This window comes from Leopardus geoffroyi, chromosome E2, assembly GCF_018350155.1.
Source record: "Leopardus geoffroyi isolate Oge1 chromosome E2, O.geoffroyi_Oge1_pat1.0, whole genome shotgun sequence".
Lineage (NCBI taxonomy): Eukaryota > Metazoa > Chordata > Mammalia > Carnivora > Felidae > Leopardus > Leopardus geoffroyi.
Genome location: NC_059335.1, coordinates 7,959,845 through 8,202,142, shown reverse-complemented (window position 1 = coordinate 8,202,142; position 242,298 = coordinate 7,959,845). Strand labels below are relative to the sequence as shown.

Here is a 242,298-nt window from a genome sequence, read left to right as displayed (position 1 = left end):
CTCTGCCCAACACGGGGCTCAAACTCACAACCCTGAGATCAAGAGTCACATGCTCTACAGACTGAGCCGGCCAGGCACCCCGATTTTTTTTTTTTTTTTTTAATTTCTCATCAGCTCTAGACAATGCACAGCAATAAATTCTTAAAAATGTTGTTTCTCTTTTATTCCATTTTTTTCCCATTTCTGACTCCAATTAGAGAAATGTCAGACTTTCACTTTCTAGCACCATATCCATTTTCAAATTTAAAACATATTTTTTCATTTCCTAGTTGGGTAATCTCTTCCCTTTTCCTTGTTTTCCTTTTCTTTGTTAACTTTTTTAAAGTGTATCTATTTATTTTGAGAGAGAGAGAGAGAGAGAGAGAGAGAGAGAGAGAAGATGAGCAGGGGAGGGGCAGAGAAAGAGGACAGAGGATCCGAAGCAGACTCTGTGCTGACAGCAGAGAGCCCCGTGCGGGGCTTGAATTCATGACCCGTGAAATCATGACCTGAGCCAAAGTCGAGTTGAACGCTCAACGGACTGAGCCACCCAGGGACCCCCTGGGTTGGTTTGTTTGGTTTTTTTGAGTTTATTCACTGAGCGAGCGAGACAGAGGACAAGCAGGCTCCACACTGCCAGCACGGAGCCCGACGCGGGGCTCGAACCCACGAACCGCGAGATCACGACCTGAGCCGAAGTCCGACGCTTCACCCACTGAGCCCCCCAGGGGCCTCCCAAGTTAAGTTCTAAAGACTGTGACTTCCATCTGGCTTGCGTTCTCCCTCTTGCTGGTACTCTCTCCTGCTTGCTCTGATGCAGCCAGGGCTATGTTGTGACGCACCCAAAGCGGACCATGGACCCGAGCACAGTCTCGGGCTGACAGCCTGGGAGCAACTGAACCCCGCTCACGATTACAAGAGGGAGCCTGGAAGCAAGCTTCTCTAGTTCTGCCTTCGGACGATTTCCGTGCTGGCTGACGCTTTGATCACAGCCAGTGAGAGACTCTGATGCCGGGAGCCACCTAAGCCACACCTGGATTCCTGATCTGCAGAAACCACGAAACAATCCGCGTGGTTTTAAGCCGCCGAGTTTTAGGGTAATTCGTCACCCAGCGTGAGAGAACTTAGACAACGTCCTTTTGTTTCTCTCACCATTTTGCGCATCATGGTACATTAGGAACCCAACCATTCGGGGACTTGGAGCCCCGGGATCTCACATCTGTTAACCGTTGTTCCCATGGACTCTAACTCACAGTCCTTGCCTCTGTGCTGGTGGCCTTTGACTCTGAACTCCTTACTTGATATTGAGCAGAGTCCCGTGCGGAGGATTTCCTTCTGCTTCTGCAGATTTGCAGGAGTGTTACCAGCCTGGAATGAGCTCAGCGGCCCTGGGAGGCCCTTGCTTAGATGGAGAAAAAGACTCCTTTTCCAATTCCCATAGAGCTTCAGGCTCTTGGTAATGCCTATGCAGCAGTAATATACTCTTCTTTTTTGTTAATTTTTGGCTCTCTGTCTTTTTTGGGAATGGGAGGGAGGGATTCTTTTCTTTCTTTCTTTCTTTCTTTTTTTTTTTTTAAGTTTAGTTATTTTGAGAGAGAAAAAAAAAAAAAAAAGGCGCGAGTTGGGGAGGGGCAGAGAGAGAATCCCAAGCAGGCTCCTCACTGTCAGTGCAGAGCCCAATGCAGGGCTCGAACTCATGAACCCTCAGATCAAGAGCTGAGCTGAAGTCAGAGGCTTAACTGACTGAGCCACCCAGGTGCCCTAGAAGGTGGGGGGGGGGGGTCGGTTAGGATTCTTGAAGAATCTCTCATGAGGTCTACCTCTTAAGAAACCACCAATGTTGCAAAAACAGTATTATAGCACCTAATCCATCATAATCCCAGAAGCTGAAGTCCAGGCTGAAATATCTAATTGTTTATTTATTTTTATCATTTGTAATATATGAATGGAAATGTTTAAAAAAAAAAAGTTCATACAGCTGATCATACATTCAGCTTATCTAAAGAAAGGTTTCCTTTTAGCTGCTAGGGCAGATTTTTAATTTTAGGAAGTATTTTAATCTTCTTACCTGTTGATCATTTTTCCTTTCTCCAATTTAATCTTCCTTACAATTCTATTAAAATCGAATTACACTGGCATACAAAAGATGGGAGCTGCTTTAGATGAAAAGAAATTTGAGAGATATAATGTCTAAATATGTGCTTGGTCTTTGGATTCTGATGCAAATAAAGCAAATGGAAAAGGACATTTTGAGAGAATTGGGGAAATTTGTGGATTTACTAGTAAAAATTTTTTTTTAATGTTTATTTTTGAGAGAGAGAGAGAGGCAGAGAGTGAGCAGGAGAGGGGCAGAGGGAAAGGGAGAGACAGAATCTGAAGCAGGCTTCAGGCTCTGAGCCATCAGCACAGAGCCCCATGCGGGGCTCAAACCCACAAACCATGAGATCATGACCTGAGCCAAAGTCGGACACCTAACCAACTGAGCCACCCAGGCACCCCTTGATTGTGGATTTAGATGATACTAAGAAATGATTTTGTTTGGGGTAATAATGGCATAGTGGCTGTGTAAGAAAATGCCCGTGACTTCTTAGAGAGTTCTGCCAAGCCTGTCGAGGTAAAATGATAGGATGTTGGGGTTTTGCTTTAAAAGGCTTCAGCAAGGGGCGCATGGCTGGCTCAGTCAGAAGAACATGAATGCAACTCTTGATCTCGGGGTGGTGAGTTTTAATCCCATTTCAGGTGTAGAGATTACTTAAATGAAATTTTTATTTTTTTTTATTTTTATTTTTTTTTAAATTTTTTTTTCAACGTTTATTTATTTTTGGGACAGAGAGAGACAGAGCATGAACGGGGGAGGGGCAGAGAGAGAGGGAGACACAGAATCGGAAACAGGCTCCAGGCTCTGAGCCATCAGGCCAGAGCCCGACGCGGGGCTCGAACCCACGGACCGCGAGATCGTGACCTGGCTGAAGTCGGACGCTTAACCGACTGCGCCACCCAGGCGCCCCATTAAATGAAATTTTTAAAAAAAGAGTCTTCAGCAAAGAAAATAAAAGCAAAAAGTGGTGGATAAGGTAAATGTGACAAAGTGGTGATACAACTGTATGTAAGAGGAACGCGCCCTTTTATTCTGAAATACATTGCCAAATTGCACTGGAGCAAATTGTGCTGATTTACACCCCCACAAGATTTTGAGCCCAAACTCTCCCATCCTCATGGACATTATTCTTTCCAACATTAATTAGCATGACAAAGGTAGAATGCTTTTTAATTGGTGAAGATAAGCAGTTTTCAGATGTTTATTCGCCAATTTTAATTGTTTTGTGTGGGGGAAGAGCCTTCTTACCATTAAAAAAAAGTATTTGTATTTTCCTAAGTTTTTATTGATTAGTAAGATGTATTTGTGTAGTTTTTCAGCCAACATGTATGTTACAAATGACTTGCTCAGTTTATCATATTTTTTTTCAACTTGGTTCATGGAGACTTTTGGACAAACTGATCAATATTTTATGTTTTCTGACTTTGCTGTGATGATAAACTCTTTTTCCAGCCTCCAGGATTATACAGCGTGTTTATAACTTCAGCTATTTTTAAGGTTTCATTTGTTGCATTTACTTTTTTTTTTTTTTTTCGCATTTACATTTTTAATCCGCCTGGAATGTATTTATGTTTTAGGCCAGTTTCTGGCTGCTCTCCCAGAAAACAACAATCAGGGGTTGCCTAGCAACCGCCACTTGGGTCGGAATTCGGCTTGAGTGGGAAGAACAGCTTCATTTCCCTCCGAGTGGACGGCAGCCTTAAGCGTTGCCTAGTAACCCTATTTCTGAGGCTGTGATTGGAGCCTTCACGCGACCCTCCCCCTCCATCTCCTCCCGCCAGAAAAAAAAAACTGAACTAGAAACCTAATCTCTCCGTTAGAAAACTAGGGCAGCGTACGCGTTGCATAGCAACCAGGCCTTCTGACCCTCCCATTGAGACCAGAGTCGGAACTGGCGCCTCGCTCAAACATGGCGGCTGACGGTGCCTCTTTCAATACGTGCCACTCTCCACAGTCCCGACAATGATTCAATCTCCCCCGTCAGGCTCCTGAAGGGGTTCGCTATGCGCTTCATCTCGCTCGCGGTGGGTGCGGATGAGGATGGAGGTAGAACCAACGAGCCCTGCGTGCCCCGCACAAACATGGCCGCCCCGCGTCCAGCAGCGCAGCTGAGACGTCCGGCGCCGGTGCATGCGCAGCGCAGGCGCACTTCCGCTCCTCCCGCAGAAGCTGCGGCGGCAGCGGCGGTGGCGGCGGTGGCGGCTGCTGCGCGGGGCATGGTCCCCGGGTCGGAGGGCCCGGCCCGCGCCGGGGGCCTCGTGGCTGACGTGGTGTTTGTGATCGAGGGCACTGCCAACCTGGGGCCTTACTTCGAAGGGCTGCGCAAGCACTACCTGCTTCCGGCCATCGAGTGAGTGCCGTTTCCGCGACTCCAACCCCGCCCTCCGACTTTAGTTCTCCACAGCCTCTTGGCTTGACCCCGACCTTTTACCTCCGACCCTCACAGGTACTTTAATGGTGGTCCTCCTGCTGAGACGGACTTCGGGGGAGACGTGAGTCTTGGGACTCCTGAGTCTGAGGGAGGAGGGCGCCGGGGACCGGACGCCTGAGTCGGAGGAAGGAGGGGGCCGGGGACCGGACTCCTGAGTCTGAGGGAGGAGGGCGCCGGGGCCCCGACTCCTGTGTCTGCGGGAGGTGGGAGGTGGGGTCCCAGATGAAAAGTTTCTCTGTCCTCTTCTCCCAGTATGGGGGGACCCAGTACAGCCTCGTGGTGTTCAACACGGTGGACTGCGCTCCTGAGTCCTACGTACAGTGTCACGCTCCCACCAGCAGCGCCTATGAGTTTGTCACCTGGCTCGATGGCATTAAGTGAGCTTCTTCTTGTGCTTGGGGTGGGGTGGGGGGGGGGGACCCTGTGAGGGCCCATGAACCGATGGTGGCTTGCCTTGAGCTTCGGGAACCATCCCTTCACACAGGGTGGCTGAACGGTCGGGGAGGGAGTTTTGTCCCTAAGTCACTTCCGTGGTGGGTTCTGTGTGCTCAGCAGTTTTGCCATCCGGTTTGGAAGTAGAGCAACCTTCCCAGTTTAGGAGGCCTGCGGAGCGCCAGCGCCCACCTGTACCGTGTGATTCTCCGCGTGGTTTCTGCTGTGTCTCATCTGTACTCCCGTCTTCCTTTTTCAGAGGGCTACCTTGAAGCCTGAGTGCAAGGCGGGTGGGACTAGGCCAGGATATAGACCCCTCTGTGCTTTGGATGGGATTTTGAATGTTCGCATTACAGGCTTTTTCGGGTGCAGACAGCCTGGGGTCACATCACGGATAAACCACAACAGAACTCCGAGATCCAGGAGTCCCTGCTCCCTTTGTGCCTAACGTAGCTTATCTCCTATTTCTTTTTTCTTAATGTTTGTTTATTTATCTTGAGAGAGAGAGAAGGAGGAGGGGAGGGGCAGAGAGAGAGAGAGAGAGAGAGAGAATCTCAAGCAGGCTCCCCACTACCAGCACAGAGCCCGATGTCGGGCTCGAACTCACAAACCGTGAGATCATGACCTGAGCCGAAATCGAGTCAGAAGCCTAACCAACTGAGCCACCCAGAGGGCCCTCTCCTGTTTCTCTAAAGGGAAGACGTTAATGGTACTTGTGTTATTTGCTTATCGTATTTCTTATTGTCTGTTGCGTTACAGAGTATTCCAAAACAGCGGCTTGAAAAAATAAATGTTGACTATTTGATGCCATTTCTATAAGTAAGGAATTCAGGAGTGGCTTAGCAGGATAGTTCTGGCTCAGGGTCTGATGAGGTTGCAGTCATCTGCAGGACTGGAGGAGCCATTTCAAGGTGGCTGCGGCATGCGCTCCCAAAGTGGCAGCTGGCTTATCTCAGACTGAGCAAACACGACAGATCAAAGAGGAAGCTATGAGGGTTTTTATGATCAAGTTTTGGAAGTCACACAGCATTACTTTTTGTCACGTTCTGTCCAGTTTAGAAGTCAGTCCCGTTCAGTGAGGGGGAGTGTGAAGGGAGGCGAATGCCAAGGGTATGAATACCAGGAGTGGGGGCCACTGAGGGACCTGGCTACCATGACTTCGTAGACATTCTCTGGGAATCACATTGACTTGATGACTACTTAAGACAGCACGTGGCACTTAAGTGCTTTGTTAGTTAGTGGTTGCTATTGTTTCCTGTGTCAGTTTCTTGGTTTGTGAATGGATAACAGTGATCCGTATCTTGGTGCTCCTGGGAGGATCCCAGGAGCTAATCTTTTTATTTTCTTACTTATTTTTTATTTATTTATTTGTTTATTTTTATTTTTTTTTATTTTATTTTTTTTTTTAATTTTTTTTTTCAATGTTAATTCATTTTTGGGACAGAGAGAGACAGAGCATGAACGGGGGAGGGGCAGAGAGAGAGGGAGACACAGAATCGGAAACAGGCTCCAGGCTCTGAGCCATCAGCCCAGAGCCTGATGCGGGGCTCAAACTCACGGACCGCGAGATCGTGACCTGGCTGAAGTCGGACGCTTAACCGACTGCGCCACCCAGGCGCCCCACTTATTTTTTATTTTTGAGAGTGAGAGGGAGAGCAGGGTAGGGGCAGAAAGAGAGGGAGACACAGAATCTGAAGCGGGTTCCAGGCTCTGAGCTGTCAGCACGGAGCCCAACGCAGGTCTCGAGCTCAGGAATGGTGAGATCATGACCTGAGCTGAAGTTGGACACTTAACCGACTGACTGAGTCCCCCAGGGCGCTCCCCGGAGCTAATCTTCATACCGTGCCTTTGTGCTGCCTGGCCCCAGCTCTGATCTGTAGTTGGAGTTCATTAAAGCGCACTAGCTCGTGGCTGCTGTTCTCTTCACACGTCCGTGCAGCAACTGTTTGCAGGGTTCCTGCTTTGTTCCAGGCTGTGTGTGCTGGACTGGGTGCTGCACGTTCACTGGGAAGTTGACACCCAAGTTTGACCCCTCATGGTCATCGGAGTTAGTGGTCCGGACAGAGCAGCATTTCTCAAGCTCAGTACTGTTGACGCGTTAGGTCAAATCATTCATTGTCCTGCGCCCTGCAGGCTGTTCAGTAGCCTCCCTGGCTTCTGGCCACCAGATGCCAGTAGCCACTTCCCAAGCGGTGACCAAAAAATGTCTCCAGGCATTATCAAATGTCCCCTTGGGTCAGGGTCGGGGGGCAAAATCCACTCCAGCTGAGCACTGCTGGGATAGAATGTGGTGAGGCTTGAATAATGTGACATGGGGGTCCTTGAGGCCCAAGTTCATGTCTGATGTCGCTCAAGTCCCTAGCACCAAGCGCGGGGTCTGGCGCGAAGGAGGTCTAAGGAAAACCGTGCGGAAAGAGTGAATGCGTGAGTGAACGTGCAGAACACACGTAATGGTCCTTAATGATTCTTCCCGGTGAGCCGTGAGCTGCGGGACTCAACTCTGATGTCCCTTCCCTGATTCTGGCAAGCCGCCAGTTGCTCCCCCACCCCCGTCCCGGCCCCACGCCTTTGGACTATGCGTGTCTAGGTCCCTGGTATTCCCCTGCTTTTTGTTTCCAGCTGGGGCCTGGCACCCAGAAGGCCCCAGGAGACCATGACTGAGTAAATGAATGAGTGAAAGCCATGGAGAAGGTCATCCCCAAGAAACCAAGCCTTCTGGTGGGTGTTTAAGTGTCAGGAAAAGCAGTTCAACCCCCTTATTTAAAACTTTCCATGGTCGGGCGGGGAGGGGCACCTGGCTCAGTCGGAAGAGCACGCGACTCTTGATCTTGGGGTTGTGAGTTCAGGCCCCACGATGTGTGTGGAGACTAGTTAAATAAGTAAAGACTGAAACGTTGAAAAAACCAAATAAATAAATAGATAAATCTTTCCAAAGCATCTGGAAGAGAAGAGGGAAGTAGTTTCTGAGCACATTCAGCACATATCCGTGCCTCCCCCTTAACCATCTTAGAATACACTGTACTTTTAACCAACTGAAAAAGCTTTGTATGCTGTGTGCTCACTGTGGAGTCCTCCCAGTCAGCTGATAAACATTTTAAGCCATTATCTACCGTTCACAGCGGTCATTGTTTTACCAAGTCCTATGTAACCATCTCGCTCTGGTTTCTGTGACGTTTCCGGGAGGTCTGGCACAGAGATCACAAAGAGAGTCAGCGGGTTTTGTTCCCACTCGGAGAGGAAATCTTATCTTCTCCCAGAATGTCCGCAACTTAAGTTACAAAGCAGGCGATGTGACTTTTGAAACGTCCTTGCTTTGGGAGGATTTATTTCTGCTGTTCCATTTCCTTTCTTTCAAGAGAGGTGGGTTTCCCCCCTCCTCCTCTGCAGCAAGTGACCCAGAATCCAAAGCAATAGAGGTAGAAAGAAAAGAGCCCTGAGCGTTTTCTCCCTAGCATCGTGACAGTCTGTTCGTGCATGCCCGCGTTCGTTCATTCATGCAATGGATGTTTGTGGAGCAAACTGTCCTAGGCCGTGAGGAGTTGGGGACATGAGACAGGCCAGGTCCTGGCCCTCCAAGAGGGGGTGTTCACGTGGGGTGAGCAGCTGGGTGGGGCAAGCCTGGCTGCTGTTCGCATTCATTCATTTCGGCCAGTACCTCCAAGGACTTACTACCCCGTGAAAGCGGGCGGTGCAGACTCAGGGTGTCACATCAGCAAGGGGCCTGGGAAGCGGTACAAGTCAGCCCACCCGTGACACCAGGGCACTGGTATTTCATCTGATTTCACGGTTCGCATCGTTGAGGGGCTTGTTTGGAATGCAGGCTCGTCGTAAACCTTATGGTATTCGAAACCTGCCTTGCAAGTGGCCAGATTTTATTTCTTCCCCCTCCTCCCGCTCCGTTTTCCAGCATTTCTTGATTCCTGGGCAAAACATTCGTTACATTATCTCTCTGAGCTGGTGGCAGCTTACACTCAGGAAGGCAAAAAACAGGTTTTAGAATCTTGAAGTGATTGGCCAATCACGCTTTCCCTCATAAATTACTTTTTAAGTCAAGGCAAAGTTCACGTAACAGAGGTGATTATTCAAAGAAACTTTTTAAATGGCTTATTTATTTTTGAGAGTATGCAAGCGGGGTAGGGGCAGCGAGAAGGGGACAGCGGCTCCTAAGCGGGCTCCATGCTGACAGCGGGGAGCCCGATGTGGGGCTCGAACCCACAAACTGTGAGATCGTGACCGGAGCCGAAGGCAGATGCTTAACCCACTGAGCCACCCAGGCGCCCCTGGGTGGCTATCTTAAAGTGAACAATTCAGTGGCATTTCATAAGTTCACACAGTGCAGCCACCACCTCTGTCTGGTCCCCAAGCATTTCTGTGCCCCTAAAAGGAGCCCTGCACGCGGGGCAGCAGTTGCTCGTATCTCCACCCCCACTGCCTTCTGGCCAGGCCCAGCCCAGGGAACTTTTGGCTCAGAAAGGCCCGTGAAAATAGTGGTTTGATTTATTCAGGAACAGAGAGCGGTGGCAGGTTGGATGTAAGGCTGGTTCATTCATTGGGATTTGCTCCAACTCTGTGGTCTCGAAAGTTCCTTTGCAGAACAGAGTGTCAGTGGTAAGGAAGAGGAGGGCTGGGAGCTGGGCGGGGGTGGGGTGGGTGGGGTAAGGGGTAGTGCAGTGAAGGAAGGCTTCAGGCTCCGAGCACACACGGCGTGGAGGGAGCAGAGGGCAGAAGCCTGAAACTGGAAAGAGTCGTGCAAGACCCCGGCTAAGGAGCAGGGGGCTCGAGCTGCCGTGGCTGTCGGTCTGGCTGCTGGTGCACCATTCACTGGTCCAGGAGGCATTTTCTGAGGCCTTGTGTGTCTTCAGACACCTTGGGCACGTGCTGAGATGGTTCAGGCCACCTGGTCCACGTCACTGAAGGCCGTCCTGGCTCTGGGTGTGCCACGGAGGGAAGCTTGCTTTGTCTGTCGCAGTATCCAGTGAGGAGGGATATGATTGCGGGGTGGGGCGGTGCTAAAGTCAGGTGGCAGGTGAGTCAGTCTTCCTGGAGGAGGGGATTCTGGGCTGGAGGCGGAGGGGTCATAGGATGGATAAGCAGGGATTTTCCTCCCGGGCCAGAAGAGGGCTGGCGTGTGGTCATGGGGCGGTGGGTAGCACAGGCAGAGGACTGGTTATGTGGCAGATTGCGGAGACCAGGGACACGTGAGACATTGTGGAAGACGTACCCACAGAAGGATGGAGCAGGTAGTTGGGCAGAGTCCGGGGCACAGAGGGCCCCGGATGCCCAGATAAGAGCTTGGCTTTATTCTGGCCTTAATGGACATGGTTGGATCGGTAGCTGTTTGTTTTCAATTTTTTTTTTTTTTTTTTTTTTTTTAATTTTAAGTAAACTATGCCACACATGGAGATCGAACTCCAGCCCCAAGATCAAGCATTGCATCCTCTACTCATCGAGCCAGCCAGGCCCCCATGGCCATTCAGGGCCCCCCCCCTCCCATTTTAAAGAGAGAGGGAGAGAGAGCACCTGCGTGCACAGAGGAGGGGCAGAGGGAGAGAGAGAATCTTAAGCAGGTTCCACACCCAGTGCAGAGCCCGACACAGGACTCCTTCCCATGACCCTGGGGTCATGACCTGAACCGAAACCGAGTTGGACTCTCAGGGTCGCCTGGGTGGCTCAGTCGGTTTAAGTGTCTGCCTCTTGGTTTTGGCTCAGGTCTTGATCTCACAGTTTGTGAGTTCGAGCCCCGAGTTGGGCTCTGTGCTGACAGTGCGGAGCCTGGTTGGGATTCTCTCTGTCTGCCCTCTCTTCTCTCTCTCTCAAAAATAAACATTAAAAAAAAGAGTCTGACACTCAACCGAGCCATCCGGGTGTCCCCCCGACAATTCGTTTTTAACTCATGTTTGCCAATGTCTCCCTCATGTCAGACTCGGGGGGCGGGGGGTAAGAGAGGACTCAGACGTGTGCATGTGTGGCCCCAGTGCAGGGGCCACACAATTCAAGGGGACAGAGCCCTCAAAGCTCCCAGAGAGGGGCCCTACCTGCACAAACGTTCCCTGTGGCAGAGTCAGCCTCACAGCCATGTGACCTGAAGAATCGTGACAACAGCCTCACACAGATAGAGGCCTTCCCTATGCCGTGCCCCACGGGGGATGGGCTCTGGTGACCTGTCTCCATGTCAGATGCAAGAGAAACCGGGGCCTGTGTATTCGTTTCCTGGGGCTGCCATAACGAAGCAGTAAAAACGGGAGCCACAGAAAGGTAGTGACCCACAGTTCAGGAGCCAGAAGTCTGCGATCAGGGTTTGGGGCAGGGCCGTGCTCCCTCTGGAGCCTGTAGGGGAAGATCCTTCCTTGCCTCTTCCAGGGTCTGGTGTCCCCAGGCGGTCCTTGGCTTGTGATTGTGTGACTCCGGTCTCCACATGGCATTCTCCCCATATTTCTGCGTCGTCTTTCCTCTGAGCATGTCTGTCTCCGTGTCTACGTTTCCCTGTTTTGACCATAAGGTCGTGGGTCATACCGGATTAGGGCCCACCCTTGGACCTCAGCATAGTCTATAACTTCTGTAGACACCCTGTTTCCAAATAAGGGTGCATTCTGAGCTACTGGGGTTAGGATTTCCATATCTCTTGTGGAAGGGGACGGACACAGGTCAGCCTTCGATGCTGGGAGGACAGCGGAGGCCCCCATATTGGGCTGGCGGGGAGCATGGGCTGGGGCCAGGGCTGGCTTTAAAGAGGGAACAGATGGGGCGCCTGGGTGGCGCAGTCGGTTAAGCGTCCGACTTCAGCCAGGTCACGATCTCGCCGTCCGTGAGTTCGAGCCCCGCGTCGGGCTCTGGGCTGATGGCTCAGAGCCTGGAGCCTGTTTCTGATTCTGTGTCTCCCTCTCTCTCTGCCCCTCCCCCGTTCATGCTCTGTCTCTCTCTGTCCCAAAAATAAATAAACGTTGAAAAAAAAAATTAAAAAAATAAATAAATAAATAAATAAAGAGGGAACAGATGGCCCAGAGGGGAGGTGTGCAGGGATGGGGACACAGTACGGGATCATAGGCCTGGTGTCTGGGGCTTTTCCCCGTTCTGTCCTCTGACAGGGCCTCTTGCGAGAGGACCTCCCTCACAGGAGATGACGGGCGGCCCCTGTCCTCACTCTCTGGGCCCGGCACTGTGTCAGCACCGAGGATAGAGCAGGGAGTGCAAGTGTCCCTGCGTGGTGGAGCCTGGAGAGGAGGGCGACACGCAGGTGCAGGCTCTCCAGGTGTGGCCTGGGGGCCGCCGGGCACCCCCACGCCCCGGGGCTGACAGCCTGGCCTCCTGCAGGTTCATGGGTGGGGGAGGCGAGACCTGCAGCCTCATCGCCGAAGGCCTCAGCACTGCCCTGCAGCTATTTGATGACTTCAAGAAGATGCGGGAGCAGATGTGAGTGTGCCCGGCATGTGGGGTCCACGTGGGGCCCAGGTGTCCCTTTCTACCTGGCTGGGAACTCTGGCTCGTGACTCCGCCTACTGCCTCACCCTGGGGGAGCTGGTGGGCCCTGAGTGCTGAGCGCTGGGGGTGGCAGGCGGGAGGTGGGAGGCGTCCCCTGGCCCATGGCCGGTCTCAGTGTCCTCACCGGGAAGAGCAGCCTGCTGCGGGTCCGTCTCCTGCTTCCCCTGCCAGCCGGGCAACCTAGAGGGAGTCAGAAACCTCTCTGGGCCTCCGTGTTTTCAGCCGTAAAGTGGGGCTTTACTCCCGACTCGCGGCTCTGCCGGTGCTGGGTCTGTCCCTTCTCAGGGCCCCCGTTCTTCCCGGCTCCACATCTTTCCTTATCCCTGGCAGTGGCCAGACACACCGCGTCTGCCTCCTCATCTGTAACTCGCCCCCTTACCTGCTGCCTGCTGTCGAGAGCACCACGTACTCTGGGTACACGACGGAGAGTCTCGTGCAGAAGATCGGGGAGGTGAGGACTCTTGAGTGTGACGGAAGGGCACAGGCTGGAGTCCCAGAGCTGCGGGAGGAGAGTGCCGGGGCCCGGACTCCTGCGTCAGAGTGGCCGGCTCTGCTGACCCCTTTTGGAAGAGCTATAACCCAGAATGCCCTGGGGCAGCACCTCCAGGTCTCGTGGTCACTGGTCTCAGAGCCCGATGGGAATTTGGGTTTAGGGCCCAGCAGGTGCACTTACCTGGGGGTTGGCCCCCGGGCCCCCACCCCGACCACTCGTGCCTTCTCCTGCAGCAAGGGATCCACTTCTCCATCGTGTCTCCCCGGAAGCTCCCTGCCCTGAGGCTTCTGTTCGAAAAGGCGGCTCCCCCGGCCATGCTGGAGCCGCTGCAGCCACCGACAGATGTGAGCCAGGACCCCCGGCACATGGTGCTGGTGCGGGGGCTGGTGCTGCCGGGTAAGGCCCGGGTGCCGGTGGGACGGTGGGGGGCAGCCCCCCACCACGCTCCCTCTGACTTAGATTTCTCTCCCTTCTCTCGAACCCCTTCTCACGGGGCTTGGTCGTCCATCCTTCACTCTCAGTTGGGGGTGGCTCAGCCCCAGGCCCCCTCCAGCCAAAGCAGCCTGTGCCCCTGCCTCCAGCTCCACCCTCAGGCGCCTCGCTCTCAGCAGCCCCCCAGCAGCCTCTGCCCCCGGTCCCCCAGCAGTACCAGGTATGGATGTTGCCAGGAAGGGGACATGCTCCTGGGGCCTAGCGGGAGCCCTGGCCTCTCAGGAGAGACCTAGCAGGATGTTGGGGCTTGTGGGGTGATGGGAGTCTCCACGGGGACACCAGGGTGGGTGGGACTCTCGGGCCGGAGAGTCATGTCCCCGTGGTGTGATGGCAGCCGTGAGCTCCTGCTGCGTTGTAGCTGGCGTAGCTGTGCCTTGTGGGGGCACGGTGGCATGACCCCACGGGGCACCAAGACTGGGGTGCGTGGCCCTCATCACCTTCTCCCCACCCAGGTCCCTGGGAACCTGAGCGCAGCTCAGGTGGCTGCCCAGAATGCGGTGGAAGCCGCCAAGAACCAGAAGGCTGGGCTGGGCCCACGCTGTGAGTCCTGGGGCCGGGCTGCGGGGTGGGCTGGGGTCAACCAGGCCTCTCTGCACAACGGTCCCCACCTCTTCTCTTGGTCTCTCCCACAGTCTCACCCATTAACCCTCTCCAGCAAGCTGCTTCAGGAGTGGGTCCCCCCTTCAGCCAGGCACCGGCCCCACCACTACCCCCGGGGCCCCCTGGCGCCCCCAAGCCACCCCCTGCTTCCCAGGCCAGCCTGGTCTCCACCGTGGCTCCCAGCCCGGGCCTGGCCCCACCCGCACAACCTGGGGCACCGTCCATGGTAGGTGCTCGCACGCCTGCCCCACCGCCCTGCTCCTTCCAGCCGCTAACAGAGCAGAGGCCGAGCAGCTCGCCTTCCCGAGGAGGGTGTGAGGGCACATAGGTCTTGTTCTGAGTCTTCGGGTTCACGGGGCTTGTGCCACCGATGACCGAGACTGGAAGGTGTGGGGACGGAATCGTGGGTGGGGCTTTGGCTCCTGGAGGGGGAGAGTGGCTGAGGACTCTAAGGGATACCGGAGTCAGGGCATCATGGACATTCAGTCCTCAAATCCTACAGAGGTTTATGGTCCTAGGGACCATCGAGTCCTTGAGAAAGGAACCTGCGTTCCGTTCTTCCCGCCGGTCTGTCTGTGCCTCCGGTTGTGCCTCCCGAGAGACCCTCTGACCCTACTCTGTTGTCCTCCCTCCCCCCTCTGGCAGGCGGGCACAGTGGCCCCAGGCGGGGTGAGCGGCCCTTCCCCAGCCCAGCTGGGGGCCCCGGCCCTCGGTGGGCAGCAGTCAGTCTCCAACAAACTCCTGGCCTGGAGCGGGGTCCTTGAGTGGCAGGAGGTGAGTAGCACGAGGAGCCGAGTGGCTTTCGTGGCCCGTTAGGACATGGGACTGGGCCGGGGTCCCTGTGGGGCCGTAGGACTTGTCCTGAGGAGAGAAGCCTGGGACTTTTCACTCAGGGTTTGGGACTAGGGAGGTAGTGAGAACTGTGTCGCAGGTGAAGAACCAAGAAGTCTTAGGTTCAGGGTCGGGACGGATTCAGGAGATCATGGCATCCAGAGCTTGTGGGATTGGTGGTCTGGAGGAGGGGCCCAGGGCTCGTGGGACTTACGCCAGGGGAGCCCATGTGCTCTGGGGCTCCCAGCCTAGGGCAGAAGACGTTGAGGGGACTGGGGTTCAGGGCCCCTTTCGCCGTGACACGTGCCACTTTTCCGCTCAGAAGCCCAAACCCGCCTCGGTAGATGCCAACACCAAGCTGACGCGGTCGCTGCCGTGCCAGGTCTACGTGAATCACGGCGAGAACTTGTAGGTGCCTGTGGGGGTGGGGGCTGGGTGGCCCGGGGCGTGCGCCACCCTCCTGACACCTCTCCTGTGCGGCCCCAGGAAGACCGAGCAGTGGCCCCAGAAGCTCATCATGCAGCTCATCCCGCAGCAGCTGCTGGTGAGTGGCTCGCGAGAACGCCGCCAGCCCCTGCCCTCGTCCCTTCCCCGCCCCCCGCCGTTCCCTTCCCCACTCAGCGTGCTGGCTGGCCCGTGTCTCCCCCAGACCACCCTGGGCCCTTTGTTCCGGAACTCAAGGATGGTGCAGTTCCATTTCACCAACAAGGACCTGGAATCCCTGAAAGGCCTCTACCGGATCATGGGCAACGGCTTTGTGAGTCCGCGTCTGGGCGGGACCCGGGCACCTGTAGGGCTTCTAGAACCTGGTGTGGCGAGGGGCCACCTCCTCCTGCTCCTCCTTGTGGGGAGGTGACTGCTTCATCGTCCTCCACCAGGCCGGCTGCGTGCACTTCCCCCACACGGCGCCCTGCGAGGTGCGTGTGCTCATGCTCCTGTACTCGTCCAAGAAGAAGATCTTCATGGGCCTCATCCCCTACGACCAGAGCGGCTTCGTCAACGGCATCCGGCAGGTCATTACCAACCACAAGCAGGTCCAGCAGCAGAAGCTGGAACAGCAGCGCGGGGTGAGTGACCCTGGCCCCCGGCACCCGCCCCCCCCCGCCACGGCTGCCTGCCCCCCCTGAGTGTCCGGCCAGACCCCCGGCATCCCTCCTGGGCTCCACTGCCAGTGCCCACCGTTCTCCAGGACACGGCCACCTGAGTTCAGTTCCATCCCCACGGTTTCATGTGATCTTTGTACCATTTTCCGTGTCTGCGTTAAATCTCTGAGGCTGCCCCCTCTTGGGGACTGGGGAAAGTAAGGTTTAGTTCCCAGACCACCCACTCCCAAAGAACGTTCCTAGCTCCTCACAGGTTCCCCTTCAGGTCTCACAATGCTCCTCCCCACCCCAGATGCGGAACCCCCCACTCCCACCCCCAGTCACTGACCTGCTCCCTGTCCCACACAGATGGGGGCACAGCAGGCACCCCCCGGGCTGGGCCCCATTCTGGAGGACCAGGCGAGACCCTCACAGAATCTGGTGAGGAGAGGGCTGATGGGGTCAGGGCCAGGGAGGGGAGACCCCAAAGGACACTGTCATCTTGACCTGACCTCGGAGGCCAAGGAGTGTGGGGGCTCTGCCTCGTCCCTCACCCCCATCTCTTCCCACCAGCTCCAGCTCCGCCCACCACAGCCCCAGCCTCAGGGCACCGTGGGGGCCTCTGCGGCCTCGGGACAGCCCCAGCCCCAGGGTGCTGCCCAGGCCCCCCCGGGCGCCCCCCAAGGCCCTCCTGGAGCAGCCCCCGGCCCCCCCCCTCCTGGACCCATCCTTCGGCCTCAGAACCCTGGGGCCAACCCCCAACTGCGGAGTCTTCTCCTCAACCCACCGCCGGTGAGATTTAGGGGTGGGGGGCAGATGGGAGCCACAGGGCCTGGGCCCTGGGCCCTGATGTTTCTGGTCCTTTTGTTTGGGAGGAAGGAGGTTGTCTATGATCAGAGGGTATGAACAGGCCCCAGGCAGGCCGGCTCTTTTGTGTGTCTTACATGGGCTTCTTTTAAGATTCCTTTGAAGAAAGACCACCCCTGACCCCCAACCACTGGATGAGATGTTTTCTGGGCAACTTCTGTGCTAGAGGCTGCTTGGTGGGGCGGGGGGGCTCTCTGCTGGGGTCTTCTGAGCCACTTTCTTTGATCTCCCAGCCCCAGACTGGCGTGCCCCCACCCCAAGCCTCCCTCCACCATCTCCAGCCACCAGGGGCTCCTGCACTGCTGCCCCCACCACACCAGGGCCTGGGGCAACCCCAGCTGGGGCCCCCCCTCCTGCACCCACCACCCGCCCAGTCCTGGCCCGCACAGCTTCCCCCAAGAGCTCCATTGCCAGGTAAGGAGGTCCCTGGGGAGGGCAGGGGTCTGGACCAGGTATCCCAGCAGCCCCTGGCTAGAGCCTCAAGACCAAGGGCTCCTGGGAAGTGAAGTCCTGGATTCAAGAATGGAAGCTGGCTCCCCTTGGTTCTTGGGAGGCTCTGAGGGCTTCTGGAGAATACAGCCCAGGGGATCAAGACCTAGTGGGACAAGAGCTCTTTCCGTGATTCCTTTCCTGCGTGTCCTGGGGCTGAAGGGAAGCATAGTCTTAGGGCCAGAGAAGTATTTGGGGGGATGGCCTTGTAAAGGCTCATGGGAATCAGTACATTTGTGCCCTGACGGGGCCAGAAGGTGCCTCTGATGGGTCCCCCTGGGGCTTCCTAGAAAAGTCATTACCTTGGGCTCCTAGAGGAAGAGGGAGGAAGCAGGCCCAGGGCCCTTCAGGGCCCCAGGGACTACTGGGAGATGCAGTCCCTTCCCCACTGCCCCCCAGGTCAGATGCTGCTGAGCGGGGGTCCCCGGGGCCCGGTTCCTCAGCCGGGCCTGCAGCCCAGCGTCATGGAGGACGACATCCTCATGGATCTCATCTGAACCCCCGACACCCAATAAAGTTCCTTTTAACACACGCCCCGGCTCCCGTCACTGACGTCCCCCAGGACTGGGCAGGAGGACACCTGGGGGGAGACCTCTCTGTCCTTGTTCTCGCTTCAGCAGATGTCCCTGAGGTTCCGGGCTGGTGACGCCAGGGCCTCAGCAGTGAGTCAGGCAGTCTGGTGCAGCCTGGCTTGGGGGGGACACGGAGGCAGGCAGGCACAGCTCACAGGACTGCGTGCCCTCGTGGAGGTAGGGCGGGGACTGTGTGGGCCCGGAAGAGGCCTCTGAGCTGGCCGGGCTCAGCAGTCTTGGGAGAGAAGCAGGAGTCAACGAGGCTGGGGAGGAAGGAGGCCAATGGTGATCGAGGTGCGGGGACAGTGGGAAAGCAGGAGAAAGCTTGGGATGTTCAGAGACACGAGTCCGGCCTGAGGAAGGAAGGGCCTAGAGAGGTGGGCAGGTGCCGCGTTGGGAGGAGGCCCAGGCTCCACATGGGGTGACTCGAGGTTTGTCCTGGGGACTCAGAAGAGCCACGGGAGGCCACATGCAGGGAGCAGGCCGGGGTCAGCCCACTGTGAGAAAGGGCCTCTGGGTTGTGGAGTGTGACAGGGCAATCAATACCAGGCCAGGAATGCAGGGAGGAGGCTAGGGTAGTGGCCTCAGGGGGAGAGAGGCCAGTGGAGGGGCTGGGACTGAGTCAGAGGGCCAGCAGGGTGAGTCTGGGGACTGGCACGCCATGTGAAGGGAGGAGGGGTGAAGAGGTGGTGAGTGGGCTTCTGGCCCGGGGGTGCCGTTAGATGGGGGAGCCTCCCTGAGTGAGGGAAGCGGGAGGAACCAGTAGTGAGCGCTGACGGGTCCAGGGAATGTCCAAGGCACAGGTGACGTGTTGGGAGTTCAGGATGTGTTCTTAGGGGACGGTGTATGTTTGATTGTTGAAGCCACAGGAGCGGACAGGGTCACATATGAGGAGAGGGCCAGCCCCGGGTCCCAGTTAGAGCCTGACCTCCCAGGGCTTTAGACGGGGTGGACGGTGCCTGTCCCGGAGAGGGAAAACGTGGCAGGGTACAGGTTTGGAATGTGGCGAGGCAAGAGCCCCAAAGAGCGTCCTCAGGCGCCCAGGGGCATCTGGGTACAGACACGATCTGGAGTACGAGGGTGGCCCGGCATGGAGGCAGAGAGTTCACAGCCTGTTGTCAGACTCTAGACTAGCATTGCTCAGAACGTGGTCCGTGCCTGGACCACCAGCATCCGTGTGGTTTGGGACGCTGGTGAACATCAGATTCCTGGGCCCTGTCATAGGAGAGAGGTTGCGATCTGGTGGCCCATGGGCCACTCTGCAGATGAGTTTTGTTTGGCCTTCCCTGTGTTAGCATACGTAGCATTTTTTTCCTAACGAGTTAGTTGTAAAAATCGGGATAATTCACAGACACGCGCACACACACACACACACACACACACACACACACACATACACACATTCAGACACACACACACACACTCACACACACAATCTACAGCCTTGGCTCCTCTCGACAAGTCAGAAGTTCTGGCACCTCGGGCCCGCCCTCCTGCCTAGCAACAACGGGCTGGAGCTGCCCCCGTCAATGGGGCGTGTGCTCTCTGGTTCGCCACAGTCCCCACCACTCCTGCTTGGCTCCCACCGCGAGGCAGAGGGTCATTCGTTGCCTTTGGGCTTGCGCTGTGGTTGTTCCCAGGGTAGTGATCAGAGGAGAGTGAAACCTTTCTTGTACCCATGTCTCTATCAAAAGTGGCAAAACGAAAGAGAGACCGAGAGGGCCACGTGTTTCGAGAAAAATGGGAGCGAGCCTATTTCTTTGTGGAAGTGAAGAGTATGCCTATGTGCTTAATATGCAAAAAAATCGTATCTGTGTTGAAAGAATACAACCTGAGACGTCATTATGAATCCAAGCACAGTAAGAGCTTCGACCAGTACACGGAACAGACGCGAGACGCGATACTCAATGAACTGAAAAAGGGCCTCAAACGTCAGTAGGGTTTGCTTCAGAAAGCAAGCAGGTCATAGACGTGGCGTGGCTGCGAGACGCAGTTCCAGAGTAGCGAGAAAAGAACTTCCCCGGGCATTATAAACTCCACAGACGGCGAGTTTATCAAGGAGCGGGATGACGCATCCCGGACAGAAACACACGCCAGTCGAGACTGTCGCTTCAGCCAAACGGACATTTGTGTCGCACCGTGAGTCGAAGATAAACCAGAGGATTTCCAAGTCCAGTCGCTTGAAAGAGTCCGATCATTTGTGGCCTTTTCTGTCGTCGCTCACAAACTATTACTGCCAGCCGGTTAGCTTTATTTATTTGTGGTGTTGAGGATTTTGACGTGACCGAAGAAGCCTGTGACACGGTGCCGAGGCAGGCCCGGCACTGGGAGCTGAGCTATTTTTTATGTACCGAGAGAAATGACGAGCCTCACATAGACTGGCGAGAATTCCTAAGCGCGGCGGCAGACAGGTGTGGTGACCTAATGACCTGTGTCCCGGGGAGGGGGTGGGCATTGTCAGGACTCCTCAGTCCCAGGGGGCAACATCTGGCCAGGACACAAGCCGGCTCATTGCCTCAATTGCCAGGAATCGAGTCGCGTTCAGAAAGTACCCGGAACACACCGCGGACGTCCTCGACACGACACCTGACTTTTAACCGTGGGCAGGTTGAATGTGAACTTGATTGATGTATTTTCCAGAAGCACTGTGACCTGGTCGTCACGTGATGGTGTGGAAGGAACCTGAACAGTTGAAATCTGTCCCCTCGGTTCCTTTCCAATGAAGCGAAGGCCACACCCCCTGAGAAGGTCGGTCAAAGACTTCCGGTGGAGGTCACAACCCCTCTGAACACTGTTTCTCTGCAAAGACGTTCACACACAGCTACTTGAATGTATGATCGTGTTTGCCCCGTCCCGGCAAAGATGGGGAAGCCGTCGGCAAGGAGTATTTTTCCTTTGCCACGGTTGGGTTTCCAGAAGCGAAAGACACGGCCTGGACCGCATTCGCCCAGACTGTGGGCTTCAAGACCAAATTCCCCTAAAGGCTCTCTGCATCCAGACTTTGTGAAAAGGAACTGACACTGCGCGGTTGGCCTTTGCGGGTTGCTGTTGATCGTGTGAATGCAGACCCGAGCAGTTGCTGAACCACAGTGCAATAGGGTGCTGGTTTCCTAGATGTGATTCTGGTGAAGATCACAGCCGTACAACTCTCCCCAGTAGTTGTTTTGAGTCTCTGTGTCTGGAAGTACCCACGCCTGCGAACGGCTGTTTTCCGTTACAAAACTGAATCAAACGAAATACCGTTCCCAGTTCAGGATTCAGGGTTGAATTCTAAACTGCCCGTCCCGTCCCACCGTGACATCCAAAGGCCTGACGTTGACCTCTCGGTGCGGAAGGGATGATGTCGGCCTTTGGCTTCAAATCAAAGGAGCAACAGAAGTAACGAAAGAGAAAATTTTAATAATTAAATATTTCTATTTTTCAATCTGTATTTTTTCAATTTTGAATTTGAAATATGAACGCCAGTATCACACATGTTTGTATTGTGTTCCGTGCATTCGCCATCGTTCAGTAAAGATACAATTTGATGATATTTCTGGCCGTCGACTTTTGTCATGCCTGGCTAGTTCACTCATTTATGTGGCCCGCCTGGCCCCCGTAGGCATTTGAGTTGACCGTCCTGCCCTGGCTCTGCTGAGTGAAATCTGGGGGAGGGAGGGAGGCTGGGAATCGGCCACCTTTGAACGAACTCCCTGGGTGACTGTCCTGCAGACGAAAGGTGGAGTGGGAGACGCCGGTGGTAGTTGAAGGGCAAGCGGGTGACATTTCCCAGGCAGCGTGTGTAGCAGGGGCTTTTGAAAACTCAGATGGCTTCAGGGACCAGGCAGGTGATGGAAATGCGTGAAGCGGACGGGTGGAAGACAATAGGGAGTGACGGGGACCGTGGCGAACTTGTCGAGTGCTTGCCCCACCTAACGGCACTCAAATTGCAACCAAAAACACTGTGAGGACCAAACAAAATCCGCTTGTGGGTCTGACGAGGCCACCGGGCCGCCATTTTGCGACCTCTGGAAGAAGGAGAAGACACAGGGACAAGGACAGCCCTGGGACAGAGCCACACGTCAGGTTGGGCAGGGAGCCAGGAGGCAGGAGGACGAGGCGAGTGTCGTGGAAGCGGAGTGTTTCCAGGAGGGCGCGATCGCCACGTTGGCCGCAGAGAGACCGGGAGGGAGCAGCCGGCGCTGTTTCCCCCTGGCCGAATAGCCCTGCAGGTTGGGGTCTGGGAGAAACTGATCGAAGAGAAACGTTTCCAGTCGCTCGTTTGTCCGTGTCTGGCCAGCGAGGGCCTCTCGACCTCAACACCCGGGGACGTGAGCCAAAGGGACCGTCCTGACGTATTCACGGGTGCGTGTTCCCCAGGTGAGGCAGAGGAAAGCCCAGGGTTGCTAGAATGTCCCGGGAGAGAACGTTTAGACCCCTAGGGCTCACCTGCTCACCTCACGGTCCGTACAGGGAAAGACGGTCGGCTAAGTGCTTAAGCGCCCTAGGACCAGCCAACACCAGTAACGGGTCTTTGGGGAAAGGTTTTCTCTGAGCGCAGGGTAGTATCGAGGCTACTATGTAGAAGGAAATGGTGGAAAACCTTAGAGTAACAGGGTCTAAACGCCAGCTCCCACACCGATGAGCTCTGTGTCTTTGGGTAGGTCCCCACGCCTCTCTGAGCCTCAGTTTTCCCTTTGTCAAGTAGCGGCTTCCCCACAGGATTGAGCATGAGACAGACTCAGCACAGTCCTCCCCACAGGAAAGCTGCTCTTAGCTTCTGTTGTCCTCACTGGCCCAATGTGCTTTGTTTTGCTTTTTAGGTTTATTTATTTCTGAGAGAACGCGTGTGCACACGCGTGTGTGCAAGCGGGGGAGGGGCAGAGAGAGAGGAGACAGAGAATCCCAAGCAGACTCCATGCGGTCAGCTCAGGGCCCGATACGGGGCTTGATCTCACGAACCATGAGATCGTGACCCGATCCGAAATCAAGAGCGGGATGCCTAACCGACAGAGCCACCCGGGCGCCCGCAAGTGCGCTCTTAAGGCAAGCGTTGTGGGCCGACCTGTTTCTAACGGTGCCTGCCAACTTGTCAGAATCACCAGAGCATCCGTGACCGTTGGAACTGGATGAGTGACTAGTTGGAAGCATTTCATTTTTGATCAGTTTGCTTTTGGACCATGCATCTAGAGCTGGAAGTAGGAAATTCCCGAGAATTCGCCCGATGGTAGAACATGACTTTAGGAAAAAAAGGAGGGCAAAAAACGCTTAAACACCAACACATGAATAGTTGTGAACCTGTCTTGGGTGAGAGAAAATGCCCAGCTGACAGGAAGGAAGACCATGAAAAAAAGGAGACCTTCTAGAAAGGATCTATTTGTCTCAAGGTACACCAAACTCACTAATACATATTTTTCCACCATCTTGGGTTTTTTTTTAATTAACCTTAAAAATATATCGATGCCACACACGATTACAGTTTCATAAAGCTACAAAGGCACTGAAGCGTGTCGCATAAAATGTTCCCTTTCATACCTCTTCTCCCCTCTCACCCCGAACACACACACTGAGCAAACCACTTTCTTCCCTAGAGGCAGACGTACCAGTTCGGTGTTGGGTTTCCATGCATTGGGTTGTAGAGACGTTTATAGTTTCTTAAATGTTTTACATTCGTGGGGTCAGTTTGTCTTGGGTTTGTTTGTTTGTTTTGTTTTGTTTTTCCAATCAAGTAGTGGCCTTCTGTCCACATCATTCATGACACTTGGCTCTGTTAAATGGCCAAGTCCGCACGCCATCTGGTCTGTGCTCACTGTCGATGTGTGACAACCCCCACCACCCAGTGACTTAAATAGCAAGGATTTGCCTCACAGTTGCCCTGGGTCAGGAATCCAGACACAGCAGAGCTCCTGCCTCCGGTTCAAGGTCTGTCCAGGTTGCGGTCAAGCTGTGGGCCAGGGCTGCGGTCTCATCCGTAGGCTCCACTGGGGAAGGGCCCACTTCCCGGCTCGTTCTGTGCTTGTGGGCGGGTTTCAGTGCCTCACAGGTGAAGGCCTCTTCATAGCGCAGCTCACGGCATGGCTGGCGGCCTCTCTGGAAGTGAGCGAGCACCCAAGATGGAAGGGAAGCCAGCGTCTTTTTGTAACCCAATCGTGGGAGCGATATCCCCATCACTCTTGCCGTGTTTTGTGCGTCACGACAACTCAGTAGGCCCAGCCCACACTGAAGTGTAATAATGAGAATGTGATACCGCGAGGTGTGGGGGGTCCGGGGGCCAGGTTTGAAGCTGTTTGCCACACTGTGGGTGGCAGTTGGCTAGCTGTGCAGTTTCACTTAAAAACGCTGCGGAGAATGCGTGTGCACATACTTGCGTGTCTCCTTTTGCTCGCTTGTGCTGGCATTCCTGTGGGAAACGCTCCTAACAGCAAAAGTTCAAAATCGAGTAGTGTGCTGGTTTTCGTTTCTACTTCTTTGACTTTGTAAAAATTGAATTTATTTTTTGTGTTTATAAAACCTCCATATGGTTCACACTTTAAGAGGTTCCAGAGTTAACCCAATGCATGGTCTCTCCCAGCTCCCCCTGGAGATCAATTACCAATTTTCTAAGATTTTATTTATTTATTTATTTGTTTGTTTATTTATTTATTTATTTATTTATATTGATTGATTGAGTGTAGGCTCCATGCCCAGCATAGGGCTTGAACTCATGACCTTGAGATTAGGAGTCACACCAGGTGCCCCTCAATTGCCATGTTTCTTATGTATCCATTAAAGATCTATACAGGCAGGTGGAAGCAAACAGAAACATTCATTTTCCGGCTCTGCTGTCCAGTGGCAAGCCCGCTTATATTTCTAAAACAGCTTTACTGGGGTGTAATTGATAAACAAAACCTGGCACATATTTAATGTATACACTTTGATGAGTTTGGACATATGCGTACACCCATAAAGTCATTCCTGCAATCAAGATAGACCTCTGTCACCTCCAAAAGTTTCCTTGTGTCCCTTCGTGTGTGTGTGTGTGTGTGTGTGTGTGTGTGTGTGTGTGTGTCTATGTGGTAAGGACACTTAACATGAGTTCTGCCCTTTTCCTAAACTTCAGTGCCCAGTAGAGGATTGCTAACTGTCAGCAATATGTCCTACGGCAGATGTCTAGAACTTAGATTTTTAGCCTATTATATTCTGTAGATTCCTTTATTCATCTGACAAGGCATCTTGTGGTTTATACCAGGGCAAAAAGTCCTCTGTTCTTTTTCATGGCTCCAGAGTATTCCCTTGTGTGAACGTCACCGTTTTTTATTATTTATTTACTTGTTTATTTAGTTTTAAGTTTTTATTTATTTTGAGAGCGTGCAAGCGGGGGAAGGGCAGGGAGAGGGGAGGAATCTGAGGCAGGATCCGCGCTGTCATTGCAGAGCCCAGTGAGGGGCTCGAACTCACGGACTGTGAGGTCATCATGACCTGACCCCAAGTCCAGAGTCAGGCGCTTAACCTACTGAGCCACCCAGGCGCCCCTGAATGCCACCGTGTTTTACACCCCCCATTGTTAGTCATAGAGGATGCTTCTGGACTTTTGGGGTGCCCGCTTTAAACTGAGACAGAACTGCCAAATCGCCCCCTCCAAAAACATCTGCTTTCTCAGTAATTTGCCGGTATAGATCTCACTGCATCAGAAGAGGCTGGGCGGGACACAGTCCTCTCCGTATGAGGAAGAGCTCTCGGAGCGTTTGGAACTGGTGGTGGCTAGAGGCAGGTGTGAGAAATGCTGTGGTAACAGGGATGGGAAGGCCCCATCTTGAGTTGATAGCCATGGTGTGCCTTGAGCAGGAGGGACAGGAAAGTGAGGCGTTCACGCCTGATGCCCCTCATTTTATCCATCAGGTGAGTCAAGGGCTTCTGCTGAGGTTAATCAAGAACCCCTCCTCAAGACCACCCCCCTTGGCCTGTCCTCAGCCATGACCTCGGGCTCTTGCCTCCTAATCCTTGGTTTCCCTACCTATAGAGTGAGGACAAGATTGCCAACCTCATGGTGTGAGTTTAAAAAGGAAGTACTCAGTATAGTGTTCAGGAAATATTATCTATCATTATTGCTTTCCCAAGAATGGTATTCTTTTTAAGTTCATTATTTTGAGACAGAGACAGCAGGAGTGGGGGAGGGACAGAGAGGGGGAGAGAGAGAGCGAGCAAGAATCCTAAGCAAGCTCCACACTGTCCGCACAGAGCTTGATGCGGGGCTTGAACTCATGAACTGTGAGATCATGACCTGAGCCGAAACCAAGAGTCAGATGCTTAGCCAACTGAGCCACCAAGGCGCCCCTAGAATGGTGTGTGTGTGTGTATATATTATAAAAATTTATTTTATTTTCTTTTTTAATTAAGTGATCCAGGCTGGCATCAGCTCTTGACATCCAATCTGACCCACTCTGCTGTACAGGCTACTGCTGAGCACCTAGAGGAACTTTCTAGACGTTCTGGTTGACACTGGAGGTCATAAATTTGCAGTTCATGTGTTTGAAAAATATTGATTGGTCGCCTGCTAGAGGCCAGGGCTGTGGCCGTGAAAAGATGGCTGTGGTTCTGCCCTTCCATGGTTGGCAGGAAGTGACCAGGTTGCTTCCTTTGAAGGTTCTCTCATATCTGTCAGGGGAAGCTCTGATAAGCTGACCTTGAAGGACCCTCATGAGAAATAACCCCCCGCCACCACCCGGAGTCTAATGTGGATCAAGCTGTTCCCCCTGGTGGCTGTCCTCCAAGAGTGACTCAGGGGTCCCGTTGCTTTCATTCAATAGCCAGCCCCTCCATTTTGAGGTCCTTGGTCTCCAACAGTGGGGGTAGAGCATGGGCATGGAGAGGACCGGGTGCACAGGCTTTTACCTGCCTGTGACCAGATGTGGTGCTCGCGACATCGTGGTGTTCACGTTTATGTTTCCACTGGTGAGGATGAAATCACTCCCATCTACTATGGGGGAAGCTGGGACACGTGGTTTTCTGGTGTGCCCTGGAAGGGAGAATGGGGTGTCAAACACATCACCCCACTTCTGTAGAGGTGTAGAGGCGGAGGGCGTTCTGGGGGTGCATGAGCATTTGGACGTAGAGAACTCTGTCGGGCTTTTGGGACATCGCTGTGAATAAGTGACACGTGATGGGCTGCTTGTCCTTACAAAGCTCCCAAGCTGATGTGGGCCCACAGATAATTAGAAATCATGATGAGAAAGCTTAAGGAAGCTTATATAGAGCCTGGACGCATGTATCCGGCAGACCGTGTTTTGTTTTTTTTTTTTGTTTTTTTTTTTAACGTAACTTTGTAATAACAAAACAAAACAAACTTCAAGACAGAGATCACTTTGCTCACCTTTTGTTGTATAAGGCATTGTTGTTTGTCCATGTTGCCTTTGTGTCCTTGTCTGTGTCACCTACACATCCAACCCGAAGGTACTCCCAATCAGCCGTTTTAGTAAACTCAATCATGTTGGTTAAACGGGATTATTTAAAAAGGACATTCATATGTCAGGATAGGCTGGGTTTGGCTTGAAATAACAGAGGCGGGTTTTCTCACTCCTGCTACATAGAGGGTCAGCTTGGTGATGCTGATACATCTGGAACATTGCCAGCAGCACAGGAAAGGCTTAGAGAGCTTTCGTCGTGCGCTGGTAATTAAATGCTCGACTGAAGGCACGTGTCATTTTCCTCGTGTCTCATTGGCCAGAACTAGTCACATGACCCCACTCGACCATAATGGGGTCAGCAGGTGCAATCGTCTTTTTAGGTTTGCTTGAGAGAGAGAGAGAGAGAGAGCGCCAGTGTGGGAAGGGCAGGGAGAGAGGGGGACAGAGGATCTGAAGCAGGCTCCGCGCTGACAGCAGGGAGCCCGATGGGGGGCTCGAACTCGCAAAACCGCGAGATCATGACCTGAGCCAGAGATCGACACTTACCCGACTGAACCACCCAGGAGCCCCAACAAGTGCGATCCTTTCCATTGGGGGGGGCAAATGGAGTTAGAAATAGATGGCAAATGGCACTTATGCCCATCTAAGCACTTTGAATGTTTTAATTAAGAACATTTAAACAGACATTCAGGGGCGCCTGTGTGGTTTAGTGGTTGAACTAAGGCTGATTCTTGGTTTTGGCTAAGGTCGTGATCTCACGGTTTATGAGTTCGAGACCCAAGTGGGGCTCGAGCTGCGGGGGGTGTGGGGGGCGGGGGGTATGGAGCCTGCTTAGGATCTCCCTCTCTCTCTGCCCCTCCCCCACCCACTCACACTGTCTCCCCAAATAATAAATAATCATCTTTTCTGTTTTCTGTTAGGACCAAGATCTTTTCTTTAAGTATTGGTTTCCCACCTGTCAAAAACATCATATTCTTTTATAAGCTACATCTGCAAAGCACAAGTTATTTGTCATTTCCAGCGCTTTATTTTTGGGGTTTTTTTTCCTTTTTTTTAAGCAACTCATTTTTATTTCTTCTAATGCAGGCAACCTGGTTTCCATATAAACAACTCTCTTGCGTTAACATTTCATTGGTTTGATAGGATTAAGTTATTAACTTAAGAGCAACCAGCATAAACAGGTTCGGTAACAGTTTTCAGGAAGTGTTGACAGATGGGAGCAGAATTGCTTAGTCATGTTAGCCCGCTAGCCTGGGCAGTAGATTTCACAGATGAAGTGGGCAGTTGCCTTTTAAACTGGCACACCGGGTAAGCAAGGTGGTTTCGGAGAGCTGTACTGTCGTATAACTCATAATTTCTGCCTACGTTTTCTTGTCACGTTCGGGGATGTTTCCATTTTGCTCCCGCCGGAGTGTATCCTGGCACAATTTTCTCTCCGTTTATCCAATCCTGGGAATTCACACCCACGCATGCGCCCTGGTGGGCGCTGAAGGATGCTGGAGAGCAGGAGGGATGTCAGAGGAATCAGTGTGGATAGAGCAGCCAGCATCCAGCATGCAGGGCACTGGAGGAAGTTTGCGTTTAATTCTAAGGGAAGCCGCTGGGGTGTTTGGGTTAGCGAAGCGAGAGACACCGAGGAGGGGGTTTCCAGACAAGGGTTTGTGAAGGCTTGGACCAACAAGAACGGTGAGAAATTAGGATTTAGGGGGATTAAGGAGGCTTCTGTCCCTGTGGTTCTGTCTTCCTGCTGCCAGTAGTGGGTTGTCCAGACATGGATGCTTGTTGGGGCTCTGGAGGTAACTGTTGCTGTCTAACTTGTGGTCTCGGTCCGGAGAGCACCGGTTCTCCATCTGGTCACAATCCAAGGCCGATTTGGAACTCAGGGCGAGGTTGGAGCCGGCCCTGGGAACCCCTTGGGCGGGCAGCCGAGTGGGCGGGGCAAACAGGGTGGGAAATACAGCCGGCCTTTCTCCTCTTTCACTGGCCACTCCTGTCCCATCTGCTGCTGGCCTCTCAGGACTCTGACCTCTAAAGGTCTCTGTCTATACACATGCCCTTCGTGATCTCAGTGTCTCATTGACTCAGACACTGAAGATTCTCAAAGTTGTATCTCCAGACTCCCCTATCTACATCACTTAGTCAACATCTCAAAGTTAACACGCATCACAAACCACCTGGCCCATAGTCTGCTCCCTTTCGCTAAGTGGCATCTCGGTACAGGCCAGAAACCATGGCATCGTCCTTCACGCCTCTTTCACTCACTCTCTGCCCAGGCCCTTTGGGCTCTGGCTTGAAATAAGTTGTGGAAGCCACTTCCACTGTGGCCACCCTGCCTGCCCTCCATCCCATCTATGCCTCTCGTCTGGGTTATCGGCACAGTCTTCTCTGCCCTTCTGCCTCCACTCATCTCCTACCAGTTTATTTTCTTCCTCTCTTTTTAATGTTTATTTTTGAGAGACAGCAGGGGAGGGGCAGAGAGAAAGGGAGACAGAGGATCTGAAGCAGGCTCTGCACTGACAGAACTCAAACGCATGAACCGTGAGATCATGACCTGAGCTGAAATCGAATGCTTAACGCACTGAGCCGTCCAGGCACCCCTACCGTTTTATTTTCAACACAGCAGCCAGAGTAATCCTTCCTAAAAGATGTAAGTATTTCAAAAATTATTTCTCAGTAGGCGGCATCTGCATAAGGTAAGAATTCCAGATAGTCTAAGAGAGGCAGCTGAATCTCCTTTCCGTCGCTGTGGCCCCATTCCCTCTGCGTGCTGCCTTCTCTCCTCAGAGGCCACTGTGGGTCCCATTCCGGTAGACTTGTAGAGATGTCATTTCCGAGTATTGTAGGAGTGATTTGTCTAAAAATAAGGGAGTCTGTGTCACTCCCTTGTTGAAAACCTTCTGGTGGATCCCCAGCAGAGGGAGATTAAAATTCAAGTTCCATAGCAAGGCTGCAGGTCCCTGCTTGTGGATCCCAGCACCTCCCCATTTCCACAGCCTTCCACCCTCAGTCCGCTCCAACCGTGCCGGCTTCCCTTACTTTCCTTCTGCCCTCAGGACTTGTGCCTTGCTGTTCCCTCGTTTTAGGGCTCTTCCAGCCCATATAGAATTGCAGGCTACCTAAAGGTCTGTACCCTGACTTCTCGTGGTCACCATGCTGTCATCCTGTGCATTTGCTCTATTTATCACACTTATCACAAACTGCGATTATTTTGTTTGCTCCAGTGGACTTTGGGCTCTGTGAGGGACCCTGTCTGTTTTGGTCATCACAGTATACGCACTGCTCGCACAGACTGGAAATAGTAGTACTAATAACGAGTTTTCTTTTAAAAAAAAATTTTTTTTTTAATTTTTTTTTTTTCAACGTTTTTTATTTTTGGGACAGAGAGAGACAGAGCATGAACGGGGGAGGGGCAGAGAGAGAGGGAGACATAGAATCGGAAACAGGCTCCAGGCTCTGAGCCATCAGCCCAGAGCCCGACGCGGGGCTCGAACTCACGGACCGCGAGATCGTGACCTGGCTGAAGTCGGACGCTTAACCGACTGCGCCACCCAGGCGCCCCTAAAAAAAATTTTTTTTAATGTATTTATTTTTGAGACAGACAGAGCATGATCAGGGGAGGGGCGGGGGGGGGGGGGCGGGGAGACACAGAATCCAAAATAGGCTCCAGGCTCCGAGCTGTCAGCACAGAGCCCGACGCGGGGCTCGAACTCATGGACTGTGGGATCACGACCTGCGCTGAAGTCGGGCGCTTAACCGACTGAGCCACCCAGGCATCCCAATAACGATTTTTCTTTAAGTTTTTATTTTATTCACTGGTGTTCATCACAATTTTTTTTTTTTTTTTAAAGATTTAACATTTAAGTGGTTACTAGGCTGAGTAGTGACCTTACATTAACTCATTTAATCCTCATAGCCTCTTCACGGTTACCTATTACCAACATTTAAGAAACAGACAAATTTAAGCAGAAAATGTTACACAACTCCTAGTAAGTGAATACGCAGTCCTGTAATAGCTGAGTGTAGAGTGAATCAATGAACGGCCCGGGTGGCAAGAAGCCCGAGAAGGTACCTGGGGCGGTAGGCAGAGCCTTAGGGCACCGGGACCAATGGGCACGCAGCAGGGACTGGCGGCGTCTCTGGGGTCGCTGGCCCCGCCCAGGCAGGCCGCGCGGGGGACGCTGGGATTTGTGGTCTCCGGCCCACCTAGCCACGTCACTGCCTTCAAACATTAAGTTCTCTCCTGGTGCAAGGTACGATCCGTATCCCCAAACTTCTAGGTAGGCTCCTTCGCCACAAGGCCCACTATTCCCTTATTCCTGTTCTTCCTAAGGTCTCTTGGTGTAGTCTCCCGGCTCCGCGACTAAGGGTAGGGTCTCTTGGTATCCTGTCCCCCAGCCCGAAGCCAACTTAGTATCGTCGTCTTCGCTTATCACCCCCCGTCCACCCTTCGGTATGGCCTCTCCCGCCACACCCCCCTGAAGTTGTTGCTCGCTCGTCTTCCCAGTTCCTCCCCCTCTAGCGCGAGAGGCCCAGAGCATCTTCCAATGGCCGTGTTCCCCGCCCCACACACCCTCTCCGCTTCCCGAGGCTCCCCCAGCCCTATTTTGGTACAGCCCGGCCACGCCCCCTCGCGGACGCGGTTGGTACGCGCCGCGCTCCCCCGCTCGCCGCAGTGGTTTGGCCGCGGCGACCCCTCTCCGGCGGCGCGTCCCCCGCGCTTGGTTCAGCCCAGCCCGTCTCCCCCGAAGCCGCGCGCCCGCGCCCCTCAGTCGGTGGAGCCCGCAGCCCCCCGTGCGGCCCGTGGCAGCCCCCAGCCCGCTCGGCCCGCGCCCGCCATGGTCCGTCCGCGCCGCGCTCCGCACCGCTCCGGCGCCGGGGGCCCCCTCGGGGGTCGCGGCCGCCCCCCACGGCCCCTCACGGTGCGCGCCGCCCGCTCGCGCTCCTGGCCGGCCAGCCCCCGGGGCCCGCAGCCACCGCGGATCCGGGCCCGCTCGGCCCCTCCCATGGTGAGCCCCCCGCCTTTTTTCCAGAGCCTTCCACGGCCCCGCCCCCGCCAGCCCCTCCCCCGGGCTCGGGTCTTTGTCCGCGGCCCCCTCTTCTGTGGGGTCTCAGGATGACCCGAAGGGTGGTCCCGGCTGGGGCCGGGTTCCCCCGTGGAACCCCCCCGGGTGGTACGCGCCGTGCTCTCCCCTTTGTTGCGCGTTTAGGCTGGGGTGGCGGGGGTGGGGTACGGGGGCGGGGAGGGCTCAAATTACTGCTGACTCCGCGTCCCGATTTAAACGCGGGGTGGGGGGCAGGCGGGCCGACGGCAGGCGTGCATGCTTGGTTTTCCAATTGGAAAGTTGGTCTCTCTCCGCGCAGGAAATCTGGAAATGGGGGAGGGGGCCGCGGGGCCGCGGCGAGGGGGGTCCGCGTGTTGCACTCGCGCGCCCAGGTGTTGCACCTGGGGGTGTTCCTTCCCGGGCCCGCGCGCGTCTGCACGGCGCCCGTGGCGTGTGCGCCCAGGATTTGCACGCTCGCCCAGATGTGGGATGCCCTTACAGAGTGCAACAAGCCCAAACGTAAACATCTGGCTTTGTCGGGACGTTAACTGCACACGCTTCCCCAGACCTAAAATAAGCGCATACTTTTCAAAAATCTTCAGGCGCACCTGGAATGTTAGTAAACCTGCACGTCTCGGCGTTTCACGCTTGCCCAGATGTGCGTTTTACCCTGGGCTGGCTCTCGAGTTCGCTTCTTTCATACCCTGCGCCGACGTTGTGCGTGGCATGGAGCTGTGGCAGCTCCACACAGGCCTTAAAACAGGTTTTTTCGTATCTTAAACGTAGACAGGAAGACTCTGAACGTCTCTCAAAAGTTAAACATACCCCTCGGCTCCGCTGTCTTAACGGGGATGTGTTCAGCATCTGCATCTAGTTCAAAAGCGCTTCCCGGTCCTGAAACTGTGCACCCTAAGGCTTTCATTCTCCCACCAAGTACAAAATAGGCTTCCCTGTGCAGGAAACAGTTCACACGTCAAACGCACACATTTGCCCCGATACGAGATTTCCTTTAGGACCGCAGTTAACTCTAGTCCTTAATTGTGGTCGTGCACTTGGACGTACCTACCCTGTTGTTGCAGGTAGACCTGAGTTTTTAGCTAGGAATTCTCGGTCTTTGCGTTCTAGACCAGAACATGTTTTAAGCCTAACGTGGTCAGCTGGCCCTCACAGACAAAGCAGACTTCAAACACGTGCTCTCCCAGTTTACACTGACCGGATGCTAAAGTGCATTCATCTGGCCCTCCGAAGGCTCTTCAGCACATACTCTCCGATGTTTTCTGCCCCACCTGTGGCATCTCCAAACCCGGGACTTCAACCCCCGTCCTGCATCTCAGACCCAGCCCGGCCCTGAACACGCACCAACGTGTTCTTACGCCGAGGTTCTCTTTGGTTTTCTTCCTGATCCGCTACCGTTGCCCATATTCCAGAATCACCTGTCCAGGTGGAGGACGTGCTTGCTCAGGTGTTTTTGTTTGCTTTTTTAAGCTCCTGGAAAATCCGAGTTTTCCTGTCTTTCTGGGACAGAAAACATCTGTGTGCTTTATAGGAAATGCAGAAAGTGCCCTCTAATATAAGATGAAAAAGAACAACGCCCGTTAGTAATTTTTTCTGCTGCCCAGAGGCATTTACTGGTGAGATTTGTAGGGGGTACTTGCTGCCAGCCTGCTCCAAAGCCTTTCCCTTGTTTGCTTTGAGATGTCTTTGGTTTAGGGGGAAGAAAAAGGATAGCTGGGAGAGTGCCCTGTGAAGAGTAAAACGTGTAGCTTTCCTTGGCTTTGTTGCTGGAACGTTCTCTGGGTGTTCTGCAACCACTCTCAAGATGTCGTGTCTGAAACCCCTCTTGATGTTGTGACGCTCCCTCTTCCAAAAGTTTCTCTGCCTCCCTGGATTGTTCTGTTCTCTGTGCTTTGGTTTCCCTTCTCCACCCCCCCACCCCCCCACCGGGGTCTGCAAGGGAGGGAAGGAGGGCCGGCGACCACCTCGCAAAGGTTGGCAGGATCTGGAGGAGAGAGTCCAGACTTTCTCTTGAGGGCCATGGGAGGCTTTGGAAGAGTTTTCAGCATGGGTGGGTTGGGGCAAACCCTTGTGCCAGGCAGCCAGCTGTAGTGTAGACTGGTGTGTGCATTGTGGGGGCTTCCTGGAGGCCTGGACCCTCGGACCGCTGGCTTCTGAGTTGGGTCAGGACAGAGGGACCAAGAATTGATCGGGCCAGGAGGGTGAGTGAGTGACATCTCCTGAAGGGGGAGGGATGGTATTCCGGGCCAAGGGCACAGCTGGAGCAGGGAGCAGACCAGTGTTGAGGTGACAAGTGGCCGGGGAGTGGGGCTCGTAGTGGCAGGGAAAGGATATGTAGGTCAGCCACTTGGGGTCTTTGACTCCTGGGACGAGTGGTTTGGACGTGGCCCCGGGAGTTTCTGAGCAGGGGGTTTGGGTCTGAACGCTGGGTTGCGTGTGGTGGACAGGCTGCCCCTGCGGGTCCTTCAGCCTCGGCTTCCCCCCTCCCCTCTGCTGCAGCAAGGTGCTCGGGTCTTTGGGGCCCTGGGTCCCATCGGGCCCTCCTCGCCTGGGCTCGCCCTCGGGGGCCTGGCTGTGGGCGAGCACCGGCTCAGCAACAAGCTGCTGGCCTGGAGCGGCGTCCTCGAGTGGCAGGAGGTGAGCCGTGGGGTCCCCTCGCGAGCCCGGGGGTGGGGGTGGGGGGCTGGCCCTGTGTGTGGGGTGGGCCCGCGCACCCAGGTTGTGCCCGGTGACCCCCCACCCCACCCCCAGAAGCGCAGACCCTACTCGGACTCCACGGCGAAGCTGAAGCGGGCCCTGCCCTGCCAGGCCTACGTGAACCAGGGCGAGAACCTGTGAGTGGCGGGCAGGGGGCAGGGGTAGGTGGGTGGCCGGGGCTCCCCTGACTCGCCATCCCCCCCTTCCCCCACCGCAGGGAGACCGACCAGTGGCCGCAGAAGCTCATCATGCAGCTCATCCCGCAGCAGCTGCTGGTAAGACCCACCTCTGGCCTCCCCAGGCCCGTTTTCCCGGGGACCCTGCCCCTGGCGGTGACCCAGCTGTCCCCTGGCCGCCCACAGACCACCCTGGGCCCCCTGTTCCGCAACTCCCAGCTGGCGCAGTTCCACTTCACCAACAGAGACTGCGACTCCCTCAAGGGGCTGTGCCGCGTCATGGGCAACGGCTTCGTGAGTAGAGCGGGACCCTTGGGCGGGGGGCCGGGGGCCCAAGGCCTCCCTCCGAAGGAGTCTTGGTCCGTGTCTGAACACGCGGGTGTCAGGGAAGGCAGAGCACGGAGGACGCGGGCGGTGGCGCCAGGGATGCGAGTGAGTGGAGGGCTCCAGCTGGCCCTCCTGGGACCCAGGAGCCTGTTGGGGACACGGCACGTGGCAGGGACCCAACTGAAGGTGGCCGCGGGGGTGCGGGGAGGGTGAGCTGGGCCGGGGGGATACTCCGTGCTGGGGCCGCTCCCTCATCCGGCAAGCGGGGCTGGCAGCGGGACGCCTCGGGGCGGTTAGCGGGAGTGAGCTTGTGTGGTGTTGGAGGAGGCGGCCTGCACGTGTGGTCGACACCTGGTCAGCCTGGGCTGGTGAGGGACCGTGACACGGGGCCGTCAGGGAGTGAGTCTGGCATGGTCTCTGCAGCCCCTCCGGTCTGGGCCCCAGCGTCTCATCCGGGCCCTGATCTCAGCGGTGAACACCCCCACCCCACAGGGGTCTGGTTGCGCAAGGGGACAGGTGCTCGCGGGGGGTGGGTGGCGAGAGAGGAGAGCGGATCGTCCGCTCGGGACACCACAGGATTCGGCTCTGGGGTCCCCTTTGGGACCAAGCGCCTCCTCCCGCCTACTGTGTGGGCGGGCCATGACCCCCAGTGTCCAGGCAGATCCCCGTTCCCTTGGGGCCCGGACAAACCGGGGGTCGTGATTGGCGCAGTCTCTTGCCTGATGGGCCGGCCCTGACCTCAGCGCCATTTGCCGAGGGCCTGCCGTCTGCCTGGCCGACGGGCCCGAGGGCCACAGGGGAGAAGCGCGCCAGCACGCTCCCTGTGCTACCTGGCCGGTCACACTCCTGGTCCTACTGGTAGCTCTGGGAGGACGGGCCGCGCCTCGGTCCAGGAAGGCAGGGGATAGGTTCCCTGAGCAGGTGGCCCCTGGGTGATAGGACAAGGCAGGGGTGTTCCCCAAGGTAGCCACCTCTTTGTCCCGACAGCCCAGGTAGAGAGGCCTGTGACACTCCTTTCCGACGTCGTGCCGAGGAGGCATTGGCGTCTTGCGTAAAGACGTTTATGTGACGGCGACCACGGGACTGTCGTTAAGCCATCTTACAGATGGGAAAGCTGAGGTCCAGAACATGAAGTGATTTGCACTGGGGCACGCACGTAGGAGGGAGTAGAGCTGGGGCTGCGCCCAGTGCCTCCCCGGAGGCGGCTCAGCCGAGGCAGGCCCTACTCTGGGGACAAAGCGGCATCGAGAGGGGGCGATGCGGCGGAGGGGGGGGAGGTGCCACCCTCTCAGGATCCTCCTGCCTCAGCGGTGGGTCCCAGGCCCTCACCACAGATTGACCAGCTGAGGGAGACCCCCAAGTGCACATTCACATGCTCTTGCCTTGTGCTGTGACCTCTCACTCGTCACGGAAGGCCACGGGGCGACTTTGAGGACTTCTGTCCAGTGACGACCTGTCCCCGAGACAGGACAGTCTCTGGTTAGCTTGGAGGGGTCTCTGACTTGCTGCCCCCCCCCCCCCCAGGCGGGGTGCATGCTGTTTCCTCACATCTCCCCCTGCGAGGTGCGCGTGCTCATGCTCCTGTACTCGTCCAAGAAGAAGATCTTCATGGGCCTCATCCCCTACGACCAGAGCGGCTTCGTCAACGCCATCCGGCAGGTCATTACCACGCGCAAACAGGTGTGTTGGTGGAGCCCAGGCCAGCCCTGCCCCCAGACTTGTCAGCGCGGCTTGGGGGGGGGGGGGCGGTGGAGGGCGGTTCTTCACAGGAGGGCCTCCTACACACAGCAGGGCTTGGAGGTGGGCGGCAGGCTTATGGGGAGGGCTGCTATGCGGCTGGAAGGCTCTGGAGGGTAACTGTCCTGGTTCACCCCTTGCCAGTTATTTATGAGTAGTGTTCCTGTTTGTGCAACAAATTATAGGGCTGTCTGGGTCTTAGGGGCAGACCCTGTGAGCTTTGTACCCCAGGTTGAGCATCTGAGACTTGTTCTGGGGCACTGGGCAGCCATGGAAGGTCTGTGAGCAGCTGAGGGGCAGGGCCAGCTCTGGGGCTGTGGCCAGACTGCCTGGAGACGGGGGCCAGGGTCTTCAGGACAGCTCTGAGGTTCCCCAGAAGCATCCCTGGGGCACTCCCAGGCATCGGCCCCACTCGTCTGTTCCCGCAGGCGGTGGGTCCCGGCGGGGTCGCGGGCCCAGTTCAGATCGTCAACAACAAGTTCCTGGCGTGGAGCGGGGTCATGGAGTGGCAAGAGGTGAGTCCTGGGGGGACCTGAGCGACCTGAAGACCAGCGTGTCTTCGCTGACCGGGGTGCCTCCCCACTCCTGATGTCTCCCCTCTTCCTCTCCCCAAAAGCCCAGGCCTGAGCCCAACAGTCGGTCCAAGAGGTGGCTGCCGTCGCACGTCTACGTGAACCAAGGGGAGATCCTGTGAGTGCCGGGCTGGGGGCGGAGGCAGCGTCTTGCCAAGACCCAGCCTCCTGACCCCCGTCCCCTTGCCCCGCAGGAGGACCGAGCAGTGGCCAAGGAAGCTGTACATGCAGCTCATCCCGCAGCAGCTGCTGGTGAGTGCGATGGGAGGCGCGCGGCCTGTGTGACAGCAGACCATGGGGTGGCCGGGGCGCTTCCCCGAGAAGGGGGCACTGGAGTTGCCGGCTGGAGAGCATCCTAGATGGAGGGACAGCATGTGCCAGGGCCCTGTGGCCAGCTTGTCCGGCAAGTGAAGATAGGCGGGTGTGGACCCGGCGGAGGTCAGAGGCGGGGGCGAGGCCTGCAGAGCGGCACGGGGGATGGGGGCGAGGCCGGGCGGCATGGCTGCGGACCGTTCTGGGCGCTCGGTCTCACGGTGCCATCCGGCCTGCCCGCAGACCACACTGGTGCCGCTGTTCCGGAACTCGCGCCTGGTACAGTTTCACTTCACCAAGGACCTGGAGACGCTCAAGAGCCTGTGCCGGATCATGGACAACGGCTTTGTGAGTGCGGCGTGTGCGGGCCGGGCGAGTGGGTGGGGCGCGGCCGGCCGGAAAGGCCCCCCTGGGCAGACGGGGCCGGGTCCATTCTGTGTTTGAAAACTAGAAGGCGGATGACGGCCGGTGGCCGTTTCCCCAAAGCCAGCTGGGGAGAGAGTGGCGGCAGCCCCCACGGTGACAGCCGGTCGGCCTCGTGTCCAGACACCTGTCGGCTCCCGGTCCACGGGACTCCCCGGGTCTGTGCCGTCCTGGACACGTTTTATAGATGGGGAAACTGAGGCTCAGAGTGGGACTCGCACCCGGTGTGGTACCGGCCTCCAGGGTCGACTCAGTCTCGCCAGAGTCTCGAGGGGCTGGAACCACTGAGTGCTGACCCGGTGCTCCCAGGTCCCTCCTCCACGGGGACCCGGTTTTCTCATGGACAGTCCGAGGCTCCGGAAGAGCCCTGCCAGGCAGGGAGGTCTGTCTGCTTCCAGCCCGAGCTCTCAAGGTTCCGGCTTATCCTCCAGCGGTTCTTGACCTCAGTTTGTCTGCGAGGGGAGGTGGGTTGTCTCGGTGCTTGCGAAAGCACAGCCGTCGCCACGTCTGTGGACGTTTGCAGTCACAGGCCGGCATGCGTCCCCAACTATCTGATTCCGTCACAGCAGCGCAAGTGCGTTTGGAGGGAGGGCTTGTGTATTTCTTGTGTCACAAAAGTTTGAGAGCACAGCGCTCCCGCGGGGTAAGCTGGAAAAGCCGCGCATGCACCTGGCCGGCCCTGCCCAGCGTTCTGCGCTCCCTCGGTGGGGCTGGGGCTCAGGTAGGAGCTCCGGAGGGGCTCCCCTCTGGACACCTGCCGCCGCCGTCTCCCCGGGGTGGCGCACAGGAAGGCACAGCCCCTTGTGGTTTGAGGGGCCTTGGGAGTCCTTGAACTCAGTCTCAGTTTGCCCACCTATAAGCCGGGGGTGGTGACTGGAGAGCAGGGTCCAGGGAGGCAGAGCGGGAGCTCTTCTCCCGAGGTGGCTGTCCGTTCGGCCGCATCCCTGGTTTGAGGGAACAGTGTCGTTGACAGTTCGCTGGGGATTCGTGGTTGGCACTTGAGCTGCTCCAGGGCCTACGCGTGGGGGACTTAGTGCTGGGCTTCCTGGGGCCCGAGGGGGCCTCTGCGAGTCCCGGCCATGGCCACCTGGCGCCTCGGGGGCAGTCCGCATACTCGCCAGCCCACCGTCGCCCTGCTTGTCGTGGGCGCCGTGGTCTCCTTGGAGCACATCGCAGCCAAGTCCCGGTGCCTCTGTGCAGAGCCCGTCGGTCCCCAGGCCGTTGCGGGCTTGTGTGTCCTTGTCCCCAAGCGGTAGCGACACCCGGGCCGGGGAGACGGCGGTCAGGACGCAGCGTGCCGCGGCTCCAAGGGGCGCCGGCCCGCGCGCTCGTGCCCCAGTGGCCGTGGGGAGGCGCATCCGCACCGCGGCCAGACGGTGACCCCTGCCCCCGCCCGCCAGGCCGGCTGCGTGCACTTCTCCTACAAGGCGTCGTGCGAGGTGCGCGTGCTCATGCTCCTCTACTCCTCGGAGAAGAAGATCTTCATCGGCCTCATCCCCCACGACCAGAGCAACTTCGTCAACGGCATCCGGCGCGTCATCGCCAACCAGCAGCAGGTCCTGCAGCGGAACCTGGAGCAGGAGCAGCAGCAGCGGGGGGTGAGGCCGGGACCCCCACCCCCCCCCCTCCCCCCACTTCCCAAGTCCCCGCCACTGACGCAGCCCCCCTGCCTTCCTCCCCCGCAGATGGGGGGGTAGTGGCCACCCCCAGGCTGGGCCCCTCCAGGAGTCACAGACGAGGCCCCCGCCAAAACCGGTGAGTGGCACCCGGCCCGAGTGCACGAGGGACCCTCTGAGGTGTCTGGGGCTTGGGGAGCAGTCGTGTGACTCTGGTCTTGAGACCGGAGCCGAGAGGCATGTCGGGGAAGCTTCCGGTAGCCCCAGGCCTCCTGGGAAACTGCAACCCTCTCCCCCAGGAGGTGATGGAATCCCGGGCGGGGAGAGGGCTCGCCCCTTTGAGCCAGGGCCCCTCCCTGAGGAGCTGGGAGGCCCCGTCCAGCCCCTCCCCTTTTGCTCCTGCCCCCAGGTCAGATGCTTCTGAGCAGGGGCCCCTGGGATGGCAGCCGCCCAGCGAGATGGACTGGAGGACCGCGTCGTGAGCTATCTCCAAGGACGGTCTCCACCCCTGTACGTTTCCCCAATAAAGTCTTTTAAAAGCCCGTTGGCCACCACGCTCCGTGTCCAGAAGCCTTGGCCAGGGGTCCTCAGACTGGGTGGCATTGGCTCCCAGAGAGCTGATGGCCCAGCCTGCCCCCTGCTGTGGGGGGTGGGAACGTGCATCCTTGTGATGGGGCGGGGCGGAGGGGGGGGGGCCCTCTGAGAGCACCATCACCTGAGCGAAGATGGACGGGCTGCACGTGGAGCCACTTATGCCTTCAGTGGCAGGTCGGTCCCCAGACTGCAGGCCCCGCCGTGCCTGGTGGCCCTGTCTTCGAGGCCAGTCGCATGCCTGGGTTCTGCTCCCTGCTGCCGCTGGGGTTCTCTCTCCATCCCTTTGGGTTCGACAGGTCGTGCTTGGCCAGCAGCAAACACAAGCTGGGGCCGGGGACCTGCCCCCTGTGACTGTGTTCCCAGCACCCCCTTTACTGCTGCAGGCCCTGCCCCAAGGTCAACTTCAGCTCGAAGTTTCTCACCAAATCCAGCTCTTATCCTCAGGGTCACAACACACATGCTCCTGCGCTGGTTCTGCAGCCCGGCAGCCACACGCAAGGAAGACGCTGCCCCACCCCCCGGGGGGGCCGTGTGCCTTGGCGGGGGCTCCCCAGCCTCGGTCTGGAGCGCCCACGGCCATGGGCTGAGAGGCCTCAGTTACTCCGGCGGGAGAGGCATCTGGTCAGACACGCTCAGGACAAATCCCACCCCTGTATCCACCCCGGGGAGTCCCCCCCCGCCCCCGCTTGGGGACTAGCCAGGTGCCAGTCCTTGGCCGGGCAGACCACCCTTCTTCCCAGCACAATGCTGCCTGAGCTTAAAGGAAAACCATTTATTGGGGGTTGGGGGGCGGGGGCAGCTCAGCCCTCTGAGAACTGGCGGTACAGCCGCTCGAGGGGAGGCTCCACATTCAGCCGGAACGGGATTTCCAGGATGGCCGAGAAGCCTTCCGCCAGCGTCGGGGCCTCGAACTGCTTTCTGGTGGCAGGGGTGAGGAGGGGAGGTGAGACCCAGCCTGGGTCCCTGGCGCCCACCCGCTTGGAGCCTCCCCGCGACGGGGCTCACCTGTAGCCAAACATGACGACATCGGACACGGGGGCGTGAGAGGAGCCGGTCATCTCTCGGAACTGTGGGGGGTGGGGGTCAGGGGTCAGGCTGGGAGGGGGGGCTGGGATGGAGGGGGGCGGGGGGCACGGGCCAGCTCACCCGGTTGTTGTGGCGCGCCTGCTCCAGCGTGGCGCCGAAGAGGAAGCAGCGGCAAGGGACCCCTGCGTCCCGGGCGCACTTAATGTACCTGTTGGGCCAGGAAGGGGCCGGGCTGGTGAGGGGCCCCAGGCCCGCCCTACAGGAGTCACCCGGGGGACCCTGGTACCTGGCCCGGGTGGGAGGGTCCGGGTTTGTGTTGTCGATCACAACCCGTTTCCTTTGCTTTAGAGCGGTCTCGCACGTGGTCACGCAGCGCTGCCATGAGCCCAGGGTGTCCTGGGGGACACGGCAGGTCAGGAGACCCGGTGGGGGGAGGGGGGGGGCAGGGGCACGCAGGGACCCAGAAGAGGCACAGAGACCCAGACGCAAGTGGGGAGTGAGCACCAGGACAGGGCGGGGAGGCCTTGCGAGGTGGCACGGAGACCTGGAGGGGAATCGGCAACCCAGTAACGAACGGAAAGCGAGCGAGGGGCCGGGCAGCACGGCCCTCGGCCTGGGGCGTGGGGTGTCTCACCCGGTTCACGTGGACGTAGCCAGCCGACACGAGATGCTCCTGCAGGAAGGTGGTCTTGCCAGCTGTGAAGCGGGGGACGGGATCAGGGGGCGCCCGAGGACCCAGAGAGGGGCTGGGGCTTCCGGATGTCAGGGGCCAGGTGTCTCACCCCCAGGAAATCCCACGGCGACCACCACTTCAGGGCTGTGACTCAAGAGGGAGCTGGCCTCAGGGAGGTAGAGCGGCCCCGAGGGGGAGACGGTTCTCTGGGAGGGAGAGGTGGCCATGATGAGTGTGACTCCCGCCTCCCCCCACCCCACCCCCTCCCGCCCCGAGGGCCTCACCGGGTCAAAGGTGGGGAGCACAAAGCTGGCGATGGGCCACTTCAGGAAGAACTCCTCCGGCGTGGCGAAGGGCAAGCCAAGGTTGAGGGCAAACTGGGAGAGGAGGCGGGGGACGCAGAGGTTAGACAAGGTGGGGATGCAGCTCCAGGAGGGGAGGGGACGGGGGGGGGGGGGGTGCCTCACCAGACGGTCCGCACAAGAGAAGTCTTTCTTCTTCCGCCCTGGGGCCCAGTTGGCTGGGCGTCCAGCTGCGTCTGGAACACGGGACACACCCCCACGTCCACCAGCAGCCTCGGGGACACACGTTCCCCAGCCCCAGTGGATCCATCCGCACACCCTCCCCATCCCCAGGCCCTTACCTCCCACAAAGACACTGTCCCCTACGGAGATGGGCACGCCCTCGTTGGCCTGGGGAGGGACAGGTGACGGCAGTAAGGAGCCTGCTTCCACATCTCCCTGGAGATGCTTGGCTCAGTCGGTGCCCTGCTGGAGGCGCCACCCTCAGGCCACTTCTCACCCCCTTCACCGCCACGGCCCAGGTCCTGGGCTGTTCCATCCTGGTTTGTGGGCTTCTGCCCTCACGGTCTGTTCCCCACATGGCCACCAGAGGGTGCCAGTTCCTGCTCACGTTGACTCCCCCCGCCCCCCACCCCTCCCAACCCTACCGGCACCACCCCCTTGCTCCCCTGCTGGGTAAAGGGGAAGCCCTTGCCTGGGCCCTCAAGGCATCACAGTCCCACACCTACCCGCCCTGACCTCATACCCCTCTCTCTCCCCCTCATCCACTCAGGTCCAGCCACCCAGGCCTCTTCACTGTCCCTAAACACCCTAGTCACAGACCTGCCTCAGGACCTTTACACTTGCTGCTTCTCCCACCTAGACCACTCCTCCTAGATACCCTCATGGCTCCCCCCCACAACCAGCTTCAGATCTAAAAGGCACCTCGAAGAGACCTTACCTGACCACCGCAGGTACACCCTGCCTCATCCTGCCTCGCTTCCTCCCACTATTTTACACACCAGCGTGTGCACGTACAGTCTGCACCCTCACTGGTATGTGGGTGCCCCAGCAGGCCTGTCTGGTACACGGATACCTTCAGCTCAGGAAGCTGTTGAGCTTCAGAACAATTGCACACACAAAACAACCAACAAGCGACTGCTTTCCTCCTTGACTGCTCTGACTTTCTGAGTTCAAGAGCGTTGCCCTCACCTACCAACAGAATGTGACACAGAAGGCGAGGACCTGGGGAGGGGAGGAGAGGGAGAGGAAGGAGGCAGGATGGCAAACCCCGGAGACCTGTGGAGGGGAGGCCGGGCAGAGGGAAGAGGGGAATGACCCGGACGTCGAGGCTCACCTGCTCCCGCAGATGGTCCCACATGCCGATCACCGGCTTCCGGTACAAGCCGGCGTGCGTGGCCACCAGCACCTGTGGGTGGGAGTCACTGAAGGCAGACACCCTCCTGGGCTCCTTCCCAGGATCCTCCAAGGATGCTACCCCAACCCTCACCAATCCAGAGAGAGCTCCTGGTGCCCCAGGACCGGCCACTTCTGATGAGTTTCTCAGCATAACCCCGCCCAGACCCCGCCCTCCGCCTCCCCACTGGCACTGACGGCTTCTCCCCAGGCCCCTGTCCCCTCCTCTCTGTGCCCCCAGCTCAGCATCTCTGTTCCCCTCTCTCTGGGTCCCCACCCCCCACCTCCACAACCCTCCGACTCCCTGGCAGCCATACCTGAAAGGGAAGGCCCAGCTTCTCGACCACAGCCTCCACCTTGGCCTTGAACTCCTCTGCCGGCAGCTTCCCGCGCCCGATGCCCATCTGGTTGGTGAAGATCACCAGCTGGGGAGCACACGGATGTCACCTGGTGCCCTCCTCGCCCGGGCCCCGGCCTGCCCCGTGGCCCAGCCATCACGCACAAAGCACACGCACCTTGTAGCCTTCTGCATCCAGTTCCCGGAGCTTACGGGGAATCTCTAGGTACAAGATCCTAGGGCAGATGGGAAACGGGTAAGGTGACGGGGGACCCCCTGTGGGTGCCTCACTCACCCCCTTGTTCTGCCTCCTATCACCTCCAGTCACTGGGGCCAGTGGGAAAGACCTTCCCAGAGCGGGTGGTGATGAGGGTCCCATCCAGATCAAAGGCGGCCACCTGATGGTCAGCGAGAAAAGAGGAACAGCGACACTGTTACACCTCCCATCCCCCCGCCCCCCCCGCAAGGCGGAGACTTACCACTCACCCTTCACCCCTAGGGAAACTGAGTCACAGAGCCTCCACATTTTACGAGAGGGCAAAGCCACAGCAAGGATGTGTCCCTAGAGCGTAGAGCCTAAATCTTTACCCTACTGCCTCCCGCTTCTTCTAAGTGCCTCAGTATTCCAGTCTTTAAAATGGGTTTCACGGGGCACCTGGGTGGTTCGGTCGGTTAAGCGCCCGACTTCAACTCAGGTCATGATCTCAGGGTTTGTGGATTCAAGCCCCACATCGGGCTGTCAGCATAGAGCCCGCTTCAGATCCTCTGTCTGCCTCTCTCTGCCCCTCCCCTGCTCACTCTCTCTGTCGCTCAAAAATAAGCATTAAAATTTTTGTTTTTGGGGGCTCGTATCCTGCCCACCCTCCTCCCCTGGCCTTCACGCCAGAAGTCTAATAACCCTGGAAATAAAAACAGGAGTGGGGTTGTTTGGGTACTAACCGCGTATCAGGGGCTGTGCCTCGTGCCTTGCATGGATTCAGCATTTTACTGGGGAGACTAGTGGCGCTAAGGACACGTGAAGTAAGGACACGTGAGCTCGGGTCTCTGCTACAATGTGCTACACCTGCTACCATGATTGTGGCTCGTTGCTGAGGTTACTGTGGGTCAGGCCGGAGCTGACATACATCCACGCCCCCAGCGCCTGACTGTCATCAGGTCCACTTCTCAGACCAAAAAAAAAAAAAAAAAAAAAAAAAGTGGAGGCTCAGAGAGGTTGAATGACCTGCCCAGGGGCACACAGCAAACTTAGGGCCAAGCCCCCGCCTGCGTGGCTCCTTCAGCTTGGCCCTCACCTTGCCCCGGGGCTTCACCCCAGGTGCTGTAAACACTAGTTCAGCTTGGCTCTCACCTTGCCCCGGGGCTTCACCCCAGGTGCTGTAAACACTAGCAGCTTCTCCAAATTCTCCCAGCCAGAGGATGACTTCCGCATCCGCTTCTTCTTCGGTGGTTCAACGTCCCCTGACGCGTCTGCAGCCACCGGAGAGGTGCCGGGTGGGGGTGGAGTGTCTTGCTGGGATTCAGACGAGCGGGCCTCTTCCCAGCGCAGGGTTAGCGGGTGGAGGCCGTTGACCAAATACAGTGTGTCCCCCACCCTCAGAAAGCCGCCTGCCCCCGGACTCAGCTCCTGGGTCCCAGCAGTTGAGGGGTTAATTCCCAGCTGCAAAGGGAGAGAGCGGAGCTGCCATTAACTGCATCCCCCACCAGGAACCTCCTCTAATTAAACGGGACTTCTTTTCCCCACCTGCCCGTCAGAGCCATAAGCCCCGCCTCTTCGCTGTGTACCACCAATCAGGAATCTGGAGATGTTACGGGCGGCCAGCCTTATCCAATTTAAATGTGGATGGATCCCCAACTGAAGAAGGTAATACGCCAAGGCTTCTCTATTGGCCACACCCCCTTCCCTCCAAACCAGATTTTTTCCAACGGGCCCGTTCCCGGCCGGGTTGCTATTCTTGCCCAACGCCACCCCCAGGCCTCACGGAGGAACTGGTACCTGTTTCACTGCCACGGTCTTAGTCCCAGGGTCTGCGACCAGCTCCACTGAGGGTTGAGAGGGTGGAGTCAGAATGTGCATCCTTGTGTGATCGTTTTCCTCATTACTGGAGAGCACGGCCAGCTTTAAGCCACAGGATGGGGGCCATAGCACCCATTCCGGAGGGGAAAGCAGTTTATTTCTAAATGGGATCGGCTCTCTCCTTTATATGCAGGAATCAGATAAAGGCCTTAGGACTGCCTGTGACGCGGGTTCTCGCCTAGGGACAGGGCGGGCATTTTTTCCGTAAAGAATTGGCTTCTCCATGATGAGCCGTGTGCTTAGGTGCAGGTCCTGGGCTTCCCCCGTTACCACCTGGGCCTGCGTAGTACTTCTCACCATAGGATCGGCTCTCTCCTTGTCAAGGGTCGTGACCTGACTCAAGCCTTCCCGGTGACCTGTAAGCATCCTCCTCTGACACCTCTATAGGGATTGGTTCTATCCTCTCCCCACTAAGGGGTCTGGCTAGTTCCAGGTCAGGCACAGCCTCTTTCTCCTCCTATACTCTCCAGAGAGCACCTATCAACTTCAGGACTAGCTACACCACGCAATTCCGCCTGGTGGCCAAACATCTCTCTTACTGGACCGGCCATCCAGCTTTCCTGCACTGTGTTCCCGCTCCAGCAGCGGGCCACACCCCCTGCAGACCCGGCCCCGCCCACCTTGGTTTCTGGAGCACTTCCGGTCGGTAACCCGGGTCAAGGGTCCCCGGCCGAGGACCAGGGCTTGCCCGTCCGAGGGCAGGAAGATGGGGGGCGCACTCCCAGGGGGGCTCTCCAGCCACAGGCGGCCCTGGGGCTCCACCTCGGCCATCCCTAGCGCCGGCCTAAGGGGAAGTAGGTAAACAGGTTTGATTGACAGAACGCCCCCAAATTGCCACAGGAAGTCCCTCCTCCTCCCTCCCCATCCGCCAGGAATTTCCCTTCTTCCGCTGAAGGCTCCGGAAATCCCACCCTCTTGCCGGCCTCAGGCTCGCGCCGTTTCCCAGGCGACGACGCCCCGCTCAGTCCTGCTTGCGAGCCCGGACCCCTACGTCCGAAGGCAAAAGCCAAGAACCTCGCGCGCGCCCTCAGCTCGGCCCACGCTCACCATGCCGGACCGGGGCTCACCTGCCACTTGCGACCAGGGAAGTCCGGCCCGAGGCGCTCTGCCCGCAACTCCACCGGCTTCTTTCTCTGTTTCTCGGCGGACGGAAATGACTCGTCCTACGGAAGGGGGCAGGGCCTTGGCTCCTCCCACTACAGGAGCCCCGCCCCTTTCCAGACCTGCCCCTTTGGTCCTCCGGTGCTCTGACCTTCATGTCTCCCGCAGCAATGGACGGCTCGGGCCAGTAGGGGGTGTGGGTCTTCTTTTCGCAGATTTTCTTTCCACGTTGAACTCTGTAACATTCATTCCCTTAGTTATAGCGGGAGAAACTTTTTTTCCATTTGATAATCATTGCCAGTCCAAGAAATCTCCGCCCCGACAGCGCCCTGACCCTCAATACTTCGATTTTCTCATCTGTAAAGTGGGGATAATCGTTTCCATTCATGGGGTTACTAGATTAAAAGAGTTAATACATTTTAATAACTTTATAAAATTGTTTGGCTGGTAGTTCGTCCTGTTTATGTCTTATCTGTTGCGCATTCCTCCGGTGGTGGTCTGATGGGAGATGAAATTACAGGTTTACTGGACCCCGCCTAGACTTGGGATCAGGTGCCAATTTCAGCTCCGTCAGGCAGAAAACTCCCGGCCTCAAGTGGAGGTTCCTGGTTTTGCTGGGGTCTATGTGGACTCAGAACACTGATTCCTTATAGACTATTCACATTCCAACATTCATCTCCCTGAAGAGTGGGGATCTATGGTCACACAGGGCTGGAATCCCCACTCCCACCCTGTGAATCTCTCTTTTATCTGTAAAAACTCCCAGCTTTGCACTGAAAATGCATGAAATGCTGCTCATTCGGCTTCAGGAAATGTTTGTTGAATGAACACAACATACTTTGTACTCATTTGCCAGAGGTAAAATTCTTTAATCTCAGACCACCCCTCCCAACTCCCAATCCCCACCCCCGACTCTCTCCCCCACACAAGGGCCGGAGAGCGAGGGCCCCTGCCCCCCACCTTGGGCGGACGAAGGCCCCTTTAAGGCACCTGTGGGGGTGGGGGGAGAGGGGCGGGAGCTGGTGCCGTCCGGGCTGCAAGGACGGACTTCGATTGGCAGGCTGTTGTGGGATGGATCCAATGAGAGGGTATCAGACGCAGGGACAGAATTGGGCCATCCCTGGAAGGGAGCAGAGGGACACTTGGTCGGGACTAGGTCAAAAACAACGCCAGTCCCAGTAGTGTAAAGAACGTAAATTTAAGGCCGCAGGCCAATCCTGGGCACACGAGGAAGGTTTGGCCACGCCCTCAGGACGCTGGAGCCAATCAGGCGGGAGAGCCCAGGAAGGGTGGGATGGCGACTCCGGGAGATTGGACAAGCCCTTTGGGTTCGAGCCAATCAAATGTAGGAGCTTCCCATCTCTAGGCCGAAATGGCTTGCCACTTCCCAATCCTGTGGCTTTTCGCTTTCGACCAATGCCGCGCGAGCAAAGCCCTTGTCGCTAGGCAAAAAACAACAGTTGACCCATTTTTGGGCTTAAAACTGGCCGCCCCGATCAGGGAGCGAGCTAATCCCTTCATCGAAAGAATCTGTCGCAGGGCAGAGAAAGCGGCGACAGACCCAATCGAGAAACTAGATAGGTCCCGCTCCTCGGCGCGTGAGGGGATCACGGGCTGGAAGGATGGCGGGGATTGGCAGGGAGGGGGCAATCCCGGGGCCCAGGCGACCTGGAAGGTCGGTCCCAGGTCTGACTCGGATTGGCCGGCCCAGGGGGCGGGGCAGGGGTGTAGTGTGGAGCGGAGCGGACGCTGGGCCGGGAAGCTCTTTGCTTGGGCCTCAGTATTTCCGCTTCAGCTTCTGGAAGTCGCTGGTGTTGAGCCGCGGCCGCGGCAGGTCCCCGAAGACCTGGGTGTCCTCGGCCTCCCGCAGCACCAGCGCGCGCATGCTCGCCGCGATGCGGTCCAGGTCCGGCGAGGAGGGCTGCGAACGGGGGTGGGGTCAGCGCCCGCTGCGGCCCCGCCTCTTCGGTGCCACGCCCCAGCCCAACGCTTCTCACATGTTAGGAAGGCCCTTCCCCCCCCCCCCACCCCAGTCTTGCTCCATGTGGGATCCTTCCACCCAACTCAAACACCACCTCCTCCAAGAAGCCTTCCTGCCTCTCTCCTCCTCCCCTTCTTGGCCTGACTCCACGCGCAAGAACTACTTGTCCCATCGCCGTTCTAGTTCCTTATACAATGGAAGCGCTGCTTGTCTGCTGACCATCAAGGCTGTGTGCACCCAGAGTGTCATGTCTAAGGATTTGGGGTGGGCTTGGCATCGAGTCATGTAACAATCAGGCCTCCGCCACCGACAAGCTGTCAACAGGCATTTCATCTCCCTAGGCTTCTCTCTCCCCTTTAAAACATAGGGATGATGACAGAGCCTGAGACCATCAGCCCAGTGACTGCTCAAGAGCCCTGAGCCATCACGTTGCCGGCGCTGTAAGGAAAGGACCCCTTTTCGTGTTGGCCTCCACCTGGGAGGGGCCCTGTCATCCTGTCCCCCAGCAACTAGTGCAATCTCCCGTATGGCCCGATCCCTCGAGCTGGGCCTGGATTCCAGCAGAACAGGAGAGGCCACAGGCAGAAGCTGCACGAGAGCCCCTCTGGAGTCCAGCCCGGCACCCCCACCCTCAGGCCTCAAATGTCAGTTCACTGGGTTTCCACCAGTGGCAACAAGGACAGCAACAGCGGATGGATGCTGCCAGTGAGTCAACGAGGACTCAGAGGCACACGGGGAGGGGGCCCAAGGGACCCAGGGCCTCCTGCCTTGTGGCCTGTAACTCCTTTCCAAAAGGAAGCTGGATTCCAATCCCAGCTCTGTCCCTCACAAGTTGAGGTTCCAAGGAAGTCACATACGCTCCCCGTGTGTCAGGGAAGTTCGGGGATGGATGGTGAGGGTCCACCCAGGCCAGCCCATGGATACCACGTGTACAACTGTGTGGGAGAAACAGAGGAAGTGGGGGAGAGGGAAATGCCAGGAGGAGCCAGAAATATGCAGGGTGGGGACAATAGGTGATCTGACCCCTCTGAGCCTCAGTTTCTCCTTCTGGAGGGGATACCAAAGTACTGGTACCTTGCCTGGAGCAGGTATTCTGTAAATAAAGCTATTCCTAGAAACCGGAAAAGACTTTCCCTACAAGGCACTGGGGTACAATATAAGGCTGCAATAGTTAAAAAATTTTAGGGCTCTGGCCCCAAAACTTGCCTCATGAGGTGGAGGGGAGGATCAATCCTATGAAATGTGCCATCCATGCCTGAGGGCTTCCTGGAGGAAGTGACTCTGAGTCTTTCCCTCCACCCTCCTTCCCTTTTCCCCTCTGCCCCTCACCGGCCCATTCTCCTCATCCGACGATCGTGCTTCTGTCCTCTTCTCCTTGAAGGCCCAGACGGGCACGGACACGGGCAGGGACTTGGCATACTGCTGTGTGGGCAGGGCTGAGGCCGGGGGCACGGAGTAGGCTGGGGGGCCAGCAGGGGTCTCCTCGCTCAGGCTGCCATCTGGGGGAGAGGGTGGACTTCAGCCTCTGTCCCTGCCTTCATCCCAGCAGCCCTGGGCATGGGGACAGCCTGGGACACTTACCATCTGTGCTCTCAGGGTCCGACTCACAGAACGGGGGCAGGTCCTGGAGTGTGGCATCCTCGTCCATCACAAAGAGCCCTGTGGATGGTGTTAGTGGCCTGGGCCGGCTCGAATCCCCGCCCCCCCCCCCCCCCCCCCCCCCCCCCGGCATCGGGGCCAGGCCCTTGCGAGCCTCAGGGTTTCTGGAATTATTCCCTCTGCCTCAAACACCCTTGCCCCGGTTATCTTCCAGGTCATCAGCAGAAACAAATCCAGTTTCTATCTGTTACACCCTCGGGTGAAAACAACTGGCTGGATAAACATGAAATCTCTTAAGATCTGTTTGGGCTGAACTGGCTCAAAAAACAGACTGAGAAAAATAGGAGACGATTATGAGCCTGTTTGACAAATGGGGACCAGGAGGCACAGAGAAGTTATATCATTGCCCAAAGTTCCGTAGCTAATAATCGTGTCACCAGGATTTGAACCCAGGCCACCGGGCTCTAGAGTCTGTGCCCTTAGCCCTATGCAGGCTGTCTCCAGCAACAATGAAGAAGCAAGCGTTAGTAGTAGCCTACTTGCTGAGTAGTAGTAAGTCCTACTTGCTGAGCCCCCCCACAAACTCCTAATCACTCTTCAAAGCCCTAATGTTACAGGCCAGTCTCTTTGAAGTCCAACCTCCAAATTACCCCCAAAACACACAGCTGCATTTTCCCTTGGCCTCTCTAAGCTATTGCCTGCATCCCTGACTCCTATCTTTGTTCTCACAAGCATGTGGCGCCCCAGATTTGGAAAGAACTCCTGTGCTGCTCAAGCTCCCAGCTCAGGTCCCAACCCTATGGCCTCCAGGGGGCACTGCCTCACATCGGGACCACCAACTTCTTGGCCAGGCCAGGAGTCCCTCAAGAAAAGGGCCTGAACTGGCTCTGCGTCTGTCTAGCACCTCCCACCACGGGGCTGGCGCCAGGTAACATGTAAGGAAACTGAGGCCCAGAGATGGGGACTGACCCACTCAAGGTCTCCCGGCAAGTCAGCCAGGGCTCAGAGACAAGCAAGTCCCACCTCCCCAGGAAAACCTACCTTGGAGGCGACTTGCCGAGCCAAGAGCCACCCCAGCCCCTGCCCCTCTCACCTCCGTTATCGCTGACGCCCAGCCGCTCCCCTGAGGTCTCGGTCTCTGTCGGCTCGTCCTCATCTTCCTCGTCCTCCTCCCTGGCCAGGGTGGGCCGAGGTGGGCTCCGTGCGGGGCTGGGTGGCTGTGGTGCTGGTGGGGGCGCGGGGGGCCTGGCGGCAGCGGCGGCCCTGTGGGCCAGGGCGATGTCGTGGAGGCAGCGGCGGGCGGCCTCTGCCAGGGCCCCCCGGCCGTGGGCTGCATAGGCACAGGGACCCGGGCGGGGCGGTGGGGGCGGCGCGGCGGTCAGCAGCACCAGCTCCGTGCCTGTCCGGGCCCGGAAACGCTCAGCGGCCCCCACCACCGCCTCCCACAGCTCCTCGGGGCGCCCCGACGCCATCCACGCCCTGCAGGGCAGAGCAGGACAGAGAGCTGAGGCTCCGCTGATGGCTGATGGCGCGGCCTACACCCAGCCCTGTGTGTCCACCTGTCCCTAGAGGCCACACCCATCCCTCCCAGCCACCTTGTCCCTGCTGAGCTCAGCTTCTTCCCCAAAGCCCGCTACTCCCCCATATTTCCTCCCCATCCAGATCTCCTGGTACAATCCTCAACCCTCCAGCCCCATCCCTCCTGCCCCACCCTGTCCCCACAGCCTTGGGCCCTCCTTTTGACCCTGCCTTGTCTGACCTGGGAACCAACTGCCACACGTGACTAAGGAGTACTTGACATGTGGCGGGTCCAGAGCGAGAGGGGCCATGGGTATGAGATCCACACTGGATTTTTGAAGTAAGCTTAGCACAAAAAAGTAGGGTGTCTAACATCTCACTGGCAGGTCTGCTGTTGATGACACGTTAAGATGATGACGTGTTAGCCATAATGGCTACACAAGGCATATGCCGAAAGCGGACCTTATGTTTTCTTTTTACGGTTTTAATGTGGCTTATAGAAGATTTGAAACTATATGCTTGGCCTGCGTTCTTTTCCCACTGGACCACCACTGCAGCCTCTTCCTGAACCTCTTAGCCTCCAGTTAGGCCAGCACACGGCCCCCTGGGGGTCCTTCCCCACTGGAAGAGCCCCTGCCCCTCCCCAGCAGCCCCAGGACAAGGTCACGGCCCCTCAACCTGGCCCTGCGCTCAGCATCACAGCCTTCCAAGACTTCTGAGGCCTTCAGTCAAGGTGGTCCCCCTACACCTGGATGGCCTGCCTTCCAGTTACTGGTCAATATTTCTTTCACTCTAGTGTGGAAAGAGCTTTCCCTAGCCCCTAGATCGGGTCAGTCCCCCCACTTTGGGCTCCTACAATGGCGGAGAGTCCCCCATTGTAGCACATAGCCCTCTGGGGAGCCTGCAGCCTTCATCTCTGAGCCACCAGCCTTGCCCTGCACATGGCAGGCCTCGGAGAGCGGGGGCTGAGCAGAAAATGGTGTGCGAGACGCTCTCTGTGCCTAGATTTCCATCCGCAAAGTTTTGTACTTCCTAAGACTGTTCTGGCAATTCCTCTGGAAGTCTTCCCTGGCCCCCAGGATGGATCAGATGGCTTCTCTAGGCCCACAGTGCCCTGGGCTACCTCCATTATAGCTCACTGTCACTTGAGCTTGTGACCCTTGTACCTCTGCTGCCTCCTCCACCAGACTGTGAGCTCCCCAAGCGCGAGGACGCAGGACAGGCCTCCCCTAAGCAGACAAGCTGTTGGCTGCATCCCCTTATGAGATGGAAAGAGCAAGCAGTTGGGGCGCCTGGCTGGCTGAACTGGAAGAGCATGTGACTCTTGATCCCGGGGGTCATAAGTTTGAGCCCCACACTGGGTGTAGAGAGTACTTAAATAAACTTAAAAAAAAAAAAAAAGAAAAAAAAAAGCAAGGGGACTGGCTGTCTGCCATCGCAAACCTGCTGTGTGACCCTGGACCACTCACTGGCCCTCTCTCTGCCTCATTTTCTTCTTCCTATAAACCACAGTGGGGGAGCCAGGGCTGCTGGGAAGCTGAGGGGCCTCTTCAGGGAGGTAGGGGCACCCCATCACTGGAGGAATTCAAGTACAGTTCTAGTCCAGCCTGCCAAGGTCTTCTGTAGCTGGATTTCAATTCGCAGGCCCTTTTCAACGCATAATCACTTAAGCCGTTGTTTGAAAAGCAGCGACTAAGTGTATGGAGTCTGCACCTGTCAATTCACCTCCTACCTGATCCACTAAGGTGGGAGTGGTTCCCTCACAAATGAGACAGCCTGGGCTCGTGGGCCACAAAGCCCTTGTCGGAAGCTACGTGCAGCGAGGACAGCCAGCACCATTCCGGACACGCCCCACAGCAAATTGCACCCCATCCGCCAGGCAGGGGTTCGGGGGTGCGTGTCATCCCAGCCTCTCCCCCACCCCACGAGGGAGGGGGCTGTTATCAACCCGCTTCACGGTGGCAAACTGAGGGCCAGGGAGATTCAGGGCTTTGGTTATAGAGTCAGAGGGCTGGATCCTGAGCCCGTCCTTCATCTCGGATGCCAGCCTGCCTTCCTTGCCAGGGAAAGTTTAGGATCTCCTAGTCCGGGTGGGGAAAGTGAGGCCCAGGGAGCCTAACGGTCTCACAGCGACTCCTGGGGTCACCCTTAGCTGGTGGAGGACACCAAGGCTCAGAGCAGGGAAATGACTGGTCCAAGGTCGCACAGCCTGGCAGTGCTAAGCCTGGGGCTCTCGTGTCCCCAGGACATCAGAATTAAACTCTTCGTCCTAGATCTTAGAGCAGTTCCAGGATTGGAAAGAGTGAAATGGGGGTGAGTGGGCGTGAGGGTCCCCCTTCACACTGTGAAGAGGAGGCCTGGGCAAAAATGAGAAGAGTAACTCACACCTCTCTGCCAAGGCCTGCGGGCTCTCTGAGGCTGGTTACCCAAAAGCAGGGTGGCCAAGACCAGAGGAGACTCCACCCTTTCAGCTGCTGGAGAGTGCTCTATCCTCTAAGGCGCGGAGAGATGGACGGAGGGTCCCCAACCCCCAAGACTGAAGAGTTTAAGATGGGGGAGAGGAGATAAGACTTGTCCCCCACAGGAGGGGGAGGGGAGGGCTAAGGTAACTGGCCTCCTAGGATGAGATGAGATGAAGTGAGGAAAAGAACTCTAGGTACAGGTGAGGAAAGAGGCAGAGTCCCCCAAGGAATGAGGGATGCTAGTGAAGCCCCCTTCCAACCACCTGTCAAACTACGAGTGCCCCCCTGCCCGAAAGTGGGAGAAACTCGAGGATGCCCCCTCACCCCCCTACCCCGCGTAGCCGGGGACAAGGTGAACGTCTGGGCTCTTTCTCGACCTCTCCGAGACCTTCCCACCTCGCCCGAGGGTCCAGGGAAGAGCCACTTCTCTAGGAAGAAAACAGGAAATCCCGCCCAGGTGGGAGCCAGGACCGGAAGTCCCGCCTTTGGACGGGTGAGGGGCACCCCAAGTCCCCCCGGGCAACCCCCAGACCCTGTGGACATGGTCCACGACCAAGGCAAGGACCCTTGTGGGTCTGGAGACCGTATGAGAAGGCTGTCTAGGTTTTGCCTTGGGTCAGACACGACGGTTCCCGCGGGCGACCCCTTTCCAGCGCTCAGCGTAGGGTCGCTGGGCGACCTCTGCCCTCTGATCTACGCAGGCCATACCCCTCCCACGAGTGGCTCGCCCTCCCAGCGCCCCTCTCCGCCGGACGGCCAAATCCTCCCCACACCGCGGTTCACAACGCCGCCTCCACTCACGTGCCCGAAGCCAGCATGGCCGGCCCGGCGCCGTCGCCGCCCTCAAAAGACATGGCGGCGCCTCACGTCACTTCCGCGTGGTTGGCCCTCCTCCACCATGCACACTCCGCCTCCCGTATCCGGGCCGCCCGAAACCAAAATGGCCACGGGGACATCACCGGGTCACAGCGGGGCAATGGCGACAGCACGGTGCCCGTAAGAAAGATGGCGAAAGAAAGGCTTCAGCTTGCTCGGAAACAAGCCAAACCATTTCGATTTGCCCCCAAGAAATACGGCCGTCGGCATATGCACACTCAAGGCGTCAGTAAACTAAGGCCAGCGACTTGATGCCCCTCACCCATTGTCAACCTCTTCCACAGAAGTAGAGAAAAGGCATGCCCGTTAATGACATGGCAGGCCAGCCTGGCATCACTTGCCCAAAATGTACATGGACTCTCGCTCCAACCTATCCCCCTTCAGCACCAAGGCTGGTAAAGATCCAATATGGTAGCCCTTTTTGCTTCGGTTTGCCAGGATTCAATATGGCTGCCTAGACTGCTTTCTCTCGACGGTGACTCAGGAATTCGACTAGGACCGCTTCGTTCCCGCGAATAAGGACGGCTTCATCCCGTTAACCCAAGTCCCTCAGCACCTCTTCTGACGCACACCTTCTCTCACCTTCTTTTCTTTTATCCGTTTCTTTTCCAGGACCTCACTGTCGCGCCCCTCAGAGAGATGAAAGTGCCCCGCATTAACATGGCCGCAGCTGACCGGCTTTGCCTGTGCCCTCGAGCAAAATGGCATCTCTTTAGCTTCAATGCCAGTATACAATATGGAGAAAGAAGTAGGTGTTTCGGAGACGGCTTGAGAGAAGGGGTGGAGCCCTTGGATCCTCCCCCTTGTTTACTTCGCGGTCAGGAGAGCAGCACTGCGTCTGCGCACTCTCGCTGGGCTGCTCTACCTTCAGCGTTTGCGCCATGTGACTTAAGCCCTCGTGGTTCAAGTTCAGTCACCCGATTCTGAAAGATGGTTACATCCACTCCTGTTCTAGAAGAGGCAAGGGCGCTACCACTGTCCAGGCTTCAGGGGAGTCTCCTATCCGGATGTGACAGCACGATGACCCGGAAAGGGAGAGGACCTGGGTAGTGGGACCTCGGCCGCGGCTATGGAGGGAGCCGGCTACAAGGTAAGCACCGAGGACGCATTCTTTCCCTTCTGTGGTTGCGAGACGCCGCCCTCCGGTGGTCGGCTTCGCCCCAAGACTCTGCCGGGGCTCTGGGAGCCCGGCTGAGCCTTAGCAAACACATCATTCCTTTATAAATGCTCTGTCACCCTCCCCTCCGCTGCCCTAGGCGAGACCCTTACCTTATGGCCCCGCCCCCGGAGCGGCTGGACCCCTCCTAGGCCCCGCCCCTTGGGCGTCTACCTGCGCTTGGGCCCCGCCCCTCACTGGTTCCTGTCCCCAGGTGGTGTTTGAGAAGGGTGGCGTGTACCTGCACACCAGTGCCAAGAAGCACCAAGACCCGGACTCCCTCATCGCTGGTGTCATCCGCGTTGTGGAGAAGGTGGGCCGGGAGGCAGCGGGGCTCGGGCAGGCCCAGAGCGGGATGGAGGCCGCATCTGTAGGCGTATGGTCTGGAGGTCACGATGGGGCTTTAGGAAGGCAGGGGGTGCGGGCTGGAGGGAGAGAAGGGGCTTTGTAAGTCTGGGGGTCCAGACTGGGGAAGAAGTTTGGAAATACGGTTTGGGGAGATTGGAGGGCAGCACTTCTAAACTCCTCTCTCCTTTCCTCAGGACAGTGATGTCCTCCTGCAGTGGGTTCCTGTAGAGGAGGCTGGAGATTCCACCCAGATTCTCTTCGCCAAGAAGGTAGGCTTTTCTCTCTTCTCCACTTGCTTTTTCCAGGTTCCCGTGGTAGAAGACATCTGAAGGACCTGGGTTCAGTCCCAGACTAACTCTTAGATCCTGTGTGACCCTGCTTGGGACCTAGGTTCTCTTTGCCCCTTGGTTTCCTCCCCTCTGTGAAATGGGGCTGAAGATGCCCATTCAAAAGAAAGCAGACACTGAGATTTGTGGCCATGGGGACAGCTGCCCCCTCACCCCCTTTGCTCTTTGGGAGAGCCCTGCCAGAGTGCAAGAGGACAACACAGCCTGTGGATTCGGGTTCCGTGGGCTCTCAGCCTACAAGAACTTGAAAGGGTGTGGCGTTTCCCCTCGGGCAGGTCTGCCGTCCTTGTCCAGAGAGGAAACTGAACGTGACCAAGGCGGCTCGCCCACTTACCAGTACTCCTTACCCCGGGTACCAGACTTTGCCCTTCTCGTTATTACAGACTCCTGAGGCTTTCTGTCACCAGGTTCTGTGCTGGGACCGGAGATGAGTCTCAATCAGACCCTGCCTTAGTCCCCGCCCCCGTTGTATTTAGGGGAACTGAGGCACGATGATTGGGAGCCCTGTTGGCAAAGTCAGAAAGCTAGGAGGTGTTGGAACTTGAGTTTGAACCCAGACTCTGATTCCAGAGCCCTGCCCATTTCCGGAGGAAGCAGACATTGGCACCGGAACCCTAAGAAGGAGGAGGGGGCAAGAAAGTATTTCAGGATACGGGAGGGAATGAGATGCCCGTGTAGAGGGTTTTGCCGGGAAGGTAGTTCGACGTGAAATGCCCGACTGAGAAGCTTGGGCTGCTTGGGCTGCGTTCTAGGGGCCCTAGGGGAAACATCGGGGGAGAAGGGTGTGGGTGTGGAAAGTTTCCATGGGAAACCATGTGGGAGGTGGGCAGAAGGCCTCAATGGAGGGAGACTGGAGGCTGGGAGGCCAGGGAGAGGTTATTGTGTTGGCCAGGGAGAGAGAATGAAGCCTGACCTGGGGCAGTGGAGCTTTGAATAACCTAGTGTGGGGGCGTTACAAGTGGCGATTCCAGATTCCAGGAATCCGTTGTGGGATCTGGCTTCCGGGGGTTGAGGAAGAACCAGCCAGGATTCTGCATTTTTCGTCAGCCTCACGGGCGGTCTGAGTGCCTTTCTTGAAAATGTTGCTGTTCTCCTTGGCAGTCTTACTTTTGACCCACAGAAACTCACTGAGACGGGTTTCAGCAGAAAAGGCACAGGTGCATACAGCGTACTAATCCAAGGAACACAACACCTGGCCGACAACAAATTAAGCCGACGAGTTTATTTCTCTTGTTTCACAAGACTGCCAAAGACGTATGGGGCTACGGGCCGTGGCTGGTGACCCTGGGGCCTGGATCGGTGAGACCAGACCACGCTTGCCCTGGTCACCTTTAAATGGCTGCTTGAGCTGAGCCCCTGCATCTGCTTTTTAAGGCAGAGAAGAGGGGGGCAGGCAGGGTGCCATTCACATCTGTCTTTCTCGATTTCCCACAAACTCTCGGCATCAGTTAGCAGTTATATTTGGCTACGTGCGATAGAAATGGAAATAACAGTGGCTTCAGCTAGCTAGAAGCTCGTACCTCTCCAGCTGAAAAGTCCAGAAGACGGCGGGTCCCTTCCATCTTTGCTCTGCCATCCCCAGCACACGGGAATGCATCCTCACGGCTGCCTTGTGGTCCAAAGAGGCTGCTGGAGCGCCAGCCTTTTTGGCTGTTTTTGCTCACTTTATATGTGTGCTGCAGGTTGGCCAAGGAGCTCTGTTCGTCACGATTACTCGGGGAGGCGTGCTGCTAGAGTGGCTGTCTTAAAAGCCACCGTTCCTTGTGGCAGAGGGAAAGAGTTCTTCCCCGGCATTTCAGCAGTCCATCCCGGAGACATCCCAGCCCCTTGGTCAGGACTAGCTGCATGGCTCCATCCAGCCAGTAGAGTTCAGCGAACAGTGATCCTGCTGTGTGCCCAAGGAGTAGAGAGCTGCAAACATTCGCAGACGGCAGCACTGACTCTCGTTGTCATGTAAACATCGAAACATCAAATTCATCTCACAAGACACGCAGGGCAGGGATGGCTTTGCCAGGGCTGGTTCAGCAGCCTTGTGGATGGGTGTCTCTGACTCCCTTCTGGCCCTGGTTGCCTGCCACAGCTACAGACACCACGTTCTCCATCAACGGCACCCAAAGGCTGTTCTAAACGGGGTGTTCATCCCTGTACGTGCCTTTTTTAAATCAGGAATTTCCCCTTACATTCCCCACAGGTGTCATTTCAGCTCCCACTGGCCAGAGTTGGGTCCCTACGGCCACTCAGAACCACAGGGAAGGCTGGGAAAGGAAACATGGGGAGGTTTTAACTTCTGTCGTGGGAGGGGCTCTGTCAGCCTGGAAGGAGCAGCGGAAATGGCTTTTGGGTGGATCCACTGTCTGTGTCCTTCCAACAAGGTCCCATCACGCAGGGTTTCATCGTAGGAGGCACAAAACACCAGTTACTTTCAGCAGGGAAGGATTAAAGGCCACCCTCCTGCTGGCAGGGAGAGGCCTGTAGAGTTTTTTCAAGGGCTGATAGAACGGGACTGACCCTGCAGAACTGACCTGCCAGGGGAGCTGCCGCCACTGCCAAAATGAGGGAGTGGGGAGAGATATCCTGGGAGCGGTCCCTACCACCAGCTGCCACCCAAGGGCAGGAAGCTGCTTGGGCCCTACAAGGCTAGTGCCTGGCACTGAGAGACTGAGCTAGCCACCACCTCTACCCTAGTCGCCTCTCTGTGTGGAGGGAAAACAGGAGTCTTCTTCGTCAGCCAAACACAGCCAGTGCAGCCAGAAGTTGCCTTTGCCTCGCTTCTGCTTTCCGGTAGCCTCTGTCTTGCGTCCTGACCTCTAGCTGCAGAGGAGCCGGGGGAATGCAGTTTTCGCCTTCCAACCTCTGCCTGACAGGAAGGCATACCGTCCTGTGAAGGGACTCCCATCCCCTCCCTGTCCTTCCCCGTGGCCCGCGGCCAGCACCATCGGCCGGGACTGCACTGTGACCCTCAGCACGGCCCTCACCTGCCCTGCTTACCCAAATCCGCCAGCAGGCCCCACGCAGGGCACTTTACTTGTTTTCGTAACAACCCGTGAGTTGCCTCTTTTATTGAGGTAGAATTCACTTACGATAAAGCACATGGTCACGGAAGAACTTAAGTTCTTAAAGTACAGAGGCCAGCGTTTCTCTGTTCGCGAAGTCTTGGCAGTTGTCACTACTGTCTAAGTCCAGGACATTTCGTCACCCCCCCAGAGAAACCCTGCACCCGTTGGCCCCTGCTCCCCATCCTCTCCTCCCCCAGCCTCTGGCAACCAGTAATCCGTCTCTCTGGCTTGGCCTTTCCTGGACGTGGTGTATAAATGGAGCCCCACGCATTTTGCTTACGTGTCGGTTGGGTTGTTTCCCCTTTGGGGCTGTTATGAATAATCCTGCTCTGAGCGTCTGTGCGTTCAAGTGTGGACGCTTGGTTTCATTTCTCTTGGGTATACGCCTGGGAGTAGAATCCCTGGGGCGTACGGTACTTGTACATTTAACCTTTTGAGGAACTTCCAGGTTTTTCCGCAGCAGCTCCTTCCATTTACGTTCCCGGGGCAGTATATGCGGTTCCGGTTTTTCTACCAGTGCTTCTCTTTAATCCTCACCGTCCTGGTGAGTGTGTAGTGGTACCTGATGGTGGCTTTGATTCGAGTTGCCCCAGTGACTACCGGCTACTTAACTTTAAGCACTGTGCCCTCCGGCAGTCCCGGGCGTTCTCTGTGCTCCCCCGTGTGGTGGTGCTTGGGTTAGAGCCACCAGGAGATTGGCTTTGAGTCCTGGCCCTATCCCGGTCCCTGGCCGCACCGGGTGACTCTGGGCAAGTATTATGCCCCCTCTCTGCCTCAGTTGCCCTATTTGTTCAACGGGGCCGCCTTCGAGGGCAGCCTCACAGCTCGGATCTGGAAGTCCCGAATCTACAGCCCCTCGCTCTCTTTATCTTCCTACCCCAAGGATGTGAGTGGGGGTGACGCCTGCACCTCTGAGGAGGAACCGACCTTTGACCCCGGCTACGAACCCGACTGGGCTGTCATCAGCACTGTGCGGCCACAGCCCCGCCACTCAGAGCCCACTAGAGGTAGGCTGAGCCGGTGCCCCTGAGGGGCAGGTGGACACACAGCTTACCCTCCGCGGTCATGGCTCCACAGGCTTTGCTGGTCACAGTCAAGATGGCCTTCCAGTCTCAGGAGAATGGATCGGGTGCAGGACTGTCCCCAGTCCAGGTCCAGCCTGGCAGGGTCCCCAGGGCTTCCAACCTTGCTCATCTCACCGGGCTCCCTCCCTGATCGGCTGTGGGGGTGGACAGTTGTAGAGTCACAGGGTGATTTGGGCTATCCTGGAGTTCAACAGGGTGCTGGGGGCCCCAGAGGAGGCATCTGGCCCCTCTGGGGAGTAGAAAAGCCTTCTGGGAAGAGGTGATGCCAGCCTCTGGCCCTGGGGACGGGGCGGGGGGGCGACACCTGGGAGTTTTCTCCCCAGCAGAGAGAGCAGCCGTGCAAGGCCAGAGCCACAGGGCACCGGGTGTGTTTAGGAAACTCGAGCTGTGGCCTGAGTGTGGGGTCTGGAGAACGAACTGGAGACAAGATGGGCAGGAGGTAGACCCGAGGGGCCTGCCACCAGCTCAAGGAACACAGCCGTCACTCTGAGAGCCGAGGGAGGTTTCGGAGCAAGCCCGCGGTGGGCGTTTCCGAGGAGACAGGAGGTGACCCAGGGCTCCCAGAGGGCTCCTGGGAGATGTGTGTGCTGCCTCTGGATCCCTGCACCTGTTCCCAACACGGCTGTCTTCTCCAGGTGCAGAGCCCAGCTCTCCCCGGGGCTCCTGGGCCTTCTCGGTGAGTCTGGGGGAGCTCAAGTCCATCCGCCGGTCTAAGCCAGGTCTCAGCTGGGCCTACCTGGTCCTGGTGACCCAGGCCGGAGGCTCCCTGCCCGCACTGCACTTTCACCGCGGGGGTACACGCGCCCTCCTCCGTGTCCTCAGCCGCTACCTGCTGTTGGCCAGGTGAGCCTTCCTCCAGCACTGGCCTTTGTGCCCGGGGCCCGGCCCCTCGGGGCTGTGAAAGAAACAGACTGCTTTAAAGGCAGGAAAGGGGGAATCCACTGGTGCGTGTAACCGCAAAGCCAAAGGGTAGTTTGGTTTCAGGCAGGACCCGGGCCCCGGAACGTTAGGAAGAATTGCTCTCTTTGCGTCAGAGCTGGTATCACTCTCTGGGGGCCCCTGCAGGCCTGGCCTAGCAGCCCTGGGGACAGAAGCAGTTCCTTCTCCAGCGGCATCCTGGAGCCGCCTCTCACCGGCCAGCCCAGGGTTGTGTGCCCACCCCTGGGGTCCAGCTGAGGCGAGGGCCTCCCCAAGGGCAGCTGGGCCGCTGCAGCTGGAAGCGGGAGGGAACCCACCCAGTGTGTCACCGCACCTGCCCCTCCCCAGCTCCCCGCAGGACTCCCGCCTCTACCTTGTCTTCCCCCACGACTCCTCAGCCCTCTCCAGCTCCTTCCACCACCTCCAGCTCTTTGACCAGGACAGCTCCAACGTGGTGTCAGTGAGTGTCGCGGTGCCGGGCTGGGCCTCTGTGGGCAGGGAGGGGTGGACGCCTCGGTGGGCGAGGCAGGGTGGGGTGGAGCCGTGACCGCCCTCTGGCCCTGTCCACAGCGCTTCCTCCAGGACCCCTACTCCACCACCTTCGGCGGCTTCTCCCGTGTGACCAACTTCTTCCGGGGAGCCCTGCAGCCACATCCAGAGGGGGCCTCCCCCGACCTTCCTCCACCGCCCGATGACGAGCCCGAGCCTGGGTTCGAGGTCATCTCCTGTGTGAGTATCAGGTGGACCCTGCTGTGTTTTGGCCGTCACCTTGGCGGGTGACCACATTTCCTTGGGTCCCCTTTTCCACAATAACGGGGACGACAGAGCACCACTCTCACGAGATCGTGTGAGTGACCTCGAGGAAAACGCTTATAGCCCGTGACTCTCGGGGAGGACCTTCCTGACACGGAGGGTGACTTTGGCACTGACCCGGGGAAGGAGATGCTCCCCACCCTGAACGTTAACTGTCCGTGGAGCTAAGGAGGGCTCTGAGCTGCCGTGCAGGTGGCCTGGGGAGGATGGGTGAGGCCCTGAGCTTACTTGCCTTGTGTCACGCAGGTGGAGCTGGGCCCGCGGCCAGCTGTGGAGCGGGCACCTCCGGTCACAGAGGAGGAGTGGGCCCACCATGTGGGCCCCGAGGGCCGCCTTCAGCAAGTCCCCATGCTGAAGGCCCGGATCTTCTCGGGGGTAAGGCGCTGGGTGGGCAGGCAGAGGACTGGGGAGGGCCAGCCGGCAGCCAGGGGGAGGCTCCTCTGAGCGGCGGGCCCTGCTCTCTCCCCCAGGGTCTGAGCCCTGGCCTGAGACGCGAAGCTTGGAAGTTCCTCCTGGGGTACCTCAGCTGGGAGGGCTCAGCCGAGGAGCACAAGGCCCACGTGCGCAAGAAAACGTGAGTGAGGGGCGCCTGGGGGGCTCCGTCAGTTAGGTATCTGACTCTTGGTTTTGGCTCGGGTCGTGATCTCACGGTTCGCGGGTTCGAGCCCCACATCAGGCTCTGTGCCGGCAGCATGGAGCCTGCCTGGGATTCTCTCTCACCTTCTCTCTTTCTCTGCTTCTCCCTCACTCACAATCTCAAAATAAATAAACTTAAAAAAAAAAAGAAATGGGGCGCCTGGGTGGCGCAGTCGGTTAAGTGTCCGACTTCAGCCAGGTCACGATCTCGCGGTCCATGAGTTCGAGCCCCGCGTCAGGCTCTGGGCTGATGGCTCAGAGCCTGGAGCCTGTTTCTGATTCTGTGTCTCCCTCTCTCTCTGCCCCTCCCCCGTTCATGCTCTGTCTCTCTCTGTCCCAAAAATAAATAAACGTTGAAAAAAAAAAAAAAATTTAAAAAAAAAAAAGAAAGAAAGAAAGAAAACACGAGTGAGAAACTGTGGGCCCGCCGCCCCCCGCCCCGCCCAGCTCCCACCCCCCAAGTTGAACATATTCCCCTATCACGGCACGGCACCTGATACATCACAGATGCACAGGTAGGCTGGCTCCTGAAGGGTCAGTCAAGAGCCTGGCACGTGCGGGCACCGGCCCTGGCACAGGGAGACGGTGGTGAGCAGGCCGGTCCATCTCCCATGTCCATCGCTGTTCCATTCCAAGACCATAACGTTGCCGCTATCAGCACTCTGTGGCGGTCCTCCTAACTCCATGGGCCCAGTTCTCCTCCTTCCTGGTACATACTGTGACCCCACTGTGTATGTCCTGGTCCCTGCCCCAGTGCTCTCTGTCCAGCGGGGATGACAGACTTGGAACAAAAGCCCGAAACAGGGCGGGGGGGGCGGGGGGGTGCCTGATTGGTCCAGACTGTAGAGTGTGCGACTCTTGATCCTGAGGTCGTGAGTTTGAGCCCCACATCAGGTGTAGAGTTCACAAGGCTGTTGTGTGTTGTGAGAGATGTCAGAAAGGGGAAGCACGGGGACAGGGGCGAGGGCGACTGGGTGGCTTGTGTCGTGGCCTTGTGTGACCCCTCTCCGGGCCCCTCAGGGATGAGTATTTCCGAATGAAGCTGCAGTGGAAATCTGTGAGCCCTGAGCAGGAGCGGAGGAACTCACTGCTGCACGGTTACCGCAGCCTCATCGGTGGGTCGCGGGGCCGGGGCTGGGGCGGGGAGATGGGAAACGGCAGGGAGAGGACAGGGGAGCCCCCTACCTTCCCAAGAAAAGGGATGAGGTTATCTGCAGTGAGGAGATGGGGAGTAGGGGAAGGGAGCCAGACTCCTTGGGCTCAGCCTGCCGTCTGCATACCGTCAGGCCTTGGCGAGTGGTTTTGCCTCCTTGGGCCTCAGTTTCCCACCTGTGGATGGCTCAGTGACTGTTGGTGGCTGGGAGGATGCAGCGACCTGGCCAAGCATGAAGCAGGGCGCCTCACGTGAGAGCGCCCGAGACGGTTTCTGGACCGACTCACACCCGCCCGGGGTCTGCGGAAGGGAGGAGCGGGGGCTGGTGCCCACAGCCAGTAGGGATGGGCCCCCACAGCCTCGTCACTTTGGCATCCCGCACCCTGTCTCCGCAGAGAGAGACGTGAGCCGTACTGACAGGACCAACAAGTTCTATGAGGGTCCTGAGAACCCAGGGCTGGGCCTGCTGAACGACATCCTCCTCACCTACTGCATGTACCACTTCGACCTCGGTGCGACGCCAGCCCGGGGCGGGGTTGGGGGTCCGGCCTTCCCTTGGGGAGGGGGGCGGGGTGCTGAGGGCCTAGGCCGGGCCCTGACCTCGTGTTCCCCCAGGCTACGTCCAGGGCATGAGTGACCTCCTCTCCCCGATCCTCTACGTCATCCAGAACGAGGTGGATGCCTTCTGGTGTTTCTGTGGCTTCATGGAGCTCGTGGTGAGGCCCCAGGCGGGCATGGGAGACAGGCCCCTCCAGGGACCGGGGTCTGGCTCCTCATCTCGCCGTCCCTCCTGCAGCACGGGAACTTCGAGGAGAGTCAGGAGACGATGAAGCGGCAGCTCGGGCAGCTCCTGCTGCTCCTGAGGGTGCTGGACCCGTCGCTCTGCGATTTCCTGGGTAGGCGTCCCAGCGGGCGGTCAGTGGGTGGCGGGGCCACAGACGGTGTCCGGGACATTTGGTCCTGATCCAAATGGGAGAAATGTCTCCCCGCATAACCCAGAACCCAAAATTTACGCAGGATTGCCCTTGGGAGCAAACCTCCCCACAGGCGCAGACGCATCCACGCTCCCGTGCGCCCCCCCTCCTCCACGCTCCCCAAGCCCCTTACTTCGCAGATGGAAGGGGTGGGGGCTGGACGTGGCTGCTAGCACTTCGTCCCTCCACCCACCTTGAACCAGGGTTGCAAACTGGTTGTCGGGGCTCCCGGGGCTGGGCCCGCTGCATTCCGGCCTCAAAATTATTCTTCGTTGCTTGTTGGATGTAAAAAACGCAGGGAATCCCGATAAGGAAAGTCAAAGCTACTGTCGATAATATGGTTCTTTCTGAACGCAGGTGACGATGAGTTAAGTTCTTTAGGGGCGTTTCCTCACTGACGTTAGGGTGGCCCCGGGGGAGGGAGCTATTGCCGAGATCGCCTCACCAAAGAGGAGGCAATCCAGGAAAGCACAGGCCACTTCCGGGGGCGCCTGGACACTAGCTGCCGGACCAGGTGTTGTGTCTGCCTTAAGTGTCTACAAGACTAGATCTCCCCTGACCGGCCGGACGTGTTAGTTATTGGCAGTTTCTCATCACAATGACCGTAGTCAGGATGATTATTTTAGGCTAAATCCCAAGAAGTGAAATTGTATTCAGGGCAGGAGATAGTTTCACGGCTTTTGAAATGTTTGTTCCCGTCACTGCTTTCCTGGAAGTTTTTACCAACTTTTTTTTTGCTAGCCGAGTACACATGTGTCACACGAGTGTCACACGAGTGTCCCGTTTCCTCACGCCTCCACCAGCATTGGGTATTGGTACCTTTTATTTTTTTCCTCGAGTGCACACTGCACCCCTTTTATGTGAAGGTGGGAAACGGGACTGGCTCACCTCATCTGGAGTCTGGAAGGTTCCTGTGGACACAGAGCATTCCTGGCTCACTGCTGAAGCCTTTCCATGCTGGGCATAAGCTCCTTGCCTAGACTGGTGGAGATTCTTACGACCGAGATAACTTCTTAGAGTCGCAGTCTGACCACCGTGCACACTGTAAATGAAAATGGGGTTGGAATGGCTTTGGGGCTTGCTCTTTGCTCAGCACCTCCCCTCCCCACCACTGTCTTCCTCCAGACTCCCAGGACTCTGGCTCTCTCTGCTTCTGCTTCCGGTGGCTGCTTATCTGGTTCAAGAGAGAATTCCCCTTCCCGGACGTCCTTCGGCTGTGGGAGGTGGGCCCCCCAGTTTGGGTCGGTGGGTGAACGGGAGGGAGAAATAGGTCAGCAACCCCGGGCTGGGAGGTTGTGGGGGCGAAGTGGGCAGGGGTGAGGCAGACCTGGGTGGGACCTCAGGCAGAGACTGCGCGGTGACTCCTCCCTCTGGCCCTCCCAGGTGCTGTGGACGGGGCTCCCTGGCCCCAATCTGCACCTGTTGGTGGCCTGTGCCATTCTGGACATGGAACGGGACACCCTCATGCTTTCTGGCTTTGGCTCCAATGAGATCCTCAAGGTGAGGCCTTGGCTGCTTCCCAGTCCTCCCCTTCTCCCTGCCAGTCCTGACCTGCGTAAGCGTTTCAAGGCAGCTCAGGTGTGAACTCCGCAGAGGCTGGTGCTGTGCCCATGCCACACTTTACCTTGGGGTAGCAACTACTCAAAACAGGATTGTGGGAAGTGCGGTTGGCTAAGCTGTGAGCACCATGGCCGTGACATCGGGCTGTTTTCCCTACCCCATCCTATCGCTGGCTGCCAGCAGCACCCTTATGGGGTGTGGCCAGCACGTGAGAGGGGACCTGCCCCTTCCCTGGCACGTTAATGCAGGACAGGGCCACAGGGGTGGAGCTCAGTGCCCTTTCCCTTCACTGTACTTGCATCTGGCAAGCAGCCTGAGGGCATGACCTCGTCCTCTCCCCAGCCTCCAGCCTTCCCCAGTCTGTCTTTCTTCCATTATATCCCCAGCCAGAGGCACAGAATGGGCGCTGGGGCGGTGGTGGTTGAGGGCCCGTAGGCCGGCAGGCCTGATCCACCCCTTCCCACAGCACATCAATGAGCTGACCATGAAGCTGAGCGTGGAGGACGTGCTGACGCGGGCTGAGGCCCTCTACCGGCAGCTGACCGCCTGCCCGGTGAGCCCCCGACTTCTGCCAACACCCTTCCCTGCCCCACCACCCCCGGTAAAACCACTGACTTTTCGCTCCCACCTGCTGACTTTGCAGGAGCTGCCCCACAACGTGCAGGAGGTCTTGGGTCTGGTGCCACCCACAGAGCCCCACAGCCCCTCGCCCCCTGCCTCCCCACTGCCTCTGTCGCCCACCCGGGCCCCACCGGCCCCACCGCCCCCCGAGGACACAGCCCCGCAGCCGGACAGCAGCCTGGAGATCCTGCCGGAGGAGGAGGAAGAGGAGGGGGAGGAAGAGGAAAGCGTGAAGTCTTAACCCTCCCGGCCGGCCTGCCCGGCACAAGCACTTTATCCAGATCGCAGAGGCTGGGGAGGAAGTGTGTGAAGAGGGCGGGCCTCCCCACCGTACCTCCCGCGGCTCCTAATGAGCCCATCTCATTAAACTGACACTTCCCGTGTCCAGCTGGCCTCGTGTAGGTGAAGGAGGCGGCTATCTTGGCGTGGACCTGGATGGGGAGGGGGTGGTGTCCTTGCCGCTCTGCTGACGCCTGATCACGTGGTCCTGACCCAGCCCATGAGACGTCAGAGGAGGCCTTTGGGGGGCTCGTGGAGGTAGGGCTATTGTTATCCGCCTGGATTTGGGGCTTTTGGAGGAATGAAGAGGAAGTGCTGGGGTATGGCCGCCACCGGTAGCTTTGCGGGGACACGTCCGGGACATAACCGAGATGGAAGGGCCTGCAGAGCTGTTGAGACACTCTAGGGACTCTGCCCACCAGCTTCTTGTTACATGAAAACAATAAACTCGTGTTTAAGCCACTGCCTGCTGGGCTATTACTGACATCAGGGCTCCTCTGTTTGGTGACAGCCGGAGTGGGCACCGTGATTACCATCTACCAGTGGCACAAAGCAGTGTCCATCTGGTCCCTCCTCTCCCCCTCCCCCGGTGGGGCCCCACCGCCCAGGAAGAAGTAGGACAGCTGCTGCAGCCCCAGAACGAGGCGCAGCTCCTTCCACCGCGAAGGCTAACGGCTTTGCTTCGTGCACATTGGGGAAGCTACTGAACCACACGGCTTTTTCTGAAAATACATTTTTAATGCTCGGGTCTCTTGGTGTGCTGAGCGGTCATCCCATGTGGGGCCGGAGCGTGGGTGGCACCAGCCTTTTGGAACTCGCACCGGGGACGGCTGGGCACCTGGCGCACGAGCCCCTCCTCGTTGACCAGCGTGTGCCCCTCGCAGCTGTGCCCTTCGCGGCTGTTGATTAACACGGCCGCGCGCAGCGCCGACTTGACAGCAGTCTCCACCCAGCCGTGCGGGTAGGCCGTGTGCTCACCGGCGAAGTAGATGCGGCCGTAGGGGACTGACCAGTCGTAGTCCTGCCCGTCGTCCCCGCCGTCTTGCCAGAGCGTCGGCGGCTGCACCACGAAGCCGCCCTGGCTGTGTGGGTCCTCGGCCCAGCGTTTGATTGTGCCGCTGCCGTCCCAGAGTCGGTACACGATCGTCCCGTGCAGCGCCGCCACGTCGTCGAGCGCCACGCGCATCGCCTCCTCCTGGCTCAGGCCGGCGAAGGCGGTGGCCGCGTCCGACCACGTGTACGAAGCCAGAAGCAGCGCGCCCTCTCCCGGCGGCGGGTAGAATATCACGCGCGACGGGCGGGCGGTGCTCGAGTGGCCGCCCTCGATGTGCTCGTCGTGCCAAAAGGGCCGGCGGAAGCTCAGGAACACCTTGGTGGCCGGCACGTAGTGCAGCGCGCGCAGCGCCTCCTGCCCCCTGCGCGTCAGCGGCGGCGAGAAGGCAATGCGCTGTAGCGCCGGCCCGCTCGCGGTGAGCAGCACCACATCGGCGGTCATGGCCTTCAGACTCCGGGCCCCGCGCGAGCTCGAGACGTGCACGCGCACATCGTGCGACCCCTGCGTTATCGCCACGACAGGCGCGTGCAGCAACACTGGCCCCGACAGCGAGCTCAGCAGCGCGCGCGGCAGCAGGTCCCAGCCGCCCACGATGCGGCTGTACCTGCGGGCAGGGCGAGAGCGTGATCCGGGAGCTCGGGCACTGCCCTGCCTCGTGGGCTCCTCCCCGCGGGCCCCGCCCTGGGCACTCCCCGGTACCCATCCTAGTTTTCACCTGCCGGGTCCCCTCTTATCCCGTCCCTTCTCGCGGGCCCCGCCCATTCATCTACCCTTGACCTCGCCAGTCCCTGACATCACCCGGAGGACCAGGGAGCAGAGAATGTGCGACCCGGGAACCCCGTCTCTTCTCTGAGCCACACCTTTTTCCGGGAACATTCTTATCCAGTTCCTCCGGAGGACCCGGGACGAGAGGGCGCGTGTGGCCAGACCCGAGCTCCGCGTCTCCGCCCCTCTCCGCCCTCTGTGCCCCTTCCCGCACCTGTGCGTCCGGCTCCTTTCCCGCCAGTCCCGCCCCACCCAACGCCAACGGCTCCGCCCACTCCGTTTCTCGTCCGCATTGGCCCTCGTCGGCCCCGCCCTGTCCACTGGCCCCGCCTCTCACCGGAGCCGGTCGCTGAGGCAGCTGTGGGCCCTTAGGGCCTCCGCGAAGCTGAGATAGAAGAAGCCGTCCTCGGCCATCACGTCTCCCAGGAGCCGAACGGCCGGCTGGCTCAAGTTCCCCTCCCCGAGGAGGTATTCCTGGGGGATGGGTGCGCGCCCGGGTCAGGACCCAAGCGTCCTGCACCTGCCTGTTCTGTCCCCGCTCCCATGGGGGTCCCTCCCAGGCTGAGCCTCCTGGTTCCGTGACAGGACCGTGAGCTTATTAGTACGGTTCTCTGAAGCTTAGCCATCCAGAGGAGGGACGCAAGCCCAGAGAGGGGGCCGTGTGCCGCCTCGGGTCAGGCAGGAGGGCCGTGGCAGGCCTGGAGTCCGGGACTCCTGCCTTCTGACTCCAGGGCTAAAGCCCACGGGTGCCCTCCTTGTTTCTCTTTCTCAGACGGCGACGCCAAGGCCCCCACTCACCAGGAGCGTGTGCCTTTCAAACTTCTTCATTGCCTTTCTGCAGCCCAGTTTCTTGAGATCTTTGAGGGCCTGTGGTGGAACAAGGGGACAGTGCTGAGCTCCAGGGGCAGGACTGCAGAGGCCAGACTTGGGGTCCAAACCTGGGTTCTCCTCCCGCACCTGCCCATGACCAGCCATTTACCATTCTTGCTCAAGTCAGCATGGTCCTTGTCCATGCTGTGCCCTCAGCCTTGCCCTCCACTCTGGGAAGTTCTTCCCAAGTTGTTAATGCCCCTCATCTCCCAGCCTTCATCCCACCCTGACAGTGTCACACTCAGCCCTATTGGGTACTGTTGGCCTGCACTTGTCCTAGTCTGTGAGTTAGTGCAGGCAGGTATCGTGTCTGTTTTAGTCAATGCTGTATCCTCCTGGTGCTTAGTGATTGTCACCTGCATCACTGGGGGCACAGACAGAAGCAGAGTCCCTTCTGCCCCCTGTCAGCCCTGAGGGGTTATTCACTGGATCCTCCCCTGCCCACAGCCCTCCTGTGGCTCCCCAGGGCCCGGGGCCCCTCAGTCACCATCTTACTGCAGCTGTCGTTCTGCAGCACTATGTGCAGTGCCCAGACCACTTGCGGGCCCCCCCGACACCTGCACTGCACCACTGCACTCGTTCCCCTGCCTTGTCTTTGCCTGAAACATGAGTGGCCATCCTTTACCGCGCTGTTCAAGTCTCCTCCCTTCCTGGGAGCCTCACAGCCCCATCTGATGTTAGCCTTCTTCTCTGTCCACGTGACTTTCCCCTGTGGCTGGGGAACTCCTCAAAGCATGTGCTCCTTTGCTCACTCACTCATCATTCACCTTGCGTCTCCCTAGGCTCCCTGAACTGGTCAGTGCCAGGGCACAGAAATGGCCTGGACTCAGTGCCCACCCTGGTCCAGGGGGGGAGCCAGACAGGAGCTCCCAGAGGAGGCCAAGGCCGGCTCCTCCCTGAGGGCACCAGTGAAGGCTTCCTGGAGGAGGGGACGTTGGACCTGGTTCTTGGGGGATTAGTAGGGTTCCCTGGGTGGGAAAGGGAAAAGGCCTGCCAGTTGGGGCAGGAAGCAAGAGCAAGGGCATGGGTGCAGGATGGTGAAGGAGCATTGTGGGTACGAAGGAGTGCAGGGCTGGGGTGTTTGGCCACTCCAAAGGCTTTGGAGGGTAACAAACACTTCTTGGAGGAGAGATGAGGCTAGAGGGGTGAGAGAAACCAGACCACTCAGGGCTTGACCCTGAGGCTAAGGCGCTGGGGAGCCATAGGGGGCTGTGAGCAGGGGCTGGAACGGGGTGAAAAGCCTGAGCCAGAGCAGGGCCCGTGGGGACAGAGAGGTGGGAACACTGCAGGAGAGTCAGGGGGCAGGAGGGATGGGGCTGGGGACTGACTGGTGGTGGAAGGGACAGGGAGGGAGCTAGGACAGCACCTGAAGGTCTGTCTGCCTTGTGACTAGGGTGGGGGTGATGGGGCCATCGTGAGATGGGGGAACCCGGGAGTATGCGTGGGATTAAGGGAAGATGCTGAGCTCGGTGGGAGCCAGAGGGTCCTGGGGTATGACCCGGGGAGGGGGGACGTGGACAAAAGTCTGGGTCCCCCAAGATGGATGGGGAAAACATCAGGTCGAAGACCAAAGTTTAAGCCAAAGGCCTTCGTAGAATCTGAGGCTGTCCGGACTGCGTGCGTGAGAAGCGGATCAGAGACCGAGGCAGAGGGGTGTGGGGGATGGGCCGCGGGGCTCCTGAGGCTGCCTACCTGGTTGAGAGCCATCTGATAGATTTCTTCGGGCGAGTGGCCCTTCTCCCTGGGGCGCAGCTTGTAGCCCAGCTTCTCTGGCATCTTCTCCACCACATAGTTGCGCAGCTTCAGGTTGTTGACCTCTACCCACGTGTTCTCATCATACTGAGTGAATTTGGTCAGGTTGAGTCCCAGACTCTTGCAGAGCTCGTGGAGGATCCTGAAGGAGCCGGGAGAGGCTGCTGAGGGTCAGGCGGGGGCGGGGGCAGGGCTGGGAGGAGTTGGGGCCCCTCTTCCAGAGCAGGGGGCGGGGGCAGGGGTTGGGGATGGGCCTGAGTCTGCATCGGGGCTAGAGTCGGGTGGGAGGGCGGGTCACTGGAGCTGGGGCCGGGAATAAGAGGAGAGAGAGGCTGGAAGGCTGAAGGTGTACGGGTTTCGGATCGTGTTTGGAGCCCCGGCAGGCTTTCGTTGGGGCTGAAGTGGGAATGAGGACAGAGTTGGGTCGGGTGAGGGCTTGCGATGCGGAGGAGACAAGGTTGGGAGGGCAGAACTGGAACTCTGGCTGGACACGGAGCTCTGAGCACCTCAGGGACACAGAGGTGGGGCTAGGGGAGGCTTCGGTGCCCACAGGGCTGCCTGGCCAGGCCTCACCTGTGCGAGCTGGGCATGCGCATGGCTCCCAGCTCCCCAATCCAGCCTGTCTTCCGGTCCCGGTAGGTGAGGATGCGGCCTCCGATCCTGTTGTTTGCCTCCAGGATGGTGACCTGAGGGATGGGGGTGGGGAGCACCAAGCAGGGCCCTTCAGCTCCTCCCACTGACCCCCCCCCCCATCCCCACCCTGTGCCAGCACCCAGCTTCCATCCCCACAGCAGCCCAGACCTAGACTAGAGAAGGATGCCCTTCTTCATGAAAAAGCCAGAGGAGCTGGTGGGAGAACAGATGTCCTAGCAAGCACGTACAATATGCAGTTTCCCAGCTGCAGCAGGACGACTGCAAGCCAGATTGCAGAGGAACTTCCCAGCCTAGGGAGGGGGGGGGGCGGGGGGAAGATTTCCTCCGTGCACAGAAGTCCTGAGAGGGGCAGTGGTTAGACCTCAGGCAGTGTTCCTTGAGTGGAGTTACCATGGCCACCAGCACAAATTCCCCTCCGGGAGGTTGGAAGACTTTCAGAGGGACTTCCCTCAGGAATGAGAGAGAGTGGGGCAGGGAAGGTCAAAGGTCTCTCAGCCTCCCCTCCAGTTTCAGTCCTCAGACCAAGGGGGAAAGCACAGCTCCTCTCTCCACCTCCTACCAGCCCCTCAACAGGGACGTGGCCGGGCCCCTAACACCCGGGATTCCCAGCCTGCAGCACAAAAGACTCCAGGTAGACTGCAAGCAGCACTTCTCACCTTGTGTCCGGCATCACTGAGCACCTTGGCAGCTACCAGCCCAGCCACACCGGCACCAACCACAATCACCCTCTGGGGCTTTGAGGTTCGATTGAGGCCCAAGGTCACAACCTTGAGCAGCACCTCATAGTCAGGATCATGCATACATTTCTCAAAGGGATCCTGGCTATGGGAAGTCTTCCAGTCCAGGGAGGCCACCAGGCTGAAGAAGATGGAGATCAGGACAAGCAAGTACCGGGCTGGAGGGAGGAGGACGGGATCAGTGGGAAGGTCAGTAGGTATGTGTGGGGAGAGTGGGCTCCGTACCCCCGTCCCTGTGCCCCCCTCTCCTGCTTACTTACCCGACGAGGCCATAACTCTCCGCGGGAGATGGTGTCTAGTTTGGAGGGGAAGCAAGGGCCACTGTGACAGGGGCCTGAGTCCCACCCCAGGCCCCGTCCCTAAGGCCACCCGTCTCTCTGGAGCCTCAGGCCTCCATCTTCCCCTTCTAGCAGTCTCCTGTTCTGTGCTCACCTATCTGCCCCCGTCCCCGTCCCTGCCCTCCTTGTCCTTCTCTGTTCCCCTCTCCTCTGCCCTGTCTCCCTGTGTCTATTTCTGTGGGTCCCAGTTTCCTGGCAGCCTCCCCTCTACCTTGGGCTCTCTGTGGACAACAGTACCACCCTCTCTCTCCTGTTGCTTCCAAAGGTCTGCCCTGGCCCCCTTCTTGGTCCTTAAACAATGAGCTGAGCCCCGCCCTCCCCTCCCTTTGAGAAATCTGCAGTGGGGGAAATGAAACTACTTTCCTGGGTTGTAGGGTCAGGTGCTTAGAATTTAGTTGAGGCTGGAGGGGGTGGGCGTTGGGGAAAGGGGGTTGAGAGGAAGCAAATCAGTCTATTTTCTTCCTCTTGCCCCAAATAGTTCTGGGGCGGTTGGAAGGCCGGAAATAAATGCTCAGGTAACCATGCTAAGGGTGCCTGGTCTCAGGGTCCCTGTGTCTGCCCTCCTCTGTGCTCTGTCTCCTTAATTCCTGGGGCAGGGGTGGGGGGGTGTCTGGCCTTGGGGCCGCATGTTCCCTGTGATAGTCTGAGTCTGTCCCTGTGTCTAGTTGTCGCTGTGCCCTGAAGGGCCCTTGCTGGCTCCACTCCCCTCCCACATGGCTGCTCTGAGCCTCCGTCTTCCCCTCCGTGAAATGGACTCAGTAGTGGGACTTGCAGGCAACAGCACAGTGGTCAGAGGCATGGGCTCGGGGCCAGCCTGCCCGGGTCCTGAGCCTGGTGCCTGCCTGTGTGGTTCTGGTCTCCAGCTGTCAAGTGGGGGCCGTGAATCCAGGTCAGGCCTTGTGAACAAGCGCCTGGGTCAAAACTACAACTTGCTCCTTAGACATTGCCAGCTGCTGTCACCGTGGGGGCGCTGGCAGGGGTTCAGGGAATGACTCCCCACCCCCGCCCCTGCTCCCCAGCCCTGCACAAGTCGCAGCCCAGGATGTGTGCTCACCCTTCCCATCCCTACGTTGAGAACCACTGTGGCTCTCCGCTCACACTAGGGTGCTGGGGGTTCAGCAAAAAGGCCACTGGAGCTTCCGCCTCTCTGCCTTTGGCCTTAGCTTTCTCCACCTGTCTGTGGGGTGCTTTTTTCCTGAGGGGGGCAGGCAGTCAGAACAAGAGGACCCATGTCTACGGCCATACCACCCTGAACGCGCCCGATCTCGTCTGATCTCGGAAGCTAAGCAGGGTCGGGCCTGGTTAGTACTTGGATGGGAGAACAAGAGGACCCAGCCTCAAGGGGTCCCCACTCGTGGCAGCAGGGGTCCCTCGGCCCTTGGGACTTTAGCCAAGGGGACACCTGGTGGGTCCCCTGAAGTGGGTGGAGGTAGAGAGGCAATTTCAGGGGGTTTTCTTGGGGTGGGGGGAGAAGGCACCAGGCAGCTGGTGGCAGATCCTCTCCAGCAACAAGATGGGAAAATCCAAACAGTACATCAAAGAGGGATGTGGTTTGGTGGAGGGTGGGGGTTGGAGGGGGTATATCTGAGTGAGTCAGTAAACATATGATGCAGGGGCCTGGGAGGCAGCAGCCAAGCAGGAAACACAATCAGCTGGACAGAGCCTTGGGCCTTGAGGCCAAATGCCAAGAAAGCAAAGGGGACAGTCAGCAAAAACGACGGAGACGGTCCCCACGGTGAGCGCGCACTAAGGTGGTCCTGTGCTCAGTGCTTCGTGCTCACTGTGGACCTCACAGAGCTGCTCTTGGCAGAGGAGGGATCTGACAGATGGACAGGGGGCAGGTGGGGGAGGAGGACCCCAGGACTCACCCCAGGCCTCAGCGTGGGAAGGCCTTCCCATCACAGACCCTGCCTCCTTCCTTCATGGCGACACGAGTTGAGCACACCGCCTGCTTTCTCCTCGAATCCCAGACACCTTGTGTTGGAGGGGGAGCCCGGCCTGCAGAGCTGGGGGTCCGGCTGGCCCCTCCCCGGAGGCCCATCTGTGCTACTTCCCCATGGCAATGTCACGAGCAGGAGTAACATGGACGCAGAAAGGGGTGGAGGCCGCAGGGCTGTGGAACTCCTGCACTGGTCTCGGCAAGCCGTGTCGGTCCCCAGATCAGTTTGGAGGGCCCTGCCGGGGTCCGAGTAGACCCCCTGGTCTCTCCACCACAGGATTGCGCTTAAAAATCCCCTGGCTCCGGGCACGCCCTGAGCTCACCTCCTGGACTCTACAACAAAAGTGGGGTGCTGACCTCACCCAAGGGGCTCAGCAGGACACCCAAGGGGCTCAGCAAGAGGGAGCAGGGGCCCTACTAGGGCCAGGCCTGATTGATCTTGCTACCTATAACATGACTGGTACCACGTGCCAGACATGCTTCACTTCATTTACTCCGGGAACAATTCTGACAAGGTGGGTTTAGCTGTCCCCATCTCACGGTGGAGAAAACCGAGGCCCAGAGAAGTCACCAGCTAAGAAGTAGCAGAACCTGGGTGTGATCCCAGCAGCCTGGCTCCAGTCCCATGTTCTTAAGCACTTTTTTCACTAGCAGAAAGCTCAGGCTTGTGAACTAGGGAGGGGGCCAGGGCAGGGTCTCTCTGCCTCGGCACTGTTGACATTGGGGGCCATCTTGGTGGGGACCATCCTGTGCATCGTAGGATGCCCAACAGCCTCACTGGCCTTTACCCTCTAGATGCCAGCAGCACCCGGCCCTCAAAGTGTGACAAAAGACACTGTCTCCAGGCATTGTCAATCATTCTCCGGGGAAGGGGACGCAAAATCACCCTGGCTAAGAACCACTGGGCTAGGCTTAGGTTGATGTTGAACAGAACTCCCACAGGTGGCCAGATATGGTGCAGGACGGGGACCTGGGTATGGGGGCAGGAAAAGAAATAGTGGCGGCCACACAGATGTGCAGGGGAGAGGGCTAGTGCCTACATATATCGCTTTCCCAGAGTCAGTTCAAAGACCACGAGTGGTTGGTACTAAAACTTTCCCCAAGTCTCAGAAGAGGGCAGGGCCTTGCCCAGGGGATGTCCAGGGCCCCAGGTGGAAGTCAGGGCTCTGGGCCTGGATCGGGGAGGGGTACAGAGAGCAGAGGACAGACTTACCAGAGGCCCTTGATCTATGGCCTGACTCCTGGACAGAGTCCCCCTTCCTACGGAGCCCTCCTGCCCCTCCTTCCCCAGTTTCCAGAATCCCTGGGCCCCATGGGGGCAGGCACTCACTGCACAGCTGGCTCTGGGGGGCCCTCTCAGTGCCCATGGCCTTTCTGGTTAGCCCGGGACAGAAGTCATCTTCGGGCGTGTGCGGAAACGGGGTGAAGGATGGTGGCTTTGTCCTGATTCCTGTTAGATTAAAGGTGCCAGGGTCCTGGTGTGAAGTCAGAACAGTGGTGAGGCTGTGGAGAGCAGGTCCTCTTTTCTCAAAAGCTTTTCATTATGGAAATTTCAAACATATGTAACAACAGAGAGACTGGGATGCCGAACTCAAGTGCATCCGTCGCCTCCTAGCCCATCTTGTTTCATTCACATTTTCTCTTTCCTCCTCGGATTATTTTACAGCAAATACCAGACATCTTATATTTTGTAGGTAAATACTTCAGGATGCTTCTCGAAAACAGGGGTCTGCAAACTTTTTCTGTAAATATGTGGGGCTTTTTGGCCCACACCATCTCTGTCTTGCCTACTCAATTCTGCCCTCCAAGTAGCCACAGCATGTATAAATGAATTGGTTGTGGCTGTGTTCCAATAAAAACTTATTTACAAAATCAGGAAGTGGAACTATAGTTTGCCAACCAACTTCTGCTCTAAAAATATATATGAACTCATTTGCTTTAAAAAAACAAAAACCAAAAACCAAAACTACAGGGGTACCTGGGTGGCTCAGTCACTTAAATATCCATCCGAGTCTTGGTTTTGGCTCAGGTCACGATCTCATGGTTCATGAGTTTTGAGCCCCGCATCAAGCTCTACACTGACAGTGTGGAGCCTGCTTGGGATTCTCTCCCTCTCTCTCTCTGCCCCTCCCCCCCTTGTGCTATCTCTGTCTCTCAAAATAAACTTAAAAAAATAAATAAAAATGCCATTAAACCAAAGTCCGCATTTCCCTGATTGTCTCAAAAAATTAACAGTTGGAAAAAAAAAAAAAAAAAGAAAAAAAAATTAACAGTCGGTTTGAATCAAAACTCAAGACAGGGCCCAGCTGGCATTTGAGTGATGCTGAGGGTCTTTGTCAATGAGCGAGTATTACTTTCAGGTTGGTGGATTTGGTGTCTGTGTCCTTGGAACCACGGGGCTTAATGCGACCCCACAGCCCCAGGCCAGGCCTGAACCTGGCACAGCAGCGCACCAGGTCTGGTTTCTGCCTCGGGGAAATCTTGGGAGGTCATGGGTGCGACCAGGACGGTGTCTGCCTGTGAAGTGTGTGTGTGCACCAGGTGAGTCACTGGCGTTTGAAGTGATCGGTGCCAACGTGTGAGGACTCTAGGGCAGGCACAGGGGCAGCGTGGCCGAGTCAAGCCTGGCTGGGGGCTGGCTTCTGAGGCTGAGGGATTTTGTTCCCGGAAGTTCTGCAGAACACTGCTGCCCGGAGAGTCTGAGGGCAGGCTTTTTAGGCACCCAAGTAATTTCAAGGTTGATCGAAAACTTGGGAGCAGTGGTGTGCTGGGGCTGGCTCATACCCGCGCACGAGAGCGGATGGTTTCATTTTTAGGGTCTTTTTCTCGGTTTGGTTCTGCAAGCCATTCTTTAAAAAAAAAAAAAAAAAAAAAAAAAAATTTCTGATCAATCTCCTGAAACACAGATTTACTCAAAACTCATTTCTTCCCAATCACCGGATTACATTTTACTATTCTGTATATTCTTGGGGTGAATTCACTGTATCTAGATAGTGCGTGTCAATTTCCCAAATTCATGCTCAGTGACGTCATGTTCAGTGACCTCAAGTCGATAGCTTGAAATCAGCCCCGGTGGGAGTATTTCCACCATGGGATCAACAACCGGTACCCCATGAGGACTCTCCCCTTCTCTGGAGGCCAGCTATTCAACATTGGCCAGCACACCACTGCTTGGGAGTCCTTGGTTTCAACCTCCCCTAGAAGATCAAGGGTGCTGTTTGGGGACATCTGACCCTTCTGACGCCAAGCTGTGGCTGACAGGAAGAGGCATGATCCTGGGGAAGGTGCTGGGCCATAGAGAGGCAGTCGTTTGAAAGGGTTTCTTTGAGCTTAACAGAAAGCCATAGCCACAAATCTAATTGCCACTCTTTTTTTTTTAAATTTTTTTTTTTTAATTTTTTTCAACGTTTATTTATTTTTGGGACAGAGAGAGACAGAGCATGAACGGGCGAGGGGCAGAGAGAGAGGGAGACACAGAATAGGTTACAGGCTCCAGGCTCTGAGCCATCAGCCCAGAGCCCGACGCGGGGCTCGAACTCACGGACCGCGAGATCGTGACCTGGCTGAAGTCGGACGCTTAACCGACTGCGCCACCCAGGCGCCCCTAATTGCCACTCTTATCCCTGTACGGGGAGAAGAAACGCAGGTATAGCTTATGGAGAGATTCACCTTTAAAAGCCACTGATTCCAAATTTAGTCACCACATTGGCTGTCTTCGTACTAATTAATGAAGAGGAACCTTAAGCAGAGGCCCTTTGTCTGCACTGGCAAAGAAGCGCATCTGTTTTCTTCCTGGAAAGGGAAACGGCAATTACAATGAAGTCATCATCTGCAGGGTGGTACCCAGTCAGCTGCTGAATCTGTTGCAATCTCAGGGACCCCTCCCTGACTCCCCGAGGAAGCCTGTTGGGGCCGCTTTCCCTGTGGCACCAGAACACTGTAGCCAGCCCTCCCACATGGCCATCGTCCTGATTTTGAACTGTATTTGAGTGGGTTGCCCAAGATCCCTTGGGGAACAGGAAGAAAATAGATGGAACTTCAATGTTTTCATTAAAAAAAAAAAAATACAGCTCTGGGGCACCTGCGTAGCTCAGTCGGTTAAGCGTCTTGACTTCAGCTAAGGTATTGATCTTACAGTTTGTAAGTTTGAGCCCCACATTGGGTTCTGGACTGACAGCTCGGAGCCTGGAGCTGCTTCAGATTCTGTGTCCCCCTCTCTCTGCCCCTCCCCTCCTTGTGCTCTGTCTCTCTCAAAAACACATTAAAAAAATTTTTTTTAATCTAAAAAAAAAAATTAAAAAATACAGCTATATGAAAGCAATTAAGTTTTATGAGCGTTTAATATGCAAAACAGGCAAATGATATACATTTGAAATGCAAGCTCAGGGGAAATCTTAGCACGACTGTCTGGCCCCTGCCAGCAACCTGTGTGTGGGCAGAAACACTGTCCCATTTTTGTGACCCCGATGCCAGGCCAGCTATTTAGCAGGTGCTCCAAAAATGGGTGTTGAATGAATAAATGTGTATAAAATACGAACTACTTCCTACTTTCTAGGGGGACTTGAGGCTGCCCCATCCCACCTCCCCCTTCAGGGAGAGGGGTGAGATACGGGTCACGGAGGCTCTGAAGGCCAACTTGCCAGGAAGGTGGTGGGGAGCTTTTAGAGAGAATCAAGTGGTTTAGTCTGGGGGCTCCCTTCTCCCTCTGCTGTGGCTTTTGCAAGACACTTGTTCTGGGAAGCCAAAGATGGTGAAACGACTTATGGTCATGACTTTGGGCAACTGGACCACAGGTCTCCAGGAATAAGCTTTGGGCATTCCTTAGCAAAAAGCAGGCTCAGCGAGGCAAAGGCCGGAGGGACAGACTCTCCACCCCGCAGCAGGAGATCAGATCCAACTGCTGGGCGTCATTCTTGCCTACGGGAGCTGGGGACAAGAGGCACAATGTTGGGCATGTGGAAATGACCCGAACAAATCCGCATCCCAGCTTTACCTGCTTTCCACCTCTGAAGCACAATGAGCACCCTCCAGCTAGCCCCAGGTAATGGAGAGGGACGGCTGCCCATGGTACCCGCTGCTGCGGAGCTACCGCCTTCAGGACGATGGCAAAGGACTGGACGTTGATGTGTATCTAAGATATAACCTAGAACGTCACCTGCACACACTCTCCCATGTGTCCCTCCTCTGCCGTCAGCACCAGAGGAACATACCACTTGCGTTTTGGCACAGAGGCGGGCCTAAATGCGTCGTCTAGTTCTGCTGGTTTCTGAGTTCCAGACAAACGGCCACTTCATGCGGTTTTTACCTGGAACCTGCTCTTTTTACCCAGCCTTCTAAGTTATCCACGTTACTGGCATCTCTTTTGTTCCACAATAAATTTTATTTAGGAAAGCAACATACAGTCACAGGTATTTCAGACAGTGCAGCGAACTGTAAAGACAAATACAAAAGACACTTGGGATACAACTGGTTGCCTTCTGTTCTTCTGGACACTGGATCTCACTGTAACTAACTAGGTTTGCTCTAGCGTTGGTCAAGTTCAGAACCAAGTCTGTGGCCGCCTCTGGCACCCATGGCCATTTCAGCAGGCCATTTTGTGGATGAACATTTTATGCTGTTTTTTCATCTCTGTTGTTCATTCATTCGCAAATGTGAGGGATGGTGCTGAGGTCACAAAAGGGAATAAGGAACGCTCCTTGCCCGCAGGGGCTCACACTCTTATGGTGAGGCAGTGACGTAACCGGTTGGCCTAAGATCGTGTGGCGAGTGTTATCAAAGGTGCGAGCTCAGTGTGGTGCAGGGACCACAGGACAGCCATCTGACCCAGCTTTTGGGGTGGCCAGAGAGGGCTTCCTGGAGGAGGTGAGGCCTAAGATAAGGAGACCTGGACAATCAGGAGGCATGTCAGCCAGGCAAAGTGAAGACCTCCCGGTTCGAGTCTGACCCTTTTCTCAACACCTCATTTAAGTCCCTCATCTGACCCGTCCTTCCTCCTTTGAAATTCTACATCCCACGGTCGGTTCTATTCACAAGTCCCTTCTTTGCACTGGTGGTGAATTTCCACACGCACACACCTCATACGAGGATGCTGTCTCCTCGAAGACGGAGACTTTTCACTGCACCTACGACTATGTGTTGGACAAGTGGCGGCTTAGCGGACCCTGGCTGGGAGACGGATGGTGTTTGTGCGAATCAGCACTTCTCCAGCACCTGGCTGGAGCCAAGAAGGATGGGGAGGGTGCTGTTGTAGGTGATGGGGTCTGGGATACGCAAAAGATACACAAAAGAAACCACACCCACTAGGCTGCTGTCAGGGCCAGAGTGCTTGGAATATTTCTCTTTTTACTAATGCAAAATGCCAGACCACAGAACTGTTCTCAACAGCACAGTCGTTTGGAAGAAAGGAGCAAACAAGTATTCACTGCAACCAAAAACCAGACAATCATTACGCGGCGCCCACTGCCCCCAACACCCTCGGAACCCACGGGCCCTGAAGACGGCCGGCAGCTCAGTCGAACGTGATCCGGAAGCTGCGCTCCTGCTCTTTGCGACGCCCCTCGCACACCTTGGTCACCTCCTCCACCTTCCTCTGCAGCAGCGCCGAGTTCTGGTCGATCCACTGCAGCGAGTCCATGTGCGCGTTGAGGATCTTGCAGATCTGCTGCAGGGGGTCGCTGGTGTCGGCGGGACCTCCAGACGTGTTCAGGTGCTCGATGATGTCCTTGAGGTCTTGGGCCATGCGCTTCAGCTGTGCGTCGATGTTCTCGGCGAGCTTGTAGGTTTTCTCGCGCTCCTCGTCGGCGTGCTGCAGGTAGACGGTCCCGCTCTGCTCCTTGACTGACTCCTCCAGCGGGCTCAGCAGGTCTTCCAGCTCCTTCTGCTGAGACAGGATGAAGTCGAGCTCTTGGTCCAGCCTCTTCTGGTCCAGCTTCACTTTCTCCACCTCGCGGTGGAGGGTAGTGATCTTCTCCCCATTCTCGATCAGCGTGCGGTCCCAGGCGTTGACCTGTGTGGCCTGCTGCAAAAAGTGCCGCTCCTGGTCCTCCAGCTCCAGGCTCCACTTGTTGATCAGACTCTCCAGCTGGGCGTAGGTCATCACGGGACTGGCGGACGCCCCCGTGGGTGCACCGGAGCCAGGAGGCACGGTCGCGGCAGCGGGTGCGTTGCTGGCGATCCCGGCCGGTGCCAGTGGCTTCAGATTCAAGGCAAAGCTGGCGGTGGTGGTGGCCGCCGTGGTGGTGGCTGTGGCAGTGGTGGCAGTGGCAGTGGATGTTGTCGTGGAGGAGGTAGAAGCCGCCCCAGGGGCCTTTAAGCTGAAGCCCAGCGTTCCGGCCCCGGGTGCCGCAGCTGTGGTCGACGGGGTACAAAGGGAAAGCCCGGTGGTGGTGGAGGCGGCTGGAGCGGTCGCTAGCGAGGCGAACAGCGTGGGCCCGGCACTGGTGGTGGCTGTGGAGGGTGCAGGAGCAGCTGGCTGAGTGGCTCCTGCTCCAGTGGTTGCCGGAGTGGCGGGAGTGAAGGGCAGTCCGCCCAGTGCCGTGGGCTGGGCCAAACTCCCCACGGAGCCAATATTGAAACCGGAGGTCCCGCTCTGGGACGTGCTTCCGCCTGTGAACGAGAATCCCCCCGGTGTGGTGGACGGAGCGGCAGAGGTGGTGGTGGAGCCGAACACAAAGCCAGCGGGTGCTGTGCTCTGGCTGGAGGTCACAGTGCTTGAGATGGCGTTGGTGAGGGTGCTGCCGCCGAGCCCAAAGCCGCCAGGGTGAGCAGTGGCTGGGGTGGCGGCTGCATTGCTCAGGTTTAGCTTCGGAGCGCTGATCCCTAAGGAGAATCCCGTTCCTCCCGTAGCAGGAGTTGTGGTTCCAAAACTGAACCCTGGGGTCTGTGTCGCTGGAGCTTGGGTGGTGAGCGAGAACAGGCCAGTAGAAGGGGTGCTTGCAGCTGGCTGGGAGGGAGTCCCAAAGTTAAACCCGCCAGTGCCAGACGTAGAGAAAGAGAAGCCGGTAGCAGGCGTGGTTGTTGCCGTCTTTGCGGTGCCAAACGTGAACCCGCCTGTGGGGGCCCCAGTGCCTCCAAAATTAAACCCGCTCATGGCTCCAGATTCCGGCGGCAGCGGCTACTCTGACTCCCAGAGCAAATCCCTCGGTGTCTGCAACCTTGGGAAGATTTTCAAAGCACAGTAAGTCACATGATCAGATGGCAGTTTGGGAAAGGCAACCTCAACGGCATGATGGAGCGTGTGGAGGGTGGCGGGACTTTGCATAATTATAATACGTGCTCGCCACCCTGCTCCCTGCTACAGCCCAGACAGGCCCTGTTAAACTAGCAAAGAAAGATTCGGAAGCATAAGCCGGTGCCCTGGGGGTCAGGTGCTCGGGGCTAGATGTGCTTGGGCCGTGCGCAGCCAGGTTCAGCACAAGCAGGAGTATCTGCTGCTGTGGAAGAGAAGGCCAAAGAGCAGGCACCTGAGCTGACCTCAGCCCCGAGGAGGGCACACAAAATAACACCTGGAGGACCGGCTGCCCAGGATGCCGTGCCAACCACAGGTGGGAGGTGGTGGGCGCTGGGCTGATCTGGCCGAGTGCCGCGCTGACTGCCCTTCTGGACTCACAGAAGGCCCCAGAAAGCTGAGCTGCACGGCAGGGCCTGAGGTGGCGAAGGTCCCATCCGTGCACACCCCTGACCTGTTAGGAGGATGGAGGGAGTGTTGGCGCATCCCTCTGCCCTCCTTCTAACTCAGGGGCGGACAGGAGACCCCAGTCGGCTAACTCAGACCTCCCCTGGGACTGCTCTCCAGGCACTCAAGAGGAGGTGGCCTTCACCTGCAGGTGTAGGGCACAGAGGATGCACATGCGGGGCACCCCCTCCTTTCCGGCCATCTGCAGCCCAGCTGCCACCAGAGAGAGTGACAGTGGGGAGAGGGAGAAAGTGATCATGTGCCCAGAGGATCTACACGCACTCAGAGGCCCCACCCCATCTTCCTTAGAAGCTCCATGAGCCAGCACAACCCTGTTCAGTCTAAGCCGACTAGATTTCTACGATTTCTGACTGAAAAAGACCCAAGCAGAGTCACCTGTTAGCTGACGCAGGGGCTGCTCACAGACGCTCACCCTCACTAATACCTGGAGACAAGGGATTCTGTCCTCGAGACAGTGGGGTGAGGACAGTGGGGCTCAGAGGGCTGCGGTGACTTGCCCAGGATCTCCCAGCCAGCAAGGGGTAGAGCCAGGAGCTGACCCCAGGCCACGGGCCTGTTTGCTGACTTCTACTGGCCCAGAATGGGTCCCGGACAACAGGGCACTTTCTCACACCAAGCGAGGGGATTAAGTTTTCAGTGTAAGGGAAGAGCTGCGTTACACCTACTGACAGACTCTTATGACACACAAGAAATGTAAGAAGTGACAACAAAGGGACCTGGGCAGAATGCACATCACTAGTGCAGTGTGATCTCAGCTGTGGAAAACAGAACTTTCAAGGAGGGCGGGAAGGGCTAAATGGCTGATGGGCATTAAGGAGGGAACTTGTTAGGATCAGCACTGGGGGTTACAGGTAAGTGTTGAGTCACTAAATTCTACTCCTGAAACCAATGTTACACTGTATGTATGTTAACCAAACTAGAATTTAAATAAAAATTTGAGGGGTGCCTGGGTGGCTCAGTCAGTTGAGCGTCTGACTTCGGCTCAGGTCATGATCTCATGGCTCATGAATTCGAGCCCCGCGTTGGGCTCAGTGCTGATGGCTCAGAGCCTGGAGCCTGCTTCAGATTCTGTGTCTCTTTCTCTCTCTTGAAATAAATAAACATTAAAAAAAATTTTTAAAATAAAAATTAAAAGAAGAAAAAAAAAAAAGGAGCACAGGAAGGAGACACACCGACGTGGACAGGGCCCATCTTTGGGTGGTGGGACTACATCATCTCCTTTCTACTTTGATGTTTGTTCTGTCCATACAATGGAGGGACATAATCTATAAGCCTGGTGTTTCAAAGAGGCTCCAATTATAGGGTGTGGATTCAGTCTGAGAAACCAGTGAACTTATGCAGCCAGGTTTTAAAATCACAACTCAAGTAGGACAGATGGAGTTACTGAATTAAACAAGCCTCCCCTAGGCTGGCCCTGCCTCAAAGGTGACTGGGGTTGGGGTGGGGCCAGACCGAGGTGGGGAGGTGGAGCTGACCCTGAAGGTGGTGGGAGCCCTAAATAGTTTCCAGTGGAGTCAGTATGGGAAGTATTAACCATGTGGTCCCCCTGAAGATGCCCACACCCGAATCTCTGGAACCTGGGAATATGCTGCTGTTGCGGCAAAAGGAATTTCCAGGTGTGATTAAATTAATGGTTTTGAGATGCAGAGGAAGTGCCCCAAGCATGGGAACACACAGGCCTCTAGAAGCTAGAAAAAGGTGACAGCAGGTGCCCTGCTGACACCCTGCTTTTAGCCCTTTTGAGACTGAATTCGGACTTTGACCTCCTGAACTGGAAGAAAATAAATCTGTCATTTTAAGCCACGAAGCTGCTGTAAATTTGTGAGAGCAGCCATGGGGAAAGAACACGGTTGGAAAGCATAAAATATCTGACAGACCTGAGGTAGGACCTAGTGGCTCCCTAGGGCTCCGGTTTCAAACAAGGGACAGGAAACCTCTCTGAGACTCAGTTCCCTTATCAGGAAAGTGGGGCGGCAGCTACTGGGCTGAAGCGAGGCCAGCATCCGTGGGATGCGAGTTAGGGTGCTCGTTATCACTGCTGCCATGCGCAGGCACACGCTTGAAAGTTTTACTTTGGGGACAGCCTCTGGAAGCTGGTGAGGAAAGAAGAAAAGGAGCCCAGGAGGGGCCGCAAACACCCAGCTGTAAAGAAGTTCTTCTGAGAGAAACGTGGGGGTTGAGGCCGACCTCAAGTTTAACGCGAATTCATGGTAGGCTGCCATGAGATGTAGACCCCAGGGGGATTTCCAGGCAGCCAGGTGTGCCCGGCACCGTGCTACGTACACTCTCCCTAGCCAGACCCCCAGCTAATTTCACACCGATCCTATAGAGAGGTCGGGATGACTGTCCCCCGGCACAGATGGGAAAAGAGAGGCTCAGATGGAAGTAACTTGTCCATTCTTATCCCACAGTGGGCCCTGAACCCTGGCCTTGGGCTGTAAACCCCTCTTTAGTTCTACCCTGTCAAACAGGTGCACCTGGTCACAGGGCAAGCAGCCCTGCTTTGGGGCACGGACGCTATTCTGCACCCCAGCCTCCATCCAATACCCGCGTTTCTTACTTCCCTTTCATCCAAGACAGCAAAGGTAGTTCGGAGGCAAGACAGCTCCCTGTCCTGAGGCACGAGGTTGGTTCTTCAGACTTCAAGACCTGTGTTTGAACTATGCTTCTGCTGCTAGCCGTGGGGCCCGGGCCAAGTTATTCCTGAGCCTCTCCAAGCCTCAGTGCCTCCCTCTGTAAGGAGGACAATCCCCTCCCACCGTGAAGAACAAGGTCACAACTGAGAAGCCAAGTGCCTGGCCCAGGGAAGGCATCCCCAAGTCCCGATTCCTTTCCCCTCTCCCTCTTCAGGACCAGTTTTACTTCTGCAAGGGTCTCCAGGGATCCTCTTGTGGCCCAGGTCTGAAGAAACCTGTGGCGGCTGCCCCTCTCCAATGTCCACTGCACCCTCTGCCTTCCTGGCAGAGCCTGCCATTCCGTTCTCCTGTTCCGCATAGACACGCGCCTCTAAGGAGAGGACCTCGGGGCTGCCTGGTCTAAGCCTGGGGACCTTGGCTGGCTGCCCATCAGCACCTCTGGGGGCAGGTTCTTGGGGGCGGCGCCCCGGCCGTGGCATTTTTATAAAGCTCTCCCGCCACAGCAACACCTGAGCCCCCAGGGCCGCCGGCGCCCCGCACTGGACCCCTTCTTCATGAGAGCCCAGTTCCCTACTCAAGTGCCGCATCCAGCCAGGTCCGTTCGGGTTACTGGCGGCCAACAGCCTCCGAACAGCTACCACCTACATTTCTCAGTTCTCAAGACCTCAGCCCCACAGAACTTCTATGAATAAGCTGCAGCTAAATTTTTCCACACGAGCATTTATAAAAAGGTCTCTGTAGCTGTTAAAAAACTAAAAGAAAAACAATTTTCCGTGGGGGGCTTTTGTGGCTTCATGGTTCACCATTTATTAAATGCCTCACGTGTTTCCGATTCTACAGGAGCCAGGAGCTACTCGCAGTGGCAAACACACACCGACTCGGCCCCACGCTTTGCACTTTAGATGTATTATTGCTCATTTACTCCTGAAAGCAGGTCCCTTTCTTAAGCCAGGAGAGTGAGGCCCAGAGGTTACTTAAGCCATGGTCCTCGTCCCTGAGGTGGCCAAACGTGACCTTCAGTACCAGGGCACCAGGCAGGGACAGGACCGGGTCACGTGTTGTACGAGCACGGACAGGTCCTCACGCTGGCCTGGGCTCTGGGGAGCACTCTCCTGGAACTGAGTGTGGAGGGGAGATGTGAGATCAGCCAGGATCGGCCAGGCGGGAGGGGAGAAGGGCTTGGTCGCGGGCACAGAGAGGCTGAAACCGCAGGCGTGTCTGTGCACACAGTGAAGGGTGGACTCGGCAGGCCCGGATTATCCAAAGAAAAGACTGGCCCGTGTCTGGTTCCTGGGAGATAACCTCCAAGCCCCCAGAGCATCCTGCCAGCCTGCCCTCGGCAGGGGCCAGAGACCAAGTGACGAAGATCAGTCACACAGATGCTCCGTGCCTGTGTGAAGATCCTGGCACCAGGGTTCAGGGGAGCATCCCTGGGGGCAACGCTCCACGTGTGTGGTCACACAACGGTGCCTGGAGAACCAAGTGCGGTGCTGTCGGGTCAGCTCCACTGGGAGACGAGCGGGAGCTCACACCTGGTCTCTCCCAGACTCTGCCCTGTGCATCTTTTACCTTTGTTGACTCTCATCTCTCTTTTGCCGTGACAGGGGCAAAATCTAACAGGTTTGCCGAGTTTTAGGAGTCCTTCTAACTAATCAGTGAACACAAGGGTGGTCTTGGGGACCAGGGTGCACAGTGTGTGTATAGCACCACGTGACGGGAGCTGTTGGTCAAGAAATGACATGCTGATGCCTCCAACTTGGTTTCGAGGCAGCCAGGGAGACACTTCACGGGTAGGGAGACTAACATGGCAGATCTACGTGTGGGGAACGGACTGGAGGAGGCCGGGGTGATGGTCTAGGCCAGAAGCCAGAGCCAGGACTCTGAGGACAGAGGAGAGAGAACCGCAGTTTGGGAAATGTAAAGAAATGGAGTGATGGCTGTGCGGGGCTGTCTCAGTTAACGAGGACGTCAACCAAGACCAGGACCTTGGGAGTTTCTCACAAACGTGTGTGAAAAACATACACTATTTCAAGACTTTTCCACTTTCACCAAACGGGCAAACTTCCCTACAAGAGAAGCGGACGGTGCTTGGGCCAGGTGCTGAGGGCTAGATGGCCACAGATGTGACGCCCAAGTGGGCCCGGAGTGAGGAGGGGCTGCCTCGAAGTCACTGAGGGAGTCGGTGACAGAGCGGCCTGCCCTGCATCTGTCCTTGTTTTTCACACCACATCCGTCCGCCTTCACAGCCCAGGAGAGTCTGAGATTCTGACCACCCCCAGCCCCCGCCCTGGCTTTGAAGACCACCGTTCTCTGCCACCACCTCCAACTTCACTCAGGTCCACTAACCTGACCTGTGCAGTTCTTCTGCCACTCCAAATCCCAACTCAGATTATCTAATTTATTTACTCTATTACTTACTCAGCCCCATTCTATGCACAGGGATGACAACGGAGACAAAGCAAACTCTCTGCAGTGCAACATTCACTCATACAACAAATATTTGTGAGCACCTGCTATGTCCAGACACCGTTCGAGGCCCTGGGATTACGGCTGTGACTGAGACAGAGGCTCCTTACTCTCATGAGGCTTGTATACCAGCCAAGGAGACAGGAGAACAACGAACTTCACAAAGGAATTATACAGCATGCTAGAATAGGCTAAACACTATGGAGGAAGCGAAAGTGGGGCAGGGAAAGGGGAACACGGTGGCGGCACGGGGGCAAAGGGGTTGACTGAGTCACACCGAGGGAAGAGCCACAACGAAGTCCTGGGTGGGACATGACGACAGGCAGCCAGTGTGGTTAAGGTGCAGGGGCCACTGTCCCTGCACCTGGGACTCTCTCCCTCCCTGTCCCAGCCCCTTTCCTCTATCTGAAACAGGGGTGTTTGGGAATGAATATGGAGGGGGAAACCTCAGCCTTGGACTGAAAGGAATGGAAGGATTGAGAAGGCAATGGGGGGAGGCGGGGAGTGTCTATGTGATAGAATAATGGCCTTCATATGTGTCCACCCCCCTAGCCCCAGAACCTGTAAATAGGAGACCTCACATGGCAAAAAAGGACCTTGCGTGTGTGATTAAATTAAGGATTTCGAGATGGGGAGATCACCCTGGATGGCAGCATGGGCCCTGAATGTAATCACAAGGGTCCTTAGGTGGAATGGGAGGCGGCAGAAGAGTCAGGAGATGTGACCATGGGAAGAAAATTCCGAGAGATGCTGTGCTGCTGGCTCTGAAGACAGGGCTTGGACCACAAACCAAGGAATGTAGGGGGTCTCTAGAAGATAGAAAAGATGGGTTCTCTCGGAGTTTCCAGAAGGAATGAGATCCTGTGGACCCATTTCAGATTTCTGACTTCTAGAACTGTAAGAGGATAAACGTGTGTTGTTTTAAGCCATTAAGTTTATGATCGTTTGTTACGACAGCAATAGGAAGTGGACAGAGGAACAGGGGAGAGAGAACAGGATGGCCTAAATCTAGATACATGGCTGGGAAACACATCCTAGAGTTGGGGGTCGAGAAAAGGGCTAGAGCGAGAGGAGACAGGGCCGGGGCAGGTCTGCCTCTGTGCATCAGGACCAAGGCGAGAGGCTGCTGCAGTCGCTGGGCCCCGGCAGCCGGGGAGCCGGTGGGAAAAGAACATGCAGCTGCGATTCTGAGAATCAGGATGTCCTCTGCTGCTGGGGCAACCTCATCAGCGGTGCGGATGTGTATGAAACCCAGCAACAAGCCATCTGTGACAGAGGGAGGGAAAGGTGGCCTGGGAGCACCAAGGAGGGCTCATAATGGAGATGGTGTCCGCCCACAGGATTTCTCACTTTTGTTCACTGTGGTTATCCCCAGCACCTGGAGCGGTGGCCGGCATGCAGCAGGCGCTCCGTAAGTGACTGTGACTGACTACCTGGTAACTCAGAACTACCACTTACAGAGTGCCACCTATGTCATGGTACTGGGCCAGAAATACTAGGTAGCAGACCAACGAATCCTTTCTGGATGGGAAACAGGATCAGAAAGGTGATGTGACTTCTTCGAGGTCACACAGCAGCAAACACCAGTCCCAGGATGGGAATCCCGATCTTTCTGGAGCTAAGTCCTGCTGTTCTGTCTGGAACATGGGAGGAGGAGAGGTCAGAATTAAGTCTTGAAGGATGAGTGAGGTTCTCTGGGCAGACATGTCACCGCAGGACTGACACACATACAGGCAGCTTCTCTATAGCTGTGGCGGGAGTGGCAGGCAGTGGGGAGGGGGAGCTGGGGGCCAGGTCACAGAGGCAGACTGCCTCTAGTCCATCTAGCAGAGACAGAGCCATGATGCTGCTTCCTTTTCTGATCCTAAAGCTGGCCTTCGTCTTCTCACCTCAGAAGCTTAAGTGACCGACCCTTCCACACCAGGCTCACCCCACTGGGGTAGAGACAGAGGCTGTCCCCTCCTTTACACCGGTTCTACTCCATTTCATTTGGGGCAGCAATAAGTCAAGCCAAACGGCTCTATTTCCCAGGGCTCCTCGGTGGGGCTTGGGATTGAGTCCAGGGTTTTCTAGTCCACTGATGGGCCAGGAGAGGGACTGCAAGCAGTAGGTCAGTAGGGGTCATTAGAGGTCCAGACTGTGGGGGCACCCGGGTGGCTCAGTCGGTTGAGTGTCCGACTTCGGCTCAGGTCATGATCTCGCGGTTCGCGAGTTCGAGTGACTGGGCTCCGTGCTGACAGCTCAGAGCCGGGAGCCTGCTTTGGATTCTGTGTCTCCCTCTCTCTCTGCCCCTCCCCTGCTCGCGCTGTCTCTCTAAAATAAACAAACTTAAAAAAAAAAAATGTCCAGACCGTGGACTTCTGTGCACTCTGAGGACAGGGGCCTTTGCTCGTCCTTTTCCATGAGTCACCTGGCAAGGCTCTGCAGCCCACCTGCCAGAGCCCCTGCTTCTCCACTCCTAACCCTGGGATCTTAGATTCTAAACTCACCGCCATGCCTGTTTCCTCATGTGAAAAATGGGGGTTACAGCTCATGAATCATGTGGTCTCTGTGAAGATGAAACTGTCTGATCCACGTCAGGCACTTACCACACGGTACACCCTTGGGGCCCAGGAAAAGCTACTCTCTTATTATTCTGGGAGCAACTGGAACAGATGCTCCTGACATTTCGGCCCACAGCCACCTGGTGGCGCTGCCAACAACGCCAAGCCCAGGTGGCGCCCAGGAAGCAAGGATGAGCCATCTGGGTGGGAGCCACCCTTTCCCCCCAAGAAATTAGCAATTTAATGGGGAGACTCTGGATCTCCTGGGTGGAGAGATTTAAAATAAAATGAAGGAAAGAAAGAAAAAGAAAAGGAAGACAATTAGCAATTTAAGAACTTGCAGGAAGTGTGATCACAGGCACAGAAACCAGAGAAGAATCAAGGGGAGCAGGAGAGAAAAGGGGGAAAATGAGAGACGGAAGGGACCTTCACCTTTGGCCCCCATCGGCGCAGCCAGGGAAATCTGGTCCCCACTGAGGCTCAAATGCCGGCTGGAGCCTTTGCCAAGTGCGTCAGTGCAGGAACTCCCCGTCCACTCTGCTGCCCCCGCCCCCACAACCGTCTCCCCTGGGCTGTCTCACCAACATGCGTTCGTCGGCCACTCACCCCAAGTCCACCAACTCTGCTTCTTAAACTTCTCTTGAATCGGTTCCCCTCTCTCTCGGAGTCAAAGAAAACCCCTCTAACCCACAGGGAACAGGTGAGTTCACAGAGCCTACCCTACGGGAATGAAAATCAACTGATAAGCACAGAGCAGCTCGCTGACCAGACCGTAACCAAGACAGTCTCCACTGTTCCAGGCTGAAGAGGCAGCAGTGAGGGGGTGTGCGGCCAGACTGGGGTGCAGTATGAAGCCACAGCAGGGCTCTGTGTCACAGGATCTTGTTTTGAAGGACCCCCACCCACCCCGCGGGGGGTTGGGAAGGAGGGTGGCGGTCGGGGTCCGGGTCACTCGTGGGCTCTCACACGACCTCCCTGCCCGGTGGGCACGGCCAACCCCCGTTGCAGGAAACCAGGAAACGGAGCCTCTGGGAGGGGCAGGGATACTTTCCTAAGCTAAATGGGCAGCAGGGAAACCTCAGTACTCGCCACTGCCTAGAGGCCTTTCTCTCCGCAGTACATGGTGTCCCCGACAGAGAGGGCAGGATAGACACCCACCTCTCACCGCCTTAGGCCGCTTGGGATTCTGGTCCTAACTTCCTCCAGCCCACCCCTCCCTGAGGACCAGCACACTCGAGGCCCTTCCACCCCCAGGTGTATCGAACTTGTGTTAAATATTAGACACCTGTGAGGAGATGACAAGCAGAAGGCGTGTCTGTCCCTCTGTTTGCTCTTCAGGGGGAGGAGCGGTGGAAAGCCTCACTGCTTGTCTCACTGCTGCCTGTCTCTTCCTTCTCCCAGGCGGAGTGCCCTGACCAGGTCCCTAAATGTCCCTGCATGCTAACTGCTACGGAAGCTTTGTCACACATGTGCCATTTCTCTACCCACTGACGTGGTGGCTGTTTTAGAAATTTTTAAAATTCTTTTTGCAAGCAGTCTGTTCACGTGGTTCTACATTCGAAAGGGAAATAATACCCTGGTCTCCGTCTTCCCCTGTCCCCACAGCCACCAGCTCTCCTCCCTGAAGAAACGCGGCTAGGTCTCCTGTGCCCCTTGTCAGACTTCTGATTCATTTAAGCAAATGCAGTGAGCTCTCTACCCCTTCGCACACAAAATGTCATGTGCCGGACGCGCTGTTCATTTTTCACTTACTAGATTTTAGGATTCCTCTTAAGCAGGCTTATTATCCTCGCTGGAGAGAGGAAGAAACAGGCTCTCAGAGGGGAACCACCTTGGCCGAGGCAACGACATCCTGCCTCAGCTGCCTGCTCCTGTGGGCTGCCTCCAGCTGGTACCTAAATGCTCCTTGGATTCGATATTCCCAACCTCCTCTCTCCTCCCTTCCTTCCCCTGAAAATACTAGTTTTACCCTAAGGGAGCACTAGCCACCTAATTAGCAGTTACATTCTCCTTTACTCCAACACCCATAACTACATCCAAAGGAGCTCACATGGCAGGAAAAACAGCAGTTTTCCCATAGGGAAAACCAATCAGGTTAAGACATGCATGGAAAAGAAGTCAGGAAACAAAAGAAGAGTCAATTTTAAGAAAGATTTTAGAACAATTCTTAGTATATTTTGTTTCTCTTCTATTGAAAGATTTTTTTTCTAACTGCATTAAAAAAATGTTTATTTTTGAGAGAGAGTGCACACACACGAGCATGTGCGCGGGGGGGGGGGGGGGGGGGGACAGAGACTCCTAAGTGGGCTCTATGCTGACGACAAGAGAGCCCGATGTGGGGCTCAAACTCATGAGCTGTGAGATCATGACCAGAGCTGAAGTCAGATGCTTGACCGACTGAGCCACCCAGGGGCCCCTAGCTGCATTTTTAACATTCATATTTTAACTACAGAATTAATACATCAGTCCTTCCTTTAAAATAATGTCTTGCACATCACCAACAGAGCTAAGATTCTCTTAACACTACCCTCCACCCTGGTGCCCACACCTGTGAGGTAGCCGCTGCTAAAAGCTGTTGCATATCTTTTATCTGCAAACTTGTGTGTGCATTCAGAGCCTGAGGAAATGAAATGACTCCGATTTCTCTTTTCCTGAACAATATGGCAACAAGCATGCTCATTCACACCTTTGGCACAGGTGCATTTCTCCAGGATGATCTCCAGAAGCAGAGTTGCTGGCTGTGGACACTTGCAGTTTGGTTTTACTGGGGATGACCAAATTGCCCTCCAACCTGCCTATACCTGTTTTTATCCTGGTTCCTAAAGAGAATCATTTCCCTACAACTTGCCAGCACGTGAGATTAGGAAAGTCCCACCCATCTGATGTACCAACTGCATTTACTAAAAAATAACGATAAAAGCACTAACCATTCAGGGGCGCCTGGGTGGCTCAATCCGATAAGCATCTGACTCTTGGTTTCGACTCAAGTCACGATCTCATGGTTTGTGACATCGAGCCCCGCATTAAGCTTTTCACTGACAGCACGGAGCCTGCTTGGGATTCACTCTCTCCCCATCTCTCTGTCCCTCCCCCACTCAAGCACACTCACTCTTTCAAAATAAACTTTAAAAAAAAAAAAAAAAAGCACCATTCAGCACTCATTATATGCCAGCATGTGTTGGCACTAAGTCCACTAAGATGTAGAACAGGACAGACCCTGTGCTGGGCAAACAAAGACAGTAATATATGGTATGGCTACCATTTTCATGAAACCCAGAGTGATATTTAAATATGAATAAAAAAATTACCAGAATGGAAAACAGATACTCAAAAACTTATACACAAATATTCACAGGAGCACTAGTCCCAACAGCCAAAAGGTACTCTCATTGCCTCCCGTTATTGCACTCCAGCCCCACCTGTTCTTGAGGCCTAAAGTACTCCTGCCTCAGGGCCTTTGCACTTGCTGGTCCCTTCTCCTGAAATGTTCTCCCTTAAGTGTCCCCAGGGTTCACTCCTTTACTTTCTTCAGCCTTTGCTCACCTACTCAGTGAGGTTTTCCCTGGCTATCCTTAGGACTTAGCACCATCTGAAATAATATACTGACCTCACGGATCTCATTTATTGTCTCTCCATTAGGATGTCGGCTACATGAGGGGCAGCATTTTTGTCTGTGACTTCCACTGCTGTATTCCCAGTTAGTAATGGTTGCTGGCCATCGCAGGCACTCACCAAATGGCTGTCAAAGGCACTAAATGGATGTCAATGGCATCCAGGAGTTTCTTTATGCCAGGTGCTTTTTGTATACGAACTCCAACCATGAGACAGGTACCATTACTATTTCCCTTTTAGAGTTAAGTAACTTGCCCAATGTCAACATGAACTTCAAAGTCAAGATGAATATAGTAAGGTCTTGGGGCACCTGGGTGGCTCACAGTTCATGAGATGGAGCCCTGGGTTGGGCTCTCTACTAACAGTGCAGAGTCTCCTTGGGATTCTCACTTGCTTTTTCTCTCAAAGTAAACAAACATTAAAAAAAAAAAAAAAAAATTAGGGGCACCTGGGTGGCTCAGTCAGTTAAGTGTCCGACTTCAGCTCAGGTCATGATCTCACAGTTTGTGTGTTCAAGCCCTACACTGGGCTCTGTGCTAATAGCTCAGAGCCTGGAGCCTGCTTTGGATTCTGTGCCCACCCCCCTTCTCTGCTCCTCCCAGACTCATATTCTGTCTCTCTCTCAAAAATGAGTATTAAAAAAATTTTTTTTTTAATTTAAAGGGGTGCCTGGATGGTTCAGTCAGTTAAGCGTCTGCCTTCGGCTCAGGTCATGATCTCATGGTTCATGGGTTCAATCTCTACATCAGGCTCTCTGCTGTCCACACAGAGGCCGCGTTGGATCCTGTGTCCCCCTGATCCCCGCAAAAAATAAAAGACTTAGAACCTACTGGAAACCTAGGGGAGATGACGACTACCTTCACCTGGGGGATGGGTAAGGGGAGGGCCAGGGAAACCCTCCTAGAGAAGAAAAAGGATATTTAAGCATAGTTTTGAGGAACATGGAAGAGTTAGGGTAGGGAGGGGTTAGATCCATACCTCATTCCAGGCAAATGGTTGGACAGGCAAGGGCCTGCTGCCTTATGGAACAGCGTTAAACACCCTATGTTAAAACCACAAGATTGTCAGAGAAAATACACAAATGGCCAATAAGCATAGGAAAAGATGTTCATCATCATTGGCCACCGGGGAATGCAAATCACAACACAATGAAGATACCAGGTCACACCCCATAGGATGGTAATAAACATGGACAAGGAGTGTTAGCGAGGATGTAGAAAAACTGGAACCCTCGTTCACTGCTAGGGAATATAAAATGGCCCAGCCACTGTGCAAGAGTCTGGCAATTCCTCAAAAGGTTAAACACTGAGTTGCCCTATAATCCAGCAATCCCATTCCTAAGTATCTCCCAGGAGAAATGAACACATATGTCCACCCCAAACTTGTACATGCATTATTTGTAATAGCCAAGAAGTTGAAACAACCCAAATGTCCACCAACTGATGAATGGACAAAATGTGGTATATCCATAAAATGGAATGTTATTCAGCCTTTATAAGCAATGAAGTATTAATATATGTTACAAAACAGATAGACCTTGAAAGCCAAAGGACCTTCTATGACATGATTCCATTCCAATGAAATGTCCAGAAAGGCAAATGTAGAGACAGGTCAGTGGCTGCCTAGGGTTGAGAGATGGGGGAATGGGGAGAGACTACTAATGAATGGATATGGGGTTTTGGGGGTAGATGATGAAAATGTTTGAAAATTAGATTATAGTGATGACTGGACAACTCTGTGAATGTACTAAAAACCACTGAATTGTTCACTTTAATAAATGGATGTGCATTATACAATACCTCAATAAAAGCCAATAAACTAACCAATAGGTAGGAGATGCCAGGAAGGGGTTAGGAGGGCAGAAGTGAGCCTGCAGAAGTAGGCAGTGGCCAGACTCAGTCCTGACTTTACCTTGAGGGCAGGGACTGGGCAGAGGAGTTTCCAGACAGGATCTGAAATGCCCTCAGCTGTGAGGCTATCAGGGACTCCTTGAGACATGCAGTTAGGCATAGAGAGGACATTCAGACTTGGAGAGGGACTCTAAGCACCGTGTGTGTGTGTGTGTGTGTGTGTGTGTAGAACCGCACACACTTGTGCTCCCTCCCCAGCTCAATCCCTGTAATCAACACCAGCATCTCGAGGGAGAGGCAGTGATGTCACTGGTTGGGGAGGAAAAGGCCCAGGCCAGGTTGTGGTAGAGACAGTTGCCATGGAAATGGTTTCTCTGGGAACCAAGTGAAAGCCACCAGAAGTGAGGGGGGTGGGCAAGGTGGCCTCGATTCTGAGAACTAGAAACCAATCACACCTACCCGCCTCTGGGTATCAATCACCATGCTAATATTTCTGGACATTTGGTACGTGCTGGGCTGTTGGCAGTGCTTTACCTGCACCGACTGCCAACTTTATGAGGTGGGAATTATTCAAAACCCCATTTTACAGAGGAGCAAGCTAAAGCCAAGAGAACTTTAGTAACTTACTCCAAGTCACACAGGTAGTCAGGACAGACCCAGGCTATCTGATCCCAGAGCTGAGCTGCTAATCACTCACTAGCCTCTCCAACGCGACATCGTGTCCACCTTCCACACCGTGTGCCATCTCTAGCACTCCCCATTCTCTAAGGACATCCGGGGCATCTCCATCACCTTCCAGACTTGTTCAGGTTTCACTCTGAATCCAATTCAGTGCTGTCTACCTCCCCAGCCACAGGCTAGACTCCCAAAGGCTAGAAGCTAAGAAGGGCATTAGCTGCTCTTTCCTGCCCCCACCTCGGGAATCTGTCCCTGCTCTGGGCGGGGGCTGGCAGAGGAGAAAGGCAAAGGGCTCTTGAACTCAGAGCGGGGCTCTGCTGGCGCTGACCCAGCGCTCTCCATCGGGCAGTCCCCACATTCATGGGGACCTATGAGGCATTCCTGTTGTGGTCCTCTGCCTCTGCCTCAGCCTGTCTCTTGCTCCCCGCAGCTCCCACCACAACTGGCCATCCCGAGTGCTGGCTGGGTTCAGGTTCTGCTATATTCCTCTGTGCTCAAGCAGCCCTGTGGGGACTCTGCATGTGTGACCCACCACATGGCAGGGACTCTCCACCTCTCTTTCCCCATTTGGAAGGATGAGCACGTTTGCTTTGAAAAAGGGAAAGCCAGGCCCGGGCTCACTCCCGTCAGACAGAACTTCAGAGAACACCAGGCAGGGCTGCTCTGACTGTGGTGGATGAGACAGAACAAGACCATTCTGGAATCATATTTCAACACAGACAGATGCACAAACCTTGTCCAAAGCACAAAAATGACCCAAATCCCCTTCCTGGCTCAGAGCAGACGGGAGCTTCTTACCTTAACCATAGCATTAGCTGGGCTCACTCCTCCTGCCTCTAGACGAAGTGGAGATACCCAGTCCCGGACTTGCCTCTGCTGCCCAGCCTCCAATCCAGAGCCAAGCCTGCTTCCCGAACCCTTCCCAAAGCTACCTAACCCCACCCAGCTCTCATAAGAAGCTCTCCATAACACCCACTTACTGAGACGCCCCGAGGGACCCAATGGTGGCAAGAAACCCAATGTTCAACTATAGGTGCTCCTGGCAGCCTCTGGCATGAGGCGCGGACAGATGAGGAACAGACGGGGGAGTAAGACACCAGCCCCTCTTTAGCAGGCATTTGACCCTCAACGACAATTCCTGAGAGGCCTCCTTCCCTGCTCCCCACAAACACTGTCCTCTCGACTCTACATGGGGCTGGGGCTGAGCAAGGCCCTGCTCTTCCTCAATCTTGATCAGTTCAGCAGGGAGCGGTGTGGTCTCAACTTTCAGCAACTCTGGAATGGAAGTACTTGGTTCCTTTTGTTCTCCGCTCTGGGCAGCGAGGATTACAGATCTGAGGGTGAAGGGGAAATCACTGAACCAAAGGTCAGGGAGGACCCACAGCCTGAGTCTCATCCACACTCATGGTTCCCTGGAGTTTCTCTCAATCACTTGCCAACCTTTCAAAACTTGGATCTCACAGGAAATGCTCGATTTCCAACTTCATAAAATCAGCAGCTCTGCACTGCAAGGTGGGGTCACCCCTGAGGTGCCTTTGGGGTTTCCCAGGGGCTTTGTTGGCCTCTCCTGAACACAGGCCCTTTGCGTTTAAGGAGAGGCTTGTTCGTTGAGCCAGGAACTGTTCTACGCCTTTTCGTGGATTATCTGTCTGCACCACTGCCCTCTGAGGGTTCTGTTATTGTCCCTACTTTAGTGATGAGACCACTGCAGCACACAAGGGCCCGGTATCTTGCTGGAGGCCACAGTGCAGTAAGTGATGGCATCTTGAGCTCTGGGCACTAGGCTGTCAACTACCTCCAGTTTGCCCAGTCCTCTTCCTATAGCCAGTCCCTGTGGGCACAGGAGGGGGCACCCTAGGGCTGGCCCTAGCTTTCATCTTCCAGATGAGAAAATAGGCTCCCTTGGGAGGTGTGATAGGCTGGATAATGGCTCTCCGAAGAGGTCTACATCCTAGTCCCCACAACCTGGGAACAGATTACCCTACCTGGAAAAAGGGAGTCTGCAGATATGATTAAACTGAGGATCTTGAATGCAGATATTCTGGATGATCTGGGTGAGCCCTAATGTAATCACAAACCCTAATGTAATGGAAGTGGGAGGGCAAGAGGATCAGAGGAGAAAATGGGAGAGGAGATGATAGAAGCAAAGGTCAGAGTGATGCGAGAAGGGCCATGAGCTGAGGAACACAGGCGCCTCTAGAAAAGGCAAGAAAATGGATTCTCCCCTTGAGCCTCCAGAAGGAACACGGCCCTGCAAACCTATTGTAGACTTTCGGTCTTCAGAAGTGAAAGGGAACGAAAGTGTGTTGATCTGAGCCACTGCGTTTATGATGGTCTGTTGCAACAGCCACGGGAAACAAACACAGAAGATGAGCACCGAGGGTGCCGGAGCCAGTACAGCCACGTGGGGCCTACCCAGGCTTGAAGGGCCTTGGCTGCTTCTGCCGAGGGAGACACCACAGGAGCAGCAGAAGGGCTCCCGAGGACTCTGAGCTACTAGGCCACGTGGCAGACTTATGCTCTGCATGCCTGGCCCCTGTACCGCCCTTTCCCCAACCGGGCTGGCCTTGGCCCTCCTGCCCTTGTTTGCCAGGACACCCACCTCCAACTCCTGCCCCCTTCCGGGCCTGCATGACCCCGGTACCTGCCCTAGCACCTCTTCAGAGAGAATCTAGGTCCGTCTGATGCAAACTGGGTGCCTTTTCTATCATGCCAGGCCCAGTCACCTTGATTGGGAAACAGTGAGGGGTGGCTGGTGAGGAGGGCCTCCACTAGGGCAGGAAGATGGGGAGGAACAGGTAGGAATCGATGGAATTTGGCAATCGTGAGCAGCGGCAAACCTGAGGTGAAGGTCTAGATGAGGCGGCCTCCCGGCAGGCTATGCCCTGGACTGCGGGTCAGGGACCTCACAGAGCCTAAAGAAGACAAGCTCTCCCTGGGGCTCGTGGGGTCTTGAAAGCTATGTGGTATTGTGGAGGCCTGGGCTCTAACTAGCGGTGTGACTGCGCACAACCCCCTTCACCTCTCAGGGCCTCAGTCTTGCCCCCTGCAGGACCAGCAGGTCGGCCTGTGAGCTGAGGCCTCTTCTCAACACTGGTCTCAGACACTTGGGATCCTGGATAGGTGGCTGCTCTCCTTCTCCCTCCCTCGCAGCGCTGGGGCCCCTCCCCAACCCAGGCCTCTAGGGCCTCGCTAACCAGGAACTGTTGCCAGGTGCGCCAGGGCCCCCAGAGAATCCCCCCACTCCCCCTCCCCATCAAAGAGCCAGGGTGATGCAACCTGCCTGCAATGGCCACTGCACTCCCCAAGCCTGGCTCCTCCGCACTGAAAAAGAGTCCCCAGAAGCCCCGCCCATGCTCCCAGCCCCAGCTCAGGAGTTGAAGGGACTGGGGTCAAGAGGAGGTACAGGAGAGGGCTTGGGGTGCCAAGACCGGGGTTCACAGGTGGCCATGGATGACCTACCAGTCACAAATTAGAATACACCGGGAAGGGCTAGGGAGCTAAGTGTGTGAACTGGCACCCACTCAGTAGGAATCAGTCAAGCTGCTTTGATGGGACAGCTGGCACCAGGGCTGAACTGGGTGAGATCCAACAGCTAGGGAGAGAAAAAGCTGCAAGGGGCTGGGACAAGAGGACCAGGGTCCCTGCCCCAATGTCTCTTCAGTCAGCATATGTGGCATGCAGCCGGCAACATGATTCCCATACTAAGCAAGTTCATGTCCAGTAATTAACAAATATCCTACCTGGCCACCCTCTCAAAAACCCATAATCCCAGTCTATGAGACAAAACCAAATTGAGGAATATTCTATAGAATGACCAACTCTTCAAAACCGCCAAGATCATGAAAAGACTAGGAAAGTCTGAGAAACTGCTGCAGAAACCAGAGGCTAAGGAGACATGACGACTAAATGTGATATGGCATCTGGAACAAAAAAACAGCATTAAGAACAACTAGTGAAATGAGAATAAAGCATGCCCTTTAAAACCCCCTTACCTGTGTGGGTCCTTTAGTTGTGACCCATGTACCACAGTAATGTTAGATGTCAACGAGGGGGAAAACTGGATGAGGGGTATATGGAAACTCTCTGTACTACCTTTGTGACTTTTCTGTAGATCTAGTCCACATGTATATCATAGAATATCTTTTCAGAAAAAAACTCAGACTTTGGTGGGTAGTGGGGGGGACACGACTCTCTGCCAGCAGTCCGTCCTAATCCTACCTATGGCTCAAATATCTATACTGAGAAGTAGAAGGAAGGTCGGTCCTTAAGTCTCACTTAAAAGGCTGGGAGATCTTTTAAAGCACTTACTGCTTAGCAGTGGGGATAAAACACAGCTGCCTCAGTCACAACCACCACCACTACTTATGTAGCACCTGTTTGCCAGGCACTAATCTAAGTGCTTGACCTGAATTTACTTAATCCTCATAACAGTACTAAGATGTAGGCACTATTGTTTTGCAAACTCTACTCCTGATGTGGGGCTCAAACTCACGGCCCCAAGATCAAGTCGCATGCTCTACTAACTGAGCCAGTCAGGCACCCAAGAAGTAGGCACTCTAAACTGCCATGTATATTGCTATGTTTCTATTAACTAAACTTCATACTTTATTCTGGTACTATTAATGGAGACTGAGGCACAGGGAAGTAAGCGAAATTGCCAATAAGCTAATAAGTGGGGTAGAGTCAGGGTTTGAACCCAACGACCTAGCGCCACAGTCTGTGCTTAACTGCAACTCTGTGCTCCCCAGGTAATCATGTAAGTCAAGTCCTCAAACACTGGCAGAGTGGACAGCTAGTGCCCTAAGTGAAAGTGGTCCGATCCCAAGAAGGATTTCCTGCATGTAACAGAAGCCTGCACGTCTTCATTCCCAGATACCTCTCAAGTTCAGGGTTCCCCCACTTTCTTTGGATCTCATAACCCTCACAAGCGATGAAAGCTGAACTCCAGGTGTCCTGCTGTGGGCAGATGCAAAGTGGGGAAGGGTTTCTGAAGCAAAGACCCAAAACCACCTGGGCTAGCGGAGGGCCTACTGCACAGGAAGGGAATGGCCAGGAAGCCCCTCTGTTTAGTAAAGGGAAGTGCAAATCTCACTATTTCCGGCAGGTTTGGGAAACTGATGGGGGGGGGGGGCTGGGGGACAGCTGAAGCAGAGGACCTTTTGAAAGAAGTGCTGAGGATAAGAGCTGATGGAGAAATAAGCTGATGGAGAGTAAGAGGATGGAGAAAAGGCAGTTACGGTGATGATGCTGGCTTCTCTGCACCCCACACAGGGATGTGCTGAGCGTCCATCATCTACGATGGGGAAGGGTGGGGATGGCTGGAAATTACTGAGACCTTGAAGGAGTGACCTACTAGCACATGCTGGATGTTCAAATGTCCGGGGCTTTTGCCAGAGCGGGAGGAAGGGGTAAGGGTTCCTATTAAAAATAAAATATGTTGAAAAATAAAAATGAAAATAAAAAACGTTGAAAAATAAAATAAAATACGCTGAACAGGTACATAAGAGCCCGGCTCTCGGTTTCACAGGCATCGACCTATTTGATTCTCACAAACAACCTCACCAGGTATACCTGATTTATTAATCCTCCTCATTACAGGTAGTTAGTCCCCAATCTACGAGACTAGAGACCTTGTCACTTGCCACCCTCGAAGGTCTGAGATTTGAAAGGCGCGCGATCTCATCGTGACTCACGCCAGACTCTAACCCACAAAAAGGTTTCTTAGCGTGGGGCAGTTGGGGGATGAGGACACTAGCATGTGGCTGGCCGGAAATTCGGGAAGCAGGGGGAAAAGTGAACTGGTGCAGCTCGGAGGGGGGGGAAGGGGACCGAATCCAGAAAATCGCGGGGGGCGGCTGGATCCCAGAGTCAGAGGAAAGGGAGGCTCGGAACCCCCGGGGTAGGAAAGATGAGGAAGGTGGATCCCCAAATAGGAGGAAGGGAAAGGTCGAACTCTAGGGGTCGGGAGGAGGAGAGGACTGGATCCCAGGATCCCCGAGAGGTAGGGACCAGGCCCGCCCCCCGGTTGGGACCTCGTGGGGTGGGGCGGAGCGCGGAAGGATCCTGGCGGGCTGTGCTGCGCCACCCGCGGTATATCTGTCCCCAGTCCCCGGGGCCGCCTCATTCCCCATCCTCAGATCACAATCTCTCCTCAGACTACCGCGACGCCATCTCCGCCCGCATAGCCCTGGCTATGGCTCTGTAGCCGCGACCCCTCCGTGCCCCGGCCCGTCTCTGCGCTCACCGCGCTTGCGCTGTTCGCTATCGCCTTCTTTCTTCAGCGGAGGCCGCCGCCGCCGCCTCTCTGTTCCACAGCCATGGAGTGAGTAACCGCTCGCCCCTCCCTCTCCAACCGCCTTTCCCGCCCTTTCGAAGCTCGCAGCCTTCTCGACCAGGTCTCGTGGGGGTGGGGTGGGGAGACGAGAGTGAGGAATCACGGTCGCGCAAGCGCAGAAGAGAAAAGACGCGCCGTCGGCGCGTGGCCAGGCATGCGCATTTGGGCCGATGGGGGGAAGGGTGCGTTCTTGAGAATGTTGGTGTTTAAAGATGGCCTGTGTGCAGGTGCGCCTGCGCACTAGCCCCTAGAGAGGGCGCGTTGTCTCCCACCCACCATCTCCTTGAGCAAGTCTGGCCGCGAGCGGTTGTTCACGTGCACGAGCCACCAGAGCCCGCATTTCTGTGTGAAGGGCGGACGGAAGCAACGGCACATGCGCACTGACCCCCCGATCCCCCGCAGGCGTAAGAGCAGTTGGCTCGGTGGCGGAGCATGCGCTTTGGCCCTCGGCTAGAGAGCCGCGTGTGAAAGGGTCAGGGGTGGGGAGCAGTTCTCTGCCGGCCCCTCCACTCTCCCGCTCCATGTTGCTCAGGCGCACAGCACAACTTACCTTTGACTCAGGCACCCGCTCGGGGGAGGGGGACTGATTTAGATTAGTAAGGCGAGGCTTAGAGGCAACCTGTTAAGAAGGGGGTGGAGCTAGGATCACCTTGGTTGCAAAGGGTGGGGCCTTGGGGAGCCCGTGGTGAGAGGGGGCGGGGCTAAGCAAACATCGCTGAGGGGTGGGGTTTCAATAGGAGACAAAGCGGGGCCTTCGGGGGAATCGTCGGGAAGGGGTGGGGTTAAGGTAAATATGGGGGCGGGGCTAGAGGGGGTCACCGCAAAGTTGAAAGGAAAGAGTGGGACTTGGTGTTCTACGTTGACAAAGGGGCAGGGCTGGGGCAATTCCCCTGAGAACCGATTCGAGCTTGCATCTAGGGATAGGGTGGAGCCTAAAGAAGGGGTGTGGCTGGAAGAAAATTGTGGGATTGAGTTTTTTATGAAGTTGAATAATTGCGGGGGGGGGGCTGGGAGGGGCTTAAGGAAATTCCCCTGGGAGACCATTATTAAGTTTCTATATTGGAAGGAGTGGGGCTTGGATATTCTAAAGGAAAGTAAGTGAGGGCTAAAGAGAATTCCCTTGGGAGTGGGTGGGGCTCAGAGATTTGGGGAAAGAAAGCATTGGTTTAGAATTCTGCGAGCGCAAGGTGCAGTCTCGAGCCTAGTTGGAAGGGGGAAGGGAAGACCCTGGGGACTTGGGGGTGTGGCTTGGTTTCCCTGTGATTTTGGCTGTGGATAGCCTCTGACACTGCCTACTTTTGTCTCACATGTAGGTCTTCCACTTTCACCTTGGTGCCTGTCTTTGCCCCGCTGAGCAACTTCCAGAGCCTCCTTCTAGCTGTTGGTTCAGCCTTCTTCTTTGCGACCCGTGCCCAGAGCCCGTGCTGCAGCCATGTCACTCCTGGCGACCCTGGGGCTGGAGCTGGACAGGGCCCTGCTCCCAGCTAGCGGTCTGGGCTGGCTCGTAGACTATGGGAAACTCCCCCTGGCCCCTGCCCCCCTCGGCTCCTATGAAATCCTTGGGGGAGCCCTGGAGGGTGGGCTCCCAGGGGGAGGAGAGCCCCTGGCAGGTAAGGACAGGTGGAGAATGGAGGGTGGGGTAAGCTGGGACATGGGGGACAGGGGAGAAGAATTCATTTATTCACTCAAGAAATATTTACTGAGTACCTGTAATAGCCAGGTCATGTTTTAGGTGCTGGGGGATACAGCTGAGACAAGACCAACATAATCCCTGCCTTCCCAGAACTCACACACTAGTGGGGAGGCAGACAAAAGACAAATTAAGTGATGATATATTGGGATAAGTGGGAAACAGTAGCTGAGCCAAAAAAATAAAAACACAGCCTTAGTTTACAGCGAGTAGCCAGGAAACATATAGGTAACATTTTGGCTGAGACCTAAAGGCTGGGAAGGAATAAGCCAAGAAAAGACCCAAAGGAAGAGCTTTTCAGGTAGAGGAAACGGCATACGCAGAGGCCCTGGGGCAGGGGTTATTTTACTCATTAGTGTTTTCCAAACGCTTGGCACATGGTTTGTTCTCAATAATTAATGAATTACAGATGAAACGGGTGTGTTGTGTGTGTGAGACCTAGTTTGTCTTTAGGGATGGAGAGTAAATCAGAAACTATGGACGTAGGGTAGTTAGTAAAGATTATTTGGGAATGGTTGAAGATCTAGCTGGTTGAGTTTTGTTGTTTGGGTCATTGGTTGCTTGATTGATCCATTGATTGGCTGCTTAATAGGTTGACTGGTTGCTTGACTGCTTCATTCACTTAGTTGATTCGTTGGCCAACTGGTGGGTAGTTGATTGGCTGGTTAACTGGTTGGTCAGATGTTTGATTTGTTGGCTGGTTTGTTGAGGGGTCTGATGACTCACGGGTTGGTCGGTTGACCGATTGGCTCGTAGGTGGTGTCACTCAGTGAATGGGATGAATGAAGCCAACGCGAATGAGCACCAGGTGAGGCAGGAGACCGGGAACTCAAGGAAACTTATGTCCCTCCTCCAATTCTCCAGGTGACGGCTTCTCTGACTGGATGACTGAGCGGGTGGACTTTACAGCCCTCCTGCCCCTGGAGCCCCCCTTACCCCCAGGTGCCCTCCCCCCACCCTCCCCACCTCCACCTGACCTGGAGGCCATGGCCTCTCTCCTCAAGAAGGAGCTGGAACAGATAGAAGACTTCTTCCTTGATGCGCCACTCCTCCCACCATCCTCCCCCCTGCCTCAGCCGCCACCACCAGCGCCCTCCGTCCCTCTTCCACTCCCCCTCCCCACCTTTGACCTCCCCCAGCCCCCTGCTCTGGATACCCTTGACTTGCTGGCTATCTACTGCCGCAGTGAGGCCGGGCCAGGAGACTCAGGGTTGGCATCCCTGCCCCCACCACAGCAGGCCCCCCCACCTCCTCCTCCACCCTCTCGCCCGGCCCCCTACCCGAATCCTACCACCACCCGAGGGGACCGCAAGCAAAAGAAGAGAGACCAGAACAAGTCAGCAGCTCTGAGGTACCGCCAGAGGAAGCGGGCAGAGGGCGAGGCCCTGGAGGGCGAGTGCCAGGGGCTGGAGGCTCGAAACCGGGAGTTGAGGGAGAGGGCTGAGTCGGTAGAGCGCGAGATCCAGTATGTCAAGGATCTGCTCATTGAGGTGTATAAGGCTCGGAGCCAGAGGACCCGGAACAGCTAGAGGGGCTTTGGGCTGTAGGGGGCACTGGTCTTCATCTCTGGCTCACCTCTATTTCTGGGGCTGGGGTCGGAGGATCCCACCATCCCCTTTTCTGTCTGACTTTCTCCCCCTCCCTCTCCTTTTATCTTTGACTGCTCTCGCCCATTTCTGAATTTGCCCCCCTTCTCCCACCCAGAATCCTGGAATGTCTGGCCTTACTCAGCATCTCCACTTCTCAAGTAACAGCTGAGGGGCTGGGGGCCCAGAGACGGGGAGCTTGCAACCCTGGTCTCTCAATCAGGGAAGTGAGGCCAGGAAGCTATGCAGAATGAATGTGGAACAAACAGGGGAGCCCCCTGGGGATGTGAGCCAGGGAGGGTCTTAAGAATGGCCCCTGTATAATAATATAACCAAAAAAGCAAGCCAAGTGACCTTAGGGAAACATATTTGGGCGGGAAGCCAAAAGGTGGCCAAGTTCACAGAGCAGGTGAATATGCAGGTAGCCGGGGAGGTGGGCAGGGCGGGGGAACGGCCATAGTTGGGACTGGGTGTTCATTTTAGCTCTGGGAGGAAATCAGTATTTTGTTGTGGGGGGAGGTGTCGTGTTGTGTTGGGGGAGGGGCTGCATCTAGGTGAGGGAGGGCAGGGACTGATCCTTTTGGTGGTTCGTGAGCAGAAATAAAATGAAGAATTTTCTCTGGTCTGTGTGTCTTTCTTTTGGGGAGAGGGCAGTCTTAGGCCAAAGAATGATGACGTAGATACAACAGATAATCCTTATTACACACACACACTTGGCTCATGGCCAAGGCCCAGATGGGATCATTGAACTGGTCAAGACTCAAGGCCCACTTCTTCTTAATTAATTAACTTGTGATTTTAGTTATTTTTAATTTTTTTAAGTTTATTTATTTTTGAGAGAGACAGGGACACAGAGACGGCACTGGGTGAAGGACAGAGAGGGAGAGGAAGAAATCCAAGCAGGCTCCCTGCTGTCAACGTAGAGCCCAACGCAGAGCTCGAACTCACGAAACTGCGAGATCTTGACCTGAGCGGAAACCAAGCATCAGATGCTCAGCCAAGTCAGCCACCCAGGAGCCCCCAAGACCCACTTTTAGATCCAGACCACTTACTACTTGTATAGACAGAAGATGTCAGCTCCTTGTGGTTCTTGTCACACACACCAAAGGGGACGACACGGAAACAAAAGGGGGCTGCAGCAAGGGGGATGGGGCACCCGTGCCGAGGAGCCTGCTGTCTGATGAAAGCCCCCCCAGGGGAAGTTGGGAAGTAGGTGAGAATACGGCCTGGAAGCTATAACGAAGATGGTCCCCAACATCTCTTTGTGGAGGGTTTACTATGCATCCAGCACTATTTGAAGCTGTGATTATCTCAGCGGTCACAAGAGGATGGGGCTGTCAGATTTTGGATGAAGAACCTTAAGCACGCACTCCACCTGTGCGGTCTCTGCCAGCCACTGATTGGGACAGGAAGGGCTGGGCACGCAGTGTGAACAAAGTCAAGTTCTCTGCCACCACGAAACCTACATTCTGGCCAGGGAGACAAGTTATGTAACTTGACGAAGTGTATCAGTTATGCTTTGGGCGGGGTGGGGGTGACGCCTGGGTGGCTCAGTCAGTTAAACCCTGGTCTCGGATCAGGTCCTGATCTTCTGGTTTCATGAGTTCAAGCTCCATGTCAGGCTCAGTTATGCTTTGGGGGGGGGCGGGGAGGGGACACCTGGGTGGCTCAGTCACACCCTGGTCTCGGATCAGGTCATGATCTGATTTCGTGAGTTCAAGCTCCTTGTCAGGCTCTGGGCTGGCAGCACAGAGCCTGCTTGGTATTCTCTCTCACTCTCTCTCACCCTCTCCGCCGCCCCCCCCCCCCCCCTTCTCCCACTTGCTCTGTGTCGGACTCAAAATAAATGAATCTACTTAAAGTTTAAACAAATAAATGCTTTGGGCTGCAATTAACAGCAGACCCGATCATCAGCATGCAAATAAAGGGTTGATTTTTCTCCTAGAAGTCTAGAGGGAGAGGGCTACTGGCATTGTTCAGAGGTTCAGAGGCTGTTGTTGCTGAGGCCTGTCTGATTCGGTTTTTCCCTCATGGTCACAAGATGGAGGCCACAGCTCCAGGCATTGTGTATGAGTTCGAGGCAGGAAGTCAAAACTTTCTTAGCTTGGTAGATATCTGCCTGCATCTCCTTGTCTGGACCTATGTTACGTGGATATTTCTGTAATTCAGTCTTAAAAAGGAGGGGAATTCTGACAGCCGCTACAACATGGATAAGTCTTGAGGACATTATGCTAAGTGAAATAAGCCAGTCACAAAAAGAAAATTAGTGTATGATTCTGCGTGATTATATACCATTCCGTGTCCTAAAGTTTTATGCCAAAGGATCATATGGTAATTGCATTTTTTTTTTTTGGTAATTTCATTTTTAATTTTCTTGGGAAATGCCTAACATCCACAGCAGCCGTGGATGTTTCATTCCCGCATTTTTCATTCCCGCAAACAGTACACAAAGTTTCCAATTTCTCCACGTCCTTGCCAATATTTATTTTGTGTGTTTTTAATAGCGGCCATCCTGATGGTTGTGACATGTATGCCTAAAATTCTTTTCTTTTTCTTTTTTAAATGTTTATTTTTGAGAGAGAGAAAGAGAGCATGAGCGGGAGTGGGGGAGCAAAGAGAGAGGGAGACACAGAATCTGAAGCAGGCTCCAGGCTCCGAGCTGTCAGCACAGAGCCCCACGCAGGGCTCAAGCCCATGAACTGCGAGATCATGACCTAAGCCGAAGTTGGACGTTTAACCAACTGAGCCACCCAGGCGCCGGAGATACATGCCTAAAATTCCTAATTCAAAAAAAAAATCAAGGGGTGTTTTTAAATATATTTTTAATTAGGATACTGATTTGAGGGGCACCTGGCTGGCTGAGTTGATAGAATACCCGACTCCTAATCTCAGGGTCATGAGTTCAAGCCTCATGTTGGGTGTGGAGCCTACTTAAAAAAAAAAAAAAAAAAAAAAAGACATCGATTTCATTTACTAAAGACCAAATAACAGACGCTTTAATAAGATAGAAGAGGGGCGCCTGGGTGGCGCAGTCGGTTAAGCGTCCGACTTCAGCCAGGTCACGATCTCGCGGTCCGTGAGTTCGAGCCCCGCGTCCGGCTCTGGGCTGATGGCTCAGAACCTGGAGCCTGTTTCCGATTCTGTGTCTCCCTCTCTCTCTCTGCCCCTCCCCCGTTCGTGCTCTGTCTCTCTCTGTCCCAAAAATAAATAAACATTGGAAAAAAAAAATTAAAAAAAAAAATAAGATAGAAGATTGGTTAAAAAAATTTTTTTAATGTTTATTTATTTTTGACAGAAAGAGCATGAGTGGGGGAGGGGCAGAGAGGGAGGGAGACCCAGCATCCGAAGCAGGTTCCAGGTTCCGAGCTGTCAGCACAGAACATGATGCGGGGCTCGAACTCACGAACTGTGAGATCATGACCTGAACTGAAGTCAGACACTCAACCGACTGAGCCATCCAGGCACCCCTCCTGGAGGCCTTTTTGTAACACAGATTGCTGGATCCTAAACCCCAGAGTTTCTGATTCAGTAGGTCTTGGATGGAGCCTGAGAATTTTCCTTTCTCACAAAATCCCAGGGGACCGAGCTGCTGCTGCTCATCCGGGGACCACACCTGGGGAACCGCTATTCCAAGGAGTTTCCTTCCTGGGGCACCTGGGTGGCTTAGTCGGTTAAACGTCCAGCTCTAGGTTTCGGCTCAGGTCATGATCTCATGGTTTCGGGGTTTGAGCCCCGCATCAGGCTCTGCGCTGGCAGTGTGGAGCCTGCTTGGGATTCTCTGTCTCCCTCTCTCTCTACCCTTCCCCCACTCGTTCTGTCTCTCTCAAAATAGATAAAACTTTAAAAAAAAATTAAAAATAAGGTGTTTCCTTGTTCAACCCAGTTGAAGGGAAGTCACCACCACCACGACCTCGTTACTGCAAGCAGGAAGGGGGACAGGGATATTGGAGAGCATGTCGCCTCTTAAGGACAAGAGCTGGGCATTTTCTACATCTTTTCTGTGCCTTTCCTTTGAGCGGAATTTAGTCACATGGTCAGGCTTACCTGCAAGGGAGCCTGGGAAATGTAGTCTCTAGATGGGTGGCCATTTTCCCAGCGAGAACCTAGGTGGTCCTATTACTATAATAAGAAGAGAAAAGTCGACGTTAGGGACTATGGTCAATAAGATAAAACTCAAAAGCTCAGCAAGGGTCAGTCAGGAATGCAGGGGTTTCTAGTTCAGCGGTGTTGTCTGGTGGCCTCGGGATCCCCAAGACCCTTTCAGGTGATTTGCACGGTTACAGTTCTTTTCATAATAATACCAAAATGTTATTTGCCTCCGCCCCCCACCAAAATTTGGAGTTTTCCTGAGGTTATGTGATGTGTGATGACATCAATGGTCTGACAGCTGATGCAATATGTGCTTGTGTATTCCTGTGATTTAAAAGTTTTGCAATTTGGGGGCGCCTGGGTGGCTCAGTTAAGCCTCCGACTTCACTCAGGTCGTGCTCTCACTGTTTGTGAGTCCGAGCCCTGCATCGGGCCCCGTGCTGACGGCTCAGAGCCTGGAGGCCTGCTTCCAATTCTGTGTCTCCCTCTCTCTCTGCCCCCTCACCTGCTCACACTCTGTCTGTCCCTCTCTCAAAATTAAATAAATGTTGGAAAAAAATAAAAAAAGTTTTGCACTTTTAATTGCTAAAATTGTAAAGATGGATAGATACGACCCATGCAAACAAAAGTTCTTTGTGGCCGCTGATATTTATTTACGAGTGCCGAGGGGTCCTGAGACCAAAAAGTTTGAGAACTCCTGTATGAGTATTTAGTTCCACTTAAATTCAAATCTGGAGATTTTGGGCCATCCAAGCGTTGTGAGTTGGGGCTGAAATCTCACCTGAGGGCTGGCCAGTCCTTAGAGCTTCTCAGAGTCAGCTTTTCTCCTTTTCCATCTTTACTTATGACAGTGCTGTTCTCAGCCTGAACTCTCCTCCACCTTGTAATAATCCTTGCTAATAAAGTTTCTCCTGACCAGGTCTGAATTTTGTTTTATTAAACACTTTTATAATTTTTTTAAACTTTATTTTGAGAGAGTGAGAGTGGGGGAGGGGCAGAGAGAGAGAGAGAGAGGCAGGCAGAGACAGAGGGTCCCAAGCAGACTCCTCACCGTCAGCACAGAGCCCGATGCAAGGCTCAAAATCACGAACCACGAAATGGTGACCTGAGCCAAAACCAAGAGTCGACGCTTAACCGACTGAGCCACCCCGGCGCCCCTAAAACTGATCATTTTAAAGTGAACAATTCACTGGCCTTTGGTACATTCACAATGTTGTGCAACCACCCCCTCTACCTAGTTCCAGAACACTCCCATCACTCCATGTCCATTAGGCAGTTACTTCACATTCCCCTCACCCCATTTTTTAAAATGTTTATTTTTGTGAGAGAGAGCGTAGAGAGAAAAGGGGACAGAGGATCTGAAGCAGCTGCCTGCATGCTCTCTCTCAAAATAAATAAGCTTAAAAAAAAAAAAAAAAAAGGAAAAATAGGAAGCACTCCTGACCGCTGGTTACTACCCGGCAGGAAAAGTGCAAATGTCGAGGCCTAAGTTCAAGTTCACCTAGCATTTCAGTGCTAACTCCTGCCTTGGGTTCCCGCCCCATGGACTTTGGCCTGGACGGTCCCTGACTACGGCTGCCCAGAAGATGATGTTCATATTTTACTTGTCGCCTTTACATCTATTTAAGTGGGTTTGTTTGCACGATGGAGAATAAACACACACTCTTTATCTCCACCTCAGACTCATTTTGTGACATAATGAATTTTAGGCCTGCTTTGCCACACCTTTAATTTCCATCGTACATTACAGGAAAACAGGAGGCCAGGGCAGCCCAATCGTGTTGGCTGAAATGGAGAAAGGACTAAATTAAGCTTTGCTCAACAGTAAAATTAGGAGCATTTAGTGGTTTTTTCTCCTGGAGAAGTGAGGCAGAAGCTGGCAGTCCACCGCTGTGTGGACTGAACAAGTGTCTTCACCTCCCCGAACCCAGGTTCCTTGTCTGGAAGTCAGGGGATAGCAGGCAGGGACCCTAGAGGCGGCGTGACATGGAGGGAGATCACCCTGGGTTTGGAGGGAGTCCGGCCTGGGTGCTCACCTTTGCTCCATCATAATCTTTCTTTGCGAGCCGGGGGGGGGGGGGGGGGGGGGGGGGGGGGGGGGCGAGGGGGGCGAGGGGGGCGGGGGAGGGGGAGGAGAATGGCGCGGCAGGGCGCCCGTTATGGAGTCAAAGAATCAATTTAAAGGATTCTGACCAGCGTTGAAAGACAGGAACAGTATAAAAAAAAATCATGCCGTACAGGGTGGCATTTCCCGAAACTATGGTGATGTGAGATGATTTCTTGCTGTGCATCACGGTCAGAAAGGCCTGGAAGCCAACAGACGGTTCCCAGCTTCGCACTGCTTTCCGGACCACCGCCGGGAACGTTCTGAGAGCCTCGCCCAGAGCGAACCCCCGTCTCTCGGCGGCGCTGCGTTGGCGGGACTCCGCCGCCAGGTGGCGCCCGTGTCCCGCCGCGAGAGGGCTCGGCTCGGTCCGACCTTCCAGGCCCGGGTTTCCTTCTGGTTCAGCGTCGCCCAGAGGATCCGTTCGCTGGGACCGGAGGCCCCGCCACGAAGACAGCTCCCGGAGCAGAGCGCGGTGGGAGGGCTTGGGAGGCCGGCAAGGGATGCGGCCATCCTGAGCCCCACCCCTCCCTTCTTATTCTGCAGTGTTCAGCCGATGCCTCTCTCTGTGCCCCAGACGGGGTCGCTGCTCCCCGAGCTCGCATCCCAGTGGGGAGGACAGACAAGAAGCCACAGTCGCGACCCCGCCACTGCAGGGACGCCTCCCCGCCTAGGGCTTAAGAGGCTGGCATAGTATACAGGACAGCCCGGGTGGAATCCCACCCTGCCCCCAGCTGGCCGTGTTATTTTGGGGAGCTTGCTTAGCCTCTCCATGCCTCAGTTTCCAATGCTATAAAATGGGAAAATAGCACCCACTGCACAGGGTTGTCGTGAGCATTAAACGAGTTGATATCTGTAAAGCATTTAGCGGGGGCCTGGTATGGTTGTTAAATCAATGGATACAAATTCCCATTTTACAGGAGAGAAAACTGAGGACCAGAGCAGGGTAGTGAATCGTCAAAGCCACATTTCTACCCTCTATCTAGGAGGATCTCTGAATAGAGTCCAATGGTTCTGATTCCCAGCCCGGAGGCTTTTCCTCTGCATCACGCTTGTAGGAGTGAGCACAGCTCCCTTTGCATTGGTGGAGGGCAGGGAAAGCCCAGAGTGAAATCCTCAGGCGAGAACCAGGGCCCCACCAGACACCAGTCAGGGGTGGAGTCCGGGCTGGACCTAGAGTGAGACCCTGTGTCTGGGTCAGTGGAATAATTAGACAAGTAAATAAATCATTTTCCTCTTTTTTTTTTTTTTTTTAAGTATATTTACTTTGAGAAAGCGGGGAGGGGGAGGAGCAGAGAGAGGGAGAGAGAGAGAGAGTCCCAAGCAGACTCCACACTGTTAGCACAGAGCCTGAGGCAGGGCTTGAACTCACGAACCGTGAGATCATGACCTGAGCCGAAATCCAGGGTCAGATGCTTAACTGACTGAGGCACCCAGGCGCCCCTAAATCATTTTCATGTTATGAACTGCATCCTGGTTGCAACAAGAACGCGGAAGGAAACTGAAGTGAGCTGGCCGATAGCAGTCGTGGAGAGGTACCGGCTCTTCGGTGCTGAACTTGATAGATTTTGAAGGTTGGGCGTTGAGATTCCCAGCTTCAGAGTCTCTTCCCTCAAGAGAAGGGCTCTAATGAGGCCAGAGCGCACGGGTCAGCTGCATTAACAGGTGTCCCAGGTGCCCTATCATCTGCGTCTCCTGCTCTGTGATCTCACCCTGAACGGTCAGGGTGACGCCCCGACACCCCATGGGGTTCCCTACGACCATGCGACCAAGTGTACTGGGTTGGAGAGCGTTTCCCCCTCTCCTCCCAAATTCATGTCCTTCTTGGAACCTCGGAATGTGACCTTATTTGGAAATAGAGTCATCGCAGATGTAATCGGTTAAGATGAGTCCCCCCCCCCTCCCCCGCCCCCCGGGCGCCTGGGTGGCTCAGTCAATTGAGTGTCTGACTTTGGCTCAGGCCGTGATCTCGCGGTTCGTGAGTTCGAGCCCCCATCAGGCTCTGTGCTGATGGCACAGAGCCTGCTTCCGATTCTCTTTTTCTCCCTCTGCCCCTCCCCCCTAAAAAAATAGACATTTTAAAAAATGAAAAAAAAAAAAAAAAAAAAAAAAGGTGAGGTCCTATCACAGGAGGGTGAGTGATTAACCCAACACGACCGGTGTATTTACAGGAAGAAAAAGAAACACAGAGACAGACATGCAGGGAGGCACGTCGCTCAAAGACAGAGTCAGAAATGAAGTGATGATGTCACGAGCCTGGGATTGCTGGCAACCACCAGAAACCGGAAGAACCTTCCCTAGAGGCTTCAGAGAGAACACAGCCCAGTCCATACCATGATTTCAGACTTCTAGCTCCCAGAGCTCCCAGAAAGAATAAATTTCTGTTATTTTAAGCCCCACAGTTTGCAGTGCTTTGCAAGAATTTGTAAGAATAGGGGCAGCTAGGGGCGCCTGGGTGGCGCAGTCGGTTAAGCGTCCGACTTCAGCCAGGTCACGATCTCGCGGTCCGTGAGTTCGAGTCCCGCATCAGGCTCTGGGCTGATGGCTCAGAGCCTGGAGCCTGTTTCCGATTCTGTGTCTCCCTCTCTCTCTCTGCGCCTCCCCCATTCATGCTCTGTCTCTCTCTGTCCCAAAAATAAATAAACGTTGAAAAAAAAAATAAAAATTAAAAAAAAAAAGAATAGGGGCAGCTGGGTGGCTCAGTCAGTTGAGCATTTGACTCTTGATTTTGGTTCAGGTCATGATGCCAGGGTCCTGGGATCGAGTCCTGCGTCAGGCTCTGCACTGAGAATGGATCCTGCTTAAGATTCTCTCCCCTACTGCCTCTCTCCCCTGCTTGGGCTGTCTCTCCTTCTCTCTCTCTCTCCTCTCAAAAAGAAAAAAAAAAAAAAAGGAATTTGTAAGAACATAGATGTGCTGAGAAAGAAAATGAGCCCTTTAAAAAAAATTTTAATGTTTTTTTTTCATTTTTGAGAGACAGAGAGAGAGAGAGAGAGAGTGAGCTGGGCAGGGGCCGAGAGAGAGGGAGACCGAGAACCCAAAGCAGTCTCCAGGCTCCCAGCTGTCAGCACAGAACCTGACGTGGGGCTCGAACTCACGAACCGTGAGAGCATAACTTGGGCCGAAGTCAGACGCTTAACTAAGCCACCCAGGCACCCCCAAAATGCGCTCTCGATATCCTGGCTGGGCTGTGCTGTTCTCTTGCAGGACAGAAACAAGCCCGCAAAACATAAACATCAGTCAAGGTCACTCTTTGGCCTTAATAAGGTAAGACAAAAAACAAGTCCATTTCATAATTTTCTCTAAGTGCTGATGACAAAGAAGGTCACAATGCAAACCTTGAAGGTACCGAATATCTCTCTCTCCTGACTTATAGGAGTGATCTCTGCTTCTTTAGTGGAATCACTTCTTACTGTCTCTGGCTGGCAAGGATGGACTGTCCAGGAAGAAGAGGGGCTATTTCATAGCCCCCGGGAAATCAGGCCATGTTGTTGGAGAACAGATAACTCATCCTACCTCTTTTCCTGTTTTTTTTATTTTTTTTAATTTTTTTAAATGTTTATTTATTTTTGAGAGAGAGACAGACAGAGTGCAAGCAGGGGAGGAGCAGAGAGAGGGCGACACAGAACCTGAAGCAGGCTCCAGGCTCTGAGCAATCAGCCCAGAGCCCGACGCGGGGCTCGAACTCACGGACCGTGAGACTATGACCCGAGCGGAAGTCAGACGCCCAACTGACTTAGCCACCCAGGCACCCCTCCTTCCCTGTTTTATTTATCCATTTTTTTAAAAGTTTATTTATTTTTGAGAAAGAGAGAGCAGAGGAGGGAAAGAGAGAGGGAGAGAGAGAATCCCAAGCAGGCTCTGTGTTGTCAGCATGGAGCCTGACGCTGGGCTGAATCCAATGAACCGTGAGGTCGTGACCTGAGCCGAAATCAAGAGTTGGACGCTTAACCCGCTGGGCCACCCAGGAGCCCCGCCCCTACAAACACTCCTATAAGAGGAGATTGGAAACAATCTCCAAAGCAAAGGGAGTTTGGAACACAGAAGAAAAGTAGCTCAAGGCAGAGCAAGAGGGAGAAGTTGCCGCACCCCTGGCTTTGACGATGGAGGAAGGGGCCGCGAGGCACAGAACGCAGTTCTAGAAGCTAGGAAAGGCCAGGAGGTGGATCCTGGATCCTCTCAAGGGAGCAGGGGTTAAACTTACATTTAGTGGCTCAGACAAAACAAATGCATTCGCTTACAGTTCTGCAGTCCAAAGGTCCCAACTGAGTCTCACGAGGCTGAAATCAAGGTGTCGCCAAGGGTTGGTTCTTTCTGGAGGTTCTAGGGGGAGAATCTGTTCCTTGCTTCTTCAGGTTCCCGGTGGTCGCCAGCACTTCTGGACCGATGGAGTCACTACAGTCTCTTTTGTCATCACATCCCCTCCTATCCCATCTGTAGTCACATCTCCCTCTGCGTCCTTCTTACAAACTTGTGATTACACTTAGGCCACACCTGGATAACCTCTCTGTCCCGAGATCTTTAACCTCATGACACCTGCAAAGTCCCCTTTGCCCTGCAAGCTTACACATTCACAGGCTCTAGGGATTAGCGTGTGGACATCTTTGGGGGCCATCATTCTGTCTGTTACATACTCTGCCTTCTTGAATCCTCCCCCTGGAATGTGGCGTTTTCTCTGATTTTCTGTCTGGGGGAGGAGAAAGAAAGAAACGCCCTCTCAGCCCCACCCCCTCGCCACCCACTCCATCTCTCTCTGGGCATTGTCACATTTTCTAGTCTTAGAGGTCCCGCCTCTGCCCCTGGTCTGAGCCCCTCCCTGCCCTCAGCCCCAGGGAGCTCAGCCGAGACCCTGGGAGGAGTCTGGGGAGGTCCCGACTGACTCTGCACCTGCAAATCTCTAGCTTATGTACCGGAGCTCAACAGGTGAATTCACTTGCATGCCCGGAACTCACCTGGGGCAGCCCCAGGACTCCAGGGTTCAAGGGCTGTGAGCGGCTCAGGATTCAGCTCTCCCTGGCCCAGCTCGGGCTCACAGGCACGTTACCGTTGGTAACACAGATCAGGCACAGAGATACCCCTTTTAAGAGGAAGAAATGAGTCTCGCTGTGCAGAACGAGTCGGGGGAGGGGGACAGCCACTTCTGGGTCTTCTCTAATGAGTGATCAGGCTCTGGAGGTCCACTCAGTATTTTCATTATTATAACCACAAATTTCCTGCTTTTTAAAAAGATATTTATTTATTTTGGGGAGAGTGCAAGTGGGGGAGGGGCAAGAGGGACAGAGGATCCAAAGTGGGCTCTGTGCTCACACGCTGACAGTGGTGAGCCCGACATGGGGCTCGAACTCACAAACTGCAAGATCGGGACCTGAGCCCAAGTCGAACGCTCAACTGCCCGAGCCACCCAGGAGCCCCAATTTTCCCGCTTTTAAACATTTCACTTATTAAAAAAAAATTTTTTTTTAAGTTTATTCAGTTTTGAGAGAGACACAGCGTGAGCAGGGGAGGGGCAGAGACACATGAATCCAAATCGGGCTCCAGGCTCTGCAGCACAGAGCCCGACGCCGGGCTCGAACCTACGAGCCGAGCCGCGAGATCATGACCTGAGCGCAAGTCGGACGCTTATGATCCAGATACCTAACATGGTACCCAAGGTGTATAAGGTCTCTCTCAGTATTAACTTCTGAGGCTGGTTTCAAATACCTAGCGTGTGAACATATAGACACACACACACACACACACACAGGTATCCTCACCACATATGGACACATGAGTACAAAACACACACTTAACGTGCGCACCCACGGACAGACACACAGATACGGACACATACACGTCCAGATAAAACAAACACGCAAGACTGACGCGTACGTACACGCACGCACACACATTTGGGTGTTATTCATTGTGCGTCCGGCAGACTCTGTGCCCTGTTATTTGTCTCAGGAAGGGTGGCCTCTGTATCCAGGCAACGGGACTCGGTTGTTAGGCCAAGGAGACCCAGAAGCAACGAACGATGCCTTCTGGGGAAGAGAAGGAATTAGGGTTTCTCTCTTCCACTGGACACGGCCTGGCATTGGGTGACTCCTCGGTCCTCAGCACCCATACCGGGTCAATGCCATGGGGTCCCCGGGTCCCTGGGATCCTGCCAGGGCCTCGCCGCTTCACCCTCATTCTTTCTGCTTGCCTATTGGAAAAGTAAGGAATTGCTTACTTGATTTGAAAGGAGGGAAGTCTGAGGGGCCCATCTTGCAATTCTGCAGAAATCGAAAAACTGGCTCAGACCAAGACAAGGCAGAGTGACTGAGCCGGAGACGGCGGGCGGTCCTCTGTCCCCTCTCCACAGGGCCTGCCCCGAAGACCCCTTCAGGGCTGCTGTCCGTGGGACCCAGGCCGGGCTGTGGACAATACGGTAACAATGGCAATTGGAGCGATGGGCAAGGAACACAGTGACCTTGGGTCTACATGCCAGGGGGTGGGGACATGCTCTGCTGACACCGTGCGGCGTCCCTGTGGTACGTCCTGGGACCATTTAAAGCGACAAGTCGCCTCATGTTTGAGAGACAAGTGGTTAAGGAGTTAAGTGAGGGCCTGGTTACAGATGAAAAGGAACTGATGCCTTCTCTGTGCGGTTTCGGATTGTGCACATCCCGTTTCCTTTTCTGTATTTGCGATGAACTCGGTGGTTTTCCGGTTCCCCACGTAGGCGAGCTCGGGGCTGGGGCTTGCTGCGAGCAGAGCGCAGCATGTCCACGAGGGGGCGCCCCGCGCGCGCGCGCCGAGCCGTGGTCTGCGGGCGGACGGAGAGACCCAGGCCGCGGGGCACCGCCCCTGCCTGGCTTCCTGCACCCGCGTCTGAGGAGGGAGACAGATGTTCCGGGGGTCCCTAAGACCACCCTGCGGCTTGATGAGTCACTAGAAAGACCTGAAGAACGCAGGGAAACTGTTGTATGCATGGTGTATGTATGTGTGTATTTAAATATTTTGTTTTGTTTTTTTTTAATTTTTTTTTTCAACATTTATTTATTTTTGGGACAGAGAGAGACAGAGCATGAACGGGGGAGGGGCAGAGAGAGAGGGAGACACAGAATCGGAAACAGGCTCCAGGCTCTGAGCCATCAGCCCAGAGCCCGACGCGGGGCTCGAACTCACGGACCGCGAGATCGTGACCTGGCTGAAGTCGGACGCTTAACCGACTGCGCCACCCAGGCGCCCCTAAATATTTTGTTTTTAAGTGATCTCTGCCCCCCCAAAGTGGGGCTCGAATTTACAGCCCTGAGATCAAGGGACGCATGCTCTACCCACTGAGCCAGCCAGGCGCCCCTGTTGTACTCGTGGTTTTGAAAGGTTACAGATTAAAATCTGCAATGGTCGGGGCGCCTCACTGGCTTAGTTGGTAGAACGTGTGACTCTTAATCTCGGGGTTGTGAGTGCGAGCCCCACTTTAGGTATGGGGCCTACTTAAAATAAGAATATAAAAATATATAAAAATACAGGGCATCTGCGGGGCTCAGTCGGTTGAGCGTCTGACTTCGGCTCAGGTCATGATCTCGCAGTTCACGAGTTCAAGCCCCGTGTCGGGCTCTGTGCTGACAGCTCAGAGCCCGGAGCCTGCTTCGGATTCTGTGTCTCCCTCTCTCCCTCTGCCCCTCCCTTGCTCGTGCTCTCTCTCTCTCAAAATAAATAAGCGTTAAAGTATATATAAAATGAAATGAAATAGGGGCGCCTGGGTGGCGCAGTCGGTTAAGCGTCCGACTTCAGCCGGGTCGCGATCTCGTGGTCCGTGGGTTCGAGCCCCGCGTCGGGCTCTGGGCTGATGGCTCAGAGCCTGGAGCCTGTTTCCGATTCTGTGTCTCCCTCTCTCGCTGCCCCTCCCCCGTTCATGCTCTGTCTCTCTCTGTCCCAAAAATAAATAAACGTTGAAAAAAAAATTTAAAATGAAATGAAATAAAATAAAATAAAGTAAAATAAAATAAAAATCTGCAGTGGGAAAGGTGCACCGGGCAGGGCCAGGAGAGACCTGGCTCCTGCTTCCTTCTCTCCTCTCCTCGTGGAGTCATGTGGACGGCACTTAATTCTCCCAGTGCCGTGGCCTGAATTGTGTGTCCCCCAAATTCATGGGTTGAAGCCCTAACTCCTGATGTGACTGTATCATATCATGTGGGGACAGGGAGGTAACTAAGGTTCAGTGAAGTCACAAAACCACAAGAGGACCTGAAACCACAGGAAAAGTTTTCTTATAAGAAGAAACACCAGAAGGGCGCCTGGATGGCGCAGTCGGTTAAGCGTTGGACTCTTGATCTCAGCTGAGGCCATGATCTTGATCTCTCGGCTTGTCGGGCTCTGTGCTCAGCACGGAGCCTGCTTGGGATTCTCTCTCTCTCTCTCTCTCTCTCTCTCTCTGCCCCTCCCCTGGCTGTTCTCTCAAATAAATAAACAAATAGATCAATAAATAAAAAGTAAAGAAGAGACATCAAAGGTCTCTCTCTGCCACGTGAGGACACAGCGAGAAGGCAGCCGTCTGCAAGCCAAGAAGCTGGGCCTCCCCCGGCCGGCACCTTGCTGCCTCCAGAACTGTGAGAGGAGCAGTTTCTGCTGTTTGAGCCCCCCATCTCTGGGCTTTCACGTCTGTGGAGTTTTAGGGCCCAAAGCTGACGAATGTACCCAGCGATACCGTGTCACCACACCCATGGAGCCTTGCCAATCGAGAGCTCCCCGGCGTCTTGACGTCCAGGGTTTTATGAGTCCTGCTGTGCATTGTTATCTTGCCCCCCCCCCCCCCGCAAGATCTTCAAGTCCTACCCCCCAGTGCTTGTGAATGTGGCCTTATTTGGAAATCAGGTCTTCACAGGTGACCAAGTTAAGGTGAGGTCACGAGAGTGGGCCCTAATCCAGTAGGACCAGTGTCCTTAAAAGGAAAGTGAGACACAGAGGCATAAGCATACTGAGAGAAGCTGATGGGAAGACACGGGAGAGTGTGGTCTCTAAGCCAGGTCTGCAGCAGCCAGAAGCCAGGAGAGAGGCCTGGACGCATCCTCCCTGCCGACACCGGGATCTCAGACTTCCAGCTTCTGGAGGTGTCAGCAATGAATTCCTTTTGTTTTTGTTTTTTTAAAATTTATTATTTACTTTGAGGAGGGGGAGGGGCAGAGAGAGAGAGAGAGAGAGAGAGAGAAAATCCCAAGCAGGCTCCGCACTGTGGGCACAAGCCCGATCCGGGGCTCGAACTCACGAACCATGAGATCATGTCCTGAGCGGAAATCCAGATTGGACGTTTAACTGACTGAACCACCCAGACGCCCCTCAATTCCTATTGTTGTAAACCTCCTAGTCTGTGCTGCTCTGCACGTAGACAGGGATCGCCAGCATGGCTGACCTCAGTTGTTCAGATTCTAACCGCCTCCCCCAGAAGTCAAACTGATCCAATGCCTTTGTGCTGTGGCCCAAGGCCCCCAGGTAAACCAGGGCACTCTCATCAGGCAGGACACTCCCATTCCAAGGGCTCAAGGGTTCCCTCAGGCAAAGAGCAGACCTCTCTTTGCTTAAAGGCTAATTTTTTTTTTAATGCTTATTTATTTTTGAGAGAAAGAGCGAGAGCGAGAGAGAGAGAGAGAGAGAGAGAGAGTGAGAGAGAGAGCAGGGGAGTAGGGGAGAGGCAGAGAGAGAGAGGGAGACACGGAATCGAAGCAGGTTCCAGGCTCTCAGTGGTCAGCCCAGAGCCCAAGGTAGGGGCTCGAACTCACGGCCGTGAGATCATGACCTGAGCTGGAGTTGGACACTTAACCGATTGAGCCACCCAGGCGCCCCCTGCCCTCCAGATCTTAAAGTTTATATAAAGAGAGGCCTTAACTGTGTTCAGTCACCTATACCTTGCGGGTGTTCTCGAAGCTGTGTCCTTGGAGCGGACTCTGGGAGCAGAAAAGGCAAGCAGGACCCACATTCCAAGGACGGGGGAGGGGATGCGGAGCCTCCAATGGCCTGGGTCCAGCTCACGGGTCAACTGGTGGTCACATCTTTTTTTTTTTTTTTAAGTATATTTATTTTGAGAGAGAGAAGGAGAGAGAAAAAGCCCGAGCGGGGGAGGGGGAGACAGACTCCCATGCAGGCTCTGTGCTGACAGCTCAGAGCCTGGAGCCTGCTTCGGATCCTGTGTCTCCCTCTCTCTCTGCCCCTCCTCTGCTCATGCTCTGTCTGTCTCTCTCTCAAAAATAAATAAACAGTATTAAAAAAAAAAAAAAAGAGTCAGACGCTTAACCAACTGAGCCACACAGGCTCAGGGACTTAAGGTGAAGGACTTAAGGTCAAGTCCCCCTCAGGCTTGACTGGGAGGTGGGCATCACCGGGGGGTGGGCAGTGTAGACCTTCACAGGTGCCTAGGGCTCCCACCTCTCAACTCGGCAAGGCTCAGACCCTCTCTGTGCCCAGGTGGGGCGTGCGAGTGGGAGTGGGGCCCGGGGAAGGAGGAGGTGGGGGCGTGGGGGAGGCTTGACGGCATGTGACCCAAGGTTCCATTTTCTCTAGTTCGTGTTCCTTAGGGCTTCTCATTAGGGCTTCACTTACAAAGCACAAATTCAAAGATAAAATTATTAAGCATTTCAAGATGGCAACCTCAGAGCATCACCCCCCCCCAAGCGTGAGGCCCTTCTGAGTGCGGGGACCCTGTGTCCTCGCTTGCTTCTCACCGTGGACCCCGGAGCATGTGTGGACTGCAGACAGACGGACAGACCAACGTGGCCCGAGGCATGCAGGGAGGCTGAGTGCCCTTGGGGAGCGGGGTGGGCACTGGGTTCTCTTCTTTGTCTCTGTATGTAGCAGATGTTTGCCTGGTGAAAGAAAGAAAGAAAGACAGACAGAAGGAAAGAAAGAAAGAAAAAAGAAAAAGGGAAAGAAAGAAAGAAAGAAAGAAAGAAAGAAAGAAAGAGGAAAGAAAGGGAGAAAGAAAGAAAGAGAAAGAAAAGAAAGAAAGAGGAAAGAAAAGGAGAAAGAAAGAAAGAAAGAAAGAAAGAGAAAGAAAGAAAGAGAAAGAAAGAAAGAAAGAAAGAGGAAAGAAAGGGAGAAAGAAAGAAAGAGAAAGAAAAGAAAGAGGAAAGAAAAGGAGAAAGAAGGAAAGAAAGAAAGAAAGAAAGAAAGAGGAAAGAAAGGGAGAAAGAAAGAAAGAGAAAGAAAAGAAAGAAAGAGGAAAGAAAAGGAGAAAGAAAGAAAGAAAGAAAGAAAGAAAGAAAGAAAGAGAGAGAGAAAGAAAGAAAGAAAGAAAGAGGAAAGAAAGGGAGAAAGAAAGAAAGAGAAAGAAAAGAAAGAAAGAGGAAAGAAAAGGAGAAAGAAAGAAAGAAAGAAAGAGGAAAGAAAAGGAGAAAGAAAGAAAGAAAGAAAGAGAAAGAAAGAAAGAGAAAGAAAGAAAGAAAGAAAGAAAGAAAGAGGAAAGAAAGGGAGAAAGAAAGAAAGAGAAAGAAAAGAAAGAGGAAAGAAAAGGAGAAAGAAGGAAAGAAAGAAAGAAAGAAAGAAAGAAAGAAAGAGGAAAGAAAGGGAGAAAGAAAGAAAGAGGAAAGAAAAGGAGAAAGAAAGAAAGAGAGAGAGAAAGAAAGAAAGAGAGAGAGAAAGAAAGAAAGAAAGAAAGAAAGAAAGAAAGAATGAATTCTGCCTCTAGTACCTCACCTGGAGCCCTTACTCACTGACTCCCCCGAGAGCCCCCACTGCCAGGACTGCCCTCCCCACCCCCCCACCCCCCCACCCCGAGGCTGGAACAGGGCTCCTTCCCTGTTGAGGCCCAGCCTTGAACCCTTTCTGCCCTGTTGCTGCCTTCTGTGAAAGGAGAAGTTGGAAGAAGGGATTCTCCAGGACATTGTGGTTCCCTTCCTGCGGTTCCTCTTCTGTGGATGGTCACTATCCACTTCTTCCCCCACAAGAAGCTTCCTGTTGGAGCTTCCTTCCAGGACAGACAGGCACGCCTAGAAGCCAGACGGTTCGGTGGCGGGCCCAGCCCCTGGGGACCCCAGAGATGCTGCTGCCGTTGCTGCTGCCGCTGCTGTGGGCAGGTGAGTGGGTTGAGGGCTGGGGTCGGGTGGGGGGGGGGGCGGGCAGGGGCTTCGCCTGTCACTGTCGCTGAGCCTCAGTGTGCCCCCAGGGTCCCTGCAGGAGAATCCTGGGTACAAGCTGCAGGTGCAGAAGTCCGTGACGGTGCAGGAGGGCCTGTGTGTCCACGTTCCCTGCACCGTCTCCTACCCCGGGGTTCGCAGGAGCCCCTCTGCACCTGTTTACGGCTCCTGGTTCCGGAAAACCTATAACTCCAAAGGGGATGTTCTCATGGCCACAAACAACCCTGCCAAGGGCGCAAAGAGGAAGAACAGATTTTCATTTCACCTCGCCGGAGACCCTGGGGACAGGGACTGCTCCCTGAACATCACAGACGCCCAGAAGGGAGACAGTGGAAAGTATTATTTTCAACTGGACACAGGTTCCATGAGACACAGTTACCAAAGTGACCTGCTCGCTGTGACTGTAAGAGGTATGGAGGGGCCCCGAGAGTCCGTGACAGGGATGGGGGAGCACGTCTTCGAGGGCAGACGTGGACCTCCTGCTGCTCACCTTTTTTTTTTTTTTTTTTTTTTTTTTAATTTTTTTTTTCAACGTTTATTTATTTTTGGGACAGAGAGAGACAGAGCATGAACGGGGGAGGGGCAGAGAGAGAGGGAGACACAGAATCGGAAACAGGCTCCAGGCTCTGAGCCATCAGCCCAGAGCCCGACGCGGGGCTCGAACTCACGGACCGCGAGATCGTGACCTGGCTGAAGTCGGACGCCCAACCGACTGCGCCACCCAGGCGCCCCTCACCTTTTTTTTTTTTTAAGTTTATTTATTTATTTTTGAGAGAGAGAGAGAATCCCTAGCAGGCTCCGCACTATCAGCGTGGAGTCCTGCCCAATGTGGGGCTCGAACCCACAAACCGAACCGTGAGATCATGACCTGAGCTGAAGTCAGATGCTTAACCAACTGAGCCCCCCCCCCCCAGGCGCCCGCAGTGCTCACCTTTAAGGGGGGAACAGTGGAGTGTGGTCAATTTAGGGTTGGGGTGCCTCTTTCAGAGGCACACACAGAGGGGTCCCCTCTGGTCTCGTGTCTCCTGTCCAGCGCTGACACAGACCCCAGATATCCATATCGAGGAGCCCCTGGAGTCTGGCTCTCCCAGCCACCTCACATGCTCTGTGCCCGGGGCCTGTGATGGGGTGACGCCCCTCACCCTCTCCTGGACGGGAGCTGCGCTCAGACCTCCGGGACTGGACCTGGAGGCCTATAACTCCTCGGAGATCCTGCTCACCCCCCGGCCGCAGGACCACGGCACCAACCTCACCTGTCATGTGACCTTCCCCAGGGCTGGTGTGAGCACCCAAAGCACCATTACGCTCAACGTCTCCTGTGAGAGTGGGGGAGGGGGGAGGGGGGCAGGGGCAGGACTCAGTTGTCTGCAGATGCCTGTGGGGCGGGGCAGGGGGCTCTGAGGGGCTGCAGGGGGGACACGGGACTTGTCTGTTTCTATTTCCATTTCTGCGTCTCCTGGGGGCGGGTGGCGGGGGAAGGGCCAGCTTTGACTCTATGCCTCTCTTGTGTCTCTCTGTCCTAGATGCTCCACAGAACTTGACCATCGGCATCTCCCGAGGAAATTGCACAGGTGGGTCCAAGGGCCTCGAAGCCAACCCGGGAGGGCCAGGGTGATGCACAGCGAGAGCAGAGTCAGGAGGCTTCCCTTTCGCTGTGTGACGGATTGTTTTTGCTTACTATTCATTAGCCGCAAAGACAACTTGTCAAATACGTGCACGTTATGGGGAATCACCACAAAATGAACACCTCGGTGGTCAGTGACGAGGTTAAGAACTAGAACAGGGGCGCCTGGCTGGCTCAGTCGGTGGAATGTGCAACTCTTGATCTCAGGGTCGTGAGTTCGAGCTGCACATTGGGCATAGAGGTACTTAAAAAAAAAAAAAAACAGCAACCCCACTTTTGGAACACCCTAAATGCTCCTTCCTAATTTCAGCCCCTTTCATCTGGCCTCAGAGAAAGCCATCACACGGGATGCTGTGTTATCACTCTTTCTACTTAATTTTACTTTATTTTTTTTTTTTATTTATTTTTTATTTTTTTATTATTTTTTTTTTTAATTTTTTTTTTCAACGTTTATTTATTTTTGGGACAGAGAGAGACAGAGCATGAACGGGGGAGGGGCAGAGAGAGAAGGAGACACAGAATTGGAAACAGGCTCCAGGCTCTGAGCCATCAGCCCAGAGCCCGACGCGGGGCTCGAACTCACGGACCGCGAGATCGTGACCTGGCTGAAGTCGGACGCTTAACCGACTGCGCCACCCAGGCGCCCCTTTACTTTATTTTTTAAAGTGTATTTATTACAAATTTTTTATGTTTATTTATTTTTTGAGGGAGAGAGAGAGAGAGACTGAGGTTGCCCAACATGGGGCTTGAAACCCACAAACTGTGAGATCACGACCTGAGGCAAAGGCGGGCACGTAACTGACTGAGCCACCCAGGCACCCCTATTTATTTATTTTGAGAGAGAGAGAGCACGAGTGAGCCAGAGTAGGGGGAGGAGCAGAGAGAGAGGGAGAGAGGGAGAATTCCAAGCAGGATCCACGAGGGGCTTGATCTCCTAAACTGTGAGATCGTGACGTAAGCCAAAATCAAGAGTCAGATGCTTAACCACCTGAGCCACCCAAATGCCTTTATTTTACTTTGTTTTTGACGAAGGTGTAATTGATGAATGAATTGTATATATTTAAAGTGTACAACGTGATGATTTGATATAGGTAGATTCGATATGTGTAGACTTGATATACGTTTACTCTGCTAAAGGATTCACACAATCTAGTTAATTAACACATCCATGTATGTTCCTTTTTTCTTACCATTTTACCAAATACGTTGGAATCTCTACGCGATGTTTGCTTGCCAGTGTTTTTGAAAGCTTATGTGACACAGGACTGAAACATACGTGTTCCTCTCCGACGTCTGAGTTATCTTTTTAAGTTGAAATTCAGCTCCCATCCCATGAAATCAGCCCTTTCAAAGTGAGCAAGTTCGGTGACATTTAGGACATTTGTGATGTTGTGAAACCACCGCTGTATGTAGTTGCAAGGCATTCTCGTCACCCCCTCCCCCTAAAAAGCCCTGTACCCATTAGCAATAACTCCCTATTTCCCGCTCCCTGCAGCCCCTGGCCACTAGTCAACTTTCTTTGGCCGTGAACTTGCCTTTTCCGGATATTTTATATAAATGGAATCTTACAGCATGTGGTCTTTTGGTCTGGCTTCTTCCACTTAGCATGATGTTTTCTTTTATGTATCCATCTATCTCTATCTCTATCTCTATATCATCTATATCTATAGATAGATTTTTTTAGGGGCATCTGGGTGGCTCAGTCGGTTAAGTGTCCGACTCTTGATCTTGGCTCAGATCATGACCTCATGGTGTGTGAGTCTGAGCCCTACATCAGGTTCTGCGCGGACACTGTGGAGCCTGCTTGGAGTTCTCTCTCCTCTCTCTCTCTCTCTCTCTCTCTCTCTCTCTCTCTGCCCCTATTTTAAAGTGTATTTATTTATTTTTGAGAGGGAGGGCAGAGAGAGAGAGAGAGGATCCCAAGCAGGCTCCACACCATCAGTATGCGGAGCTGGACTCAGGGCTTAAACCCACGAACCATGAGATCAAGACCTGAGCTGAAGTCGGACGTTCAACCGACTGAGCCCCCCAGGCGCCCCTCACGTTCCATTTTCAACAGGCACTTGAGTTGTCCACGGTTTTCAGTTTTCATGATAATGCCGCTCGGAACATTCCCCTTGTCAACAGAAGAGCCTTTCTTTAAGGCACGTAGATTTCTCAGGGATCTTGCGACGATGCAGATGTGACTCAGGAGGCGTGTGTGGCCTCTGGTTCTGCATTCTTTTTTTTGTTTTTTATGTTTATTTTTGAGAGAGAGAGCACTGAGGTGCGCATGAGCGTGAGCAGGGGAGGAGCAGAGAGAGAGGAGGAAAGAGGATCTGAAGCTGGTTCTGTGCTGACAGCGGGGAGCCTGATAGGGGGCCTGAACTCATGACCATGAGATCCTAACTTGAGCCAAAGTTGGAGGCTTAAGCGACAGAGCCATCCAGGCGCCCCATGGTTCTGCCTTTCTAACCAGCTCCTGGAGGGTGCCAGGGTACCCGGGGGGATGGGACTGTAAATTTCATGCCCAGGAACAAAACTGTGGGATTTTAGGGACGTGTATTTCAATGTTACTAGATAAGGCTATTATGGGATAGCTCTGGAAGGCCACACAAGAAACTGGCAATAAACGTTGCCTTTGACGAGAGGAATTTGTTGCCTGCAGGTTAGTTAGCATGGAAGGGAGACTTCTCTCAGAACACCCCTTCCTCCTTTGTGACTTTTAGAATGCAAAATGTGGACACCCCACTCATCCTGAGACAACTGGGGGAAAGGAGGTGAAGAGCTAGAGGTCAAGTCCTGAAGAGCCTTGAAGGGTTTGGTATTCGAAGTTTGGGCACTTGAGCCAGGGGGGTTCAGCAGCTGGGGAAAGAGAGAGAAGTGTCGCGAAGGGCGTGTGCCTTCAAGAAGCCAGTGTCCATCAGTGGATGGACAGATAGACACAACGCGGCCCATCCCTGCAATGAACATGATTCTGCCATAGAAATGAGTCCAGCACTGGGGCGCCTGGGTGGCTCAGTCAGTTAAGCATCCAACTGTAGATTTCTGTTCAGCTCACGACCTCACAGTTCGTGGGACCGAGCCCTGCAACGGGTTCTGTGCCGACAGCATGGGGATTGGGATTCTCTCTCTCCTTCTCTCTCCGCTCCTTGCCCGCTCTCACATGCGCTTGCTGGATTGTGCGTGCTCATTCTCTCTCAAAATAAATAAATTTAAAAAGAAAGAAAGAAAGAAAGAAAGAAAGAAAGAAAGAAAGAAAGAAAGAAAGAAAGAAAGAAAGAAAGAAAGAAAGAAAGAAAGAAAGAAAGAAAGAAAGAAAGAAAGAAAGAAAGAAAGAAAGAAAGAAAAAGAAAGAAAGAAAGGGAGTGTAGCGCTGACAGGTGCTACAAGGCGGTGAATCTTGGAAACATCATATCGCAAGGCACACAAAAGCCCACAGTGGCCTATGATTCTACTTGGATACAATGTCCAGAATAGACAGATCTGTGGAGACAGAAAGTAGGTTAGGGGTTGCCAGGGGCTGGGGGACGGGAGCAACGGAGGAGGCAGCTGAGGGGTGCCTTTTTTGGGGGTGATGAAAAAGTTCTGAAACTGATTGTGGTAATGGTCACCGCAGGACTCCTTTTTAAGTGGTATATACATGGAATTGCATGGTATGTGAATTATATCACAATAAAGCTGCTTAAAAACTACTAGTGGTTGGCGTGCCTGGGTGGTTCAGGTCATGAGCACGCGGTTCGTGAGTTCGAGCCCCGTGTCGGGCTCTGTGCTGACAGCTCAGAGGCTGCTTTGGATTCTGTGTCTCCCTCTCTCTCTTCCCCTCCCCTACTTGCGCGCTCTCTCTCTCTCTCAAAAATAAATAAACATTAAAAAAAAAAAAAAAACACCACACAAAAAACCTACCCGTGGAGATCCCTTCCCAACTTATGGAAAATGGAGAGGAGAGAGAAATAGGCCTCCGCCCTGGGCTGGGGGTGCTCACCCTCGCTCTTTCTCTCTCTTCCTCCAGAACTGAAATACCCGGGGAATGGCTCATCTCTTCCAGTCCTGGAAGGGGAATCTGTGCTCCTGGTCTGTGTCGCCGACAGCAACCCTCCGGCCACACTGAGCTGGGCCCAGGGGAGCCGGACTCTGAGCCCGTCCCAGCCTTGGAAGCCCGGGGTCCTGGAGCTGCCCCGAGTGGAGTCGGGCCACGAAGGCGAATTCACCTGCCGAGCTCAGCACGCTCGGGGCTCCCAGCACGTCTCCCTGCGTCTCTCTGTGGTCTGTGAGTGTGGGGACCCCCGGGGGGGGGGCGGGACGCCCGGGGCCTGGGGAGCAGAGGCGCCGCTGACCCTGCCCCTCCCCCCTGCAGGCCCCCCGCGGCTGCTCGGCCCCTCCTGCTCCTGGGAGGGCGAGGGGCTGGGCTGCACCTGCTCCGCCCGAGCCCGGCCGGCCCCCACCCTGCGCTGGCGGCTGGGGGAGGGGCTGCTGGAGGGGAACCACAGCGACGCCTCCTTGACCGTCACCTCCAGCTCCGAGGGGCCCTGGGCCAACAGCTCCCTGAGCCTCAGGGGGCCGCTGCGCTCCGACCTCAGACTCGGCTGCGAGGCCCGGAATGAGCACGGGGCCCAGAGCACCGCCATCCTGGTGTTGCTGCCAGGTCTGGGGGCTGTGGGGGAAGGGTGGGCAGAGACCGGGGAGAAAGGAGTCTGCATCCTAGAGAAGACGGTCTGGGTGGGGGTGGGGCCGGGGTCTGCATGGGAAGGGGTGAGAGAGAGGAGGAAGGAGGGGGGCAGAGTCCGGGTTTTCTGCAGGTTGGGGGATGAAGAACATGAGAGTCCAAGTTTGCGGGAGGCAGGGGCACAAGCGGCCTGGGGCTTGGAGGGGACTCACCGGAAACCTCACTCCTCTGCAGCGCAGCCTCTGCTTGGGGGAGGATTCATTCTGGGGGCTGCCGGGGGTGCTGGTGTCGCTGGCCTGCTCGGTCTCTGTCCTTGCCTCATCTTCTTCATGTGAGTGTTGTCCCTGGGAGAGAGGGCAGGTGCGCGGGTTGGAAGGGGTCCGCGTCCTACGGTCCCAGGCGGCCCCAGCGGGAGGAGCCCTGATGGTGCCCAGGCTTCGAGATTGGGGCACTGGGGCAGAGAATCAAAGGAGGGCTGTTGCCGCCCTGATCATGCCTGTTTGCACGGGTCGGTGGGCTCCGTGCGTCCCCTCCTCCGGCCGTGCTCAGCCTTGCCAGCCTCTTAAGCAGGGGGCAGTAGCTCACTCCAGGCTGACAGGTCCCGGCCTCCCCCGCAGAGTGAAGACCCGCAGGAAGCAGGCCCCAGAGACAGCAGCTGGCGGCAAGGAAGCTGCCTGCACGTTGGGTCCCATCTCCTGGGTGAGTGCTGAGCCCTCTGTCCGTCGGGGTCCCATGTGGCCACCAACCTGGGATGGCCACGGCCACACCCTAGAAGACTTAGATGGTCATCGCGCTCGGACAGGCTTTTGGTCTCGGGTCCCCATCAACTCAGTCACCCAATCCAGCCACATGGGAGTCGCTTGCCCCTCTGCTCTCCGACTCACCTTGCGGAGCCAAGGACCAGCACAGCCTGTCCAGCTTCCTGTGGACCCTGGACCCTCCCCACCCCCACCTCCTCAGGTCTCTCTGGACCCCGGACCCACTTTCCCTTCCTTCCTCTCTCTCCTCCCTAACACAGGATGCCAGGGAGATCCCACCCGGCAAATAATTATTGCCAACTACAAAGTTCAGGGGTCCCCAAGACACTCTCAGCTTCAATAGCTCACCAGAAGGACTCTGAACTCACTGAAATCTGTTAGACGCCCACCAGGGAAGCTCACCCTGGCCACGTGGAGGGTTGGTGACATAGGCATGGAGCCCCTGTATGGCTAATCTTTGTTGTTGGTGTCCAGCCCTCTAGAGGTCAAGCCGATACTGTGTGGCCCAAGGCCTCACCAGAAATCACGTTGTTAACATAAGCTGTTTGGGGCGTGGTGAGCGCTTGACCGCACAATATCCTTTGATTGAAAAAATATATATATTTATTTTGAGAGAGAGAGAGAGAGACAAGAGTGCAAGAGGGAGAGGGGCAGAGAGAGAGAGGGAGAGGGAGAGAGAGAGAGAGAGAGAGAGAGAATATGCCAAGCAGGTTCTGCACGGTCAGCGCAGAACCAGACGCAGGGTTGATCCCACAAACCGTGAGATCATCATGACCTGAGCCGAAATCAAGAGTCAGATGCTGGGTGGCTCAGTCAGTTAAGCATGTGACTTCGGCTCAGATCATGATCTCCCTGTCCATGAGTTCGAGTCCTGCATCGGGCTCTGTGCTGACAGCCTGGAGCCTGCTTCGGATTCTGTGCCTCCCTCTCTGTGCCCCTCCCCCACTCGTGCTCTGCCCCCCTCTCTCTCTCTCTCCAAAATGAATAAACATTAAAAAAAAAAAGAGTCGGACACTAAACTGACTGAGCCACTCAGGTGCCCCAACATTGGTTTTAATTGATTTTAATGTCTGTGCTACAATTTTGTTATAGAGTTTGCCTAAATTTCTGAGATGTGGAGTGGTCCCTGAGGGCAGTTCGGTTCTTCGCAAATCCCTGTCCTTTTCACACCACCCACCCCATTTCTGTGCATCTTATCTCAATTTGCTATTAGATAGTAGTATAATTGACTACTACCTTAATGTCAGTGCCCCCTACTGCAAGCTAGTGGGAGGTAATGGATGATGTCTACTTTGTTCCCCATTGAGTAGCCAGGGTCTGACACGGGACAGCTCTTCCATAAGGTGGCCACTGGGGCCAGAGAGACCTGGGCATTCATCTTGGCCCTACCAACAACTGAATGTGTGATTTGGGAATATTTACCTAGACTCGGTTTCTCCACCTGATGAATGGGGCTAACAGTGCCTCCCTGATGGCTTGTGGTGAGGCATCTAGGAGCCTGGCAATTGATTACCAAGGGCGAGACATTCTTACTCTCACGTATTTACTGAATGAGTGAGTGAATGAATGAATGAATGAATGGGGGCTCAGCCAATGCTTGTGGGATGAATGATGAAAGACTGGTTTCCAGCTTCCAGGCTTGCTCGTGGGTCCCCCTCGCTATCTGCCAGCTCCCGTTATCCTAATTTGACCCCCTTCTTTCCCCTCCACTCAGGGTTCCCAGCATGAGGATCGGTCAAGCACCCCCCTAGACCACCCGCCCCCAGCCATGGCCGCTCCCACCTCGGAGGAGGGAAAGGAGCCCCACTACGCTTCTCTCACCTTCCATGGGCTGAAGCCCTGGAACCTTCCAGACCCGGAGGCCACCAGCACCACCGAGTATTCAGAGATCAAGATCTGCAAGTGACGCCTCCAGCCAGCTCCTGCAACCGCTGGCTAGAGGGCTCAGGGCTTCTCAAGAAGGGACACCTCCGGGACAATTCCTGAGTGAATAGTTTTCCACAGAAACGGGTCGCCAACGGGTGTGGTGTGTTGGCGTCCACCTGTGTGGGGATGGGCAGAGCTGGGCTCACATTTCAGCCAGTCACCGATAAATTACAAGCCGGTGCAGAGAGAGCACTTTGCCGGAGGTCACGGGCTCTTCCTAGGGTAACTGACCTGGTCAGGAGGATTCCTGACCCGCCCCCCGCCCCACCCCACTCCACTCTGAGCCTGCTTTCTGGAAACCCAACTTGTGTATTGTCACCACACGGAAAACCATTCCCGGATTTTCTGCAATAAATGACAGGTTATCTAAATTATATACCCTCCTTCTTTGTACATCCCAGATGTTTTTGGTTCTCCTTAACAGTTGTTTCTTCTTCTTGTAGAATTCGCTTATGGGATTCCTTGCGGTTAGGATCTGTGTTTCATTTACATTGTAAAATGTGTTAACCTTAAAAGAAAAACTGCCAGCTTCGTCACCAGCAAAAATGGGTTCGTTGGGGAAGAAAAGAGAATTGCAGTTGTGGGCACACAACTTGCAACAAAGCCGTAGGCAAGTCTAGGGAAGGGAGAGGCACACGTTTAATGGAGAAAAGGGGCCAATGGGGGAAGGCTTGGAAGTATGCTGGCTTCCCATTGGCTGAACTTTGGGGGCAGGGGTGGGGATAAGAAAAGCCTCTCCTCTTCCCGCTGGGTTAGTAGAGCAGTAGCCCCATGCAAGGCCCGCCCCGCGCAAGGTCAAGTCGGCCTCTTCCGGTTGGGTCTGCGATTGACTATGCGTGGCAGTGTATTAGCGCTCTCACGGCCAAATCCTCCCGACTTCAGTGTAGCGCAGTTTCTTGCTATTAATTTTCACTATAGTTTTTTTACAGTGGTCACATCCAATTTGTTTTTTTCCATTGAATGTCCGTTTAATTTCTTCTACTGTGTCCATTAATGAGAAAATGCGCTCAATCTTAGCATTATGGGCCAACACAGTGAACATGGGTTGACATAAAATTAACGGTTCTTTAAATTTGATGTGTCGCGGCGCCTGGGTGGCTCAGTCGGTTAAGCGTCCAAATTCAGCTCAGGTCATGATCTCGCGGTTCGTGAGCTCGAGCCCCGCGTCGGGCTCTGTGCTGACAGCTCAGAGCCAGGAGCCTGCTTCGTATTCTGCGTCTCCCTCTCTCTCCCCTCCCCCATTCATGCTCTGTCTCTGTCTTAAAAAATACACATTAAAGAAAAAATTAAAAAAAAATTTTGATGTGTCAATGGGCACCTGGCCGGTTCAGTCAGTGGAGCATGTGACTCTTGATCTCAGAGTCGTGGGTTCGAGCCCCATGGTGTAGAGATTACTTAAAAATAAAAATCTAAAAAAAAAAAAAAGAAAGTGCTGTGTCGAATTGTATCTTTCACGGCACAATTTGCTTTGCTGCATCTCTCGATCAATAACTTTTAAAAATGGTGTCTCCTGACAAAATAAGTGCATTTATTCTCATGCCATACCCCTTCTTCAACACTATATAGGAGGATTCCATTTGTCCCCATGCTGGGGGTTAGTGACATTAATGTAAAGGAATAAAATCCTTCAGGGATAAAATCGTTTTGAAAAGGGCATCGTGGAAATGCAGGAACTATCCACTTCAAGTCAGAAATTCTCTTCCTGTTCTAAGTAGTATCTCCTTTAAGAATAGCATTGACACAGGGTGCCTGGGTGGCTCAGTCGGTTAAGTGACCGACTTTGGATCAAGTCATGATGTCAAGGTTCCTGAGTTTGAGCCCCGTGTGGGGCTCTGTGCTGACAGCTCAGAGCCTGGAGCCTGCTTTGGATTCTGTGTCCCCTCTCTCTTGGCACCTCCCCTGCTTGCACTCTGTCTCTGTCTCTCTCAAAAATAAACATTAAACAAAAAATTTTAAAAAAGTGTTGGCACGTAAAGAGATAAATTCTTCATCAATTCTTTCTTTAACACATTCAAGATATTCTTGTAAACATGGAAAAAACACTTGGGACACGTGGGTGAGTCAGTTGGTTAAGCGTCAGACTCCTGATTTTGGCTCAGGTTCATGAGTTTCAGCCCTGCACTGGGCTCCTTGATGACAGCATGGAGCCTGCTTGGGATTCATCGCCCCCCCACCCCAGCCCCACCTTGTGCTGCCCCTCCCCCACTGGCTCTCCCTCTCTCAAAATAAATAAATAAACTTAAGGAAAAAAAAAAACCCACAGAGAACTTAACATCATTGTCTGTTCTTTCTATTGGCATAATCCTATTGCTAACCAGATATCGGGTATTCTTTTAAAAAATATTTTTTCAATGTCTGTTTTTGAGAGAGAGACAGAGCATGAGCAGGGGAGGGGCAGAGAGAGAGGGAGACACAGAATCCGAAGCACGCTCCAGGCTCCAAGCTGTCAGCACAGAGCCGGACGTGGGGCTCGAACTCACAAACTGTGAGATCACGACCTGAGTTGAAGTCGGACACTTAACCGACTGAGCCACCCAGGCACCTCAAGAAAAATATTTAAGCAAAGAGAAATGATTTGTCCTCAGATGCCTACTGGGGCCATTCTTGGAGACATACTACATACCTGCGTGTATTGAAGGCTCAGAGGTGTCCTGCAGTAAAAATGATTAAAAAAAAAAAACAAAAAACCCACCACCAGCACCTGCACCACAAACATCTAACTCTGGGCCAGGGTCTAGTTTGGGGGCAGAGGCGAGGCATAGAGGACAAAGGGTGGGCTTCAGCCACCATCAACCACATGATGGTATGTGATTTCTACTCCCCTGGGCCATGTGATTCTCATCTAATGCCGATGACAGCACCCTCCTCTTTCAGAGGTTGGGGGACAAGCTGCCAAAACACACAAGGTCAAGGACAGGGCTCTGCAGACAGACAAAGGCAGGATCAGAGACAATGTGGACAGTATCCTAGAGGAAAAATCCTCTCGCTGCCTGAGCAGCACTGGGTCCTGGCTGGCTTTGCTCGCTCAGAGACGAGGGCAGAGGACAGAGGGGCTGCCGGAACTGGGCAAGGGCGCTGAGTGGCCAGAGGATGGGAGGGCCAGGTGCTGACATTGAGACCGTCCTGTTACCTGATTTGGGGCCCTGAAGGGCAGCTGATGTCCCTGTAATGTTGTGGACTCATGAACAAAGAGAGGTTTTGAGCAGGAGATTTTCAGACGAGTTTTCTTTCTCGTTGAGGAACATCCCCTTCTGGAAAGCGCTACACACACCTGCTTTCACCCAGGAAATGATCATCAGTCTGCCAATCTCCCCTGCCTACCTTGGTCAGGCAAGAATCAGGGTGAATTAGAGCAGGCTCCTCCCCGACCCGGCCTCTGACCTCCCCATGTAGGTCAAAGTAATGGTGGACGATTCCAGATCTTTAAGACCGAGTCTGGGAGGTGAGCGTACCCTCCCTGTTCTGAATCCCTTCCAGTCTAGCCACTGGCCGGGCTGCCTCTGAAATCTCTCCCCAGGCCCTCTCTTCCTCCAGCCACGGCCACTGCCTGGGCCTCACAGTCCCAGGGGGGCAGCTGCGCCAGCCTCCTCCACACTCTCTCTGTCCGGACTCTCTGTAAAGGTACCCCCGTCCCTGGGCTCCTTGGTCTCCATCACAGCACCATGCCTTTTCTCCAGCATGTGTAGCACAACTCAGTCATCTCATTTAATGCCTTCCCCTTCCACTGGCCTGGAGGTTCCACCAGCTCAAAGACCTCGGTGTGTCTTGTTCATCAGGATCCTCTGTGCAGCATGATGTGTCACGCAGCACAAATTCAAGAAATACCTGCTGAATATTTGTTGAATTAGAGGATCAATGTATGGATGGGAGAATGAGGGGATGGAGGAATGGATGAAAGGTGGGTGGGAGGGTAGATGATGGAACACTATATGGAAGGATGGATGGAGAGATGGGAGAATGACTGGGTGCATCAACAGATGGAGGGATTGGCAGGTGGATGGCTGGATGGCTGGATGAATAAATGGATAGGTGGATGGCTGATTACATGGATGGATGGATGGATGGATGGATGGATGGATGGATGGATAGATGGATGGATAAATGGATAGATGAATAAATGGATAGGTGGATGGCTGGCTAAATGGATGGATGGCTGGATAAGTGGATGGATGAATAGATGGATAGGTGGATGGCTGATTACATGGAAGGATGGATGGATAAGTGGATGGATGAATAAATGGATAGGTGGATGGCTGATTAAATGGATGGATGGATGGATGGATGGATGGATGGATAGATGGATGGATAAATGGATGGATGAATAAATGGATAGGTGGATGGCTGGCTAAATGGATGGATGGATGGATGGATGGATGGATGAATAAATGGATAGGTGGATGGTTGGCTAAATGGATGGATGGATGGATAAATGGATAGGTGGATGGTTGGCTAAATGGATGGATGGATGGATGGATGGATGGATGGATAAATGGATGGATGAATAAATGGATAGGTGGATGGCTATTAATGGGTGGGTGGGTGGGTGGATGGATATAAGAATGGCTGGCTGGCTAAATGGATGGGTGGGTGGATGGATGGATGGATGGAAGAATGGGTGGCTGGCTAAATGGATGGATGAATAAATGGCTGTATGAATGGGTGGATGGGTGGATGGATGGATGGGCATCTACACGAAACTTTGGACAGATGGATAGAAGGGTGGATAGATGGATGAAAGATGAAAGGGATGGATAGATGGAGAAAAAAGAAGCCAACTTTTCCAAAAGGAGCTTCTTTTGTAGACACTCTACTATCCAAACTCCAACGAAACAATTTATTACCAAATCATAGTAGTGCCAATAGTAGCGGGAAGGGTGCCGACTGAGGGGGCTGGCTCACCCCCGACCATGAGCTGGGGGTCTTCTCTGTCCACAACCCCAGAGGCTGGTAGGTGACAATGGCTGAAAGGATGAGACAATCGAAAGGAGGAATTCACATTATCTGGAGCCTAACTGCTGGGTTCCCTGATGCTAATCAAGACTGATTCATAGTGATGCTTAAAGAAGCAGCAGGCATGCACATTCAAGGGATCTTTCTAGAAGCGTATCTGTGATACTACAGCAGGCCTTGAGTCGCATTTCTTGTTTGGGTTTTTTTCTATTTCAAACCATGAGTTGAAAGATCTGGAAGATAATAAAAATGGCTTGTTAGTGTCCTAGTCATTTAAGGAGCACCCATTAAGCCCCTACGGGCACTTTCTAGAGACTGGCAAGACTACCATGAACAAGACCTTTGTTGGACTTATGATTTGGGAGAGTGGGTAAAGATGTTACAAATTAACTTCCCTCAAGAAGGGGACAGCGCTGTGCAGAAAACAGGTGAGGTGGTGACAGCGGGTGGGGAAGTGCCTCACTGGGGCAGTGAGGGAAGGCCCAGGTCTGAGATCCTAGGATGAGAAGGAACCAGTCATTGAAAAATGAAGCGGGGTGGGGAACACCTGGGTGGCTCAATCGGTTAAGTGTCCGACTTCGGCTCAGGCCATGATCTCATGGTTTGTGAGTTCAAGCCCCATGTCGGGCTTTGCACTGATGGTGCAGGGCCTGCTTCAGATTCTCTGTCTCCCTGTCCCTCTGCCCCCCAAAATAAACATTAAAGACGAAGGGAAAGCGTGTTCCAGACTGTGAGAATGGCAAGTACAAAGGTCCTGAGGTGGGATCAAGCTTGGCCTGGTTTAGAATCTGAGGGGAGGACAGCGTGGCTGGGACAGAGTGGACTTGGGGGGTCAGCCACGCAGGCCAAGGCAAGGAGCTGCCATAAAGCAAGAGGTGAGATGATCTTCAAATTATTCCAAGGTCACCAGGCTCTTTGATTAGCATCCCCTTATTAAGTCCCTAAGTAAGGGACAAACCTGCTACTTAGTTTCAGACCCAAAACATGATGACCCCGAAAGGGGCTGTTGGGTTTCCAGTTTTTGTGGGGTTTTTTAGATGTTTCATTTATTTTTGAGAGACAGAGAGAGAGGGAAAGAGAGAGAGAGACAGAGTGCAAGTGGGGGAGGGGCAGAGAGAGAGGGAGACCCAGAATCCGAAGCGGGCTCCAGGCTCTGAGCTGTGAGCAAACAGCCCAACGCGGGAGACCGGCAACCGCCTGGAGGGACAGGGTGGGTGGGCGAGGGGTGCGGGGGGATAGGGGGGCCACGGGGACAGCTAGGGGTATGGCGCATCTGTGTAATGAGCTGGAGTGACAGGCAGCGGGCAAGCTCCACGGGTGGTCAAGGTCATGCCTTTGCTTTCGCAGGGACTCTGTGGTGGGGGCCGGCTGTGCCTCGTGGGGTGCTGCATGGTGCCCCCAGCCTCTACCTACTCGATGCTGGGGGCACCCTTTCCCCAGTTGTGACAACCAAAAGTGTCCCCAGATACCCCCTACGGCAACATGGCCTCCCTCTGAGGACCGCTGAGTTAGACACACACTGAACTTTGATTTCGGGCAGCCACGAAGACAGACGTTACAGCTCCACGGACAGGGCACGGCCTCGGGGAAGCCTCTCTTCAGAACACGTCCATACGGCCTTGCCAGAATTAACTGTCGGGTGAACTTAGTTTCATTTTGACCTTCCCCGAAGTTCTGTGCACTCCCACACAGGGCTAATGGGAGTGTAGACAGGTACAGCCCCGCTAGAGAGGATCCAGTTCTCGCAAAAGAAGAACCCCATGCACAGACACGCGTGCACACCCCAGCGAGGCCTGTGCACGCAGGCGTTCAAGGCAACGTGGCTTGTAAAACAGAAACCAAGCAAATGCCAGCCACTGGTCATAAAGAGTATCCTTCTGGGGCGCCTGGGTGACTCGGTTGGTTGAGCGTCTGACTCTTGATTTTGGCTCAGGTCATGATCTCACGGTTCGTGAGTTTGAGCCCCAAGTTGGGCTCTGCGCTGACAGCACGGAACCTGCTTGGGATTCTTTCTCTCTCTCCCTGCCCCTCCCCCACTTATTCTCTCTCTCTCACTCTCAAAATAAATAAATAAACTTAAAAAAAAAAAAAAAGAGTATCCTTGCAATCCACAACGGAATATGGTGCCTCCATAAACAAGGTCATGGGTGTTCTGTGCTGACAGAGAAGGGCCGTGAGACAGACCGAGAAGCGCAGGGCAAAGTGCATCACTGGGAACAGAACCAGCGAGGTTTGTGATGGGGGCGGGGGGGGGGGGCAGGTGGCGCCAACCCACAGGACAGCGGAGGCTACAGGTGGACGGAGAGAGGGATAGAGAAACAGAGGGATGAAGAAAGAGACAGAAAGATGGAGAGATGAGGACATGTTGACTCTGTTTTCCTGGCCTTGAATCCAGTCATGCCTACAGCTTCCCCCTTGGAATTTTCTAGCCACAAGAGACAATCAATTGGCCCTCTTCCTTCGAGCCAATTTGAGCCAGGTTTCTGCTATGTGCGATTCCCCGAGGGCTGGATGGTTCTTGAACCCTGTGGAAAAATCCAGCATCTAACTGGGAGGTCGGCCCTGATGGAAACCTTAAATGGCATCTGGGAAGCAGGGCTGGCGGAGGTGAGGGAGGGGGAAGACTCACAAACTGCTCCTACCGGAACCCACCTATGGTACCATCTGGAGGTCCAGGGGGTCGTAGGCTGACAGCTGCAGATCCTGCAGTAGGGCTTCTAGATTGTTCCTCAGGATGGTGTAGGGCGGCTTCTCGTCATACTTCAGGGCCATCACCACCTTCAGGTACTCCTGCAGGGTCTCTGCGGTCAAGACACCCCCCACCATAGGAGAGACCTGAGAGGGGTCTCCAACTCAGAGCCAGGGGGGCTGTGCCCAGTCTCCACCACGGTGCCCATTTGCTCAGTGCTTCCTCTGTGCCTGCAACTGCCTTAGGCACTTAGATTAAAAAAGATTTTTTTGGGAGGGGAGGGGCGCCTGGGTGGCTCAGTCAGTTGGGCATCCACTTCAGCTCAGGTCATGATCTCGCAGATCATGAGCTCGAGCCCCGCGTCAGAGGCTGCTTCCCATTCTGTGTCTCCCTCTCTCTCTGCCCTTCCCTTGTTCATGCTCTGTCTCTCTCTCAAAAATGAACATTAAAAAAAAAATTTTTTTTGGGGGGGTGCCTGGGTGGCTCAGTTGGCTAAGCGGCCGACTTCGGCTCAGGTCATGATCTCGCGGTCCGTGAGTTCGAGCCCTGCGTCGGGCTCTGTGCTGACAGCTCAGAGCCTGGAGCCTGTTTCAGATTCTGTGTCTCCCTCTCTCTCTGCCCTTCCCTTGTTCATGCTCTGTCTCTCTCTCAAAAATGAACATTAAAAAAAAAAAATTTTTTTTAAGATTTTATTATTGGGGCGCCTGGGTGGCTCAGTCGGTTAAGCGGCCGACTTCGGCTCAGGTCATGATCTCACGGTCCGTGAGTTCGAGCCCCGCGTCGGGCTCTGTGCTGACAGCTCAGAGCCTGGAGCCTGTTTCAGATTCTGTGTCTCCCTCTCTCTGACCCTCCCCTGTTCATGCTCTGTCTCTCCCTGTCTCAAAAATAAAAATAAAATGTTAAAAAAAAAAAATAAAGATTTTATTTTATTTATTTTTTTTGGTAAAACATCAAATGTATGCAACGGGAGAATGGCATCCCCAACACCAGCCTGCCCATCACCCAGTTTGAATGATCAGCTCACAGCCGACCTGGTTCATCAAGACCCCTACCACTTCCTCCCGGTATTTTTTTTTTTATATTTACTTTTGAGATCGAGAGACAGAGTGTGAGCAGGGGACGGGCAGAGAGAGAGGGGCAGAGCTGTCAGCACAGAGCCGGACGCGGGGCTCGAACCCACAAACCGCGAGGTCATGGCCTGAGTCGAAGTCAGGGGCTTAACCGATGGAGCCACCCCGGCGCCCCGCCCTGGTAATGTTTGAAAGCAAATCCCAGCTAATGATATCATTTTACCTCTAAATATTTAGTGTGTATCTCTAAAATAGGCGTGGGCAAGCTTTTGCCAGGATAAACAGGTGCAGCCTTGTAGGTGGGGCGGGGGTCTGTGCAACGTGACATGTAAGCCGGTGGGCACGGCGATGAGCCAAGACAGGTTTGCTACCGGGCGCGGCAGTCTGAATTTTAGGTAAGTTTCATGTACCATGAAATGTTCTTTTGATTTTTCTCCCCAGCTATTTCCTAAGAGGATTTTTAAAAAGAGTTTTATTCATTTATTTATTTTTTGAGAGAAGGAGAGAGAATTCTAAATAGACTCTGCACGGTCAGTGAGTGTGGAGCCCAATGCGGGGCTCGAAGTCATGAACTGTTGAGATCATGACCTGAGCTGAAATCAAGAGTCGGTCGCTCAATGGACTGAGCCACCCAGGGGCCCTGAGGATTTTTTTCTAATGTTTGTTCATTTTTGAGAAAGAAAGCGTGAGTGGGGGAGGGGCAGAGAGAGGACAGAGGATCCGAAGAGGGCTCTGTGCTGACAACAGAGAGCCCGATGTGGGGCCTGAACTCACGAACTGTGAGATCATGACCTGAGCCGAAGTCAGAGGCTCAACCGAGATGAGCCACCCAGGTGCACCCACAGCTATTTCAAAACGTAAAACAATTCTTAGTTCACTGGTTTACAGAAAACAGGCAGCGAAGGGGTGCCAGGTCTGGCTCGGTCAGTCGGTGGAGCATGTGGCTGGCTCTCAATCCCGGGGTCCACGTGGTTAGTTCAACCCCCATGAGTGGCACAGAGTTTACATAAAATAAAAAAACAACAACCCCCCCAACAGGTAGTGGGCCCAGGGACGCAGTTTAAAAGGGCTACTTTGGGGGCGCCTGGGTAGCTCAGTCGGTTGAGTGGCTGACTTCGGTTGAGTGGCTGACTTCGGCTCAGGTCATGATCTCACGGTTCACGAGTTTGAGCCCCCCATTGGGCTCTGTGCTGATAGCTCGGAGCCTGGGGCCTGCTTCGGATTCTGTGTCTCCCTCTCTCTCTGCCCCTCCCCTGCTTGAGTTCTCTCTTCTCTCTCTCAAAAATAAATAAACAAAAAAAAAGTGCCAATCATGAAATCAATAATAACATTCATAATAGCCCCCGCTTGGGGACCGCCCACAGCAGGCTGCGCTCTGAGCTAAAGTGCATGCACATTTAATTAGGGTTGCAGCAGAAGTTGAGGCAGCGCCCTGAGCCTCCGGACAGAGGGTTCTGCATGGAGTGCTCGGGGCAACTTGGGAGGTGGGGGGCTATTATTAACCTTATTTTACTCAATGGGGAGGCTGAGGCTTAGAGGGGCACATTTACCCTCTGATGGTCCCCTGGCTGGTAGCACAGGTCTGCCTGAATGCAGGACTGGGTGGCGGGGTGGTGAAATTCCTTCTCCGGCAGGGCCGCCCCGCCCCAAATGCCGTCTCTCAAGCCCCTCCCAGCTGCACCCCAGGGGGACAGGCTCAGGGAGGCTGAGCTGCAGTGAACTAACGAGGTGGGGGGGGGGCCTTATTCTTCCTGGGGAGAGAACTCAAGGCTGGAGGGGAAAGTGACTTGAGCAGCACAGCCATGTGATCCCAGGATTTCAGGTAATTAACAAATGAGCCCTGGGCGCGTGGGGGGCTCCCTCTGTTGAACGTCCGACTTTGGCTCAGGTCATGAGTCAGGGTCCGTGGGTTCCAGATCTGGGTCGGGCTCTGCGCTGACAGCTCAGAGCCTGCAGCCTGCGTCGGATCCTGTGTCTCCCTCTGTCTCTTCCCCTCCCTTGCTTGTGCTCTGTCTCTTTCCCTCAAAAATAAATAAAAACATAAATTTTTTTTTTTTAAATGAGCCCTTACAGAGCTAAAAAAAATGGACAAGTTATCCATTTCTTTCGGCCTCATGTTTAAATTTTTTTTTTTTTAACGTTTATTTATTTTTGAGACAGAGAGAGAGCATGAACGGGGGAGGGTCAGAGATAGAGGGAGACACAGAATCTGAAACAGGCTCCAGGCTCTGAGCTGTCACCACAGAGCCTGACGCAGAGCTCGAACCCACGGACCATGAGATCATGACCTGAGCCGAAGTCAGCGCTTAACCGACTGAGCCACCCAGGCGCCCCTCGGCCTCATGTTCAGAGAGCAATGCAGAAGTTCTACAGAAGCGACACTAGGAAAAAAAAAGAAAAACAAAGACACAGCCTAAAACTCCAGTAACGGGGACTGGCCATGAAAATGATGGTGTAGGGGCGACTGACTGGCTCAGTGGGTTGAGAGTCAGACTCTGGATTTTGGCTCAGGTCATGATCCCAGCCAGAGTCTTGGGATTGGGCCCTGTGTTGGGCTTTGCACTGGGCACAGAGCCTACTTAAGGTTCATCTCTCCCTGTCCCTCTGCCCCTCTCTCCTACTGGCGTGCTCTTTCTCTCTCTCTCAAAATGAAAAAATAAAAAAATAAAAATAAAAAACAAAAAACAAAAAACAAAACGAGGTTGTAGTGGATCTAGGAATAAGAACACAAAAGCCAATGTTAATTAATGAAAAAAACAAGATGTTGGGGACGTGGGAAGCTTGGTTCATGAAGCTTCTGACTCTTGGTTTTGGCTCAGGTCACAATCTCATCGTTCGTGGGATCGAGCACCATGTCGTGCTCATGGGGCCTGCTTGGGATTTTCTCTCTCTCTTTCTCTCTCAAAACAAATAAATAAACTTAAAAAAAAATGCAAATTGACCAAAATGTACGTAAGGCAAGCTTATTTTCATTTTGTACGTGTCCCTCTGCCATGGTCGCTGCCTCTCCCATCCTCAAGTGGAGATACCTGGCCACCCGCTGAGTCTGGGTTGGCCTTGGGATTTGCTTGAATGTGGCCGAGTGCCGTCCAGGGACCCCCATGCTTTGTAGCTTCCGTCCCTGCCCTCTTGGAAAGCTGCCTGAACAGTGCCTCGGGAAGCAGCCCGGAGCTGAGGCCTCCCAGCGTCAGCGCCAATCGCCAGACAGGAGAGAGGTGCACTTGAACGAGCCCGCCCCAGTCGAGCCGCCGGCTGGCAGCAGCAACGTGAATTCCCCTCCCCCGCTTCCCCACAAGACCGGGAGAAGGCTCACCTGGCTGAACCCGGCCCACACTCCAATCCTTAACAAATTTTCATAGAGAAATACAATACTGTGTGTGTGGTTGTGTATGTGAGTGTGTGTTGTTATTCTTATTCGGGGATGCTTCTGAATTTTGGGGGAAAGGTTTTTTGTTTTTCTAGAACAGGCACGTATGCACACGCAGCTTGGAAAACTCAAAGAAAGAAAGGTGTGTGAGGGGGCAAGAGCCGGATGGACCCAGGTCACCTGGTCCCGCCATGGCCCCCAACTGTTCCTTCCCTCTTCAGGACATACCTGAGGGACTGATCCAGCGACTGCACTGTCCCACGAGGGCCTCCGGGTTGTCAAGAAACCTGACAGGACAGAGGTGTATGCAAGAGGTCTTTTAGGGAGGCGAGAGCAAACTTTTTTTTTTTTTTAAGTTTATTTATTTATTTTGAGAGAGAGAGAGAGAGAGAGAAGAAGAAGTGGGGGAGGGGCAGAGAGAGGGAGAGAGAATCCCAGGCAGGCTCTGTGATGTCGCACAGAGGCCCGATGCGGGCCTCGAACTCACAGACCACGACATCATGATCTGAGCTGAAATTGAGTCGGATGCTTCACTGACTGAGCCACCTGGGCTCCCCAGGAGAGCCAATTTTTAAAACAGAAAGTCTAGGGGCACCTGGGTGGCTCAGTCGGTGAAGCGTCCAACCCCAGATTTTGGCTCAGGTCATGATCTTGTGGTTTGTGAGTTCAAGCCCCACACCGGGCTCCACGCTGGCATCATGGAGCCTGCTTGGGATTCTCTCTCTCTCTCTCTCTCTCTCTCTCTCTCTCTCTCTCTGCCCCTCCCCAGCTCACTCTCTAAGTAAATAAACTTTATAAAAATAAAAAATAAGTAAAACAGAATGTCTACTAGATGTACAGTAGACTCTTGTTACTTGTGGTAGTTGTGCCCTGTAGCGTGGCCTCAAATACGGAATTAGTGAATTCTAAACCATGCTTCTAGGGGAAATGTAGTATCACGTTCCTGCAAGGTTCTGGTTACAATGTTTTTATAAACTGATCACTACTTAATTTTGTCTTAGGTGTGTTTGTGCTTAACGATACTATGTTTGGGGCACCTGGGTGTCTCAGTCGGTTAAAGCGACCAACTTCAGCTCAGGTCACGATCTCACAGTTGGTGGGTTCGAGCCCCGCGCCGGGCTCTGTACTGACAGCTCAGAGCTTGGAGGCTGCTTGGGATTCTGTGTCTCCCTCTCTCTCTGCCCCTCCCCTGCTCGTGCTCTGTCTCTCTGTCTCTCAAAAGTAAATAAACATTAAAAAACCTTTCTTAAAAAAAGATAGCATGTTTACTATAATGTTTACTTAATCACATTGAGCTCACAGCCAACTAGTTTCTCTGTAAGGCACATCTCAGCCTTCTTGCACCTAGGAACACTAGACAGCTCTTTAGCACCATGCATGGGGCCTTTTTTTTTGAGAGAGAGAAACAAGAGTACCAACAGGGGAGGGGCAGAGAGAGAGGGACACACAGAATTCAAAGAAGGCTCCAGGCTTTGGGCTGTCAGCACAGAGCCCGATGCAGGGCTCGAACTCATGAACTGCAAGATCATGACCCGAACAGAAGTCGGACGCTTAGCCACCATTTTAAACTGCAAAATCGTAGGGGGCGCCTGGGTGGCTCGGTCTGTTGAGCATCCAACTTCGGCTCAGGTCATGATCTCACAGTTTGTGAGTTCAAGCCCCGCATCAGGCTGGCTGCTGTCAGCACAGAGCCTGCTTCGGATCCTCTGTCCCTCTCTCTCTCTGCCCCTCCCCCGGCTTGCACTCTGTCTCAAAAATGATTAAACCTTAAAAAAAGTAATAGCAAAATCATCAACAAGAACATCTGGAAAATGGGCGTTAAACAGACTCCACGAAGGACCCCTGTTTATCCTGAGATCTGAAATGAGAAGGCAGGGCATCACCTTGTTTGAGCTCAGCTGGGCCTGTGTGCATCAGACAACTCAAAATTGTCTCCACTCTGTGTGTGTCTGAGGAGGCCTGGGAAGCACTGTGAGTGCTGATTCTGGGGTGACACATGCATTTTAGTGAGCAGGTGAATTCACAAATATGGAATCTGTGACTAACGAGGACTACCTTTCTTTCTATAAACGCACACGTGTACTTGTAAACACACACACACACACACACACACACATATCCTCTTGGACTACTCAAGAAAAACAAATTCATCCAATTCCAGGGTGCCTGGGTGGCTTAGTCGGTTAAGCATCTGACTCCTGGTTTAGGCTCAGGTCAGGATCTCAGTTTGTGAGATCGAGCCCTGTGTCGGGCTCTGTTTGATTCTCTCTCTGCCCCTCTCCTGCTTGTGTGCGCATGCACTCCTGCTCTCCCAAAATAAGTAAATACGCATAAAAAAAAAAAAAAAAAAAAAAAAAGAAAGAAAGAAATTCATCTACCTTCTTTGCTCCATTCTCACTTGGAATCTCCACTATCCACCCAGTGCCTGGGGGTGCTGTCCTTGCCTCCCCCAACCGCAGGCCGAAGTCCCCAAGCTCCACCCTCTTGCTCCCCAACCCTCTCTGTCCCATCCCCTTTCTGGTCCAGTTCAGGCCTTATCCTACCTCCTTGGACCTCAGCTTCCGCCCCAGCTTCCTGCACATTCCCCACATGACCCTGCAGAGTTTCTCTGCCCAGAACGGACTCTGTCCCTTCCTACTCACAGCCCTCAGGGGACTCCCCAGGGCCCTGGGGGAAAACCCCTGGCACACAAGGCTGCCAGCCCCTGTGGCCTTGTCTCTCTGGCTTCTTCCTCCCTCCCATCTCACACGCCAGCAGCACCAAATGCCTTCTACTCCCCTAACTAGGTCAAGCATCCGTGCCCATCTCCTGGCCTCAGCATGTTGCTTCCTCTGCCCTGGACAGCTTGCTCCTAGCTTGACCCCTGGCCGTGGCTGCTCTCCCTTCAGGACACTGCTTGAGGGCTGGTCTCCTGGAAGTCTCCCATGACCCCTCCAGGCAGAGAAAACAGATCCCGCCCGATGGCCTGTGTGCTCTGTGCATAGTCTATGGACGCCCCAAGGCACTGTCAGGACACAGGAAGGGCTGGGTCTGACCTTCGTGTCTCCTGGCATCCTCAGGACGTGTGTGGCGAATGGCTGAGTGATGGCACCAAAGTCTGTGACCCTAGGATGTTGTAAATTGTATAAGCGACTCTACCACTGGCTGTCGGTGTCCGTGGGACGTCCTTGCCCAGACAGCACCCTTAAGAGCAGGGAACGAATTCGACCAGCACCTGTGCTTTCCCAGAAAGGGACTTGCACACCAGAAAGCCTTGAGGAATCAAAACGTCTCTTTTTCTTTCCCTCATTCATTCCATCCTGAACTAGAATGTACAAAAACTGAATAAATGTTGAACGAACGGAAAAAGGCCACGCACACCAGTAGGGCGCCCTAGAGGACGTTAGGTTCCAAAAATGTGCATGTGGCAACATCGCCCCCTCGTGGTCCTTTTTGTCATTGCCTCGAATCACGGGACAGGGGCTGGGTGGAGCGTCTATAATGAGCACATCACCACCATCACCACCCCCTGCTGAGATTCTTGATGTTTCAGACCTTCCCTTTGTGGCTGTGGTCAGGCTCCGGGGCTTGGGAATGAACTCATACTTAAATCACGGATGTTAAAATTATTACTAGGACCTATTTTATTTAAAAATGTTTATTTATTTTGAGAACAAGAGAGAGTGTGCACGAGCACACGAGCAGGGGAGGAGCAGAGAGAGATACAGAGAGAGAGAATCCCAAGTTCGCAGAGCCCGACACGGGGCTCGCTCCCATGAACTGTGAGATTGTGACCTGAGCCGAAATCAAGAGTCAGATGCTCAACCAACTGAGCCATCCAGGCGCCCCTTGGGCCTATTTTCTTTACTCTGGACCAATTTGGCAAGTGTACAGCCTTCTAGAGAAGCATATCCCGTTCACTGATTATCTCTTGTGAAGGGGAAGGTGGCAGAGATGTGAAAAGGGGGATAGGGCTGTTCTGGGGAGTTAGAGGAAGTAGTGGCCGGAGGATTCGACCCAGTGGAGCCTCAATGGGTGATTTCACTGGCGACAAGCAGTGCCCTCAGCTGATTCACATCTGGGTCTCCAGCATTTCCCTGGCACAAAAATGCCACCAGGAGACAGGTTCTGAATGAATGAATAGGTCATGTATGAGCTTTCCTATCTGTCGAGAAATCTCGCCTCCCCTTGCCTGCCTGGGAAAGCCCTCTGCTCTGTACAGACTGGGTCAGGAATCTCTTGGGTAAAGGCACCCAGTGGCCTGAGGCCGGGTAACGTGCCTCCCCTCTGCTCCCACAATGCTCCTGGGGCTGCCTCCACCTCCTTCCTGCCCATGTCTCCTCCCAGCCTGGGAATCCCCCCACGGCTGGGGCCTTGTCTGCCTGACCTGTCTGTCCACGCTGAAGCCCAGGCCTGTGAATGAAGGCTCACGCGTTGTTTCCTTATTCATTCATTCCACAACTATTTCATGAGCGCCCACGATGCGTCAGGGGCCATTCTGTGAGCAACCCAGTGACAAAGAGAGCTGGTGTGGCCCCTGCCCTCACAGAAATGGGACTAAAGGTGGCACCATGGAGGAGTCTCCGGCTGCCGTCCACTGTCCCTTCTCCCCTTCAAGGGCAGGACCCCAAGGGTCAGCAGCCCTAGGCTACAGACGTTTTCCAGCCCCCACTGCAGCTTGGGTGGCTCTGCGACCAAGGGATGCATGCCACTCCCAGGCCTGCCCTGTAAGAGCAGCGAGAGATGGTGACCAGCAGTTAGCGCCAGAAAAGGATATGTGGACGTTGAAGGGCGCCAAGGTGCCGTTACTGAGAGGGAAGTAATCTTCTTCGTCCGAACCGTCGTGTTTTGGGATCTCCTGGTAAGAGCAGCTCAGCCTTGTCTTTAACACGACAGAAACGTGCAAAGGAGCTGTTCACAGGCCTCAGGCACACGTAACGCCTTGGCAGTTGGGCCGTATGCTCCTACTAGCCGTGTTCCTAAATTCTGCGACTCGTTTTCCCCTGGCTTCATTTCAAGAATGGAAAGCTACTAGAAAACTAGAGAGTAAGGGCAAAAATACACTCCAAGAAAATAGGGCAAGGGGCTCATGTTCTGGAGGGTTCTGAGGCTGCCTTCTGATGCAGAGATTGCCTGTGAAAGCCTGGGAGCCAGGGGCTTCTCTTTCCCTGTCTCTCCCTCCTCCTGCAGAGACGTCAAGGGCACATAAGCGCCCTTATATGCCAAAATGAGACATCCTCCTTGCCTCACTACCCTTCCGGAGGCGACTCACCTGTCACCACTGTCATGAGACCTGCCTGGCCATTAAATCTAAAGGAGCAGTGAGTGCCCACAGCCACACTCAGGGCTCCAACCTGATGGCCCCAACCAGTCTGGCCTGTGACATGCTGTGTGCTTTACTCATTTATCTCTTTACTGTTTTGTCTCCCCCACTAGGGTGTGAGTTCCCTGAAGGCAGGGATGTTTGGCTCAGTTATTCCTGTATCCCCAGGGACTAGAGCAGAGTGTGGTGCGTAGACGGTGTTCGGTAAGTCTCTGTTCAGGGGCACCTGGGTGACTCAATCGGTTGAGTGTCCAACTTCGGCTCAGGTCATGATCTCACAGTTCGTGGGTTCAAGCTCTGCATCGGGTTCTGTGCTCTCAGTGCGGAGCCTGCTTCGGTTCCTGTCTCCCTCTCTCTCTGCCCCTCCCTCACTTGCTCTCTCTCTCAAAAAGAAATAGACATTAAAAAAAATTATAATCGGGGCGCCTGGGTGGCGCAGTCGGTTAAGCGTCCGACTTCAGCCAGGTCACGATCTCGCGGTCCGGGAGTTCGAGCCCTGCCTGCGTCAGGCTCTGGGCTGATGGCTCAGAGCCTGGAGCCTGTTTCCGATTCTGTGTCTCCCTCTCTCTCTGCCCCTCCCCCGTTCATGCTCTGTCTCTCTCTGTCCCAAAAATAAATAAACGTTGAAAAAAAAAAATTAAAAAAAAAAAAATTATAATAAATATCTGTCGAGTGAAGAAAGGCTGCATCCCCGTGCCAACATTCCATCCTCCCACACGGCTTTGAGGTGAAAGAAACTTCTCTGGAGTCGAATGGCCTGGGTGTGAGTCTAAGCACCTCTACTTAGTAGCTGTGTGACCAGGGCTGATTACCTAAGCTCTCTGTGTCTCAATCATAAGACAGCTTACCTCAGAGTTGTTCTGAGGATGACACAGGGAAACAATGGGCGCAGAGCCCGGCACAGACAAGTGTTATGATAAATGTTCGCCTCGAATAGAGGTCATCAGGTAGGAGCGGGCCAACGTGACAGGGGCAGATCCCTTCCTCTGAGCATGCACAAGCAGGAAGCCTGATGCAGTGGGGGGTGAGAGAAGCCCCCTACCCCCAGGGGGGAGTGTTTAAGTAGAAACCTGAGGGAATATAAGATTCAGGGCACGGTACCATTTGTGCCAATTAAATGCACACCCAACAGTGACATCACGTATTTTTCAAGGATACATATACATCCAGACAAATTCACGAGTAGTATTTGGAGGCAGTGAATTAGCAACGTAGCTCAAGTTAAAAAACACAGCAGTAAGTGAAAGGAAGCAAGAAACAGAATGAAATTCAGAGCTCGGTACCATTTATGCAAATTAGATACGGTCGTCATACATCATTCAAGGTTGCAGACCTATCTACACAAACATATTGAGAAGCAGTAGTCAGAGACAGTCAACTCAGTGCACATGTGACAATGCGGTTAAAATCGAAGAACACAGAGCTGAGTGAAAAATGTCAAAAACAGATGAGATTTAGAGCAGAATACCATTTATGCAAGTCAAACACACACACAATACCACCACCATCATGCAAGTTTTAGGAAACAAATACAGTTAAGCAAACATCTGTAGAACATATAGTAAGTATGGTTGAGTGGGTGTCCATGGTTGAAAAAGGTAGTGGGGGATATAAAAGGGAAAAAATAGAACGAGAGAGAGTCTCAACGTGAACCAGTAACACAGCACATTAAGAACTGAGGAGCACAAAAGGACTCCGTGCTGTTCCCTAGAGTTTTCCCTCTTTCCACTAGGCACACTTCCCCTGGGCAATCTTTCTCTCCCAGGGCTTCTAGTGACAACCTCTGAGATACCAATGAGGTCTGAATCTCTGTTTACACTTCACTCCTGCCCTTCAGATGTGGATGGCCAAACCATCTTCTAGGTGGGCCCTCCAGGATGACTCCTAGGCAACTCTCACCACCCTCAGTCTATCTATACCAGGGCTTGAATCCTAACCTCTGGACCTTCAGGGCTTTCCTGTGTCCAGCTGTCTACTGTCCTTGGTGCTGAGGACCAAAGTGCTCCCTCCCCTCGGAGCCCAAATGCCGGCTGTCCATGGTACTGAATCTCACACAGCCACGCTTCCCAGCTAGTCTCCCGCTGTCCTTGGTGCTGAAGACCAAAGTGCCAGTGCTCACTTCCCTTCGAGCCCAGCTGCCCGTGTCTGCCTGCGGTCCTCGGTACTGAACCTCACATGGCCCCACTTCCCTCTGCATCCAGCGACTCTACCCCCTTCACCGCTGCCCTTGGTGCTGAATGCCTAAACCAGAACACGCAGGATCTGGGGGTTTTACAAGCAGAGGGTGGGGAGAGGAGGTATGGACACTGGTGGCCGGTGTAGCCAGACGCTGAGGCAGAGTCCAGGCCTAACTGCTCAGGTTTTCCATTTGTCTGTGAAGGTATGAATGAGTCATGGTGCCCTGTGCATAGTGGGCATTTTCTATAGGTCAGGCTCTGTGCTGAGCGCTGTGTAGCTGACTCCCCTGAATCCTTCCACAGACCCTGCTAAGATCTCATCCCACGGAGGATACTGAGGCTTGTGAAGGTTAGGTTGCCCACCCTACACCCTGCAGTGGGGAGGCTGGCGTCTCACCACAGGCAACATGGCTCCAGAGCCCACGCTCCTGTCTGCTGGAATGAATGCTAGAGGACACCCCCGAGAGCTGCAGAGGCCTTGACTCTGTGGGACACTGCTTCCCCCTCCTTTTTGTTCCCTGGTGGGTTCTGAGCTTCTGCCCCACCTGTGGGGGTGCCAGGCCAGTCCTGGCTTCTGCTGACCCCTAGACTCACTTCTGTTTCAGCTTCATGATCTTTTCGGTGTTGGGAAGGCAGTTTGTCCATGGCAGGATCCCGTACAGCCACTTCAGCAAACAGTAGCCCAGGGTCTGGAGGTCGCTGCGGCGGAAGGGCCCTGGGAAGGGAGGGCAAGAGGCGGCAGCTCAGTCCAAATGCTCTACTCCCTGACAGATCCACCCGCTTCCTTTCTCTCTCTGACTGAACCTTGCCCTCATGGACTCAACCATCTAAGCACACGAGCTTTAGTCTGTTCATTCACTTTTCATTTGCCTGCTCTCACGCTGTGACGAGTCTCTTTTACTCTCGTTCACTCTCTCAGCCATCCTTACCATCCCCGCTCTCACTAGCTTACTCCCTCATCTCTTGTCTTTCATTCATTCACTGAGTCCTCGGCTCTGTGTACCAGGCCCCATTACACCTTCTTAAATCCCAGACAAGAGTTTGGTTGGGTCCCAGCCCTTGACAGTCTAATGGGGACACAGTACAGTGTGGGATTACCTGAGCTGCAGGGGAAGCAGGACAGGGTGAGAGGGAGCCCAGAAGGATGGGCAATGAACCCAGCCTCAATAGAGGAGGTAAGGGAGACTGTCTGATTTATTTTTATTATGTTTCAGAGAACAATTTTTGTAAACACTGAGAGTTGACTGTACCAGACCTTCCGATATTGGAAGCACAGGGACCACCCCTTTCTTGGGGGAGGTCAGTCTGGTGGGAGGACACAGGCAGGCACATGGATGGCCATGACATCAAGGGATTTGGGACAGAGAGGCTGAGACCTCCTCAAGGAATCTTCTCCTCAAAGTACTTTCTTCTTACTTATTCTGTACATTTTCCTTGGATAATCTCATTCCTCACCCAGGGCTTCAGCTGACAGCTCCTGAGATACTGCTGATATCTGGGTCTCTGTCCAGACTTACTCCTGAGCTCCAGACTCTTGGGCAACTCTCATGTTCTAAGCCGAAACCAGATCTCGAACCTGAACCTCTGAAACTCTGGGGCCTCCTTGTGTCCAGCTACTCGCTGTTGTCATTGGTGCTGAACGGCTGCCCTACAACTCCCTGATACAGCCCATCCATGGTTCCAAATTCCCATTATGGTTCCCTTAGTGTGACTCCTGTGTCTAGCCACCTGCTGTCCGTGGCTGTGAAAACCCAGAACTGCCCTTATATGAGAAGTGTACCTCCATGGTCCCGAACCCCTTCTCCAGACCCTTACCACATCCCTTGTGCAGGTCAAGGCTAATGAACTCAAGGTCCCCCTCATGTGGGCTCCTGCTGCCTTCCACATTGGCCACGTGTTTGCCACCGGGGGCATAGCGGAAGGTGAAACCATAGCCTCCCAGCATCACCTGGGTGGACACGGAGAGAAGCCATTCAGTTTGGAAGTTACGAGCTTGGATTCTTAAGCCAGAGATTTCAATCACGGCTGCAATTTGAAACAAGTGCATGCCGAACAGTACAGACGGGTGTGAAATGAAAAGAACCCAAACTGACCATCCACAGCTTCCAACCCATGCCCAGAAGGAATGACTAATAATCGTCTCTTATGCGTTGTTTCAAATAGCTTTCTTTGAATACCTGGTAAACGCACGGATGCAGAAGGGGCTCTAGTTTTCCACAAAGGGAAATTATACCTCTTGTTGACATCATTATACCTCTTGTGGGACACCTGGTTTTTGCAGGTTTTTAAAGTGGGCTGCACACCTAGTACAGAGCCCAATGCGGTGCTTGAACTCACGACCCTGAGATCAAGACCTGAACTGAGATCAACAGTCAGACGCTTAACTGACTGAACCACCCAGGCGCTCCCCCGCAACAGCTTTTTGCATTTTAATGTTTATTTATTTTTGAGAGAGAGAGACACACACAGAGTGCGACTGGGAGAAGGGCAGAGAGGGAGACACAGAATCCGAAGCAGGCTCCAGGCTCTGAGCTGTCAGCACAGACCCCGATGCAGGGCTTGAACTCATGAACTGCGAGATCACGACCTGAGCCAAAGTCAGATACTTAACGGACTGAGCCACCCAGGCGCCCTGTTTTTGGCATTTTAGTAGTAGTTCCGGGTATTAAAATCTGGAGCCAGATAGACCCCATTCAGCCGTGCCTGAAGCCAGCGAGGTTCTGGCTTTTTCCACTCAATGGGCCACAATTTGCAACACCCCTTAAACATTTTCTTTTTAAAGCCATGTTAAATCAGGTTTCTGTCATTTGCAACTGAAAAAGTAATTCGAATTTACTTTAAAAGGTTTTTTAATCAGCACCCCTACCAGGAGTGTATACTTAAGGTTCTCCCTCTTTACTATCACAATCAGTGCTGTCAGAAACATTTTGTACATATATCTTTGCAGAGGCCTGTGAGTATACATATAGGACACATTCCTAACTGGTGGATCAGAAAAACATACCCATTTAAAATTCTGACTATATCCAAACTGCCTTCCAGAAAGGTTGGCCAATTCCCACTTCCAACAGTATATAAAGAATTTGTTTCCTTACATCCTTATCAGCAACAGATAACCATTCTTTTAAGTTTTGTCTACTCTTAAAATAGGATGTTTTAATTTTCATTTCTATGACCACTGACATCATTTAGGGAGGTTGAGCATCTTTTCACATACTTAACCAACCTGTGGGTTTCTTTTTCTATGAACTGCTTTTCCTATCCGTTTTTCATCGTTCTACTAAGTTGCTTATCTCTTCTTATTTATTCAAAGGAGCCCTTTACATATGACAGACAACAATTCTTTATCTGTAATAAGCATGGTGAAATACACGGATGTTTTGGGACAGATGAGACACTGAGCCCAGAGAGCCCCTAGGGTGGAGGGGACCTAGCTATTACCTGGCTCAGGTCCTCTGGATTAACAAAGATGTTCTCAGCTGTCACATTTCCATGGACGTATTCATTCTCATGGAGGAACTCCAGGGCATCCAGCTGGGGGAAGAAAGACAGCCTCTCCATGAGTAGCTTGACTAACACAAAGAGGTTCTGAGGCAAAGCCCAGTGAAGGAATCTCCACTTAGGCCTAGGGTCAGAGGCGCTACTTGTGGTTGGAAGGGGAAAGACTGTTTAAGCCTAATTCTGAGTGAAGCATTAGGAAGCCCCATCTGCCAACACACCCAAGCATGTCTTGTTTTTTTGTTTTTTTTAAGTTCTTAAAATTTTTTAGTAATCTCTATACCCAGCGCGGGGCTCGAACTCACAACCCTGAGATCAAGGGTTTTGTGCTCCACTGATTGAGCCAGCCCAGGTGCCCCGCAATTTGCATGTCTTATGTCCAGCTCTGACTTCTCTACTGAACTCTAGACCCATACACTGACCTGCCTGGGTGGTAGTTACATCCTGAATATATCCCCAAGCCCACCTTGACCCCAAGGCCTGCCTTTCCACTAGGTTCTGCTTGTTCTCTGTCCCTACAGCCCATCTTCTTCTCAGGCCCTGTCCGCTCGTGCCAACCTCGCCCGGTCTCCATCTCGCCCCACCAGTCCATCCCCACACGGACCACAGGGCTTTTCTGCACGCAGAGCTGGTCCTGCTCTTCCCTTGCTCCCGATCCTCCTATGGCTCCCTAGTGCCCTCAGGAAAGAGTCCCAGGTCCTCAGCTTGGTGTTCTGAATGATCTGGTCGCTACCGACCTCTCCACATCAAGCCCGCCTTGTCCACCCCTTCCCCCTCTACATGTCACACTGAAGACACACTGAGCATGTAGACCTTCAGGACTCTTAACGTGTCACTCCCTGGCCACTTCCACCTCTCCGGCAATTTAAATTGGGTCCTCTTATCCTCCATCATAGCAGAGGGACATTTCTATTCAGAGGACGTTTGAGGCTTGTGAAACTGTTTACTTTAAGATCATCCTCCCCCACTAGACATAACAACCATGTCTGTGCTACTCCCAGCCCCTGGGACGGTGTCAGACACCCAGCAGGGACCTGATAAATATTTAATGAAAGGATGGATGGATGAGGGAATGAGTGAATGAATGAATGAATGAATGAAGAAACAAATGCCTTATGCTCTCTCCTATACAAGCCTCTGCCCAAGCTGTATCCTTGGCCTGGAATATTCTCTTCATGAATCTCCACTCCCACTCCACCTGGCACCGTGCGATTTCCCACTCGTGGCTTCTACTAGGAAGCCCAGCTGAGCCCCTCTTTTTCAGGCTGGGGCCCCTTCTTCCACCTCTCACCTGGGAATGCTCGTCACTCTGGTTCTAATGGCCTAGTGCCCACCTGTGCCTGTCAAGCACTAGCCCCGGTGTCTAGCAGAGGGAGACACGGGTTGAATGTGTCAATGAACAGGCCAACTGGTAATCTAGGACCTAGTGCGCCATCCCCTGGGTGGGAGTCAGCAACTTCTAGGTACATACCAGCCGGCAGGCCATCTGGAACACAGACCTCACCGACATTATATGCTTTGGGTTGTCATCCAGGACCGACTGAAGGCTCCTCCCCAGGGTGGGAAACACCAAGAACCTGGAAGATATGAGTATCCCAGGAGGTGGGAGAGATGACCGGGGCAGGGGGGCAGAATCCAGGCCACCAAGGAGGGACCGTGGCTGGGTGGCCACAAGGTCCCGGTCCTGGGCAAGATCAAGGGTTCCGGATTGGGAGGGGATCAGCGTGGCTCAACGCTGTGGAGAAAGAAGCAACTGACTGGCCAATGGCTCCGGGGTCCCAGCCATGCCTGGCCACGTGACGGGGAGAGAAAGAGCGGGACCAGTGAGGTGGCTGGCACGTGAAGTGACTCACCTGTACCTGTCCTGGTGAATGCCAAAACCGACACAGGTGGGGATGGCCAGGAGGGGGGTCGAGTTCAGCTTCTTCCACTTGTGCACTGTGGGAGGCAGGGAACTGAGAAGTTAGAGTCCACCTGGTCCCGGGCCCACAGCCCGTTCTCAGGGCGGAAGCAGAGCAGTACTCCCAGTCAGAGACACCACCTCTGCGAGTGGGTGACAGCAGGGTGGGGACAGGGTGGGCATCGCTGACCTCGGGCTGTCATCTGTATCTGCGGGTGACAGGGGGTGAACGAGGCGGAAAGCACATACAAATCTGGAGCGGAGGCCTCAGAACAACAGAGTAACCTCTGGATTCACATGTGTGACTAGTAAGATCAGGAAACGTCTCCGCTGGTCCTGGCATCATTGGATGCCTGCCCACCTTCCAGCATCTCAGTCGGGTGATACAGACCCAGTATGTGCTGGCCAGGGGGGGGACAGCCCTGAGCTGCAGTGTTTGCCAACTTTCGTGGTGTAAACACTTCCCACCACGGCCGATTTCGGGCCACTGATCTGACGTGACAGAATGTGTGGCTGGAAGAGATGCCAGCACGCCATCGCGCGGTGTTTTCACCCAGCAGGCACAATGGCTGTAAACAACCCCGAGAGTATAGGTCATAGATAATGTAGACAAGTAATTAGGAAGTGATGAGTTTTGAGTATTTGAATATTTACTACTGTTCTTAATACAATTTAGTTGATTGTAGGCTGATGTGATCGATTTTAAGTAATGACTACGTTGAGCAACTGGCCGTGCTACTTCTGATAATTCAACACTAGGCTCTCCAGGCCCACGGTGTCTGTCCTCTGAGGCCCAAGGCCCAAGGGGTGATGGGGTGCAACTGGGCCCTTTCCCACACCTTCAGGGGGAAGTTAGTTGCTCTGACCAAGAATTCACAGTTCTCTCCCCCTTGTCCATTTCCCTGCAGAATACCTTGCAGAGGCTTGGCCGCCCGCTGGAAGAAGTTCTGCTCAATGAACAAGCGCCCATCCTTGGCATCCTAGTCGGGAACGGCAGGGGGAAAGGTGTCAAATGCAAGCTCTTAGACAAGGGCTTCAAGGACATTACTGGCCAGATATCACCCCAGGTTAGTGCCAGCACAACCATCACCAAGTCCCCCACTTCAGAACCAAATCCCCTAGGGTGCTGCATGTGAACGTGTTATTTCCATTGCCCAGATTTCTTTTATGATAGGATCCACAAGTTTCCCTAGACATGTGGCCTTCAGCTAAAAACAACATTTCCCAGCCTCCCTGGCAGTGAGGAATGACCATGTGACCAAGTTCTGGCCAATGGAGATGTAAGCAGAAGAGATGTGGGCAACTTTCAGGTTATGCCCTCAAAGGGCTGGGCAGGCTCTCCCTTTTCGCTTCTGTTCCAGTTGGCTGGAATGCAGAGGAGATGGTGGGAGCTGAGGCACCCATCTCAGCCCATGTGGAGCCACCCATGTGGGAGCAACGAGAGAGAAAGTGGGCTCCCCTGTTCATGGAACCACAGTGATAGCCCTGGACTACTGCCCCAGACTTTTACGTGAATAAAGTAAACTATTACTTTTGCTGAAGCCATTAATAATATCGGATCATTTTTTCTACAATGCAAACTGAGTATTTTAATTAAACACAACTAGTACAGCTGGGTTCTTAAGAGCACAGGGCTAAAGAGCTAGGTTCAAAGCTCAGCTCTGCCATTCATTCATTCTTTCTACAGAGCACCTATTATGTGCTGAGCACTCTACTGGCATTGGAGATACAGCAGTGAAGAAAGCAACTTGCATGCTGGTTGCCCCTGGGCCAGTGATGAGTCCCCATTATCTCACCTATTAAATGGGGAAACAGAGTAACCAGCTCACAGGCTTGCTTGTGAGACTCTTAACCCAGGGTCAGGCATGGAACAGGCTCTCGACGAACAGGGGCTATGACTCATCTGTGAGCCTGGCTCCGGAGTCCTCGCTCTGAACCACTCACACAGTCTCTGTCTAGGGCCAGGGGAAGGCAACCGGACTGGCTGCCACGGTATTCTGGGGGCAGATTTCACGGACTCCTCAGTGCAAGGACCCCATCAGATTGCTTCTCTGATGGACTCTAACATCCGGCACAGTGAAATACAGTGGGTGCTCAACAAACACATGCTATGAGGCAGACAGGTAGTGGGCAAGTGGGCCACACAATGCGGGTACTAGTGGCTTCATTGCAAGGGAGAGGACACTCAGCCCCTCCAGACTGCACAGCCCAACAGCACCGGAACCAGGGCTCAGGGAGAACTTGACTGCAGCTTCCCAGGTCCCCTGTGATAAAGAACCTGAGGCTGGAGGGAGATGTGCCCCACCCAAGGTCCCACTGCCCCCTGCAGGCTAAGGTGGAGCTCTCCTGCCTGTGCCAGCCCCCAGAGGGGGCTTGGAGGTCAGTGGTGCCCAAGCCCCAGGCCCTCCCCTTGTGACTGCCCCCCAGGGACACTCACTAGTTTAAGCGAGAATCTTTGTTTCTGGGGACTTGACTTGCAGGTGAAGGTGGAGACAGGCTCGGCTGTGGGTGGACAAAACGAACAAGGTTATGATCACCAGGGAAAGTGAAAGTCATAGTCCTGAAACTTCTCAGTGAAGAGCAAGCAACACTTGCGCTTGTCAAGTGCATTCTTGGCTTTCAAGACCTGTTCCTTCCTAGGTCTTGGAAAAGTTCTTTTTTTTTCTTTCTCTCTGCTAATATTCAGCTACACAAAAAGGGTTATTACCAAGCAGGCCTGACTTCTGTCCTTGGAAAGGCTTGCTTGCAAGGGTGGTCCATGGCTGGTGTCTGGGTACTTGGATTTCAGGAGGGTTCCAGCATCACTGAACCAAGCAGAGGGGCCCCCTGTGCCCAAACTATTATGCTGAACATCTGCTTTCCTTCTGGGAGTCTAGAACGTTGGTATGTTCCAGGCAGATGTGCCTAAGTGACCAGCTACCAATAAAAACCTGGGGTATGAGAGGCCTGGGGGGCTCAGTTGGTTGAGCGTCTGAGTTTAGCTCAGGTCATGATATCGTGGTTTGTGAGTTCAAGCCCCCACATCAGGCTCACTGCTGTCAGCGCAGAGCCCACTTCAGATCCTCTGTCTCTCTGCCCCTCCCTTGCTCATGCTATCAAAAATAAATACATATGGGGGCGCCTGGGTGGCGCAGTCGGTTAAGCGTCCGACTTCGGCCAGGTCACGATCTCGCGGTCCGGGAGTTCGAGCCCCGCGTCAGGCTCTGGGCTGATGGCTCAGAGCCTGGAGCCTGTTTCCGATTCTGTGTCTCCCTCTCTCTCTGCCCCTCCCCCGTTCATGCTGTGTCTCTCTCTGTCCCAAAAATAAATAAACGTTGAAAAAAATAAATAAATAAATAAATACATATGAAGAAAAAAAAAAACAAAACTGGGTGCTGGGTCTCTCAGGAGCATCCCTGGTAGACAACACTTCACGTGTGTTGTCACACTTCCTTGTGCATCCTCCGGGAGCCCCTGGGGAAGGGACTCTCAGAAGATTGTGCTGGTCTCCCCTCAGATGTCACTCCGTGGGCCTTTCCCCTCCCTTGACTGTGCTCTGTGTTCTTTTGCTGAAATGCATTGTGGCCCAACTATGTGCTGAGGCCTGTGGGTCCTCCTTGTGAATACCTGAGCCTGGGGGGTGGTCCTGGGGATCCCCAATACACCAGATATTTGCATTTGTCTACACATGTGGGTGAGTACCATGGGACGGATGAAGCGTTGTCCCAGCCCCATCCCCACCCGGGGAAGTGCCGTCACAGGTTGACTTCTGCCCCTCGGGGTCCTCTGAGCTGCAATCCCGGGGCTGCCCAGATCCAATGGCTGATCCAGCCCTGCTGGCTCAACACGGAACCGTGCTGAACGACCACTTCCGCCCCCGAGTCCCCATGGGGCCATCTGAGCCTATAGCTGGGTGGGGGGGCACCATCCACTTCCTTCCTCCTCTCTTTTCATAAACACCCTGCCTGCTTGTCCCATTCTGCTCAAGGATAAACCCCGTGTTAAGTGTCGGCTTTACACGCGTGGTCTCCCTTTAATGCTCAGGACAGCCCCGGAAGGTCTACTATGTTATGATTACTGCTGCTGCTGCCATTGTTGTTAGTGCCACCTGCCGGAGGAGAGGAGAACTGCGGGTCAGAGAGGCCAAGAGAGGCTACTCGCAGGGCAATCAACTCTCTGTGTGACTCTACACGAGGTGCTAGACCTCTCTGAGCCTCCACTCCCATGCCTGTGAAATAGGAGTGACGAAGCCCATCCCCAGGATTGGATACAAGGGCTCAGGTGGCCCAGCAGGAATGAGCACGGCAGTAGCTGAGCGCATACCATACATTTGAAGCTAGCTGCATCCTTCACATGCACCGCTCAGAGAGCCCACTCAGCCCTGGAGCTTGGCACCAAGCCAGGCTCATCACGAGTGCTCAACATCATCCGGGGCCCATAAACCGACACACTGTTGTCCACTCCCGAGGCTCTCTGTGCCCTCCTCCACCCTTTCAAATCCTTGCTGCCCCTTGCTCAGCCAGATTGGCGCTGTCCAAGGTGTGGAAATAAGGGAGGTGACAGTTACCCAGAAGCCATCCTTGCCCTCATGAAGCTCCAGCCAGAGCAGGGTGGGAGTCCAGGGTTTACAGAACCCAGGACTGAGGGTGACCCGAGCCAAGCCTAAGAGAGGGAAATGGGGGGGGGGGCTCAGATCTCAGGGGAAAGAGGGGTCCTTTCCACCTGTGAGAAGGGGGCTTGGGGAGATCACCAACGGGTGTCTGGAGCTGGCTGTGGCACCTCTCAGGCATGCTAACAGTACCCAGCTCACAGAGTTCCCACACAGACGGGTGACACATATGCTCCTGACGCTCAGAAGCAGGCAGGGACAGTTGGCAATTTCAGTGCGATCTCAGGCACTACTCTGCAGATTATGAAGGGCTTTTTCTCTTGAGCTCCTCTATGTGGCCCTCATGCCAACAGCCTGCAGAGCCAGCTGGGCGATTCCCATTATAGAGGGGAGCCCACAGGGGCCCAGGAAGGGCAATGAGCTTGGTCACTGGCCCCTGCAGAGCCAGGCTATCAATCCAGGGCTCCAGACTCTGGGACGTGGGGAGACCCCTGCCTGATGCAGACCTGATACATGGAGAGCATGCAGACAAGAGCATAGCAGGCAAACACGTGGAAGCTCCCAGTTGCCAGATGTTGCACCTGGAGCAAGAAAGCTGGTCTGGGATCCAGCATAACCAGAACGAACCGACTGAGCCACCCAGGCGCCCCACAAGAGTTCCTACAAAGAAGGGGGTTAGAGAAGGTGTAACTAGAGAAAGGGGGGAAGGCATGGGCGTGATGGAAGCAGAGAGGAGCTTGATACACCTTGAAGCTGAAGGAAGGACTATGAGCCCAGGAACACGGGCGCCTCTAGAAGCCCGAAAATGCAAGGAAACAGGCCCCTCTCCACCCCCAGAGCCTCCAAAAGTCTCGTGAGACTGATTTTGGACTTCTGACCTCCACGCCTGTAAGAGAACAAATGAGTGCTGTCTCAAGCCACTAAGTTTGTGGTAATTGTTACGGTGGCCACAGAAAACTGACACAAGCCCCAAATCTCCGTCCACAAGGGCACAGACCCAGAGGGTAGTCCTGAACTTGAGCCCAGGCTACTTTTCACAAGCACAGCGCCGTAAGCAGCTGTGGGGATTTATGTGGTGACCCGATACTGGTTCTCCCAAATTGTTCCAGGGAGATGGGGAGGGTGACGTTAGAACTCAGGAACTGACAAAGGAAAAGGGTGGCCACTCATAGGGCTGTATGAATAAGGGAATAATATGGGGGGGGGGGGGCGCCTAGGCGGCTCAGTCAGTTGTGCGTCTGACTTTGGCTCAGGTCATGATCTCATGGTTCATGAGTTCGAACCCCACATTGGGCTCTCTGCTGTCAGTGCAGAGCCCGCTTCAGATCCTCTTTCTGCCTCTCTCTTTGTCCCTCCATCATTCTCTGTCTCTCAAAAAAAAAAGGGGGGGGGAATGCAAGCTGGTGCAGCCACTCTGGAAAACAGTATGGAGTTTCCTCAAAAAACTAAAAATAGAACTACCCTACGACCCAGCAATTGCACTACTAGGCATTTATCCACGGGATACAGGCGTGCCGTTTCGAAGGGACACGTGCACCCCCACGTTTATAGCAGCACTATCAACAATAGCCAAAGTATGGAAAGAGCCCTAATGGCCATCGATGGATGAATGGATAAAGAAGATGTAGTATATATATACAATGGAGTATTACTCGGCAATCAAAAAGAATGAAATCTTGCCATTTGCGACTACGTGGATGGAAGTGGAGGGTATTATGCTAAGTGAAATTAGTCAGTCAGAGAAAGACAAATATCGTATGACTTCACTCATAGGAGGACTTTACAAGACAAAACAGACGAACATAAGGGAAGGGAAGCAAAAATAATATAAAAACGGAGGGGGACAAAACAGAAGAGACTCATAAATATGGAGAACAAACTGAGGGTTACGGGAGGGCTTGTGGGAGGGGGGATGGGCTAAATGGGGAAGGGGCATCAAGGAACCTACTCCCGAAATCACTGTTGCACTATATGCTAATTTGGATGTAAATTTTATAAAATTAGAAATAAAATTAAAAAAAAAAAAAAAAGATGAGCTGATTGGTGTGATGAACTTAGAGCGGGGCCCACAGTGAGCTAAGAGTGTCAGCTGTCGTACTAAAAATTGCAATTCTCGGGGTGCCTGGGGGGCTCAGTCAGTTAAGCTTCTGACTCTTGACTTTGGCTCAGGTCCTAATCTCATGGTTCGTGAGCTCAAGCCCTGCGTCAGGCTCTGTGCCGAGCACTGGAGTCTGCTTGCTTATCTAGGAAATGGGGCAGCGACAGTGCTGACATCCATTATGAGTTAGCAAGTACGAAGCAAACACACGTCCATGTGAAAACGTGTGCGCAGATGCTCACGGCAGCACTAGTCACCAGGGCCAAGTGTGGAAACAATGCACACGTGCACCGACCCGTAACATGAAGAAACCAGATGCGGTGTGTGCACACCTTGGAATACTATTCAGCCGCAAGGCAGAATGAAGTTCTGACACGTGCTGCGATGTGGGTGGACCTTGAAAACATCACGCTGAGGGACAGCATATAGACACAAAAGGCCATGATGTAGTGTATCACTGCATTTATCAGAAATACCCAGAACAGAGAAACCCAGACAGAGCAGATTAGTGGTTGCCTGAGGCTGCGAGGAGGGGTGTGGGGAGTGGGTGCTTTGGTACAGGGCTCCCATTAGGGGTGATGGGAATGTTCTGGAACTAGATACACATGATGGCTGTGCAGCATGATGAATGGACTACAACTCACTTAATAGTAGACTTTAAAATCGTCATTTTGATGAAAGGTCAACCTCATTTGACAAAATAACAACACCCCCCACCCCCAAAATCATATAAAGCACTTGGAACACGGTGCGGCCTTGAATAGGCACTCAGTAAACATTAGGTTGATTAATACCAATCAGTGCACAGTTTTTGTTTTCTTCATTGTAACAAGGTATCTGACTCCCCCCTTTTTTTTTTTTTTTTTTTTTGAGAGCGAGCGAGAGAGAGTGCATGAGCAGGGGCAAGGGGCAGAGGGAGAGAGAGAATCTTAAGCAGGCTCCTCGCCCAGAGTGGAGCCCGACACAGGGCTCAATCTCATGACTGTGCAATCATGACCTGAACTGAAATCAAGAGTCAGACGCTTAACTGACTGAGCCACCAGGGCGCCCCGGACTTCTTTTTTTAATCTTTGACTACTGCCAGCTTCCAAGCCCGGCCCTGCCTCTTCCGCTCCCCACTCCACATCCGGGCAGGCTGATAAGAAAGCCAGGGGCTCCCTTCTGTGGTGCTGGTGGGAGAGGCGAATCACATGAGGCCCCGGCCCCTGTGTGGGGAACCCTCGCCCGGGCCTCACCCTTTAACCAAACAAAAACCCCGATCAGGCACCTTTCCTTCCTGGTTCAGAGCGGTTCAGAGCCGCTCTCAAGCAATTGGCCTTTTGCATTCTCTTGGTCTGTGTCACTTCTTAACAATCAAACCAAATTGTTTTGTTTTTTTTTTGGGGGGGGGGGTTCCATGCTATCTCTGCAGGGTTGATAGAACACTCATCATCGTCCTCATCATTCACCCTCACTGGGCCTGCGCTCCCATATGACAGAGGTGGACATGGAACGGGACGGGGGTGCCTTGTTACACAGGGCACAGAATTCCCAGTTGGCCACGGTCCCCAGATGTCCCCATCACCTTTTAGCCTCCTGAACACGCTTACTCTACCTGCCCAGCCCCTGCAGGTGGGTAGGTTTGCAATCCCAAGTCTAAGAGAAAGCTGCCTAGAGACAGGTGGGCAGCTGGGATATGGCTTTCATTTCCATTCTCGGAAAGGGGGTCCCCGCCCCTTGCCCTGGCTCAGAGATGCCCCTGCCAGACCCAGCACCCGCCGGCCAGTGGACAGCATACCTTTATAGAGAATGCCCTGGCTGTCCCTGGTCTGGAGGGATCCCAGTTTCCAGTGTCGCCCATTCTTGTCTGTCACCACTGTCCCTGTGGGCAAAGCCTCAAGCGAGGTTGTCACCCGGCTCCGCTTCAGGGTCTGAGGGCTTTGCCTGGTCGCCTGTGGGCTGCTTTTGGGGGTTGGGGGTCTGCTCCAGGACCCTGCAGGAAGATAGTCAGAATAAGGAAAAAGCAGCAACAGGGAAAGACAAGTTGGATGGGTAATGGGACAATGCTCATCATAGGGTTCGCTTATTCATTTGTTCTTTCAACAAATGCTTCCCGGGACCTTTCATGAGTCAGGCCCTTGTGCGACAAAGCTGGGGACCCGGACACGAGTCAGACCTGGGCCCTTCCCTCAGGAGCCCCTAATTTGGTGGGGGAGTCTGATCTGGACACCGTCGGTCAGAACTGAGTCCGAAACAGGACAATACAGAGGGATAAGAGAGAGAAACTGATACTGCCTAGAGAAGTCAAGAGAGGCTTCCTGGAGGAGGGGATGTTTGAGTTGGGTCTTGTTGGATGAAGAGAAGTTTACTGAGGGGAAAAAAGACCTTCCAGACATTCGACCAAAAATATCCTGAAACAGGACCTGGCCACCCTGTGCTGAACATAAAGAGTCAGAAATTTGTTAGACAGAGGCCCTGCCCTTGAGAGGCTCCCAGACTGGCAAGAGAATGGGGGGCAATGGTGGGGAGAGAGACAACAACACAAGAAGAGATATTATCTACTCCATTCTTCCCACCCACCATCCACCCAAGGCGTAGAATGGCAAGAGGCAGAGGGGCCTGGAGATAACAAGGGACAGAGGGAGGCACTGGGGGCTGTGACTTTAGATCCAAGGGCCCACTAGGAAGGAGAGGGTACACGGTCCTCAAGACTCCCAGGCTCGTCGGCTGGCTCCAGGCCTATGCACATGAGTCTACCTGGTCCCTGCCCACACAGGACTCTCAGTCTAGCAAGTGAGGCAGAAAGGGCCATGGAGCCTGGAGGAGACATGTGCTCAAATGAGGGTGTCACTGGCACTGGGGGCTAAGAGGGCAAAGAGAGGGAGACGAGACAGCCTTGATCTAGCCTGTGGTGCTCAGGAAAGGCTTCCTAGAGAGCTGCCCCTCGATGCCAGGATGAAGAGCTGGGGCTGGAGGGGCGACAGGAGGCAGGAGGCTATGCACAGGTGGGAACAGGGGCGGCTCTGGCTGTGTGTAGATGGACTGGAGGCTAGGGATGCTGCAATGAGGATCTAGGCGGGGTAGGGGATGCCCGGGCAGGGGAAGGATGCCCCAAATACTGTCCGGTGACCCACCTTTTCCCCGTCTAGTCAGGCCAGGTTGACCCCAACTCTCACCTTTGGGTCTCTCACAGGGTCTCGAGGTATCTTCAGACCCAGAACTGTCACAATCAGAGAAGACGGATGACGAGGAAGAGGTGACAGCACTGGACCATCTCACTTTCTTGGAAGAGCTTTCAGAACTGGTGTTCCTCTTTCTCTTTGAGCCTGGAGAAAGGAAGACAGGATGCAGACTGAAATTACAAAGGCCTTTTCCAGGCAACCCTAAACTGGAAAACTCTGAGGGCACATTCAACCACTCTCTTCCCGCCTATCCCCAGAGCCAAACCTCGCTTCTTCGGTCACCTAAATACCTAAGCAAACTATCCCTTCATTTTATTTTTTTCCTCCTCTCTTTTATTTTTTTGTGTTTATTTATTTTGAGAGAGAGAATGCACTGTGTGGGAGCAGGGTAGGGGCAGAGAAAGAGAGGGGGAGAGAGAGTCTCAAGCAGGCTCTGCCCTGTTAGCGCAGAGCTGGACGTGGGGCTTGATCCTGCTAATCATGAGCCGCAATCAAGAGCCGGATGCTCCACTGACCAAGCCAGCCAGGCACCCCCTGAGTTGTCAACTTTAAAACCCAGAGGCCGATCAGATGCCAGGAAACTGAGTGTAGACAGAGTCTGAGTCCTGGGCAGCCCCAGGATCAATGCCGGGTCAGACAGGCTGCAAAGGTTTCCGGCCTTCCTCCCCCAATGCATGCATACATGCACTCGTCACCCCTCCAAGGGCTGGTTCTTACCTCGGAAGGATGACGTGAGCGGTCTGACAAAGGTCTGGCACCCTTCATGCTCCTCCACAGGCAAAGGTTTCCCACAGTAGGGGCAGAATTTGAATGTTGCTTCGATATTTTTGCCACAGTTTGGACAGAAGGTGGTCATGCTAGAAAACAAAAGGTGGCGGAGAGAACAGGGAGCTGAAAGCAAAACTTCACCCACTGCCAGTGAGTAGTTCATCTGCACTCCCCATGGTGACAACATTGCAAAAGGGAGAAAAGTTACTACATTGGAATATACTCTCTTAGGAAGTGGCCACTTATTCTATTTTTTTTTTTAATGTATTTATTTATTTAGAGAGAGAATGGGGAAGGGGCAGAGAGAGAGAGGGAGAGAGAGAATCCCAAGCAGACTCTGTGCTACCAGCACAGAGCCTGACACGGGGCTTGATCTCACAAACCGTGAGATCATGACCTGAGCTGAAACCAAGAGTTGGGCGCTTCCCCAGGAAGTGGCCACTTCTAAAACAAATCCACACCCCCCCCACTGCATCCAGCTTCTAGCCACCCATCTCTCCCCTAATGGCCCCGGGCAGGTCAAAAGCAGAAAAATGCAATGCGAAACTGCAGGTTTCACAGAAGATACGGGAATTCCTTGGAGTCCATGAAAGTTACGCAGAACCGCTCAGGTCACCGAAGCACTGAGGGTCTTCCCCTGTGCTTCCGATGTTTGTTTCTTGAAACACACAATCGGTTTGGGAGAGACCGTGAATGCTCACCAAATATCCACGTGCTCCCCTACCCTTCCCGGGGGTCCCCTGTGGTTACACCGGGGCCACATAACTAATCCTGGTTAATGGCGTGTGAGTGGAAGTCAATTCCCAGCTGAGGCAGTTAAGAGCCAGAGGACCCCCTCCATCCACCCCTTCTCAGCACGCATGGCCCCGGAGGCCGCATCACTCCCCTGGCATAGCTACAAGATGAAGGAGGGCTGTCGGGTCCACGCTGGAATCTCATGATCAGTGAATAAATACACGTTGCATTAAGCCCCGAGGACCGTAGCATCCGCTACTGCAAACAGCCTGTCTTAGCCTGACTTAGTGAGACACAGGTGTTGACATCATCCTTTAGGCTTTGTGTGTCTCTGGGATATTCCCTAACACTTGTAACAATCAAAACCAAAGGTACACATAGAGCCTATTAAAAAGGAGGACACGGCAGGTGTATTCGTTTGCTCGGGCTGCTGTACCCAAACACCGCTGCCTGAGGGGTTTGAACCACAGAATTTATTTCCTCAGAACTCTGGAGGCCAGAAGTCGGAGATCAAGGTGTGAGCAAGGCTGGTTTCTTCTGGGGCCTCTCTCCTTGGCTCACAGAGGGTTGCCTTCTGTGTTCACATGGCCGTCCCCCTGACTGCGTTCCAATCTCTTCTTGTAAGGAACCAGTCATATGGGATCAGGGCCCCGCTTTGGTCTGTTTGGGCTGCGATACTGAAACATGACAGACTGCGTGGCTTATGAAAAACAGAAACTTGGGGCGCCTGGGTGGCGCAGTCGGTTAAGCGTCCGACTTCAGCCAGGTCACGATCTCGCGGTCTGTGAGTTCGAGCCCCGCGTCCAGCTCTGGGCTGATGGCTCGGAGCCTGGAGCCTATTTCCGATTCTGTGTCTCCCTCTCTCTCTGCCCCTCCCCCGTTCATGCTCTGTCTCTCTCTGTCCCAAAAATAAATAAACGTTGAAAAAAAAAAATTTAAAAAAAAAAAGAAAAACAGAAACTTATTTCTCAGAGTTCTGGAGACTAGGAGGTCCAAGGTCAAAAGGCCACCATGGTTCAGTTCTGGTGAAGGCCTTTGGGGGTCCAGACTGACAATTTTTCCTCAGTCCCCACATGGCGGAAGGGGCTAGGGAGCTATCTGGGGTCTCCTTCAAAAGAATACTGATCCCATTAGTGACGGCTCTACCCTCGTGACCTACCCTCCTCCCCAAAGGCTCCCCTCCCTAATACCATCACATTGGGCATTAGCATTTCAAAATATGCGTTTTGGGGGAGGGGGACACAAACATTCAGACCGCGGCTGGCCTACCCTAACAACCCTGTTTTAACTTAATTACCTCTTTAAAGGCCCTATCTCCAAATATGGCCACATTCTGAGGTACTCAGGGTCAGGGTTTCCACATGATGGAATTCTGAGGGACACAAGTCAACCCGTAAAAACAGGATTAAATTAGTTAAGCGATGAAGAGAAAATCAACAAGGATGCCAGTGCTACGGGTACTTCAAGTAGATATATTTTACTTTTTTTTTTAATTTATTGTTTTTTTTTTCTTATTTTAAGTAAACCCTACACCACACGAGACTCGAACTCATGACCTCGAGATTAAGAGTCACATGCTCTACCAACTGAGCCAGCCAGGTGCCCCTCAAGTAGATATATTTTATTTTACCTATTTTTTAAGTAGATATATTTTATTTGTTTATTTATTTATATACTTTAAACTTTTTAAAAAATGTTTAATTTTAGAGACAGAGACAGAGCACAAGCGGGGGAGGGGCAGAGAGGGAGGGAGACACAGAATCCCAAGCAGGCTCCAGGCTCTGATCGCTTAGCACAGAGCCCGAGGTGGGGCTCGAACTCATGGACCAGACCGGGAGATCATGACCTGAGCGGAAGTCGGAGGCTTAACTGACTGAGCCACCCAGGTGTCCCTATTTATAAATCTCAAATAGCAAAAGAAAGTAAGATTATTTCCTTCGCCCTTTAGTCTAAGACTTGGCATATAGTACTGATTACCAACTGGCTATGGAAACACAAGCCAAAGTAAGTTTGCTCGTGACTTCATGTCACCTCGCAAGAGAAAGTTCTCTCCTCTTTTATTTTTGACAAACAAAAATTGTACATATGTGGGGCGTACCACACAATGTGCTGCAATTTGTCCATATTGTGAAATGGTTACCACAACCGCCTGATTAACATATCCGTGGCTGCCCATAGCTGCCACTATTTTTGTGTGGGTGGTGAGGACCCTTGAGATCCATTTTCTTAGCAAATTTCAGGTATTTGATACATTATTATTGACTACAGTCGCTATGGTCTCCAGAATTTGTTAATCATAACTGAGTTTGTCCCCTCCCCAACACTTTCTTTTAAAAGTAGGCCCCACGCCCAACGTGGGGCTCGAACTCACGACCCTGCGATCAAGAGTTGTCTGCTTTTCCAACTGAAGCCAGCCAGATGCCCTGAACGTCTGTCCCCTGTGATCAATATCTTTTTCCCCACAGCCTCTGGTAACCACCATTCTACTCTCTGTTACTAGGAGTTTGGCTTTTTTTTTTTTTTCCTTAGATTCCACCTAGAAGTGAGATCATGCCATAACTATCTTTTTGCGTCTGGGTCAGTCTGATCAAACCCCTTTTCCTGTATTCACCGTAGAGCTTGGTGTCTGTTGCACCTGTAAACAGGAGAGTCCTTAAAGTCTGGCTCTGGCTCCAGGCTCCTGGATTTCGGTTCCATACCCGCTACATGCTGGGCATGTTACTTACCCTCTCTGTGCCCCAGTCTGCCCAATGGTAAAATGCGGCTTCTAACAGTACTTTTTTTGACCACTAGAGTAGTTGCTAGGGCCTAAATGAATACATTTATATCAAGCGCTGAGAACAGGGCCTGGCCCCCGGAAAGCCTTTTATGTTAGTGGCTCTTATGACCAGATCACGCCCCGTATCCAATTTACATTCCAGTTGTCAGTCCTTCTCTTCTGCCCCTTCTCTTTCCGGAAGTTCCGCGCCTCCCAGGCTTCTCCATTTCCACTTGGTGCTGACTTATGGACTTCCGGTGCTTGCCCTTGAAAATCACAGGCCGTCCAAAGAGCTCAGGAAAGAAATCGCAGCCAGAGGAGACGAGGGTTGTGCTTCCCCTTGGTCTGCAGAAGAGCAGAAACCACACTGTCGCAGAAAACTGCCCTTCCTTCAACTCCCACCAAGGAGCCGTGTACGATGTCAGACCGCAAAGGCTGTTGCCAAGTGTCTTTTAAGGAAACCTGTAGGTTGGTTGTGGCACTTAATTTGTTGTCCTGGTTGACATCTGAATGGACAGATCTCTCTTCTCGAAGGGATAAATATGGGTGAGCATTTTTGGTAAGCTAGAGGAGTCACCTCCTCTTCTCGCTTCAGGCCACTGCACACCTGAAGCCCTTCTGGTGACGTTGGAGCCACAAGATCAAAATGGCCTGGAGGGCAGCTACCCTGAAGAGTGGTTCCAGGCTTTGTATCCGTGAGAAACTTGAATTTGGGTTCAGCCACTGAGATATGGGGGCTGCTGCTAATGCAGCATAGTCTGGCCTCATCTGACTAGCAAACTAAGACTTTAATTTTGTTTTGTTTTTTAATTTATTTATTCTGAGAGAGACAGCATGTATGCACATGAGCAGGGGAAGGGCAGAGAGAGAAGGACAGAGAGAGAATCTAAGCAGGCTCCCTGCTGTCAGCACAGAGTCCGACATGGGGCACGAACTCACAAACTGTGAGATCACGACCTGAGCTGAAATCAAGAGTCAGACGCTTAACCGACTGAGCCACCCAGGCACCCCGAAGACTTGGCAGTTTTTTTGTTTTTTGGGGTTTTTCTGGCTTTACAGTGTTAAGTGGTTTTGCCTTAAGTGGAGTTTTCCCTCGGTGCCAAGTGCCCTTGGCTAAAGATGGCCTCTAGGATGGGGCAAGCACCTAATCCAGTGACCCTGTCACATCCATGATAACTTTCCTCCTGGGAGTGAAGTCTGACAGCAGCAACACAGAGGAGGCGAACAGGAGCAGGCTGTTGGTGGGGAATAAGCTATAAGGGGGCCTGTCCCTGAGGGGATGGTACCTTAATGGGGTCACAGTCTGGCCTTCAGATTCCCTGGGCTGGAAACTCCATCTTAGAAGAGTCCTGTAAGTGAATAAAAGTGGAGAGGTTGACTCGGGCCCATTTCACATATAAGTGAAAGATAATGGTTAATGTTTACCGATCACTGGCTATGTAGCCCGCAAGTACTAAGTTCATTCACTCACTCAATAATCACTCACCTAACTCCTAATATGTGCTAACCACTGGGGATACAGCAGCAAAGGAAACAAACGAGGCCCTTGACCTGAGGAAGCTCACATTCTAGTGGCAGAGGATGAGATTAATAAACAAATGAGCAACTGTTTAATAGGTCAGATGGAGGTAGTGTTACAGTAAACGCTCAATAAATATGGATGGAAGAAGGCAGTTTCACAGTAAAGTCACCTGTCCAAGGTCACATGGCTAGTTCAGGACTTAAACCCAAGGCTCCAACGCTCAGGCCAGTCTTTTTTTTTTTTTAATTTTTTTTTTTTTCAACGTTTATTTATTTTTGGGACAGAGAGAGACAGAGCATGAACGGGGGAGGGGCAGAGAGAGAGGGAGACACAGAATCGGAAACAGGCTCCAGGCTCTGAGCCATCAGCCCAGAGCCCGACGCGGGGCTCGAACTCCGGGACCGCGAGATCGTGACCTGGCTGAAGTCGGACGCTTAACCGACTGCGCCACCCAGGCGCCCCAGGCCAGTCTTTATCATCCATTCACCCGTTTATTTTATTTGTTCAACCAATATTTACTGAACATTTGCTATGTGTTAAGAATTGCGTCCCTCCTAGGAGGTTCTCAGCCATTGTACAGCAAAAGAGCTAAAGGCTACTAGACTCCATCCACCTCAGGGAAGGAGGGACAGTCTTCTGGATGACCACGACTCGCCTAGGCCCCGCCCTCCCAAAAAATCGGGCACGACGTAGTGTCAAGACAGGACGGCCGACAAGCTCCCTATGAGCCCCGCCCATCCCCGTCGTAGCCACACCCGCCAAGAGCCCACAGGGGCCTGAGAAGGCTGCAAGGACAGATCAGTAGTCGCGGCGACAAGAAGCGTCTTTCATAGAGACCCCCAGCCCGGGGGCCTCCGTCTCCCACAAAGGGTCGTGCTGACGTCACAGGCAGCACGACCGAACTGTGGTCACTGCATCAGGAGACCTCTCCCTTCTCTGCCTCACTTTCCCCTCACCTCTGGACTTCGTGAGCGGGGTTGGGAGCCAGGTATCTGCGGCCAGATTCTCCGACCCTTCGCGGGAAGTAGGACTCACCTTCTTAGTTGTCCCGCGTAAACTTCCGGGAGGCGGAAAGCGCTGCGCGCGCATCCTCGACCCGAGGAAGGACAGCGCCCGCGCAGGCGCTGCTGGCCTCCGGACTGCCCTCTGGCAGTGACCGGGAGGGATTATTTCCTCATCGCCCACCCCCCATTCCACCCTCTTTTGGAGGGTTTCTGGTTCTACTGCGCATGTGCCAACGTGACCCAATGGTAAGGAGGAGTGAACTATGAAGCATCTCTCCGCCTATCAGAGAGAGGTCTTGTGATTTTCCCGCCTCAAACTCCGCCCCTTGCTTCCAAGCGTCTTTTCAGGAATTTCCGCCTCAACGCGTTTCCATGGCAACCCGCCGTCTCCTTCAGGCCAGAGTACGCTGTGTAGCTTGTCCTTTAACTGGGTAAAAACTGGACTGCAATTCCCACAGGCTACCTGGTCCCGATTTTGTTTCTACTCTCTTTCCTCCAGTGCTCAGCGGCCAGAGAAGAGGGCGGGGAAAGAAACACAGATAAGCGGAGATAGGCGTCAGCACAGCCTTCTGGGAAACCGAGTCCCGTTGGCGCGGAGGCTCCTGGGTGGAGGAGCTCGAGGAAGTTCTCGCGGCGCCGGAAGTTGTTACCAGGCGCGAGTGGGAGGAGTTGGGTCTGCGTCTTCCTCCGGGCGGGAGTCGCTTCTGTTAACGCGACGGACGGCAGTCTTGAGAGGTGAGGCGACGCCGCAGGTGGGGTCACTGAGTACTCCCAAGGCTTGGGGGCTCGGTTCTTCTTGAGGGGTGACGGAATGCCCACGGGGTGACTTCGGCAAAGGGCGCGCCTTCTGGGGGCGGTGGGTGTCCAGGTGGGGTCTTGACCGCTCTCTGTTCGGAGCGTGTTCTGGGCCGGGCTGTCGCTGAAATGGTTTCCAGTCCTCACCGGCAGCCCTGAGAGGAGAGGTTACATTTACTTTTGAGTGAGGAGATGGAAGCCGAAGGAGGGGTTCGGTTGCCCGAAGTTGATCGGGCAGATCTGGAGGGATGAATGAATGGGAGTTCTTGAGGAGGGCGAAGCATTTCACATTTGAGCACTTGCTGGGCGCCAGGCGCCGCGCTGTACTCGGATTTCCTCCTGTAATCTCCGCAGCAGCGCCAAGCGCGGTTCCTCGGTTTTATCGGCTCCCTTGGCACCGGGAGCACTTCGGGAATCACAGTTTATCAGAGTTTGGAAACTTAATAGGGTGCCTATTTCATAGTTAGGCAACACCTCAGAGGGATCTTGGGGCAGTTCTTGGAAGTCGATTATTTCTGCCGGGAAAGGCGTGAATATTCACACTATATACAGCCTGTGGCAGTTCGGGTTCAGTTTTGCCGCCAATTTACGAATGAATAAGGTTCTGCTTTTCAGAGCTGTTTTAGTTTTTAGAATTACAGCTGCGGGGCTGTGGATCTGTTTTACTTGTCCCATTTCATACACGTGGAAACCAAGGGGGAATGATCTGCTCTGGTCCCACACTAAGAAGCAGCAAGAGTTCTCAATTCTAGAGCGCTGGACTTGCCAATCCTGTAATTGTTTGGCTCAAGTTCATTCTGAGAGGCTGGGTGACCTTGAGCCTCACATTAGGGCTCCAGTTTGTTCTGTCCCAGGGCTCAGAGTGTATGAGATACGGACAGAACGTGATTTGGAAACTGTAGACAGAGGTCTGAAACTCAGATGTCTATGAGGGTGAGGCAGATTAGGTAAAGGAGAGAACCGCCTGGGGGCGGGGGGGGGGGGCGGAGAGCTGTGGGGCATCAGGGAGCACTTGCCCCATTTAAGGGGGGTAACTTTAGGCCCCAGCTAACAGCTTTGTTAGACTCGGTGAGCCAAATCCTAGAATTTGGCAGAAACTGGAAATCGTTTTTTTTTTTTTTTTTCATTTTTATTTATTTTAGAGAGAGTGGGGGCGGGGGGAGAGGGGGAGAGAGTCTTAAGCAGGCCCCTTGCTCAATTTCCCAGTTTTCAAGGTTGAGACTACTTAAAATAATTTTCTCTCAAAACCTGCTATCCGCCAGCACTGTGGGCAAAAAACCACATCTGTGGACCAAATTACACCCTCAAGGCGAGACTTAACCTCTGCCATGTGAGGAAAGTCACTGTTGAGTAAACGTTAGCACTTAACACGTCTGCCACATCACCTTACCTGCAGTCAAAATCTGGAAAGCCCGGAAGATCACTTTTTCTAGAAGTTTGGTGTCCAGACCTGACCAGAACTACTGGGATTTATAACGTTTCATTATCCTACCTAGAGAGAATATCTATACCCTTCACTCTAAAAATATTGAGGTGTTCAAGTACAAAATGCTGCCTGGCCCACACTGCACTGTGATTTTATTTTATTATTTTTTTTAATTAGGTTTTTTTTTTTTTTAATCTTTATTTATTTTTGAGACACAGAGAGAGACAGAGCATGAGCGGGGGAGGGGCAGAGAGAGACGGAGACATGGAATCTGAAGCAGGCTCCAGGCTCCGAGCTGTCAGCACAGAGCCCGACGCGGGGCTCGAACCCACGAAACGTGAGATCATCACCTGAGCTGAAGTCTGCCGCTTAACTAACTGAGCCACCCAGGCACCCCCACACTGCACTATGATTTTAATGAAATATATTTGTGTGTGTGTGTGTGTGTGTGTGTGTGTGTGTATATATATATCACCTTTTTAAAAATCGGAAAATTTCTTGGGGTGCCTGGGTGGCCCAGTCAGTTTAGTGTCCAACTTCGGCTCAGGTCATGATCTCATTTTTGTGAGTTGGAGCCCTGCATCGGGCTCTGTGCTGACAGCTCAGAGCCTGGAGCCTGCTTTGGATTCTGTGTCTCCAGCTGGCTCTGCCCCTCCCCCACGTGCGCGCGCGCTCTCTTTCTCTCTCTGTCTCCCCCTCTCTCTCAGAAATGAATAAACATTAAAAAAGTTTTTAAATAAAAATCAGAAAATTTCTGAATTTCAAAGCACATCTGTCCCTAGAAGCTTAACAATTGTGGACCTGACGTTAAATCAGTCTGTTGCTTTGTGATACGGAGTGTTTTCATCACTCTGTAGATAATGTGCCACTTAGGAAATTCACAGTAGCTACCAACGTGCACGAAGCCCTATGGTACAGGGCACCTGGGTGGCTCAGTTGGTTGAATGTCCGACTTCAGCTCAGGTCTTTGGAGCCCTACGTCAGGCTCTGTGCTGACAATTCAGAGCCCGCTTTGCCCCTCCCCACTCTCACGCACGCATGCTCTTTCTCTCTCTCAAAATAAATATTTAAAAAAAAAAAAAAAAGGCCCCATGGCACAGTGTTTTGTATATTATGGGTCATGAAAATAACTCACTGGGCAGTGGCCATAATTTTTTTTTAATGTTTATTTGTTTAGAGAAAGCACATGTAGAGGAGTGGCAGGGAGGGAGGGAGATCGAGAATCCCAAGCAGACTCCAAGTTGTCAGCACAGAGCCCAATGCAGGACTCGATGTCACAAACTGAAATCATGACCTGAGCCGGAAGCAAGAGTCAGACGCTTAACCGAGTGAGCCACCCAGGTGTCCTGGCCATAATTTTTTTTTTTTTTTTTTAAATGAAGTACAGTGAAAGAGACTAGAATAGAAAAGATCCTAGCACATTCTACTTTGTAAGATTCAGTATTATTTCGTGAAGTTTTGTTTTCGTTTTGTGTGTGAATGGACAGTCATGGTATATGTCTTTGTTACTGTGGGTCATGGTTAAAAAAAAAAAAAGTTGGAGAAATCTTGCTACTGTTGAAAAAATAGTAAAATTTTTGGACGCCAGCTCACCTGGACTCAAATTCTAGAGCCAGTAATCAGAAATCCCAGAATCCTGGGGCGCCTGGGGTGGCTCAGTCGGCCGGGCGTCCGACTTCGGCTCAGGTCATGATCTTACAGTTCACAAGTTCGAGTCCCACGTTGGCCTCTGCTGACAGCTAGGAGCCTGGAGCCTGCTTCGGATTCTGCGTCTCCTTCTCTTTGCCTTTTTCTCTCTCGAAAATAAATAAACATTAAAAAAAAGAAAAAGAACCCAGAATCCTCATCCCGGGGGTTCAGTTGGAGAGACACTGTGTTCTGTCAACAAATGTTCCAAAAGCGCCTACTGTACGTCAGGGGTCGTGTCGTGCTGAGACACGGTCGCGAGCAAGACCGAAGGTCCCACCCAGGTGACCGACCTTAATCGCCACCTCTCCCAAACGTGGATTTACTGACTGTAATAAGTGCCAAGAAAGGTCATGAAGTTGCCTGTGGGCCCCGAAGCACAGTGGAAATGAGGGGCGTGGAGTAGTTTCGGCCGATACAGAAGTGTTGTTGTGATCCCCGCAGGGAGACTCCCATCCTGACTCATCCTCCTACTTCCGGACATTCGGGGGGCTCATCCGGCATGGCCAGGGAGCCAGCCCTAGAAGGAAGGGAGACTTTCTCCCGGCTTCCTTGTGTCTCCTGCGGCTCTGCCAGCCAGGAACATGGAGGGGACGGAGAGGGATCTTAAGTGAGAACTCCGGCCACCGAGTCCCAGTCGGCTACCACCAAGGTGAGTCGAGGGCCCCTTGTCCAGGCCCCATGCCCTGAGGCTGCATGGCCGGCCGGCCTTTATTCTGGGCTCACTGACCCACGGTGACCCCCAGGTGATCCTCTTGTTACGCTGTCGCTCTCCTGCTCAGCACCCTTCCAGGCATCCTTTCTGCTTAGAAGATCAAACCCAGGTTTCCCAGCCCAGTCCTGCACGACCTGAGTCCTGCCGCCTTCCTCAGCATCTCCTCCGGTTCCCTCCATAACCCAAACTCCCTTCCTGGCCTGGTGGTAAACTGTTACACTGTGGTTGTCAGATTCCCAGCCTTTGCTCGGGCTCCTCCCTCTGCTAGAATACCCTACCCGCCATCTCCGGCCGGTCTTATGCAGCCTTCAAGACCCAGCTCAGCCCCCACCTTGCGTGGGCAGTGAGCTCTTCCCTGCTCCGGCCTCATCATAGCACAAATCACCTGGCTGTGGTTGTCCCCTGCCCCCGTCTATCAGCCCCACCAGACGAGGTGCTCCTTGGAGACAGGTACTGATTGGGCCTTGCCTCTGGGCCCCCAGGGACCAGCGTGGGCCCAGTACACAGCGGTCCTTGAGGTGTTTCTTGAATGATGAATGAAAACCTTCCTCTACCACCGATACCTGCTTATCCTTAATGACCCAACTTGAATATCTGCCCCAACCAGGAAGTGCTTCCTGACTCCAAGGCAATGTCCTCATGCCCGTCCCTGGCCATACAGTCCTGGATACTGCCCTCTGTCACAGCCCTATCTCCTTATGCTCACTGTCAGCATCCCTGGGTGTCCCCTGTAGGCCAGGGAATGGGTTTGACACCTCTCTGCCTCCAGCATCCTCAGAGGGGTCTGGCACACGGGAGAAATGACTGTTGAATGAATACATGCTCTGACCTTGTCACTGTCCTATATAAAACTCTCTGTGGCTCCCCAGTGCCCCACGGATCAAGTCCAGGGTCCTCCCACACCCCCACCGCTATTTCCAACAAAATCGAGGAGTCCAGGGAAGGAAGCTTCTTGGGGCTCTCTGATCTGGCTCCTGCTGACAAAGCCTCTTTGGCTGATCCCTTCTGACCAGGTATAGACAGCAATAGTTTCAGCCACAAGTAACAGAACACTTGGCTCAAAGCAATTTAAACAGTCAATGGATTATATAGAACACATAACCAGAAAGGCCAGAGCCGGCTTGATCTGCCAGCCCACTCAGTGTGATCGAGACCCAGTGTATTGTCCCCATCTCTCAGCCCCACCTCCTATTGGTTCCATCCTTGATGAACTCCTTCCCTTGTCCCAAAACAGCTGCCAGGATCACCATGTCCCCACATGCCTCCTACTTGAAGGCTTTGTTCTGGGTGCTGGGTCTACTTGCTAGGGAACCAACTGATATGGTCCCTGCCGTCATGAGCTCACATGTTATTGGCGGGGTAACACCGTATTGGTTTGCTAGGGCTGTTGTAACAAAGTGCCTTGAATGATAGAAATTTATTATCTTGGCTCTGGAGGCTAGAAGTATGAAGCCAAGGTGTCAGCTGGGCTCCTTCCTTTTGGAGGCTGCACGGGAGAACCCCTTCCTTGCCTCTTCAGCTTCTAGAGATGCCTGTGTTCCTTGACTTGTGGCCACGTCACTCTGACCTCTGCTTCTGTCATCACATCACCTTCTCCTACCTTTGACTCCTTCTGTCTCATTTTTTTTTCTAAATATTTATTTATTTTATTTATTTTTAACGTTTATTTATTTTTGAGACAGAGAGAGATAGAGCATGAACGAGAGAGGGTCAGAGAGAGGGAGACAGAATCTGAAACAGGCTCCAGGCTCCAAGCTGTCAGCACAGAGCCCGACACGGGGCTTGAACTCACGGACCGCGAGATCATGACCTGAGCCGAAGTCGGCCGCTCAGCCAACTGAGCCACCCAGGTGCCCGCTAAATATTTATTTTTGACACAGTGCACAAGCAGGGTAGGGGCAGAGAGAGAGAGGGAGACACAGAGTCCGAAGCAGGCTCCAGGTCCTGAGCTGTCAGCACAGAGCCCAACTTGGGGCTCCAACCCATGTACTGTGAGATCATGACCTGAGCTGAAGTCGGATGACCGACTGAGCCACCCAGGCACCCCCCTTTTGCCTCTTATAAAGATATAAGATTGTCAAAAAAATAAAAAAAGATATGAGATTGTCATGATTGTGACAATCAGGGGCCACCGTGATCATCCAGGGTAACCTCCCCATCTGAGGATCCTTAACTTGTCACACCTGGGAAGTCCCTTTTGCCATACAAGGTGACATTCACAGGTTCTGGGGATTAGAATGTGGATATCTTTGGGGAACCATGATGTGTAAGGTTTAAAAGGGTATCTCGAACTTAACCTGTACCAAACCAGACTCACACTGTGCCCCAAAACCTGCTTCTCCCCTGTCTCAGGCAGCGGCAGCTCTGTCCTTCCAGTGCTCAGGCTAAAATCTTACAGACGTCTGGGCTACTGTCTGTCTTTCGCTACATTTGCTCTCTTGGAAGATGTTGTCCCCAGCAGTGTCAAAATGTCCACATCTTGGGGCACCTGGGTGGCTCAATCGGTTGAGTGTCCAGCTTTGGCTCAGGTCATGATCTTGCAGTCTGTGAGTTCAAGCCTCACGTCAGGCTCTGTGCTGAAAGCTCAGAGCCTGGAGCCTGCTTGGGATTCTGTGTCTCCCTCTCTCTCTGTCCCTCCCCCACTTGTGCACACGTGCTCTCTCTCTTTCTCTCCCTCTGTCAAAAATAAATAAACGTTTAGGGGCGCCTGGGTGGCGCAGTCGGTTGAGCGTCCGACTTCAGCCAGGTCATGATCTCGCGGTCCGTGAGTTCGAGCCCCGCGTCGGGCTCTGGGCTGACGGCTCAGAGCCTGGAGCCTGTTTCCGATTCTGTGTCTCCGTCTCTCTCTGCCCCTCCCCCGTTCATGCTCTGTCTCTCTCTGTCCCAAAAATAAATAAACGTTGAAAAAAAAAAAATGCCACATCTCACCTTTTCACACCCCTTCCATCCCTGTTCTCCTTTCTCGCCTGAATCATGGAATTCTCCTTTTTCCTTATCTCCCTGCCTCTGCCTTTCCACCTTTTATGTTTTTCCACGTAGTGACCAGAGGAGGATCCTGGTTAGAATATACTTAATCAATTTGCTTACTTTTTTAGGAATATTTGTATTGTAAAATGAAGCACAAACATAGAAACCCACGGCGGGTTTCTGTTACGTGTAGATCTCTACTGTGTGTGTTTGAAAATTTCCATAGTAAAAACTTAAAATCTTGAATGAACGCTAAAAAGCAAAAGCCAAAGTAAGTAGATTTTAGGAACAGGCCGACGTGCATTTAAGTCCTGCCTGTGTGACCCTAAGGGGAACGCACATCCCCTCTCTGAAACTCCATATCTTGCCTACAAAATATGGGGATGCCCGGTGTCCTATGTCTCAGGGCTCCCACGAGATGATTTTTGTCAAAGACCTAGTACATGGAGGGCAGGGTGCATCAAGTGAGCAGTCGGGTCCATCGCTGACCCCAGTCCCACGGTCACTGACAGTGTGTTACATTTCAGGAATTTGTGACCCACAGGGATGTAGCCATGGACTTCACCTTGGAGGACTGGGAGCAGCTGGGGCTGGACCAGGGGGACCTGTTCTGGGACACGGCGCTGGACAACTACCAGAACCTTTTCCTGCTGAGTGAGTGTCCACTCCAGCCCCGGGGGCCCGGTCCCTGCCCTGCTTTTGGCTGTTGTCACCCACAGGATAAATTCTCGGCTCCTGAACGCCTCAGAGCTGGCATGATGTAGCCCAGCAGTGCTCAGCTGGCCAATTCTGCCCCCCCGGGGGCACTGGCAGTGCCTGGTGACCTTTTTGATTGGTCCGCACTTAGGAGCAGGGGGCGTGCACCTGGCGTCTCATGGGTAGAGCCCAGGGTCGCCGCCACATGTCCGGGAATGCAAGGGCAGCCCCTACAGCCGAGGATTATGTCACTAGTGTCACTAGTGCCGAGGCTGAGAAACCCCATCAGCCACCCGCCTGCCGCTCTGGCCTCCTTAGCACTTTCCTCTTCGTCCTTGTGGGGCTGACGCTCAGGGTCTTTGCATTTGCCTTCCTGTCTCGTCCCCTCCCTGCCTCTGGGCTTTCCTTTTTTAAGACTTCTACCTCGACCTGTTAGCGAGTCCTCTGTCCCCTGCCCCACCGGCCCACCACTCCTGCGCTTTTGAACTGCCCATTTTATGCTCTGTCTCCCTCTGCTGGGACGGGCACTTCCCGAGGGCGGGGACTCACTGAATGGTGGCTCAGTAAACGGAACGAGTAGCAGGAGTCACCGGCTCAGGAGCCGGGTCTCATGCTGGGTCAGCGCTTAGAACTGGCCTTCAGTCCTGCCGTCACCCCACAAGTCCGACTCCCTGTTTTGCTGGTCCTTTTAAAAATGAGGTCCAAAGAGAAGTCACCTTCCCAGCTATGCGGGGGTTCCCGGAAGTACCCTGTGTTCAGTGACTTACGAGGAGGGGACTTGAAGGACTCAGCATGTGGTCGTACTCACGGCCATGACATGTTACAGAGAAAGGACACAGCATGGGCGGCAAAGGGGAAACCAGAGCCGGCTTCCAGAGCCCTCTCCCTGTGTAGAGTCCCACACGATCGTAATGAGGGACAAATGGTGTGAAATGTCTACTGGAGATGCTCACTGGAAACAGCACCCACAGTTTTTATTGGGAGCTGGTCACACAGGCACCCTCTGCCTGGAAAGTACCAAAATTCTAGACTCCCAGCCGGAAAGCAGGTGTTCAGCATGATAGTTGAGGCACAGGGGGCCCCTCTGTTCGGGAATGCTGGAACCCTCCCGAGATCAGGTTCCCAGACACCAGCTGAGGGCCAGCCTCCCAGATTTTTCTCTAAACTCTACTGAGCATGTGCGGCAGAAGCAGCTTCGGGGCGGCTCAGACCTCAGCGTCTTTTCTATTTCTAACCTACATCCCACAGTATAGGCACGTCTCCCTTGACCCCCCGCACACGCTTGTGTGTATGTCCAAGCAGCGTATTAGCTTCCTACGGCTGCTCTTAGAAATGCCACAAACAGCAGCTTAAAACAACGCGTTTATTCTCTGACGGTTGTGGAGGTCAGAAGTCTGAAACGGGTCTGACCCGGCTGCGGTCAGGCTGTTGGCAGGGCTTGTTCCCTCTGGAAGCTCCGGGGAAGAGTCTTGTGCCTTTGCCCTTTTCTGGCTTCTAGAGGCGCCTGCATTGCTTGGCTCGTGGCCCTTCCATTTTCAAGCCAAGAAGGCGCTTTTCCTCCACGGTAGCACAGTTCCCCCGGGATTAGGATTCTGCTTCCTTCCTCGAGTAGTTTGCCGAGGGCAGGGCACAGGACCGCCTGGGCTCTGGGAACCCGGCATATTCCACAGAGGCCTTGGGCGATGTGGGCTCCGTGGGTGGATGAGAGGGTGCGTGCCTCTCCACCTGGCAGGCTGCTCATCCCTCAAGAGCTGTTGCAAGTCCTTGGTATCCCCGGCCCTGGCTTTCACAGCTCTCATCACCCTGGACTGTGACTGTCTGGGTCTCTCTCCTCCACCGGACTGGGAACCCTACGGGGCAGGTGTCCCCGGAGTCGCCCAGAGCGGCATTTGGCTCTCACGAGCTGTACACTGGACAAAGCACTGATGGTCAGGACAGCCAGCAGGTTCCCGCTAAGCAGTCGGCTGGCCTGCCGTGTCCTGGTAGATGACAGCACTCTTCTCTCCCTGCAGACCCCTGCAAACCCAAACTAACCTCCTGTCCAGATGGGGGCGAAGAGCTGGAGGCCGTGGTCAGAGAAAACCCAGAATCAGAGGGCCTCGGTGAGTGGGCGGGGCAGGGGCTGGTGGGACAGGGCCCTTCGTCTGCCCTCCGTCTTTGGAACTTCCATCCGGACCCCAAACGTCTGCCTAGACATCTTGCCCCTCTGCCACGCGCTGGCTTCTGTCCCCTCGTCCCGGCAGGGTTGGGGCCCTCGTCTTGTCTACCTCAGTGTTCGGCATGTGGCTGTCCTGGTGCCCTGAGTCAGTCTCTCCACCTTCATGTCCTGTGCCCTTTGAGCACCACACATCCCCAGTCTGTTTCACCCTGTGTTTGTACAAGTCTGTCCCGGAGGGCACAGCAGATGGCCACATCTGCTAATAATGCAGGCCTTAATGCAGCCAAGAGCATTTGTTCCGTTCTCTCCTAGGCCACAGTTCCTCTAGAGGGAACAGGTTAGGCAGCGAGGGTGTCACGCCGGTTGACGTGTCCCCAGTGGGAAAAGGCAGAGGCAGGGGCCTTCCCTGGGGCGCGGGACACTTTCCTCACGGTCGGGTCATTAACATGAGAAGGGCCCCTGAGTCAGAGACCACAGCGTGGTGGCTGCGTGGCTCAGTCCGGGCCTCCGCCACCCAGTCAGGATGCAGCTCACCTCTCGTGAGCTCGCGAATGTGGACCCTCCGTGGCCTCCCGACGAGCACACCAGCGTTTGCGCTCAGGTGACCAGCACAGACCCCTGCCACCTCTACAACATATGGGGGCGCCCGGGTGGCTCAGTCGGTTAAGCGTCAACTCTGGGTTTCGGCTCGGGTCATGATCTCACGGTTTGTGAGTTCGAGCCCCACACTGGGCTCAGTGCTGACAGCGTGGAGCCTGCTTGGGATTCTCTCTCTCCCTCCCTCTCTGTCGCTCCCCTGCTCACTCACGCTTTCTCTCTCTCAAAATAAATAAATAAATACCAAAAAAAGAAATACATGCTCTTTCCAGAACCGCGTAGCCACGCCTTTACCAACCAAATCTGTCCTCCAGCAGTTATATCATTTCTACCTCCTTCCCCGTTGAACAGCGCCCTTCTCCAAGAAGTGGGCCGTGGCTGATGGGGGCAACGGCATCTGCTAAGAGGCTCCCCTTCCCTGTGGAGCCCCTGCGGCTGCCCAGCTCCCCACTTAACCATCTTGGAAATGGGCTCTCTGTTTCCTGTGCTGCCAGTTCCAGCCGGGTCACCACTTTGGCCCCTTTTCCTTCATCATCCCTTCGAGGGACAGGCTTCCTGAGGAGCCATCACCCGTTCTCCCTCTTGTCTGTGTTCTCACCCTGCAGCTCCTTATGTTTCGCCGCGGGGAACGGGAGACACCTGCACTTACCCTCTCTCGGACATGGCCGAAGTCAAGAACTGCCCTCTGGCACAAGACTTCTTGGAGGAAGGACTCTCCCAGGAGATCATGGAGACTTTGTCCAAGGATGGCCTCGGGAACTCCAGTCTGGGGAAAGCCTATGTAGGTGAGAGTTGGTTAGACAGTTTGCTAGGAGATCCAGAAAGCCTTCTGAAGTCTGACGTTGTTACCAACAAGGGAAGTCCCACAGAATGCAGGAGTCGCGAACTCCAGAGAGACCTCGGTCCTGAGCCCCTCCTTTCCGTGAGGGAGGATTCTGTGATGCGTGATCTTCCTGAAAAGAGCCCAGCTACGTCTCAGGAACGTGGGAAAGACTTTGGCTGTGACTTAGACCAGAGCCAGCAGGATCCTGTCCAGGGAGGCGAGAAACTGTATAAATGTAGTGAATGTGGGGAGAGCTTCAGTCAGAGTTACCATCTCATCCAGCACTGGATTGTTCATACTAGAGAGAAACCCGCCGTGCACGAAGAGTATGAGGAAGGTTGCAGCCAGAGGTCTTGCCTCTTTGTGCCCCTGACAACTCACACCGACTACAAATCCTGTGCGCGTAACGAGGGCGGGAAAACCTGCACTCAGAGCACACACCTTCTGTGGCATCAGGAAATTCACACTGGAGAAGAACCACATAAGAATCAAGACAGTGACCCTCCGTCAGGTCTCAGCTTACAGCCTGCTGAGCAGCAGAAACCCTATACAGGTGATGAGTCCTACAAAGGTAACGAGCCTGGCGAGGGTTTCAGCCAAACCTTTCACCTCACCCAGCATCAGAAGACCCACACTCAGAAACGCTATGAATGTGCCAAATGCAAGGCGACCTTCAACTTCAGCAAATACCTCCTCCAACATGAAAAAACCCATGCTACGAAAACTACCTCTGAGCATCAGGAGTGCGGGAAGGCCTTCGGGCAGAGCACGCTGCTCGCTGAACACCAGTCCATTCACACCGGAGAAAAGCCTTACGAGTGTGATCAGTGTGGGAGGCCCTTCAGGAATATCTCGACCCTAAAGGTCCACCAGAGGGTTCACAGTGGAGAGAAGCCTTACAAATGCAATGAGTGTGGGAAATCCTTCTACCGGAGCACTCACCTTAACGAACATCAGAGGATTCACACCGGCTACAAGCCCTACAAGTGTCATCAGTGCATCAAGAGTTTCAGCCGGCCCTCCCACCTGATTCGACACCAGTCTGTTCACGCCACGGGCAAGTCCTACTGCTGTGCCAGATGCAAGAAGACCTTCAGCCATAGTGAATACCTTGTTCAACACCAGAAAATGCATGCTATGGAGACCCTCCACGAGTGTCAGGAGTGTGGCGAGCGCTTCTTCTGCAGCTCGACCCTAGCATGCCACCAGAGTGTTCACGCCAGAGAAAAACAAGCACTTGGCGAGAGCGGGAGTATCTTGAGTCAGGACTCAGAACGGAGAGAACATCCAGGGGTTGGCGAGAAGCACTTTAAGTGTAGCAAATGCGAGAAAACCTTCAGCTGCAGCAAATATCTGACCCAGCACGAGAGGGTTCACACCAGAGTGAAACCCTTTGAGTGTGACCAGTGTGGAAAAGCCTTTAGCAAAAGTACACAGCTCCTTCGCCACCAGAACATCCACTCTCGAGTGAGGCCGTATGAATGTGGGGACTGCGGGAAGGCCTTCATCCGCAGCACTTCCCTCACCAAACATCAGTCCACCCACAAGAGTGAGCACCCCTTTACATGTAATGAATGTGGAAAGACCTTCAGCCAAAGTGCACACCTCTCAGAACATCAGTTAACTCACACTGAGGAGAAGAAACTCTGTAAAGATAGCAAGTGTGACAAAGCCCTTGCCCAAGGTGACTGCCTTACTCAGCATCAGAGAACTGACGCTGGAAAGAAGTCCTTTGAGTGTGATGAATGCGACAAATCATTCCATTTGAGTTCGTGCCTTTCTAAGCATCAGAGAGATCACACAGGTGAGAAACCCCACAAATGCAGCGACTGTGAGAAAACCTTCAGCCTGGGTGCTCAGCTTCTTCAACACCGGAGAGTCCACACTGGAGAAAAGCCTTATGTTTGTCAGAAATGTGGGAAAGCTTTCAGCCAGAGCTCATGCCTTTCTGTTCACCAGCGAGTTCACACTGGAGAAAAGCCTTATGTTTGTCAGGAATGTGGGAAAGCCTTCAGCCAGAGCTCGTGCCTTTCTGTTCACCGGAGGATTCACACCGGGGAGAAGCCTTACGTGTGTGCTGAATGTGGGAAAGCCTTTTCCCAGAAAGCAAATATGATGCAGCATGAGAGAGTTCACACTGGGGAGAAGCCTTATGCCTGCAGGGTCTGTGGGAAAGCCTTTGGCCTCAGCGCCCATCTCAGTCAGCACCAGAGGGTCCACACCCAAGAGAAACGGTAGTAATGTCAATATTGTCAGAAAGCCCTCTGATGCAGGTCTCAGCAGACACCAAGTTCATACTTGAAGGTAACAAGGAGTTACTTAGCAGGAAGTGATAAGTAGCAATACTACAAGGTCCCAGCAGCAGCAACAGGGTCCCAGACATCTAAACACATTCGTCTGGGCCCTAAGGTTGAAACCATCGCACTGCAAGCTCCTCCGCCAAGAAATAAATACATCTCTTTATTAACAAGGAGCAATTAGAAAATTTGCACACATGAGTCTCATGAAAACACAGTAGTGGAGAAGCTGTGTAGAATGGCAGTTCAGCGGTAGACTTGAGCCAGTCGGCTGAGTTAAACCCCAGCTCTGCCATGGGCTATCCGCGGGGAGAGCCATGGGACTTCCTAGGGCCTCAGTGTCCTCGCCTGTAAGATTGGCACAATATGGTTACCTACCTCAGAAGGCTGTTGTGAGGATAAATGAATAGAGATAAAGGTGCACTTAGAACTGAGTGCCCAGCACACAGTAAGTACTCACCAAATGTGAGCTACAAGTACTCGTGAGCTACAACAAATATATTAAAAAAAAAAAAGGAAGAGTTAGCAATCCTCTATTTACTGCAGTTAATGTTCTTACTAATACTATGCACGGCTTTCATTTTTTAAGTTTTTCTTCAAAATGCCTCTGGCTAAATTTGGTCCCCCAAACCCAGCACCTTGCTCTTTTCTTTTTTTTTTTTTTTTTTAATTTTTTTTTTTCAACGTTTATTTATTTTTTTGGGGACAGAGAGAGACGGAGCATGAACGGGGGAGGGGCAGAGAGAGAGGGAGACACAGAATCGGAAACAGGCTCCAGGCTCTGAGCCATCAGCCCAGAGCCCGACGCGGGGCTCGAACTCACGGACCGCGAGATCGTGACCTGGCTGAAGTCGGACGCTTAACCGACTGCGCCACCCAGGCGCCCCATTGCTCTTTTCTTTAAAAAAAAAAAAAAAAAAAAAAAAAAAGGGCGGGGGCGGAGGGAGACGGGGTGCCTAGGTGGCTCAGTCGGTTGGGCGTCCGACTTTGGCGCAGGTCATGATCTCCCAAGTTCATGGGTTGAGCCTCGTGTCGGCCTCTGTGCTGACAGCTCAGAGCCTGGAGCCTACTTCGGATTCTGTGTCTCGCTTTCTGTCTGCCTCTCCCCTGCTTGCACTCTGTCTCTCTCAAAAATAAATAACCATTAAAAAATTTTTTTTTCAGTCTAACTTTTCCTTCCCTCTGCTCTGTCGTCAGTATTTTCTTGACTCACCCACAGAAGCCAACAAGAGCATGTAAACTAACACCAAATAGCTAGAACTCTCCACTCCTAACCTCCAGAACGTCTCACTCAAAAGGACGTTCTCCCACATAACACATGCCCCTTCTTCCTGTAATTTTCTTCCCCCACTTAAAGTTGGATCTGTGGAATGAGACCTAGTGTGTGGTGGGAGTTCCTCGTACTAGAAACCATGGGATTCAGTTGGGAAAGCTGCACTGGATATTGCCACGCGGTTCCCAGAAGATGTGCTCGATGGAGAAAACCGTGTATGGAAACTACTGGGCGGAATGTTCCTCATGCACCGTTTGTCCAAGAGCCAACCACTCACCGGGTGCTCTGCCAGGCTCCGGGGTGGGGAATACCAACACGGCAAGCCCTGGTCTGGCTGTGAAACTCCTGGCATCGAAGGGAAGCGGATGGCCCCATTTCCACAGAGAAGTACTGTTCATTGACAAGTGACATCCTAAAATGCCACATTCCCTCCTGTCACAGCAAGTTCTGGGACCATGAAGGGTTGCTGGAGAGCCCAGGGAGGGCCCCATCCTTCCTGCTGGAGCCCTCAAGTCGACGGGTCAACCTTGGCCAGGCCTGTTCTACAGCTAAGACACCACATGGAACCATGTGCCCTCTTGAGGGCACCTCCTCAGCTCTGGGTTTTTGTGTCCCACCCACTGAGTGACCTCATCCCATGTCTGCTGAAGCACAAAGAGAACTTTACGAAGACACTGACACTTTTGATATCATTCATAGTTTTGGTGCTAAAAAAGTTTAGGAGTATGTGCTCTGAGTTCTTGAGTCTTTTAAACCTTGAAACTGGGGTGCCTGGGTGGTTCAGTCAGTTAAGCATCTGACTTTGGCTCAGGTCATGATCTCATGGTTCGTGAGTTCGAGTCTCATATCGGGTAAGCCCACACCCCACTTCTGCTGAGCTCGAGCCCCGCTTTGGGTGAGCCCAGCACCTCCCCTCCCTCGTCCTGCCCCTCGCTCACTTGTGCCCACTCTCTTTCAAAAAAAAACAAAAAACCTTGCACTTTGAGTTCTGCCGGTTGGTTTTGTTGTTGAAAGTGGGAACCTACAGGCTCGCCACTGGGCCCACACCACAGCAGGGAGCACAGGGGTTTTCAAAGGGCCGACACACTGAGGTCCCTGCACCTGGTCCCTGCCCCCAGATCGCTGTGTCGTCTGGGCGAGACCCGTTCTGTACCACAGGGCAGGCCAGAGGCGGGAAACGTGTTCAACGAGAGTTTTGACACCAAAGATGGAGGTCAGGGGTCCTGCGGAAAATTGGCAACGTGGCGGGCGGACTCTGTAACTACTGACCTGTGTAGCTGTGGGCCAGCGTAGAGATGGCTTTTGTGTGTATGTGTTTGCCGATTAAAGTTTTGAGTCTGTATGCGTTGGTTGCTTTTTTCAGCCTGGTGCCGCGTACCTGGCCAGATGCTGGGCGTGCAGAGGCTCCCATTCGGGGCAAGTGCCCGTGCTGTGGGGGAGAAGGGCTTATCCTAGTAAAAGCTGCCCCATGAGGAGGGATGGTCACGTCCATTTTCCCGAAGTGTCGGTGGGGCAGGGGCCACCGGGGAACCATATGGTTTCAGCCGGTCCTCAGATACCTCATCAGACAACACTTCATTCTAGCACGATCCTGACTGACGAGGAAGCACGGACAGCCTGTCGTTCTCTCCTCTCTAGTTACAAAAACACAGCAGTCCTCAAGCTCAGGCGATCGTTGGAGCTAGAAATTAATCTTACTTTCCTCTCTTGGTGTTTATTTTAGTTCCCCACCCCGCCCTTTCTGTAATGACCAGAGATGCTAGTTTCCCACTCAAGGGCAGTAGTAGAAAGCCCTCTTGAGAAATAAATTGATTTGGGGCGCCTGCCTGGCTCAGTCGGAAGAGCATGCGACTTGATCTCGGGGTTGTGAGTTTGAGCCCCATGTTAGGTGTAGGGGTTACTAAAAAAATAAAAGTTACTTAAGTAAAAAAAGTGAGCTGGTTTAAAGGGAAATGCATGGCACGCGTTTATGACAAAAAATGGACAGTGGTGTCCAACTGAATGAGGTGGGGAACGCGGATGTGACTAAGGCCTGGCAACCTGTCAGCGGATAACCATCGCCGGGATAATTGTATCAGGACGAACCAGATTAATGCTGTGGCTGAACAGGTTTCACTCGCCCGTGCTACGTGTCCACTGTGGATCGGTGGCGGTGGGGAGGGGGTGGGGCTGGAACTCGATCCACTGGAGAGGCCACGCTTTCCTTTTGGAGTCTGTGCATCCTTCAGGTCACCTGAGTGAGGAAGCAGCTTCAACACCTTGCATTTCCCCATCTCCCCCTTCAGGCAGAGCAGGACTCCGGCTCTGCCCTGGGGCGGGGGGACAATGCAAAGTTTTTGCTGCATTTTACTTACGGCAAACTTCCATTCATGGCAAGTGATACTTTTTGTCCACTCGCAGTCGTGCTTGAAAGGCTTAAGGGGTGTTGATTGAAATAGGTGGGTGAGGAGGGTCCTGGCGCAGGCAGCTGGTGTCTCAGGCGGGCAGAAGGTGGCCAGTCTGCGGAACCCAAGCCGGTGGCGGCATGCGGACACCTAACGTTGAGAAGATCCTGCTCTAAGCAAACGACCTAGGAACCCACTGTATAAAAAAGATGAAGGTGGGGGCGCCTGGGGGGCTCCGTCGGTTCAGCGTCCGACTTCAGCTCAGGTCACAATCTCATGGTTCGTGGGTTCGAGCCCCGCATCGGGCCCTGTGCTGACAGCTCGGAGCCCGGAGCCTGCTTCGGATTCTGTGTCTCCCTCTCTCTGCCCCTCCCCCACTCATTCTCACACTCTCTTTCTCTCTCAAAAATAAACATTAAAAAAGATGAAAGCAGATGTGCCCTGGCCGAAGGGGTATGAGGAACACCCCCCCCCCACCACCACCGCCACAGCCCCGGGGCACAAGCCTCTCTCTGGCAGGGGCTTTCCGATGCTCCCTTGGAAAGAACACGAAGCCCTTTGACAATATCCCAGGCTGGGTTGATCACCGAGGTCTGAGCACCCGGCAGAAATCTTGTGGTGCTCCCTGCCGGGGGGACTCCCCAGGAGGCTGGGAAGAGCAGTACTCCTGAAGGAAGTGGCTCTCCACCTTGTGCCACCGTGGCCCAAGTGACCAATCCCCCGTGCACCTCACGGACACCGGGGTACAAGATAAAAGCTGTTGGCGCCGCCGGTTACAGCGAACGCCTATCACTCACCTTTCTGAGAGCCACCCTTCACCTCCCCGGCAGCCCTGTCTTCTCTTGGCGACACGTGTAGTTCGGCATCCCCCCCCGTATTCCCTCCCTGTTCTACGCAAAGGGTATATGACCTAGTTTGGCCAGCCAGCCATTCCCTCCTTCTGCCACTGTGATTGATGCAGAGATGGGCATGACTTAAGCTGGGCCAAGCACAGTGACTCTCGGAACCTTTGCTGAGGGGCGCCTGGGTGGCTCAGTGGGTCAAGCCAATGACTGTTTTTTTGGTTTTTTTTTTTTTAATTAAAAAAGGGTTTTTTTAATGTTTATTTTTGAGAGAGAGAGACAGAGTGTGAGAGGGCAAGAGGCAGAGAGAGAGGGAGACACAGAATCTGAAGCAGGCTCCAGGCTCCGAGCTGTCAGCACAGAGCCCGATGCGGCGCTTGAACCCATGAACTGCAAGATCATGACCTGGTCTGAAGGCAGACGCTTAACCGACTGAGCCACCAGGCACCTCTAAGTGTATGACTTCTGATTTCAGCTCACATCATGATCCCACAGTTCGTGGGGTCGAGCCCCATGTAGGGCTCTACGCTGACAGAGCAGAGCCTGCTTAGGATTCGCTTTCTCTCTCAAAGTAAATAAAACATTTATTTTTTTAATGGTTTTAAACTTATTTTTGAGAGAGTGGGAAAGGGGCAGAGAGAGGGGGACAGAGGATCCGAAGCAGGCTTTGTGCTGACAGCAGCAGGCCCAACGTGGGGCTCAAGTTCATGAACTGCAAGATCATGACCTGAACTGAAGTCGGATGCTCAACCGACTTAGCCACCCAGGCATCCCAATAAATAAAACATTTTTTTAAAAAGCGTCTGACTCTTGATTTCCACTTGGGTCGTGGTCTCATGGTTTTGAGATCAAGCCCCGTGTTGGGCTCTGTGCTGGGCGTGCAGCCTGTTTGGGATTCTCTCTCTCCCTCTGCCCCTCCCCCTTCCTCTCTCAGAAAAAAACAAAAACAAAAACCCACGAGGCAGTTGCTGGTGCAGCCACCTAGAGCTGCTAGGGATGGTAGTGGACGAAACAGTGCCCAGAACTCACGCTCACCTGGAAACACAACGTGGCCTTATTTGGAAATAACGAGTAAAGGATTGAGATGAGATCATACTGGGAGTCGGTGAACCTGAGAACCTACTATATTCTATGCAGTGCTCTAGGTGCTGAGGACATAGTGGCGAAAGACACACAGACCCAGCCTTCAGGGTGTCAGGGAGCAAGCAGTCAATAGGAGACCTGTCACAGGGAATTATGAGACGTGCTATGAAGTAAACGGGCGAGGGGCTGAGACGGAAACAAAAGGGCAACTCTGATCAGGAAATAAAATGATTTGAGAACGTAAATATGCAATAAACACCATATGAATCTCAAGTGCACTGTAAAGAAATAGAGTAAAACCTCGGTTTGCAGGCATAATTCATTCCAGAAACGCACTTGTAACACAAAGCACTTGTAGAGCAAAGAGACTTTCAAGAACCATTGGCTCAGTTGTGATCATGTGACAGCCAGCATCACACAGCTCACGTTGCAAGACCTCGCTCGTTTATCAAGTTAAAATTTATTAGAAACGTTTGCTCGCCTTGCGGAACACTCGCAGACCAGGTTTACTCGCAATCCAAGGTTTTACCGTATTAACGTATGTATAGAAGCTGAAGGTTGCCTACCTGTAGATTTATTCTTTCCAGTGTTTATGACAATCTGAGTTGGGGTTTTCTTTTACTTGCCGTTGAAGGCATCCAGAAGTGCCAGGATAAACAGGATGCATGCCTTGCTTTGGGTTCTTTTGGCTACTTGGGTAAGCATATTATCCCTATGGTTTGAACTATTTTGAGTTTTCTGTACTTGAAACCCAGGCGTCCTTGGTAATATAGTCTTAAACTATTCTGGTTTAAAAAAAAATAGGGAGGGCGCCTGGGTGGCGCAGTCGGTTAAGCGTCCGACTTCAGCCAGGTCACGATCTCGCGGTCCGTGAGTTCGAGCCCCGCGTCAGGCTCTGGGCTGATGGCTCAGAGCCTGGAGCCTGTTTCCGATTCTGTGTCTCCCTCTCTCTCTGCCCCTCCCCCGTTCATGCTCTGTCTCTCTCTGTCTCAAAAATAAATAAACGTTAAAAAAAAATAGGGAATCTGGATCAGACAACAAGACTGGCAAAGGCAAGAATAAAAATTAGCTTCATATGGGGAGCCTGGATGGCTCAGTCGGTTAAGCGTCGGACTTTGGCTCAGGTCATGATCTCACAGTTCATGGGTTTGAGCCCCGCATTGGGCTCTGTGCTGACAGCTCAGAGCCTGGAGCCTGTTTCGGATTCTGTGTCTCCCTCTCTATCTGCCCCTCCCCTGCACGCTCTGTCTCTGTCTCAAGAATAAATAAACATTTAAAAAAATTTTTTTTAATTAGCTTCGTTTAATTATGTATTGTTTTTTATTTTTGAGACAGAGCACAGGCAGGGGAGGGGCCGAGAGAGAGGGAGACACAGAATCCGAAGCAGGCTCCAGGCTCTGATCTGTCAGCACAGAGCCCAACGTGGGGCTCAAACTCACGAACTGTGAGATCATGACCTGAGCCAAAGTCGGACGCTTAAATGACTGAGCTACCCAGGCGCCCCAAAATTAGCTTCTTTTATACTAAAATTATACGTATTCTACATTAGTATGTTAGTTAAGGGGTGGCAGTGAGTCTTTGTGAAGGGAGTGGGCTAAATGTGCTAAGAAAGGTACCTACATCGAGGAATACATTATGAGGAGGGGCTTAAAGATGCTACCCTGCTGGCTTTGAACATGGAAGGGGCCACCAGCCAGGGAATGCAGGTGGCCTCTAGAAACTGAAAAGTCATACCATAAGATGTGTTCAAAAATGCAGGTGGAGGGGCACCTACGTGGCTCAGTTGGTTGAGTGTCCGGCTTCGGCTTTGGTCATGATCTCATGGTTCGTGAGTTCCAGTCCCACATTCGGCTCTCTGTTGTCACCACAGAACCCACTTCAGATCTTCTGTCCCTGCCTCTCCCCCTGCTGCACCTCCCCTGCTTGTGCACTCTCTCTTTCAAAACCAAATAAACATTTAAAAAAACAAAAATTAAAATGCAGATGGAATAAAAATTTAATTGTCAAAAAGTCATAAAAGTACGAGAATAAAATATAGGATAATCTTTTTCATAATCCTGGGGGTGAGGAAGGCCTTTCTTAAGTAGGCTGATAGTAGGCCAAAGAACTATAAGAGAAAATACAAATAGATTTGAATACCTAAAGATTTTTAAATTCTGTATAGCAAAATACATCACAAACAAAATTGAAAGCGCAACAACAAATCAGGGGAAAATATTTCTAGTGTATATGCCAAAAGGTGAATATGTGTAATACATAAAGACTTGTTCCTATAAATCAATATAAAAAAGCAGCCCAATTAAAAGTGGGCAAAATACGGAAAAAAGCAATTCAAAGGCTAAACGTCAACAAACACATAAAAGACCATTAATCTCACTATTGAGAGGACATATTTACTTATTAGAAATATTTTTAAAAGGCTAATAGTGCGTAATTTTTGAAGAAAATGGGGGAACAAGTAGGCATTTGTATACACTTCCAGGAGTCCTGTAAATCATCCTTTTTTGGAGGATTATTTAGCAATAATTATCAAAATTTTAAACATGGACATTATATGGTCCCAAAGGATTCTTTCTAGGCGTTCATCTTATGGAGATATTTTGCACAAGTGTCAAACAGTAAATTCCAATGATGAAAAAGAAAACAAAAACAATCTCAATGTCAATTAATAGGGATTGGTTACATAAATTCAAGAAACCCTAGTATGAAGTATTATGCAATTGTTAAAAATGAGGAAACATATATATGTACATATATATGTGTGTGTGTGTGTATGTATATGTTTTGCATTATCATGGGAAAATACCCACATTATACCAAGTGAAAAAGTGAAAAAAGTTACTTCTAAAATCATATGTGTGGGTGTGCCTGGCTGGCTCAGTCAATAGAGCATGCGACTCTTGATCTCGGGGTTGTGGGTTCGAGCCCCACGTTGGGTGTAGAGATTACATAAACAACATAAAAATCTTTAAGAAAAATAATATCGTGTGTGTGTGTGTGTGTGTGTGTTATACCAGACACATTGTGTGCTATCTTTATGTGGATATATCTTTGGAATGAAGATTTATACAGAGCCATAGCTTTCATTTTTGTGTTCTATGAATTATTCACCATAAACAAGTATTTCCTCAATCATGAAAGGAGTCATACATTAAAAGAAATACATGGGAAGATTATTTTTCCATTTTTTAATGTTTTTATTTTTGAGACAGACGCAGAGCATAAGTGGGTGTGGGGGGCAGAGAGAGAGAAGGGGGAGACCACAGAATCCGAAGCAGGCTCCAGGCTCCAAGCTGTCAGCACAGAGCCCGAAGTGGAGCTCGAACCCATGAGCCATGAGATCATGACCTGAGCTGAAGCTGGACACTTAACCGACTGAGCCACCCAGGCGCCCCTAGAAATAACATGGGAAGACTTTTAAACATGGTAATAGTTACCACGGATGACATTGGTCAGACGCAGTCCCAGCCGCCGCTAGTCAGAATGCCAGTTGCTACAGAACTTCTGGGAAGCCATTGGCACACGTGTCTGGGATCGTTGAAACATTCTTTGACCCCATGACCTCCCTGCCAGGGTTTCACTTGGAAACTGGTCAGGTGCTCAGCCAAAGACTTCAGTAGAAGGGATGTTTATAATAAAGTCAAAAAGTGGAAACAACCAAAGTGTCCGACAGGGGATTGGCTGATTCACTGGCTGGATAAACATACACTATGCAAATCCCCCGAATGTCTGGTTGTTAAAGATTATTTGATGACATGGGTAAATCATGATATTTGAAGATAGGGGCCTGTGATATAAAGTTGAATACATTAGAAGTATGCTAAGTGGCATATTCAGTATACCCCAGATTTATTTTAAGCATTTTATAATATTATAAAGTTTTTAAAGTAGCAGAAATGTATCCAAACAGTTAACAGTTATCTCTGGGGAGCACTGAACTTTGGGTGACATCTGGATTTTCCAGATCTTCTAAACTTTCTGTAGGAAGCATGTATTGGTTTTTACAGTAAGAAACATTATTTTAAGAAGGAAATGTTATACATGCAATGTGCTCAATCCCAATAGAAGGACACAGCCTCGCTTCTGAGCCTGACTACGTGGGCTTGAATCCATACTCCACGAGCTCATAGCTGTGAGGCTCTGGCTACTTCATCTCCCTGTGCCTCAGTGTCCTCACCCGCGAAATGGGACGATACAGCCCCGAACAGGTGGGGCTGTTGGGAGAATGAGGACTCATAACATACCAAGGGCTTGGGACGGAAACTGGCACACAGTTAAGTTACCGAAAACACTAGCCATTTGATAGGTCTGACATAGGAAAAAATTATGGATGATCAGTGCTGGTAAAAATGTAGTGGAAATGAGTGGAAATGTGGTCCCCATGCGCAGCTTGCCAGGTAGACAAGGTCCAGCTCACTTGGGAAGCAATCTGACAAAACGTTCCAGGAATCAGGAAAATGATTGCAATCTTGTTCCCGTTATTCCCATCCTGGGACTGCGACGTAGAGAAATAATCTTGGAGGTGCTCATTATAACATCATTCATAACTGGGAAAAGTGGTGAACAACCTGTCAATCAGGGGCTTGGAACAAAGCCTACACAGGGGAATGGACTTGTAAATCATTTTACACCCACCAATGAAATATCGTTAGCCCCAATAATGATGAGTACGAGGTGTCTGTAGTTACAAAGGACAATGTTCATGGTATAATAAGGACAAATCAGAGAAGCCAACATTGTTCCTACACTCTGATCACGATGAAATGACATTTATTTTTAAATGACATTTGAGGGCGCCTGGCTGGCTCAGTCGGTCAGGTGTCCAGCTTTCGATCAGGTCATGATCTCGCGGTTCAAGGGGGGGTGAGCCCCGCGTCGGGCTCTGTGCTGACGGCTCGGAGCCTGGAGCCTGCTTCGGATTCTGTGTCTCCTCTCTCTGCCCCTCCCCTGCTCACGTACGGGTACTCTCTCTCTCTCTCTCTCTCTCTCTCTCAAAAATAAACATCAAAGAAAAATAAAAATGGCTGTAAATATGTGAAACGTATTCAGTATTTAAGCCAACTGCGGATTTTGCCGTGAAATTTGTAGCTTAAAGTTTCAAAGGAAACTAAAATCATCTAGTGTTTACGTTCAGCTGGCTACGTAGCTTGTACTCAAAAGGGTTTATCTTTCCAGCTGTGTTTTTTTTTTTTTCCTGGAATTTTCAGGCTCCGATTTCATGAATGATCAGTAAATTTGAAAAATTCAAAGAGACCTTATTAAAGATATCAGATGAAGGGGCGCCTAGGCGGCTCAGTTGGTTAAGCGTCCAACTTCAGCTCAGGTCGTGATCTCGTGAGTTCGAGCCCCACGTGGGGCTCTGTGCTGACAGCTCAGAGCCCGGAGCCTGCTTCGGATTCTGTGTCTCCCTCTCTCTCTGCCCCGTCCCTGCTCACGCTCTCTCTCTCTCGCTCTCTCTCAAAAAGGTAGACATTAAAAAAAAGCTATCAGATGAAGTTACATTCCATTTACACCACCCTTTGGGGACACTGTAAGGCTGAGAAACGGGAGAGAGGCTGCGATTTTAGGGGGGAGCGCCAAAAACGATCAGAAGCTGTCCCAGCTGGTGACACCCTGTGTCATCTTTTTGTAGGAAACAGAGAAACCAACTCTCACAATACGTGGTGTTAGGGTCCCTCTCTGGGAGGGAGGAGGTTCCCGATGATGAAGGCCGAACCGAACCCAGCAGCGGGACCACCAGTCGGCTCCCTTCTCAGGCTCTCTGGCCAGCAGGCACTCTCTGACAATCGGCAAGCTGTGTGCCCCAAGCCAAGGCTTTCTCCAAACCATCGCAGACGTAGGCGTCGCGCACGGTGTGGGGTCTCCGGTGTTCAGTCAGGCGTGGACTCCAGCTGAGGTCCTCCCCGCGTGCCTTACGCACGTGGCGACTGCCACCCGTGTGAACCTTCTGGTGTTGAATCAGGTGTGAAATCTGGGTATAGGTTTTCCCACAGTCGTTACACTCATAGGGCTTCTCCCCGGTGTGAATCCTCTGGTGCTGAATGAGGTGGATGCTCTGGTTGAAGGCTTTGCCGCATTCCTTACAGGCGTAGGGTTTCTCGCCGGTGTGAATCCTCTGGTGCTGAGTGAGGGATGAGTGGTGACCGAATGTTTTCCCACACTCTTCACACTTGTAGGGCTTCTCGCCCGTGTGGATTTTCTGATGCTCGATAAGGTGGGTGCTGCGGCTGAAGGCTTTCCCGCACTCCCCGCACTCGTACGGCTTCTCCCCGGTGTGAATCCTCTGGTGTTGGATGAGGTGGGAAATCTGGGTGTAGGCCTTCCCGCACGCCCGGCACTCGTACGGCTTCTCCCCGGTGTGAATCCTCTGGTGGCGTGTCAGCGACGAGTTCTGGCTGAAGGTTTTCCCACAGTCGTTACATTTGTAGGGCTTCTCCCCGGTGTGAATCGTCTGGTGCTGGGTGAAGGACGAGGTGTGACTGAAAGCCTTCCCGCACTCGTCACATACGTAGGGTTTTTCTCCCACGTGAATGCTCTGGTGCCTCATGAGGTGCGAAATCTGCGTGTACGCCTTCCCACACTCGTGACACTCATAGGGCTTCTCGCCGGTGTGAATTCTCTGATGCTGAGTCAGGGAGGAGCTGTGGCCGAAGGCTTTGCCACACGCGTGACACTCATAGGGCTTCTCGCCGGTGTGGACGCGCTGATGCTGGGACAGGGACGAGCTGTGGCTGAAGGTCTTCCCGCACTCGTTACATTTGTAGGGCTTCTCTCCGGTGTGGATGGTCTGGTGCTGGGTCAAGGAGGAAGTGTGACAGAAGGCCTTGCCACACTCGCCGCATTTGTAGGGCTTCTCCCCCGTGTGGGTTTTCTGGTGGCGGGTGAGGTGGGACACCTGCGAGTAGAACTTCCCGCACTGGTTGCATTTGTAGGGTTTCTCCCCCGTGTGGCAGCGCTGGTGTTTGACGAGGGAGGAGCTCTGGGTGAAGGCCTTCCCGCACTCCTTGCATCTGTAGGGTCTCTCGCCCGTGTGGATCCTCTGGTGCTCGGTAAGCGAGGAGCTCTGGGTGAAGGTCTTGCCGCATTCGCCGCACGCGTACGGCTTCTCTCCCGTGTGAATGCCGTGGTGCTGGATGAAATAGGAGCTGTTGCTGAAGGCCTTCCCGCAATCGTCACACTTGTAGGGTTTCTCTCCGGTGTGAATTCTCTGGTGCAGGATGTAGTCTGAGTGGTAAACGCAGGCCTTCCCGCATTCCGCGCAGCTGAATGGCTTCCTCTCTACCAACGTCCTTTGGCGTTTCAGGCTCTTTCTCGGCCCGTCCCTCTGCCGGGCTCTCTCCCCGCCTGGCCCTCTTTGCTTCCGGACGCGGGCGGAGGCGCGCCTGAGGCTTCGCCCAAGCTCGTGACCGCCGAGGCCTCTCTCCCCACAGACGGCTTCCTTGGGAGTAGCCGACAAGCACCTCAAATGCCTCTCCTGCCTTCCCCGGTCCTCCGACCGGAGGCCACACGCCCGGGATCCCCCCAGTCTGGCATCTCCCAGCGCTGCCCTTAAACCGCCCCCCGTCTTTCCCGCTGGGGAAGCGGCCTCTGCAGAAATGCTCTTTTTCACAAGCGTCTCCTGAGTCGGTGCAGACCTCGTCTCCAAGTCTGAAAGAAACAGAAAATGTGAATATTGCCCACGTCGGGACACAGGAAGCTGATGACACGGCACCGGCGCTGGAGACTTTAGAAGACGAATTTCAGGGACGCCTGGGTGGCTCGGGTGGTGAAACATCTGACTTTGCCTCAGGTCATGATCTCACGGTCCGTGAGTTCGAGCCCCGCGTCGGACTCTGTGCTGACAGCTCGGAGCCCGGAGCCTGCTGCGGATTCTGTGTCTCCCTCTCTCTCTATCCCTCCCCTGCTGGCACCCTGTCTCTCTCTCTCTCTCTCTCTCTCTCTCTCAATAACAAATAGACAGAAAACAATTAACAAAAATGAAAGACAAGTTTCACGGTTTATGTTGCCGTTTCAAAAGACATGACACAGATTCTTGTCGTGGCCTCGAGATATAAAAAGGACTGAGTTGTATAGGTGTATCTACGTGTAAACGTGCGTGTGCATGTGCATGGTGGACTGGAGGGTTCTCCATTTATCATATTTGCTTTTCGATGTGATAAAACACATACAACATAGAACAAGACATCTCAGTCGTTTCTAGGTGTACCGTTCAGTTGCATATATACATTCACAGCTGCGGTGCAACCAGCCTCGCCATCCGTCTCCAGAACTTTCTCATCTTCCCAAACTGAAACACTATACCCATTAAACACAAACTCCTGTTCCCCCTTCCCCAGCCCCTGGCAAACACCATTCCACCATTCCACTCTGGCTCTACGAATCTGCCCACTCTAGGCACCTCATGTAAGTGGAATCATATGATGTGTATCCTTTTGTGTCTGGTTTATTCATGTTTTTATTATATGCTTTTGGGGGCGCCTGGGTGGCGCAGTCGGTTGAGCGTCCGACTTCAGCCAGGTCACGATCTCGCGGTCCGTGAGTTCGAGCCCTGCGTCGGGCTCTGGGCTGATGGCTCAGAGCCTGGAGCCTGTTTCCGATTCTGTGTCTCCCTCTCTCTCTGCCCCTCCCCCATTCATGCTCTGTCTCTCTCTGTCCCAAAAATAAATAAACGTTGAAAAAAAAAAATTTTATTATATACTTTTGTAATTAAAAAATACGGTCAAGCTTTTGGGGTAACATGTTAAAAGCAGGGGCACCTGGACGGTTCAGTCGGTTAAGCACCCGACTCTTGATTTCAGCTCACATCACGATCCCAGGGTCACGGGATCGAGCCCACCACGATGAACGTGGAGGCTGCTTAAGATCTCTCTCTCTCTCTCTCTCTCTCTCTCTCTCTCTCTCTCCCCCCCCCTCTGCTCCCCTCCCCTACTTGCACTCTCTCTCTCAAAATAAAATAATATAAAATAAAATAAAATAAAATATGAAAAAAGTAGTTTTTTGAGAAGCAAGCATGATTATGGGGAGATTTCCATTTCCTGCTTTATTCCTTCCTTAGATTTTCAAAGTTGCTGAGATGAACACAAATAACTTTAATTTGATCAAAAGATACCAATAAATATTCAATGTACGTGAGGCTTTTATAGCCCAACCTCGCAATTTGGAGAAAGGGGCGTGTAGAGGAGAGATGATAAGCCGGAAGCAAAGCCATATGGAATCTGCTGAAGGGGATTGATTTTTTGATGCTAGCAGATTTGTTCACGGGATACCTCTTTAATGCAGTTTTTTAAATTTTTTCCAGTTTGTTTATTTTGAGAGGAAAAGTTTGTTTATTTTGAGAGTACGTGTGCGTGAGTGGGGGAGGGGCAGAGATAGAATCCCAAGCAGGCTCCGCACTGCCGGCACAGAGCTTGGTGTGGGGCTCAATCCCACGGACTTCGAGATCACGACCTGAGCGGAGATCGAGTCAGATGCTTTAACCGACTGACCCAGGTGCCCCCATGAGCTACCTATTAATTGTACAGTTGTTACTTACTTGCTAACCACAGTGCTGGGGGTACACGCCTCTGTGCTGAGCGAGACATCTGACCCTTGCCCTCAGAGAGGGGGAGGGGCAGGCTGGCACTTGGACATTTTGGACATACCCTCCTCGTCTCCATAGCATCCCTGCCCTTGAAGAAACACTATTCCCCTTTCCATGTAGTCTTGGCGGGGCTGTTAATCACAGTCTCCCCCACCCCATTTAGAGTAGGCACGAGACCCAGGCTCGCCAATCCGGATACCTGAATGCCCACCCAGGAGTGCCTGGGTGGCTCAGCGAGCTAAGCATCCGACTCTCGGTTTCAGCTCAGGCCATGATCTCACGGTTCATGAGTTTGAGCCCCGCATTGGACTTTGCACTGCAGGTGCGAAGCCTGCTTGGGATTCTCTCTCTCTCTCTCTCTCTCTCTCTCTCTCTCTCTCAATCTCTCTGCCCCTCCCCCACTGACACTCACACATGAGCGTGTGCTCTCTCTCTCTCTCAAAATAAACAAATTTAAAAAATATATACTGATTAAAAAAAAAAAAAAACAACGTTCAGACAGGGACAAACAAGTGCTTCAGCGGGGTCAGGACGTGGGGTACAGCCATGGGGGACCGGGATGAGACGTGAGGCCAGAGATACCACAGGCCGGGCCACACGGCGCCTCCAGTTCTGGGCCTGAGGGGCTACGACTTGCTCTCAGGGGCACTAGGGAGCTACGGGGTGGCTGTGCGCAGGGGAGTGGGATCAGCTCTGGGTGCAGGCAGACCCCTCTGGAGCTGTGTGGGATGCACTGGAGGGCATAAGCCTGAGGGGGGAGGCCGGGGGGAGGCTGTGGTGAGGGGCAGGGGGGCAACCCCACCCACAACACGGTAGACAGCGACAGAAACAAAGACGCTTCAACGCCCTCCCCTCATGGAGTCCGTGGGCCAGTGGCGGCAAAAACCCGGCTTCCTGTTCCCCAGCGCGTCAGGCCGGGTCCCACTTCTGGGTCTTTATACAGATGCTCCCCAATAAACAATCACCGATAATCATCGTAGCCTGTTCTGACCAGGGGTTACCGTGAGCCAGGCGCTGGGCTACACTTTACGTGTTAATCCGTTTATCCTTTCCAACCCTGGGTACTATTATTCACCCCGCTGTGCAGGTGAGGAAACTGAGGCACAGTTGGCTAAATGACTTGCCAGAAAGTCCCAGAGCCAGGAAGTGGTGTGGCTGGGATTCAGACCCTGCGCCCACGATCGTGGCGTGTGCTGCCTCACTCCTGTCACTGATCACGACAGACAAGGGAGGAAGACGACTTATACCTGCTGGACATCCGCACCCACCTGGCCAGGTCGTTTGCCAGCCTTCTCTCTTCTCCATCCTGGGCTCCTCCCCTCGCTCCAGACGGGAGATCACGTCGGGTTTGAACCCTGGAGGCCCTGCCCCTAGAAAAGACACAAGATTTGGCCAGTCATAGGGAGGCCTCAGGGCTGGGTCCCAGGCCCTGGGTGTGCCGGGGAGATGCATACATTGGGTGCCTACTGATTGGAGGCTCTACTGGTCAGTGCAAGACTCATTTGTTGAGCGCCTACTACATTCCAGAAAGAGCCTGAGCCCTGACGTCACTGTTTAAGGCGCTGGCTCTGTGTTGTTCAAGTTCGATGTGAAATACACACCATATTTGAAGACTTATTATGGAGAAAGATGTAAAACATCTCATTAGTAATTTGTGTGTTGGTTATGATTGCCACACATACCAAAATGTTCATATTTTGGACAGATTGGGTGCAATGAACCATATCACTGAAATTAATCTCATCGGTTTCTTTTTACTTTTTCTATGCCGCGATGTTTAAGCTCATTTCTCTCTTCCTATAGGGGGCTGAACAGTGTTCCCCCCAAACTTTGTCCACAGAAACCTCAGAATGTGACCTTCCTTGGCAAATCGGGGCTTTGAGGATGTAATTCGTTCAGACGGGGTCCTGCGGGAGTAGGTCGGGCCTTAGGGGATGATGCACAGACACACTTGGGCAGGGGAAAGGTCATGTGAAGATAGAGGCCGAGATCGGGGTGATGGGGATACAAGGCGAGGAACAGCCAGGGTCACCCGGGACCTCCGGAAGCTGCATCCAGGAAGGACTCCGCCCTGGAGCCTTCAGAAGGAGCAGGACCCTGCCTCCGCCTGGATTTTGCACGTCTGGCTTCTGAACCGTAAGGGAACGAATTTCTTCCGTATTAAGCCACCAGGTTTGCGGTGATCCGTTACACAGCTGTGGGAAAGGGACGCATCTCCCTACTGACCGTTCCCAGGAGTGGACAAGCTCCCGCCTGAGAAGGCGAACCTTCCTCCCACTGGAGAAGTGAGGAAGGGAGAGAACGGATGGAGATGAGATCGAGGAGGCCGGCAGGGGCCAGGCCACACGAGGGTCTGAAGCCGCTGAAGGCAGGGCCGAGGACGGGTGGGCGACTGTCCCTGAGATGGGAGGGTGGGCAGACGAGGAGGGGGTCTGTGGGGACGTCGTGAGCTCAGGGGAGGCCACTAGCTGCATCAAGTTGGAGCTCAGGGGACAGACCAATGGGACGTCGTTCTGTACACACGAGTTGTGCAGAAAAGGTTCACACGGCAGGCTGCCTGCTCTTTCTGGAAAGCCCTGCTCACAAGGCTACCCCTGGCTGGCGTTTGGGAAGCTGGATTTCAAGAGGGTTCCCAGTAGTTCCTGATCGACAGGAGAGGTTCCCGGCGCCTCAGCCGTTTGTGCAAACACTGTGGCTTCTGCCCGACACCTGCTTTTCCTTCGGGGAGTCGGGAGCTTGGTCCGTGCCAGGCGGAGGCTGCTGACATGACCAGACCTCAGCGAAACCCTGGGCGCTGACCGGGTCTCTAGCGAGTGTCCCCGGTGGACGACACCTCACACGTGTTGACACATCTTGTTGTAGGTCCTGTGTGACTCAACGGGGAGGGGACCCTGCCCTGGTTGCTGCTAGACTTCGCCCCACGTGCCTTATCCCTTTGCCGCCCGTGCTCTGTGTCCTCTTGCTGCAAGGAGTCTTGGCTGTGAGCACAGCTACACGTGAGGCCTGTGGGTCCTCCGAGAGAACCACCCAAACTTGGGGGCTCTCCTGGGGCCCCGACACAGGTGCTTAAGCGAGTTCTTGGTGAGTTTGTCCAGGGAACGTGTGTAAGTGAGGACGGCTGAGGAAGCGGCCTTCAAACCACCATTGCTTCCAGGGGAAAGGCCAGACAGAAGGACCAGAAAAAGAAACTGAGGGTAGACGGAGGCGGACAGAAAGACAGACCACTGAGGAGGCCAGAGAAGGGCCAGGGGGTGAGGATAAGGCCAGGTCAGGGCTGGACTGCAGGGATGGAGGGGGGGCGATGAGCAGATTGTTGGGGGGCAGAGAGGACGTGGTGGGCTGCTGGGGAGGGGGGTGGGCGGAGTGAGGACGGTCTGGGCTGGGGGGATGGGGGGGCCCGGAGGATTGGAGCAGGTCTGTGTGCAGACGCTGAGCTCAGGGTAACAAACGTGAGAGGGACTCGGGCACAGGAGGCGGGTGGGCCGACAGTGTAGGGCCAGGAAGACACGTTTGGGGGACAGCATTTACGTGCTTTGGAAAGATTCTAAGATGCAGCCTGATGAACATCCAAGGAGCACTTGGGAGTCCAAGATTCTGGAACAGGCATTCCAGGAAAGCGTGAGAAGAAGGTGGGGGCACAGGCTGAAGATTGTGCAGGACAGGTAGAAGACTTGGGGCCCTTGGGGACACTGGGACTCTAGGAGAAGCCAGTGGAGAGAGAGAGGGACAGCCAGAGCCCAGCCAGGAGGCACCAATTAGAGGAACAGAGAGGGAACCACATGACCTCAGCAAATGACCTCAGCCCACCCAGTGGGTGGGCACAAAGGAGATGAAGGCAGATGGGGGCAGGGCCTCACCCAGTGAGAGAAGGTTCCGGTAGTTCTCCAACATCACGTCCCGATACAGCTCCCTCTGGCCAGGACCCAGCCAGCCCCACTCCTCCAGAGTGAAGTCCACAGCCACATCCTTGAAGGTCACTGATTCCTGCAAAGGCCAATTTTACAGGGTGGAGAGACCCATCCTTCTAGAACTCTGGGGCTGGAGAGGTCATGGGCCTAGGGCCTACCACTGCTGGCGGTTGAAACAGTTGGAACATTCTAGGCTGGGACATACTGACTCAACTGGTTTGAGACGACTGAGTAAAGATGGCCTACAGAGGGTCACCTGGGTGGCTCAGCCGGTTAAGCGTCCAACTCTTGATTTCATCCCAGGTCGTGATCTCCCGGTTTGTGAGTGCGAGCCCTGCATGGAACTCTGTGCTGACAGCCCAGGGCCTGCTTGGGAGTCTCTCTCCCTCTCTCTCTGCCCCTCCCCACCTGCTTTCTCTCTCTCTCTTTCTCAAAAAAAAAAAATAAATAAAATAATAATAATAATGATAAACACTAATAATAATAATAAACAAATAAATAAATAAACTGGAAAAAAATTGCCACAATATACCAGTGTGTGAGGTGTAAGATGTGAATCCCGCCACTGAGATGAGGCACCCTTGTGCAGTGTGTAACCTGCATACCTGTATGTGACGACCCTAAGAAACACTTTTTTTTTTTTAAACTCTCAAGCCATTGTGTACAAGAGCGATTCCTGAGTGGCACTCCATCCCAGACTCAAGCCGGGATCCCAATTCCCATCCCCAACTCCAAGGATAAGGCTTAGGGGTGAAGCAAAACCATCCACTGCCCTCTTCATCTGGCAACCCAAAGGCTCCCGGGCTTTAGATGACTGATTTTTATTTTATTTATTTATTTATTTTTTTAATTTTTTTTTTCAACGTTTATTTATTTTTGGGACAGAGAGAGACAGAGCATGAACGGGGGAGGGGCAGAGAGAGAGGGAGACACAGAATCGGAAACAGGCTCCAGGCTCCGAGCCATCAGCCCAGAGCCCGACGCGGGGCTCGAACTCACGGACCGCGAGATCGTGACCTGGCTGAAGTCGGACGCTTAACCGACTGCGCCACCCAGGCGCCCCTAGATGACTGATTTTTAGACTGTGTCCCAGCTCAGGGCATCCTGCCCCCGGGCCCTCTCCTCCCCGCACCTCCCAGCCCCAGAGTCCCTCCCACACTCGCCCCTTCCCCACGATTAGGAGGGGCGGAAGATCTTCGGGCCACAGGCAGAGATGAGTATGGCTCTCTGAGGGGGCCGTAAAATCATCCTGGGGAAGAGGAAACCCAGACTCACCTGGTCCTCAGCCATCAGGGTCCCGGTGGCCACTGCTGGGTCCTGGGCATGTGCCTCCAGGAGAAAGGACCAGGTCTCAGTCTGCAGGGCTGGAGGAGGAGACTGGAGCAGAGAGGGGGTCAGTTGTGGCTCAGACAGACAGACACTCTCCCAAAGATGCCTCATGACAGTGGGGGCCCTGGTCTCCTAAGAGCTGGAGCAAAGGTCAGGACAGGCTGCCTGAGGCCCCCATTCCGTACCAGCAACCACTAGCAAACAGGGGGTTCAGCTCACTGCACTACTTCTCAAAGAAGCAGCTAGAGGGGCGCCTGGGTGGCTCAGTCGGTTGGGCGTCCAACTTCGGCTCAGGTCACGAACTCACCGTTCGTGAGTTCGAGCCCCTCGTCAGGTTCTGTGCTGACAGCTCAGAGCCCGGAGCCTGCTTCGGCTTCTGTCTCCCCGTCTCTCTCTGCCCCTCCCCAGCTCATACTCTGTGTCTCTCTCTCTCAAAAATAAATAAAAATTTTTTTTAATTTTTTTTTTCAACGTTTATTTATTTTTGGGACAGAGAGAGACAGAGCATGAACGGGGGAGGGGCAGAGAGAGAGGGAGACACAGAATCGGAAACAGGCTCCAGGCTCTGAGCCGTCAGCCCAGAGCCCGACGCGGGGCTCGAACTCACGGACCGCGAGATCGTGACCTGGCTGAAGTCGGACGCTTCACCGACTGCGCCACCCAGGCGCCCCAATAAAATATTTTTTTAAATTAAAAAAAAAAAAAGAAGTGGCTCGACTTATCCCCAGATGAGGAAATAGAGGCACAAGAGGTCAAGGCCCTTGCTCGAGATCGTAGAGGTGTCGAGTGTCGGAGCAGGATTCAGACCCAGAAGTCTGGCTGCAGAGGCCAAGCCCCCTTTTGATCCTGACTCTTTCTCTTACGGTAAAATACACGTAACACACCCTGTACCATTTTAACTACTCTAAATGCTACAATTCAGTGGCATTTAGTACATTCTCCATGTTGTGCAACATCACTACTATCTGGTTCCAGAACATTTTCATCATCACCCTAAGAGGAAACCGTGCACCGTGAAGCAGTGACTCCCAAATCTCCCTGTTCTGTGCTGCCACTCCAAGGTCAGCCCCAGACAACCACTCATCTTTCTGTCATAATGCATTTGCCCATTCTGGACATTTCATAGACATGGAATCGTGTAATATGTGGCCCTTTGTGTCTGGCTTCTTTCGTTTTTTACTTAAAAATTTTTTTTTTCATGTTTATTTTTGAAAGAGAGAGAAAGAGAGGGCACGAGTGGGGGAGGGGCAGAGAGGGAGACACAGAATCCCAAGGAGGCTCCAGGCTCCAAGCTGTCAGCACAGAGCCCGACGCGGGGCTTGAACCCACGAACCTCGAGATCATGACCTGAGCCAAAGTCGGACGCTCAACCGACTGAGCCACCCAGGGGCCCCTGGCTTCTTTCATTTAGCCTGTGTTCAGGGTTCATCCATGTTGTACCACGTGATAGGGCTCATTCCTTTTTATGGCCGAGTAGTATTCCATTGTATACGGATCTGCCATTTTTTGGAAAGCTGCTACTATCTGTCTTATCAATCCTGCATGAGGATCCTGATCTCCTGCTGAAGATGTTGTTTAAAGAGGGGCGCCTGAGTGGCTCAGTCAGTTAAGCATCCAACTCTTGGTTTCGGCTCAGGTCATGATCTCTCGGTTTGTGAGATCAAGCCCCACATCTGGCTCTGTACTGAGGAGCATGGAGCCTGCTTGGGATCTCTCTCTCTCTCTCTCTCTGCCCCTCTCCCCCCACTCATGGTCTCTCTCTCTCTCTCTCTCTCTCAAAACTGCTGAAATAAAGTTTAAAAATCCCCAGGGCACCTGGGTGGCTCAGTCGGTTAAGTGTCCGACTCTTGGTTCTGGCTCCAGTCATGATCTCATGGCTTTGCGAGTTCAGGCCCCATGTTGGGCTCCACGCGGACATTGAGGGGGGACTTGCTTTGGATTCCCTTTCCCTCTCTCTCTGCCCCTCCCCCACTTGTGCGCACGTGCTCTCTCTCTCTCTCAAAAATTAAGATTATAATGCTTCAAACTGGTACAGCCACTCTGGAAAATAGTATGGAGTTTCCTCAAAAAAACTAAAAATAGAACTACCCTACGACCCAGCAATTGCACTACTAGGCATTTATCCACGGGATACAGGCGTGCTGTTTCGAAGGGACACGTGCACCCCCATGTTTATAGCAGCGCTATCAACAATAGCCAAAGTTGGGAGAGAGCCCAAACGTCCATCGATGGATGAATGGATAAAGATGTGGTATATATATACAATGGAGTATTACTCAGCAATCAAAAAGAATGAAATCTTGCCATTTGCAACTGGAGGGTATTATGCTAAGTGAAATTAGTCAGAGAAAGAGAAAAATCATGACTTCACTCATATGAGGACTTTAAGAGACAAAACAGATGAACACAGCGAAGGGAAACAAAAATAATATAAAAACAGGGAGGGGGACAAAACAGAAGAGACTCATAAATCTGGAGAACAAACTGAGGGTTGCTGGAGGGGTGGTGGGAGGGGGGATGGGCTAAATGGGGAAGGGGCACTAAGGAATCTACTCCTGAAATCATTGTCATGCTAGATGCTAACTGATTTCGATGTAAATTAAAAAAAAAATTTTTTTTTAAGATTATAAAGCTTAAAAATCCCTCCCCCAAAAAATATCTCTGCCAAAGACAAGTTGGTGTTCAGACTATGGTCACCCCCGCTCATTCATCAAATACGCTCTGAGACTCATGTGAGGGTGACATACTCATCGGAGAACAGAACGATGGGTGACGTGCGGCTCTGCCCTAAAGGGGCTCCCTGCCCGGTGGGGGAGGCAGGCCTGGACATAGACCAGGTGGTGGGCTGAATAATGGCCCTAAAAAGATATCTTATAGGATGCGCCTGTGATGTGATTAAGTTAAGCACCTCTAGATAGGCAGATTATCCTGGATCATCCGGGTTGGGTCCTAGGTGCAATCCTAAGTGTCCTGATAAGAGGGAGACAGAGGGATATTTGACTCAGAGGAGAAGGCCACGTGAGGCAAGTCAAGAGAAGCAGAGTCAGAGAGAGAAGACGCTCTCCCTCCAGCTTTGAAGCCGGAGGAAGAGGCCTCACCTAACGAACGCGGAAGCCTCTAGAAGCTGGAAAAGGCAAGGAAACGGATTGTCCGCTAGAGCCTTCAGAGGGAGCACCACTCTGACCCCCTGAACTGTAAGAGAACAGATCTGTGTTGTTGGAAGCCACCAAATTCGTGGTAACTTGTTACGGCAGCAACGGGCAACTGATACAGTCTAGAAACAAAAAGACTCAATCTCGTGTGTTTCCAGGCAAACGCCTCACTACACCCAGTGACACAGGGGCGCACGCAGCTCAGGCTGAAACCAGTAGGTGAAATCCTGATGCGGAACAGAGTCTTACAGGCTCTCCCGTATCTCCTCACAAGTCACTTAATAATTACAAAAAAGAAAGGGCTCCTGGGTGGCCCAACCTGTTAAGCCTCCAATTCTTGATTTCGCCTCAAGTCATGATCTCACAGTTTGTGGGATCGAGCCCCTCGTCTGGCTCCGTGTGGACAGCACGGAGCCTGCTTGGGATTCTCTCTGTCTGTCCCTCTCTCAAAAATAAATAAACAAACTTAAGAAAATAATAACAAAGAGAAGGCAACTTTAGAGTGGAGCCCCCTGGCAGACACCAATGCAGCCAGGTGATCAAGGCGGTCATGACCAGTGATGGAGGAACAGACATCACAGGGCTCCTGATCTGATGAGAACACAGCATCCCGCCAAGGTATTCCTGCCAAACCGAAATCTAATCGCAAGGAAACACTGAGCAAAGCCAAACTAAAAGACATTCCAGAAGAACCTGATCCATAATCTTCAGCATTGCCCAGATCATCAAGACCAAAGAAAGACTGAAAAACTAACTGTTCTAGAGACCTAATACCTAACGCGGTGTGTGATATGGGATTTTCTTTTGCCATCGAGTACATTATTGGGACAATTAGCAGCATCGGAAGGTCTGTGGATTAGCTAATAGTTTGTACCGACGTTACTGTCCTGATGAGATCATGGTGCTGCGGTTTTGGAAGAAAATGGCCTTGTTTCTAGAAAAAACAAACAAACAAACAAACAAACAAACAAAACCAAAACCCAGACTCCTGAGGAAGGGGGCTGCGCAGAGACACAAAGAGACGGGGGCTGAATGGGGGTTGCGGTGGGGGGCAGGGAGATCAGAAAGTGATGAGAGACCCAGATAACACGCTCAGGATAAGGAGGACAGAAGCGGAGGGCGTGACTGTGCGGAGTACGCGGAGGCTTTCGGGTCAGACATCCCAGGGTGTGATCCCAGGCCGACCCCTGGGACCTGGGAGAAGCCGCAGAGTCTGTTTCTTGACCTGCGAAGTGAGGAAACGTACAGGATCCCTTCGGAGAGACCGCGCTCGCCTGACTCCAGGCAAACAGCAGACGCCCAATTCCTGCGCGCTGAGATCCTCCAAGCGGCGCGGGGGGCAGAGGCGCCCGGGGGGCGCCCTCCAGAGTGATAGGAGGGGGCGGGACGCCGCCCACAGCGCCCACCCAGGCACGACTCGGACCCGCCTCTGAGTGCCCGCCAGCCTGCCTGGCACGGCCCGCACCCACCAGCTCAGACTCCGGGCCACCAGGTCGGGACTCACCTGTGCGCCCCCGTGGGTGGCGCTGGACGGCCAGGCCTTTACCCTCCCTCTGGCGGGCCGCGGAATGCGCCTGCGCGGTTCCGGTCTCGGAACTATTTAAACCTTGGTTCTTTAAACGCGGCTTCGCAGTTGGACTACATTTCCCAGGAACCTCTGCGGGTTCACTCTCCTCCAGACCTAAGGTCTCTACGGGCGGAGGAATGCTGGGAAATGGAGTCTGGGAGTACGATGCGGGGCCGGGGGGAACCCGGTACTGAGAAATATCTGGCTGTACTGACACCGTCAGTAATATTCCCATTTTAGCTAGAGTCTTTTAACTGCCCTCCACAGGAGGTGACGTCAAAGTCCATTTAACCCATTTAACCCAAGTTTCCCCTGTAGCTGAAGTCCACAGGACTCGTGGAAGTTCACCCCATCTAAACTGATGGTGAATGAATTGAGTCTGTCACTGAATTACGCAATATCCCTGGGCATCCGCTCCCTGTTTGCCTCCGTGTCACCTGTCACCTAATACCTCTATAGGAAATAGACCCCTACGGTGGGAGCTGGAAGATGTGTGTCCAGGAATGCAAGGATGGTTCAATATTGGGCTATTACATAATTTGCTAATTGATATACAAAGTAATATATAATCATGGATATGAAAGGGGTTTTGAGAATGTTCAGTAGTCATCCATTTCTACATAAACTTAATATATTTAAGAATGGGCCCATCTTGAACAGTAATGACAAAAATCTTAAGGAGTTACTTGTCTCTCCCTTGTTTTTAATTATATACATATAATCAAAACCCAAAATCAGGCGTAATGCTAAAACACCAAAAGCTTCCCCATGAAAGTCAGAACAAACTGTCCGTCCAAATAGAACAAACCATCCAGCATTACCACTTTTGGAAAAACTATCGGGTGCAGTTAGACAAGAGAAAGAAAGGGTATATAATTGGAACGGAGAAGTCTGGGATTTCATCCTTCTTTGAATATGATATGATTGCTGTTTTGGAAATCAGAGAATCTATTGAAATGTTATGATAAACATAAAATAATTAAGTAAAATTACTGGGTACAAAATTAATCAATAAAAGCCAATAGGTTGGGGCGCCTGGGTGGCTCAGTCGGTTGAGCGCCTGACTTTGGCTCAGGTCATGATCTCGCAGTCTGTGAGATCGAGCCCCGCATCAGGCTCTGTGTTGACAGTTCAGAGCCTGGAGCCTCCTTTGGATTCTGTGTCTCCTTCTCTCTCTGCCCCCACCCCTCCACTCTCTGTCTGTCTCGCTCCCTCAAAAATAAATAAACATTTTAAAAAAAACACAATAGGTTTTCTCTTTCCAAACAAGAATGATGAAAAATCTAATGGAAAAAAAGGGGAGGTATTTGGATTTTAGTGCCAATAAAATTTGCCTGATAGATTTTAATCTCTTTGTGATCTGGGGAAGTTCTCTTCCACTCTCTGCACCTAGGTTTTCTTCGCTATAATCCCTCATTAGGATAATGTGTGGCAAATAGCTCTTCCTCAAAGCCTTTTCCCTACTTTCTGTGCACACAGCTAGACTACAATTCCCACATGCCCTTGCAGTCGGGGTGGTCACGTGACTAAGTTCTGGCTAATGAAATGAGAGAAGAGACACGTATGCCACGCCCAGACCTCCCACTTGTTACGTTCCCCAGTCTTTCTTCTTCTGCTGAAGTTACGTGAAGATGGGAGGAGCCTAGGTCCCTGAATTGTCACTTGGAGGGGGCCATCCCCAATCAGAACCAACTAATAAAAAGTTATTTTCAGTTATATAGACTCAGGGGAGTGATTAAATAAAGGTATATCCTGCCTATGAAATGTTATCAAGCCTGAAATAATTATGATGACTGCACGGTAACATGGGGCGACACTTGCGAATGAAGGTTAAAAGAAGAAAAATCTCAAAGTTATAGATCCTTCATGTTTGTAAAGATGTAAAATATATGTGTACACATGAGTAAAAGTTAGATGAACCATGGGCAAAACGGAAGGAGAATAGCTGTCACTTACTGACAACAGGCAGTGAGTTTTATTAGCTTATTTAACTCCTACAACCACCCCGTGAAGATGTGTCAAACAGCCCCAGAGAGACCTTTGCAGCCCCAACACTCAAAGACCCAACGAGTGACAGAGGGTCCAGTGAAGCCCCTCTTCTTACTGCCAGACTCCTCAGCTCTGCTGCCCTCTCCCTGCCCGTGAACTTGGTCCTGGCTCAAGCCTTGTCCTCACATCCTAAAACTTCACTGCGGTCTCATCCCGATCCTCCTGGCCCCCCAGTGTCTCCCCTCCAGGCTCTTTCACACACAGCCCCCAGAATGGTCTTTCTGCACCCAGAGCAGATCCAGACCTTCCTCCGCCCTCTGTATCTGAAGTTACGTGAGCCTGGAGTCGGCCTTGCTTTGCTTCATGACATTCTATCTTAGCTCAGACAGCCATAACAAAATACCATAGACTGAATGACTTAACAGAAATTTATGGTTTTTCCTTGGTACAGGAGCATGTGGAGAGAGAGCTCTGGTGCCTCGTCCTCTTTTTACATGGACATTAGCCCTACTTCTGTCCTTAACTAGCGCTGGGCCTTGTATGGGTTACTCGAATCCTCCCTGTAGGTATCCTTGTCTCTAAAGTGGGGGAGCAATGCCTCCTTCACTGGGTGGTCATGCAAGTTAAATGAGCTCAGGGACATATGTCACTTTCATCTGCATTTCATTGGCTGATGCAAGTAGCACGGTTGCAATGGAGTTCATATAGCAATCCCAGGGAAGGGTCCTGATTGGTCCTTCTTGGATCTTGGGCCCACCCCTTGGACCAATCACTATTGCTAGGATTAGGATACAGGATAAAGACATGGTTACAGGTAGTTAGGACCTAGTGTAATAATATGTGTGCTTGATGGGAGATAGCCCAGGGCAACGTATGAACACAGAGGGCCTTCAACCCAGTCTGGACAATCACGGAGGACTTTCGGAGGAGGTCTCAACTTGGCTGTAACTTGGAAGACAAGAACTAATGGGCGAAGAGACATAAATGTGACCAATGAAGGCAGAGAATGAGGTGGGTTGTTCCAAGCAAAGGGAACACAGTGAACAGAAGCCTAGAGGGGAGGAAGAGATATAAGTAGCTCTTTGTGGCTGGCATGCAAGGGTGGGATGTGGGAGTGTGCTATAATTGAATGCTTGTGTCCCCCCAAATTCATATATTGAACCCTAACCTTCAATTGATTTTATTTAGAGGTAGGGCATTTGGGGAAGTAATTAAGATCAAATGAGGTCAAAAGGGTAGGGCCTTGGTCCAATAGGATTTGATGTTGTATAGAAGTCAATCAGCACAGTGCTTCGCAGGTAGTAAGGGATCAATTACTCTAGGACCCCGGGGCAAGGGACACACAGCATAATGGTTAACCCCACGTATTCGTTGTGTAACACTGAAAGTCACCAACCTCTCTATACCTCCGTTCCCCTATTGTACATGGGGAGATAATAATTACCTTAATAAATAAATGAGATTTGAATCCGTTGATATAAGTAAAGCCATTGAAACAGAATGTTACAGGGACGCCTGGGTGGTTCATTCTGTTAAATGTTGGACTCTTTATTTCAGCTAAGGGCATGATTTCACAGTTCATGGGTTTGACCCCTGCATCAGGCTCTGCACTGACAACACCGAGCCTGCTTGGGATTCTTTCTCTCTCGCCACCCCCCCCCCCCGTCCTTCCCCCTCCCGTTTGCTCTGTCTCTCTCTCAAAAATAAATAGGGGCGCCCGGGTGGCCCCTTGGTTAAGCGTCTGGCTCAGGTCATGACCTCGCGTTTCTTGAGTTTGAGCCCTGCATCAGGCTCTGTGCTGACTCTGCCCAGCCTGCTTTGGATCCTCGGTCTCCCTCTCTCTCTGCCCCTCCCCTGCTCTCACTCTCTCTCTTAAAAATAAACATAAACAAACAAACACTGAAAAACCAGTATGTTACAGACACCATCACCTTCATGTTTGCCATCAATATTATCAACATTAAATATTATTTTTAAAAGTTATTAATAGTTCCGACCTCTTGACCTTTGTGTGCGCTGTTCCCTCTGTCAGGAACGGTCTTTCTATCTCTTGGAAAACGACGTTACCTGCAACAAGCTGTTACAGCCATTCCTATGGGAACGTTTCCCCTCTCCCCACCCAGCCCGGCGGGAGCTCGCAACTCTGCTCGCTCCAGGGATTCCACAGGACCGTCCCAGTAAACCTAGCGCGGATATTATAATAATTTGCGTTGTTATCATTTGATAACTGTCTCTCCCGCCCCAGACTGTGCTCTCCTGGAGCATTCATCACGCTGTAATTTCTGCACAATTTAATTATCCGTTTATTGTGCACTGTTCCGAGGAAGGTAAGGGAGTACCTGGATTTGTAGAGTGAACAACACTGTCAACTTAAGACTCCCAGGCTAGAGCCTTCGCCGGAGTGCGCTTGGGTCAGGACACCAGCTTACGAAATGAACGCGAGGTCGAGTATCTTTGACTTCTCTGCTGTAGCCCGGCTCCCCCCGCCACCCCCTCCGCCAGGGCGCTTGGTGAGGGTGATGTCATGCGTGCCCGGAGCGACGTCACCAAGGCGACCAGGATCCGTTGCCTTCAGAGAAGTGCGCCTGCGCCGGCGGGGGGGGCGGGGAGAGGGAGAGGAGGCCGGAAACTACCATTTCCAGAATCCTTTGGGTTGGAGCTTCTGCTCCACCTCTCCCAAACGTCCCCATTCCAAGCGCTCTCTACTGAGCATGTGCCAAAATTGGTATCTTGGCAACGGATTGCTGGAGTCCGGCTCTTTAAAAGCACTCTCTCCGGGGCGCCTGGGTGGCGCAGTCGGTTGAGCGTCCGACTTCAGCCAGGTCACGATCTCGCGGTCCGTGAGTTCGAGCCCCGCGTCGGGCTCTGGGCTGATGGCTCAGAGCCTGGAGCCTGTTTCCGATTCTGTGTCTCCCTCTCTCTCTGCCCCTCCCCCGTTCATGCTCTGTCTCTCTCTGTCCCAAAAATAAATAAACGTTGAAAAAAAAAATTAAAAAAAAAATAAATAAATAAAAGCACTCTCTCCTACCTTTTACTGTAGTGGATTGGTAGTATCTATGGCAACGGATGTAGTTGTAGGGGCGGAGAGGATTCTGGGAAATGTAGTTCATTAGCGTCCCATGAGCTAGTTCTACACTTAAACTTCGTTCGCCAATCTCTAGCATAAAAATATAAGCAACACTCAGCCCCCCATGTTTCCCTGTCACCTCATAATGGTAACAAAACGTGTCTTGGGTTGGGATTCAGTTTCTGAAAAAATTAGTTGCCCACAACTGCTTATGGAGTGATTTCACATTTTAAAAAATCTGAATATCTAGGTTGTCTTGAAAACTCGGAAGATCTGGGGCACCTAGGTGGTTCAGCTGGTTAAGCCTCCAACTCTTGATTTCCGCTCAGGTCATGAGATCCGCTGAAGCTTCGTGAGATTGAGCCCCATGTTGGGCTGTGCGCTGACAGCATGGAGCCTGCCTGGGATTCTCTCTCTCCTCTCTCTCTCTCTCTCTGACCTTCCTCTGCTCACTTGCTCTCTCAAAATAAATACTAAAAAAATTTAAAAAAAAGAAAGAAAGAAAGAAAAAAATACCTCTGAAGATCGGAAAACACTGAGCTGTTATTTCACAGCAGCCACAATGGAATGGAGCTGAGTACTTTTCTATCCTCTATGAATGTGACCTGCCGTGTTAACTTTATCTTCCTCGACCCAAACAATATTTGGGGTTCCAATCCCAGAACCTGAGGAAAGCCACCAAGCTCTTTTCCCTGGCATGTAAAGGCCCTCAGTGTACGGATCAATATAGTTTTTGCTTCCTCCTCTTCCCCCTCAACACTATTCTCATTTACTCAACATATATTTACTGAGAGCCTGTTCTGGGCCAAGCATTGTGCTGGGCACTGAAGCTTCAACTACGTTTGGTCTTTCTTATCAACCCCTATCCCTCCCACCAAACACCCTCATTATTCAAATCCTGAATGAGATAGCAATAGTTTTCCTAGTAAGTTCAGAAACATAAGGACACTATATTATCCAAATGTCTTTGCTTACTACTTTGGTTAGCAAAAGCAAGAGTTCAGACAGCAAAAGATTTACATGAAAGTTGATCTGAATCTATTCAGGGACACAGAGGGTGAAAATTGAACAGTTCAGATAGGGAGCGGAACCTGTATTCTCTATATTGACCACTGCTGTTCCTTCGCCAGACCATCCTTGAGGGTCCCACTAGGACGCATTCCTCCCCAGAGTAGGAATGGTTGTCTTTCAAGCCCTCATCATGGGCCGTCCATGCCTCTTGAAGGTCCAAATCACTCCTGCTTTGATGTAGGGTAATTGGTACCTACAGATGAGTGAGACCTGGCCCCAACCCTTGGGGAGCACCCAGTTGGTGAGTCCTCCAGAAACTGACAGAGACGTTGAGGAACTTGTCATAGACTTTATTAAACTTCTTTTCCTTTCCCCTTACAAACTCCCAAGCCACCGCCCTACTGCAGCAGGAGTTTTCGGTTTTGCCTGTAAGTAACAGCCCTGGTCGGACAGAAAAAGCCTGGAGGTTACAAACAGAACTTCAGGTCCCTCCAGGTCAACCGTCCCCCACCCCAAAACTTCCCTCCAATCATCAGCCTTATTTGGTGACATCATGGGTATCTGGGCGGATTTCTAGGGTTCTCAGCCAATCAGTGTTGGTACAGGAGGAGGGAGGAGAGAAAATTTGGGACAGGAGGTGAGGGTAAAATGTGGAAACAGAAAGAGTGGGCAAGACCAGAGGAGACTCTGAGAAACACAGACACAGGGCGAGACTCACAGAGAAGGGAAAGGAAGAGACAGAAGCAGGTGCGCCGAGTTGAAGTGTGGCCCCACGCAAGATATACCCAAAACCTAATCCCCACGACCCGCAAATGTGACCCCATTTGAAAATAGGGTCTTTGTGGATGTAATTAAATTAAGGTAAAATGAGATCATTCTGGATTTAGGCTGGACCCTCCATTCATTCAAAGACTGGTTGTCCTCACAGGAGAAGGGGAGGGCGACACAGAAGTAGAGGAAAAAGCCATCTGAAGATGGGGGGGGGGGGTGGAGGGAAGCCAAGGAATTACCAAGGATGCCAGAGGGGCGAGACAAAACTTGGGCAAAAGGCTGGGGCCGGGGCGGGGGGGGGGGGGGGGGAGAGAAACAAGATTCAAGGCAGAATGGGAAATCCAGAGATGTGAAAAGGAAAGACAGAGCAAGACAGAAATGAAGACTGAGTGAAGACAGCGGGAGAGGTTCAAACCTGGGGGAAGGGGAGAGAGAGGTGGGGAAGGGGCTGGAGAAAGAGAGGGGAGATGGGAGGGGAAGGGAGGTGGCAACAGTGAGGGAGATTTAAAGAAGCCCGAGAGAGCTGACAGGGCGACAGTCTGCAAGGCAGATGGGATGGGAGCCAGAGACCCAGAGACAGGGAGAGACATTCAGAGACAGAGGCAGAAAGAGACTGAGAGGCACAGATTCAAAGTGGGGGACCCGGGGTGGAGAAAGCCACGTGGGAGAGGCAGAAAGAGGGAGGGAGGGAGAAGGGGACACGGAACAAGGTCACAGTGAGAGCTGACACTCATGACTTAACTCTCCTCGCCAGGTGCTGGGGAGAGGAGGGGGAGGGGCAGGAGGGGGAGGAGCAGGAGGGGGAGGCAGAGACTGACTGAAAAGGTGCCGGAGAGAAGAGGAGAGGGGCTGGTGGGGGCGACAGGAAGGCCAAGGTGAGGGAGTCGCTCAGAAGGGCAGAGCGGAGGGCGAGGGCCTTTTCTCCCCTGGGCCCGCGGGCTCAGTGCTTGGAGCCTCTGGAAATGTTTTCATCGTAACCACTTTGCAAAGCAGGAGAAAACAAATTAACACAACAATAAGGATAAAGAAGAATATATAATAACGAATTCAGCTCGGATGACATCTGTCTTCATACCAGCACATTCACGGAATAAAATGTGTATATATATATATATATATATATATATATATATATATATATCTCAGGTCATGATCTCACAGTTCATGGGTTCGAGCCCCCAACTGTGCTGACAGCACAGAGCCTGGAGCCTGCTTCAAGTTCTGTGTCTCCCTCTCCCTGGGCCCCTCCCCCGCTCGTGCTTTGTCTCTTTCTCTCTCTCTCAAAAATAAAATAAAACGTTAAAAAAAATAATAAAGTGAGCGCACAGGGGACTCCCAAAGGACAGAGTGACTGAGCCAGGGCAGTGCCGTGTTTGAGGGGCCCAGTGGGGCATTTGGAGGCCTCAGGAGACGGCCGGGATGACTTACGAAGCAACGATGACCCCAAAGGCAAGGACAGCCAGGAACACGGAGATGGTGGCCCCAAACAGCACCTGCTGCTGCTGGTATCCACTCCCCTTCTCATACTGCAGGCTCATGCGGGGCTGCCCGTCAACTGGTGGGTGGGGTGGGGAGACAACCTTGACTTCCGAGTCATCGCCCTTCCTTGGCCTTGCACCTACACCCACCTGCTCCCCCGGCAACCTGAGCCTCCCTCTCCCTCCTCCCTCCCCATCCCCTGCCCTCTCCCGGGGGTCCGACGCCACGGCACCCATTCCTCAAATTCTGTGCCCAGGCGCCGTCCTAGGTGCTCTGGATACTGCCGCGCACCCCACCAGTATACATCCCTGCCCTCACGGCACCGACTGTCTATAGGGCACATCACAGGGACCGCCGAGAGTCTAGCGCTAAGACAGTCGTCTGCATCTTAGCTGGGGACCCTGAAGATCCTTGGGAGTCCCATTCTGCATCTTCCAATTGTCCCTCCCACCCCACCCCCCGCCTTTCATTCTGCCAGCAGAGCTTCTTGGCCTCACCTTTGGAGTGGATCCAGAGTCTGAGCCACCTCCTGGGCTCCCGACCTGGTCCAGCCCCCATCAAAGCGCCTCTCCTGGTTCCCGCTTCTCCTCACCCTACAGTTCCCCACATGGCCCCCAGAGGGCGCCCATTAACACCTAAGCCCTCTCACTTCCCTCTTCCTTCAGAGCTTTCCCTGAGGTCGCCTCTCGTTCAGAATAAAAGCCTAAGTCCTCACCATGGTCCACCAGACAATCTGGTCACCATGTGACTAGCTAGCTACTACCCCCATCTTCACTCGTTAGCTTCCTTCTTGTTGCTCAACCATGTTGCTCGACCAGGATCATTGCACCTGCTGTTCCCTCCCTCATTCACACTGTTCCTTACTCCCTCACTTCCTCTAGATCTCAAACACCACTTTTTCAGAGAGGTCCTGCCACTTGCACCCTCTAAAGCAGCATCCCCCCACCCCACCCCCACCCCCCAGGCACTATCAAATGGTTCTGTTTTCATTAGGGCACATTTGCTATCTGAAATTAATCCGTTTATTCCTTCGTGTAATTGTCTAGCAGTGGTTCTCAGCTGGGGACAATTTTGTGCCCCAGGGGACATTTGGAAATGTATGGAGACTGGAAATGATTGTTAGGACTTTGGTGGGGCGGGGGGGGGGTGGGCAGTATACTATTGGCATCTGGCTGGGGAGAGACTAAGGGTGCTGTTGAACATCCACAGGACAGCCCTTATAACAAAGAATTTTCCAGCCCCAACTGTGTGTAGTGCCAAGGCTGAGAAACCCTAGTTAACCCTTCACCCCATTAAAATGTAGGCAATACGAGACACTTGTCTCTGTTCTGCTGATCCTCGGTTTGGGGGCATTACAGGGTACTGGTAATATCTGTTGTAGTTAACCACCATTCTAAAGAAGCAAACGGACAAATCCCTTCTTTCCAAATGGTCAGTGTCATGGGGGGGGTGGGTGGGGATTGACAAGAGAAACTCTTCTAAATTAAAAAAAAGAAGAAGTGGGGGGAGGCATCTGGGTGTCTCAGTCGGATAACATCCAACTTGGGCTCAGGACATGATCTCAACAGTACGTGAGTTCGAGCCCTGCATCGGGCTCTGTGCTGACAGCTAGGCGCCTGGAGCCTGCTTTGGATTCTGAGTCTCCCTCTCTCTCTTTCTGCACCCCCCCTCAAAAATAATATATAAACATTTGTAAAAAATAAAATAAAATAAAATAAAATAAAATAAAATAAAATAGGGGCCCCTGGGTGGCTTAGTCGGTTAAGCGGCTGACTTCAGCTCAGGTCATGATCTCGTGGTTCATGGGTTCAAGCCCCGCATCGGGCTCTGTGCTGACGGCTCAGAGCCTGGAGCCTGTTTCGGATTCTGTGTGTGTGTCTCTCTCTCTGGCCCTCCCCTGTTCATGCTCTGTCTCTCTCTGTCTCAAAAATCAATAAAAGTTAAAAAAAATTTTTTTAAAAAGTGGAAAAAAACTGTAATTGAACAGTATGAGAAGTCCTTTCATTGGGTCCTGGTTGGAAATAATTAGCTGTGAAAGATATTCTGGGAACAATTAGGGAGGTTGCAAAAGGGACTCAGAGTCACTTGATATTTAACAATTGTTGCTAGGTTTTTTGGGTATGAGAATGGCATTGTAATTTCATAGGAAACGTCCTTATTTTTTAGAGGTGCACTCTATGGGTGAAATCTCACAATGCTTGAATCCTTTCAAAATGCCATGGCAGCGGGGCACCTGGCTGGCTCAGTTGGCAGAGCATGTGACTCTTGATCTTGGGGACATGAGTTTGAGCCCCACGTTGGGCATAGAGATTACGTTTTTAAAAATACCACAGCTATAAATAAAGTGAAACAAATATAGAGGAATGTCCATCGTCAACATAATTTGATAGGAAGTGCTCCTTTAGAGGGTGTGATCAGGGAGTCCTGTTTGAGGTGGTGAACTTGGAGACTTTATTGAAATGAGGGAGTAAGAGGAATAGTGTGACAGAGAGGGAACAGCATGTGAAAAGTTCCAGCATGATTATTCAAGCTTGATGGGTATATAGGGGCTCACTGTACTATTCTCTCTGCCAGAAAGATACATTTAAAAAATCTCTGAAGGAATGAATGAGTGAGTGAGTGAATTCAGCAGATCCTCTGGACTCCCCAGGTATGGCACTGGCTAAGAATGTTTTTCTAGCACCTGCCATTCTGGCAGTAGAGACATTTTTTTTTTAATGTTTATTTTTGAGACAGAGCATGAATGGGGGAGGAGCAGAGAGAGAGAGGGACACACAGAATCCGAAGCTGGCTCCAGGCTCTGAGCTATCAGCACAGAGCCCGACGTGGGGCTCGAACTCATGGACCGCGAGATCATGACCTGAGCCGAAGTCAGACGCTTAACCGACTGAGCCACCCAGGCGCCCTGACACATTTTAAAGTTACAGGTGTCTGACTGGCCCAGTCAGTGGAGCATATGACTCTTGATCTCAGGTTGTGAGTTCAGGCCCCACGTTGGGTGTAGAGATTACTTAAAAAAATATTTTAAAAGTCATTTAAGAAAATAATAAATAAAAATAAAGTTACAGTGGAGTCTTCCTTATTTCACAGTGGGGGAACGCAAATTTCGGAATGTGGAAGCGACATCTGGGCCACTGTAAGCAGGTGATGAGTGCAGGACTGAAGGCTCCCTGTGGGAGAACTCAAAACCCATATCTGCTGGGTCACAGCTGTCTTCACCTCTCATGCATCCCTGTCTCCCCCACCCCCCAGGAGCTTACCAAAACAGTACTTTTTTTGGATACAGCTGGGACTGATCTTCTGGCAATGTAAACAGTCCAAGACTTCCTCTTTTAGCAAGCCTGGGCAGGAGGGAAGGGAGAAGTGGGGTGAGGGCAGGTATCAGAGGAATGGCAAAGAGCAGGAAGGCAGAGGGGAAAGAGGGCATGATATCCCTTGGCTCTCCTGGATTTGGAGGGTCCACATGCAGCCAAGCAAGCTGAGCACAATGCACCGATTCGCATTAAAAATAAATTTTACAGGGGCGCCTGGGTGGCGCAGTCGGTTAAGCGCCCGACTTCAGCCAGGTCACGATCTCGCGGTCCGTGAGTTCGAGCCCCGCGTCGGGCTCTGGGCGGATGGCTCAGAGCCTGGAGCCTGTTTCCGATTCTGTGTCTCCCTCTCTCTCTGCCCCTCCCCCGTTCATGCTCTCTCTCTGTCCCCAAAATAAATAAACGTTGAAAAAAAAATTTAAAAAATAAAAAATAAAAAATAAATTTTACATAGGGGCACCTGCGTGGCTCAGTTGGCTGAGCATCTGGCTGGATTTCAGCTCAGGTCATGGTCCCTGGGTCGTGGGATGGAGCCCCGTGTTGGGCTCTGCACTGAGCGTGGAGGCTGCTTACGATTCTCACTCTCTCTCTCTCCCTCTACCCTTCCCCCCTGTTCGTGCTCTCTCTCTCTAAAGAAAAAAATATATATATAATCATTGAAGAGTTGAATTGAATTGCAGTTGTCCAGTTGACCAACATTTGTAGACATTCGATTAACTAAACAAATGTTTAATTAAATGTCTACAAATAGAACGTTTGCATTCCTACATTCCTGTTTTGCAGCCCCTGGTGACATATACTGGCTAGATGCTCACTGATCAGTCTCCTCCACTGCCTATCGCATGAAAAGACTACATTTCCCAGGCTCCTTTGCAGTAGGTTGCAACCATATGACCAGAGTTCTGGCCAATCCATTAAAGTCCCTGTAGGAGTTTTCTCTATTCTCTCCCCCACTGAAGCTACCTTAGAAGCCACAACAGAGGGGTGCCTGGGTGGCTCAGTTGGTTGAACATCTGACTCTCGATTTCTGGTCAGGTCACAATCCCAGGGTCATGGGATTGAGCCCCAGGGAGGGCTTTGTGCTGAGCATGGAGCCTGCTCAGGATTCTCTCTCTTTCTCCCTCTGCCCCTCTCCCCGGCTTGGGTTCTTTCTAAAATAAAAATTTTTTCAACGTTTATTTATTTTTGGGACAGAGAGAGACAGAGCATGAACGGGGGAGGGGCAGAGAGAGAGGGAGACACAGAATCGGAAACAGGCTCCAGGCTCCGAGCCATCAGCCCAGAGCCCGATGCAGGGCTCGAACTCACGGACTGCGAGATCGTGACCTGGCTGAAGTCGGACGCTTAACCGACTGCGCCACCCAGGCGCCCCTAAAATAAAAATTTTTAAAAGAAGCTGCAACATAGGTGCAGTGGAGGAACTGTTCAACTCTCAATGGAATTTGGGTAAGAGAGAAATAAATCTTTCGTTAAACCATGGAGATGTGGGGTTTTGTTACTATGACATGGCCTATCCCATCAGACTAACGTTCCCCCCCCCCCGCCCAAATACTTTTTTTTGCGGGTTGCAACCACTTCCACAATCCCTCAAAAATCAGTGATCCCTGGATACTAACTAGAGCTTTGGGGAGGAGGACGAACCGCCAGATGGAGCAGAGGATAGTGGGGCTTGATTTGGGGGAGACAGGGTAAAGAGGTGCAGGAGGGTAGAGAAGGGACGATAAATCCAGGACTCACGGCAAATTTTGCGGCTGCAGGCTGCGAGAGAAAAGAGCGGAAGGGAGTGAAGTCAGGAGAGCGATCTGAGAATTTGATGGGAAGGGACCAGGGGGGAAAGAGAGCAGGGAATATTGGGGAGAGGCAGGGAAGGCTGAGTCACAGGGGGGATGAGCAAAGAGTTTGGGAGAAAAAGTGGGAGAAGGGGATGGGATGATGATGGGGGAGAGGCGGGGGAGCTTGGTGGAGAGAGATGCCTCACCTTTTGCTTCGTACAATTTTAAGACTTTCTTGAGTTCCTTGATTACTCTGCCCCTGAGAGCTACGAGTTCTTCCAGCAGAGGCCCATCTGAGGAGAGACAGAGAGATCCTCGTGGGGTGGAGGCACCCAGCGAACCCGTCTGCAGCTTCGAAGAGATGAGGAAACTCCTTTTCATTCACCAGGAGTAACCAAGACCGGGTATCATTCAGGTCCACTGGGCAAATCTGTGGCCTGGAAGGTCCTGCACCTAGCTCCTGATCCACGGTGGGCGCTCCAGGCCGGACCACCTTCCACTGGCCTCAGTTTCCTCATCTGGTAAGGAGTAGGAGGGTGCACTTGGCCACCTCTCCTTTCCTTTCTTCTGATCCACTCTCCTGTCTTCTCTGTCCACACTCACTCCTTCATCCAGCTGACCTCATCCAGGCTCATGGCTTCGTAGGTTACCTGCATCTTGCACCGTCCAATATGGCGGCCGCGAGCCACACGTGGCTATTGAGTACTCGAAACGGGCTGACCTGAACTGAGATATGCCGTTAGTATAAAACATGCTGTGTGGTGCTTGGGTGGCTTAGTCAGTCAAGCGTCTGACGTCCGCTCAGGTCATGATCTCACGGTTCGTGAGTTCGAGCCCCGCGTCGGGCTCTGGGCTGATGGCTCGGAGCCTGGAGCCTGCTTCCGATTCTGCGTCTCCCTCTCTCTGCCGCTCACACTCTGCCTGGTGTGAATCAAATAACTATAAAACACCTCCACAATTTTTATGCTGGTTGCACGTCAAAATGGTAATTTAGGTACGGGGCTAAGCAAAATAAAAGTTAATTTCCCCTGCTTCTGGTTACCCTTCTAAACACGTGGCTACTAGAGAATTGAAAATGACGTGTGGCTCCCACGTGCACCTCCCATCATATTTGCACTGGACAGCGCCATTCTCTACACACTGATGCCCCCCACGTTCGATCAGTAGCCTAGACCCTCATCAAAGTCCGCATGCAGGTCGCCAGGTACCCACTTAGGATCTCCACTTGGATGTCTGATGGGTACCTTCCACTCAGGAAGTCCCAAACGGAACCTTGATCTTCTCCTTCAAACCTCCTCCTGACCCCCAGGACTTCTCTGCCTTAGGAGACGGGAGCCACCTGATTCTTTTTTTTTTTTTTTAAATTTTTTTTTTTCAACGTTTATTTATTTTTGGGACAGAGAGAGACAGAGCATGAACGGGGGAGGGGCAGAGAGAGAGGGAGACACAGAATCGGAAACAGGCTCCAGGCTCTGAGCCATCAGCCCAGAGCCCGACGCGGGGCTCGAACTCACGGACCGCGAGATCGTGACCTGGCTGAAGTCGGACGCTTAACCGACTGCGCCACCCAGGCGCCCCAAGGGAGCCACCTGATTCTAATGGCTCAGCACAAAGCCTTGGCCCTTCGGCTCCACACCCCCGCGTGCCGCTTGTCAACATGCACGTCAACAAAGCCTGTTTGTTCGACATCCAAGATAGATCCAGGAATCCCATCACTTCCCACCCCCTCCCCTGCCACCGCCCTGGTTCCCGCCGTGATCATCTTCTTTGCCTGGGCCGTCACTAAAGTTTCTTACCCCTTGCCCTGCCCAAATCTCTCCTCCACAGCCAGAGGGACACAGGGACGCAGTCAGCTCACCCGTATCCCGCGTCTGCTCAGAGCCCTCCCATGTGACCTGGGATAGAAGCCAAAAGTCCTCACCATGGCCTAGAAGCCTCTTCCCCATCTACCCCTCCCCGCCCCCTTACCTCTGGGACCTCATCTTCCACATCTCTCCCTCTTTCTACTTCAGCCTCCCTGGCTTCCTTGAGGTTCTGTGAATATGCCAAACATAGTCCTGGCTCAGGGGTTTGTAGTAACCGCTTTCTGCCTGCGGCCTTCTACCCCTCTCCTTCAGGCCTGCTCACATGTCGACTGGTCAGTGACGCCCCCCCCACCCCCCCGGGCTGCCTGGCTTTACGCTGCAGCCCCCACCCTACCCCTAGCACCCCCTCCTCTCCCTTTGTCCCTGCGGTATTTTCTCCATAGTACTTGTCCTCATTTGATACATTATATTGTGCAGTAAAGGGTTAACTCAGGAGGTCCGGGTCGTTCAAACCCTGTACATCCCCCAAAAAGGTTTGGCTCCTCCAGGCCTTTGGGATATCCTGGCTGTGAACAGTGTCTTTCTTGGGGTGCCTGGCTGGCTCACTTGGTAGAGCATGTGACTCGGTCTTGAGGTCATGAGTTGGAGCCCCATGTTGGGCATAGAGCCTACTGAAAAAGTGAGTTTCTTTTTTTCTTTTTTTTTAATGTTTATTTATTTTTGGGAAAGAGAGAGAGAGACAGAGCATGAGTGGGGGAAGGGCAGAGAGAGAGGGAGACACAGAATCCCAAGCAGGCTCCAGGCTCCAAGCTGTCAGCACAGAGCCCGACGCGGGGCTCGAACTCACAAACTGTGAGATCATGACCTGAGCTGAAGTCGGACACTCAACTGACTGAGCCATCCAGGCGCCCCTTTCTTTCTTAGGAGGGGCAGAGGAGGGGCAGAGAGAGAGAGAGAGAGAGAGAGAGAGAGAATCCCAAGCAGGCTCTGCTTGGAAAGTATGGAGCCCAACGAGGGACTCAAACCCACCAATGGTGAGATCATGACCTGAGCCGAAACCAAGAGTTAGATGCTTAACCGATTGATCCACCCAAGCACCCCGTATCTTTTTATTTTTCCCCCCATATTTATTTATCTATTTTGAGAGACAGAGAGAGCGGGGGAGGGGCAGAGGGAGAATCCCAAGCAGGCTCCGTGCTGTCAGCACAGAGCCCGACACAGGGCTCGATCTCATGAACCGTGAGATCATGGCCCGAGCTGAAATCAAGAGTCAGACGCCCCAACTCACTGAGCCTTGCAGGTGCCCCTGGAATGTTTTAAAAGTTCTCTGGGGGATTCTAACGAGGCTTCCTGCTCCAAACCTTGTCTGTTAAGGGTCAGATAATAAGTATTTCCAGCTTTGAGGGCTAGACGGTCATTGTCACAACTATTCAGTTCTGCCTGGGAGGGTAAAAGCAGCTGTAGACAATATATAAATGAAAGCGTGTGGCTGTGTTCTAATAAAACTTTATTTACGAAAACAGGGGGCTGGCAGATCTGGCCCCCAGCTGTATTTTGCCAACCTGTGCCGTAGGCGTAGAGGCTAGGCACGGCATAAGAATCTTACTAGCTAGCATTTGTGGAGCACTTACTGTTGGCCTGGCTTTGTTCCCATTTTACAGATGAGGAAACTGAGAGACAAAGAAGTTAAATAGCTTGCTTAAGGTTAGCCAGGCTTTGAATCTACCCTCAGGGCCTCTGCTCTGCCGGCTACGCTTCTCTCAAAGTTCTGGGAGGAGGACCTAATTCCCTGCCCACCCCCCCTAGCTTAGGACAGTGTTCTGGTGTTCAGGTTCCTCTTTAAAAAAAAAAACAAAACGGATGGAGGGAAGAGAAAGGAAGAGAAATGGAAAACTACAGCAGTTTGACAAGCGTGGGGAAGAAAGCAAACCTCACCTTCAGCCCCTCGAATGACCAACCCCTGGGGCCACTGACCACAAAACCAGAAAGGGGGTTAGCACTGCAGTGTCTGAGCTGTGTTCTCTGGCCAAGTCACCTAACTTCTCTGAGCCTCAGTCTCCGGCTCTGTAAAGGGCAGATCACAGCTGTGCCCACAGTGATGAACTGTCCTAGACTTTTTTGAATAAAACACTTAGAATCCTGCCAGACACACACCGAAGGCTATATGCACGTTTTTATTTTGTTTTGTTTTGTTTTGTTTATACCAAGGAGAGGCGGGGTGGACCTGTGGAAAGGAAGCCGGGGAAGGGGGCTGGGATAAGGCTTTCCCCCTTAGCGCCTACCTTTTAGAGGATTAACCATTAAGTGGCTCGTTTGGTTCTTGATAAAGGACGCCACGTGTTCCAGGTGATCTATCCCTGGGGGCAAGAGGGGAAGAAATTCCAGTGGGTCCCTCAGAGAGCCAAGGGACATCCCCCCCCCCCCCATCTTCCTCCAGGACTGGTCCCACCCTCCCCTCTCGGGGACTGTGGTCCCCAAAGCGCCTGTCTCCCCACCCCAGCCCCGCTACCCTCCACGTGTCCCTTTCCCCCGCTGTGCCAGGCACCCTCCCCTCTCCAGCACGCACCCACTTTCCCCACAAACGCGTTCAGAGCGTAGTCCCGGAAGAAAGGCCCCTCCATGCCCAGCAGCAGGGCCCGGGCGCGGGCCTGCAGCCGCTCCTGATGGAAGCGTTTGGGGACGAGGGCCAAGCGCAGCTGGCTCAGGGCCTCCTGCACCGAGTGGTCACACTGCAGGCAGCCCCGGCCTCCGGGGCCGCTCAGGCCCAGCAGCAGCAGGAGGGCCAGGGCCAGAGGCATGGCAGGGCCTTTGTGACGTCCTGGAGTGAGAACCTGGCCGGCCCCACCCCCCAAGCAGGGGGTCAGGGGTCAGGGAGGAGGTGGGGGCGGGGTCAGGGAGGAGGTGGGGGCGGGGTCAGGGAGGAGGGGGCGGGGTCAGGGAGGAGGTGGGGGCGGGGTCAGGGAGGAGGTGGGGGGCGGGCGTGGAAATACTCTGTGCGCAGGCACCTGTTTGCTGGGCACTTGCTATGTGCCAGGCAAGGTTCTAGAAGCTAGGGAGAGAGTCTAGAAAAACAGAGAGCTCTGCCTTGCCCTCCTGGATCTTACATTCATTCACGCAACCCGTGTTTTTTGAGCCCCTGCTATGTGCCAGGCCCTGTTCTAAGCACCCGATATGCAGCAGAGGCTAACAGTCTCTGTTCACATGGAGTTTACATTCATTTGTTCAACAAATTCCAGTGGAGCAGCCGCTGCTGGAGGTAGACTGAATAAAACGGACGCAGTCCTGGGGCGCCTGGGCGGCTCAGTTAGTTAAATGTCCAACTCTTGATTTTGGTTCAGGTCGCGATCTCACAGACCTGAGCTTGAGCCCTGGTCAGGTTCTGTGCTGGGTGTAGAGCCTGCTTAAGATTCTCTCTCTCCCTCTGCCCTTCCCCCACTCACTCTCTATCTCTCTCAAATAAATACATACATACATACATACATACATACATACATACATACATACATAAATACATAAAAAGAAAAATGGGCAAGGAGCTTGAACAGACATTTCTCCAAAGAAGCTAGACGACTAATAAGTGCATGAAAAGATGCTTAACGTCTCTGAGCAACAGGGAAATGCAAATCAAAACCACGATGAGATACCACCTCACACTTATTAGGATGCCTACTTATCGGGAAAACGGAAAATAACAAGTGTTGGGAATGTACACCCAACAAGTGTTGGGTGGGAATGTAAGCAACTGCTATGGAAAACAGTATGGAGGTTCCTCAGAAAATTTAAAAAAGGGGCGCCTGGGTGGCGCAGTCGGTTAAGCGTCCGACTTCAGCCAGGTCACGATCTCGCGGTCCGTGAGTTCGAGCCCCGCGTCAGGCTCTGGGCTGATGGCTCAGAGCCTGGAGCCTGTTTCCGATTCTGTGTCTCCCTCTCTCTCTGCCCCTCCCCCGTTCATGCTCTGTCTCTCTCTGTCCCAAAAATAAATAAACGTTAAAAAAAAAAATTTTTTTTTAAAAAGAAAATTAAAAAAAAAAAAAAAAAGAATCTAGAGAGATCTGGAAATTTCGCTTCTGGGTATATACCCCAAAGAACTCAAAGCAGAGCTCAGGGATATTTGTCCACCCATGCTCACAGCAACATTATTAGCAAAAGCCAAACTGTGGAAGCGAACAAGGTGCCCATTGACTAATGAATGGGTGAACAAAATGTGGGATATGCCTACAACGGGATATTATTCAGTCTCCAAAAGGAAGGAAATTCTGCCAGGCTACAACATGGGTGAACCTTGAGGCCATTATGCTAAGTGGAATAGGCCAGTCACAAAAAGACACATACTGTCTGATTCCTTTCATAGGAGGTATATGGAATATCTAGAGTTGTAAAATTTGCACTCAGGACATTTAACATTGATTTGATTGATTCAACCCTCCCAAATGCCTCCTAACTCCTCCACTTCCATATTACCTCCTCTGAGAAGTCCTCCCAGATTACCCCCTATAAAGCACGTCAACCTTTGTCGTTCCCTACTTTACGGATCAGCACACTTTTTGAAGGTCAGGTTGCAATGTGGAAATGAGTGGGTGGGCTGGGTTCCAATAAAACTTTATTTATGGACACTGAAATGTACATTCCATAGAATTTTCATGTCACAAATATTATTCTTCTTTTGACTCTTTTCAACCATGTAGAAATGTAATAATAATTAGGGGGGGACCACAGTTTGCCACTAACTCATTATCCTGATGGTTTCTGTCCTCACGTTAATTACAACCGATAATATTTTTTTGTCTTTCTCACGTATCATCCAACAAACCCCTTGAGGCCAGGAACTATGTGTATTTTGTCCACCATTATGTCCCTAACCCCTTGGAAGGAACCCGGCATACAATAGATGTTCAATAAGTATTTTTTGAGTGAAAGAAAAATGAAAAAAAGTCAATTTCCCTTTCTGGGCTTCAATTTTCTCCCGTGTAAATGGGGAGTCATAATATACCTGCCTTATGTCAAAGGTGAAATGGTGTGAACCAATGTGTGTGCTTTCCAGTGTGCAAGCCACTGGTCACACGTGGCTGTCGAGCACTTGAAATGAGGTGTGAGTTTTTGTTTTTGTTTTTGAGGGAGAGAGAGAGCACAAGAGCAGGGGAGGGGCAGAGAGAGAGAGAGAGAGAGAGAGAGAAAGAGACAGAATCCTAAGCAGTCTCCACACTCAGCTTGGAGTCCCACACGGGGCTCGATCTCATGACAGTGAGTTCATGACCTGAGCCGAAATCGAGAGTTGGAGGCTTAACCAACTGAGCCACGGAGAGGCCCCTGTGAAACTGAACTTTTAAGTTTATTTAATTGTAATTGGTTTAAACTTAGATTTTTAAAAATGGATTCTCAGTTCAGTCACTGGGAAATCTTTCAACATGTTTGGAACAACTTGACTATGTGACTCTGCTTCCTCAGCAGTAAATATCATGAAATCTAAATAGAGATCAAGTGTTTTTAGAGAAGACTTAGTGTTCAAATTGACATGCGCTATCCCGAGAACGTGTCAAAGGCTTGGTACCAAAGGGGACAAAAAAGCAAAATGTTACAGTAATTTCTATATTGGTTGCAGGTTGAAATGATAACATTTTGGGTATGAGTTAAATAAAATATTATAATTAAGTCACCTGCCTCTTTTTGCTTTCTTAATATGGCCAGCAGAAATTTTGAAATTACACGTGGGACTCATTTCAATCGGACATCGCTGGTCTAGTCTAAAGATGGTGTCCAATAGGTACCATTTCAGTTGATGTGATTAGCCAGGGTTGGTGCGGGGGAATCACACCAGGTGTAATGGGCCATCAGACCACAAGGGGGAGCTCACACCCGAGTGCAATGCCTCTCCCCGACCTGAGTCTCACCCATGACTTCCTGCTGCTCTCGCCTACCCAGAAGGAGCCACTTAAAATCGTAGCTACTGCCGCGGAGCCCATACTTTGAGGTGAGAGCGGAGATACGAAACTTGTAGGCCTTCCCTCTTCTCCCATCCCCGTGCCCCGTGCACGCAGCGAGTCAGGGGGCCGTCCGCCCTAAGAAGTTGTCAGAATGGGGTGGAAAACAAAAGTAGGAGAACAAAGGCTGTAAACGCCACAGCTTCTAAGCACCAAAGCCTCAGGTCCGGGTCGGAGGCGGGAAGAATCAGGAAGCAGAACCGGTTTTATTTCTCTGATAATCCAGCCACGTTAAAGCGCAGTTTGGCAAAACTTGGTTAAATTAAACATCTGCAGATTTCACAGCCCAGCAATTCCACTCTTCTTGGTGGAGAGGCTGAAGAAGTTCTCAAACTCGCCCACCAGGCGCCTGCTGTTTGTCACAGTGTTGTTGATTTTTATTTATTTAAACAAATTTTTTTAGCGTTGACCCGCAGGGGAGAGGCAGAGAGGGAAACACAGAATCCAAAGCAGGCTCCAGGCTCTGAGCTGTCAGCACAGAGCCCTACATAGGGCTCGAATCCACCAACCGTGAGACCATGACCTGAGATGAAGTCTGAAGCCTGATATCAGGAGCCACCCAGGTGCCCCAACCACAGTGTTGTTGTTTATGATGGGACTGTCAAAGGCAACCTGGTGGCCATCACCGAGGACGTGCCCTGGAGTGTGCAGCGCGGAGGCTTCTGCAGCCACAGGAAGCAATGGACTAGGCTGTGCAGGAAGCAACAAGAATGGACCCAAGTGAAAATACTAAGGAGCAGAGCAAGAACTACCCACCCAATACTGTTGATATAAGTTAAAGATTCATACATCCCTCCAAGAATGTGCAGGGTGGAAGAACACCTATAAACAAAAGGATTCACGTAAACAGGACAGAATGGGAGCTCTGGCAGGGAAGGAAAAAGAGTGTGGATGGGAGTGCAGAGCAGAGTTAACTAAGAAATAGATAAAACTTGAGGCGCCTGGGTGGCTCAGTCGGTTAAGTGTTCGACCCTTGATTTTGGCTCTGGTCACGACCTCACGGATCGCGGGTTTGAGACCCGCGTCGGGCTCTGCACTGACAGTGCGGAGCCGGCTTGGGATTCTCTCTCCCTCTCTCTCTGCCCTTCCCCGCTTGCTCGCGTGCTCTTTCTCTGAAAACAAGTAAATAAAAAAATACAACTAACACTGGCTTTGTGTGAACCAGGTGGTTAAGGGTACTGCTGGGGTGGGTCCGGCTGCCTGCGTTTGAATGAATTAATCATGAAGCTCCTACACTTAATTACTGGGTGGCCTCAGGTACATTAGGTAACCTCTCTGTGCCACGGCTTCCTCATCCGTAAAATGAAGTGACAAGAGTCCCTACGTTACAAGTTGGCCCAAGGATTAAATAATGGGGCGCCTGGGTGGCGCAGTCGGTTAAGCGTCCGACTTCAGCCAGGTCACGATCTCGCGGTCCGTGAGTTCGAGCCCCGCGTCAGGCTCTGGGCTGATGGCTCAGAGCCTGGAGCCTGTTCCCGATTCTGTGTCTCCCTCTCTCTCTGCCCCTCCCCCGTTCATGCTCTGTCTCTCTCTGTCCCAAAAATAAATAAACGTTGAAAAAAAAATTAAAAAAAAAAATAAATAAGGAGTATAGGGGTGCCTGGGTGGCTCAGTCGGTTAAGGGACCTGAGCCGAAGCGGGTCACTTCACTGAGCCACCCAGGCGCCCCCAGGAGCAATGTCTTTTGTAACCTAGCCTCAGAAGTCACACCCCGTTATTTCTACCATGTTCTATCTGTTAGCAGCAAGCCATCGAGTCTAAGCCGTCGAGTCTGGCTCCCATTCAAGGGAAAGGGAATTAGTCTCCACCCTTCGAAGGGAAGAATTTGTGGATGTATTCCCAAACCACCACAGGCAGCCAGATGGTGGAATGATGGTGTGTTTGTGTGGCCTTGGGAAGGCTCCCTAAATGTCCCATAGGCTCAGGGGCATTATGGGAAATGTGGTGGAAACTCTGCTAGTGGACAGCGAACTCTGGTCCCCCTTAGCTTGTACCAAGTGCCACACGCTATTCTAGATACTCATGTTTAATTCAAGTAACTCTCACAACGATCCCACGAAGTAAGAAAACAACACCTTGGGGGAGCTCAGCTGGTGAAGCGTCAGACTCTCCATTCAGGCTCAGGTCACGACCTCACGGTTTGTGGGTTTCAGCCCCGTGTGGGGCTCCTCGCTGACAGGGCAGAGCCTGCTTGGGAGTCTCTCTCCCTCCTTCTCGTCCCCTCCCCTGCTCGTGCTCTCTCTCTTTCAAAATAAATAAAGGGGCGCCTGGGTGGCTCAGTCGGTTGAGCATCCGACTTCAGCTCAGGTCACGATCTTGCGGTCCGTGAGTTCGAGCCCCGCGTCAGGCTCTGGGCTGATGGCTGATGGCCCAGAGCCTGGAGCCTGCTTCCGATTCTGTGTCTCCCTCTCTCTCTGCCCCTCCCCCATTCATGCTCTGTCTCTGTCTCAAAAATAAATAAATGTTACAAAATAAATAAATAAACTTCCCGAAAAGATTAAAAAATTAAAACGAATAAAACAACACCTAACGTTTATTGAGCACTTACGACATGCCAGGCACTGTCCCAACCATGCTTGACACGCAGCAACTCATTTAGTCTCACAGCAGCTCAGTGAGACAGGTGCTGTTTTGACCCCCATGGATAAACGGGGAGACTGAGGCCCAGAGAGGTTAAGTAACTATTCTCAGGCGGCGCAGCCAGTTAGTGGGAGAGCTGGGATTTGAACCCAGGTGGTCCAGATCCAGGATCCATGCTTTTGCCAGCTCCACTGTGTCCCCAAATGTGTTATGCACACACTGCCGCTGCCCCCACAGCTGCAACTGCTCCCCGAATATTTTCAGAGGGTTCACGGTGCTCCACGAACCTGGTAAAGCAACTGACATAAGATAGTGTATTGTCTAAATGAAGGCAATCTTTAGCACATTAAATCAGCAGCACACGGCTTAAAAAATCCTTATTGACAGATGTGGCAAATGAGGCTTAGCAGGGTCGAGCCACTCACGCTGGGGTGCGTTGGTAGGGACAGAAGCGGGAGTGGGGCCAGGCAGCCGAGATGAGGTCACTGGCACCCTGCTGGGCCACGCTGACGGCCTGGTTTGGCGTCGGTGTGAGGCTGGTGGGAAAGAATGCCAGGGAAACGGTTTGGAGGGATTTGGCTTTGGGCCCAGAGGAGGAGGCAGAATCAGAGGAGACAGCTTCAGGATTGGGTGGGGGTGGGAGGCGGGGTGCAGTGTTGGCGCGGTGGGGGAGGGGCAGGTGAGGAGGTTAGGGGGAGGGTGGGAGTGTGGTGGGGGAGGGGAGGTATAAGTTGGGTTGGTTGGGGAGGGTGTGGGGGCCGTGGAGGGGGGGCGGGTGGGGGTTTTGGTGGGGTGCAGGGAAGGGGGGAGGCAGTGGTGAGTGGGAGAGGTTTAGGGTGGGGGAGGGGCCGGTGGGTGGGCAGGAGCAGGGTACGGTGGGTGGGAGAGGGTGGGAGCGCAGTGGGGGAGGGGCGGGGTGCAGTGGGGGTGCGGTGTGGCGAGGTAGGGGGCAAATGGTGGGTTTGAAAGAGCTGGGGTGCCGTGGGGAAGAGGCGGTGCGGTGGGGGGGAGGGGTGGGGTGTGGTGACGCGGGGGCGAGTGGTGGGGGGGGAGGGCTAGGGTGCGGTGTGGAGGGGCTGGTGGGGAGTGGTGGGCGGGAGAGGGTTTGGGTGCAGTGGGGGAGGGGCAGGTGGCGGGTTTGGTGGGGGTGCGGGGTGGGAGCGGGAGAGGTTGGGGTGCGGTGGGGGTGCTGTCCCCTCCCCCGTCGACTGCCGGGGCCCAGCCC

The 242,298-nt window shown here is 53.4% G+C and overlaps 13 protein-coding genes and 3 long non-coding RNA genes across 55 annotated transcripts; 6 read left to right on the top strand and 10 right to left on the bottom strand.

Annotated features, from left to right (window-relative positions):
* Positions 1-4,223: 4,223 nt before the first annotated feature.
* On the top strand, positions 4,224-21,377 carry MED25 (mediator complex subunit 25). Of its 11 annotated transcripts, none has more exons than XM_045441798.1 (18): positions 4,224-4,427; positions 4,524-4,569; positions 4,761-4,885; positions 12,252-12,350; positions 12,750-12,870; positions 13,146-13,308; positions 13,434-13,564; positions 13,857-13,944; positions 14,037-14,230; positions 14,650-14,778; positions 15,158-15,243; positions 15,322-15,379; positions 15,485-15,592; positions 15,714-15,902; positions 16,287-16,358; positions 16,491-16,709; positions 17,018-17,198; positions 19,669-21,377. In XM_045441798.1, exons 1-18 carry the CDS (start codon positions 4,294-4,296, stop codon positions 19,782-19,784), a joined length of 2,259 nt encoding a protein of 752 aa, XP_045297754.1. In that variant the 5' UTR covers positions 4,224-4,293; the 3' UTR covers positions 19,785-21,377. The 11 variants fall into 11 exon arrangements, with proteins under 11 accessions (XP_045297754.1, XP_045297749.1, XP_045297755.1 ...); XM_045441793.1 differs by having other exon boundaries at positions 19,540-21,377; XM_045441799.1 differs by lacking the exon at positions 19,669-21,377 and adding an exon at positions 17,673-17,805.
* Positions 21,378-31,829: 10,452 nt separating this feature from the next.
* On the top strand, positions 31,830-40,666 carry PTOV1 (PTOV1 extended AT-hook containing adaptor protein). The gene is made up of 13 exons (XM_045441821.1): positions 31,830-32,213; positions 34,764-34,901; positions 35,016-35,098; positions 35,179-35,236; positions 35,324-35,431; positions 36,989-37,144; positions 37,630-37,716; positions 37,818-37,891; positions 37,968-38,025; positions 38,329-38,433; positions 39,909-40,106; positions 40,194-40,263; positions 40,534-40,666. The coding sequence occupies exons 1-12, from the start codon at positions 32,043-32,045 to the stop codon at positions 40,203-40,205; spliced, it is 1,248 nt and encodes a 415-aa protein (XP_045297777.1). The 5' UTR covers positions 31,830-32,042; the 3' UTR covers positions 40,206-40,263; positions 40,534-40,666.
* Positions 40,205-41,440, bottom strand: LOC123578721. The gene is made up of 2 exons (XM_045441822.1): positions 41,141-41,440; positions 40,205-40,999 (listed from the first exon to the last, which is right to left on the bottom strand). The coding sequence occupies exons 1-2, from the start codon at positions 41,296-41,298 to the stop codon at positions 40,237-40,239; spliced, it is 921 nt and encodes a 306-aa protein (XP_045297778.1). The 5' UTR covers positions 41,299-41,440; the 3' UTR covers positions 40,205-40,236.
* A 35-nt stretch (positions 41,441-41,475) lies between these two features.
* LOC123578717 (polynucleotide kinase 3'-phosphatase) lies at positions 41,476-47,869 on the bottom strand. Of its 5 annotated transcripts, none has more exons than XM_045441807.1 (17): positions 47,593-47,860; positions 47,065-47,309; positions 46,445-46,491; positions 45,800-46,108; positions 44,770-44,849; positions 44,630-44,687; positions 44,432-44,539; positions 44,056-44,127; positions 43,061-43,109; positions 42,885-42,955; positions 42,702-42,794; positions 42,527-42,623; positions 42,379-42,440; positions 42,031-42,140; positions 41,865-41,952; positions 41,724-41,785; positions 41,476-41,636 (listed from the first exon to the last, which is right to left on the bottom strand). In XM_045441807.1, exons 1-17 carry the CDS (start codon positions 47,781-47,783, stop codon positions 41,519-41,521), a joined length of 1,860 nt encoding a protein of 619 aa, XP_045297763.1. In that variant the 5' UTR covers positions 47,784-47,860; the 3' UTR covers positions 41,476-41,518. The 5 variants fall into 5 exon arrangements, with proteins under 5 accessions (XP_045297763.1, XP_045297765.1, XP_045297761.1 ...); XM_045441809.1 differs by having other exon boundaries at positions 47,146-47,309; positions 47,593-47,856; XM_045441805.1 differs by having other exon boundaries at positions 42,527-42,794; positions 47,593-47,866.
* A 602-nt stretch (positions 47,870-48,471) lies between these two features.
* AKT1S1 (AKT1 substrate 1) lies at positions 48,472-56,757 on the bottom strand. 4 transcript variants are annotated; one of them, XM_045441828.1, is made up of 5 exons: positions 56,645-56,757; positions 52,300-52,685; positions 51,189-51,266; positions 50,937-51,106; positions 48,472-49,547 (listed from the first exon to the last, which is right to left on the bottom strand). In XM_045441828.1, the coding sequence occupies exons 2-5, from the start codon at positions 52,676-52,678 to the stop codon at positions 49,404-49,406; spliced, it is 771 nt and encodes a 256-aa protein (XP_045297784.1). In that variant the 5' UTR covers positions 52,679-52,685; positions 56,645-56,757; the 3' UTR covers positions 48,472-49,403. The 4 variants fall into 4 exon arrangements, with proteins under 4 accessions (XP_045297784.1, XP_045297780.1, XP_045297781.1 ...); XM_045441824.1 differs by lacking the exon at positions 56,645-56,757 and adding an exon at positions 55,988-56,315; XM_045441825.1 differs by lacking the exon at positions 56,645-56,757 and adding an exon at positions 55,519-55,965.
* TBC1D17 (TBC1 domain family member 17) lies at positions 56,698-69,471 on the top strand. Its single transcript, XM_045441804.1, has 18 exons — positions 56,698-56,810; positions 57,018-57,152; positions 57,433-57,531; positions 57,761-57,835; positions 61,853-61,976; positions 62,690-62,897; positions 63,321-63,432; positions 63,543-63,701; positions 64,032-64,160; positions 64,256-64,359; positions 65,442-65,536; positions 65,970-66,086; positions 66,190-66,290; positions 66,371-66,470; positions 67,674-67,771; positions 67,932-68,048; positions 68,575-68,661; positions 68,752-69,471. Exons 2-18 carry the CDS (start codon positions 57,132-57,134, stop codon positions 68,968-68,970), a joined length of 1,965 nt encoding a protein of 654 aa, XP_045297760.1. The 5' UTR covers positions 56,698-56,810; positions 57,018-57,131; the 3' UTR covers positions 68,971-69,471.
* Positions 69,472-69,725: 254 nt separating this feature from the next.
* IL4I1 (interleukin 4 induced 1) lies at positions 69,726-106,568 on the bottom strand. Of its 8 annotated transcripts, XM_045441814.1 has the most exons (10): positions 105,845-105,945; positions 80,787-80,909; positions 78,448-78,592; positions 75,101-75,135; positions 74,760-74,998; positions 74,023-74,135; positions 73,390-73,591; positions 71,626-71,694; positions 71,165-71,301; positions 69,726-70,666 (listed from the first exon to the last, which is right to left on the bottom strand). In XM_045441814.1, exons 4-10 carry the CDS (start codon positions 75,111-75,113, stop codon positions 69,745-69,747), a joined length of 1,695 nt encoding a protein of 564 aa, XP_045297770.1. In that variant the 5' UTR covers positions 75,114-75,135; positions 78,448-78,592; positions 80,787-80,909; positions 105,845-105,945; the 3' UTR covers positions 69,726-69,744. The 8 variants fall into 8 exon arrangements, with proteins under 8 accessions (XP_045297770.1, XP_045297769.1, XP_045297767.1 ...); XM_045441813.1 differs by lacking the exons at positions 75,101-75,135; positions 105,845-105,945 and adding an exon at positions 106,485-106,568; XM_045441811.1 differs by lacking the exon at positions 75,101-75,135 and having other exon boundaries at positions 78,448-78,620.
* On the bottom strand, positions 82,478-106,590 carry NUP62 (nucleoporin 62). 2 transcript variants are annotated; one of them, XM_045441820.1, is made up of 2 exons: positions 106,485-106,590; positions 82,478-85,270 (listed from the first exon to the last, which is right to left on the bottom strand). In XM_045441820.1, exon 2 carries the CDS (start codon positions 85,204-85,206, stop codon positions 83,626-83,628), a length of 1,581 nt encoding a protein of 526 aa, XP_045297776.1. In that variant the 5' UTR covers positions 85,207-85,270; positions 106,485-106,590; the 3' UTR covers positions 82,478-83,625. The 2 variants fall into 2 exon arrangements, with proteins under 2 accessions (XP_045297776.1, XP_045297775.1); XM_045441819.1 differs by lacking the exon at positions 106,485-106,590 and adding an exon at positions 105,845-105,957.
* Positions 103,779-109,696, top strand: ATF5 (activating transcription factor 5). Its single transcript, XM_045441823.1, has 3 exons — positions 103,779-105,922; positions 107,248-107,544; positions 108,489-109,696. The coding sequence occupies exons 2-3, from the start codon at positions 107,367-107,369 to the stop codon at positions 109,151-109,153; spliced, it is 843 nt and encodes a 280-aa protein (XP_045297779.1). The 5' UTR covers positions 103,779-105,922; positions 107,248-107,366; the 3' UTR covers positions 109,154-109,696.
* Positions 109,697-119,319: 9,623 nt separating this feature from the next.
* On the bottom strand, positions 119,320-122,311 carry LOC123578372. 2 transcript variants are annotated; one of them, XR_006702340.1, is made up of 3 exons: positions 121,615-122,311; positions 120,356-120,616; positions 119,320-120,090 (listed from the first exon to the last, which is right to left on the bottom strand). It is a non-coding gene; the product is annotated as an uncharacterized LOC123578372 (long non-coding RNA). The 2 variants fall into 2 exon arrangements; XR_006702339.1 differs by having other exon boundaries at positions 120,356-120,619; positions 121,615-122,310.
* A 4,908-nt stretch (positions 122,312-127,219) lies between these two features.
* LOC123578714 (sialic acid-binding Ig-like lectin 5) lies at positions 127,220-136,828 on the top strand. 2 transcript variants are annotated; one of them, XM_045441790.1, is made up of 9 exons: positions 127,220-127,432; positions 127,522-127,902; positions 128,526-128,810; positions 129,016-129,063; positions 133,108-133,365; positions 133,453-133,740; positions 134,001-134,092; positions 134,379-134,460; positions 136,234-136,357. In XM_045441790.1, the coding sequence occupies exons 1-9, from the start codon at positions 127,396-127,398 to the stop codon at positions 136,245-136,247; spliced, it is 1,485 nt and encodes a 494-aa protein (XP_045297746.1). In that variant the 5' UTR covers positions 127,220-127,395; the 3' UTR covers positions 136,248-136,357. The 2 variants fall into 2 exon arrangements, with proteins under 2 accessions (XP_045297746.1, XP_045297745.1); XM_045441789.1 differs by having other exon boundaries at positions 127,226-127,432; positions 133,996-134,092; positions 136,234-136,828.
* A 4,428-nt stretch (positions 136,829-141,256) lies between these two features.
* Positions 141,257-178,264, bottom strand: VRK3 (VRK serine/threonine kinase 3). Of its 2 annotated transcripts, none has more exons than XM_045441788.1 (15): positions 178,064-178,264; positions 176,793-176,855; positions 171,963-172,102; positions 171,240-171,389; positions 169,862-170,056; positions 163,836-163,900; positions 162,312-162,378; positions 161,352-161,436; positions 160,970-161,075; positions 159,442-159,534; positions 157,816-157,948; positions 156,595-156,715; positions 148,750-148,808; positions 144,048-144,196; positions 141,257-141,628 (listed from the first exon to the last, which is right to left on the bottom strand). In XM_045441788.1, exons 3-14 carry the CDS (start codon positions 172,099-172,101, stop codon positions 144,048-144,050), a joined length of 1,362 nt encoding a protein of 453 aa, XP_045297744.1. In that variant the 5' UTR covers position 172,102; positions 176,793-176,855; positions 178,064-178,264; the 3' UTR covers positions 141,257-141,628. The 2 variants fall into 2 exon arrangements, with proteins under 2 accessions (XP_045297744.1, XP_045297743.1); XM_045441787.1 differs by having other exon boundaries at positions 177,985-178,201.
* Positions 178,265-178,383: 119 nt separating this feature from the next.
* ZNF473 (zinc finger protein 473) lies at positions 178,384-195,434 on the top strand. 6 transcript variants are annotated; one of them, XR_006702480.1, is made up of 6 exons: positions 178,384-178,767; positions 182,384-182,591; positions 186,166-186,275; positions 188,330-188,419; positions 189,678-192,713; positions 195,301-195,312. XR_006702480.1 is itself a non-coding variant. In XM_045441778.1 (6 exons), exons 3-6 carry the CDS (start codon positions 186,176-186,178, stop codon positions 195,319-195,321), a joined length of 2,559 nt encoding a protein of 852 aa, XP_045297734.1. In that variant the 5' UTR covers positions 178,384-178,767; positions 182,384-182,591; positions 186,166-186,175; the 3' UTR covers positions 195,322-195,434. The 6 variants fall into 6 exon arrangements, 5 of the variants coding, with proteins under 5 accessions (XP_045297734.1, XP_045297731.1, XP_045297732.1 ...); XM_045441778.1 differs by having other exon boundaries at positions 189,678-192,025; positions 195,301-195,434; XM_045441775.1 differs by lacking the exon at positions 195,301-195,312 and having other exon boundaries at positions 189,678-194,807.
* Positions 187,667-189,825, bottom strand: LOC123578713. The gene is made up of 2 exons (XR_006702483.1): positions 189,722-189,825; positions 187,667-189,102 (listed from the first exon to the last, which is right to left on the bottom strand). It is a non-coding gene; the product is annotated as an uncharacterized LOC123578713 (long non-coding RNA).
* Positions 195,435-195,596: 162 nt separating the features above from the next.
* Positions 195,597-199,633, bottom strand: LOC123578712. Of its 2 annotated transcripts, none has more exons than XR_006702482.1 (3): positions 199,509-199,633; positions 195,820-195,999; positions 195,597-195,698 (listed from the first exon to the last, which is right to left on the bottom strand). It is a non-coding gene; the product is annotated as an uncharacterized LOC123578712 (long non-coding RNA). The 2 variants fall into 2 exon arrangements; XR_006702481.1 differs by lacking the exon at positions 199,509-199,633 and adding an exon at positions 198,341-198,592.
* A 3,275-nt stretch (positions 199,634-202,908) lies between these two features.
* On the bottom strand, positions 202,909-235,348 carry IZUMO2 (IZUMO family member 2). 6 transcript variants are annotated; one of them, XM_045441786.1, is made up of 9 exons: positions 235,082-235,348; positions 234,798-234,872; positions 230,917-231,003; positions 230,676-230,696; positions 228,888-228,968; positions 212,538-212,626; positions 211,212-211,338; positions 208,623-208,724; positions 203,169-205,421 (listed from the first exon to the last, which is right to left on the bottom strand). In XM_045441786.1, exons 1-9 carry the CDS (start codon positions 235,311-235,313, stop codon positions 203,527-203,529), a joined length of 2,709 nt encoding a protein of 902 aa, XP_045297742.1. In that variant the 5' UTR covers positions 235,314-235,348; the 3' UTR covers positions 203,169-203,526. The 6 variants fall into 6 exon arrangements, with proteins under 6 accessions (XP_045297738.1, XP_045297742.1, XP_045297736.1 ...); XM_045441784.1 differs by lacking the exons at positions 203,169-205,421; positions 208,623-208,724; positions 211,212-211,338; positions 212,538-212,626 and adding exons at positions 223,712-223,818; positions 225,577-225,703; XM_045441782.1 differs by lacking the exons at positions 228,888-228,968; positions 230,676-230,696; positions 230,917-231,003; positions 234,798-234,872; positions 235,082-235,348 and adding an exon at positions 217,248-217,360 and having other exon boundaries at positions 202,909-205,421; positions 212,538-212,639.
* Positions 235,349-242,298: the final 6,950 nt, after the last annotated feature.

What these genes read in the sequence shown, in the direction of transcription:
- MED25 (XM_045441791.1), top strand. Translation starts at nt 4,294, where the DNA reads ATGGTCCCCGGGTCGGAGGGCCCGGCCCGCGCCGGGGGCCTCGTGGCT. An exon ending in TCGTGCAGAAGATCGGGGAG is followed by an intron (nt 12,871 to 13,145) that starts GTGAGGACTCTT and finishes CTTCTCCTGCAG; the next exon opens with CAAGGGATCCACTTCTCCAT. An exon ending in AGCTGGAACAGCAGCGCGGG is followed by an intron (nt 15,903 to 16,286) that starts GTGAGTGACCCT and finishes TGTCCCACACAG; the next exon opens with ATGGGGGCACAGCAGGCACC.
- PTOV1 (XM_045441821.1), top strand. Translation starts at nt 32,043, where the DNA reads ATGGTCCGTCCGCGCCGCGCTCCGCACCGCTCCGGCGCCGGGGGCCCC. An exon ending in GTGAACCAGGGCGAGAACCT is followed by an intron (nt 35,099 to 35,178) that starts GTGAGTGGCGGG and finishes CCCCCACCGCAG; the next exon opens with GGAGACCGACCAGTGGCCGC. An exon ending in TCATCCCGCAGCAGCTGCTG is followed by an intron (nt 35,237 to 35,323) that starts GTAAGACCCACC and finishes GGCCGCCCACAG; the next exon opens with ACCACCCTGGGCCCCCTGTT.
- LOC123578721 (XM_045441822.1), bottom strand. Translation starts at nt 41,298, where the DNA reads ATGGCCGTGGGCGCTCCAGACCGAGGCTGGGGAGCCCCCGCCAAGGCA. An exon ending in GAGGATAAGAGCTGGATTTG is followed by an intron (nt 41,000 to 41,140) that starts GTGAGAAACTTC and finishes TCGAACCCAAAG; the next exon opens with GGATGGAGAGAGAACCCCAG.
- LOC123578717 (XM_045441805.1), bottom strand. Translation starts at nt 47,783, where the DNA reads ATGAAGGTCAGAGCACCGGAGGACCAAAGGGGCAGGTCTGGAAAGGGG. An exon ending in GGGTGAAGCCCCGGGGCAAG is followed by an intron (nt 44,850 to 45,799) that starts GTGAGAGCCAAG and finishes GCTGACCATCAG; the next exon opens with GTGGCCGCCTTTGATCTGGA. An exon ending in GACCCTCCCACCCGGGCCAG is followed by an intron (nt 41,953 to 42,030) that starts GTACCAGGGTCC and finishes CTGGCCCAACAG; the next exon opens with GTACATTAAGTGCGCCCGGG.
- AKT1S1 (XM_045441824.1), bottom strand. Translation starts at nt 56,040, where the DNA reads ATGTCTTTTGAGGGCGGCGACGGCGCCGGGCCGGCCATGCTGGCTTCG. An exon ending in GGACCCTGAGAGCACAGATG is followed by an intron (nt 51,107 to 51,188) that starts GTAAGTGTCCCA and finishes CCTCTCCCCCAG; the next exon opens with ATGGCAGCCTGAGCGAGGAG. An exon ending in CGGATGAGGAGAATGGGCCG is followed by an intron (nt 49,548 to 50,936) that starts GTGAGGGGCAGA and finishes CCCCGTTCGCAG; the next exon opens with CCCTCCTCGCCGGACCTGGA.
- TBC1D17 (XM_045441804.1), top strand. Translation starts at nt 57,132, where the DNA reads ATGGAGGGAGCCGGCTACAAG. An exon ending in CGGTTACCGCAGCCTCATCG is followed by an intron (nt 65,537 to 65,969) that starts GTGGGTCGCGGG and finishes CTGTCTCCGCAG; the next exon opens with AGAGAGACGTGAGCCGTACT. An exon ending in GGCAGCTGACCGCCTGCCCG is followed by an intron (nt 68,662 to 68,751) that starts GTGAGCCCCCGA and finishes CTGACTTTGCAG; the next exon opens with GAGCTGCCCCACAACGTGCA.
- IL4I1 (XM_045441813.1), bottom strand. Translation starts at nt 78,484, where the DNA reads ATGGGCACTGAGAGGGCCCCCCAGAGCCAGCTGTGCA. An exon ending in CCCCCAGAGCCAGCTGTGCA is followed by an intron (nt 74,999 to 78,447) that starts GTGAGTGCCTGC and finishes TCCTCCCTCCAG; the next exon opens with CCCGGTACTTGCTTGTCCTG. An exon ending in TGCCTCAGCGACCGGCTCCG is followed by an intron (nt 70,667 to 71,164) that starts GTGAGAGGCGGG and finishes CCCTGCCCGCAG; the next exon opens with GTACAGCCGCATCGTGGGCG.
- NUP62 (XM_045441820.1), bottom strand. Translation starts at nt 85,206, where the DNA reads ATGAGCGGGTTTAATTTTGGAGGCACTGGGGCCCCCACAGGCGGGTTC.
- ATF5 (XM_045441823.1), top strand. Translation starts at nt 107,367, where the DNA reads ATGTCACTCCTGGCGACCCTGGGGCTGGAGCTGGACAGGGCCCTGCTC. An exon ending in GGGAGGAGAGCCCCTGGCAG is followed by an intron (nt 107,545 to 108,488) that starts GTAAGGACAGGT and finishes CCAATTCTCCAG; the next exon opens with GTGACGGCTTCTCTGACTGG.
- LOC123578714 (XM_045441789.1), top strand. Translation starts at nt 127,396, where the DNA reads ATGCTGCTGCCGTTGCTGCTGCCGCTGCTGTGGGCAG. An exon ending in CATTACGCTCAACGTCTCCT is followed by an intron (nt 128,811 to 129,015) that starts GTGAGAGTGGGG and finishes TCTCTGTCCTAG; the next exon opens with ATGCTCCACAGAACTTGACC. An exon ending in CTCCCGAGGAAATTGCACAG is followed by an intron (nt 129,064 to 133,107) that starts GTGGGTCCAAGG and finishes CTCTTCCTCCAG; the next exon opens with AACTGAAATACCCGGGGAAT.
- VRK3 (XM_045441788.1), bottom strand. Translation starts at nt 172,101, where the DNA reads ATGACCACCTTCTGTCCAAACTGTGGCAAAAATATCGAAGCAACATTC. An exon ending in ATTCACCAGGACAGGTACAG is followed by an intron (nt 161,076 to 161,351) that starts GTGAGTCACTTC and finishes CATATCTTCCAG; the next exon opens with GTTCTTGGTGTTTCCCACCC. An exon ending in TCCAGATGGCCTGCCGGCTG is followed by an intron (nt 159,535 to 160,969) that starts GTATGTACCTAG and finishes TTCTTCCCCCAG; the next exon opens with CTGGATGCCCTGGAGTTCCT.
- ZNF473 (XM_045441775.1), top strand. Translation starts at nt 186,176, where the DNA reads ATGGACTTCACCTTGGAGGACTGGGAGCAGCTGGGGCTGGACCAGGGG. An exon ending in CCAGAACCTTTTCCTGCTGA is followed by an intron (nt 186,276 to 188,329) that starts GTGAGTGTCCAC and finishes CTCTCCCTGCAG; the next exon opens with ACCCCTGCAAACCCAAACTA. An exon ending in CCCAGAATCAGAGGGCCTCG is followed by an intron (nt 188,420 to 189,677) that starts GTGAGTGGGCGG and finishes CTCACCCTGCAG; the next exon opens with CTCCTTATGTTTCGCCGCGG.
- IZUMO2 (XM_045441786.1), bottom strand. Translation starts at nt 235,313, where the DNA reads ATGCCTCTGGCCCTGGCCCTCCTGCTGCTGCTGGGCCTGAGCGGCCCC. An exon ending in AATGGTTAATCCTCTAAAAG is followed by an intron (nt 231,004 to 234,797) that starts GTAGGCGCTAAG and finishes GTCTCTCCTCAG; the next exon opens with ATGGGCCTCTGCTGGAAGAA. An exon ending in CCCTGATGGCTGAGGACCAG is followed by an intron (nt 211,339 to 212,537) that starts GTGAGTCTGGGT and finishes TGGCCTTTGCAG; the next exon opens with GAATCAGTGACCTTCAAGGA.